Source organism: Zonotrichia leucophrys, chromosome 2 (assembly GCF_028769735.1).
Source record: "Zonotrichia leucophrys gambelii isolate GWCS_2022_RI chromosome 2, RI_Zleu_2.0, whole genome shotgun sequence".
In the NCBI taxonomy this organism is placed as follows: domain Eukaryota; kingdom Metazoa; phylum Chordata; class Aves; order Passeriformes; family Passerellidae; genus Zonotrichia; species Zonotrichia leucophrys.
In genome coordinates, this window is record NC_088171.1 from 14,006,049 (window position 1) to 14,294,406 (window position 288,358).

A 288,358-nucleotide genomic window follows, 5' to 3' on the forward strand; every position below is an offset into this window, starting at 1 on the left:
TCCTAAAATACTACAAGCAGTAACAATTTATCTGTTCTCCATTGTAATCAGGACATTACAATAATATAATGCCCAATTAATATGCTCTTTAAGGATTTATTTCAGAAAGCTAATTGAAATAATGATGTATCATTTAAGGGCAGATAACTTGAAAGAACATATTGAGGACGTCTCTACACTGCTAACTTCAGATTTAATACTTATTCTGGGCTGAACTGAGATATTCATGGAGAACAACTGCTGCTGACAGGAAATTATACATTCCCTAGACACCTGTGTACGGTGTCTTTCACAAGAGAAGAGAGAGTCACAGCTTTCTGTTATGCTGCTGAGAGTAAATCAAAGTGACCCAACCTAAAAAGTGCAAGAAGAGGATAAAGTGATTATAACTGACTGAAACTTGGCTTCTAAACTAGTTTGGCTTTGACTATGGTTTTAAAAATATATTACAAAACGAAACAAAAAAATTGAAAAAATATTTGCTTAGAGAAAAATGTAAATATATTTTAGTTAGAGGCAACAAAATTGATTTTTTCTTTCAATCGTGTTCATACTGCAGAAACTTCCAGTGATACTTGATTTTGCAGCATAGAAAACATGAAAATTCTGTGCCTCCAGCAGCCTACTAGATACTTACTTAGCAAGAGAATTGCTATTGAAGTGCAATTGAAGATACTAAGAACAAAAACATTTTTAAGACATTTTAATAATTTTCCAATAAAAATTTTATTTCTTACGTGAAAATTATTTTATCCTAGATGTTCTGATCAGTTCCAACTCTTATTTCCAGGGAGCTCAATCCTTTCTGCATAATCTCATGGTCAGCACCACATGAGGCCGGATGAGAAAAAAAAAATATATATATAGACATATATAGATATATATATCTTCTGTGTTGTTCCATAAAGCCACTCTAGGGTGCAAGTGACACCTGCACTCTGAGCACAAGGCAAAGCTCTCTGAGGGCAGTTTGAGGAGAATTTTGCTTTCAACCCATCTTTGAAATGCTTTTCTGAAGTAGATAGGTTAAGAAATTATTTAAGCTTAATAAGAACCTTCTGTAACATTTTTCTGAGTATGCAATAATTTCTGGAAAGACAACACCAATACATGAGTTTAAAAGATTAAATTTTTGTTTTAACAGCAGAAAGTTTTGCTGCTTCTTTTCTTCACATCTATCAGCTCTTTCTTCACTCTAAGACATCTAGGCATGTCTACAGCACCTCCACTTTCAGTGATATTGAATGCAAGGAGAAATGAGAGCTGATTTTTTTTTTTTTCCAAGCACATCTTTTGCTATTTTCTCCTCCCCACTGTGGATGTCCCTCCCAACCATCACTTTTAATTCCACTGAGCTCTGGAAGTTCACAACAGTTCAAACTTCCTTTACACTTCTTCCTTTGCTGACAAATCAGCTGACCTTGCTGCATCTTTGTAATGAATAAATGTGGCTTTATAAATGTGGAGAAATAGTAGTAAAAGGTCCTGAGTCATTGCCCTAGGAGCAGGTTGCTGATGCCAGAGGTTTCTATTCACTCCCCAGGGAAAATTTCATACCAATTTTTTCTCTTTTAATGTACAGTTTTTATAAACACATTAAGTGCTTGTTACATTGACTGAATTATGTTTCAATGGAGCCACAAGTCCCAAAATCAGCCAGGTCTGCAGAGATGCAGCACAACCCAAAGGCCACAGTCTCTGCAGACAAACAATGACATCCACTAATTTCACTTTTCATTTCAAACACAAAGAGGATCTTTCCAATTTCAAATGAGACTCTTCAGTCATTAAAAAATGTCTAACCAGAAAGAAAAAACCCAAACTGTGTCCAGCCACAATGCATTTATTATTTTTCCTACCTTATTTATATCTCATGCTGTGGGATGTATGCAATAGGCTGAATCCACATTTGCTCCTTGCATTCCTTCTCACATCTGAGAAGAAGCAATGAATCATAAAAGGTTTCAGTGTTGCAATGGTTTGTCATGGCATGTGTAATCAGCACAGACCCCATTAAAGAGGCTTTGGAGGACGAGAAGTTTAAATATTTAATGTTTTTCTGCCTATGATAAGTTTAATAATTAATGCTGCTTCTACCCTGGAAATGACAAATCACACAACAAGCATGCACAATAACAGAAACAAACAGAGCTAATGGAGAGGAAAACCTTACTTGGAAGGTAATGATTAAAAATGCCCACAGCCTACCTCAGGATCCCAAAGTACTCTGTTCCTGACCCAAAGAGCAGTTCTGTCTACCTATCAAGCCACCTGATTTTGGGGGAATGCAGAAGAGAAGGGATAATTGCTAGTCTTTACCTTGTACATGTGAGAAATAATACACAGGTGAGATGAGCCTGTCTTGCAGACTCCTGCACTCATAGGAGAGAAAAGGTAGACTGTGAAAGCTGTTGTCCCTTCATGCCCTGCACATGGGAGCCAGCTCTTGAGTTATTACAGAAATTTGGCAGCCCAGGAGCAAGGCTGGACCTGTCCCTGTTTTAAACTGCATCAAAGCACCAAGCAGGATCTACAAACACCAGTTCTTGACACCCTCAGAATAATTTGTTTTATAAGATATTACCACCAGCACATTTCTCTGGATACACACTCCTCCACATCCACTCCCACTGGTGATCTGCAGGTATGTGCAACCTTCAAACCCCACTGACTTGTAGCAAAAGGAAAATTCATCTCACGCACTGCTGTGCTCGGGTGCTGGACCACGCTTATGCAAATGCGACAGAATTAACACTGAAGGAAGGCACAAAGTGTAATTGTAATAAAATCTTCTGTGATTCACTCAATTTAGACATGTTTTCAAATTATTAGCATTATGAGTCTGTCAGACAAAGAGGGTGAGCACTTTGATATAGACATTGCCACTGTATCCTTCTTTCAGGGTAGAAACCATTTTCCCTAAACCCAGGTCTGAGATAATCACATTGTGGGAGAAATAGGTGTATCTAGAAAGTGACTCACCTTACCTTTAGAGACCCCTAAAGCAGGTCAGGTGACTCATTCCCACCTCCTGAAACTGAGACCCTGTGTGCCCATTTGAGGCTGAGATGTAACACCTGCAGAGGTGTCAGTGCAGCAGAGCAGGAGCATTGCTGCTCAGTCCCTGTCAGCTGCTGCAGCACCCCCTGACACCCTTCTGGCTCACACCTCCTTGCTGTCTCCTGAGAAATTCCCAAGCACAGGACCATGCCCAGCAGCTGATGTGGATGCAGCCACTCTGCTTTGGAGGTTGTTGGAGTTCATAGAATGGTTTGGGTTGGAAGGGACATTAAAGATCGTTTAGTTCCACCACCCCTGCCATAGGCAGAGACATTTTCCACGAAACCAGAGTGCTCCAAGCTGCATCCAAGCTGACCTTGAACACCTCCAGGTGTGGGACATCCAGGACATCCACAGCTTCTCTGGGCAAATTCTTCCACTGCCTCACCGCCATCAAGCAAAAAAAAAAAACAACCTACCCTGCTTCAGTTTGAAGCAATTTCTCCTTGTCCTATCACTACATGCACTTGTAAAAAGCCCTCTCTGGCTTTTCTTTGGGCTCCTCTAGGTACTGGAAGGTGTTATAGTTGAAAATCTCAAGCGTGGTGAGGCTGCAGCTGGCATCAGTGTCAGAGAAAGAAGCTGCCCTGGCACTGCTGGCTGGGAGAGGGGTATTGCCTTCAAGAAATAGGATCCAGGGGTTTTAACAAATTAACACCTTGCTACAAAACAAGTGTTTTTATTTTATTCACTGTCTAGTCTTCTTCTTGAATATCCTGTCTCAGAGTGGGCTTTGAGAATTTAGTATGAAGAGATAAATTAGGCTTCTGAGAGTAGACGACCCATCTTGGCTAAGCTCAATCTTTTGCCGTAAAACTAGGTTAGAGTAAGCAAGTGTTCACACATACTCCTGGAAAACGAGGTCAGTCACATCAGCAACAGTCCACAGCCTTTTTAAACCATCTACATGCAGAAAACCATAAAGATGTCACATTTTCTAAGGAACACGTCCCTTAATGTTCAAACCCTTCACACTCTTATTCAAAGTTTTTCTTCTTCTCTAATGGAGTCGAGTGTCCCTGCAGCATGACCACAGCCACGGGATTCAGCTGAAACTCCCTGAAGCCTCTTCAGTGATGCAATGATTTGCCTGCCAAGGTCACAGCACAGGGCTCACTCTGGCTTCTATACCCATTCAGACTTTTTTAACCTCAGGCAGCTAGAGCTGCTATAATTCGATTGCTCATCAGGGCTTTTTAGCTCAGCTGAAGGGTAGAACCCTAAAAGCTTGCCCTGAACAACAGAAGAAACCCCAAGGGGAGACTCCATCTGAGGTCTCAAAGCCAGGGCAGAATCTTTAATGAAGTCTTGCTGCAGTCTGGGTCTCACTTGGCTGCAGGGAGTTCCTTGGTGGTCACTGGCACACAAGGGCTCTTCAGTGCTCTGCTGCTGAACAGCAAGGTCTGCTGGCACACAGAAATTACTGCTGCTGAGGTTAGGGCTGGCACGTTGCTGGGGGACACCTCCAGGATGAAGAACAGCCTCTTCTTCCTCCTCAGGGAGAGGTGAGCAGGAGCCATCACTGGTGTGACAGCTGTTTGCTGCTGGGCCATCCCTGCTTTGAGGTGGAGAGGAGCCACTGTGCTGGGCTGGGGGAAGGTGTATCCTGCACTCCTGCTCTGGGCAGAGGTTTGCCAGCTGCTTGTTCTCCTGGTTCCTTGCTGTCGTTCTCCGGAGGGCACAGACAAGGTCAGCAAGGCTGAGCAGGAAGGACAGACTGCTGACCCCCCAGATGAAAATCATCATGATGGATTTCTCAGTGGGCCTGGAGATGTAACAGTCAACAGTGCTCGTGCAAGGTGAGTGGTGGCATGAAAAGCGGTCAGGAACAAAAAACCCAAAAAGGAAATATTGCACAGCTGCAAAGGCAGCCTCAAGTAGGGTCCTAACAAAAAGATGAACAGTATATGCCCCTGAAAAATTAAGGACACTTAGGTTGTCTGCACCACAATCTACTCTATTGACAACTGCACCTCTACAGAGCTGCTTCACACCTTTGGGGCTTGGCAAACCCTTGTTGCTCCTGCACCCATGCAGCAGACAGTGCATTCTGACAATGTGCACAGCCACCCTGTGCAGCACGTAAATGCTGAACGCAGCATAGGGCAGCAGGACAGACACAGTCTGAATGAGCCAGAACCTGAAGTGAGACACGGGGGCGAACAAGTCGTAGCAAACGTTGGAGCACCCTGGCTGCAGGGTGTTGCACACAAAGCGCTCCTGCTCGTCCTGGTACAGGGGGTACCCTGCTAACACCACCACTGCCAGGCGCAGCAGGATCATCAGCACCAGCCAGAGCTTCCCTAAGGAGAAGGAAAGGTAAGAAAGGGTCAGATCCTGAGAAGGAAGGCAGGTTATGCAGTGATGCTCTTTCTATACATGAGGCATTTGAGGAAACAATCTCTCCTTTTTTTTTTTTGACTGGGATTGAAAATCCAGTGAAAATGTGTAGCTAACATATTCCATAATCTTCATCTAGACTCAACAACGTCAGAGTTAAACACACAGTAAGCCATGCCAACAGAAACCTAATGAAAACACTCTGATAAAAAGAGATCAAAACTGACTAAACAATCAATTTCCCTCACAGTTTTTCCTCATTGTTGGGCTCCTGCACCTGAATTTTGTTCTATTTCAACAATACAGTTCAGGTAACACAGTATGAGACTTGTCTAGAGGCAGAAAAGATTGCTCTATGACATAGTATTTGTTCTTGGTCTTGGCCATGACATTGCATGTAAAGTTTACTTTGGCCAACAAAGTCTCTGCCGTGTTTAGAACGGTATTTACTAGCAAGCTATTCATTAGTTATTATTTTTATTATTAGCAAATTTATGCAAATTGTTCTACAAACATAGATTTGTGCAAATGTGCACCCCAGACATTTCTCTGTTGTTTCTTTGGTTGCCCCATCTTGGCCATGATTTCCAACCTTTGTTCACCCCTGTGAGCAGACTTTCTCCACTCAGACAAAGTTCCCTTCTATCAAACCACTCTATCATTTTGTGACATTCTAAAACCTTTTCCTGGTCAGGATAGGAAGGCTTAAAGATTTACCATTCTGTTGTCAAAAGTTAAAAATGCATTCTGTACAAACACATATTCAACATCTGAAGTTCAGTTTAGCATTTGAATTTCTCACATTTCCTTTTGAATCCTGTCACCAATTCCCTATATAGTTTTGAAAAAGTAATTTAATTTAATAATTCCCTACCAAAAAAAAAAAAAAAAGAGGAAAAAGCCTGTTTGAAAACAAAAAAAAAGGGGGAGAAAAAAAACAACATTAAAGAATTATGAGATGAATTCTGTTTTAAATATTGTTAAGACAGGAATTGTAAACACAGGCAGAGAAAGAGCAAGATTCAGTGACTAAAGAAGTATATTATACAGAATTAATGGCTGAGAAATGTACTGAAAAGCTCAGGTCATTAATAGTGAATGCACATCTTACATGCACATAAAGTTTTGTGTGCAATCTGTGAAATAGCACCAATACACACTGCAAAGGCTTTAAAAAAATGTCACAAAGGATTTTTCTGTAAACTATAAAACTATTTACGGGCAGTGCCTTGGAGAATTTTCTTCTATATTTCCTATAAAGCTATTTCCCAGTAGTTGGTATGAATTTGAAATATTCAAGTATTTCCATAACATTGTGTGATACCTATTATTGTACTGAACATACACTTCAAGTGCCCTCTGAAAACCATTTGTGGCCAGTAGACAGATTACAGGTTGGAACAGTAAAACTGCATTCTGAAATGAAAAACCTGAAGAATATCTAAGGTTGATGAGAGATCATCAGAGAAACTGCTGCTCCTGGCAAAAAAATATATTACCCAACCATAAATAAATTGAGGCTTTTCCATTTTATCTTTAATCACCTGGGTTGTGGTGGTGGTTTTGCTGTTTCCAGCTGCCTGTGTTTGCTGGCAGGCTGTGCTGTTACTCACTTTTTGACAGTGGGTCAATAGGAAACCCCAGCTCCACAGAATCTGTCATCTTTAGCAAACCATGTTTCATCCTTTGGTAGCATTTTTTTCCCTGTGAGGACCTCAAAGTGTTTGAAGCTCATTAGTTAATTAGGCTCAAAACACTACATGCTATTTCACTATCAATTTTTAATTTGAACATGTACAATGGGGAGTACAGCTTAAGAAAAATCAATGGCTCCTTAGGAAGTAGTTTAGTGTGACATACATTTGAGAGATAACCCCTCCATGCATCCCTGTCCCTAAAGATCCAATCCTGATTCAACACACGAGAACAAATCTCCCCAGCAGCCCTGCTGGGGCTCAGCTGGATGCTCCCTGCAGTGCACAGCATAAACTACAGCAACTGCTGCAGGCAAAGATCTTTAAAGGGCCCTTGAAAGTTTTCCTCTGGCTCACACTTTGTTCAAAGTAGCCAATGAAAGAGGAACAGAATCTTCTTTAAATTACACAGGTGAAAAATAAACAGCAAACAGCTAAGGAAAAGACAATGGCACTTTGCTTGGGTTTGCTTTTTTTTTTTTTTTTTAATGCATATGATCCTTATTATTTACAAAAATAAAGAATGAAAAGCAATAATTAACCACAATGGTAGTAACCACAAACTTCCTCCTGTAAAAGAGAGTGGTTCTTCTGTCCTCTTTTTTAATTTGTTACTAAACTATTGCATGCATTCTACCATTCACTTTAGGTGGTATAAGAAGCAATCAGCATTACTTCTGTGTGTTTTTACCATGATCCCTTCTCTCAGCTGACAGGGAACCCTGTCATCAAGACCCAAATGTGAAAACCTTGCCAGAATACTTTACGCAATGTTCAGGAAAAACCTATCAAAGAAAGAGAAGCAATCTGTTAGCAAGAAAATAAATACATTAATCTATTCTATCAGGTATCAAGGAAACAACTCACTGTACAGATCACAGAACCACAGCCTGAAATTAAAGTTGATTATCAGTAGGGCACTTGGTTGGCTTCAGGATTTGAGGCAGCCAAAGAAAGAGGAGAGCTTTTTTAAAATACTTACCCACAATAGTCACATTATAGTTGAGTGTGACTATCAAAAATCCCAGTGAGTCCCAGTGCTCCATGTTTGAACAGGCTCAAAACACTTCCAGCTCCTGATGTCCTAACTGTTTTGTCATTTCCAAAGGAAATTAGACCTAGACAGGGAAAAAAGAGGGTAGAAAAATGGAAGAAAAAGTAAAAAAGGAAGACATTTTTGCTGAGGGCCAAGGGCAGAAATCAGGAACTCAGCCAAAACAATGGGTTGAAGGATTATTTTGATGATTTGAACAGGACTGTTGGTTTTGAATGTTGATCTTCTTCAGGCTTTAACACATTGCCTTACAAAAGCTCTAGCTTGTCAGATCCTGTTGCTCCTACCTCTGTGTGGATCCTCTGTCCAGGCAACTGCAAGTGGACAGGCAACAACAGGAGTGATCTCTGCCATTGTAGACTATTCTTACCCTCCCAGGCATACCAGCCTCCTGGCATTGCTGAGATACTTCAGTGCTGAAAGACAGGGAGAGAGGAGAAAATAGCATAGACCAGGAAATAACAGAGACCTCTCTGTCTCCCCACAAGAATTGCAGATGGATTAGATAAGGAAAGGGGATAGAAAAGGATGAGCATCCCTATGTTTGAAAGGCAGCTTCAGTTCAGGTCACTGGAAGCTATTCCATTGAAATTTCCCAAAACCACTTGGTTTTTAAATCAAAACCTCCTTGACAGAACACCATGGCCCTGTCAATCACAGCCACACCAAACTCTCCTCTGTGTGCTGAGCCAGCCAGCAGGCTGAGCCTCCCTGCAGGCAAGATAAAAAACAGGGGAAGCTTTAAAAAATAAAAATCCTAAGCATGGGGCTGCTTTTCAAGATGCTGCAAGTCACTAATTATTAATTTATATCAATAGTTTTGGCTGAAACTGCTTGGTACTTCACTCAAACTGCTTGGAGATCACTCAAAAATCTTAAGGGTGATTGACCATCATTCTCACACCCAGCAGCCCCTCAGCAGTGGTGGAGGGAGCTCCCACTTGCAGCAGAATGCCCATGGGCTCAGCAAGATGCAACTGCACAGCGTGTCCTGGACATTGTGCCACTGTGCTGCACACCAGGAAAAAGCAGGGGTGAAAATCAGACTCTCAGCTTTTTGTTCCTTGCCTCACTCTTCATCCAGGTTACTTGGGGAAAATAATCTACGCCCATCCTCCAGCCACTGTTCCACCAGATTTGGGATGTTGCTCTGTCCCTCTTAACCTGGGCTGTGGCAAGGATGAACATACTGTGAAAACTTAGTCAGGAAATAGTAACAAAGGCAGCTGAAGAAGGAATCTTTGTGTGATGTAGCAAGGGAGAAAAGTGATTTCCTGACTTCTGCAGGGTGCCAAGGCACAGGCTAGCTGGGCACTGCAGCCCTGCTTGTGTGCTTTGACCCAGGACTGCTCTGGGGAGCTCAGGGGGAGCTGCATGGACACTCCATGACCTGGGGGCACTGCAGCTGGGCTGAGCTTTATGACTGAGCACATCTTACCTGGGTAAAAGGTAAAACTGATAGTTTCATCAAGTAAAAAATACCTGCACAAAGACTTTCTCCCCAGCTCTCTGCTCACAGGCTTTGCAATGCCTTGGCAGAACACACTGAGCATCCTCTCTGCAGTAAGCACCTAAGGAAACCCTAAAAGTGGGGTTTGAAAAGACGGACCTTCAAAACATTTTGTCTCTTATCTGTGTAAAAAGATTTTTAATTGCAGTAGTAAATGCAGAAAGGTTATTGGCTTCAGAATTGATTTATGTAAAATATTTGCCAAACTGCCATTTCTTCTGATACCAAGTTTTATTTATGGTTTGTGATTATGATTTTCGTTTCATTTACTTACACATACACACTTTTTCTTTTTGTTTTTTTTTCAACCAGAGATGTGTGTATGTATGAGAAGTAAAGGAAGGAAGGAAAGCTGGAGAAAGTCAATAGAGAAAAGACGCAAATAGCCAAGATATGAATTATGCTGAGGTCTGAAGGTATTCCTGGTTAAACACCCTTTGTCAAAAATAAAGTCAGGAATGCCAAGACGGTGGCAGGATATGAATGCTCAGCAGCTGCATCCACACAATAGGCTATAAATTGTCTCTGTCAATATTGTTGGTTAAAATATCCTTGCTTGTGGTTGCTGTGAGACCTCTACCATTTGTGGAAGAGGGATAACAGCTAGGAATTTAAGCCCCCAGATTGTTGCCTGAGGAACTATACCAGGCAACAACATCTGATCCCACAGCATGGATGCCCTGAGATAGGATGGCCTTTTTTTTCCAGAAGAAAGCAGGCATCCTCCTGTCACAGTGCAGCTTAGCTTAGGTCAGAAAGCTTGAATTACATTTTAGCTTTTCCAGACATCTTTAGGTTTTTTTAATTTTAGCTTTTCTAACAGCTCATATCTCACTTGAATTCAGTGCTTCTCCTTTCTGTGGTGTGTCCTCTTCCCAAGCCTCTGCCATCAACCCCCATTGGGCTCCAGTCTGTGGTGGCTGTTATAAAATGTTTGGTCTCCACAGACCCACAGTGCTGAGCAAAGGGATGAGGAAACAAAAACCCATCTTTCAGGGCAGGGTTCCCACCTGAAGATTTTCCACATCATAGCTGAAGATATTCACCACGTAATCCCCCTCGTTTATTCTTTGTCTTTAGCTGTTCCCTGTATTCCCTGTTGGCCCATAAGGACTATAAAGAAACAGGGAGAGCAGATTGCAGACAGGGCCCCAGCTCTGCGGTGCCACCCGTGGGTTTGGCACCATTTCCCACACCAGAGGAGGGGCACATGGTGCACAGCCCCACCACTCCAGCTCTAGAACCCCACAAACAACTCTTCCCAACCTAAAAAACTCTCAAATCTGTGAACTTGCACTGCATTCTAGTAAAAACAAAAGGCAGGTAGAAAAAACCGACATGATATTGGGTAAAGTTAAACTTGGAAACCCAGCAGTACCTCATCACATCTCATTTTAGGAAGGACCCTAAAAGCCACTGGAAAGCTGTCAGAGACAAACAGTGAAACAAGACGACACAATTTAATCTATTTTAAAATTTACAACTGCTGTCCACATTTATAACCCCTTATCATAAGTCTAGGGCTTGATCCTGCAAAAATACACCGATTCCATCACTGTGAGCGACCCACTGAAACATTTTGAACTACTGGAACTGCATCTCCCTGCAGTGTGGACCTGTGCCACATCCCCAAGCTTAGATCTAGGTTACTTCACAGAGCAAAGACCCTGCAGCTGGTCCTTGACTCAGAATGACATCCAGAGGTAAAACAGAGTTAGCTTGAAGCCACTTCAGGATCAAATCTGTCACCTGAATGGTGCCACAATCTGCATCACACATCTAAAAAGCTCCCAGAAAATAAAGGCATTCCTCTGACCCAGCAAATCCCAGACCCAACTGTCTTACCCAGTCAAGACCTACACAAATGACACTGAAGCGAGAGTTACTAAGGGAGACTGCATCCTACACCACACCTGGCAGTGAAGGAACATCCCTCAACCAATTTAACTAATGTTAAAGGAAAATAGGTCAGCATAGCAGCTTCCCTAATAGACTAGATGCCAAAGTGGTCTGGCATTTTAGTCCAGGTCCTTTGGTATATCATAATTTAGGAAAGAAAAAATACAGACGCCTATTTTAAAGTCTAAGTAAAAAAATTACTTAGAATTTTTTTTTGTTAGCAAAAACTATATTTTAGTGAGGAATCCTGCAGTAAATTTAGCTCTTCCAAAGGTGATCTGTGAATGCAGGGACAGTAAACATTAAAATTTATTTTGATGGCCTCATTTTAAAATTTGTGAAATACAGCAGAAGGGGGAAAGAAAGAAACAAGCTAGCCATGAAGGACAAGAGCAAATTAGTAGGAAAAGCTGTCCAGAACAAATACTCTATTTAAGACATATGTACACACATACATGTAAACCTTCACAGCACTCCCCCAGCCAGGAGCCAGCACAGCAGGGAAAGCCCTTTGCTTTACACAGGCACATCCAGCACTGCTCACTTGGCACTTGGGTGCTGCTGCTGCTGTTTGGAAGGAGCCTGTGCCCAGAACAGCACCAGAGCTGCTCAGACATGCAGAAGGCAAGGCAAGCACAGCTCCAGCTTTTGGGCTACAGAGCCTTCACACACTGAGGTAGGGAGCAGTGAATGTTTCCCGCCGTGAAGCATTCCATGGGGAGCCTAAACAATGTGCTCCTGTTCCCCACTGCTCAGCCTCTAACTCATGAGCCCCCAGAAGCAGCAGAGTTGAGTGCAAGGAAACTTCCAACAAATGCTCCTCCCTCTTCCCCATCCCTTCCAGCCTTCCATTCCCAGGGAGGAGCTGCATGCACACACGCTCAAATGTACATAAATGCCAATGCGTGTGTGTCTAAAACAGCCCAAAGGACACCCAGAACTGTGAAGTTCAGCTCATATTGATTGGATTCAACCTTGCTGACTTCCACACCAGCTCTGTCCTCTTGGACACCTAAGCCTGGTGCCTCAGACCCTCACACATGTTCTGCTGCCTCACTGTTCCTCTACTAATTGTGTTCTACTGCATGCTCTTAACGATTTAGACCATTCTCCCACATTGTCTCAAACAGAATCCCTTACTCTAAATGTCTGAATATTCAGAATTTGTATTTCTAAAGAGAACCTGCTTTTAAGAGGATAACAAATGGAAAAAGCAGCTCTTCTTCAGACTTTGGTTCAGAAACTTCACAGCTACTCAGCCAAGAATTTTGAACACTTCAAGACAGAGATGAAGGAAAATTAAGTAATGGAAAATATATTCTCATTCAGGAGCTCAGGGCCAATTTCTGCAAAAGTATTTAATTTACTAAGTAGTAAAAGTACAAAATGAGTCCACTGGATTTTCAAAAGCACATTATTAGTACCTGCTTAACTCCCACTGAAATTGGTAGCTACATGAGCACATGACATTATTAGTGAAATTTGCTCTGCTGTAATATACCAAAAAAAATCTTGTGTAAGAGAGATTCTAGTGCCTCTAAGTTTTGCACTTCACATTTAACACTGAGTTTTACAGTTACCTTTCTTTACAGTGCCAAAGACAGACCTGAAGGTTTGGAATGTTTAAGGATCCTGTATTTTATGATGAAGCAGGTGGTTTCATGTTTTATTAGTGCCCAACATCCAGCACTAAGGAATTCTTCCCTCAAGCAGGTTCCTAGCAGGGGTCAGGCAGGCAAAAGCATGGTGAGCTGATACCATGGAAATTGTTTAAATAAGGAAAAGGCCCTAGGTAATAGGAAAACAGATTTTATAATAAACAGAAAACTGCAAGAAATCTTTGGGTCACCATGTTTTAAATTTAATACTAGGTTTCTAAATGTGAATATTGCTAGACCTGTGGAGGGCAAATATCCCTGTTTACACCATGCACAATAAAAGAGGTTACTGTGCTGGTTGTGGATTTCAGTAAATAAATCTGTCATCTTAGATTTAACATACAGGCAGCCACTGTGCATTTAAAATAAGAGTTCTTTACACCTTCTTGTATTTCATGGCTGATCACTTTAAGGAACAAACCCTTTACTGTTGTCTCTGTTATTGAACACTGACACTGCTTTTTCTTTCACCATGGACAGATGCACTGGAACCCTGTGGTCATTAAACCAAGCACAGGGGAAAAGGCTGAATGAAAGAAGGAAGCTGAAAAGAGAAAAGGGATTTCCCCCCTCTAATTCACATACAACTTGAACTTCAGGAATCTCTGCAGGCAGTACCAACTGTGGATTTCTTCTAACACGTGAAGAAATGTCATTTTCAAGTCAAATTCATTCCTATGCAATGTACAAAAAGTACATTGTATTAAATCTCATCTTTGCCTTAAAAATATGGCTTTAAATAAATAAAAGCTGTATCCTGTGCATAATAAAATCCTTATCCAGAAGAGTACTTCTGTCTAAAAAGAAGGTGTACATCTATCATACTGCTTCAGAATGAGAAATTTTGATATTCAGCCATGTTTAATGAACAATGAAAGGAAAAATCTAATACTCCTCATAGTTGCTACTCACAGCTTAATAGAAAAAAGAATTATTAGATTTCTGGCATTGATATCAGGATGTACAATTTATGTATGTACATCTGGCCATTTAAAGGACAACATGAAACTGAGTTTTTGCACCCACATCACATTATGGTTTTATGAGGTTTGTTTTGACCTTAAACTGTGACCTGCTAATAGTCTGTATGTTTAAGTCTAGTGTGGCCTTGTAAAAAGTCATTTAAACAAAACTCAGATAGATCAACATCCACAGCTTTAGGAAAAATTACCTCAAATTTTATTTCAGGATTTGAATTTGCCCTCAGCCCCAAACTTTTGCTTCATAATAGAGTCCTACCATGCCAGTTGCCTACAGTTTCCATGGTTTCTGCTTTGTTTCCTTTCAATAGCCATTTTTAATAATCATTGCTAGTGTACTCAACACATACTGGGCAGTACACAAGGAATTCCCTAATTAAACTGCAAGAGTATTTACATTCTATGTATTCTATCAACCAGAATTTTTTGTTTTAAAGAGAAAAGCATAATAAAATTCAGTTCAATGGCTCAGTCCATTGATAGGAGTTCAATACTCAACTGTCATTCATTCCTTTGAAAACTCTTACCACAACATTAAAAGGGTAACAAGGACCCTGAAGGATTTATTGCAATGTCTTAGAGAGCAAAGGAAAACAGCCAGAAATGATTAAGAGTGGATTTCCCCACAGGACCCATGCCCAAGGCAGGCTGGGGACACACAGCACTGCTCCCTACCTTGGAGCAGCTCCCAGTGCTGTCCAGAGGCAAGGAAATCTCACACGATGGATAAATAAATGCACTGGGAAACATCCTGCTGGGCCAAAGCAGAGAGCAGCAAGATTTTGCTAGGAAGGTGAACACAGCAGAAATGGGGAAGTGTCACAGCACAAGCCACGGCACGTGTTGCAGTCAAGGCAGCCACAGTGCACAGAGTGTCACCATACAACTCCAGAAAGCTCCAACCCACACACAGTAACAGCTCACCTCATCACAGGGCTTCAGGTGACTGCCCATACAGAGCACCATCCTGTCCCTTCAGAAGGCTGCATCTGCTCTTCTTGTTCTTCAGCCCAACCTTTTACACCCCCCATGTTGGTGCATGGCACCTGTGTGCCCTCTGTTCCTGTGGTGGTTGGTCAGTGTCCCTGGGCACTCCCTGGCTCCTTGCTGTCAGTGCTGCTCCCCTGCTGCTCACAGCTGTGCCCACTGGGGATGGGGCTCAGCCCCACTCCCAATCACCACAAACTGTGTGCCTAGAGGGAAGAACACCAATTTATGTCCTGTTTTTCAATGATAGTCTGACAGTCTATTTTTCCATGAAGGAGCAGGGATTACTGATTATGCCCCATTTACTTACCCATCCCTTGAGCAGCAACTCAGCCTCTCAGTTTACTGTGCCCTGCACAAACACAGAATAAACCACCTCCTATTTTCACACTCGCTCTTCCTAAGCCTTTTCCCAAAGGTGATTCCCCCTCAGAACTGAGAAATATCTCCAGCCAACCCCCTTTGCCTCAGCAAAACCTTTCAGAGCACCTGAGCAAAATGATTTTGTCACTCCAAGATATCAAATAGCTTCCACTTAAAATTCTTTCAGTACTGGTAACAGAAATGAAACTTTATTACTACAGCAAGGCACAAACACAGTGCAAGAAGACACTCTGCATTATGACATATACTTTGCCATTTAAATCTAATCTACAAAACTGCTACCAATTACTGTGTTCCTGACACTATTAAAAACTGCATTAGTTCTTTGAACTGGTGTGGGCTGAGCACTGGCAAACCCAGGAGAACTGGCCACAGGTATTAATGGATATATTCCCCTGTGACCTGTATTGTGCCTCCTAACTGCTGTTACTATTTCAGTTTCTCCTCTTTTTTCCCCCCACATTTTTGCTGCTTTCTCTTTTGACTGCCTTCCCTTCCTGGGGAAAAAAATATTTAGGCCATCAAAAAACTCATAGGAAAGACCTCAAAAAGCAGTTGTTTAAGTACATTAATCCACACAATTTGCCAACGATGTTTTCATTTCTGGAGAATCAATCCAATAAATCACCAAACAGAATCACAGTATGTGACATACCTGCATTCCCAAATAAATTGTATTATTTTATGTACATGACAAAGGAAGTTATGTTGTATTCATGTATATATAAGATGATTGACCTTTCTTTCAATGGCTACATTCATTTATATGCAAAAAAGTAGACTTTAGAAGGTCTTACATCTTTGAAGTTTAGCATGAGTGCTTCAGGACATGCTTAAAATGCATTGCCCCACAGTAATAATGTGGTTTCTCACAGAGAAAGAGTCAGAAGGATAAAGTTTTTCTCTTTAATGCTACAGCTACTCGTGTATGGACCAATTCTCCCTTTAGAGGTTTGTGTCCGAATCCCCCAGGCCCCTGTTTCTAATCTGCAGGAATTCCTGTCCCAGGTTGTGATGCCAGATAGGCAAAAGCAATTTTCAGTTCAAGTAATGTGGTACCCTACTGCCCCTTCCTGCCTTCAGCAATTATATGATTCATCCCTCAGGTTTAGATGTTTCAACTCTTCTGATGTTGATAAAGCAACCCAAAGTCACTCAGGTGAGTGCCCTGCTCTCAGGGCAGGTGTTGCTACACAAATGATGAGGTTTCCATCTTGCCTGGCCACTGATTTCATGCACAAACCTCACTAAGGACACTGCTGAAGAATGTGCAGATAAACCAACAAAACCAGGTCAGGCTGGAATGGACCCTGAGCAACCTGGGCTGGTGGAAGATGTCCCTGGGCTAGTGGGAGGTGTCCCTGCCCACGGCAGGGGGCTTGGAGTGAGGCGATCTTTGAGGTTGCCTTTGACCCAATCCATTCTAGGATGGCCACCAAGCATCTGTGCAACACAATGCTAAGAGAGGCATTGCTGCTCATGCAAATATCCCATATGGAGCAGGGAGGAGGCCCAGCCAGGTGAACTGCCAGGTCCCAGACACTGGCACAGCCCACAGTGACAGGGACAGCACAGGAGGGGGCAGGAAGATGCAAAGACTGATGCATGAGATCCATGCAGGGAAAAACAGCTGCAAATCTGTGTTAGGTGAGAGCTGCACTGGGGCTGCCCAGTCATACTGACCCAACTTCACTTACCTGTGCCCCAAACACATACACCTGATGGCACAAACCAGTGCAGACCCACAGAATTCAATCACTTCAAAGCCCAGAGTGGCAGCTCAGGCTTGTGGCTGCAAGGACAAGAATAAGGAACTTGTGGGGTGGGAAGCCTGAGCTCCTCACCTGTTTCCTCAGTCTGGTGCTGACTCAGCTCAAGGGCACTTTTCCACTGCTCCAAGAGACCTTCCCCCACCCTCCTGTGTCACCCACCATTTCATATTGCACTTCAGCCCGATTTCCCCAGAAACGCACCTCAGGTTTAAAACAGTTGATGAGGTTGTGACTTTCTGTTCAAATACTGAGAAATTCAGGAGAACACAGGACATTTGGAAACAGATGCTGAAGCTGTTTCTAGGGACACTTTATTAAGAAATAAAGCTGAGGGAGATAGATACTAGTCTGCTCTAATTTTTTTTCTCTAATTGTTAGAAATCAAAGCTACAGATTTCTTTTGTTCTCTATACTTCTAGTCCTCTGAAGATCTCAGTTTATACTGAAAGTATTAGAAATCTGTAAAATTTCTTAATTTTATATGAAATATATACTGAATACTGAAAATATACTGAAAAATGGTTAAAAGTTCATTGTTCATGTAATAGGATGAAGCGGATAGGGCAAAAATCTGCAATCTTGTATCACTGGATTTACCTATTCTTAGTAAGTCAAAGATAAATGCATTCCTCAGGGGGCAACAACAGGTTCAAATAACATTTTAAATAATTGCCTTTTCTATTAGCAACTGCCATCGGAATTCCTTATCTAATGCAATTAGAACCAAAAATAAATGTTCACACGTACTGAGTTGTTAAAGAAAAGCTCAAGTCTGAAATTATAAAGAAAAATCTGAAATAGAAAAATTAAGATGCTGATTTGCCATATATCTTGGAGAAAACTTATTGCTTGCCTTGGTTCCTTTTTCTAAGAGAAAATTATTTTAGAAAAGGTTAAGGGAAAATGTCACAGCTGGGAATCAGATGTCTGAGCACACAATTTCAGCTAACACATGGTTCAGCTATTGCACACTTTAAGGGGCAGAACAACTTTGTTCTGCCACATGCCAGCAAAACAGAGCAGAACAAAAAAACCTTTCTGATATACTACAATGACAGGCCACCACAGAAAAGCAACAATTTCATAGTCCAGATTTCTCCCAGGTCAGAAACACCAATGATGTTCTCACTGAGACTCATGATTAAATGGGGAAGTAGAAGAACCAGGCCAGCCCTTCTATCACTGAAGCTCGGTGTCAGGGTGACATGACCACAATTTCTCTAGATGAAGTCAGTACTGTCACTTCATGCTTTGAAGCATTTATTTCTGTTCAGCTGAAGGAACCATTGATCCAAAGCCTTGAATCAGGCAGATCTGGAAGATCACCTTACCTGACATTCAAAATTATCAACATACACCCAACTATTTTCCTGGGTTAAAAGAATCATTCCTCCAGAGGACAGACTTAGAATAGGTGCCCTACAAAGCACTGCCAGAGAACACATTCAGACTGTGGACTCATTCCCATGGCAGGGTGTCAGGTATATACCTGCTGGCAGTAATAAGTTAAATATTTAATATTACAAGTGCTAGTGGTGACTTACACATTTAAATAATTCTTACTTTTGTACAAAGCAATGATGCAATTTGGAAGAATAATTTTCCATCTCTGTTCAAAACTCTGCTGTGCTAAACTACTGTAACTACAGTAGTTGGAGTTGGGTTGTCATTACCAGGGGACAGGGGTAGGAGGTTGTTCTCCACAATTCTTCTCACCTTCCCAGCCTGTGACTTCAGAAGTGGGACTGTCATGTACTGAGAGCTGTCACAAGCAGGAGACTTTCATTATTTCATGCTCATACTGATGAAGCTCTACAGCAGCGTCAGGTCACCCTCTCCACCTTTTGTTCTTAACAGGAACTCTTACTACTTTTTTATTTTAGCTTTTTTTGTAAAGTCTACTTTCAAGTATTACTGATTATATTCTAATAATTAACAATGTGTACTAAGCTTTTGCCTACACAGGACCACCTTGTACTGGAATGCCATAAAAGAAAAAGGATGTTACTATGGAAGTAAGGGGACCACCAATACTTTGCAAACACTGAAATAATGTACCAACATCAAGCTAGTTCTGCCATTCTAATGCGTGATGTTCAAGATTATCTGGTGTATGCATTTTACATGTTCTTCTGTACCATTCTGCTCAGTACAGCCTGGTCTTCCTCCTCCCCAGATCAATGAAAAACACTCTGCATATCCTGTCCCATTGAATAATCCCTTGAACTCTTTGCCCAAGAGCTTCAACACCATCACACTTCTCAAAGTATCATCAATGCCTTTTGGTATTGACAGCATAGAAAGTACAAATACATTTCTCCATCTTTATTTCCTGGATTATTTTTAAAATATATACACTGAATTGTGCCTCACAGCCCTTCTAGCACACCAACAATCCCCATCGTTTTGGCCTCTCCTTTTTCTACAGCAGAATTCTTCACTTGCCTGAAGCACATGAAAGAGAAGGATGTGGCCACAGGATGATCTGTATTGTTTAAATATAAGACAGCAAGGGGAGCACAGCTGCCAGTTCCCAAGATACTGTTTCCATGGAGAATAATTTATATTAACAACTAAACTACAGGGGCATGAAAACCCAGAGCAGTGAAGCAAGGAAACCTACAGCTAAGAGAAGAATTAGCTCTATACCTAAGTGTGATGTGGAATCTCTTACATGAAGGTGATGTCTTACTCTAATGCCTGTTTAGAGAAGCTCTCATGCCACATGAGTAAGTCTTCATCTGCTTTTTGAGGATTCACTTCACTGCCAGTGAATTCAAAGGGGTGGCAGTGATAGTTCCAGAGATTTTCCAGCTTCAAAGATTTACTGCATTAGTTACCACAGCACCCCAGTCTCTGTGTCAGAGATGCATGGAAAAAAGGTCTGAAACTAAATCAGGTACATTAGGTAAATGATCTAAGTATGCTGGGAAATTGTATTTTACAAAATACAATTTCTGACATTTTGTTATTTGCTGTTCTCCATCTGTAGAGACCATTGACATCTTCAGCTTTACAAACTTTTAGTAGAGGTTCTGGACAACTCATGGGGGTACAGTACCATTTCACCACACCAAGAAGCTTGCTTAGCAGATCTTCACCAAACAGTATCTCCAGGTGTAACAGCTGAAAGCCTCTGCTGATAATACTGAAACACATTACACATGATGTAAAGGGCATCAAACAACAACTCTTTTTCCACACCAAATTGCATCAGGCCAACTATTCTAGAAGGAACACAAGAAGTACAGTCTATTTTGTCCTGCTCTGTCACTTGCCTTTCTTCAATTTGCCATCCTGCTGCTCCTTTCTTCAGTGGGAAGAGCACAGTGATCCAGGCCAGGCAAGAAATAAACTTGAGCCTGGCTTTCTTAGCTGTAATTATAGAAAAGCTTGATTAGGAAGGGACCATAAAGATAATTTAGTTCCAATTCTCCTGCCACAAACCCTTCCAGGGATGGGGCATCTCCAGCTTGTCTCAGCAACCTGTTCCAGTGCCTCAATGCCCTCAGTGCATTCAGTCCTTTTCAAGATGTGGTTCTGCAACTCAGCAGTTACTTTTTGTTAATTCTCATAAGATCCAGGAAAGCAGGTTCCCACACTGTGAAACAATCTTTTCAACATCATAATGTACATCTGCTATCACTATTGTTTTCCTTACAAGCAGCAGCTTTTCTTCTAAATCTTGTTTCCCTTTTTAAAGCATTTTCACAGAGCAGTGGTCACTACACATCTGCCATCATTACCTTTAGTTCATGCAGCTCAGTCTCACCAGTTCTGTGGTTTCCTCAAGATGGAGTTCAGTTGATGAGAAGACAGACAAAACCAGCAGAAAAACACATATTGCACTCCAGGTGTAGTAGATTTCCACGTACATCTCAGTGAACTCACACAGGTATGTTTGTGTTTATAGTTGAACCAATTTCTCAGAACCCATTAGAGACACTAAACGGGAACTTCACTGCAGAGTAGGCAAATGTTATCAACAACTGCCAATTCAAGTAAAAAAAAAAAGTTCTGATTACAGAAAAATGTGTTTTACACAAAAGTGAGGAAAGTGCTAAAAGCTAAGCTGAGTGCATTCCACATGAAGACCATGAAGAAGCAGAGAGAAACACGAGCCTGCAGTGGATGTGCAGCACTTCAATAAGGAGTTTAAACACATCACTGGGAAATAAAATGCTCATTACCAACTAAGGATGACTGTAAATAATTTGTTGCTTCAGGTGTTCAGATTTTGGGGGTTTTTTTCTGCTCTTTCAGTTCCTCTATTCCCTCCCACATACTGTTATTTTTATACAGCCAACACTAACAGATGTCATCTTGTCATCTGCCACCATTACACCACTGCCTTTTTCTGATGAGGTTTTTGTTACTTCTAATTTTTATATTATAGCTAAGGTTTCTGGCATTAGGGGAGCTGGAGAGAAAGGTGTTAAAACACCAAGTCTTAGTTCAGACTCCACAAATGTAACCAGCACTTATGCAATATATGCTAATTTCTCTCTAAGAAAAATCCCCAAATCCTTAACAAAACAAATCCATTACCCTGCTATAGGATAGGATTTTGTTTACTTTTAGCAATAGAAAACATGCATCATTTGAAGAGCTGACTGGGTTTGTGAAAGGTGGAAAAAGGTGATTTGATCATTTTGTTTCTGCACTTCATCCCATGACTCCAGTGCTCTCAGTTCCACATGACACTGTCAGAATGATATATTTCACTGACAAACAATGAAATACAAACAGCAAATAAAATATAAAGAGGTCTGCAGGTGGAAAGAGGAATTATGGCAACAACTTTGGACTGCATACAGATGAATGATTAAAACCCTTACAAGATGCTTTTTTCAAATATTGATCCAATTATCAACACATAAATGACCAGACAAGTGGCCCACTGGCTCAACAAATAAAAATAATTCATTAAGACAACGATACTTGAAGGGACAGGTTTATTATATCTCCTACACCTTTTCAGCTCTGAGCCGGTGACCAAAGCAATAATGAAAACCTTAATCCAGAAAACATTTACAGCAAAACACAATGTCTTTGTGCTGTTAATTAAAATGTCATATGGTTCTCCTCCCTTCTTACATCTCCAGTGATGCTCTAACTTTGCAATGGTATTTTCCATACAGTAATGCTGAAAAACTACACTAAACACAACATAAGCCTAAATAATAATTAATTTTTAATTACCTGGTATAGAATACCTGGCAAACAAAAGACACTTTTCAGATTTACTGACAGGTACTGTATTTTTGGCAACCCTGGAACAAACCAGAAGAAAAAGCAAAGAATTATTCTATAACCATGAGGGAACGAAACATCCATCTAAATGTAGAGGATTCATATGGTAAAACTAAAGAAAAAATCCACACTTACAGCAGATTTTTTTTTTAATTCTTAGTGCAAGAAACATAACCAAGTTAATCACAGAATCAGTACTAATTAAGAATATGGAAAATTCTCCTATACAGAGGTAGAGTCCAGTGCACAAGGCTAAAACGATATTCAATAGTCTAAACAAGACTGAGCCAGGTTTTACGGAATCCACTTTTTAAAGTATCAGACTGTATGTACATACATACAATAAATAGACTATACAATCTTTAAAGTAGTTTAATAAACTTCACAAAAATTATAGTAGATGCATTGATATCTTTACATAATCCAAAGTTCATATCTCTATCACCCAGAAATGGATAAAACCAATATTCCTGATATCAAGTTAAATGGAAAATAGTTTAGCAAAGTGTTGATAAATCAAAATATTTTACATATTTTAAAGCCTAAATTTATGCTTATAAAGGATGAATTTCAAATGTTCTGAAAATGTTCCTTTTGATACTATTTGTAAAGAGGTTTCAAATGCTGTAATTTGTTATAAACACTTGCCTTACATTCCATGTTCAAGGGAAAAATGGACTTGGATACTCACAGTTCTGATGCATTGGCACAACAAGAAGTGATGAGAATTAGATTATTTTAAAGGCCTAAAGAACACCAGGAGAATTTATGGACAAAGCCTTCATGTCTCAAACTAAACAAATCCCATTGGAAAGCTGACAGGAAGCTGTTTGGTTTCTCTGCTGTGATCCTGTGGGTGCCTCCTGGCCCGGAGGCCCCGGATCAGCATCGCTCTGGGAGCCAGGTGTGCATCTCTGGGCCCCCAGGTAGCTACAAGCCCATAGGGCTTAACAAAACAAACATGGAATCTTTGTGGGTTACAACAGTAGTGCACAAATCAGGGACATCTGCTGCCATTCCCTTCAGCGACAGTCACAAGGACACATTGCAGGGAACTGAGAGCTTTCAGCTGTATCTTTCTAAACTGTGCAAAAAAACTCCCCAAAAAAACAAAAAAACCCAACAACAACAACAAAAAAACAACTGGGGGAAAAAAATCACCCTGTGGTGTTATGAAGCAAATATCTTTATACTGAGAAGTTATTTTGTATAAAGGTTCTTACAATTGCCAAGGGGGGAACAGCCACAGTAAGAACGAAATAATAATAACAACAGAGGAGTTCAATAATCCGAGTTGGAAATTATATTCACAGTTCAGTTACTTTTAATTTCTATAAGCACCTACACTGAAAAACATGAGGGTTTGTATTTTAGCTTTCAAATCAAATCTCCTTGTGACAGATACCTTATTAAGATTTCCATTCTGCTCTTCTAGAGGCCTTCTCATTGGAACAATTTTTTTTATTATTTTTTATTTTATACAAACAGACTCACTTTGATTTAAAATAAACATATAAAAATTGAGAATATTGCTTGCAACAATGGACCTGGAGGTGAAGGAATGAACTTGTCAGGCCACAAAAAAAAAAAAAAAAAATCTCCTTCAAAATGGATGAATTCTGCTAAACTTCTAATGCTATGAAAATCTGCGAAAAGGATCACAAGATCTGTTGCAAATTTCAGAGATTTGGCCCAAGTCTTATCATCATCATCTCAAGACTTTAACAACTGTATCTTTATATTAAGGAAAAATAAATGATTCCAAGAACTCAGGAAGGCACACGCACCCAAGTATACTATAAATAAAACACATCATGAAATTACGAAGATCTTCTGATCCCTGTACACACTTTTGGTTCAGCACTATGGTCAAGTTCTCTCTTTTGAAATACAATAAAAGGCATACAAGAAACATATGTAACATATGCATAATAATTAAGAAGAATAATGCTAATAAGACAGGTTACAGAGAAAAGTGCAGTGAAAAAACCCAACACTATTTATTCAGGGGCTTGTGCTACTGTAAATACAGATTTTGTATTTCCTGCTGTGCAAGGGGAAGAATTTATCCTGGGAAGCAGCAATGAGGAATGCAAAAAAAAAAAAAACCAACAACAACAACAAAAAGATATTAAGAGAAACCTTTAAGATGGAACTCCCAATGTCATTCCTCTAGTGCACAGTCATCTGACTACATGTTGTTTTTTTCATGCTGCCATTTCCCTTCATGAGTACAATATAATAGAAAATGGCAGAGTTCTTAAATATTTTTCTGCCTCTACTTCATTTTTTTTGTTTCTTCTTCCAAGCACCTGATTTGCTGTTTCCTCATAAAAGTGTAAAGCTGTTAGTGGAAGTGAGAAAATAATTGTTGCCGATCTTCTCTCCCGAACACCGATTTCTGCATTTCTCCTTCCGTTAGGCATTTCACTCGTGTGCTACACAATGGGGAGGCACTGTAAAGGCAGCTTGACAGATTTAAAAATAAAAAAATCAAAAGTCTTTTTTTCTTTATCCCCCCGCCCCCAGCCCACTCAGAAAAAAATGGATGGATGAAACAGTAGGTCCGTATGAATATTCCAGTCTCCTCTGTTAGGAGATAATTGCAGGGGACCATCTAACCACAGTCAGATTGTCAGCACTGACCGACCGCTTCTTTGCAGCTTTCCTGAAGTCCTTGTATTTATCTTCACACAGGCGAGAAATGGCCTGCAAGACAAAAGATGAAAAACCCTCAATGGCAATGCCCACAGCTGTACAGGTAAAGCAAGACTAGATGCAGATTTCTACATACAGGTAAAATTACAAAAGTCATTTCATTAGGCAAAACAGATGAAGACATTCTCCTCAAATCCTAGTTTTCATTTCATTTGTCTTGGAAGGAAGGCTTGCATTGCCCCACGTGGCAGCTTCAGAAGGACTCAGCATACCCCAAGCCTTGTCTCTGCAGGTGAACCATCACAAACCTCACTGAAGCAGCTGACAATGCTTACCCATTTCTACAAAGTAACTGATGTATAATCCTTCATAAATCAAAAATTGTGGAAAACTTAACAACTATAGAAACTGTAAGTGTATTTGGAGAATTTAAAAATCGAATGGCCCTTAAATTTTTTATTTCCTAAAAATCTTGTATTATATTTTCCTCTTTTGAGAAATGGTCTTGCAGAACACTCACTCTGCTTTGCCTCCCAAGCTGATGTTAACTCACCTTTCAGAAGCAGATGATAATTTTTAAGTGACCAGGCTATCTTATATAATTCCATATATACAGGGAAATTAAACTCATAATCAGAATAATTTAATTCATGTTATAAATACATAGTCATTTTTAAACCTTTTGAAGAGAGAGACAAACATTATTCAAATGTCAACTCCTTTTATGCTATACTGGAGTTAATGTTTGATGTTTCTTCTATTGTTTTTAGCCAAGTTTAAAAATAGTATTTATTATGGACCTCACATGCATGAATTTACTGTTCCCTAAAATAGCCTGTCTATTAGAGTTCATATCGCTGGGACAAGCTGTGGTTGGCATCAGTAGGGATGTTAACTCTGGCAATCAAACTGCAGAGCTGCAGAGAAAGCTCACTGCAAGGAGTACTCAAGGTCAAATTCAAAAATACGACAAACTAACGCAGCATTTTTTATTTACTCAGGAATGCTTTCAAGTTATGCCTTAAGATGTTTAATAAAGACCACTGTACAAACAAACCCAGTAGAATGTTTGATTATAACACAAGGCATTACAAATAATTAAACATCCTGACTCCGTAGATCATCATTTTCACTCTTCATCTTTACTTCTATAGCACTGCAAGTTGTAGCAGTGAAGAGTTCTTTAATTTGAATAGTCCTGCAAAGACCAGGGGCAGGTATGGCAGAAACACGCTGCTCATACATCCGAGAGCACATTCACCTAATGCTCTGGCCAAGCAGGCCACAAAACATTAAATTAGAAAAAAAAAACCACCAAAACAAACCCAAACCCCAAAACAACATAAAACTTACCACCACCAAGAGAACAGATGCTACTTTTTAGCTGAAAACTACATTTTTGTTAAGACTACTCTTGAACGCAGTTTTCCTTCATGGTGCACACAAAGAACAACAGAATAACAAAGGTATTCATATTGCTTCTTAGACTAACTTCATTCACTTACAACTGCTTAATAAAATCTTATTTAATTTAACCAGGAACTTGATGGACTAAGAGAGTTGATGCAATTCAATGGGTTAAAAATGTTTATCCATGACATCATGTGCCAAGGCATGGCTTGAGAAAGGAGTGTACTTAAGTGAGCTCAACTTCTTTCAGCTGCCAAATCAGACTATTACCTTAGGCATCAAACAGTCAGAGAAGGTAATCACTTCAAAATTGCCTGTGTGACACAGGAAAATTTCTGTTCTGGCACTTGGTCAGACAAAATGAATTGTTGCTTGGAAGTGGCACTTAATATTTGGCATCTCTAGGCTATGCTGATGAATCATATGGATAAGAAACATACTGCCATTTAAAGCAGGTCAATATCTAAAGATGCCTCTTCATCTGCAAGTAAGTTATAAAATCAACATTTGGAGCATACTTGGCAAGGTAGTTAGTCAACTTTATTATAACATATTGGGAAACAAAAAAAGCAGAAAATGGTAAATATTTATTATTGTCCTTCAGTTAAAATAAATCAAAATAACTATAATCACCTATCATCTGATAATTCTGTTGCATTTATTGCTAGAAAAAGAAACCAATTTTTGACAGTTGCAAGGGACCACTTTTCATGTCAAATCAAAACATTCTGAAAAACCAGCAACACTAATTCATCATGTGAATTTTTTTGGACTTGGCTGTAACGTATGTACTCAGCTAGAATGCATACACATATCTATTCTTCCATTATACCCATGCATACAGAACTCAAGTCAGTTCCTCTGCTAGTTATGACTCTCCTAGAGATTCTATCACTGGAAGAGGGAACAAGTAAGGAGAAAGAAGGCTGGAGAATGGCTGTAGTAGCAGCAGCAGTAGTAGTAATAGTAGAAGCAGCAGTACAAATTTTGGCTGCATGCACAATTGTGCAGGGCAGGAAAGCAGCACAGCTGGTTATGGGCTCACTCTCAGGAATGCACAAAGGCACAGACTGTGAGTGCTGCACACCCTCCAAAAACTGACAAACCAGAGGAAACTGAGCAGAGAGAAACAGCAGGTAGTTCTCCTTAATTTATAAAGCACGAAAAAAGCACAATTGGTTACTCCTAAGACCCAAAAAGGTGAGTTTTGCTCTGTTTTGCTCTTCCTTTTCCTCCTGGCTTTGAGGATTCTGATCATAGAACTGCAATCAAGTTCCTGTGACCGTGGAAAGCTGAAGAGATATACAGACACTTCTCTGTAACTTACACATTTTTCTCCTGGTTTTGTCTGTTGGATCTATGGGACTGTATCTCCTTAGGGTCAAGAAAACAGCACATATTTCAAATGGTTTGAACTATGTGCTCAAGTACCATCCTATCAATAAAGATCTCAGACATCATCAGTTAAACTGGGAGTGCACTAATGTATGCTCTCAGAAAATCTAACCTTGGAACAAGCACAGTGCTAAGATCACAAGCAGCAACAGGACAGACACGTTTTGTCTACTTAACCTAAAGAGGAGAATCCGACTCATATTTAGCTCAATAGATGGGAGAAAAACCAGGTGCAAGAGTAGGAAATGATGAAATAATGGATTAAGTCTGGACACTCAACAACCTTCTTGGCAGAAAAAATTCTCCCATATTAGAAAACAGGTCTCAGGAAAAGCGAAGAAAGCTGTGACATTGAACATAATTAAAAGGAAGAACAAAACACACTATAACATATGCTGTTTGGAACAAACAGCATTGGCAGGTGGACAGAGTGGATGATCTAATGAAAATTTGCCATTTTTAACCTGCCTGATTCCATTGAACAGGAGAAAAAAAACCCAAGAGGATTCATAAAAATGGTTTCTGGATACTAGGTGGACTGGTATAACAAATCCAGGACACTTTAGTCCACTGATAATTAAAAGGTAAAAAAAATTACTTTCATTTTGTCATTTAAAAGACAAAGTTGCTTTTTAAGGGTCAATTCTGAGAACATGACATAAGAGAAATCACCCACTGCAGATGCTGGAGAAAGTGACGTAATGTTTAACAAGTACTGCAATCTCTCGTAACACCTCTATGCTGATGGATCTTGTCCAGCATTTCCCTGTGATGAGGTACATTTCTTACCAGCCTCATCCTTTTAGGTCATTTTAGGGTCTTTTTTCATCATCATGGGTATGTCAACTTCATGATGTTTGCAGAAATCACAATGCAGATTCTGCCATGTCAGATCTAATGCTTCTACTTCAGATATAAAAAATACATTTAAAATGCAAAAATAGCAAAAATATTTTATAATACAGCTATTTCTCCACACAACACCTTTTGTGATCTCAAATGCCATAAGTTGCTTTAATCTGAGGACTGAGCAAGGTCTCTCTAGTTTATCACACAAGGCAAATCCTTCCCCTGCATGAATACATTTGCTGTGAGGCTGTTGTCTTTCATCACAGACTGCAGCTCTTCTCTCAGTATCAAAAATATCACAGCCTGTGTGGTACTTCATCTACTCCACCTGACAATCCAGGCAACTGTTTTAAAACAGAGAACTCTGGTCTGAACAGTACACGAGAGACTACAGAAGTGCTGCAAACGCATTTTGATGACTCTTGGCAAGCGAAATGCTTCACTGTGCTCAGGGAACTGGGCTATAAATTATGCTGTCAAGTAGTTTCAAGGGCACACTAATGACAACCATGTACTGCCAGGGAACAAGGCAGTTCCCTTCCTTCTGGCCACAGAACAGAGAGGCAAGGAGGTGGCAGACTAAGCTGGTTCACAGCAGATACTCCTCCTCCACCCTGAAGACATCCCCTGGCTGGCAGGGTTATTTACAGCCAACTTCTGCTGGCAGCTCAAAGCATGCCCAATGGGGAAGTTTTTAATAATACAGATTTATTGAAAAAATATTCCATTAGTTTTTTTAAATATGCCTTTTCTTTAGCTAGTACAGAAGAATTACCAGTATTCTCTGTCTATTTACCATCATTTCCCATTTTTCTTTTCTTCTAAGGTTTTAGGAGCTATCTTGCTGCATTCATTTGTAACATGCTGTTATACATTGTGTGTGATATAGATGGACAGTTTTAAGAAACTGCGGGCTAAATCAAAAAGCAACTCATTTAATTTTGATATATGTAATAGCACTTACTATCAAGATTCCCATAACTCAGTAAAACACCTCTTTTCAAGTAAGATTACAATCCAAATGAAATTTTTTTAAATATTCTCTTTAATAGAAACAAAATCTGATGCAGATTTAGATCACACTCTGTACAAAGAATGACATTCTTATTGAAGCTACCTGTGCAGTTTAGGAAGAATATTTAGAAAGAATGGGAAATAAAACTTAAGTGAAATTTTCTTTGATTCTTTCTCCACCACTTTTAGCTCCCATTAGAGTCACAAACAAGTCAATTAACCTTCCCACGCACCATTTCCCCCCACAAAAACGTGCACAGAACTGCCTGCCTGCTCCACAGGAGCACTAGGAATTTCAGAACATGCAAAGCTCAGTCTAACCCACAGGCAAACAACCTCCAGTGCAGAGATGTTGTGTAATTAAAGATGTGTACTGCTAAAAGCAGCCAGCATCTAATGAAAAATTTTAAAATTAGTAACAAAATGCACACCCAGTGCAGTAATGCCCATATTTGAAAAACATATCCAAAAAATGAGGAAAAATATGTTGCAGTCTTGCAAAGGGCCCACAATTAACTGATAATTTAAATTCCTCCTCTGTCTGTGGTATTCACAGTGCCCAGCATTTCACAGGTCCAGACCATCCAACAGTGCTTCTGGCATATTGTATATCCACATCTCATAAGCATCCATGACTTATTGACTGAAGGCATGTGCTCATTTCTGTTCTCCCTTTATTGAGAAAGACATCAATGGAGATAAACTTGGATCCACATGAAACTGAGCACTTGCAGAAGAAGAACATGGAATAGCTATTATCAGCAATGTTTGTAAATATTCTGTCATTTAAGGTGGATAATCAGTTTTAAGAAACCAAATGAACAAGCAACACTAGACTGTGAATACAATAATTATAAAACTTGTGGGTATTTCCACAAGGCCAATACAGACAACTGCAACTGAAAAGAAATGGAAAGCAAGGTAAGGTATGAAGCAAACTGGGTCTAAAAGCTGTCCCCACAGCCATGAATACTCAAAGCATAAAGAAAACTATTATGAAAATCAGGCTCATGATATTCTAATAACTCATGGGAGTATCTGGGAAGAGATGGGAGAAGGGAGAAACAGCACAGAAATTCCCACTCCCCCTATACATTTAACACTGAGCAATCTAAAAAGCCTTACCTCAAGTTTATATGCCCTGTCCCTGCTGAGGGGCTCCAAGGGAAAACTCAGGTTATTTGCTTCTGCCAGGGAACGCAAATCAAAATAATACTTGGCATAAACACTGGAGGGAACATTAATATTGAACTGTAACAGCTCAAGAAACTGGCGTTCCAGCTCATTCCTGTGGAAAGAAGATAAACATGGAAACATATTTCAGACTGTGCATTCTGAATGTAATTTTACTTTAAATTGCAAATGGTACAAACCAAGTTCATTTTTTATTCTTGCTATATGTAATTATCCCAGCCTAAGGTTTGACCTTCTCTACCAAGTTCTACCACACCAATGAGGAATATGAAAGGTGCTGCACCTTGCAGCTGCTACTGCAATGCCAATCAAATCGAGACACAAAGTTTTGCTAGTCAAAGGGCACCTTTATCAGTTTGGCCAACACAGTTTTGGAAAGAAAACCTAGCAGGGAAAAAAAATTTCTCGTAGTTTCTGCTTTACCTCCACTAGGTGGGTCTGCACACACAGCTATGCCACAACAACACACATACACACAAATTTGTCCTAAATTTGTCAGGCTCCTCTCATAAACACTGCAAATTACTCTAACACATAAATTACTGAAGAACATATTTACTCCCTGCAGCTCTTCATAATCCATCATTTAGAATTAGTCATGGGAAACCTGAATTTTTCATCATACTCAAAGTCTTTATGAACAGAATAAAGCAATTTTTCCCTTCGACGTGCAACCAAAATTCACAGTGGTGATCACATGTTTTCCAGCATTTAAAGGAAACATGTTTGTCAAAATACCTGATAGGAACAGAGCTCCTGTTTGGGCTCCCACCCTATAAAACTTTAGTATACAAAAACATTATTCCCTACACTTATACATTAAAAAGTACATTGAGAAATAAGCCAACTAACAAAATTAAAGACTGGATATTTCCATAAATTGTTTGGATATCCTACTTAATACTTATGCAGGGATATATGATACATTAAAGACAACGATTTCAAGATATGAGAAATAAAAAAAATAAATGGGTGGTGAAAGCCATCAATGTTTCCTAAAGAGCCCAGAGACTGCACTACTGTGCTACCAGTGGGCATTGACTGATGATTATATTGCCTTTAAGTTACATTTTGACTGTTGTGCAAATGTGCAAGGAATATGAAATAAAAGTTGCACAGCTGTCAGTAGAAGAGGAAGGATCTGAAGATAAAAAGTACTGGTGCTGTAGTTTTTTAACACTGAATTATTTTTCTCCTTCTCACTCTTTACCCTTATATAATTCTTACATCATAAACATTGTCCTTCCTTATCCTCACCCTCTGTGCCAAAATTCTATGTTTATATAATAATAAGTACTAATTAATACTAAAAGACCAACTAAAAGCTGGATATGGTGTCTTCGGCTAAATTCACATTGCTGAAGATTGCAACTTAAAAATTCAAGTAAAAAATGTCAATATTACCTTTACATATCCTTTTATACTGCCAAGGTTGTGCGTTCTACAAGCTAAGCCTAAACTTCTATGTTAATTGATAGAATAAAGCTTATTTTAACTGGCAGAAGACATGAGCTGTACCCCCTTTGAAGAATACCCTCAAAAATCCCAAATACACAGCCTCAGTTTCTTATTTTCCCCTATCTCCAGGATCAGCTGCAGATCAGAAGGGACAAAAACGTACAAGTATTTCTTACTGAACTTATGTAATTTAACTAACCACCATACCTTTCCCCATACACCTCCCTCAGACTGCTTTAGCATGTGCTTTCCTGGGCCACTTCTCAAAAACTCAATGTAATGCCAAATACAAGACTACAGGTACCCACTGCACCTCAGTACTCCCAAGCTTTCCACTCACTTTTAGGCACAGTTCACTGCACTGATGCTGACTTATAAAACCCCGAAAGGTTTGCTTGATGTTTTGCAAGATACACTTATGCTGAGTGATTCACACAAATTGAAGATTTTGACCTAGATCTTCTGCCTTAGTAATACAATGAAAGGTCCTGTCCTGCTTAGAGTCAGAGACTTCAAAATCATCATACTGTACTGTCCCAGCTAACTAAAAAATAAGGAGGAAAAAAAAATCCACCACATTGCAGATAGGATGAAAACAACAATTGGAAAACTGAAAGCAGGAATATTAGCACCAGAATCTTTGCTGGGGGATTCACACAGAGCCCTAAACACAAAGCCCATAGAGATCACCAAGTACATAGAGAAAACTCAGGCTCCCCAGAGGCTTCTGGATTTCCAGTTTGTGAGAACCCTAAAATCTTTCAAGGAAAGGGTAAGAAGCTAAAAATGCTTGAGGACAAGGACTCATCACAGTTTGGCTTAGGGAATGCGCAGGGCAGATAAAGGCTGATGTGAGCACAGGTCTGCCATGGGAGTATTGCTGCTACACAGCTCAAGTGCAGCTTCTAACAGTAGCACCATCACATGTGTTTGTCAGAAACAATAACTTCTTTTTTTGTTTCCTTTCACACCGCCTTCAAGAAAAGCACTGAGAATTATCCATTTCAAACCTCCCTTTTATAACCATTCTTGATTAATACTGTCATATGGCACAGTCAAACCTGTGACTCTGCTTCAAGCTGTTCAGCACTTCAGCTCATGTCCCAGCTTCAGGAACACTTTAAAAGCACCCAGGAGAAGCAAATGCAGGGAGACCCCGACTGCTACTGAATGCTCAAAAAGCATAAGAAAAGCATCAAGGGGAAAAGTACCTTGTAAAATTACTCAGATTCCACTCAATCAGTTAAGGAACCATTAGCAAATTCTTCTTCATGGAATATTGCACACAGAAATGTGAAGGGCCTGATTTTGGGTTTTGTCCATCTTATATCTCTCTTTTATTTTGGAAACCTCACTCTGTTTGGATTTTTAACATCTTGAAAACTAATACAGCAGAACACCAGGGGGGGCGGGGGGAATGTCAAAACCCAAAAGCATCCATGTTAAATAATGGCAATAAATAACTGGGTGATCATCTAAAGGTCATTAAGATAACTTCCTTTCCTGCTTTACATGTCCATTCTGTGCATGGAGAAGCAGCACGACAGGAAAAGATGCTGAAGTGAATACATGCAGGCTCACTGGATGTGGGGAATTTTATCAAATCACACATTTAAATATTCTGTAGATCTGTTTTCATTATTGTGCCTGAATAACCAGTGGTAAAATATACTTCAACCAGAAAACAAAAATAATTCATGTCTTCCATGTAAGCAGCTGTCAAGCCAACCTCATGCCATCTATCAGCATTCACCATGTTTAGATACAACACAGATAGACAAATTTGACACAATTTATGAAAGAACCTCCCACCCCCCTCACAGACACAGATGTTGGCACTCATTGACAAAGATAAACAACCTTCACTCACATGTCTTCCACTGTGATATCCTTCAGGATCTGGCAGTAATCCACGTTCCACACTGCCTGGTCGTCCCACACTTTCGATGCCAGGAGAATTGCCCCCAGTACTATTCGCTTCCAGTTTGCTGGACAGATATCTATCTCTGCATAAGTTAAGAGTCTTTCAAGATATACCTGTGGAAACACATCAAAATCAAGACTTAATCTATTTTGCTACTAAATAGAAATGAAAAAGAAAATTATTCCCATTCCAGCAATTCTGAAACAGTATGCCGTTAAAAATGCTTTCAATAAGATCATTTTATTATAAAAGTTGTAGTTTCAAATACATGGCATGTTAATGCCAGGCTCAAAACTGGATATGATAAATCCACTTGTCCTTTGCCTTCTGATCCTATTACCCATTTCAAGTGGTCAGAGATCAGACTCCTAAATACACCATTTCTTCTTTAGCTGTGATTTCCCCCTGCTTGCCATTCTAAAGCTGAAGAAAACCTTAAAGGTATCTTATAATACTGTAAAACAAAACATCACTAATTGTTAAAAAAACATTTTCCTTCTTAAGGAAGGCAAATCACTGTTATTTAAGAACAAAATTCCAAATTATGTGTCAAGCCCATTAGTGAAGATGCAAGTTTGACTTTTTACTTAGCAGATCATTCTGAAATGACTTCAGTGTATAAAACCTGTTACAGTGAGACTGCAGAAACACAAAGCTCAGTAAGAAGGTGGCACATGGCTCTCCCTGAAGTCTGCACTACTTGGGGGTTCGGTGCAAAACACTGTCTTTTCCAGACAGCCTGTGTAAACAAGCTCCTTACACTCTGTATCACACAAGGCAATTTGTCAACTTTGCAAGCAAAACTACTCCTCAAATAATGAAAATAAAGCATTCCCTGGAGTCATCCCTGGGAAGCAGAAAACTTTTTTAAAGCAATACACTAACACTGGGAGCTTCATAAGCAGAGAGCATATGGAAGTTGTAATATTATACCACTCAAATTAGCAGATAACTTGCTTCACACCAATGCAGAATTTGACTCTCTACTGTTAAAGCAAACCTTTTAAATACCAACTTCTCACATCCAGTTTTAGCAGATTTAGAATGAATACTCCATATTTATAGTAGATAGAGCATACAAAAATCAGAAACATCTATCTTTTCTAATGTACAGCTCTAGCTTGGAAAGAGAGAGAACTTCATAGCTTAGAAAGGTAAAAACAATTCAGTAAGGATTTAGTGGGGGCTGAAATTCAAAGGCACTTAGAGAAGAAAATGTAAACCGATAAGAATTATATTGCAAGGAAAGACAGAATCATAGATTGGTTTGGCTTGGAAGGACCTTTAAAAGCCATGTAGTTTCAACTCTCCTGTCATGGGCAGGAACATCTTGCACTAGACAGGTTCTCAGAGTCCCAACCAGCCTGGCCTTGAACACTTCCAGGGATGGGGTATCTATTTCTCTGGGCAACCTGTTTCAGTGTCCTTCATAGTAAAGAATTTCTTGCTAACATGTAATCTAACCTCCTTCAGGCTAAAGCCATTTATAGCCCTTGCTCTATCACTAAAAACCCTCACAAAATGTTCCTCTTCAGCTTTCCCGCAGGCCTTCTTCAAGTACTGGAAGGCTGCTACCAGGCATCCCCAGAGCCTTCTCTTCTTCAGGCTGAACAGCCCCAGCTCTCTCAGCCTGTCATGGAGAGGTGCTCCAGCCCTCTGACCAGCTTCCTCACCCTCCTCTGGACTTGCTCCAGCTGATCCATACCCTTCTAAGATGTCAGAGAGCCCAAAGCTGGATGCAGCACTCAGCTGAACAGAGCAGAAGGACAGATTCCCTCCACCTGCTGCCCACAGTGCTTTGGATGCAGCTCAGGACACGTTTGGCCCTCTGGGCTGTGAGAGCACACACTGCACACATCCAGCCCCTTCCCAACACATCCAAGTTCTCCTCGGCAGGGCTGCTCTCAGGTCTGCATTTTGTGCTTGGGACTGCCCTGACCCACGTGCAGGACCTTTCAGCTGGCCTTGGTGAACTTCCTGAGTATTGCACAGGCCAGCCTCTCAAGCCTGTCAGGGTCCATCTGCACAGCAGATGAAATTACACCTCAGTAAAAAAGGCAGCATAAACTTGCCACTATTTTCCCACCAGCACATACTTGAGAAATCAGAATTAAAATTTAAATAGGAGTTTGATGAGACTCTATTCCTACACCTACTTCATTACCATTCTGATGCATCTTCCAATAGCATGTTGAGGGCTGTGAAAAATCACTCTTGCTTCCCTGGTGATAATTTGGGCTTGACTCCAGATACACTGCTTGCTGGAACAAGGCTCTTTATCATACTCCACTAAAACTGAGGATGATAAACAGGTCTCCATTAGAAAGGCACTTAGTGTAGCTTTCAACTCCTTTCTTGAACATGCCTTAAATGAGCATTTATTTTGTTCACTTGCTGTGGCCTCCTTTACTCAGTCTTGGGTTTTAAGTAAGAGAAGACAGAAAAAGAACACAACTACTTGCAGCAAACACTTGTTAAAGTTTAATAAGGTCCTCAGTCAGTGTGAGAACTCACTGTAATCCAGAATTTGTGACATCATCAGTCTACCTTTGGGAGACATTAGTGTAAGTATTCAACTTTTAATCAAGCTCACCCAGCCACATAGACAGTCTTTCTTCTAGCTCTCCCTGTGTCTCTCTCCCAGAGAGAACTCACTGACTGCAGATTGGGAAATTCAGGCTGGTACATACTTGAGCTCTTGCCCTGCTGATGTAGAGCAACCTCATAACAGCAGCATACACACAGCAGTTTCCAATGTAAATGTGCCCAAAATTAATTATTTCTGATAAATGGAGCTGGTTTCATTTCAGAGCATTTCAATGCCCTAGTGGGACACAGTAGCAGCCCACAATGTCCCATGATGGGACACCAGAGCAGGACAGGCAGAGTCTGCCATGCTCTCACTACTGCAGGGGGTGCCTCTGGCTGCTGCAAAGATGTGCTGAATCAGGAGAGACTTCTGTAGAATGGCCAGGTGGCTCAAAGCCTGTTGGAAGAGGAAGGCTGGTGGGGTGGGTTAATCACTACACTCCTCATCCCAAACAAATGCACTGCTGGTGGGAGAACACCACCTGCTTCTGCTGGCAAAAGCCAGTGAGTGTTCCCACACACACAGGGAGGCATGCTCCACCTCATTTAAAAAAAAAAAACACTGAAAATGTTGGCCCTGGAATGGTAAATGTGAGATATGGAAATACCATTTGTATGCAATTATGTCTAAACATTAAACAGTGTCTTAAACACAAGGGTCATTTTCCTAAATATTGGTTTTGTATCAAACAGACTGGGATTTTGAGTGTACTATGTGGTTCAGTGGACTTCTCTCTCGTAATGAATTTCACTGGCCTAATTTTCAAAAGCAAAACACTTTCAACATCTACTTTAGAACTAGTTGCTATGAAGCAATATAATAAAATTGAATTTTAAAAGGTCACAATAGAAAAGAATATTACAATTTCCATCTCAAAATACTGGAAAAAATTGGTTTATATGGCAAAAAAACAAAAAATGCAAAAGAAACAATGTAAGAAATGCTATTTTTCTTTCTCCCTCTTTTTTAAAGCATAAGTCTAAGAACTATCTGTCTTTTTGATTATTTTGACAGGTGTTCCTCTATGGAACTAGAACTAAAGAGCTTTTGGTGTCCAGAGGTTAAAATATTATTTGCCTCCACCAACTTTTAAGAGCTGTATCCATGCTCAAAAATGGAACTAAAGCTTAAAACAAATTGAAGCTGTTGCACCATTGTTATTTTTTTCCAAATTTGCTTCATCCTGAACGTAAGCTTTTGAGGCAGAACTTTTCAGTACTTCTCTACTAGCTGAATTCTCAAAAGACTCAAGTTTATTCTGCATTAATTTAACACCTAGTTCTGCTCAAGCATTTTCATAGCATCCAAGAGTCGTCATCATCACATTTGTCATTGCCCACTTAGTTCTATGACTGCACGTATAGATATTTTTACAGAATGATAACAAGACTACTTATACAGATTAAAGTTACCGATGTGACATGAGCAAAAACTTTCAGTGGTTTCAGTCCAACAACACACTTCTGAACTCTTTCCAGATTGCAAAGAACAAATACAACTCAGTGTTAGTAACAACAACACTACAATATTGAAAACTCATTTGTATCATAATTCACATCCTAGCTGAAATGAAAATACAATTCTGATTGGGAAAATGCCAGTGGCTTGGTCTGTCCGTACATTTTTATGTACGGATGCAATACCTCAGAGTCTGGTACCTTCATGATTAGCCTACATTCTGCATTTGGGAATGAATCACATGATTTCACATGTGTCAGGCTAACAAGCTGTGATGGACAACAGCTGCACCTCATTGGAGATGTTTTAATAACTAAGCACAAGTCAGAACGCACACTGCACAGAGTTAAGATTTCAAAGGAACAACACTGCATTATTTTCCATCTCTTCCCACAGACTAACACCAGGCTTTCACAATGACTGACCTTTATACTTGGAGTATTAGCAAATTATTATTTAATCATAAGTGAAACCAATTTGGTGATTTGCCTCTGTTAAAAACTCATTTATCTGAATGAAAGAGACTTTCTTTATACCAATTAAATAAAATCACCACTCCATGTGTATAGATAATCCCAAATTGGCTGGAAGTTCAATGAACTCTGAAGAGGTTCATTAGCTTAGATGTAGCACCACAGGAATGCGGTTAAATGGCTTGCAAAGCCGTTTCAGGTCTAGCAGAAGTACAGAACTGATTTGTTTCAGCACATATCTTCAGCTCTTAAATCTGCCAGACCTGAAACAACTCCATGCTGACCTAGTTTGGATGTCTCTGATCTTGACTCCCAGGCCCTGGACTTGCAGTGGCATGCTCAATAGCACTAGGCCATCCACTATAACCACTGGTCCTGGGGGGCTTTTTTCATCCAAACACAGAACTGTAACATGGCACAAACTATCAGCATCAGCATCCAAGGCCCCTCAGAGCAGTGCTGCTCCAGCAGGGCCACTGCTGAGCTTAAACTAATCCTCAGGGTGTTTATCTGCAGGTGGGTGAAACCATCCTGCTCACTCCAAGTGTTTAATAGTAACTATCCACAGTATCCTGTGTTGTCTCAGTTATCCAAGATGTCAGGCTCCCCATGATCCTGGATAGCAGAGTGTTGGTTACACAACATCCCAATCAACAGAACACAAATCGTTTGAAGAAACTGAAAACTAAAGATAGCATTGAAGAGTTCATTTTTAATTAGTGTGAAACGGCATCTCATGTTTCCCATCTCAGAGGACATTTTAGCATGCTTTGGACATTATATAATACATTCAAGTAGAAAGAAAAGTTAAAATACTGGATAATATGTCTTTGCCTTTTTTTCCCTCTTCAGGAGGATATATACCAAATATTAAAATGTCAAATAATTCCATTTCAGTATGTCACAATCACAAAACCCGCTAATTTTTTAAAATACAATAGGGCTCTTATAGAAGTTTTGCTTCTTTTTGTAACTTCATCTTGAAGCTGTTCAACATTAACTTCCAATATTCCACTGATACCTCTTACACTGGAGTTGCAGTCTAAACACTAAAAATACAGTAGTTCTTTTTTTAGGCTTCCCTAAAGCAATGGAGAAGGTTTTCTGTGGAGGTTATGAAATTCCCATCTTCAGAGAAACTCAGAACTCAACTGGTCAGGCCCTGATCAGCCTGGTTGTGCTTTAAGAAAAGGCCAAACCAGACATGACCCCTAGAGGTCCCTTCCAGCTGAAATTATTATGCAATTATATTTGTACGCAGTACTAGAATTTCCTGTGGTGCCACAGTAAGAGGTCAGGAATTGTGTGCTGCCCCCAAGGAAGGTGACTGGGAGTCTCAGCACACTCAGCAATGGGCAATCTCCAAGGAATGTCACTGTCATGACTAGAATAACTCTGAATTTTGAGGCAGCAGCAGGAGCAAAACATGATCTTCTCCCATGTGGTTTTTATACGGCTTTATGTAAAATTCTACCTCTATTTCACCAATAAAACTCTGGTAGCTTAAGTTATTTATCACTTGATTAACATGGACAAAGAGGAGACAAAGGCTTTGCTATTTTAATTACTATAATTGAGAATCCACAAAATAACCTTTATTTGCAAACACCTCATTCCCTTCTTCATCAGGTAACCGGCACTGTAAATTGCAGGAGCACAGAGTAGCTAACAAAGACATTTCCATTCCAACATATTATGGAAAAATACAGAGTCATTTCTCTCTAATGAAAAAACTTTAGTGTGTCACAATGCCTTGAAACTGAGATGATATCTTTATGGAAAAGATTATAATTGGTAGTGGGTCTCACACAGCCAAATCAGGCTCTAATCCAATCACTAAACTGCCATATGCTCTGTTCTAAGCCATCAGCCAGTTCCTCACCACGACTCTCCAGAAATAACCGTGATTTGCAATTGCCCAGCTGGGCATTTAAAATATTCTACAAAGGTTTGATGCCACCCATTTGGTGGAAAAGGACATAATCTCATTGTGGTCCTTGCAAATTCATTCCATTTTTATTTCTGAGAACAAATGGTGAAAAGAAGTAACAAAAGCATAGAACTATGAAAAAAGGTGAACAACTGCAAAGTACCATTACAGATATTTATAGAAAGCACAAATGGAACTGAGAGAAGTCACACAGACCCAGGTCTGCCCCCAAAATTACTCTTTTTAAGACAAAAAGATACCTACAATCCATGTCAAATGCACTCCAACTGTTAGGCAACATTGACTTTGCAGTCTAAAACTGGGATCAGCATTCATTCTTTGCCCACAAGCCCAAGAGCATCAGCACATACAAATTCTTTGAATGGCCTCTACACATTTGATTTAAAAAGAATTCCCCCTCAGTGCCCACCTCAACTGTTCTCTTTCCATTAAGTGCATATCCCAGCAACTCTAAGGCAAGAATTGACTAAGTAGATGTGTAAGTATTAACTGATAATCACTTGTGTGTCAGACATTGGACTGCAGTGAAAAGATAAGAACAGCCTAAAACCAGGGGCCAGAATCTCTTATCCCACCAGTACCCAGAGCACAGGTTCCTCCTCCTTCTAGGGAGCTCAGGATCAACAGCACAGGGCAAGGGACCTTCTCTCTACACCTTGAAGACCTTCTTCTGAAGTGACCAAGTCTTGGGCTTTGGCACCTCCCCAGGAATGCTTGAGGATCAGGACAAAGGAGGACACCAGCACCAGTGGATACACACAATTCTCCTCTTGAGTTCCTACCACAAGACACAGCCCCAGTTCACTGCCTGGCCTGGTTCACACCCGGCCACACTCCGGCTGCCTCAGAGTCACACCAGGCAACAAGCCCTGCTTTGGATGCCACTCCAAGGTCCTCCATCACCTTCCTGCACCTTCCATCAGCTGCAGAAAGGTTGGAGGTTACACTGGGCCAGCAGAAAAGGACCTCCGCAGATCAAGTGTCTCTATGAACTCTGGACACCCTTTTGTGTTTTCATTTTCCTTTAAAGCATCACATTTTTTTATACATCAATTGAAATATACTTCTTAAATAAAGTATTTTATCAGAATTCAAAAGTAAAGACATCCCAGTGAAAGGAAACCAATAAACTTGCACCATTCCTCCAAATACACAGAAAACAAAACAAAATTATCTGCAAATACAATAATTTTTACAATACAGTTCAGCAGTATTCTCTCTTTACCTAAGTGCTGAAAATATGACTGAAGAATACAGTTAGATGTCAGGAACATCTGGCTGGAATAATTAAATCCCTATTTTTCATAAGGAGAATTTATTCCTACATACCTCAAACTTCAAATTTGGTAGTATCAAATCACCTCAGTCACAGTATGAGCTCTTCAAGGTATTCTAAAAGCATGCTCCTCTGAACTTGTCAGAATAATTCAGCTTGTGTACTGTATGTATTTACATATCACTGTATCTGATCTGTCTACAGCATGCAGACCCAGCACACTTGCAAATGCAAAATGAAACCACTAGGGACACAGATCTATATTCAAAGTGCCTTAAATTTGGCCTGTTCGCAAAAAAACCAGAAAGTCGTGCCAAGGCAAAGCAGAAAACTTGGACCATTCTGCTCTTGAGGTCTAGTTCATAGGATTGTTTTCACAGAACAAAAGAACAAAGCATAAATATTTAATTCTCCTGACATGCAAACACTGTATTGTTTTCCTGTTCTCATTTTTATTTGCCATCCAATTAGTAGATTAACACAAGTACAACTTCCCACCTCTGCACTGAGGGAGATGCTGAAGAGGAGACACTAAAATAGGAGACAGGCATTCCTCAGTTTTAGCAAAGGTGGGAATACTCTGGGGTGAGAGACTTTTTTCAATAAGTCAGGTCACAGAACACAGTTATGCTGATCACTGGGGTTAGAACCACTAGTCACAAGCTTTAAATTAGCAAAATGATTCTTAAAACTAATTTTATTCGTATGGTACTATTTTATAAATAAATAATGTGAATTAGTATTTAATTGTTTCAACCTGAGGTTTTAAATTTTCCACCTATCAGTATGGGAAATCTCTTGGCAGCTCTGGAGGCTATGTGAAAATTAAATTTTTTTAGTTTAATTATGAATCGGTTTTGCTGTAATAGTGGAGGCTTTAATTGAAATATTTTAATTAAGTGCTTGAAGCCACACAATGCTGGCTTTTTGCAGCAGAATAGCTTATCTCAGAGTCTGGAGTTTCACATTTACTCAGCTCCTGCACTGCACACAGCCTGCTGTGGAACTAATTGTTACTGCTGCTTTTACCTGGTTAATGCACATACCAAGACAAACAGTGGGTGCATTCAACCACGCACGTCGGACCATGTTCATAATGTGGGCAGTAAAAAAGGGTCCTTAGAACTGTTTAAAAATTATTAGAGTGAGTGAAAGAAAGATAAAACTGTAGCATCTTGTTCAAAATGTCCCAGATCCCCACACTTCTTGCCTTCTGGCAGCCCTCCCAGGAGGAGCAAGTGGCAGACAGGGCTATCAGATTGCTGACAGACAGCCAGACTATGGCAAAACACAGCAGGGAATGCTGATCCCTCCTTCTCCAGACAGGATATCAAAACTGAAAGCACTTGCAAGGTTCATAAACAGCAGGATCAACATTATTAAGATTTCAGGAGTGTGGGAAGGGGGAAAGGCTGCTTGCTTTTTCACTAGTTTCCATGCATGAGTATTTCAAAAACAACACAATCTGTGTCTGGGGCCCCTCCTGATGACACAAAGGAATAAAGAAATGCGATCTAGAATTACAGAGGAAACTGAGAGCAGCAGCAGTAGAATTCACACTTGTAAAACACTATGTATAACCTCTGAAGGTTTCTGGAAAGGGGGGTCAGGCACGTGTTATTATCCTGACAACACAAGCAAGAAGAGCAGAATGGTAAACACTGATCACCTGCACCAAATTCATCCATAAACATCTGCATGGCTTCTTTAAGAACTAGGCTGTAATACATTTTCCTGTTAACATGGTAATGAGTAAAAAAAAACCCCAAGTCACCTAAGTTTTCAAGCACTAACAACTATGGAAACAGCTTCTGCAGTATAACCAAATTAACTAAAAAAAATTATGCTTCAAAAGAGTTACTTGCAAGGAAACCACACAAGAACCAAAAGAGGCAAGGAAGTAGTTATATAAGACTTGTGGGAAAGAACTTCTCATGCATTGCAGTAACAGAAAGGTAATGCTACTAAAAAAAGGGGAAAAAGCCCCCTGTCTTCTACTAAACAGTGCCCTCACTGATCACAGAACTTAAGATTGAATAACAGACAAATGAAATGTAGTTGACAGTGGGTTAATTAAATTACAAAAGAACATACTTTTTATTTACACAACATATCTTGTCTCCAGCAGAAAACACTTAGGAAGAAAAGGAAAAAGGACAAGCACTTAGTACAATTATATAAAATAGGCAAAATGTCATTTCAGAAAACAAATATTGGCTGTCAAGCAACTACGTAGAGTAAAATTACAAAATGGAAGGGTGGAGCACTGGGGGGTGTTTCTTGCCCCATTTCTCCCATATTCCTGTTCTTTACTGGCTAGTACAACTCATTGTGTCTGAAGAAGAAAAGCCTGCCAACTAATCTTAGAAGCCAAGGAAAATAGATTAACAGAGGAAATGAGTAGGCCTGGGCTTCAAAATTCACCTTCTCCAATTTCTCCTTCCTCTATCTAAAATGCACAACTAAGCTGTCATGAAACCACATGTTGTAGTAGTAAAAAACCATTTTGTTATTTTAAAACCTCTGAGAGAAGAACATGGCCAAAATTGTGACTGAAAGCTGAAGAGACTTGTCAGAATTGGCAGGATATAAATTTCAAGAAAATTAAGAAACTCCCAGCTGGTAGAGACCACTTTAGCTCTTTTAATCCACATTGCTATGCTGATCCATACCAGCTGAAAATTTGAACCTTCTTTTGTGTTGTGCTATTTTTAAGCAGCTAAACTTCAGACTTGAGTACAATTGTTCAATCCCATGACAAGAATAGTGGAAGCAGAAGAGAGCCAACATGTCCCAGTCACTCACTGAATACTTCATGTGCCAGTCAATTCTTATTAGTGCTATCAAATCACCTACAGCTGTTCCCAAGTCTCTCCTGGGAGCTGCAGTGAGACACAGCAAACCCCCTGAAAGTTGAAGACTTTCTGCTTTTAACATTCCCTCATGTTCAGACCACCCCATCCACCTACATTTTCTATGAGTCACCTTGGTGGCCTGGAACACTCATTTTGTGAGGCAGGACCCCAGGTTTTGTGTCACATATTACACAATCTCTTCTTCCTCACTTACTCTACCCATGAAATGAACTGTGGCATCTCTTCCCATCAAGAAATCTCCTCAGTCTCCATAGTGAGAAAAAATTCCCTGGCAGCACCCAGATCTATGAAATCATACAAACACAACTTTTGAGAACAAAACTGGTTCTGTCAGATGGCTGATGTCATCCTTCAGACACTCACCAGGGTGACAATGGCACATTCAGCAGTCAGTTGAGCAGCACTGAACAACGTCCGGACAAAGCGGTAAATCTGTTTCTGCTCCGGGTCATGTTTGTCATAGTCTGGTGGCACTTCGGATTTCTAAGGAAGAAATACTTCCAAATAGGTGACTGAAACAAAACGAAGCAGACAGAAAAAAAAAAAGACAGTTCACATGAAAGGGAAGGAGAGGCAGATGAACTTACCGAAAGGGGATGAAGGTTTTCATCAAAAATATCTAAGAGCATTCTTCCGTCTGTGTCCCTAAAAGTATTAAAACCAAAGCACTGTCATTAGCTGAACACAACAGCACAACCCTCACAGACACAAGTGCACCGTTCAAACTCCAACACTCCCCATGCTGTGGGGTGCTTAGAAACACTGATGAAATGTGATTTTCAAATACAGGTTAGACCTACTTTGGCATAAGCTCCTCGTGTAACATGAAATTCATATTACAAAACACGCTAAAACACTCAGCTTTCAGTGCCCAAGATACAAAACTGTTGTGCTCTTTACTATGAGGCTTAAAAAGCACTACTACAAACTTGATAAAATCAGGCCAGCTTACTCTCCTTTTCTCCTTTTTTTAACTTATTCATGTCCACCCCTGCAATCTCTCAACTCCTCTTCCTCCTTCATTACCAACATGGTAAACATTTACTGTGGCATTCACATGCTCTGAAAAAATTCCTTCACCCAGGGTTTTTCTCCTGGGAAGCTGAAAGGCAGCAAGAGAGGCCTCAGAGAAAAAGAAAACAATTCTTATCTCATTTGCTTCTCCTGTGTTGTGCTCATGTGGACTATGTTTGGGGATTGTTTCATTGGATTCTGGTGTGAGTTGTTTTGACTCTTTGGCCAATCAGGGCCAAGCTGTGTCAGGACAAAAGAGTCACAAGTTTTCATTATTATCTTTTTAGCATTCAGTAAGGATCCTTTCTGTATTCTTTAGTATAGTATAGTATGCTTCAATATAATATAGTATAATAAATTAATAAATCAGCCTTCTGATAAGATGGAGTCAGACGCATCATTCTCTCCCCTCATCGGTGGACCTGCATTTACAACAGCTTACTAACATGCAATGTTATTTTTACAGTCATCTTTTACTTAATACATACATACTTCACTATTAATTTACTTGAAAAACCCTATTGTACTAATGAATTTTGAAAGCCAAAAGAAGCACATACAAACAAAGATTCAGAAAAAATAATATTCCCATTCATTGGTTTCATAAGATGTTTCTCTGAAATCCCTGTAGCTCAATATCAGCATGCACATTGATGCAACTTCACAAGCCTAACATCCAGGATGCAATGTAAGATTTTTGCTCTATGTAACTTTGGCAAGGACACTAACAAACAAAACCAAGTATAACTGTACCAGAACTGGCACTTTCTGGACAGATGCATCCCTGTGACCTACTTATTACAGTCCCATCTTTATTTTTAGCATCCCTGGTACTCTGATCATACAGTTCTCAGCAAACAAACCACTGAATATATTTTCTATCTTTGCTTAGCAGCACGTGTCTCTCAGAGCATGCAAACCACAAGTTTTACAGTGGACTCATGTCTGCAAAATACATTTATTAACTCAACATCTGAAGGTGACTTTTTTTCCTACTGAAATGGAGGCTAACACTGGAAAGAAACACATTTTTAATATTAAAAAAAAAGAAGAAGATCTAAATTAAAACAAACAACCAACAAAGCAACAAACAAAATAAAAAATTAAATAAAACCAAAACCTGGACAGGGGTGACTGGAGTAATTACTAGAAAATTCCTATCAGCAAGGATTCTAAGCCAGACTCTTTTAACCCTACCTAAAAAAGCAGTATCTTAATGCAGAAGTAGTCTCCCTGAAATGGTGGTGTGCTACAGTAAACTATGGCACTTCACAATGTCAATAATTTCCTATTTTATTTCTTCAGGTTGTAGCTGCTGTATGCTATGAGGTCACACGTGACTGCCCTCAAAAATCTATTTAAAAAACTTGAGAGGCTTTTGTCTTCACTAAAACAGATTGTACTCTTTCAAAAATGGACCATCTACTGATTACTCAAGCATTCTTTATGGTCAGCTTGCTGGCATTTATTTTATTTCTTTAGCAAATTCACCAATGCTTATGCATTCCTTCCAAAACAAGATGAGCGTAGTTTTTTAATTACTTGCTGAGTAGCCAAGACAACAAAACATGAAGAACACTGATCACTATAATCATGATAGGAGACATTGGGAAAGGGAGGAATGATAACTGGAATGGCACAATCAAATGAATTGTGAGAAACATGTGAAGAAACATTATATTTCATGCATAGCTTCTCAAAAAAATTAGATGGGTGACGGTTTAAAACATCAGGAAGTAATTTTGGTTTAAGTCTCCTATGCAGGAGAACAGGGCCAACTAAACACTGTCTAAAATGAATTATTCTCTGGAAAAGGAGATGCTTGACTCATTTTCTATCAAAATGAACCTTGAATCAAAGAGTCACAGTGGTTTCCCACTCCCCATCCCCCTTAATGAACCAAAATCTCCCACATACGTCAACAACTTCCTTTTCTCCTATAACAGCAGGAAACAGAACATATGTTTTGCTCTTGCTGTTTCAGCAGCAAGCACAACTGAGTGCTGTTATCACATTGTCCCTCCATTCCCAAATCAGAGAGAACCCAAGAGTGAGCAGCTGTTTCACATCCCTCATTCCCGAGTTCCTCACTGACACACATGAGCCTGGTTCCAGCATCACTGCTGGGACTGTCCCAAGGGCAGGCACAGCACTTCCCCACCCCAGGCACAACCCAGGGAAAGCAGCAGCAAGCAGTTTCCTGAATCAATCACCTCTCCATCCCAAAAGTGAAAGGACAGACAGCACCTTTCCCAAGAAAGTAACAGTCAAAATGCATTTGTTTTCAAGATGCTGACAGAGTACTCTATTTTATAAAGGCCTGGTCTCTCTGTCTACCAGCTGTAGGTCACATTTGCATCAGGCTGTGCAAGCCAACAAATGGGCATAATGTACTGCAGACAGGGATCAGTTCCATGGCAATGAGCATAGATGGCCATGTCTGGCACACTGTGGCTCTGGATTCTTCCTGCTCACTTGAGAATTCTTACTGAGGTCTCTTACCTCTTGTCTCTGATGTGCCCAACTCTCTCAAGCCTTTTACTCAGCTGCCATGATACTTAGGAGAACACTTAATTGATTTCCACAAAACTTTAGAGTCTGATTATCTTTGAGATCTCTATTATTTAGCCAAGCATAGCGAAAACTGACTAGCTAACTAATCCAGGGACCACGGAAAAAAGGGGGGAAAGGAACCACAGATGGATAAACAAGTAATCCAAGCATGACCACTCATGCCTTATTTCCTGGTAAATGAGATCAAAAGTTCAAGAGAAGATTTCACTCCAACTTTTGCTTTATACACTGCCATGTTTCAGTCCAAGGGCCACTGATGTCTTAGAAAGTCCTCTAAGAGCTTTCAGAGGGAATCAAGCCCTAAGCCCTTCTGCCCTTGTGCACATGTAAAGGACTCTCTTGAGATGTCAGCCTTGTTTCAAGAAGTGTGATGGGTTCCAGTGACCTGAACCATGGTCCTGAATGACGTACCAGCTGAACTTTAAACTCATGAGTAATTCCTTTTGTTCTAGTTGGACTTCTGATAGTCCAGAAGAAAAAAGCGTCTAAGTGGCTTGATAAATCAAGATCTAAGCCAAGTTCTCTGAAAAGGCCAATTGAAAAACCATGGACACAAAAGTAACGTGAATTATTTATACAACCTCTCCTTAGAAATGTCAGGAAATATTATTTTAGGATATTGTGACGTACCATGAGGACAGGGAATTTAAGATACAAAAGCACAATTCAACATGAAGAATACTCATGTATGTGCCAAGTCACTTTTTAGAGAACCTTTTTTCTATTCATTTTCCATCAACTCGACTGAGCAGAGATCTAAAACATACTACACCAGGAGAGATAAGCCAGAACCTGCTCTGTTTCTGAGGCATCTTGAATGACATCTATTCACAATGCCAGTCTTAATGTATAATTCAAGGGTTTTATTTCAAAATCCTAACTGATCACTTATAAACACAGTTACCTTTACAAAGGTGCAGCCAAAAATACAAAACTGGAAGATACTATTCAGATTTTTCTACATGTAAGTGCAACATATACAACAATGCAGAAGTGCCCCATATAAAACCAAACACTGAATGATCAGAGCTTTTAAATGTTGAGCTGTAGTTCCAATTTTATGGTACTTAATCCTCCAATTTAAATTTTTCTACGTAAAATAATACCTATATAAAAATGTGTGTGTTTTTATTGCTAGCCTGTAAGTTAAGAAAATGAGTACCCAAAAACATTTTGAAAGAAACTAAGCATGGTTTTTTAGGGTTTGAGCAGTTCACTTGTTTCAATAAAAGATATCTTCAGTAACTATTCACATACCTGTTTTTGATGTGGTAATATATTGCAAGAGCTACACTGTAAAGAAAAATAAAGAGTTAATATCTCAGGACTGCCATATTATATTATCTGTCATATTACATGCAAATTTAAAACCTAGCACAAAGCATGACAAACAGTATATGGTCAACAGCCAATTCTCTTTTGTTCAGTCTTGGATATCAGGAAAACTGCTGTAAACAGACAATCTAATAATATTTGTTTTGTACACTCCAACTACATCCTTTTTACTAGTAATGAAGTAATTTACTTCATATTATCATCATATTCATATTATCTTATTTCAACTATCAAGTTGCACATACTTTCCATTTAATGCCCTGCTCCACTAAACCCATTGATTAAACCCCTACTGACTTCCAAGGCTGAAGACAAAGCACCACAGGCATTGGACATTCTCTTTAGTTTTGCTGCCAGGTTAACACAAAATGTTTTCATCACCATTGGCTTATGATTGTTTATTTAAATCCCTTGCTTGTGTCTGTCTTTATATAGCTGCTCAAACAGCAGACTCAAATACCACTCTCCTACACCTTTATAGCATCAAGTTACTTATTTTAACTCAGGAAAGACAACTCCCTGAATAACTAACTGCATTATGCATTTCCCCTACTCTCAGCCACACACCAAAGCACCCCTGCTTATATTCTGCACACAGACAAAAAGTGTCCTTATATTCACCGAAAGTTAAGGTTTTGATTACGTACACAACTAACAGATCTCATTTTGTTCTCATGAGATGGAACAAAATTAAAGCATGGATCCTTATGATTATCCTACAGTTTCCAACTCCCAGCTCATGCTTTACTCACAATATATTTTTATTGAAGAATGAAGCCGAGCCACCTCTCTCCCTTACTTACTCCAGCAGCATAAAACCAATTTAAGCTAAAGGGGAAAGAGGATGGAGGAGGGAATTCACTGATTCTCTCTGTAGACAGTTTGTTTCATCAGTGATTCACTGTAAGATACTTACGTCTTATACTGATGCAAAATTCCCCCCTTTTCCTTAAAACACCTTTTAAGGGTCAAGTGGTTGCTCTCTGGTTTTATTTCAGAATTTTTATATGAAAACTGAGATACTACATGTTAGGAAAAGAAAATGTTTGTGCTAAAACTCTAGCAGAATTTTATACTATTTCAGGTTTGACTGGAGGTTTTTTTTTGAACAGCCATACAGTAGAAAACATTTTTCTCCATTAAAAGCAAATATATTTTACTAAATTTTTATGAACTTTTACTACCTGTATTACACGTTTTTAGATCATACATGCTTTTTAAATTTGGCTTTTTTCTACAAACACATATTTAAGGACTCAAGAGATAGGGTGCACCACAGCCATTTAAAGACCACAGCTGTTACTGAACACAAGAAAAACCCACATTTATGAATGAATTTGATTTGACAGAAAGATATTCACAAAATGAATTAATCTTAAAATTTAATTTTAAATTATGCCCCTAGGAACACACTTGCAGCTCCAGTTCACTTAATGAAAGCAGATGCAAGAAACTATGTGCACAGCTCTGCTTGCTGCCCATATGGTTGCCTTTGTAACACAATGTCAAATTAAGTTTAGAAAATATTTACTCTTTAGAAATCTGTATCAGAATCTGAAAGTCTCTCAGGGCTGCAAGACAGTAACTCACCCAAGTTTCATTCTACCTTTCATACACTGGTTCAGCTGGCACTAAGAGTGCAGAAATGATGATTATGGAGCTTTCCATCACCCTACCCCTGCCACCCTGACTGCTGCAGATGCTGCAGTGGATACAGCAATATTTTAAACACACCAGTGCATAACATGACCTAGAAGAGATGAGCAAAATGCCTCCCTCCTAGATTTATCTATGTGCAATAGTTATTTTCCTGCAGAGACTGCAAGGTGTGGGGAAAAAAATGAAGTTGTCCTACAACAGCAATAATCCTACTGTCTCCTTACCCTTCAACCTGCCAAATGTGCAGCTGGACAGAAGATGCAGAGAGTTTGTGTGCCAGAGTTCAGTTTCTCACCCTCTGCAGTCCCTTCTCAAGCCCTCTGAGCCCTTGCAGCTTCCAACCCTCGCCATGCTGGCAGCCTGGCCTGAGCCCTGCAGAACCCCTGCCCCATCCCAGCACGGGCTCCTCCGCTCCCCACCATGCACCTCAGTCCCTCCCAAACACACCACCCTTTTCTCACTATCACCTCATCCTTCTGTGACCTGAAAATGCTTCTTGGCTGCTGCACCTGAACCCATCTCTTCTTCCCACGAGCCATGGCAGGTCTAATGCAAAAACACACCCAAAACCCACCCAAAAGGCTGCACTTATTCTGCATACAAAGGGTTTTAGAGCAGAAGGGTATGAGATCCAAGGAGGAAAAAAGCCCAAACACCTCAGAAATGGAAAAACTTTTTCAAGTGTTAATCAGAACTATTTTTAAGTTACTAGTGACAGAAACATGAAGAAAAGCAAGGCTATATTCCAGGCAGAAAGAGCTGATGAAGGATCAGGCATCAGTTTAACTACAAAACCTTTCTCCTCTCACAGAAAAATTAAGGACTGTCTTAGTGACCACATTACAAACTCCTCTGGATGTGCTAGTCTTAATAGATTTGTCTCTCATTTAACACCTCTGCAGCAGATATTGTCTTAAATTTTTGCATTTGTATACACCAAGGTAACCAACCTACAGCCAACCCAAGAGAGGCTATCAGCAACCACTAACAAAGAGAACAAAATGCCTGAGCATTTGGTCTCTATTTTCCCCTGACTGTACAAAATGGAAAGAACAATACTCTGCAAATATCAACTTCATTTCTCTCCAACAGTAAAAGGACACCAGTGAAATTTAAAACACTCATCTGAGACATCACCCAGTAACTCTGGAGCATGACTGATTAAATAATTTTATTACTTATACAAAACTAAAACCTTTGAAGCTTGCTTAGGAGTGGTTCACAAATAGGTATACATAAATACACACATAAAATGTAAGTGCTAGCAAAAACAAATAAATGGTAAAACCCACCATTTGATGGTATACTTGAGGTTTGGTTGACTGACCGTGCTGTCATCCAGGAAAATAGTGGAGCAGGAACTGTACTTCCTTCTCAACTGCCCAGGAGGATGCTATGAAAAACACGCAAAAGAACAATAGCAAATATGTAATACCAACGCATTTTTTAGAGGAAATGTAAGAATCTTAAAAATACAAATTTCTGTCTCTCACAATGATGCACACAGTAATGTGATCACATTTGGAAGCAGTTCAGAAAGTTGAGAAATAATTAACAGGGCAAAAGTCACAAAAATCCCTGCCTGAGACTTGCTAAAGCTTTCAAGTCCCAAATCCCTTGTGTCTCTGCTTCCCCAAAAACATACAAAGATTTTTCTGCAGGCTTACTCAAATACATACCTACGCTTGGAAAGCAAAGATTAATAAGGCCTATATTTTTGTCCTCATTCCAAAAGAGTAAATGGAAGAGTGAAAAAGAAATTGTGTTAGCAAAGACTAGTTCAGCAACAGATATAAAACTATGTTTGCAGAAAAAAACCCCTAAATCCCTCAAAAAATCTCCTAACAGAATGAAGCAAGAGAAAGGTCTTTACAGTAGAAATACAAAATTAATAAGGAGACTTCATTAAAAATAATTTATCAATAATAGATTGTTAGTAGAAAGGAAGAAAACTGATCAAAGAACAGAAGAAAAGAGAATAGGCAAATAAAAATACCCCATATCCTAAGCCAAAAGGTTTTCAATATATTTCAATCCTTTTGCTGCACTACCATAGAAAAACACTGGAAAATCCAGCCAAAAAACTGGCATTTGAGAACTCTAGTTATTTCTAAACATTTTTTGCTGAGAGAGCTTCTCCATCAGCTGTTTAGAGTAGGCAGGACTCCACCAGGCTGAAGAGAACAGTTTCAATCACATCAGCTAATAGCTCTCACAGTTCTTAATCCTCTTGGATTCTATCTTTGCTTATCCCATCTACACCAACAAATAATTTGACCAAGAACCTATGTCAGGAAAGTGAAGATCACACAAATTACACACTTAACTCACAACAAAATAGGTTTAAAATTCAGTTGGCACATCAACAAAGAAATTTTAATGCATCTTACAATTAACGTAGTTTCCTGTGTTTCAGTGGAGGGACCAATGTCAATCCCATCAGCAGAATTCAGAGGTATTTACCAGCTCAGAGCAACTCAGTATCCAGGATACAGTCCTGTGACTCCTACCTCAGTACATCTTCCCCTGCCCACTTTCCAAAACAGATATTATTACAAGTGCCAGCATCCATCAGCTCACCAATGCTCCACTTTCCATAGGCAGCTGACTTCTTAACAGCATTCACTACACAGACTCCTGGCAAAACCTACACACATCTAAGTCATAGTTCTGTATTTCACAGCTATGAGTGAAAAAACAGTCTCCTGTTAATTGAAAAAACCCCCAACATTTTCTGAAGCTGCCACAATTGTAGAAACATTACATTCAAATTATCTGAAAGCTTCCCAACAAATTCTAGCAAGATCCCTCACTTGGACCAATAAAATTGTTGGCTGAACTGCTTTTCTTGGGAGTGAAGAAGTTGACCAAGAAAATGAAAAACACCCCTTTTCAAAAATCCTTCAAGACTTTGTAAAGGTACAAGGTACTTTGTGATACTGTGAAAGCTGACAATCCATCTACCTTCCAAGCTATTGTACGTTAGGCAAGAAAGAGAAAAACTAGAAATACTGTGAATATTAATGCCATAAAATTTATTATCTAGCATTGATGCACACAGAGAATTACTAGGGGGCTGGTGATTCATAGTTCTTAAGCTCTTATTCTATCACAGTTGAGTTTAAATATCTGCATTAATCTGTTGAGTACCTTCCACAGGCATGATAAAGGCAAAGTTACTTAAAAATAACAAAAATGAGACTCTAGTGGCTGGGGAAAAAAGGGGAGATGTACACACATCTCAGCATTGTTATTAAAAAAAAAAACAACACATGGAAAGTTTTCTTTCTGCATAATAAGTGTCAACATGCTTTAAAGGTTTAGATAAAATTTAAGATAAATACACCAGATTCATTCAAGGCAAACATAGTTAAAAATCAGAAAATAACTCTATACAACACCACTATCAGATTTAAATTTTCCTATGTAAACAGCACTCTAACATTTGACACGTCAATAATTAGAGCAATGCACCTTATTTCTGAAACTACCACATCACAGAATTCTTCTTGGGTTTTCAGCCCACATCTCACTTTGTTAGGCTTGGAACTTTTCACACCTCAGGAAAATATGTGGTGTCTCATGCCTCACTTTCTGTTCACAACAACTTGGCAGGAAAAAGCACCTCTGCCAGTCAGAAGAATGGTACCAATTATAAAGCCAATTAGAAATTCTACACCCTTGGGTAAATATACACACACCTGTGCCACGTGAATAACTGACCTGTCAGGAGATCAGCATCCCCAGCTTCTACCCTGATGCCCAGCTGCAGCCATATGATGCAGCAGGTAACATTTTCTGCCTTTGCCAATTGCTGGAAAACACCTTCAGTTTCATACTTCATCTTGACTAAGCTGGGAGATGTCTGAAGTGCCACAGTTCAGTCAAACAGACCTTTCTGAGCCCCCATGAAATGCTGCACAGGAACCTTGTGCATCCTTGCACAGGACAAAAAGGGGTTACTGAGCATCAGCTCAGCATTCAGCACTGTGCTACAGACAAACTCCCATGGCCATTTCAATGGGATAGGTCTATGACCAAAATTGCACAAGAGCTTCACACCTTTGTATTTCAAATCCATCACAGCTCACCAAAAAAATGCTCCCATTTAGACAAGTCAGAGAGGCTCTAATTAAGAAAAAAGCCAAAAGAGCTGAGAATGACTACAGAGCTTTTGGAGAAATTAGCCAAATCATCTAACGAGATCTTTCTACAGTTCTATCCCACCATAAGGCTGGCACAGGGAAAAGGACAGACTGGGACGCCTCCTTTTGTAAATCTTCATATGCAAAAACGAGCATAGGGCACATGTGAAGCTGTGACAACCTCTGCTATTACAAATATTTACTAATTCAAAGCACTCACTGATATGAAGTGGGACTCACTTGATATGTATTTTCAGCAGCTACAGTACTATTGCTGTAGCCAAGACATTCCTTAGATGTCATGCCTCTCAACTTCATCTCACATAAAACTCCCAAAGGGCAAACCAAGGAAAACATGGCAGGTAAAAACTACTTGGAAAATTATATTCTGCTCAGCTACAGAACACTTGAAATTGGAAGGTTGAAGTAAGGGAAATCCTACAGAGGTACCAGTCAACTCCACATAAAATACTGACCAAAAACTTGAATCACAGTATCAAAGTATTTTTTATCAAATTTGCAGCTGACATTAACTTGCAGAGGACTTTTTTCTTTAAAAAATGCAATACATCAATAGAATTTATAGTTACCACGTATACAACAGAGTAGAGCACCCATCTACTCTGCTCCTGGAATTTTATGTCCAGTTTTTGACAAGGTATTTCAAGAATGAATTTATTTCAGAGAATCTGGAGGACAGAGAAGCACCATCAGTCAGAGATTTGAAAAACCTGATTTACAAGGGATAGCTGGCAGGCTGGAAAGGCTTTCTCCAGGAACAAAGCAGAAAATAATGGCCTTAAATTAAGTTGAAGGAAGTTACAAAGAAGAGGACATGGTTCTCCATGGCCCTTGTGGGTGGGATAAGAAAGAGCAGGCTTATATTAAACTATGGAAAATAAAGATTGTGCATGAAAGTGTGAGAAGTGTTTTTGCCATCACCTCTTAAGCCACCATCTTTTTCTAATAGCAGGGATACCTTAAATGGCTTGAGCAGTGATAGAATCTCCATCACTGAAAGCGGTAAAGAAGAGATAAAACAAACATGGGCGAGGAATAGTTTAGACACAGGCTTCTGCTTCTAGACAAGAAACTAGACTGAACAAGCTCTTGAGATGAATTCTGGACCAATCTTCTAACATTTGGTGGAGAGAATTTATAGTTCTTCACTCCAGAAACAGTTGCTATTCTTCTCATTTGAACCAGACATCCACTAAGAAATGCTGAAATTCATTATTCACAATGAATATGAAAAAGGTGCTTTGTGTAATTTCTTAACAGGAAAATATATAGAACAGAAAACTCTGCTTTATAATTTGCTAAGTCTTTGAATGTGTTATAGAAAAAGCCCTAACAGATCAAGATTCAGTTTCCAATAATGCAGGTGGCTCCTAGCTCTTGAGACTAGCAGTTGTTTTTCCTTTGCACAGAAAGTACTAAGCAAATATCACCACTTTATTTTCTTCCAGTTTCATCCTGACATGTTCCAATTTTCCAAATCCTGTGTGTTTTAAGATGTTCAAACTACAGTTTTTTACTTGAAGTTTACATAAAAACATTTTATCAGAAATTCAATGGCTTGGTTTGCCATCAAAATCATACAAACACTGCAGAATTGCTTCTGGGTACCTGCCTTGAAAAGGATCACAATGAATTCCTAACTTTTTCACAATGAGAACGTACAAGAGAGTTAATTTCCCTCAGGAAGTATCACTTAGAAATTAGATTTAATTTGTGGGCAAAGAAGAAATGTTACTATTTCTTTTGTTAAAGTAGGCACTTCAGAGGGGTTTTGTGCAGAAACATGGAAAGGGTGCACATGGCCCAAAACCCACACTCAGAATTGACCTGAAGGGCCAGCTCTGGCCTCTCCAGCAGCACTAGGGTGGCTCTCTGCCCTGAAGCTCAGCAGGATTCATTTGTTGGGGCACAACACTCCCCTAATGAAGCTTTGTACCAGCACAGGCCCTCAGCCAGCCAGCTTCCAGTTTGGCAAAGCAGCTTCAGCCTTTTCCAGTGCTCTTTTGCACTTGTCCATCAAAAGATAATTTGGAGCTCCTGTACTACAGTGTGAGTTTCTCTGCTTCCTGCAAACCAGGTGTAAGTTGGTGCAAGATTTTATAAAGTCCTATTATTTAATATTTTCCCCCCTGGAAAAACTGAGGTTTGCTTGCACCCGTCTGTGCAGACATGCCCATTAGCTTCCAGGCAGTAGAGGCTGGCCAAGATGTCAAAAGGCAAAACTGGCACAGAAAATTGCACATAAAGCCAAATTACAACAGTAAGCAAAAATACCAGGACTGCTTCTGACTTGGAAAAGGGAGGTTCCTATCTTGAGGATCTTCTGTTGCTTCAGGACATGATTTCGTTTTGACAACATTTTTCACAGAAGAAACATGACTTTACAGGTCAACAAATTGCTTCCCAAATCAAGCAAACCCTGCAACACAATTCTCTGCGTGGCTCTGCAAAGCTCTGCACTAATTTTCATCTTGCATAATGCCAAGACAGCAAAATTGTCTACCTTTGATGCATTCACCAGAACAAAAGTAATAGGAAACTGCACCATTTTATGTTCATCTTCCTCTGCCAACAACTACAATTAAAAAAAAATCCAGTCCAACTACTCTTAAGTAATACCTCTTGTTCCTCATGATTCAACTTTGTCCTCAGCTGAAGCTTCACCAATGCTTGATAATGTCCAAAACTAGCTTAGCTTGGACTAGATCTGTACTTGCAAGTTTTTGGCTCTCAAAGCTCATCCTTACTCACGTCAACTATAGAAAATTATGTCAGTAGACCACAGCTCCTGAGGGGCTCAGCAACCACCAGTAAACTCCTTTGCAGCACATGCAGGCCCTATTTAACCACTGATAAAGCACCCTGCTTTACAAACATGAAAGATTAAATATTTCTTTGACTGTTAAAATCAGCTCAAAGGCTTATATTTACAAAGCGTGTAATTGCTACTGTTGTGCAATTTCACCAGAGGGACTTTATTACATCCCCAGCAAAGCAAGTATTACATTGCCCCTTGTAAAAGGGCCGTCCTGCATGTTCTCATTCCAACTCCAAAGTCAGCTCTTGTTTCTCTCCATTAAAAAGTTTATCACTTCACATAACCTTGAGGCTGACAAGAGAGGCAAAATTCTTCACCCTAGAAGACAGGAAAAGAAGCTAACTAACTAGAAGACTTTAGAAAAAACACATTTCAAACAGTAAATTTGGGTAAGTTAAAATTAACAGGTTTTCTTTTATGGCTTAATAGATGCCTGGAAAGAATCTTAAGCTGCATCTATTAGGAATGGCATCAGTATAGGGAATCTGCTAAATGGACCAGGTAGTCCATAAAGGCCCCCTCTAGACCTGCTTTTTGTGTGACTGTGCAATGGAAAGGAGCAAAGGCCACATTAAGTAATCTCTAGGAGAACTTCAAGAGCACCTGAGAAGCCTCTAACCTATTTTTCAGTTTATTTTGTTCTTCTCTTCAAGTAAGGAATTAAAATATCTTAAGCAATTTGGACAGCAATTATAAGCCTTTTCAACAGCCAGCCTCAGGCAGTCCACTTGAAAACAACATTTCATGTTTTATGTTGTGTTTTGCTTTCACAGATTAAACTACTTTTCAGACTATGCTCCCATTTCAGCATGTATCTTATTTACTCAATCACTAGTTGAGAGTATTTGATTATCAGTCACATGTCCAGTAGTTTTACAACAGGGAAGCAGAGCAGCCTCTTTATTCAATCTCACAAGAAAATTTGGGAGCTACATAGGAAGCATGCAAAAAGGCTCATAGAAATTGTTCTTGCCTCAACATGTACAGCAAAAGACCCAACTGCTCTCTGCAAGTCCCCAGTACTGTGTCTGGGGAGAAGCTTCCCCTGATGTGAATCACTACAGGGTCACTTACAAAGACCAGGGCTGTAACATGAGTGTTGCCCAGTAACTTTTCCCCAAGCTGATGAAAATTCTGGTCTAAACATAGATGTTAACTTTTCTACTTGGAATGATAAAAATAGTATTAGTTTGCTGGAATTTAACATCCACTTGCCAGGTAGCAGACAGTGGAAGCCATGTCCAGAGGGCTAAAAAAGACCATGATGAAAGGATGATGTGGATACAAGGCTGGCAAGGAGTCTCCAGAATAAAAAATATGCAAAGGTGAGACACTATTTCCTTTTATTCTTTCCCTTTTCCTACCCTTTATCTTCCTTCAGAAATACAGAAATACATGTGAAAAATATCCCTTATTATTAAGGGGTATTACTACTCATAAACATAGATTCATTTTAAGAGCGTATCTCACCTAGAAGTAATTACTTGGGCTAACAGAGCATTTTCTCCTCGTTGAAAAGGAACATCTCTAGAAAAGCTTGAAAGAGAAAACAACCTTCTTTCTCCCCTCACCCTGCTTCTTTCCTTTACAAAAAACACAGTAAAAAAAGAACTACCTACAGCAACAACAATAAAAGGTTTACTCTTTCTCCACCACCTCCTCTGAAAACACAAAACACGTCTGTCTTCCTGTTTGCTTTCCTTGTACAGGCAGAGACACTGATGCAATCTCTCTTCTCTGAGAAAGGAAACACCCCTATCTCAGTCTGCATCTTGATCCCTCTCAGCAGCTTGACTACGCAGATTAAAAGACATGTGCACACCAAGGCAGCATAAAAAACCCATAAAATAACAAAAAACACTGACTGCCAGTGCAATGGAAAGAGAAGCAGAGTGTGCTGCAACTGCTTAGGAATTAAAACAGGCTGGAAGAAAGCAAACAGGTCAGGTACATTGGAGGGAGAGAACTTTCAGCATCATTGCCAGGCTGTCATGTGTCTCCCTGGGCTCGGTGGTAAAAGAGAGATGGCAGCTCCTCCATAGCACTCTGTCACTCCCTCCTTTCATTCTTTCCCCACCCCAAAAAAAAAGAGCAGCTGCTGGCTTCTTCCATCACACCTTCTGACAAGGTGAATCTCAAACATGGCAACTGCCAGCTCTTGACAAAGTGTAACAAATCAAAGCAGGAGCCCACCACTTGTGTTTGGGGATCACAGGAAACTATTCAGGCAAATAAAATATCCTACAAACAAAAGCAAGTGAGAAGGGAAAAGAACAGTGGTGTGATCATGCTAAGAAAGAGCATTTTTAAATGAGGAAGAGTCAATACTAATTTTTTTCATAAGTAATATTTCAAAACTACATTTGTATAAATCACTAATCTGTTACTACACAGAATTTGGCAAGCAGTTAAAAAAAACCCACCCAGCTTTTCTTGACACTTCTCTTTCTAACCAGCCTCCCATATCACTTGGGAGAAATTCAATTCTGCCTGCAAAATAACCAGTTATGCAGATATTGCACAAAAAGATAAAAATACTTGGTTGCTCATCTTGGTTATTTATCACAAAAGGAGAATAAGCATGAAAAACAACAACAAAAAAAGATGACATCATTGAAAAACGTGCTGCATTATGGTGAGGAGTTATTTTTAAAAAAAAAGACAATAATAACAGTACAGAATTTATGTCCTCTGGAATGTTTCCACCAGAGAAGATGTGGGCACCTAGCAGTTCATATCAACAGGGGAACAGGTGAGTAGCAATAGCTCTGGTTAGCATACATTGAGAAACAGTGGAAAAGAATGGATCAATCTATAGAGTATATCATAAACCATTGTGCCATGTAAATAAAACCCATCATTTGTCACATACAACTGTTAAATCCAACCAATTCCTTCAATTTCTTCCAACAAGGTGGTCTAGACAAGCCATGATGGTTCCCTGCAGTCTGAAAACCTAAAGACAGTTTCCAGTTACAAGTCACAGCTACCCCTTCAGAAACGATCACCCAGTTTGTACATCAGGTTTACCATGTGGAAGATTTAGGAGGTGCTGAATGAATACTTACAGGTGTGCTGAAGGAACAACCTAAAATATTACAGGACATGTTTGAAAATACAGCTTTTATCTATGAGTATTGCCTAAAAAGCTTAACTGACCTGTAAAGACAGAGACATGGTACGGACTTCAGCCTCATAAAGGTTATTTTTAGCTTTGTAATTCGGAAGTACTTTGTAAGTACAAAGACTTAAGGTAGCAGTAAACCACTGAGGGAAGTTTACACTACTGCAACCTCAGCCAATATTTTGAATGGTACTTGGGAGGGGAAAAACAAAACAAATTAAGAAGAGGTACAGCACTTAGCACATCAACTGCATATGCTGCTACACTGAGCTCCCAACAACACAACTCCTCAGTGAGATGATCACCCTTCTCTTTTTTGTGGTGTGTCCAGCACCTAACCTAAAATCACTTTATACCAGAGTTTGCACTATGGTGCTTCCAGCAGCATCTGTAATAATCATCTTTGTTAATCTGCTGGAGGAATCAGAACTCACAACACAATTTTTACATATGAAATGGTTGGTACTGGTACATATTATTAAGTTTACAGGAACCCAGTACATTGGCTTTCCAAGTAATTTTATAACAAGACAACTGCTCTGCAAACTACCCTCACATGCACTATAAACAATGGGAATGTTTTATAGGGGAATAGAAGATGAGGACCAAGAACATCTGCTAACCTAGTGAGGGCAACATTAAGGGTTTTGTAAGCCTCACAGTATCCCATGACTTCTCAGAATCTTAGCTCTTGGGGAACTGAAAATCTCAGCTTGCTTTGACAGCCATGCAGTAGCTTCAGAAATACTCAACACCAACCAGTTCCATCAACAAGTGAAGCAGTCCTGCCCTCTCAGCCCACACAGCAGTTCATTCCTGCCCTCGTGGCTCCCTCCCTTTCTGCAGGTGTGAGCCCTGGAGTCAATCACAATTAGGAGTCCCACTTTAGCATTCAGCTGAATCCACCTGCATTTGTGCCCTGATTCAGTTTATCTGGAGCTAGACAAGTGTCCACTTCAGCCCAAAGAGATGAAGTGGGTATAAACCATATCTTTGTTTCAGCAGCTGTAGTATCATAAAAATAGAGAAAAACTTGAGAGCTTCTCCCCATTCACCTTAAAGGCAAACAGCATTTGGTAGAAAATGAGTTCTTTCCCTTCTCAATTTTACTGAGCCATGACTCCACATATTTCAGCACAAGGCTTCACACATTGGTTCCAGGTGCTTCAGCAGTACAAACAATGCTAACTGAGGTGAAGAACCTGTTCCTGTACCAAAGCAGGCTACAGGGCATTTGCTCTCAGCTTCACTAAGAATTTGATTCAAACAGAAGAGAACTGAATTGAAAAATGCCCAGGTATATAATAAGCATATCAACCCCCTGTCTTCATACTCAGCATGTAGCACATGTCAATTCACATTTACCTTGCATCAACACTTCAGAACAACTATGTAAATATCCAATGCTGTAGTTCTCTGCCAATGCAAACTTGGATACAAATGTAATCTAAAGTTTCAAGAGCTTCTGTAGTAATTTTAAAAATCATACCAATGTGTGCAGCTCTTTTTCCCAGATACCAGTTACCTATGTACACTGCTTGTGTGCATAATACTGTCTTAAAATCAACAGATTTGTTCCACTAACTCAATAGTCAAGGCCTACACTTCAGGATCCTAATGCACAACAAACATGTGAAGCATCAGAACCCTCTCAGCAATGTGGAAATCACGTGTGATAATTCTCATTTATAATATAGACAACAAGGAGAAAGCTGCATAGCGAGGCATTTTCACTTACGTGGTTTATATAGAGACTCTTGCGTTTTTCTCTCACTGCAAAAACACAAAATATGATAGAAATATTACATGACTATTTTTCCTGATTAAGCTTCTTATACACCATTTATATTAAAAAGAACAGGAGGCTATTTACGTGCAACATTATAATTGCTTTTGCACTAACCAAGTATATTTATATAGCAAACACAGAAGAAACACATATCTGTACACGTAAAGGCATTTATGTTGACTAGCGTGGTGATGGGTTAAAATTCTCATCCATTGGGATACTTCACCAGGTGCTGGTCCACATGGGCAAGCTAATATGCAGTGAGCTGCAATCCAAGGTAGCAGTGGCTTGGCCATTCTTGCCCAGCTCTCTGTGTGGGCACTCCTGAGCCACCAGTGCCTTCACCCAAGGTACCTTGCTGCAAAGTGGCCTACGCTACCTTGCAGGTATGAAAGCACCTAAACAGCCACACCAGAGAGTCAGCAAATTCTCATCACAGCTTACTGTGCACTAACTCCCACAGAGAAGCCTTCAAACTGTATGGATTACACCACTGCCCCCTATAATGATCAGGCACAAGCCTGAAGCTATTACTCATGTTGGATGTAGCAACAAAAATCTATTTCCTTGGTGAGTATGACCAGTCACCACAAGCAATGGTTGCAAGTCAAAGCCACAATTAGCCAAAACAGTCAGAAAGTAAATAGCAACAAAAAAGGAGATAGATGTATAAAGTCTTAATTGTCAGGAAAATGCTTATTACAGCTGATTATACAGACTATTTCATTTTTTTAAAGCACTTCCCCAATTAACTCACCCCATAGAGAGCCTGCGGAGCTCTGTTCCAGTGAAAATACCACAGCATTTAGGATACAACTCTGGAGGCAACTACCACATAAATCAAGCTGCAGGATTAAAATAATAATGGTTTCATGCTGTAGGTGATTAAATGTACTTTGGTGCATCATGATTTGAAAGCTATGCAAACCAATGCACTTAGCAAAATAAGAGCGTTCACAATGGTGGGATCGCCTGTCCATTCCCTGTTGGATGAGAAGCCATTTTCTGTGATTTATTATAAGCAAGCAATCTCACATAAATAAGGCTGTATATGTGAATACTGTGAAATAATTGTGTTTAATGCAGACATAAAATGAAAATAAAAAAATAAGAAAAAACTTTGAAAAATCCTTACATAATTTTCCTCCCAGGGAGCAGAAAGGAGAATCACACATGACAGATGTTAGCCATGTCACTTAGAATATGCTCAAATCCACAATTACAGACATTGTATAAGAAATAGAATTAAACACGAACAGCAAAAAAATTCTGATGATCTAGTAAATTGTTAAACTGCTTGAAATCCTGCTAAAACACTGCACTGCACTTAAGTTCCACACACTGCATTTATCACCATACATAAGACATCTACAGGGGAACACAAAATGATGGTAGGTACTTCTAAGAACAGCTAAAGTATTTGTCCAGTATCACATATTGCAATGTACAGGCAGTAAACAATTCTGATAAGCTGTGTGCAAACCTAATATAGTGCTTAACTCAAAGTTCATACCTATTAACAGTGAAATTTTGAACACTGTTAAGTATTTAACAGTTTTAATCACAAATAATTATACCACATTCTAAGTTCTTCAAATCCTACAAAGACAGCTGGCACATATACTCCAAATTCCATTTTAATGACCTTTATTCCCCTTAGATTTTTTTTTCTTCTGTATTTGTATCCCTTACTCAATTCCCCATAAAGGTACAATCCTCAAGTACCCAAAGCAAGAACATCACTCACAGCTCAAACCCATTTGCTATTGCCAGTCTCCAGAAGAATATGTTAAAATATTTATACAAACCCCTCCCTTTTGCCTCTGAAGCGCTTCTTGTGCACATCTTTGCAAGCACCATGCTGACCTCCTTTCCCTGTCTCCCCATACAGCAGAATTTCAGTTAGCCTGGCCTCTCAGGTGAGGCACTACAGGAAGGCAGCTGCTCCTTTCTGTGCTTCTGGCTCACTCTGCCACAGTGTAAGGCTCAGCTCTCTCCAGAACACATGCCAGTGGGGAGCCAGGCAGAGCAGAAACCCATTCTGTTCCAACCATTCTTTTATAATCACAATCCCCATTTTAAACAAGGGGAAGCCAACCATTGCACAAGGCAAAATGACTATAAAGAGGTAATTCCATCACTTGCCTTCAGTCAGATAAAAAATGCTTTGGTGCTCATACAACTCAGTGTGGTCTGCAGCAGGGCTGACCATCATGTTAGAATGAACCAGCATTTTGCAGCATAAACTAACTGCAACTCCAGGATTTTGGGTTTCAGGCATAGGGTTTTGATGACGTGAAGTCAAACAGATTTGGAGTCAGTTTAAACAATTCAAATACTACTTTGTTTTTAACATTATAAAACTTCAAAGTTATACTCTTCAACCGGAGCCTGAGATGGTGCTAAATTATCTCAGTTTTCCTCATTCTGCAGTTGATGACCTATTCCTGTTGCTACAGAAAATTTCAACTTTTATTGTTGAGCTTTTGCAATAGGAGGAGTTTACCCTGAAACTTAAAGGGAATGAGTAAATACACACAGAGGCATCTGTATGTACATGTATGTATATGCATATATACGTATTTTTCATTGTGCTGTAATAAGAACTCTCACTGTGGCATTTCTACACATTTATTTTAATGTCAATCATATCAGGATCAAAATCAAAACTCCCCATGATTACAATTATAGGAACATCTTGTGTTTTGGAAGTGGAATTCCCAATAACTGGCAGCTCATCCAATTCTGTTTTAATTGAGAAGACTGGTCCCAGCTAACATTAAAGACCAAAAGCAGCTTACTCCACTTCTACCTGCCTATATAAATACCATTTGAAAGTCTTTTTGTCTGAAGCCCATTGTTGCACTGATACTGCAAAATTTAGCCAGTACATTGAATGTGTAAAGCCCAATCTAAATTAGAGGGGTGCAGCTGGAGCCCACTGACAGGAAACACCATTACCAGCACCCTGGAGAAACAAAGACTGCCTTCTTGCATGAAGAAAAGGTAGCTCCATTGTTGAAGTGCTGTTTGGAAACCCTGGGTTATTCACCCCCACACACTAAATAGTACTAAATAATAAAACCCACTAAATAATGGGTTTCCAGTCACCCACAGCTCACTGGCCAAGCTCAGCAGAGTAAGGAGAACTTGCATAAAGCACTCACAGAAGTTAAAAACATAACAGGCAAGATTCTGTACCAGCTCCCTAAATAGGAAGAATTCCACACATATGATTCAGTATCTAGAAAATCCCCAAGAGTGACAGAAACATTTAGAAAAGCTCATCTAGCTAGGAATCAAATTAATATCTATTGTCACTTGAACTTTTCTGCTGATTCATTGAATGCTCAGGTAATTAAAGATCCATTCAGACTACTGATTAAGAGAGCAGGACAATTTACATGCTTAGCACAGCATCCAGGCTTCACAGAACAAAGACAATTAGAAACCACTTAATAAAACCAGATGCCACATCCTGTCTCATTCTATTTGTTGCTCTTGGCTCACATGTTGATCACAAGCAGGTCAAGCACAGCTTTGCCAGAAGAATGCTATAAACTACCTAATGCTATAAACTATGCTATAGTGAGGCTCAAAGAGCACAGGGCTACCAGAGAGCCAAACATGGAATTGTCTAAGGTAACACTGGCAAGTCACTCTAGCACCTAGTGATGGACTTGGCCATTTCCCTTTGTAAAACCATGAGATGTACACTCACAGCCAGAGCCAGATCCTGGATGAAACCCTGAATCCTGATGTCACTTGACTGTCTGTGTGTTGTAAAACGTGCATTTTAAATGTCCACAGGTCTTATCTAGAGAAATATTTTAGCTTACAATCAACAGGAAGGTTTTCCAGCCCAATACTATTCAAGTAATGGAGCAGTTATTTGCCCAAGTTAGGTGTTTTCAACACAGCTAGCTCAGCTCTCCTCTTCTACATCATCTGAAGAAGTCTTGGGGGTCCCCTAGATTCCACAGCAACCTGTCAGATTACAACCCTACATGCCCTGAAAAACCCCTGTTTTCCTCTTAACAAGCACCTGATTGCATTTGGGTTAGGCAGCACCCTTGAACAGTGTGCTAACTCCTACACCTCACTTGGTTCAACAAGGGGCCCAAAGTACAGCCAAGCAAAATCCTTAGTACTGGGAGCTGTCCCACCAGAACACAATGGCTCTTGGCAACACATCAAGAGATAAATGTTTGCAGAATCCTTTTATTTTTATACAAACAAAATAGGCTCTGTATTTTTTCCAAGGTATCAAGGACAGCTGAACTGATCTTACACTCCCATTGATAACACCTCTATAATGTTTCACTGAATTCATTGCCCTTACTCAAAAACATTTTCTTCACATTACTTAAACTAGAACAAAGCTTCATAGACCAACTCTAACATAGGTGTAAAGATTTTTGTTAAATGCTTAAAATGAACTTCGTATTGCCATAAATTAACTGCTCCTATTACAAGTAAGAATAATCATCCAGTCTGGTCAAAAACTTAGTTGTTGCACTTGGGTCTATTTTGTCCTTTCTTTCAACAAGCTGTAACAAGAAACAAGGAGCATCCATATGGGATTAGACAGTTTCAAAAAACAGCAAATTCACTATAAAACAGACATCAATCCTCATAGTACAACTATAGAAATATTGCCATATTCATTTGCCAGACTACCAAACCAGATTAGTATGGTAAATGGCATCCAAACCCAAATAATGAGGCATTGAAACAATCAGGGCTGAATTCAGAAGGAGAGTCTCAAGGTCAAAGGAGGTACCCACATAATCAACTCTTCAATTAAGGTCTAAATGTATATCCTCTTTATTCTAGTCATGCTCAAAAGCTAGCAAAAAATATACAGTAAGTGAAAACTACATTATTTTTCAAGTGATGTGTTTGACACTGCAATTTACTATGTAAATCAAAAGCAGCATTTGTAGGCAGCAGAAAGGAGGACAAAGAATTCATGCTGAACAGTCAGAATTAAAATGCAGGAACTGCTTTGAAAGTCCTGCTAGAAAATAATGTGTTTTGTATCCATTATTCATTTATTTCTAAACCAACAAATCATACATGTCCAACAGGGAACAAAAGAGCCACAGTAAATGGCTTCTATTCTACTAACTCTATCAGGAGGCTTGTTTAACAAATATTAATTTTAGAGATCATTTTGTCTATGTATAAAAAAATCCAACTAAACTCCAGACAAACATGATTACATAAAATCCATAGCAAGAGAAGGAAAAAGAATGATGGGGTAGGATGGGAATTATTTTGTTAAGAAAATCTAGTACTGAACTTATTTACAGTATAATCTATATCAGAGAAACCCCAGAATGTCTTTTTAGCTAATATAAGCTAGCATTTTTTAAAAAAAATTATTTTCTACACCTTTTTCAGAAGCCTAATGTTCAGAGTGTTAAAAAATTTAAAAAACAGACAAAATATTTTCAATTTAGAGAAAATATTTCTTAAAATATAATTATATTGAGCTCCATCCATATTTGTACTACTGATCTGACAAGACAACTAAAGGTGTGACTACTTAAAACTCTAACATGATGCCTCTAAATGCCTCTTTTTGGGGGAGAGGGGGTCATTGCATATTAAAGGACTATCACATGCATTCTAAGAGAGGGTTTAGAGATAACTACTGTAATAAATTCAGTAACCTACCATCTGTTTGTGATTTACTGAGAAATATCGTACTGGCCCGTGGATGATCTGACGGGTTGAATTCCATGTTCAAATCTGGAAAGAAAGCACAGCACAAAAACCATTTATGAGTATTCAATGGCAGACACAGATTTTCTCATTCTTTTTAGTAAGACCAAGTTTACATACTTAAGCAGCTACTGTAAAACAGAATCCATCTTGAGGCCCACTTTTTTATCCTTCTTTGCACAAGTGGCTCTTTCTGGCACACAAATCATTTGCATCAACACAGCTTTGGGATTAGACTTCAGTTCTAAGGGCTGCTTTTGGATTAAAACAGATAAAGCAGCTTGAGAAGCTGGTATACAAGAAGTCAGGAATTTCCCATTTACCATCCCTTTCTTCCCACCATGCCCCAAAGCCACAGCTTGTTATATGCACTTATTGAAGAATTAAGTATTACAAACAAATGCACAACCCTCTACATATAGACAGGTTTCCAAGATTAGACATGATTTAAAAAAAAAAGTAGTTATTGATACTGAATGTAAACAAGTCAACTCTAGGCTAGAGCCTTTTATGCAATCAAGATTAGAAAAACATGGCACTTCCACATACTAACACTCTTTGCTTTAACAATTTGTAAAAAAGAAACAAAAAACCCCCACAACTACAATAAAGACCTCAAAAACCCCCAAAAAACCCAAACCAGTCCTAAAAGATATTTACCAGTTACAAATTCAAATCTATCGTACATAATACAAACTTCTATCAATGATTTTCCTCATCAACTTGAAAATCCATTGAATTTATTTGTCCCCAAATTGCACTCTACTACCCATTTGCTAAAGCTTACAGGCCTGTATCCACTAGACAACATGTTACTAAAATAGTACATATTTTTTTAGCATTTCCTCGCTCTCCCAGGGTGGCTTTCTTAACCTCAGCTCTGTTACATTCTATCTCCAAATGTACATTCTCTTGTATTTTAAGCAGGCATTTATGTGAGATTACATAGGAGCACTGATATTTTTATCTTCTGTGATTATCCCAGCATTTCTACAATTCTCTCATTCCCCTTTCATATCCTTGTGAAAGCTCAGTAAAACTGGAAATTAAGCCCCAGGTATTAGGAAAAGAAAACAAAGTCATTTTGCTCCAGGGTCAAGTTCTTCTGTCTACAGCTTTCCCTTTCCCCGCTCTCCTTGCCCTTCTATTTAATAATTTACCAGGTCTTTCACTTCCCTGCATTTTTCTCCTTACCACACCTCTCTACAAATGTACCTTCTATTTGTATTTTTCCATTTTATGCTCTCTTGGTTTCCTTTCCACCTCCCTGCACTCTGTAGCCCATGAGATGAGCAGCCTCACATGCTGCTGGAAACCTGGGCACAACTTCTGGAAAATATCTGATCTTTCTACAAGGAAGACCTGAGAATGCAGAAGTGCAACATCTCAGTTGCAAATGGTCTTCTCTTTACTATTATCATTATCATCCATGCCACAAAGGAAAGGGAATCTAGGGGTTTCAAGGGAAAGCTATTTTGATTGTCCCAGAAATCACAGACAAGTTTGGAGAATATCCTAAGAATGTTATCTTATGTTAGGAGTTCTGACTTCAAGGGACTACGAACTAGAACATTTTCATGTTATACTCTGTGCATCATCTTTAGACATATAGAAGAAAAAAATAATCACCCATTGACATAGACAATGCTGGTACAGACCGTGTTCAATTTCAGGATGGTTTTTCTGTTAAGCTGAATTCAAGATGCTTCTCCTTACATGAAGAGTAATCAGCACTTAAAAATGCAAAATATCAAAAATGCAATATTATCTTTTGTCAACCTCTTCATCTTTTATCAGCGCAATACATCACCAGGAAAAAAACAAAAAAGAGCCCTTTCTTTTTTAAAACACTACAGATATCTTTTCTGCAACCATTTCAAAGTACAGAAGTGCAAATTCAGTCAATAAAATAGGATCAGGAACACAAAACTGAATCCAGCTTGCAAAACACCGAAAAACACTTCTTTCCTTCAAGCCTAGAAAATAATCTGCTTTAGCAAAAATAACAACCTGGTACAGGCTCACAGTTTGTTTGCAGGTGTGAAAAGAAAGAAAAACCAATTGCCACATCTTACAGTCAAACTGCATCTCCCAAAAATGCCTGTGTTACAAAGTGCTATTTTGCAGAAGCAGTAAACCAACAGAGGACTTAAAAGTCTGTCTGGAAAATGCATGAACTACCCAAAAGCACTGTCTCTTAGATAAACTGTTACTCTTCTGACAGGAGCTGAAAGAAGGCCAGCAAAACCCCATCTCAGCAGCTGCAGAGAACAGTCCAGGGATTTTTAATTGTCTTGGCAGAGCCAATGGTCCACAGCCAGGGAGCAACTGTGGCTCCTTCCCACCACTGAGCCCCACAGAGCAGCACACATCCTCCTCTCTCCACATGCCTTCTCTCACATCCTCCCCAGCAACAGCAAGGACCAGACACATCCATCTGTCCTTCCCAAACTGCCTGCACACAACTCAGAGCAGGAGAATGCTGCTATGGGCAAAGGCAAAGCCTGATTTACCTGCACAATGTGGCAGAAGGGGACAGGTGCTGCTGAGAGGGGCTAGCTCCCCACACCCCTCTGATGAACAGCACAGGTCCTGCAGGCAGAGGCACTGCTTGGTGTGCACCTGCAACTGGGCCAACCCCATTTCCTCCAGGAAAAAGGGTCAGGCAAATGCAAGCATCCCACTTGTGGCACCACACCACTCCAGAGCACCACTGCTGGCAGCCTGGAGCATTAGAATGGATGCACAACATCAAAGATTTCAGTCTCTGGTGGTTCTCACATGTCTTAATTCATTGTACACATTTAAAACAATTGTCTTTTTGAATGTGACAGCAAACTCTGACAGATTTATCCCTACAAAACACATTACAGAAGATAGATCAAAGGATACACAAATATCTAAAGCCAGTAACTCATCACAAAGGGCATTATCCATAAAAAGGTTAACTCCATCCTAAAGAAAATAGGATATTCATACTGCTTTTGTGTTATTACTAGTTCTTTCTTTAGTTATTTAGTTATTACTAGTTCTTCCTTTAGTATTTGAAAAGTACCATGAAAACCAGTCAGAATAGGAAAGGTTTACCCATTTGTTATGAAACGGTCCAAGATAAAAAAAGAGATTTAAACTCACACAAGCAATCATCTGTTATTCAGAAGAAAGGAAAATGAGAGCCAGAATTTTAAGTCTCAAAAACTGCACAAAAATGTTCTTCATTACTATCAGTCTGCTCTGCAACTCATCACAGCCTTCAAATGAAAGACTAACAGTGGGTACTTCTTCCAACAGTTATCCAGCATTGCAAAAGAGCAAGCCATGGTCTCGTGGATAGTCCATATCTTTCACTGTAGCTTTCTTTTCTGTTGAACAGAATTAGAATGTTTTTCTATCGTTTCCAAGTTTGCTTTGGTTTTTTTTTTTCATTACTAAATTCTTCATTACTAAATGAAAAACATTGTTAAATTAGGCAAAATATAATCCACATCCTGTAAACACCTCAACAGTCTGGTACCTCATGAAAATTTCAGGGCTTTTGTCTTCTAAAGATTAGGAACCAAAGGTTTGTGTCTTTACATACATATACACAGGCACATATCTATATCTATAGATTGGTTGATAGCTGCATATTTAAATGAAACCTAATTTTTGGTTAGCCAAGGCAAAGTCAGACTCACGCACACTTCAAATAAGAGATCATGTGTCTAACAGAACTCACACAATTTTGGAGGATTTGAACAAAAACAGTTACAAATGCAGGCAAATATACTTAAGACTGCATTCTCTTATTTGCTTAGTAGCAGCCATATTAACAATTTTTATAATTGGCCATTTTGATGCACCACATCAAAATAAAATCGCTCTGAAGAAAAAAGAATAGATTGTGCATATAACTTAATTTAGTACATAACTGTGCTGAAGTTACAGACAACCACCAGAATAACCCAACAAGATTCACCCCGCACACTATGAGAAGCTTAATTCCTAAAGCGACAGCAGCTGCATTCAAATATGGCCATAAAAAGAAGAGAACTGTAAAACAGTTTGGCTTCAGACTTGGGCTAAAGCCCAGGCAAGATTTTAAATCTCAAAACAAGATCTTAGTAATGCATTTTGAGACCAAAAAACAACTGAACACAGCCTCAGCTTCCACTTTTTAAAGCGGAAAGAGCAGAGCAAAGAGTAAGAAAAAAATTCAGATGAGTGTAGAGGTGAGCTACAAGAGTGACAGACTGCTGAAAATTCCTTCAATTGAGAGCCTTGATACTGTAGCTGAAGGAAAAGGAAAACTATGAGGTGCCTGCTTTTCACATAAAACTTGGTAACTACTGAAAGCTCTCTCTAATCTAGCACACACCATAACAAAAACAGTGGAAAATGAAAGCCAAAAGAAAGATCTTAATTATGACCTTGGATGATAAAAAAGGGAGGACAATTAGGCAGTGAAGCTCCACACCCAAGAAACATGCACTCAACTTATCTTGATGTTTTCTTTTTTGAGAAGATTGCTCTAGCCAAACATTGTTGGGCTTGAGTCCAGAATGAGTATTTGGGCTCAATTAAGAATAACTTATGCAAGTTACTTGCTTATGATTCATATGCAGGTCAGATCAGATGATCCCAGGGGCCTCAAGCCTAAGGTCTATAAAATCTTCAGAAAGAGCAATATTTAAATTATTAAGCACAAAAGCTCAGCAAATCCAAGTGGCACATCTGTAAACTTTCTAAAACTGCACCAAGCTCTGCTGCAATTCTTCAGAAAGAGGTACATTTTCAAACTTGTGGTTAGAATATATTATACAAGAGAAAAAGCCAGTAAAGGATGAGACTAAATCTTTTGTGGCAAAACTTTAACAAAAAACCCAACTGCTTCTTCACCTCATGAATCTTACCGTGATAGGAGAGAGAGAGAGAGATGACAAGAGAATGAAGGATGGATACTGTAGCAACTTCTGAGCAATACACATCAAAGCTCCTGTGTGACACAAACAGGAAAAACCAACACAGTCACTGCTTTTCTAACAGTGCACGTGGGCTGCAGCACAGGGAGCAGGTCTGAAAATGTGTTTATTCTGTTAGAAAAATAAGATGTTATTTCCTTCCTTTTGAACAATGAAAGTCAGGTAAGTAAATCTGCACCACCAAAGCTCTGATGCTGATTTGATAACAGAATAAAGTCTCAGCTGAGTAAACCACTGGTTTTAGTCTTACTCAATTCTGAAATAACCTGGTGAAATCCTCTCCTTCCTTCCCTTTGCCCCTGGCACCAGAGCCTATCACTGCCACTGCACAGCCACCATCACCATTTAGGAAAGAGATATGATCAACCATTAATATGGGACACTATGCTTCATTTTTTAAAATTATTTAAAGCACTTAAGGTAAGAACAAACCTGTCCAGGGCATGCTGCAGAGGAAATTGAGCTGACCAGGCACTACACAAATTACTTTACTTCTCTGCCATCTTTCTCTCCACCCACAGCCTGACACTACAGTGACTGCCTGCAGTGGGTGGAAAACAACAAAAACACCACAAAGGTTCTTAATGAGCAATTACAAGAATGCAATCCATGAGTAATATCTAAGCCCTACGCTCTTTGAGGAAGGAAGCGTGTCAGAAGAGAAGAGAAACAATCACCACAGAGGCAAAGGGAAGCACCGGTGACCTGAGCTAAGGGGACGATGCTCACAGGGATGTCCAAGGCAGAGCTTCCCACGTGCCCTGGTGTGGGTGGGCACCAGCACAGCTCTGACTCCCCAGCCCATGGCCCACCTCTGCACCAGCAGCACCTGAGGGCTAATTTGTGCAGCTGGCAGAGACAGGGAGGTTGGTGCTCCTGCCCTCACAGTACCAGCCCATAGGAATGAGCTGATCCCATCTGTGGGAAGAGAAACAAATCTGTATTCTACAAGCACAGATAGGGAGATAAGCTTCCCAACACTGAACCTAGAAAAAAATGCTGAAATAAATTCCAAAAGTCTCATTACACCTTTTTCCTTTCTGCTACTGTCTAACTGTAGTGGGCTGCTCTCCTCAATTAACAGCAATTAGCCATGAGTACAATAATGAAAACACACCCTTAAACATTATTATGTTATTTACACTCCCTGAGGAGCTGGTGAGAGTTAAAAGGACACCTCAGCTAAGAGGATGCCCCTCATCTGTCTCTAGTCAAATGAAGACTAAAAACAAAGACTCAAATAGAGAGCAAAGCCTTCTTCAATCTTGTTTCTATCTCTCACCATTATTATCCATAATCTTTGATTTTATTTTAAAGCACCATAATTTATGCAAAAGAGGTATGACACAACTTTACATTTGGAAAGCACTATGATTAAATCTAGCAGTAAAGTTCCCATTTGAGATTTCTGTACATCAATGTCTCCAAAATGTGGGATGCATAAAACACTGTGACTAAAATACACCAGGATAAATAAATAAAGCACTGGGGTGCTTTCTGTTCAGAGGTTTTCAAAACTTTCAAGCCAAAACAAGACTGAATTGTATAGGCTGATTTCACTGTAACTGCACCTGTTTTTACACTAGTATTTCCAAAATGTGAGATCCATTACTACAAATTCCAGCTCATGTCATTCAAACACCACACAATCAACGCATAAAGATTCAGCACTATCAGACTACAAGATCCAGCAGCAACTTTTTACAATACTTCAGCTCTAATCTAAGCAGCAGCTAACCTACCACAAATGAAGATGCCTCCCAGCTGCATGCACTATTCCTGCAAGAACAAATGTTTGTGATCGCGTTCCAGTAGACTTTAACAAGAATAATTAAAAGCAAAGAAAGTCGGAATTTGGATGGCTTTCAAGAGCCAATTGGCTAGAAGCATAAACTCCTTCAGGTTTGGCTAGATTGCTGGAAAAACTTGGATGTGATCTTTGCTACCCTGGAGCTATGGCATTCTCAGCCTACCATTCCAAGCAAACGAGGGGCACGACATTTCTCAGCAAGTTCCAATTACATGGTGACTCTGTTCCAGGCTCTGCTCTGATCTCAGTTTTCAAGGGAGGCTGAGAGAGTTCATCAATAAAAGAAACCCTCTGTGGCAAATAATGTTCATTTCTGTACAGTTATGCCTGACCAGTCAGCCAAGTGACAGCCCAGAGCAGTTCTTCTGGGCACAGCTATATTTATTGTCTCTTCTAGAAGCAAATCGCAGATATAACTTCCCACAGGGTGAAATACAAGGTTTGTAGCCAAGATTGTTAGTTTTGTATGACTTAGCAGGATTTGCTTTCCCTTACACAGCAGTCTCTCCCAACTAACTAGACATTTCAAGAGCAAATTAAATGATCTGACATTACATGATACATAAGTCTCTTGTTTAATGTCTCTTTGCATTTAGAACATGAAAGATAGCAATAAATACATCTTTTCCCTGTCAAGCTCATCTCATGGAAGTCTTTCAGATATTCCAGTACTGCACTTAGTTGTTTTTGCTTTGACTGTAACCAAAATTAATTTTAGAAAGTTTATTGATATGTAAAGATAGAAGAAGACAAGGAAAAAAAACTACTAATGCAAACACTTCTTCATTCCCTTCCCCACAAGAAAATAGAGAGGAAAAGACTGTTTCTCCCCATAATATGCAGAATTCAGCATGAACTGAAGAGAGCAACAATTCTGTGCTATTATTGAATCAGGAGCATTCCCCTTATTTAAATACAACTGTCCACTGTAAAAAGTGCTTCACACAACATATATGACTGTTCATACAACTATTTCCATCATACTCAAATACTGTTCCACTGGTTTTTGAGTCCAACACAGAATCACTGAATCATAGAATTACTTAGGTTGGAAGAAACTCTTAAGATTATCAACCCAGCACTGCCAAGTCCACCACTTGGATGGCCCAGCCATGTCCCCAAGTGCCACATGCACAATCTTTAACATCCCTCCAGGGACAGTATTGTCACTGACAGGCTACACAGTTCAGTGAAGCCTACAAAGACAGGGCTGCATGACCTTCAGGTAACCTAAGTTACACAGCAAAGACCCAAGAGAATAAAAACATTTCTTGAATAGCAATGCCTCAAGATGGAGACATTAAATACTATTTCTTGTTGAAGTTAAAATCATAGAGAAAATCTAAAAAGTATTCTGAGATTAATACTAATGTGAACACAAATACCAACTGGAAGAATACATGCTCCTGCTTTGTAAGATTTCAATGTATGCTTTTAATGTTAATTTTTTCAAGTCTTTCAGCCTGTACTAATACCCTAGCAGTAAATTTGGTCAAGAAAAATTTAGACTGGGTAACTGCAGAAATTAGCAATGAAAAGGCAAAAGAGAAATTTAAGTGCACTACTCAGTCCTCTTTTTCTCTTATTGTACCAAATAAGAACTGATAGTCAAAACAGACTTACTTAAAGAACACTGAAATTTATTCAGTTAGTTTAAAAAGCAAGCTATATGAATAATGGAACGCAAATATTTAAGCAGCTCTAGAGAATCAAGGACTGAAAAGGGAAAAAAAAGCTCAAAAATTTCAAATATTTCCTTTTGCAGTGTTCCAAGTCTTTGGAACATGCTTCAAGGTGTGCACATAACAGAAATTAAAGACCTATCCCAGCGAGGGTCAGTTCCTTCTAAGACCTACACCTGAAGATAACTGAGGACATGAAGCAGGCTGGAGTCAGGCTAACAGGCTGACCTTTTCCTCAAGCCTACAGCTCAAAGGAGCACCAACTGCGATTTCCCAGGGAGGATAGGCATGCCCCAGCCCTGGCAGTGCTGAAGGCCAGGCCAGGTGAGGACTTGAGCAAACTGCTCTAGTGGAAGATGTCCATGCTCATAGCGGGGGTTGGTTTTGGATGATCTTTAGGGTCTTTTTCAACTCTCAGAATTCTGTGATTCTACAGTGACACCACCACTTCCCTGGGCAGCCTGTGCCGACGCCTGACAACCCTCTCAGGAAAGAATTGTTCCTTAATACCCAATCTAAACCTCCCCTGATGCAACTTGAGGCCATTTCTTCTTGTCCTACCTGGTTGCCTTGGAGAAGAGGCCAATTCCCACCTGGCTACAGCCTCCTCTCAGGCAGTTGTAGAGGGCAAAAAGGGTCTTCCCCTGAGCCTCCTTTCCTCCAGGACAAACACCTCCAGCTCCCTCAGCCCCTTTCTCCCAACACTTATATTCTAGTCCTTTCAGAAGCTCCACTGTCCTTCGGACACACTCCAGCACCTCAATGTCATGAAGCATGATTCATTTTACATTACCTAAAACATGTGAAGCATAAGAAAAATAAAACACAATAGTGGAACATAGAACAATGTCTATTCTAAAAGCCACTTCTTTAGATCAAGATATATTGACATACAAGAATATCCCTTCACCTTTGCTTATCTGACTAAAAATCTATGGCCAGCAAAGTCAAACAACTTGTCAAATATGGCACCTTTAAGATTTTCAGTTTCCTGTTAAAATTAATAAGAACAGTGACAAGCACGTGTGTGAGCATGCCCACCTTTCCTCCTGACAGCAGGCCCAAGGCATGCTACAGAGTAAAGGACACTGATAACCCTTTAATTGAACACTGTCCTCACAGAGAGCGTCCCACCAGTCTTGTAAAAATAATTAATTTTTGGTTTTTTTTTTTTTATGAAGAGCTCAACAGAACCTAGCTCAAGAATCACAACTGGGCCCAAAACTTGTTTATATGCAGGATATCCAGGGATATCAACCAGGCATGCTGAAATACACACAAACTGACTCCAGAGCTGAGAAAAAACACTCCCTAGGACATCACAGGTTTTCATGGACAAAAATTCACTCTGAAGCACCATTTTCATCATACTGAGATTGTTTAACATGATTTTTGCAATGAAAAGCCTACACTGGGACAGAAGTGGAGTCCTGCAAGTCCATCTCACACAAGGGCTCCCATAGCTTCTGACTCCTTGGCACTGAGCACAGAGCAGGTTTCAGCCCAGCAGACAGGGGTAGCCTGAGCCAGACCCAGCAGGTGCAGCAGCCTCCCTCAAAGGTCTCAGAACTCACACAGCCACCTGCCTCAGCTCATCTGGAGGAGCACATGGCCACGGACACACAGCTAAAGCCAAGCAAAACTGCTCTGAACACTTCCCACCAAAAGGCAAGGAATGTGTGTGGCATTCCAGCTCTGCTGTTAGAATACAAACACAGGGTAAGGCTTGCTCTCATTTTTTCAGAAGCATGGTCCACTCCAAATATTACAAGTAATATAGAAAACAACATTTCCACAAAATCTTTTTTCCCCCCAATAATCATATATGATATAGCTGCCTTCAAGTAATGTAGGCTGGGGAGAGAAACTCCAGTGCCCATTTTAAAGCATCTTGCTTTGCACTCCTGGGCTTTGCTGCACACATTGCCCATCACTGCTCATTTTCTCACTGATAACCTGTTCATTTTGTTACTAGATCGCACTTGCGGGCACTTGAGAGCACAGTACTCAAGTGCCCAGTTCCACCTTCTCTCTCACTAACCTTCCTTGATTAAACGCCAGCTAGAGCACTCTGGAGGTGATCCTATCACCGTGCCCACCTTCAGGAATACAGGCTGGGGTCTCCAAGTGCATTTCTACATAAAGCAGCAGAACGTCACCACCTGAACTGCTACATCACCTGTCTCCAGCAGGATTTATCAACACCTTAACTATTGCCTGCTTTGTCAACATCACTTGTGCTCCACTTAAGCAAATGTAGCGATGAAAGGAACTAAGCCATGTCCTATTAACCCCGAACTGAAATTTATGCATTTCTCTAATGTCCTTGTTAGCATTTATAGTGCTTAGTGTTTCTCCCTAACAAACTTCTACTTAAGTTGTCCACCAATTCAAAATTAATTTATTCTGCCCTATCACATTCAAAGGCAGACAGAAGGGAACATAAAGCATTGTGAAAGACTTGCAAAAATTGTTAATTACAAAAATACCAAGTTATTTTTCTTCACATACATGTATCAGAAAAAAAATTATGCTTCAGTCACCACCCATTATGATACCAACTTTACTTGACAAATGTAAAAATCTTTTAAACACAGTATCATTACAGACCTAAACAAATTACACCAGCTGATGCCACACCAAATTACTTGACTTGTTTGAAACAGTATTACCATGCTCTCCCACCAAGAGACATCAAGCCATCCATGCCCCAAGAGAGGCTGGCTGCGAACCCAGCTGCTCTTGCCACAAATTTAACCTAGAGGTTGGTTAGCAGCTGGTAGGGGATTTTTGTCACTGAGCCAAACACACAATACCAGTCAGCGGAAGTGCTGGGTTAACCTACAGCAAAGTGAAGCAATTTTACTTAAAGACACAGATCAATACAAACTTAGCAGCATAATGATCATCATTTCACAGCTGACATTATGAGTTTCAATCTTAGATTGAAGCATTACCTGCAGCTTTGCACCACGGCCCATGCATTTCACCATTCCTCAAAACATGATTGCCATACAAACCAGTAAGAAAATGCATGACTCAACGGTCATTATATTCTGCAAAACAGGGCACAGGAGCCTGAACTGCAGCTCAACTCTACATCTGGAAAAAGGCATCTTATGATATTGATTGAAGCTCTGAGGAGCTCTCACCAGCCCAGCAGGGTAGAATGAGTTTACCCTTCCTCATTCCCTTACAGAAATGATTTTTTAAAGTGCCAGTGAAAACAGCATCTTTCCAGGCTCTCTTTTCTTTTGCTTCCCTACTGAGCTGTGTGACCCACAGTTAGAGTATGCAGATAATCCGTGAAATACAAAGAGGAAAATATCGACCCTGGTTTCTCAGAAAATTTAGTGCAAGTGTATTATACTACACTTGCAAAGGTACATTTCTGACTTCAAGGACAGGAGCTGCTTTCTTAAGATGCAAAAAATATAACTTGTAGTATTTTCTGAGGATATTTGGCAAACTACAATAACAGGCTTTCAATTTTTCCCCTGCAGATTCGTATTCACATGGCAACCAAATCACCAAGCTACCAAGATACAGTGTCAAAATCATACATAAAAATTATACCTAAAACTTAAAGTCAACTGGTATTACAAACCTGTCATCAGTGAATCTCTACATCTGTCAATGCATGCAAAAGCCCATAAACATACCCAGTTAAAGCCCATGTAATGTGCATTACTCAGCTGTCGTGCTGCCCTGTGTATGCCCAGAAGGCTCAGTGCCATTGAAGGCTGATGGCAGAGCAGGAACCTCCCTGATTCCTGAACATGCATCCACTTCAGATGCTGCCATGTCATTATTACCCAGACTCCAGACACTACACCCTCCAAAATGTGAACCCTGCAACTTCCACACTCATGCATTCCACACACCAGGCACACAAAGAAGAACAAAAAGGAAATTGATAGTTGAACTCTGAAGAAAAGATACAGATCTTTAATTGACATTTAAGTCTTTCAGTTGTTTAATAAACATCTGCTCTCAGAAGAGTCAGCTCAGAGTCATTAAGTGCTGACCTTGAGGAAGCCTCTTACAACAACTGAGTATGTTATGAATTGCCACTATAGGAGCCACCATTTCTAGTGAGATAAAAAGCAGTGCATTGATATTTTATTTGCTGAAAATTTATAGCAATCTCAAACATTGCCATCTATCTTCATCATGATTCAATATATTAACCTGAATATCTGAATAGCTCTTAACAACCACAGAAAAGTCTTAAATTCACTCCTAAGTCAAAATCCTACAGAAATGTTCTGTCCTTGTCCCAAACACAAAATTATTTCCGAGATTACACTGGCTCAATGCCCAGGACTAGTAACACCCAGTCACAGTGCAGCAACTAGTTTCAGATTCAACATTTTACAGCTTTCCAGCTCTTGATAAAAGCCCTTGACAACTGCAAAAAGGATAAAAGCAATTTCCTATTTCTTGGTTTTTTTCCTCCAAGTCAGGTGCCATCAGATGTAGTACTCAGGTCTTGAGGCTGACCTGATCAAGTAATGCAGCCATTCTAAATCCAGGCAGATGAAACCTTACAAACCAAACCCAGAACAGGGATACCTGTGCGAAGAACTGAGGTAAAGGAATAAAAACTACGTCCCATCAAAATGCCAGTGCCATTCTGCAATTAGGCCACAGCTCTGTGGAACTGACTCCAAGCATCAATCTAGGCAGCCAGAAAAAGAAGAGCACATACTTAGGGTGTCACAGAACTATCTTGCTCAAACTTCATAGTTGCTTTTTAGATGTCTAACTCAGCCCCACAATAAACAAAGTAAGCACCTTTAAAAGTGCATTTGTTTAGTAGCTATTTCACAAAATCATAAAACAAATATTTGGGATAGAACAGACACATCATACCCTGGACATACTGACCCTTTTCCATTGTCTACACATGGATCCAGTGGTGACAAACTCAAGTCTAAAGCAAGGTGCAGTGAGCTAAAGTTGACACAAATTACTCTTCTCTTGGTTATAAACCCAAAGATTTCTGATTTGACTAAGTCACTCAGGACAGGCTGCTGACTGCTCACTATGAATTATGAACGAAGCAGGACTCTGTCTCCACATCCCACTCTCTCTTGATGTCCTCCATATAACATCTTTATTTCACCAACAAATCCCACTGGATTCCTACAGACAAGCTCTCCTTCTCTGCACTGACTACAGCATTACTTACAGTCCATTCTCAGTACAGGATGAGGCAGGACAGGAATCCTGTTGAAAAACAACATATGGGCATAAGAAATCTGGGAAAGACAGAATGAAGTTCTTTGATTCTGTTTAATCTTGAAAGTTTCAGAATCAGTTCATCTTCATTAATCTTTTAAGCCTTTCCTCAAATCCATGAGTATACATGAAGTTTGCTTGAACATCTGGACCCATTTTTTAGAAAAACCTGTTGCCCCAAGAAGCCTTCCAGATTCAGGAGAGGACCTACTGAAATGTCAAGTAATATCATCAAACAATTTTGTCTCTGTTCTCCCTCAGGTGCAGAGACCGACACAGTCAGACGTCCCTGATCTTTCCTGATACTTTTATTGACAACCTTAGCAAGAAATTAATTAAAAAATATATAAAATAAAACACTACACTAACCCAGCCATGCTTCCAACTATTCACATTGACACTATGTGCTGTTGCTTACTTCTCAGGCAGTATCTTATTTCCAGATTACGGGAACTGTTCCAGGTTCCAAGGCTACTGGAAAGATACATCCAAATGTCAGGCCATATGCAACATAACATTTTTGAACAAACACTTCCTATTATTGCCTACCAGGGAAATGCTAATTTAATTCACCAAGTTCAATTCTTCTGAGCCTTTGTTTTTGCCTTTAATACCCAATGTGTGCAAATGTTCATTGTCAGATTCAGACCTGTGCTCAACCCATTAGACACATCAAAAGCAGCAAAGGTGAATTGCTACAGCTCAAACCACCACATGTGAGCCTAGAACACTGCTTTAAGAGTTGCTATGAGAAAAGAGAATCAGAAAGACAATGTATTTAATCAGAAAAGAGAACACCAAATGCAGCATGCTAATCAGACTGATTTCATCAAGTCTCCTCCAAGACAATCTACTGACAGGGAAGAATAACCACATCATTAGTGATTTGTATAGCTGCCAGAAATGCATCTAGTCACACCAGAGATTAAATGTTTAAGCAATTGCTAAGCAGACATGAAATTTTTCCAATTCTAAGGCCTATCTCTAATCTGCCAATAAGAAAATTAAATACAGTGAGCCATTTAACTCTGGACAGCAGTTTCTCACCTAAAATATTATCAGAAGTTGTTTTTCATTAAAATGTGTCAGTTCACATCATAGGAGAGGTTTTACTGGCTTGTGTTGTATGTACAGAAGCATATACCAAATTCAACTCTGACTGCCCTTTAAAAGTGAAAAAAACCACAATTTCATACATTCAGGAGTCACTTGAAAAATTAACATGTGACATCTACTTGGAGGTCCTACCCTACTGAAGAACCTGGTGTCCTGAACAACGGTGTCACAGAACAATGGTGTCCTGATACTCAAAGTACCCAGATACAGAGTGGGAAAATTGAGCAGGCTTTTGTAATGGAAGCTGACATGTCTCAGACTTAAGATTAAGTCCTGTCCTTAATGGGATGAAAAACATTTGCATAAGGGAAATCTGGAAGATAAACAGAATCACAGAACCAGTCAGGTTGAAAAGACCGCTGAGATAATGAAGTCCAAGTCATGACTGATCACCACCATGTCTAGACCATGGCACTGAGTGCGATGTCCATTCTTTCCTTAAATACTGCACCTATCCCTGGGCAGTCCATTACAATGTCTCATCATCCTTTCTGCAAAAATATTCCTTCTAATGTCCAACCTAAACCTCCTCTGATGCAGCTTAAGACTACCAAAACAAGGCCACTTGCTTCTAAAACTAAGCAAACACTGAGAGCTCAGCAAGGCCAGGCACAAATTGCAAAAATGATGGGAAAAGAAGCACAGGAAGAAATGGTCACTTTTCAACAACTGTTCTCTGTCATTTTTCAGCACATTCAAAACCATGAAGGGATTTGAAGAAGATGGCAAAGTCCGCAGATGACAGGGCATAAAATCACAAATGGCATCAACTGTGAAAAATATCTTAGTTACTGGTTGATAAAATGGTAGATGCAGATAAATGTAAAAATTGGGGCAGACAGGAAAAAACTTTCAAAATTCCTCTTCAATATTATAAGCTTTGAATATTCCTTCTGAGGAAATGTGTTGTAGGAACTGGGAAAAAATGCAATCAGATAGGGACATAGTCAAATGACACAACAGGAGGAGGCTCCTTAGCAGCATTAATGCTGTATAACAACTTTCCACACGCCACTGAAGTTCTTACAGTACCAATGGGTTCAAAAGGGATTAGAGAGGTTCCTAGAAGAAAAATTCACTAATATTTGCAAAGTGCATAGTAACAGCTCAGGGAATTCCCAGGGTGGAGCCTTAAGGCAAATACTGTTATGCTCCTGTTTTATTATTCTGCCACTGGCTCACAGAGGAGACAGGCAAGAAGGCCTGGCAGAACTTCAGGCACCAGTCACATAAAATTCCTGGTATATTGCAATCTGATAAACCAATAAAATAAACATCTTAAATTAAACCAAATAGTTCTTTTATTGTTGAGAGCTACCAAAACATCTAAATTACCTAAACCCAAAGCTGGGAATTTTCTAGGCAAGCATGTAGTTTTTAAGCAAGGAGCAAAGCTGTCACTGCCTTTCAGTTTAACATTAATTAACTTGTCTCATCTGAATTGGACTGCTTGTCCAGCCAGCATCAGATTTATGGCAGCATATGGACTTCCACCCTCAGAGAGCACCTTTGTGCTCCTCCTCCTCAGAAGCATTTGTCCTTCTGGCAGTTCTGGAAAGCAGAAAAGGGAAGTACTGCATGTCTTGTACATCAGCTGCAGGAGTCAAAACAGTCAGAAGAGAAACAAGTCCAACCCAAATGTTCAGTAAGGGCTCAATTATTGATCTGCTACAGGCCACGTTACTGCCCCAGTTACCTCTGAGGTCAGTGCACTGCCATGCTGCAGTTTTGCTGGTTGGAACAAAGCTCACGTACCATTTCTCACTAAATACATGTTCACCCACTGCAAATTGCCTAAGGATCTGGACAAGACAAACAGGAATTAATGAACCTTCTTTTTCCTACTGGTATAGGTTTACCCTAAAGCCACAGATTAACATTTGTAAAACAATGACATTTTCTAAGTTCTGCAGAAAAAATTACTTTTGGGTAGAGAGGAAGGGAGGCTTTAAGTTTTAGAGTGTTACCCTGTCTATTTTGAGTTGCTTTCTTTTTTCTTGAACGTGGATTAAATGCACAGCATTTTGTAGGCACTTCCATGAAAGAACACAAGAAACACAAGATTTCAGTTTCTGTCTGGGTTACGATCATGTGAAAGCTCAACCAGCGATGGGCAGGGGAGGTGCCAAACCACAGGCTAACTCCAGTTAGTATCTAGAAGCTCTTAGTGAACACTTTTACTGATATTTATTTCACATGTTATTCAATGTACAGCTTATAATGCATCTATACAAGAAAGTGAAGTTCCAACAAAGCTTTGGCTGTATGGAGGGAGTGGATCCTGATTTCACCAGGTGCCTACACCAGACTGCCTGACACCTAAAGAACAGCACTGCTCAGTGAGACACAGATAAACTTTAACACTCCAGTAAATGCAGATCAAAAGCGCTATTCTTTTTTAAACATACCAAGACCCTGGTGAAATAATGTCTGTCAATGTTTTTCAAAATACCACAAGTTCATGTCTCTAAAAACTAGATACAGAAAAATGTTCAAAGTAAGGTTTGCATTCTGACACACATTTTTAAAAAGAGATTTCCCACACTTGGTAAATCATGATCATTGCCAGCTAGAGAGGCAAATTAGAAATGGAACATAACAAAACAAATAAACAAAAAATCCTCAACGATGTTTAAATGCTCCCTCACTGCCTTACAGTGCTGTATTATGATTTGAATGACACAACTGGGCTCTGAGAACTTGCACAAGAAAACTCTCTTGTCTAGAAAGCAGTAGAGTTGTCTTTTTCTGCCTGCCCCTCAGTCACATCTGAGTTGTGAAGAAAAACGGCTTGACTGACCAGCTTTGCCTACTGCCTGTGACCAGTCTGGATCCAATCTGTACTTCATCCTTGTCATCCCCTCAAAAAATTCCCTTCTACTTTTGCTGTAATAATGCTGCAAAACCTGGCACCTCAAAGCCTTCTTATAAAAAATGAGAATTTCAACTTGCTGTTTCTACTTTATCCTAGCAACATGAAACACACAATTTGATTATATAATCTCCAGATACGGGGGAGGGATTTGGAGGCCTGCCTGAAAACCTGCCACTTCTTACACATTCAAAAGCTCGACAGCATGTTTCTCCAAAGTACACATCCATGTAGGTAAAATCACAATTGAGTTCCTTCACTCTACAGCATCAAAAAAGCTACCAAAAAACCAAAGGCCAAAAAGACAGGTGGGTAAAATTTTAAAAAAATTACAACATGCATGATGTTACACAACAGTCTGAGCTTGGTGCTGCCATAAGTAAGAACAAAGCAAAAAAAAAAAAGTTAATGGATTTACACCAATTTATAATATCCAATAACTTCAGTGGTTTCAGTCCAAATACCAGCAGATCAGCCACTGTAAAATACAGTCACCAGAACTGACATTGACGTCACTGCTGCTGGCAGCTTTTTCTGAAATCTGTGGACCAGATGAACCTTAGCCTTTTGTCAATAAGCACTCAGGCATGTACCACACCAGTAGTCCCAGGGACAGAAGTGTTAGACAGGTCTTCTGTTCCCTTTATCTATCACTCCTCTGTGTGCCCTGGTCTTGAGGCAAATGACAGCTTTTCAGTTCTCAATAAAGTCAGTCTGTTTTCATTGATAGGCTAAGATTTTGAAAAATACCACAGAAGAAGTTATAACATGCAATTTGCAGTCTAAAGAAAAGTTCCAATTATTCTGTTTGAAGACTCCCAGAACTGAAGAAAAGCATAGAAAAGAGACAAGGTTCAACTCGACATATTTTTACAGCAGAAGCACTAGCAAGCTGAATCCAGCTGAAATGTATCAGCCTTTGAAAAATCATGAGCATCATGTTTGTTTTCTCTTTCTCAGGCTTTAAAACTTGAGGCTGTCTCCAATCTGTATTACTTCAAAAGCAGAAAACTATTTGTCCTCAATGTGATCATATCTGCATACTGAAAAACACTTTATGAATGTTTTCATTTTGACCTTTTTTCACCTTACATTTCTTCTTAATACATGCAAATCAAACTTCCACAACTGGTCACCAATTTGCTTCCATATAAGTAAGTGGAAAACAGCTGATATTTCTGAAATCTTTTTGAGATCTTAGTCACTTTTCACCAACACTGACAAGAGATGCCATAAATTATTCTGATCAACTGAATATGATAACATTCTGAAAGTTCACAGCACTTCATTTCTTCAAAATACCAGGATGACTGAAGACACAGGAGCAATTTTTGAGACATCCATCTCAAAAGTCTGCCACATGTCTCATGCTTTAGGCACCTACAGTGTTCCAGGCCCACAGGCCATCAGCTACCAGCATTTCCAGTGCTGTCCTTTCTTCAGCACAGCAACAGGAAGGTTGGCACTGCAGTGGAGGCAAAAGGCTGGGAGTCCTGAGTTTCAGGGCAAGCATTCAAGTCTGTCATGGATTCCTAATGGTTTGACCACTGATGCTTTCAAGCCTTTCAGAAGAACAGCTGTTTCTTGCTCTAAGAAGGCCATTTAGCTTCTCAAGGCCCATGTAGCAGTCAGCAAAGCACTGTCTGCACTAAAGCAACACAAGACAATTTCAAATCAATAGCCAAGTGTAATGATTCAGAGGAAGAGCTTACACAGAGCTTATGACAACTTACAGATTTTCAGAAGTTGCTACTAAGGTGCCATAACCTGGCATGCTCTGCTCTGTCCTTTCTAGAGCAGATTTTGGTATGTACCCACCAAGTTAAGAGGACTAAAACATCCAAACTTGAACCAAATATTTGAAGAACTGATGAGAATTGCTGAAAACTTTTCTTAGCTAAGAAAATGAGTCTGGGGACTGGAGGATACCAAATGAGCCAAAACACAGAGCTAGCACAGGCAGGCTGTGGACAAGTTTGAGATGGGGAAGGAGAGAATATTGGTGCACTTAAAGAATTGTGGAACTTCCTCCTGAGCCAAAGCAGAGTTCCAGAAATGGAAATAGACCAGAGGGTAGAGATTTTTGCCCAATCTGTGTGTAATTTCTACTAGTAACTAAGAAGCAATGAAGTCTTAAAACAGTTATATAGTTTAGGGTGACACATAACACACTCCTATACATGCATGAGATGACTCAGAAAATCAATATGGATGGAGATTTGGGACACTGTTGTATTTAGGTTCCAAATATCCTGGAAGTCAGCACAGATCTGAGAGTTGAAGGCACTTGGAGTGTTACCCTATTTTGTGACATGGTAACAACAGGCCTAAAACCAGGAAATCTTTCAAATGTGCCAGGAAAGAAACAATACAAATGCTTCCTGAGACACAGAAAGCACAGCAGATGTCCCAGCACTGCCAAAATCTGAGACTGAGGAGTATTCAAGTTGATTCAAGTAAGTTCCACCAATCTGACCAGTCAGATCTACTCCAGAAAAGACAGCACACTGCAAATCAAAATTCCTGCATTTCTGCCATTGGGTGAATCCATCATTCCTGAGTAAGTTTCCACTTACTGGCACTGCAAAAAGCAACCATGCAAAGAGCTATTCTTGGGCTTTAGGACACTACATAGGCAATCCATGCTGGCCTACTCCCATTGTTTTAAACCTGAAAAACCAGAAAACAGCAGAAAACTATCATGTGCTTTGCAGAAAATTGGACAGGATTACACCTTTTTCTTCTGGTAAACCACAAGCTTTTCTCGCTTTGTGTTCCAAGCTGGTCACACCAGTGTCAGAAGAATGATATTTTTACAGAGGGCATCCTTTCAAAAACATAGCTTTGTTCACTTCTGACTCCAAGATGACTGAAACAAAGAGAAGTTGGTCTCCAAATACCTGTAAGAAATTTCTGTTTAAATGCTTTTCCCACAAGAAAATTTTTCCTATTATTTTTAACTGTCATAAGAAAAATCTCTCTCTGCCCTCTCTCCCACTTCTTATCACTGGAAAAATTTCATAGCCATTCTGTAATTAATTAGCATGTCTGCAACTGTCAAAGTAACATACACAGAATCAAGTGGAAAATTGTTCCCTTCAATCCCTCACTGAAACCAATAAAGAAAAAAGAAAATAAAATTACTAGAACAGAAGTTTTCAAAATATGTTTATTTTCCTCCCTTTCTTCTACCAACATCTTTTTTTCCTTATTGGATTTCTCAAAGAAGAAAGAAAACTAACAGGACTAAGAATATTTTTAAAGCCACCTTCATATTGCCTGAAATGAACAAAAGCACATGAATGCAAGTTTTTGCCAGCTATGTATAACCTCTGCATTATCACAGATTTCACCACTTACAGGCAGATGGTTGATTCAGTGTTAATTTCCCTTATGACATATGCTTTTCTGCTGAACAAAACTCTCAACAGAAGTTTTAAAAACTTACAAATTAACACATGAGCAAATGCACTGCAGAGGCCATAAGGCAGTTAGTATTGTCAATTGATGTATAGACATTTCACACAATCCAGGCTGCCCTAGTCTCTAGTGTACTCACAGAAGCTAACCCATCTTTCTCATTGGCTCACTCCATTTCTAACTTGCTCATTTCTACATTGGCAACTCCCAAACTTCATTTATCTTCTATTCATAAAGGCAAGAGTAGTAAAGGCCTAAGAAACAATAGAGCAGTGCACAAATGGAATTCCACTATGGTCAGTTACCTCAAGCATTTGTTAATTGTAGGCAGATGAAGATTCATACAGTTTATTGGTAAAGGTCTTTGACGAAACCTAAATTAAAAGAGGAACCTATTGTGCTGTTATTATTTGATTTCCACTCAGACCTAAAGCAGAGGTTGAAGAAACATCTTGCTATGGAATATTTTCATTCTTGTCACTCCAGTATCTCCTGCAAATACTTACATTCTCAACACTACACACATACAATCAAGTGCAAAGTTGCTCCCTTCATCACCTCCCTGGGTACAGCCTGGTGTCCACCCAGCTGTTATCTTCCATCTGAGGGTCTGTTCTGTTCTCTAGAGATATTTGTATATACACGTTATTTCGGGAACTAAAAATAGTATTACACTGTTAGAAAAACTAACTCTTCTGCTCTCAGAAGCACAGAATTGAACTTTGCAACAGGTTTTGGATAAATTACCCTTCAAACTGGATTTCATTGCTGCCTTAGTCTTCAGTAAACCAAACAAAAAAATTTAAATAGAATGATCTTACCCAAGTCATCAAAAGTAACTACTTCTACAATAGATATAAAAATTTCCCCATCTCCAAGTATAAGACTGTCTAATTAGTAGCAGGTGATGATCATCCACGATTTATTTGACTGTTCCCCTCTCTTATGCATGGCATCTTCCATCCAAGCATATGCTCTAGCACATCTTTGCACAACAATTTCCAATGCTGCCAGTCTTTCAATGTTCTTCTGATCACATCTTACTGGCTAATAAAACAATTGGATAATTTCTCTCTAAATACCCTCTAGACCACAATAAGCTACAAATCTTAGCCAGAAGTTACCACTCTCTGAAAAGTGGAACACATGCACTTTAAAGTCCCCAGGCCTCAACTTCAGGCACCACCATCTAGGGCAAAACCTTGAGAAAAATAAACCAGTTACCAAGTTGATACAAAACACATTTTCAAGATGGCCAGAGGGCACGAAACAACAGTGGATGGCTGTATTTGGAACAAATTCAGTGTACTTGACACTAGCAGATAGATCCCAGCAAAGAGAGCCTGACACACATCACATTTAAAGTGAGCTATGTGTTTGCACAGTTTCAAGTGTATACTTTTATCAAGTACAACTATCATTACTGACACCTTTGAAAGGCACCAAAACATGCCACTAGAAGCTACCCTTGTTATATATCACACAGCTTATCATTCTGAAACAGTTTGCATATTGTTAGTGGTGACATTCATTTGGGAACCTTCATCATCATTTACATAAAAAAGGTATCATTTAGCATCTTCTAACAGAAATATAAAGACTGGCCTGTATACAGTTTAATCTTTAATTGAATACAGTTGCTTGTCTAACCCACAGATCTTTCTACTCTGGTTAATAAAAAATATTCCTATACAAAACAGATTCAGCCTATTCTACAACTGCTGCTGGAATGGACATCTGGCTGCCCAACTGCTCCAAAATCAAGTTCCTACTAAGAGTTGAAAATATAAAGTAAGGCTTTCCACTTAGGATCATATTTCTTGTACTGCACCTTTGAATTTATCATGCATTACAGCTCGTAGCACACAGTTAAATTCCCTGTAGTGCATCAAATGGATGGATGTTCTACCATCACCCTGCCATACTGCAGCACTGGCTGGAGAAGAGCTGCTGGTTTTAAGCCACAACGACCAATGGCATGAATGACTGCCAGCAGACTGGCAAACAGAACTAGTTTTAAACCACAAAAACATACGCTGCTTATTTCACAAACAAATTGATGCTTAGTACTTCACAGGGAGATGTCACCAACCATTAGTGAAAGTGAATATGAATCTCATGCTCTCTCCATTTCCAGCTTTGATACCTTCATCTGTTTCCATTTTTTCCCTTGCCAAAATGCTTCAGACACTTCAGGTGCTTGTGAAAGAGATTCCTTTTTTTTAAAACCAGATTGTCCTTAGGCCTTGGAGTTAATTCAGGAAGATTTTTAATTAAAAACAACACAGCCCTCCTGTAGGTGTTCTCTTTTTTATCTTGCTTCAATTCCCAGGAGTCTAGCTTTCCCCAAAGACAGTTCAAGAGGAAAATTATGACAGATGCCTGCAATGAACAGAACCAGCAGGAGGAACAAAAGCAACAGGGAGCAGAGACTGACTGAAGCACATGAAGGAAAAGGGGAAAAGGAGGTAGAATTTGGAGGTAACTCAGCAACTCGGAGAGTCAGCCACTCAGGAAAGGAGTAAACTTGAAAGCCCATAATCATTCCCTTCTCATCCTTCTTTATCTTCTTCCTTGATTTTTTTTTACATGACATGGTGATGGATAGCTATAACAGCAGTGATTTGACCTCATTATTTTTAATGTTGAAAGAAACAAGGTATTGAAGATGCTAGTAAATGAAGTATGCCAAAAGTGAGAGGAAAAAACACTAAAAATTAACACTAATGGACATGGCGTAAAAAACCTGCAATAGGATTTCACACTCTTCAACTCTTAGGGTTGTTTGTTTTTAAAAAAAAGAACAAAAAACTTTCAGCCATTAGGAAAAAATGCTACACTACTTAAGAATTTTATCACTCAGTTATTTGACATTTACACAGATTTGGTTGAAGACCAAAAGCCTAAAAGAACATCAAGGAAAACAAAACAGATTGCAGAAAAAAGAACCAAGTCAGGCATTCAAAAATATGCAAGGCCTTATTTACCACAATCATCCCTTCTGGAGCTTGAAGGTGTATAAATAGAAACCTTTCACCAAGAGGTTTATTATATTTCATCAGGAAGCCTGACACTTCAGACAATGAAGGACTTCACATGAACATATTAGTCATGAATAATTAATAAACAGTCAGCTGGTTTGGCTCCTTTAAAAGCAGCTTGGTTCTTTTGTTTCTTTTAGCTGCTACCCTCCTACTTTCAACTGTAAGGCAGACAGCAACACTTTTTCCTTCCTGCCAAACCAGGAAAATAATTCTTAAATACACAGGCTGAAATAACTTGCTAGATTACACAGAGATACAGTATGTCACTATTATCTCAAGAATTTTGAGCTCCATAAGAGACATTTAAGTTTAACAGCTTGACTTAAGAATATTTGGATTAACACCTTAGAATTATTTTTTGTTTTCCTTATTCCTAAAATATTGTAAGGCAATGTAAATTATTTATTAGGAATAATTTTAATACCTTGAGATGCTTAGCATGAAGCAGGGCAAACTGCATGTTTTTCTATTCCACAGTAAAACAAATGTTACTAGTAGAGAGCACATCAGACTCAATCAAACCATCTGCATTTCTCCCAGATTACCCCTGTTTTATTTTGTATTACACCTGTAAGAGAAAATAATTCAGAAAATGTTCTGAAATGAGAGATATAGTTGATAGGTTGAAGTAAATTATTCCATTTTTCCCTACTCTTTTATAGAGAGAACCTGTATCCTTTTTGCCTTTAGAAGCAGAAATACCTACAGTATTATCTGAGAGGTCTCCAGATACATTTTGTGATCTTTGTAAGTATATTAAACCAATTTCAATTTCCCTTGTAAAACCCAAAAAGCAAACTTGTCTGTCATTTAATACAGACCATGAGGGTCGTTTTACAACCACATTTACTATTTGCTTCCGTAACAAAATTTCTAACACCATTTATCCTCCTAATGTTTGACACTGTCACTACATGGACATATTTTCTACTTAAATTAAATGAATGCAGCACACAACTCAGGCAGATATAATACCTTGAAGGCTGGTAACATTTATGGTTAGGATTGTTATGCTGGCAATGTCAGCACCTCAGTACAGTACATGAATCCAGGAGAGCACTTCCCTTGACTTGTCAGATATTCTACCATGGAGACCATGTAGTTATTCTGCTCTGAACCCCAAAGTACCAAGTGGACACTGCAAAAGAAGAGTTCCCAAGCTGGCAGAACGAGGATATGATGAAGTACAGCAAATTTTGCTCACAGATGTGGCAGAGTGCCAGTGGTACACTAATGAAGTCACAAGACAACTCCAAGAATCAAAATGTGTCTGGGAATGTTGTCCAAACACTTCTTGAACTCTGGCTGGCTCAGTGCTGTGATCACTTCCCTGGGGAGCTTGTTCCAGTGCCCAACCACCCTCCTCAAAAGGGTGAAGAACCTTTTCCTAATAACAGTCTTAAACCTTGCCTAGCACAGCTGCATGCCATTCCCTTGGGCCCTGTCACTGGTCACCAGAGAGAGGAGATCAGTGCCTGCCCCTTGCACAGGAACCCTCTTTGAGGCTGTTCTCATGTGGTTCTTCTGTGCTTGTGTACCAGAACACGCGGCACGGTCTCCTCTCTCTGAAAGAAGCCAAGAAAGCCTAAAATAATGTCATTAGAAATTATCTGCATGTGAAAATACAATTTTGATGCAATTTACACTGAAAGGTGTTAAGTACACATCAAAGAATCACAGAATCAAACAGGCTGGGATAGAGCTCTGAGACTGAGTCCAACCTTGCCCTGAACACTACTGTATCATCCAGACAGTATCACTGAGTGCCACATGCAGTCCTTCCCTAAACACCTCCACGGACAGTGACTCCACCACCTCTCCAGACAGTCCATCTAATCACCCATCCTGCAAATAAATTCCTCCTAATTTCCAATCTAAACCTGCCCCAAAGCAGCTTAAGACTACGTCCTCTCATCCTGTCACTGATTGCTTGGGAGAAGGCTGACCCCCACCTGCAGGCCACAACCTCCTTTCAGGGAGTTATAGAGAGTGACAAGATCACCCATGAGCCTTCTCTTCTCCAGAATAAACACTCCCAGCCCCCTCAGCTGCTTCTCATACCACTTCTTCTCCAGACCCTTCACCAGCTCTGTCACCTTTCTCTGGACTTGCTCCAGTATGTCAATGTCCCTCCTGAAGTGAGGGACCCAGAACTGGACAGAGGACCCAAAGTGTAGCCAGTTTCTATTATTCTGAAATAACCTGAATCATTACCCTAATTATTCCTGTAAAAATCCTGAGATACCCTGCTATCTCCTATTTGTCAGAATAAGCAAACTCTTATCACTTGTTCAAGGCGCCACTCCACAACTGAAACAAATACACAAGGTAATGCTAATGTATATTTCATTGCACTGTATTGCAAAAAAAAAAAATTGTACTTGGCAAGGCTAATAGTCTTCAGCACTCTCAGCTGATAAGCTTGTTTCCAGTATGTAGATTTTGCCCTATTACTTACAACTTTGGAAAGAGTGACCAAAAACCTTTCCGCATAGTTCTGAGACTTCAGGAAGTTCAGCCAAAGTAGTCTGGTCTGAGTGCAGCCTTTGTCAGGCTTCCTTCACTTTGAGAGCTTTCACTTACCCCAGGCGCACACCTCCCCTTCCCCCATGGTTACAGAGGCACTACATGTTCATCTTATGGCAGGGGCTCCACACTGTTGTCTCCTTATCACAAGAGCTCCATACCTTCTTGGTGTTTCTCATGGGCATCACTTCAGAGCACTGACTCTTCTTCACAAAGCAGCCACTGACTCCAGTTCCCTTCTCAACCAGCCACCCCACTCTTTTATAGCACTCTTCTTCTCACTGCTTACAGCTGTGGCCTGGTAAAGTCAGGCCTGTCCCTAATCTTGGCTAATTGGCCCAGCTGCAGCTCCTCAGGGGTAAGATTACTTTGTACACTACCTTTATTTTCTTATATTCTATCCCCTACAGCAACACACACACACACAAGAGGCAGCTGTAGGAACAAGTCTGCAGCACCAAATGAAGACAGCAGTTAGCTGAAGCATCTCTTCCTCTCATCACAGAAAACAAGGTGTGCAGTGGACTGTGTAAAGAGAAACCAATCTCTAGTGATGACAGAAATAAAGGTTCCTCTGCCTTCAGACAGAGCTTGTTTGCTGCCAGTCAAACCCCAAACTCTGCAGAGGCAATCTACAGCTGCAAGTTGCTCATGAGCTGCATGTCTGGACTTGGCAACATCAGGTTAACAGGTGGACTCAATGATCTTAGATGTCTAATGCAAGCTAAAGGATTACTAAGTTTCTTTAGGAAGGAAAGGATTAAAAGGATTCCAACTCTTCCTAAGTAGAAACTCTCAACCAACAACAGCAGCTTTGCTAAAAGCATGAACTGCAACATAATGCACAGAACATGTAAACTGAGCTCCTGGGTGCTTAGAAACAACACTAAAATAGCAGGCCTTTCCAAAATTATTCTGTATATCAGCTCTCCATCTGCAGTATAAGGATAAATCTGATAAAACTCCTGAAAGACAAGCAAAAATGCTTGTGTCCACAAGCACTGCTCTGTAACTTCCCTTGGAACAAGATTTGATTAGTAGGAGACCTGGGTCTGTGACAAACAAATGAGAAAGATGCTGAAAAGCAGTCTATCAGGTGACCAGCGCTACTGAACAAGGCAAGAAAAATCCACACTTCTGGATTGTGCATAGCAAGAGGGGAATAACAAGATGAATTAAACTTGAAAGGCAACTTTAACTCTTGATAGTTCCTATTTTTCAAGTGCTCAATTATTGGCTCTTAGTATTTTTGAATGCATTATTTAAATTACAATTCATACAGAGGATGTCCACTATCCATCAGCTTCATTACATGTTCAAGAAACACTATATTGAACTTCCTTTACAGAAAAAATTCAAAGGAACAGGAACTGTGCTTCACAGCTGACCACTATATCATTTTAAAACTAGAGTCTTCTCTTTTGGTTTTCCAGTTTAGCAAACTTCCTCTGTCAAAGCAGTCATCTGAAGTAAAAGGTGTTTAGCCAAAAATGAAAACAAACAAACAAAGCCCCACTGCACTATGGGGAAAAAATGAAGCATGCACTACTAATAAATTAAATAGCTTTTTAAATAACTACACTGAATTTGAAATTCTTCATTACAAGTGAAACCCTATAAGTAAGAACTCCTACAACTTTATTTCTTTCTAGATAATCTATTCATTGTCTCCAGAAGTCATGAACTAATAAATATACATTTTTATTGTCGGGGCAGTAAGATGTTCAAGAGAATGAGTGGTTCCTGCTTTACAACTCAAGTTTAGAACACACTGACAGCAAAAGTTACTTGGTTGACAGCTTCCCAAAAATAAAATAAATTACATAGTCCTTTAAAACAGTTGCAAATTGTTTGTAAATGGGAAAACACACTATGCTAGTACATAACTACACAGACTCTTATTCTGAATAAATACTATTTAAGTCAAGTCTTAGCATCAACTGAGATTGGAAAGTGTTTGACCAGTGTCATTTGGTCTGCATGAAGAACAAAACATATGATGCTGACAGAACAGTTTTTATGCTGCCTCTTCAAATTCATGAACGTGTGCTCTCTTACACCATGGTGTGTTTACCAAGTAAATAAAGTAGCTCAGCTGTTAGTCAAGTTAATCTCCAGTTCTTCATTAAATAGCAATCAGCACTCATTTCCCTGTGAGGTTTTTCCCACTAAAAACCATGCTTACCCACATAGAAAAAAAAGAAGAAAAAACCAAGAAAATTGGAACAACAAATGAAGGTAATATTCAGGGCATAAGAATAACCACCCAAATCATCTGTCTCTGACACATTATTTCATTAGTGCTTATTCCACTAAGTGCTACATTTCACACAAACTGCCCTTGAAGAGAAATTTTTTTCAATTGTTTGTTAACTAGCAGGTATTTCACAGAAGATATTGGATAAAAAGTCTAATTACATGGAAATCTAAGCATTTGTACAAGTACTGTTGCTCAAACAGCAACTGTCTTTATCCATCTTGGCAATAGAGTACAGAAAGTGGCTCTGGATTTGGGCAAAGCAAACAGGGAGAGGGATGAACTATATGCAGACACTTTTCATCATCATTATTATTGTTATGCATTATTGTTATTATTGTTGTTGTTATCATTCTAAAACTGGCTTCCAAAGGGACACATTCATCAAAACTCAGTGAAACTCAGGTCACCTGGCAAAGCATTTCTTGGCACACAGAACACATTACCTTGCCCAAAGGCCCAAGAAGTCTACCAAAAAATGAAATAATGATTACATTTGAAATGATTACAATAATGAAATAATCATTACAATGATTAATGATTATTTATAAATGCAACAATTTGCCTATGCATTTGACTGAATCAAAACAGTTTTCATGTACTTAGAAAGAAAATGAAAAAAGGAAAAAGAGGAAAAAAGGGAAAAAGTAAATAAAAAAACAACACTGGAAAACATAGGATGTATGTTGCTAAAAAATTAAGTAGGAAAGTACTCAGAATCTTGCTATCTAGGTTAGGAAATTTCAGCTCTCTCTTTTCTAAGTGACACCTACAAAAGTGCCACACTTGCTTATTTCTGTCGTTCACAAACAGGGCTCACAGACAATAGATGATGTCAGCGTTTTGGCTCGTAGATAAATATCCAAGCATAACACTATTTTTAGCTAACTTCCTAAGGAAATCAGGCATATCTAACTGTGCTAGCACTCAGCCCGCTGCCCTGAAATTTTCTGAGCACAAAACCTACTTGGACAAATGGTGTAAAAAGCTCAGTACCTCAAAGGAACAACCTGCCTGCCTTTTGGGAAAGCTGGCAGGCCGGGGTAGGGAAGGCAGTGCATCAAAGACCTTGTTAAAAGGAAGGAGGTAGGGATGGCTCATCCCAAGAGGTGGTGGCTGGCCAGCAACTTGCCATTTCCAGCACTTGTGTGCATTCAAAGATAGGAAAACGGGGGGAAGTAGGGCAGAGCACCACAGCAAACAAGTTACAAGCAACTACTAAGAAAAAAGAAATTAAATTTAACAGAGAAACTTCATTGGACTTGCTGCTCATGAAACACTACATACATCTGCATATAGCATACTAAGCTCTGTCTTGGCAGGAAGATTAGCTCAATTGTTTAATGGGACTTATCCATATCTGATTTAAATGATTCTAAGTGCTCCCCACAATCTTGAAAATATGTCCCCTGGCACTAATAATTCTATGATGAAAGCTAAATTATGTTCCAATCAAATTAGAAAAATTGAGGCAAATTGCATTAGGCTATTTAATACAAATGTTCCTTCTGAACAGCAATTTCATGGTTATTCTCATATCCTGTAGGAACAAGGACATAAAGGTGATCTGTGTTTAACAAAACCTCCAGATGTAATGAGAAGCAAAGACATGGGAGATCTTAACTAATGGCATCTGGTTTTCCTCTGTGTCAGTGCCCTATTGCTGGTACACAGCATAAATCACTTTTGTGTCACCAACCAGGACATCACACTACCCCATGCCCATTAACCTGTTCTTGGTGCTATCAATTTGGAAAGTGAATTTTCTCACACTTTCAGATGTTCTTTTTCAGAAACAACTGCAATGCCACAGTAACATCCAGCATTATCTATTTGTACATCACTTTTTCTGAGCCTAGGTTTTCCACTCCATGGCCCCAGAGTTCAATTTTTTCCTCCCAGGGTAGATATTTTTCCAAGTTACATAATTTACCTTCTCCCTCTTTTGGATTTATTTCTCTTGCCCTGGGGCTTTGGTTTTTATGTTTACTACATTTTATTTTCTCTTCCTTAGCAGAAGAGAAATGAAGACAACTTTACTTCTCTCTACTCTCCTGACATCAACACTGAGCACTCAGCTATTTCTTCACTAGGTTCCCTTACTTCCTACATTTTCTTTACCCACTTCCATCCATCCAGAAACACGTGCAGCATGAAAAAGTCAAAGCAGCAGCACCAGTGGCTGCCCACGCTATAGCAGCCGAGCTACCTGGATCTCCAGTACCAAAATCAGAGTCTGAAATAAATAGGCAGGGCTCAGTCAAGGGCTCCAGCACTGTGGAGAACAGAGAATCAGCTCCAGGATGAAGAGGTGAGGTGGCAATGACTGCTGAGACACCCATGTGCTCACTGAGCCCACAGGCAATGCTCCAGTGCAGGGCCCACACGGCTTCAGGCAGCCAAAAAGGTTCAGTGAGAAGGAGAGGAGATGAGCCAGGATAAAGTGTTACTGAAAACCAGCAGCATTTGGAACTTTGCAGAGCCACACAGATGCTGCAGCTGGGACAAGGGAAGAGTTACCAATTTTCTCACATGGAAAGGACACACTATGTTTATGTTTTCAATACAAGAAATTCAGTTGCTAAAACAGAAAACTGCTATGTAGGGTAAGTGTGCTGTAGAATTAAGCAGCTTAAAGGAGGGATATGGCCTAGGATTCAAGGGGTTTGCATGAGAACAGTGAAAACTTACATTAGACCAGAGAACAGACTATAATACTAAATCGCATTTAAATATTACTAATTTCCCCCCCAAAAAAGAACAAAATCATTTTGCTAGGCTCACAGTCAACCCATCTAGCTAAATAAAGCTTAAATTATGGGTCAGTCACCTCAGGCTCCCACCACAATTGACAGTGATTAATTTATTGCCTATGTGTTATTCTGGGGATATTTCAACATGAAATTGGGAAATCTACTCAATTTGGAGAAGAACTATCTCAAAAAAACCAAACTAACACAAAAAAAAAGTCACTAACAGAGAATTAACAGCTACATTATTTTGGTGTGTTCATAAAACAAACAGCAGAAAGATGGTGAGTAAATTTGCAAAAGCACATTGTAAACTGATACCGTGGCTGTGCCCTGGGTTCGCCTTAACTGAAATTTTGGTGAGGAGAAAAAGAATTCCAGCTATAGGCTGGAAATGGGATTTGCTCTCCAATCCTTCTCTCTGCTCTCTCTCACACACGATCTGCAGCTTCTCTGACCTCCCCATGCTCACTGCCCTTCACATGGCTGAATTCCCCCTAGACAGCTGGCAGCACTTTCATTTTCCTTCCCAGCAGCTCTGGCTGATCCTTGCCTCCTCCAGACATCTCTGATTTCTCTAGCAAGCTCCCAGTCTTCCCACACTGCCTGCACTCCTACCATGGATACCTGGCAAGCTAGAGCACACCCACCAAACGTGTGCATCTCCTTCACATGCTCTGCACAGCACCTCAAACAGAAGCACATGCAAAAAGGAGACAGAAGGCTCTCTCATTAGGATGGCACACTGCATATCTGATTCAACAGTGCATCTGCTATGCATGTATTCTTTATATAATTCCTGTATCTCACACAAATGGAGGCAGACATCAAAATTACTATAAACTGATTATATACATTTTATTATCTGTCTCCTGTCTTGGCAAGCACTTAACACAGATGGTTTAGGAAACACTTCAGGTGCTTGTGCCCTCCCTGTACATCTGAGCCTCAGGATGGTAGCTGCTATGTACCATCAGATACACTCCCACTTGCACCAAGACTTGGATCTTGGAGACACTAGCACTAAAAATTTCAGAGGAAGCTAAAAAGAGGCAGACAAAAGAGAGAAGAAATAAATAAAAGACTAGGCTAATGTAGGGTCTCACCTCCACAGGCATCACTCAAGGTAAAAATGATGTCACACAGCAAAACCATATTCCTGTCAAAAATTCTGACCATTTTCAACTCACGGCAACTTGGTCATCTTATTAGAACTACCTCCCCAATTTTCTAAGCATTAAGTTGAAGCAATAGTATTTCCCAGTATCCTATATTCAAGGCATGTGTGTAAATATCAGGCTAAATTAAGGGTGTTTACACACCACTGAATGAGCAGAACTAAATGGTTTTTTGAGTGATAGGCAGTTTTTCAGAATACCTACCAACATTTCTAAGGCATTTATCACTGTAGGATGTTCTGACAAAAAAGCTTCATTCTCTATTTAAGTCCCCAAAGACTTCTCTTTTCAGTGCTGGAACAAACTGAACAGAAGGTGGAAAAAAATAAATTGCCACACAAATGTAGGCATAGAAAATTCCTTCAAGTCCCACATTACATTACTGATGTCTTCCTTGCTCTGGGCACAAATGACTGGTACAAACAAGACAGAACCACATGCACACAGACCGTGAACTCATCAGGGGCAATTCCAAAGGCATGTACTCGATAACTAACTGCTTTGGGAAAGCAAACAGTGCAGAGGGTTACACCTACAAGGGTTCTAAACTAATTGTAGGGCAAGCAACACTCAGCCCTGATTTGCAACAGGCCTAGGTTTATTACAAAGCTCCAGAAACTCTCCTGTTCTGTACCATGGAACACACACAGAATGAAAACGTAAGTCTGGGCAGGGTATTTCAGGCTAAAATCTTTAATCAGAAGTAAAAATTAAGAAACCCAAGTGTTGAGGATAAGCCTTTGCTATCACTTCTGCATGCTACACATGTATTAATCAGGCTTTACATGAGGGATTAACTATCATATGTGCCACGTATGAACTTGAAACCACTCTGTAATGTGTTTGCTTATGGGAAAAGAAGTATTTACAGGAGCTTATTAAACATCACTTTAAAGACAGGAGAACAAGCACCTTAGTGAGCTTTAAAGCTCTACTGGGGACTGACCCTACTATCCCCAAGGAAATAACTAATGGAATACATAGAAATTGTAATGTAATAGATAAGAAATATGTAGTTCAAATTTTATTTTGTCTTTAAGACCACACTGACACTCCTCCAAATGACTAAAATAGGTCACAACAACTTTATCAGAAAAGGTACCTATCTTCCTTAGGCAATATTCTTTATTAAATCAGTAGTTAAATTTTTAAAAGGTGTGTAGAAGCAACGTAATTGTTTGTTATTTATAAAAACTGCAAAGGTTCTGCAGACTGAAACAGCTGCTCACCACAATGCAGAGAGTGAGAAAGACTCTGAATAAGACAAATGTGCATTTAAAAATAAATAATGCTGTGGATGATGGAGGCCCTTGTGCAACCTCATCAGGGTGGATGAATTCAGGACTTATCTCTGCAAGAATATCTTGCACAATTTATTTTAAGCAGACAGTAATGAATTTCTATCTCAATGCAATAAGAGCTTTCTTAAAATGTTTAACTCTTGTATTAAAAGAGGTATGCTTATGACCTGCAAAAGGAATTAGTGTTTTACACCGTTTTTAGCCTATGACAAAAGTTGCTGACCACAGAAATGTTTCACATTATGCAGGGTAGATAAAGGCATAAAAGCTGACAATTTACCTGCCATTCATTTCAAAATAATATGTTTAAAAAATATATATTTACAAGCACATAAGTGTCTACCGCATTTTTGCACTACATAGGGCACAACTTCAGCTACAAGGAAAACAAACCAAACATCCAAAAAAAAAAAGCCTTTACAGATCTTCTTCTAAAATAAAACTTTTTTATTTTGTCTTACCCAATTATGAGGGAAATAAAGACTTTTATAGCTTTTATTCCCATTCAATCCCAATTATCAACTGTGCAGCAGTTGGTCAGCAGCCCTGATGAAACTAAAGCATCCACAGCAGCAGGACCACTTCATGTTATGCCATACATACTGCAAAGCAGGCTGTTTACTCAGCCAGTGGGTTAAAATGAAGCAGCACAAGGAATTTCAAGAATAAAGTATCCCTAGGGAAAAATCACCAATTGAAAATCTCCAGGTGGCTTCTCTGTTACTGACAGAGAAGTAACAGAGGTGGCAAGTGAAAGAGAGTGCTGTCCCACAGGTACCCTCCTACACTGAGAAGCAGAACCCACCACGGGTCACTAGGAAAAATGCAGAGCAAGCCTGAAGTGACCCTGAGGCTGTGACAAAGAGCTGACAGCTCCAGAGTCCCTCTGCTGTTTTTGCTAGAGGTGTATTTATGCAGTTTATAACATACTTCCAGAAGCCTAAGATCAACCTTATTCTACATTCTTCCTCCTGGGCTGCAAAAGGCTGTGTCAGAAGCCATGCCTGCTTATTTAGGGGTTTTATATAACTGTCCTTGACAGGCACATGAACAGCATGTCAGGACACATGATACCTTCCCAAAACAGCCCTCACCACTTGACCTCACCTGGACAGCAGCACGAGTGGAAAACTGCAAAAAGAAAACACCAGCTGGAAATCTCAGTTCCAAAGGATCTACAGCAGTTCAAGGCACAGTAAAGCTGGACCAAGTTTATCCATAACACATATGGCTCAAGAAATTAAGAAAACTCGAAGTGTCACTGAATAACAGCCTGTTGGCAAACAGATTAAACACATTAACAGGTTATCATAATGAAAATGTCCCTGTCCTTCTCTTTAACAATGTGGTTTTAATTGTTCCCCTCAAGAGCACCAGGAGACCCCTCCATGAGAGACTTAGTGTCTGCTTCTGGAGGGAGTCACAACCCAGCAAAAAAAGACTCAAGGAAATTTCAAATTTCATTTTCACTTAAATAGGGGTCAGTACACGTGCAGACTAGGCCTGCAGTAAATATTACCTTACAACAGTGAGGGAGTTCAGCAGAGGACTGAAGGCACACAGGCAAGTTCAGACACAGCTCTGCCACACAGCCATGAGGGTTGGTCCTGGTGGCAGTGATGGCACCTCAACCAACTCCTGCCAGCTACAGGACAACAGCCAGGGCCTGTGCAGTGAAATCAAATCAGACATTTCACAGAATCACACAATGGTTAGGGTCAGAACATGCCTGTTTAGCAAGGTCTGACACCCCTACAAACACAGCCCATACAAAAACCAAGGAGAGCAACAAGGGCTCTCCACCATCCCACACAGATGAGCAAGAGGGGTACCTATCCACAGCTGGGAATTTGCACAAAAAACAAATGAAAGGGGAAAAAAGCAAGGAAAGCCTTCCACAAGGCAAATGAAGGTCATAATATAAGAGGAAATGCTAGATAAAGGCAGCAGTGTACCTTAAGAAAATGAAAAGGCAGGGCTGTAAACCAGTATCACTGCTGTAATAAGCTCAGTTATTGCTGTAGTTGGCCTTGAACAGCAGCCAATGACATTTCAATAAATTGATCAATTGTTACCTGGTTGTGCAAGGATTTCCACCTGACACAGAATACTACCTTGCAGCATCAAATACATTTTTCAACAATTCCAATGCAACTTTTTACCTTTCAGAGCAGCAATTCAACATCCTAGGATTAAAGAATCTTACCTCTCTGCTGGGGGTGGCAGAACACTTCAGTGACAGCTGTGTCCCATAAACTGAGCTAAAAATCTTCATCTCACAAAACACTTGAAGACAGTTAAAATAAACACAGAAAATCAGAAGCCTTGAAAGTAGGCATTTTGCAGACCATATTTTGAAAAAAAAGTTTCTATTAATACCTTGTTTGAACTGTTCTGACTTAATTCTTTCCATCATCTGTTACTACTTTGCACGTCACCCATCTTTAATCTTTCGTTTTCCTTACAAAAGCCAGGCTGCCTGCTCTCAGGGTTGACCAAGTAGTGAAATTCATGGACAGAGGACAAATTTACTGCTTCAGAGAGCTATCTTTAGAGACTCAAGCCTTCAGTGCACTGAAGTTCAGCCAAGTCCTTCCTGAAGCATTTTTTAAAAATCACATCTATTGCCTCATTGAACAAAAGAAAACAACCTGGTTTTTCTCTTTTAATCTACTCCTCTAACTTTGTCCTTATACTAAGCTTTACTTATCTTTGAAATGGCAAACGTGCCAGTCTGTGGAGATGGACGATTGAACCACAAAGCATTGCATTCTAAAAGGTAAGAACCAATGTTATTCTAAATGCACACTGTATACTGGCTGCTTAAAACAGAGCAAGACAACAAAATGAACCACTGATGTGAAACCCCTGAAAAATACCCTTGATGAGCTAAGAGTGCCTCTAAAGTTGAATGAAAACAAATTTAATTAGCTCAGTTGTTTCATGATGCCCAAAAGGACTTGGAAAGTTTTTCAGATGAAAAAGGACTATTTTTATACAGAAATTAAATACTAAATTTAGAAGACAGGAAGGAAATGTTTTCATACCAGATACAAAAATTAGACGACAAATTCTGAACACCTAAAATCAATCCAGCTTGTCCCTCTGCAGTACTTGAGAAGGATGTCACAACTTGAATGAGATCTATACTGACCAGAGAAAAGGCAAAAATCAAATCAAGACCTAAGGTGCACATTCCATGGACTTTATACACCAGACACTAACTCCAGGGAGTAGCCCTTGTTTAAATAAGGCAGGATAAGAAAAAAGATCTATTATCCCCATCAGCAATCCTTCTTGTTCTAGTTGTATCATCTTCCTTTCTAGGAGCAGAATAATTTATTTTTTTAAATATTTAATATATTTTAATTTTTTTAATACACTCCATCTTAAGAATCACTATCCTCTATGTGTATCCACATGACAAGCACCATGGCCCACTCCATAGGACACTACACTTGGCATAAACCAAACAGATCTTTGTCACAAATATACATGTAAGATAGTTTTTCTCTAGCTAAAAGACTCAGAAAAAGAAGCATCCTTGAATATAAATACAAGACAGAAAAAATACACAATGTTTGTTGGATAGATTTTTGAAGTAAAATATTGAGCCTTGCACAACTGAAATTATAACAAAAGAGAACAACACAAAAACACAAAATGTTCCTCATTTTATTCAAGTACAATCAACTGCCAAAAACAAGAAATCAAACAAATCCATCCAAAGCAATCTGGTGGTTTTTACAGATAACCTTCTCACAAAAACCAAGGCTCCTTCCTCAAAACAATAAACATAGATTAAAGCATCTGGGGCTATGGGTAGGAGAGATCACTTTCCAGCTAAAATGGAGGTACCTTACCAAAACAAAGGAATTAATGGTACCAAGGGAAATCTAAAGAAAATCAGAGAACGGCAGCACAAAAAATTTTGCTGAGCAGCACAATGTAAGAGACTTTAAACCTTTAATTACTAAACCCTGAAGAAGGAAAGACATGAATAGCTGCTTCAAGATAGACCAATTTCACCAGGAGAGGACAGAAACTATTTTCCATTACCATTCTAATAATGGAAAAATGCCCAAGGGAATGAAACCCAGAATGCAGAGGAAAGCAAACGTTTCAAACAGTGTTTGTGGAATAAGCTGCAGAGAGCCAACACCCACACTGTTCTCTCCAGCAGGCTCTGCTGAGCTCTCCCCTCCACAGAGCACTCACGGAAAAACAGAGAACAGGAGACAAAAAGAACTGCCCAGCCATACAGAGATAAGGAAAAATCAGTCACTAAAAAAAAAGAACGACTGGAACATGGAAGCCCCTTCTGAAGCTGCTGGGAGGTGCCTGCACAGATGGGCAACTGGAGACTGATGTTCCAGAGGCTTTTTGCTGCCCTGAAGGAACACTTGCATCCGTGGTCTTCTGCTGCTGGAAATGACCATCAATACACTCAGAGGTCAAAACAATGGCAAAAACACTGTGGGTGGCTTAGTTGGTCTGGGGTTTGTTTGTTTAAAAATTTCCAAATAACCGGCCACAAGAAGGAACCCAAGTGCTCTGTGCTTGTTCCAGCAGCATGGTCACTTACCAAATTGTATATTGGTAATATATTGGTATTACATTCACCTCTCCCTGAAGGTGAGTGCCTCCTGCAGCAGTGCCCAAACACAGCCCCTCTGGGCCAACAACTCCCCAGAAACACTTCTGCAAGGAACCCACGCCAAAGGGAAATACAAATACCATCTTTAGCACCCCAGATTCATAGCCCCAAGGCACAGCCTACCCAATTCTATCAACATCACTTAATTTCTCAAGATGACTCAGAAGATATGGGGACAAACAACAAGCCAAAGGCAAAACAGATTAGCAGGTTTGTGCCACAGACAAAGAATGAAGAGTAGCTATAAAAAAGGGCACTGTTTGCACACAACATTTTTAAAGTATTTATAGGAAACATTTGCTAGAAACGCACAACAGGCACACCTCTATCCAGGAAGGAGCTGGGGACTATAAAAAAACCAAAACCCCACACCCTAAACCCCAAAGTGCATTACTGGAGACTGAACACTGCTCCTTCCCCGCTGCTGCCAAGGCAGATGCAGAAAGCAGTTTGTGCCAGCCCACCCTGGCTCTGACACACCCGTGCTCACAGGACACATTTGCTGCAGCTCACTTCTTCACCATTAACAAGAAGAACTTCTTTTGAAAACTGAGTGACAGAAATGAAGATCTGGGAAGCCTGTTGAGTCCTCACACTTCTTTCTTTTCCTATATATTCTATGCAATATAAATACTTTTATTAAAGGGCAGAAAACAACAACTCACAGAAAAACTTAGACAAGTTCAAGTAAGTTCAGGAGCCCCTGAGATCCACTTTTGGCAGTGGTCCCTTAGCAGTGCACTGACACTACCCAGGTAACACTATAGCCCAATTACCACTAATGCACAAAAGCCAATGGGACTGTCTACCTATTTAATATATAAAACATTTATTTATACATGTCAGGAAAAAAACCCCATATTTTGGGGAAAGCAGTACTTCATGAAGTGATCTAGTCAGGGAAAACTAAACTAAACATAAAATTAGAACATAGCTAGAAATAAATGAACAAATAAATTTGAACTTAACTGTCCAAAATTATGAGAGAAAAAAGTAGGATTAATTATTTTGATTGTTTCCACTGTAATTTATTATTTCTAAATATCAAGAATTTAATATCATTATCTTGCTATTAAGATTATTCCATTTTCTTTAGAGTAGTAGATTCCATACACAAATATGGTATATATTTCTCCAATCCTTGTTCTTTCTTTAAAATAATAACAATAGTAACCTGATGAGAAGAGCGAGTTCAAGTAAGCCTCAGGATGCAGAGGCAGCCCATTACACAGCCTGTTTCACCCAGCATTAAACTCATTTTTGAACACAGAAGGAAAGGATGATTAGTTACCTGAATAACCCTTACGGAAGGGGAAAATAATTGGATTGCAAAACACAGAATTAAGGTTTGTCTTAAAAGAACAAATATAATGTTTATATACCTACCTGCACTTCATGCTGAAGCACAGGAAGCCACAAAGAACCATTAAAGGTATTTAGATAGTCAAAGAAGAATGCTGAGTGCTTTGAAGAATCCCACTGGTCTACAAGATGGGATGCTGGCACAGTGGTTGCCTCATGTTGATTTTTCTTCACAATCCAGCATTTTAAAAGAAAACCATCCTACTTAGACTGAAGACTTAGTGAAGATTTTGTGAAACTCAGCTAAAATAGATGAATCTCCACATCAGGAGATGTGGAGACTCAATATAGGTGGAGGTGACTCAATATACTTGGAGGCCTAAGACAAACACAATGGCAATACTCACAGACAGACTTTGTCAGCAGATACCAAGGTCCAACACAAAGCTGCTATACAAGGCTACAACTCTCCCACAGAGCAGGCATGGCAAATAATTTCTTGAGACATAAGAAACAAAAGATGGCACATTAATGGTATGTACACTGAGGCTCAAATAACTCATGCCTGAAGATGCAGGAAACATGAAGCTTCCTGGGGAAGCAAGTACAGATTTTAGTCCCAGGGCTAAAAAACAGCAGTGAGCAAGTACTACATGTTTATTTGGTCTCATTTGGTAGTGGAGAAGCTCAGTTCATTAATTTCAAAATCAATCTTCCATCTACACATTCTCCTGCATTAAATCTAGGTCTAAGATGGTGGCCAAAGACAGTATCATTTGTTACTAGATATAATTTTGTTACTAGACATAAAAGAAAGCATAGATTTAGTGCTGGGCTAAAAATTCCAGTCACACAGCCTTAAAAGCCCATGGTACATCCACCCAAATCTTTAAACTGCTTTGTTATTGGTGTGTGTGCCATGGCTAGTGCTTTTCATCTGGGAAAAGGCTTGTATAGCTGGCAGTAATTGAGGTGGAGATCCCTACTGACATAATGTGTAATTCCACAACAAATTCAATCATGAAACTGCATTACAGAAATGGATAAATTATAATAATAAAAGCAGGTGTGACAGTAGGAGAGGAACTGTAGGAAGTATCTTCCCCATATAAGAAATAGTGCATCTAATAGTTTGATTTATTTTCTGCAAGTTTAATTATGTCAGAAAGAAATAGTCGCACTGTAAAATACTATCAAATAAACTGTGTAAGATAAATAAAAAAGTTCCCTTACTGAGAAAGTTAATTATTCAACAAGAGTCAGAGTGTCAGATATACCAACCTAGCAAAATAAAAATGCATTACATACCCACACTGCTATCTATTTTACACACAAAAAATCCAACAAAAAAAACAAGATACAGTAAGTGTACTTCTGAGGACACTGCTCTGATGTGCATCTGTGTTATGGAAGCAAAGGATTCATCCCTGAACAAAAAGAAATTATGTCAAATGTCACCAAAGAACAAATCATACAGACAGCAGCCCATAATGCCCCACTCCCAATCCTTGTCTGCATTTCACTTCACCAGTCTAAAAGCAAAAAAAACCAATTAGTGTGGTGTCTTGTCAGACTTTGAAATCACATTTCACAGTCCTTCCCGTACAATTAAGTGCACACAGAGATGCAGTAATTTGCTGGAGTCCATCTCCTCCTACACTGTACACAAAAAAAATCTTGAAGGCAACTCCTAACACTGTTTAAATTAGAGAAGATGTATGTAGAGGAAAAGCTGGAGAAAAGATGTTGGGCGGAATCTTTAAAGAAACATAATACTGATTATGCTTCAAAATTACAACAAACCCCCAAGGAGAAGGGAGCATACCACTGCCTGAGAGATTTAAAAACCTAAACTGGAGGAGAAGTTTCGGAGGAAAAACCCAACACCAAAACCCCCTTAGCAATTCTTGTCAAAAGAGCAGTAATTCGGCTGTATATCATATAATCCAAAAACATGCAAGGTAGAAAATTAGCAGGTAATAATATTTTCTACAAATGTCATTCCGATTTCTCATCCTTTGAGATAAAATTCAGCCCTCAGAGGCAATCAACCATTCCTCATGCCAACTGTTCCCCATGTCAACCATCCCACCTTTTAAGAAAAAAACCCAAATTGCAGTCTCAGACCCTGAATTTTTCTTAAAATATATCCACCGTTGATTAGGGAGGAGAAAGACAAATAAAAGGAAAAAAACAAAAAAACAAATCAACTATTGTCAGATGAAGAGTCCTTCTGCTTCCAAGAACAAAGCTGAGAAGGAAAGCTAGTTGGAATTCCTGCAGTGAATCCCCTTAAAGCTAAAACCTGAAGTCCATACATTCTAAAGAAGGTGAAGGTCCAGGCTTCCCTCAGCCAGCTACTAATGTGAACAAGCTTCTGAAGTGAGAGGTTATGCAATCACTACAATAAACCAGTCAAGACCTCCCAGCAAGATCTAAAGCAGTGCCATATGGTAAGTAACAGGGGACTTGCTTTTGCATTATTACTTCCAAGAACACTTAGAAGCATTTGTTCAGATCTTAATGGAATTTATGATAGCTTTTGTCCTCCTCGGGAATCACTGCTTATTTTTATCTCTCAGAAAGGCAACTGCTGAGAGAACATTATGTACTAGAGTCTTAATATTTTCAGAAGAGCAAACATTTTTCAAAATTTCAGTACTTCCTTAGTCTCAGGCATACTGTCAACAAAGTAGGACAGAAATTTGCTGTGCTAGAGAAGTAGCACTCCTCATTCTTCTCACCTGCAGTGCAACAGCAGTGACACTAAGAAATCACAAGGAAAAATTCCAACTCAGGAGACATTTCCAAGGCAAGTAAGAGAAGCTACAATTACCAACCACCATTTGCAGTTCATGTACATCTTAAAAACATGAACATCACAGGCCCAAATTAGCACCATATTAAAGAGATCACATAATCACACAACAGTAAAGTATCATTTGTTTATATATCACGATCTTCCAAAAATCAATACACAACCAAGGAAGACATTTTAAAAAATATCAAAATTAAACAGAAAAATAAAAGCATGTTCAGAATGCAGAAGCTTGCTTCAAACTGTAAGAAAGACATAGCATTCGTTGAAATTATTTTTTAAAAAAACAATATAGCTAATACAGCAGATTCAACTTGCATATTGCATTGATCTACAGCCTAGCCCTATAAAAACTCTATTTACAGAAAACATAGCTAGGACAAATGTCACAGATGTTTTCCTCCTACTCCTCAGTCACCTTATTAAAACGAAACCTCAGTGCAAAATTCAAACCCAGTGTAATAAGCATAGCTAATTTATTTTTTGAAGAACACTAATTAATCCCAAAGGTCTATCAAGGCATAGTAGAAGCCCATACAGGGTTAGGAAAAGCAAGAAGCTTTGAGCTTGCCTATGCTGCATGCTCTTCATATACCAAAGTTAATTAGGAAAAAAAAATGGAATGAAAGCCCAACAAGGAAAAAACCTCACACCCAAGAAAATAGAAGTTACATTAGCACTGCATGTCTTCTATTTTTTTATTCTTCTTTTTAAAAAAAGCTGTATAATCTCAATACTGCTGCATTTCATTGTACAACAATTCCCACCTGATCAGTAAAGTAGATAAAAATATAACCTCCCTCCAAATTAAGGCAGAAAAACCATTAAAATACCAAACATCCCTGCAGGGCAATTTGCCAGAAAACAGATCCAAGTGTTTGGATTTCCTCCTGACTGTGTGGATGCCTAATCCCAGAGGAAGAGCCTCTGCCTGTGATTCCCCCACAGGACAGCAGTAGTGGTGTTTGCAGGTCCCCAGGACGAGGGAAGAGATCAGAATCTTGACTCCATGTTTCAGAAGGCTGAAATCAGAAGGCTGACTTATTATTATATATATTAAAAGAAAATTACATACTAAAACTATACTAAAGAAGGAGAAAGGAGACATCATGAAGCTAGCAAAGAAAGGAATAATAAAATCTTGCAACTGCTCACAGCCTCAAAACAGCTGGACCTGTGACTGGTCATTAATTAAAAACAACCACGTGAGACAAATCAAAGATGCAACCTTGATAGTTGGTAAACCATCTCCAGACCACATTGCACAGCCATCAGATAGTTTGTTTACATATCATTTCTGAGGCCTCTCAGCTTAGGAGAAAAAATCCTAGCAAAAGGATTTTCGTAAAATAGTCAGTGACAGACGGCAGCACGCACACACAGCGGGTGGACCGTGCTGGGCAGCATCCCTGCCCACCCAACCTGCACACCCTCAGTGCTGCTGGAAGGGACAAAGGAACACACTGGGGATGGCCCTGAGGGGTGTAACCAGCCTGCCTTGTCTTTGGCAGCTCGCCCTGCCAAGTCATCTCAAATGTGGGTGTTTATGGCTTGAACGGAGCTGAATCCCCAAGGGCAGAGACACAACTCCTCCCTTTCCCACTGCGCCCCAGGCAGGGCCCTGCTGCTGAGGGCTCACCAGGTGCGCAGTGCCTGCCCACGACCAGCCATCTCCTGGGAGATCAGAGCTCTGCAGGTGACAAACAGAGCCCAAAGCACAGTGCAGGCCCTCCCACCAGGCTGGCCAGGAGCCATGCCCAGTGGGCAGCCCAAGGGCTGTGCACTCCAGCTGCCTGCCCACATCTGTGCCACACACACAACCTCCACAAGCCCTCCTAACACACGTAAAAGCCACCTTCTAGAAAATTGTCTTCAGCTACCTTTAGTTTACAAACTGTAAAGTAACACAGGGGTGTCTTGGTGTCACAGCTCTCCCAGGTCCTGCTGGTTGATGGCACACCTGGCAGACATCATGCACCAACATGAAGGGCAGCCTGTCAGCAGCTATAATACAGACAAGCCCTACTATGGCTAAATTATGTCCCAGAGGCTGTATGATGCACAACTTCCCATCTATTATCATCAGAGCAGCAACAAACAGGACAGAAAAAGAGCAGAACACAGCCAGCTCCTCTGGAAGAGTGGAGAAAAACAGAGGTTGAATAAAAGGGCTAGATGGAGAAGACTACTAATTTGGTTTCAAATTGATCATTGATTATTTAGTGGAAAAAAAGACTATAAACAAAAATATAATTTACCACACTGGCCATCATTAAGTTTACCAGTCAGAGGAGTATGAGAAAGCTCAGAGCCCAAGAACAACTAACAGTAGTATTTCAATGAGCATTAAACTCTTAGGAAAATAAATTTAGGTGAAAACTGCACAGATACAGGGGAATGCATTATTAAAGCCATAATAAAATCTAATAAGGAAACACTGATAAATACATTTAGATAAAACTTACATTTACCTGTGAGGATCATTAACCTTCAACATTTTATTTATTGTGGTGATTCCTCTAAGTGTTTGCATTGGGTTTGTATGGCCGGGATTAGGTAGTGGGTGTGGCAGCAGTGGTGGATTCTGTGAGGAGCTGCAAGAGGCTTCCTCCATGTCCAAGGGAGCTAAGCCCAGTTGGCTCCAACATGGATGTGTTGCTGGACAAGGCCACAGGGATGCAGAGATGCACCTGCAGCCCACAGAGGAGACCCACACCAGAGCAGGGGGATGCCTGAGAGGAGCTCTGACCCCGAGGGGAGCTCCTGGCACAGACCTGCAAAACATGGAGAGCACAGCCCACACTGGAGCAGGTTTCCTGGTGGGACGTGTGACCCCACAGGGGATTCATGCTAGAGCAGCCTGCCCTTGAAGGACTGCACCCTGTGCAAGAGGGACCTGCACTGCAGCAGTTTGTGGGACTCATGCTGGAAAAGTTCATGGGGAGCTCTCTCCTCTGGGAGGGACCCCAGGCTGGAGCAGGGCAAGGGCTCCTCTCCCTGAGCACCCTGAGAAATGTGTGATGAGCTGACCACAGCCCCCATTCCCATCTCCCTGTGCCACTGGGGAGACAGCAGAGCTGGGAAGGAGGGTGGGGAGGGGGGAAGGTGTTCTTAAGGTCTTAAGGTCTGTTTTTACTTCTCATCATCCTGCTATGATTTTGTTAATAGTAAATTCAATTAATATCTCTAATTCTAGCCGGTTTTGCCCATGACAGTATTGGTGAGTGACCTCTCTCTATCCTTATCTGAACCAATGAACCCTTTGTTATATTTTCTCTCCCCAGTCCAGCTGCAGAGGGGAGTGACAGAGAGGCTTTGGTGGGTGTCTGGCATCCAGCCAGGGTAATTCATTACAGTCTTCAAATTGAAGTTGAATGCCTTGATACTTTAAGAGTAAACACTTGCATCAGTTTAAGTTGGCTATACGAACGAACAAAAAAAAATAAAAAGGAATATATGAGAACACATGCTTGGATTTGCCCAGTACTGAAATAAATAATTTTATCTGAGCAATATAAAATTCTCTGGACTCACCTGAAACAGTGTTTCCATAAAATCTTTCTCCACCCAATACTGCGAATTTACAAGTACTTTTCTGAATTATAATTTTAACTGCAGACTGGAGAAGTGTACCCAAGGACAACATAGATTTTTTTGACCTCTCAACTGATGGGGAGACATCCTACAGTCTCAAAACATCTGAACCAGCTACATGCACAGCATGGGATGCCTGAAGGAAAAGTGCCTCAAAATATTTCAACTATTTGCACAGCATTGGTGAATCACTGAAGCATCTTCATGTCAAACCTCTTGGAGGTAAGACCAAGCAGGGGTGGCATCAAAATTTCAGAAATACAACAGCAAGGCAGCAACGGGACATTTTTAGTTTTCTTCCCATGTATTTGCCACTGACCTATTTCACTGTGCCACATGGGTTCAAAACCTCATTTCTTAAGGCAGGAATTCAGAAACTAATTTTAAAAAAAATCAAGTCATGGGTATAAACAACCCTTTACACTGCAAATTCAAATTGATGTTTTAATTTATTTATAGAAAAGGAGCACGTGCCTCACTGCCAATACAGGGGCACAGCCACTGCCATCTCTCACACAAGTAAAAACCTGTTTCATCATCCAATATTTATCTGCAGACTGTCTGAAAACTTTTGCAAACATATTAGTAGCACGGTTCTGTTTCAGTTAAAGGCCAAAAGAGCAAGCATGGGTGGTAAATTCTTCTCAGTAATTTTTTTTTCTTCCTGGTAAATTAACGTCAATCTAATCTCCATTGAACATAACACTCCTTAAGAGACCCTGCCTGCTCAGACTGATACAAATAGCAAAAAAAAAAAGCCATATAGGCTCAGAAAATCTCACATCTTAATTTAAAAGAATGGAAAAAAATTTAAGTATGAACAAAGTAATGGAAATGACTTTGCATGGAAATGAAATTGCACTGGAATTGCTTTTAGCTAGAACAAAATGAAACAACCGAGCAGCTGCAGGAATGCTGGATTTAGGTACACCTTCAGCATAACAACTCACCCATTCTGATACTATTGAGAGAAACAAGACACCAAATATTGACACTGAGGATAAAAAAACCCTTCATTAACCTAATCCATAACTGCCCCATACGTGTAGATGTCCTATGAACCAAGGCACTACACAAATTCAGGCTATTCACAACACAAAGCTCCTTATGATTACTTTCTAAGCCTGTTTTTATTTCAGTCTTACTATGGTGCTATCTTCCTCTTTCCCAAACCCTAAAAACATCAGCTTCTGAATAATTTGTGAATAACAGACTAGACTGCAGAAGTTGTAGGGAAAAAAACATTAACTGACAGTAACAAAAATGGCACCTTACTTTACCTTTGCACATTTTCCAAACTGCAAACTCCCAGACCAACAAATCCCTCAAGATCTGAGCTCTACAGCTTTGAGGGGAGGAATTATATGACAGCTTTTAATAAAGGTTAAAAATGTAAGCTAATTAACAACTAAGTTTCTATAAAAAAAAGTCTCCACAACTTTCTTTTTTTTTTAAGTTTTTTTTTATTTCCAGAGCCAAGGAGAAAGAGAAGTTGGAGAGCTGCAGGCAGCATTTTGATTTCTTGCACACTACTATTCATGTTAGCAATTGTAAGGCACAAGACTCCCTATCACACTGCATCTACACACCCAAACCATTCTGTCCTGTTCTCCTAACAGATTTCTGAATGTACCAAAAATATTCTGAAGCCAACACTTAAAATAAACATCCACCACACGCAAAAGGAATTGCTATATTGATGTGGCTCCTTTCATCCCGGCTTGAAACCATGCTGAGATCCAACGATAACAAGCAACACAGAAGGCAGAGTTTGTCACTGCTCTCTGCTGCAATTCTGACATCTGTTTCACAGCTCTTGGAAAGCCCATTTCCATTAATCTATGAGAAAGGACAGGAGATAAAATTCCCAGGCTGCAGAGGGCATTAGCAGACTTTCCTAGCTGACTGTACATTAAGAGAGAACTGTAACAGCCAAATTACGTTACTGTGAATGGACGGAAGATGCTGTAATTCTATTCCTCCTTTTGTCTTAATGGAGTTATTTATGTTGCAATCTTGAGGGCAGACCACTCACCAAAGACACTGCCAGCCACCTGCCTGACACACAAAAAGAGCAGACTAAGAACAGAAGGGGACATCCTGGTCCCATTCAGCAGAAGCTGGTCTGTACTTTCCTGACTTAGCCTGCAAATTATCATTTTTAACAGTTTACACACATTGCTCCTGCTGCACACTAGCATTTAGGCAAATTCTACCAAACAACCCAGAGATTAGTTTATCAAATCTAGGTAAAGTAAGGGACCTGACAGAAAGCCTCATCACAGAGAGTGGAAAAGCTTAGCTTTTGTCATATTTATGCCTTCTAAAAATAAGAACAAAAATGTGTTTGCCATTCAATAGTATTAAAACATGAACATAAGTTGCTTCACAATTGAACATTTCCTCCAGATTAGTATCCTAAATCAAAAGAGGGCTAGAATATTGGTCATGTAAAATTTTCACAGAAATTATATGCACTCAACACAGACATTAAGACTTGGGCTCCTTTAATTTAAACAACTAATTTCAAGCACCTGGCCTTGAAAGCAGGAATCTCTTTTTATTAAGAAACACCAAACTGGCTTCCCTCATACACAAGCAAAAGAAATACTAAAAGCAAATACAAAGGATCTGACAACAACAGAAGTTGCAGAAAAGAAGGAATGAAACCAGGAGGAAGAGATGGAAGACTGGTAGAAAAAAACAAAATCAAACCATTCATCACATATATGTAACATGCTTTCTGCTTTCTTCTAGGATACTAACACTCTGTATTTGCCGTATTTGCCACTGAGGAATAAAAAGAAAGATGTCACTAAGGAGCATCTACCCCTGATATAACCTCGAGTTATTAACTCCAAAGACTAAGTTTACTGTAGTAAATGTTAGGAAAGCACCTTCAAGCTTGAAGAACAGTTTGTGATATTAAAGTATGTTAGTACTCAGTTAGCAACCCTAAATACAGAAATACAGTGGGGCTCAGTCATTTGAAAGAGAAAAATTATTGGAAGTAGCTCCTCTGAATTAACCTAATAATCAAAAACCACAATGTTATTGATCCACACGGTGGGAGCTGTGTGGGTTGGAAGATATTTGAGAGTTTACTTTGAAGTCTAAAATAAAATGAGCATGGTCTTGGTGCAAGTCAAAAGCCCAAATCCACACATGACCAAAACTCATCTCATTTAATCTGGACCAGCTGATTTCCCAGTAGGACATGTGAGAAGAAACTGTTTGTCTGAACAAGAGACAGTAGGAAAATCAAAGCATTGACAATTTCACAGCACTGCTAAAAGCTGGAGAAGTCTCTGTGCTAGTTTAAGGAACAGAGAACAACCACCCCATTGCCTGCAGGATGTTCATTATCCAGCACCATAATTAACACCACTTCAGTTAAACTGCATATGGGAAAGCAGCAGGAATTAAGAGTAAATACCAAAATGCCTGTCAAATGGAAAATTATTTTCAACTAGCTATGAAAACTTGTAATTATCTCTGACTGTATTTACTGGGATGTGACTCTCTTAACAGTCCTTCATTCATTCTCCGACAGATGATAAACAACAATACTTCAAATTTGTTCTGTTTTCCCACTCCAGATAGGGCAGGAGACATTGACATTTGCATGGATTAATAGAAATCTTTACTTTTCAGACAGGTTTTAAACATAACCCTACCAAATACTTCCCATTTGAGGGGAACAGGAAAGATCTGGAGAATCACACACCTCTTTATTTGCAATCTCCTTTTTACACCGTAAAATCCTCACAGTACATCTCCATAAGTATGAAGGAAACCAAGATAAATAGTTCCGTTAACCACACACTTTGTGGTTTAACCACAAAAAATAAAATGCAGTTGGCTCATGGGAGAATGTCTGCATGCACTGGAGCCAGGCTTGAACCAAAACTAGACCTAAGACTGGTTTAGCTATGACCAAGAAGAAACAGAAGTCTGCTTAATGTATTACACAGTGAATTCAGCACTCTACTTCTGATCTTGTCTGACAGAGGTTTCCACTAGTAAGAATCCACTAAAATATGTGTGTATGTTGAATTATATTAGACACAGCCCTCGAGCTACAGGCATACCTCATTGCTTATCAGTAAAATGCATCCTTAAAGATGAGGTAAAGTTAAGTCTTTCACTTTGACCTCTTAGTACAAATGTATTCCTCCTTTGTTTTCAACTTTACCATACTAGAAAATGGTCAATCTTAGTTCATTCATTTCTATTCCTCAGTTTTGTCAAGTGCAAAGAAGGAAAAAGGTTCTTGATCCACCATCAACAGTGAATTCAACCAGAGAACGACAAGAGAAAATGCAAGCAACATTATATTTTTGTCTTTTTCCTTCAACATCACACTACTGCTGAAATTTTATACACAAAACAGAGGAGAGAACAAACTTTAAAAAACTTGTAATGAAAAGACAGCCAGAGCCAAATCAACACTTGGTTTACCTCAACCCAAAAGAAAAGCAAACTTGTACATATGGAAGAGCAAACACTGGGAAGGGTGACCATTTGCAACAATGGTCAGACATCTGAACAAATGTGCAGGAGCAAGGGAGCTCTCCAGCAAAACACTTCAGAAAACATCTTCTCTCTTACAAGACACTATCCCCTACCAACACACAATTAATTGACAACCTCCCATGTGCCTGTAACATGCCACTGGCCACCCACACATCCTTATGATGTTACCAAATGTTAGTCCATAATAGAAGCCTCAAAGGCTTCCATCAGCACTGAGCACATCTCTAAGAAAAAGGAGAATATGGGTTTGCTCAGGCCATGGCTCCACATTGGATCAGCCAGGCACAGACGGTTTTCTTTCCCATCACAAAGTGTTGAGCCAAGGGGAAGCATGACCAGTAAGTTAAAATATAACAGCACGGTCCCTTGAGCACTGAAATTTATAATATTATTTACAAGCCCTGATAGCAAAAATGAAGCTCAAATGCACCAAACTTGAAAGAGGGGTTATTTAAGGACAGGAAGAGAAAGAGGAAGCCTATTCAAAGTCACCTAGTAAAATGTGAAGCTAATTTACAGAAAGAAGATAGGCATTTCTGCAAAGAGAAACTGAGTCAAAATTATTCCTCCCCAGTCATAAAAACACATAGAAAACAAATTCAACAGAAAGTCTGAATTTGGATCCATTTCCTCCCATCCTATGGGAAAGAGTTCCCAGCTGCAAATTGCTCATTCTTAAAAATTACAACAACCTTGTCAAACTTAAAGAATAAGCTACGCAGAGTCCCCCACCAGATGATTCCTGAAGTCCAATTACAGAGCACTCCTGTTTTCAGAAGACAGAAAGAGGAAAAATACTGAATTATTATTAGTAGTACTTCAGCCTTCTCAGCATGTGACATACCATAATATATGAATGGTCAATCAAATCATGAAAAATTTTATTGATGTTGAAACTGAAACACTAATGGGGATTTGTTCCTGAAATATCTCAGAACTAAACAAGTACGTAGGAAACAAGCTAGCCCCACAAATCAGATGGGAAATTATAGGAACCACAAACTCAGCTGGTGCTTATGTTTAACAATGTATTGATTGTTCTGGGTAAAAAAATTGCAGGTGTTACACAGCTTTGGGAAAGGCTCTGAAAACATTTCTAACACATGGAAGACAAAAATATATCAAGAAATGCAAACCAAATTCCTCTTTAGAAAAGGAATATGCTGCTGCTGATTCAGGGGCAAAACATACTAAAGCTTCGGAATCCTTCTGTTTTCACAACTCCCATAACAGAAAAAAAAACAAAAAAAAAACCACAAACAAGGTTTAAGATACTCAAACAAGATTTAAGAAACTCAGTATCATGTTTTAAGAGTTTTTAATACATTGGTTATTATATCTGCTGTATATTTTAAAGGTTAAATATACAAAGGTTACCTACTCTTGCCTCTAGACAGAACACTGCAATTCCTTGCTATCTGAAAGCTGTATCTCTGTTTGAAACAACTTATTCACCTTCTGGCTGTCAAGACTGTTGTTACACAAAATTAAATACAGCCTCTAGTAGTTATCCATTCACCTTTCTGCAGGGACATAACTGGGTTAGGATTTGTTCTTGCTTTACAGGAACTTTAGAACCTACCCAATCCTCTTATGATAAAGACTCAGATACGGGAAGCCTAAAGTTGGAGCTTTACAGTACCTCCATTTCAAGCTCATCCCCAACGGATTCCCAGAGGGAAGAAGCAATAAGTCAATTTGTAGTGGTAAAAAACCCAGCCTAATTGCCCTTTTCCTGCAACAGTGACACAGTGACTTCACAGACAAAACAAAGGAGCTTTCAACTGCAAAGTAAGTAAAGACTATCCAATTTCTCTCTTAAAGCATGCCAGAATCCCCATGTAATTATGCCAAGATCTCAAAGCCAGCTCTGATAATTAATATTTCTAGGGACTAAAAAACCCTTAAATTAAATCTCCAAGAAGCAGGACTAACACAGAGGATGCAAACGTGCTGCATTTCTGCTTTGGGGCATGGAATTCTTCATGGAGCTGCAGACTCCAAGCCCACTAACTCATTCATATCATAAAACTCTGGAAACAAATACACAATTTGCAAGCACTCCCCCAAGATAAAACCAAAGCATGCTGTACATTTTATGTCCCGCAGTAACACTGCTTGATCAACAGCACAGTCATTTCCCAAATTCCCAAATGTTATAAAATTTGAAGTCCTTCACACATTTGTGAAGTCCAGTATTTACCTGGCAGCTTTGTACCAACTGCTCAAATAACATTTTAAAATTATAGTTTTGTATTGGTTACCTGTTGGTTAACTGGGTTATAGAAATAAACTGATAGTGTTTTCAGAACGCACACAAAATATGATCATGCCAGAAATTTTGCCTACTATAGGCACATTATGGCAGACAGAGATAAAACCCATGGGGCTCCAGCCTGCCACAGCCCCAGATGATATCAGTGTTCAACTTCAGAGCACACGAGTGGCTTTGAAAGGAAACACTGATCTGAGCTGGCAGATTAGAAAGGAAAATTCAAGCCCTTAAAAGGGATTGCATGGCTGAGATAAATGAGCACAGGTGTCACAGGTTTAGCTGGAATTAGCATCAGAATTTGGGACTTCAGAACTTAGAATGTTTTAAGTCTGTAAATAAATTAATCCAGTGAAGGAAAACAATCTGTCAAAAAACAAATTAATTACCTGGCAGTTCTATTTCTCCACTGAAGAAGCAAAAATTAGAACTAGACAAAGCACACACAAACACTCCTTTCCAAGGGATCAATGTGCCCACAGAGAGCAGGGTTAACCCTGAAGCTGTTTTGCTCTCAGCATACTGCAATTCTGTTCTGACTTCAGTTTAGCTAGAAAAGGAACAACCTCTGCCTTACAGCATCCAGCAACAGGCTAAAGCAACCTCAAAAAGAGAAGCTCTACTCCTTGGTGATAAAAAAGCAGTTTCCAGTAATTTTGTTAACCAATACAAAACTGGTATTTTAAAAATTTAAATACTAAGGCATACAGATGTGATTTGGTGTTTCCCTGAAAATAACATATCTCAAAATCCCTGGGGGAAAAAAGGCCATTCAACCATATGCTTGAAGTCTACTGAATCATTTGCTTTCTTCAAAAGGGACAAGAAGATAACCCAGTCAAACCTTTCACACATTTAAACACCGTAACAGAGGTTTTAAAGATTGGGTTCCTGTATCTTGATTTCACAGTGCTCTCCCAGCAAGTTACTTACACAGAACAAGAAGCACAGCAGGTCCTCTCTAACTTTGGTACACAATTCTGACTGACATTGCTCTGGCAGGCAATCTGAGTTACACTCCTTTCAGGGAGATTTTGGAAACATAATTATCTGAAATTATTTATCTGGAATACATAGTTCTTTATTTTGGAAACATAATTATCTGAAAATGTCTATAAATAATGTATCACATCACATTTATGGTAAAGAAAACCAGCAGATGCATATTTGTGAAAAAAAGTTAATTTGCATGATTAGGCATCAATTGAGTAAGCATCAATTCCTAAATCCAAATTACAATAAAATATCTATTTCTTAGTTTGGATCAGTTTAAGAAACATTAAAACATTAATTAAACATTGTTGGTCTCACTTCTTAGCACATTTACATTTCAAGGTGATGCATCTATTTTCTAAATACTCATCCATGTTAACTTCCTACATCAACCATTTATCAAGCAGTGGTAATACAAAAACAGAGACACTGCATCTGCTTAGAATCCCTACAACAATATTTTTGGCCTCTTGCTGTATTTACATGTATCCTTTAGTTCTCAATATCCTGCAGTGTATAAATGACCCAAACTCCCAAACCATTCTCCATTAGTTTAAGAATATTCACATTAATACACAAGTAGGAATATGTAGGAGTTGTCATTGTTACTAGAAGGATTATGCAATTAAAAAAAACAACTAAGAATGAGCACAGCATCACATAGTGTAATTATCCTATGCATAAGGGCATTTTTCTCACAACACAGAAAAGACAAACTGAAAATACGTAAGAGGACTATAAAAGATGACTTGACATGGAAAACACTGGAAGTAAATTAATAGTATTTGAATTGCAACAAGCAGCGTCTGAAAATATACTCATTTCAAAACCAGAATATTTTAACTATGCAGAACAAGGTAGAAGCCAGACCAATCACCCAGAAAGCTGACAATTCTTTAGTAGTCTATAGGGCTTTCTACACAGCAGTCAGAACAAGGTAAGGCAGTCCAGCTAAAACAGAAAACAAGCAGTGCTCATGAGTAACAGAACTTTTTCTTTTAAGCATGAAAATCTATGATGAATACATCAATAATATTTCAAGGGCAAAACAATTAAAACTGATATTACATACTAACAGTCAAAGAGCTAACTTAATCTCATCAAAATGACAGAAGAGCAGCCTCACAGAAAAAATGCTTATTTAGCTTTGTTAGTAGATACAGCTGAAAGGATCAACACAAACCAGAATTAACAATATTAACACCTGCTTGCAATTAATTTGTTTAACTAGAGCAACCTTCTTCCCCTCCTTAATGACAAAGTTAAAACAGAGAGAACTGAGTGTCTTGCCAAAGCAAAGACTTCGATTTTGTTAACTCTAAAAGCCTTCTGCTGCCTTTCCATCTGCCTCATTGGAATTTCAGTGCCCATCACTGAGCAATTTCTACTTAAAAAACAGTAACAGGACTACTGCCAATAGTGGACTCTGGCTGTTCATCCATCAATTAAATATAGCCACTTCCAGGCAGAAACACAACAGGTCCTGCTGTACCTTGTCCCTGACACAGCTGTCAGTGCTGCACACAGGTAATGAAAGCAAGATCGAGAATCCAGAGAACAGCCCTGGGCAGGGACACTGCTGAAATGCCTATTTTCCAAATAAAACCCCATGTGTCACACTGTACACCTGCACTGGAGGTACTGATCAGCTGGTTGTCTCTTATTTTTAGATACAAGAAATGGCAAAAAGCCAAATGGTTGGTTATTACATGTTTAAAAACATTTACATTTAGGAAACAAACAGAAGTGAGCATCTGAGACATCAGTGAAGTCACAGGCAGTGACTACAAATACATAACAGCAAAAAATAACAGATCACAGAATAACATCACCTTCTGTCTATTTACTTTTACATCCAGATTTTTCAAGCATCAGACAATGTAGGGACTTTGTTGGAATTTCAGTAATGACTGGAAACAGCTTTTAAATGGCGACAAAACAGATTAAAAATGGACAAGCCCTCAAACCTCACAAAATTAACTGGTATGGGGCAGTCTGAAAATACTAATGCCTACATTTTACAGGTTTTAGCTGATGAGTTCCTCATTGAGCTTCAAATCAAGATATGCAAACAGACATGAACAAAAATTAAATCTTTTCTATTTAACTGAACCAAAATTGCCAAAGTAAAATTATTTTCTTAATCAGTGTTCTGGATAAGCTTTAGATAAAATCCATTAAAATCATGGTGCAGAATGTCACCTGTTGACTATTGTGAACACTAATCTTCTGTGAAATAGAATCTTGGAGTTTTTTCTATTCGTTGGAAATGAAGGGGAACTGAAACAGTAACACCACAAATGCATGAGCTCTTGCCTGTGGTTTCAAATTGCAATATTGCTTCCTCCTCGAATATCTGTCCTGTGAAAAAGTGCAGTATGGAATTTGGGGGAGGGGGGGATAGAATTTTTTTCTCCTTAATCAGTTGTTTAAGGCATCATCAGACTTGATATACACAACTTGGTGGCTAGTCCTCAACTTTAGTTTAACCTCTGACTTTTACTTATCTTTCAAGTACATAATTCTTGCAATAACTAAAGATGCCCATATAATCAAGGGCAGTATATTCTGGAAAACACCTTTTCTAGAAGAAAACACTTCCTTTTATCCAGTAGCAATGTATTTCCTAATACAAAACCAGCTTTCTTTTCAGTGTATGCTAAGAATGCTCCCCAATACACTGAAGTAACTGTTAACAGGGGTTTGATGTTTCCAGTTTCTTTTCCCCTTCACACACTGCTTAGGCAAGGAAAACCCAGACCATGAAGCACAGCTGATGACACCACAGCATTCCTACCAAAGTGTAATTACAGGACATGCAAAACTCAGATCACTCCCAGCATTGTATGCAAAAAAAATTAAGATCTTAAGAAAACATAAGACTGTATACAGCTCCTTCATAAACCACGAGGCCAAGGCTAAAATATACTAAGTACTGAGTTTTAGAAAGCCTATCCTACTTCTATAGCTGACTGAGAAAGATGCCCCCTTGCTCCTCCCTTCAAGTCCAAATCAAACATCAGCCTTTATGGGCATGCAACTGTGCAGCACAAGCACTAAAACCATATTTCACACTGAAAATTCCACTTGATATGGATGTCCTTAGAAAATAGATAATTTTTTTTGAGAATAAAATTAAGTAAACAAAAAATAATTAGTATGTTTTAGCATTCTAATCAACTCTGAAAACTTGTCACTGTGTGCTCTTAGACCACCAATGCAGTCTAGGCCTTACAAAATTCAAGTGTCAAATATGTAAGGATGCCTGCTGCTCACACACCAGCACAGCTCTGTAGGACTCCAGCACGTGCCCTTCTGCCTGGCATGCAGGCACTCCACAACAATCCCACAGACAAACTTACTTTCCTGTACCAGAAGCAATCCAAATCTAATACAGAGGTTTATAAACAAGGAATCATTTATTTTTTTAAGGCTAATGCTATCTTGCCTTGCAAAAAAGAGTCACATCTAAAGACAGTTGTAATTCTTGCCTCTGCCTTAAATGTTGACAGGTATTCTCCAGTTCTGTAAAGCTCTTCTAGCACAGCACAGTGCAGATGGTGCTGTGCACTTCATCTGAGCAGCTGCTGCTGGCAGAGACATTGTCTGGGCCAACTGGGATTTCTCAAATTCTCTGCTCTATGCAAACACAACACTTGAAGACAAGTATGTAAGGCACTTCATGGAAGGAAATAAAATTTAGTGAAGGCTTATTCTGCATTTGTTTTTTAGCTTTATTGAGTTATCAAGAGGTTTGGCTTTCTAAAAGTCAGTCTCATTTAGTGAGTCTCTTAGCATAATATACACATTGCAAATACTCATCAAAAAAGGACAGAGGCAGGAATAGACCCTCAGTCTGAACACAGGAAGGGAGACAGGAGACCAGTTGGTCAGCTACCTTTAAATACACTTTCACAGAGAAAATATTAGAGACAGTAAAAAAAAAAAAAATCTGTCCTTTGCAAAAACCCAGGTGGTTGAAAAGGTAGAAAGCTACAACCTTGAGCTATGGAAAAAATCCTATTATCAAAACAGCTATAAATGAAATTCCAAGTAGAGACTCTGCTGAACTTCACTCTAAGAGAAAACAGCAAGTCAAATGTATAATTCAGTGCCAACCTAATCTTCAAAGAGAGACCAAAGCTGCTGACCTTGTCTTGGATACATCCCAGCCGAGTGAGCCCACCTCACGCTGCTCTTTTTTTTTTTTTTTTTTTTTTTTTTTTTTTTTGAGAATTAACAATAGAAGTCAAGAAGAGCAATTGTACAGAGTTGTAAAGGAATTAGCAAAGTGAGTCTTTGGCTGTTATGAGTTTTATTTAATTTACACATTGCTGGTAGAGTTTCTACAGTCACACAGAACCCTGAATTTTCTTGACCAAAATGTTGTAGTCGTGAGGGGTTTTAAATAAATCTACATAAACACATGTATACAAAAAAAAAAACCAAATAACCCCATAACTAAAACAAAATCTACTTCAAATCTCCCAGCATTATTTTATTTTTAAGGAAGCCAAGAATTAAATTCTTTTTACCACAAGGACTAGATTAACTTTTTCTTTGGTCTAAACTGGCAGAAAACATCTCCATTTCTTTTCTTGCAGGCTTCTGAAAAATCCCACACCCTGAAGAAACTGCCAAATCTCAGATCTCACTTCAAGATATACCACCTTGGAAAATAAAGAGACAAATTTTCCTAAATGTAATTCTACTAAATTCCCTGAGAAGGGTATTGGAACAAGCAAATTAGGGATGCTGCAACTTGTACTCTGCAGTTCCAGTGAATAAAACTATGTCTTCTAGCATGCTTTAAGGGCTTTTCATTCTCCCACAAATATTACTTGTTGACATGGAGATTGCTTTGCTTGAAAGATGCCAACTGATACTTTTAATTCTAGCTTGCAGCATCAAGATATTGTCTCTAAAAATATTTAATATCAGGGAAATAAAAATTTCCATTAAGGGGAAGAGGACATATTAACTTAAAAATGAATTCTGTTCCCAAGAGTCAGGCATAGTATTTGCAAACTATTTAATATTCAAGTAGTTTTCAGCTTTCTTTGTTCACATCATAAATCCTTTTGGGTTTTTGTTAATTTCATATTTCTGATAAATAGAGAGCCAGGGACATTTCTTACTGTTGTCTCAGCTTGAAAACACATAAGTTAGCCATTATTAATATATTATGCCAATAAGCACAAGCATGAGCACGAAGTGTTGTTCTTCACAACAACAACCTTCATTTGCAAGTCATTTCTGATGCTCCATTGTTTACTAGGTCAGGGTACCACCACAGAGATGACAATGATGCCTTTTAATCAAAGGAATGAAGCTAATGGAAATAATTAATGCTAACTACCAATATACTAGCTATTTATTTAAAACACAAAGGCATGTGCCTGGACATAGCTGCTATATATTATCAGAAGGAAACTCAGACTTTTTCCCCCAAACTATTTTAAATTCCATTGAGAAAATACACCCCAAGTTTAGTTATGGCACCAAAAAATGCTATCATGGCCGAGTTCTGGATAACCTTCAGTTTGCTATAAGATAAGAATAGGTAAGAATGCTTACTTGTGGCAAAATAATAAACCCTGCCAAACCTGGATAAACAGGAGACAAAAGAGAAAGATACAAGAAAAATTTAGAGCATGAAAAAAGACCACCAGACCCAAACAGCAAGACAGGCAAGTAATGCCACTTCGCAGTGGCATAAAACTGGGTTTTTGAACTAAGTCTTGGGTTCCTCGACAAACAGTAAGTAAATATTGTCAAATCTTACTTGAACAATGCCACAGAGATCTTTCCAGATATCAGTCAGGCTCCTGGGTAAACTTTATTTTCCAGGTTACAAGTAGATACTATCAACTCTCTAAAAGACATCAATAATTAAGTTCTCTCAGTGCATACTTGCCCTATTATTTTCTATCAGATAGAAAGAAAAAAGTACCTTAGTTACTTGAGGAAAGAGATCTGCAGCAAGCAATAGGAAGCTAATAGGACTATTTAAAAATCAGATGCAATATCCTCTTTTAACAAGTGCCTTGCTGAATACTAACAGTCTTGCAAGAGCAAGTTCCATGTTCTGGATTACTTCAACAAGACATTCTCACATGGGCCTTGGTTAGAAGATTTATCATAGGAGTTACTTGTTTGATAGCAACAAGCTTAGATGCTTTAGTACCACTGCCGTATACAGTTCACATGCACTGCTGAAGTGACACTTCACACTTCATTATATACTGCTGCACCCCTGCCAAAGCAGTTCATCATGAATTATACCACCCTCCATTTGATAGTTACCTGTAACAGCTTATCTCTTTCATATCCGCATCAAAGCTATTTTACCTAATGAAAACCAGGATTAAAACCTCCGTGTAAGAACTGGCAATGGCTCAAGTAAGTGAGCACACTCTCATGAAATCTAGCTGCAATAAAATATAATTTTTATGGCATAAATAAGACCAGTTATACAGGCACATTTGACAGTGTGCTGACTCAGCATGTGACATTGCCCCAGCTTTGATTAGCACAGCATCACCGGGGGAAGGAACTGCTGGTGGATCTGATGGCACAGCCAGCAAGGGGAGCACAGCAAGCACACATGTCAGCAGCCTTCTGCAAAACACTTTCCTAAAAGTAGACAGCAGGGATAGAGATCTCTTCTGACCTACAAACAAAACCCTTCATATGGCCAAGAGCCCAGACTAACAAAGCCAAGAGAAGGAGGAGCACCAGACATGGTCCCATCACTACCTGGCAGGACAGGAGTGGGCTGGACTCCAGGAACTCACAGTGACAGCCCTTGCTGCCCTGCCAGCCCCTCAGAGTGCCACCTGGTCTGCCGGGTATCCCTGGCCAGAAGAGGCCACCAATCCCACTGGTTTGGACAATGGTGAGCTCAAGCACATTCCCATTCCATCAATAGAAAGAAATCCTCTTCCAGCAAGAGACCCTGTCTTTCACTTAGGGCATGCCAAATCAGTCAGATTTGAGTCCCCTGATAGAAACCAAGAAGGTTCTTCATTTGCATGAGGAAAGAAATGCAAAAACACATGGTTAGGGAAGATTTACATACAGCTGGACACATTGAATAATGGGCAGAGTATCAATTACAAAGATGGTAATTACCAGGAAATTTCTTCCATGAAATGCAGATCTTAAGACTCCTACCGACTAATTCTCTTTTCAGCTTTTTATTCAGAAGAAAGCAGTGTATATGCATTCCACACTCTTTAAAAAGAAAAAAACCTACACAGCTTCACAGCCTGTTTAAGAATTGCAGCTCATCCACCATGGCTTATTTGTTATCCCAAACTGTATTTCAGGACATACATTCCTTATAAAACACAAATCTCCAAAAGATATTAAGAAAACTATAGATCTCAAAATGCAAAGTCCAAAGACACAATGCAGAAACACAGAAATCCTACCAATTTGTGGATAACCATCACACAGATCCAAGAGAACAAGGACTATTTGCTTGTCTGTAAAACATGTAGGAGAGGGAGGAAAGTAGGAATGTGCAGCAAATGTTGAAATGAAATCATGACCTAAGATAATACAGGGCTTTGAATTCAGTGTTGACAGCCATGCTGCCAGCCTGGAATCTTCACTGACCCTGCTCTAGAACAAACTGTAACTGTTGTGCACTCCTCATCACCCCAAAAGAGCTGCAAAATACAAGGGGGCAAGTAGGAGGAGATGAGACCAGGGACAGGATGTCTGTGTGGTGTGGGTAGAAGAAGGCTGGGCTGAGCACAGGCAGGAGGCAAGTAAGGCAGATTACGACAGAGTAACACAAAACAAAGGGGAAGAAGAAAAAGGAGATAAAAATCAGACAGTCATGGTAAAGCAACAAGGAGGGAGGAATCATCAAAAATCATTGGAAGAAAGAGCAAAAAGGAATATATTGATCTTTCAGCTCAATGCTGCTTTTACCATTTTACTAGAAACACACCAAAAAAACTTCTTAACTTCTTACTTTCAAAACATTATATTCCAATACATTTGTTAAACATAAGACCTGAAGACCAAAGTTTCCATTCAAGACCACACTCATGCAAAGATAAAATAACTGGGGGCAGAATCTGCTCTGCTTCTGCCAAAGCCCAGAGCCTCCTGCAGCTCACAGATACCCCAAGGACAAATGGCACGCTGGGTTTGCATCAGTTACCCAGCCCCAGAGCAGGCCCTGAGCTGACCATGGCCAGGCCATGCTGCACAAACCCTTCCCTGGTGCAGGGATCCCACTGCCACCTCCTGCTCTGCAGCACCCAGGCCTGGCAGCAGCCACAGTGCCAGCACCATTCCTGGCTCAAATAACCACCCAGTACAGTCAGCATGAGTACACTTGTTTTTCCCTACATTAACAAAGACATTGGTACATCCATGGGAGCCCATTTTGAGATAATCAACACAAAATCAGAGACAAAAGAACTACAGAAGTGGTTCCTTAAGTTCTCTTCTCCTTTTCTATCCACAATCACACCTAATTTCACTGCTGTTGAACTGCAAATTTGTATTCAAAATCAAAACATGCAGTAAGGAGAAAAACAACAGCAATAAAAAAACAACCAACAACTGTTGCCATCTTACTGCAAAAGCCCCCATACCTTCTTGGTGATTTCTCATGGGCAGCTCCTCACAGCACGGACACCACCTTCTTCTTCTCATCTTCGCAGTGCGGCCAACAAACTCCATCTCCTCACAGCACAACCAACTCCAACTCTCCTTAGCCACCTAACCCACTCTTTTATAGCACTCATCATCACTGGACACAGCTGTGGCCTGTTTAGGGCAGGCCTGTTCCTAATCTCTGGTAATTAGTACAGGTGCAGCTCCTCAGGGGTGAAATTACCTTCTGCTCTATCTTTGTTTTCTTACATTCTATCCCCCTATACACAACCAAGTATGTGAAAGTAGGAGAGCAGTTGTATAATATTCAGGTTCTCATGTAGTAATATAAAACCTTATAGTTTGGATTGTATGAACTGCGACTCAAATACTTGTTACAAAAATAATTATTTACTATGATATTTTTTAAAGAAATGTGATTTAATGTTGAGAGCTTACTTTTCACAAAACATTCATTTCCAGTTCAATTTAATTTGGCACTCTCCCCTTCACTTAAATACCCATTTTTGCCCAGGGGACACTACTTTCTAGATTTAGAATTTGCATCACTGCTTATATGTGGAACGTTGAATTGGTTTTTTGTCTCCTTTAGCTTTCAAAGGTGGTGTTGTTTTCTTTTTCTCTATGAAACAAACAGTTAAATCTCTCCTACTTCTTACTCTTTTTATCACAGACTTGATCTCTAAAACCATCTCAGTTACAGGAATCCTTCCTGTCCCTAATCCCATGAAAAAGTACAGAAAATCCTCCATACAATTACAATTCAAATTTCTATGTCTGACTGAATATTATGAATGCAGCATTCTAGACACTTACCCCAAGTGAATTATCCTAGAAGAAAGGAGGACATTTAGCTGCAGAAGTGTGATTTGAAAGCTTAAAACACAATTGCACTTCCAAACTCCTCACACACTTTCAGCCTCCACCGGCGGAGTGAATAAGTGCATGTGGATTTCTGCCAGCCAGGAACAGTCACAGCAGCTCCAAGGAGGGGCCCTGAGAGCTGAGCATTCACAGGGAGCACCAGGTGGGACTGGCACACCGCTCACTGCACAGATCTTGCTGCTCCCTTGTGAAACTGCATCTTACCTTGATGTTTATTGTACTACCTGAACTTTGAAATCCCCTGCATATGATTTTAACAAGATATATCATTATACTAACCAGAAAAAAGCTCATGTATTGTAATTCTGAAGTTAAGATACAGGAACTGTTCATTCCAAATGCAAACAAATCAATCACTGATTACTATTTAAAAATGGAAATACTAGGATTTCAAACCACATCTATGAACAACTGTGTCAAGTGGTTAATTACAATCCTTATTTTAAAAGCGATAGTGAATAGAGCAGAGAATTTCACATTAAAGGTCATCCTCAAAAGATTTTACTGAGTTTGGAGATCCAACGGATTTAAGATTCTGCCTATAGCAGCAGCTGAAACTTTGCCAGCAACTAGAAATAAAATTATTTCTAATAAAATCTGAAACTGTTTTTTCCCTAATTATAAACAAAGCAGAATGATGCTATGAATTGTTAGGCAAAATATTTTGCCACTGGACTTATTAATTTTAACTCTGTTGATTTCAGTTCTGTATTTCATAAACTTAATTAATAAAAACAAAATGAGTCTCTCAAAGTTCTCCAAAATAAAGAGAAAACAAAACAAATAGGAATAAAAAGAGATTTGAAGATCCCAATTCCTAATAGCTATGGTTCTATCTCGCAAACACATGGGAAACTGCCGTTCTATAATAAGCAAACCAACTGTCTGGAAATCAAAATTTCTTTCAGGATTAATTGTAACCTCTTCTTTTTCCAACCTGTATTTCACACTGGTTATTCTAACAGCATTCTTTGAAGAGGAGGAAGTGGGGGCAGACCCACACCAAATTAGTAGAGACTACAGTTCACTGAATGAAAACTGCATATATACCACAGAGACAAATTTTTTCAAGCTAGATAAACAGATGAGATCTAAAACTCCTAATATGAGCCTAGGAATGAAGAGATCTAATTAATTTCAAATGTTGAAAGACCTTCTTCAAGCTCTTTAGATCACTTGCATTACTTTACAGCACAACACAGCTCACCAAGTACTTCACAGATACAATTGCTGCTTGTAAGCTCACTGACCACAGCCTGAAAGCTTCTTTTAGTCAAAGCAGGGAAGCATGGTCTGCTGTGCTCAGGATCAGCTACAATTCCCAAACTTTGGACCTTCTAATCTAATGCAATGTCCTTCCACAGGAAGGTCAGGAAGGAGGATAAAGAAACCATATATTTAGCTTTAAAATGGAACTATTGATAAATAGCACAAAAGCATAATTACTGCCAGTCATTTCACATACACAGCCTCATCTACTGACAATTCCTAAATTACCCCCTGCACAGAGAGCTTGCACAGTGGTGAAAAAGTGTAGGATAGCAATGTGAAATATCTCTGCTGACCAAGCATGCTTTCTTTCCCATGCAGTACTACTTTCAATATCTGAAATGAATGACTTTTTCCCAGGAATAAAGATGGTAATAAGTATCTTTTTCAGTTGGAAGTGTCCCTTAAGATGTCATAAAACAAATAACAACATGGCAACAAAAAGGTACCGCTTCCCAGAATACTGATGTGCAGGGATAAAATGCAGAACAGAAACAATTTTAAGCATGCCAGTAATTCTACATTCTGGATCTAGAAAAGAATCCCTGTACCATTAAGTCTTGCATCTTTATCGCATCACTTTGTGTAGCCTGACTTTACAAAGCCCTGGAGTACTCTGTATCTTCTGTAAGTTTTGTCTCCTTACAACTCAACTTTCAGATGAAAGAACAATTCATCAATTCCCACTCTTAATGAAATACCAACACAGCAAAGAAAACAATCCTTTAAAATTTCAACACGTTCTCATATTGGTTTCAATACTGCTGAAAGTAAATACTTTCACTTCCCATCTGATATCTTCTGGATCTCAGCCATAGCTAAGAATCATTTTGCAGACAAAAAAAAGATAAGCAAGCCAAAAGTTTGAGATAGAACTTTTTAAACTAAGGCTGGGTGGATTTTTATTTGAAAGAAAATTAGGAGTCAGTAGTTGAAGGCTGACTCTTCTGATTGCAGAGCGAAGGATATTCAGTGCAGATTCTCCCTCTAAGAATCACAGTAGAAAAGAGCATGGGAAATGTCACACAAGGTGGATGAAAATTCGCTTTTAATCTTGGGATTAGCTCTATTCCATAACCTTGTCTGACCATTCAACTATTGCAGTTTTCTGCAACATTTTCATGCAAACAAAGACAGTAATAAAGTGCCACTTGCAGTACCAAAAACGTTGACTTCATTGATACATTTTGTTCAAACCACCAAAAGCTACAGGAGGAGGACAGTTTTGTAGTGCACACTGCACCTATTCATGGCATACCAAAGGAATTTCAGCAACATGGTCACAGCATCACCCTGACTTAAAAGAAACAGTATTAATTTCCAAAGAAATAAAGAGAGAAGTAAATAAATAGGAGTTGGACTTCAATGACCCTCGTGGGTCCCTTCCGACTCAGAATGTTCCACGATTCTAACATCAGTTCATGGAAAATGCAAATCTTGATGATCTGAGAATCTTGTCTTAGCTGAATGATCTAAAAAATCCTTTTCAATTTGCAGGCCCAAACTGTCATAAGCATGAAGAGAAAGGAAACAGACAAATTAAACCATTTGACCAGCTTCTATACTAGTTAAGGATTAGAAACAGGAGCTTTGGCTTGAAGACTAAGTCCTTTCTCAACCCATTTCAGGCTACTGAGCACCCCAGATTTAAAACCAGTCCTCTCAGAAGCAGCACAAGAGTTGGGGATGCTCCTACTGGGGCCTACAGAATCAGCAAAAAAAGCTAGTTTAAGTTGAGCTCAGTAAAACCATCCCTGAACTTTGGTAAATTTTGCAAAAAGCTTCAGCTAAGGAAATTAACATCTCAACAGTCTATTTCAGCAATTCTGGAATATTTGCTTTTAAAGTTGGTTTGTAAGGAATAAAACTCCTTACAAACTGCTCGTTGTCCTTACAGAAGATACAGGAAGTAGTAACTTCACTGTAACTTCACTGCCAGTGAAGGCACCACCTATGCACACTGCTTGGAATAGTCCATCTAGTCCATCCATAGTTCCAGATTTAAAAGATTTATTAATGCTTACCAGCTCTTCACATACATTTCAGAGAGGTGTGGCACATATATTAAATATTCTGCAGGATGAAGTGAAAAAGATCACTCCATATGTCAGAATGCACATAGAAAATTAATAAATTTTAGAAGTTCTATTTCTCCAAGTCCAAATGAATGGAAAAGAAGCAAAAGTAATGTCAATTCATTTCTACATGGAAAGCTCAAAGACAGGAATATATAGCGTGTCTCTTATATATATGCTTTCAGTTTGCAAAGTGCATTTCATATTCTTGCAAAGATGTTAAGCAAGGAAGATATTTAGACTGTGTCTGATGTGCATCTGGCTGGCAGGACAAGGACAGCCATCAGGTAGTGCCAGACATTGCTCACTTATTCCCCTTCCAGCCTCAGGACACCAGAGCAGCTAGAAAAAAGCATTCATGATGTCAGTAAGCTGCTGTATGGTGTCCCACCAGGACCGGGTTTTGTCCAAAACATCTCAAAATACAGTAGTCCTTCCATTTTCTGACACCTATAATTTTAAGTTTTTCCTTTGTTTCAAGTACCAATTCACCCAGCCAAGACTGTACAACTCACTTACAAAGAAAATACTAATCAGATGGCAGTGCACTAATAAAATTTCTTAGAAGTAAGTTCAGATATGACTAGCCTTAGTGTGTGTACCTCTGAAAGTTTCTCCAACTAAATATGAAAATACAGGGTGTAAATTTATTGTTTTGATGTGAACAATGCAAAAATGAGGTTTTAGGAAGGCTCTGTACGACACGATGGTGTCTCTGAGGAGAAGCAGGGCACAGATGGAATAACCAGATGAGGTGGTAACAGAAGGAAAAAGAAAGCTGTGCAGGAGGCACCATTAGCAAGGTGCAGTTTAGGCCTAGGTTCACCAATGTAGGCCACAGCAGGCTGCATTTTTAATTTCTTCATGCATCAGAATACAGGGGAACCTTGATACATGACTTCTGACAAATGCTTAGGTAGATAACACCAAACACCTAAACAGTAGTACTGAAAACCACACAGATCACCTCTGTGCTGGAGTTCTGGCTAAACAAGAACATTTTTTGAAAGAGAATTTTCTATAAACCAAATAGGCTTTGTTTTTAAAGAAGGCCTATCCTTTTACAATCCGTGTTTTAGCAGGAATGTCTGTGTGCAGCACACTGGATGTTTAATTTGCTTCTGAAATGCTTATGTCTTGACTTTTGTGAAGTAGGTCAGTTCCTTCACAATGTGCAACCCATCATGCCCTAGCTCTTGAAAACACCAGTATTCCCTTTCAGCAAAATTCCATTAGGTATACAGGGCAGACATTTTAAAACTTCCTTTTATTTTGCTAAAATCTTGTAACTCTTATAAAACCTAGCAGCCAAGATATAGACAAATAGTAACTAATCCCACGTCAGAGACCCTCTTATGCCAGTTCCAAGAAGCTGGAGGAAAAGAAAAATATAAATGAACAAATAAATAGCTTTTTTAAAAGCAGTCCATTCTAAGGAGCCTGTGCATTATGCAGCAAAAAAATTAACATGACTGAGCCATGATTGAAAAGGGCTGAAAAGGTTTATCAGTGATGCACAGTTGCACATGGCATTATGTGAACTAGCAATGCATGACCTAGTGACACTAGCAGAAGTTTATCAAGAGGGGAAAAAAAATAAATCTGAGTTTTGTGGGGTGAAGGGGGAAAAAGGGGAGAAGCTGAACATTAAGAACCATCTTTTCTTGAAATAGCCTACGAATTCTCCATCTAGTCTCTGTTTCAAGAACAGCCTTTTGGCCAGTTTCATTGTATGGCATCAGCTTTGCTTCACGCCATTATATTTGTAGTAAGACATTTCCTTTCACTCCCTCACAATAGAGATCCATACTTGAAAAGCTGGCTGTAGAAATCATGCTCCAAACAGAGCGATCACACCTGAGCACAGGCTGCCTTTCCCCAAGCTAAACTGGCTCTGACTGTGCCTGGCTGATGCACAGGGCAGGGGAGTCAGGGCTCTGGGCAGCGAGCGCTGACACCGTGCGCACACCCAGCTGCTGGCACAGGCCAGAGTTTGCATCTACGAGATCCAGAATCTGCCACACAAAGGCCTCAACCGTTTTTACTTATGGCTGCCAGTGACTGCTGTAAAAAAAGGTCTTGATGGCAAACAGATGTAGGAATCTAAAAGTATTGAATCCACTGCCACAATTTTGTTTTTAAAGTTAACTTCTGAAAGTGAAGCACTGAAAAATGTGGAAGCTCACCCTAAGCAATAAATCATCAAAACCAGAAGGTAATCTCTGTATGTTACAGTTGCCTTCTTGCCCTTCCTCAAAAGAGAAAAACACTAAAATTCTGTTAAGTGTTCTTCATTATCATGGGCCTGTGGAAACTAACAATAAAATAAACAAAAAAGCATTGAGAAACAAACAAAACCAAAACATTCTGGTGACTGCACAATATTCAGAGAGGCATTTTGCTTGTGTGGATGTTTGTAGAAGTCCACTACCTTCTGAGAAATTTGAGGGGAAGAAAAAAGGAAAAGAGGCAAATTCAACTTTACTCTTCTCCAGAATAATTCTCTTGATAAATTCCTCCTCATCAAAACTCTTTCCAAATTCCCCTGCTCCTTCAGATGCCAATTTACAAACAGTTGTAAAATATTCCAGAAATTGAGATTTTTCTGGCCAAGTACCAGTGATGTAGAAGTATTTTGTTATAAAACTAACTCCTACTGGAAAATAATTTCTCCACCAGTTCTTTGAAAAACTACAAGTGGACTGGGTATGGAACTTGAATTAGAGAATTCAAAAGCATGGTTTTTGAAGACAGATTTTATGAGTATTTCCTTATCAAGTAAATAAGAGAGGCAGACGTCAAACAGTTCCACTAGTACTAAAATTTCCAGTTAAATTACTCTTTAAGATTTGACATCCTTCGCTCTTTATTTTTTCTCTCTCTCTCATACTGCCAGAACAGGGCCTGGAACAGTGAAAACCACGCATCTCTTAAAAGCTTAAAATAGCCCACAGCTGACTTAAAGGTTCTAAAAGTTCTTCATTTATTCAAGTAGATTTACCCACTTCAAAAAATAAAATGTTTCCTGAATTTCCATCAGTATGAGCATGAAAACAACTTCCACACAAAACACAGTAACTAAGACACTGCATTACATGATTTTTACAGTTCCTGAAAGTACCAGTGACAAAGTAAATGCTCGTTAGAGGCACGAATTTGCACTTTGAGACCTGTCACTGCCACATATACCCAAGCAGGATGGAAGGGCTCTCACTTGAAGAACAGTGAGAAATAAACTTGAAGTGTCAAAAAAGTTTCCTTTCAGTGCATTAGTCTTTGTCATCATTCATTTAATAAAAAAAGGCACATTTGCCAACACTACTAATTTGAGAAACCTTATGACTTGCAGGAACACTCAGGAACAAACATCCAGCATTCTCTCTTCACAACACAGATAACCAGACTATTGTTCTTTCATTCTAAAATGGCAAAAATATCATCAGAGGTCTCTACTGTGAAGGGTTTTCCCCATCCCAATGTCACATCCATAAATGCCTGTATGCCATACAACTTCAAACAATCTAACAACAAAAACATAATAGCTAGTCCAATACAAAATAAAATTTCAGAAACGAAGAATCATCCTATTACATTTAATACTCAGCCATCACTTGACTCCAGTGTAACAGACCTGCAACAAAGCATGCTTCAGAAAGTTGTTTTATCGCAGTCTGTCCAGTTGTTCTGAATGTAGACACATCTATTACCCATCAGTCTTCCCAGTGAAAACTTACTTCTCAGACTCTATCCATAAAAATGGCCAAGAGTGAGTAAAGTACAAAAAGGAAACCCATAACTGTTTGTTCACAAATTTGAAGACAGCCTGCCCATTTGAAACTGACAATGGCTCCAGATGAAAACCAACAAAATGTAAAAATAAATAATGCATGAGGTGTTTTCTGTGTTCTAACAACGGGTTACAACTCTGCACTTGACACATGCCACACTTTAAAAGAGAAGAGAGAACACCCATGTACCTTGATGCAACAAATGAAACCACCAACCAATAAAGATCTCCTGGGGTTTTTTGCAAATATCTGCTAAGATGCAGGAACTTATCTGCATTGCATGCACATTTCAGCAAGCACACATGCACTTACTATTCCCATCAAAGCTCTTCTTCCCATCCATTACAAAAAAAAGCACACTGAGAACAAGGCACAAAACCCACACATCTCTGCCCAAAAAGTTTACTGCAGCCTGTGTTGTTATACATGGAGAAATCCGTACCATCAGAGAGAGCTGCATCCTGCTACACTGCACACCACTGATGCTGGAAGAATTAATCATTCACAGATCAACAATTGGTTCTTTCATCTCCCTGGCTTTCTCAGATCAGATCATTATGTATTTTTTTCCACCTACTGATCCTGTTACACCCCATTTTTCAGCTGCATGTAGCAAAGACATCTGAAAAACATTCCTATTTCTAGAATGTACCTCACTGAAAGAAACCAGTGAGGGTACCTATACGCTTCCACAGGATTCACAACTTTACCAGTGTCAAGAAGTGACAGAACATTGAATTCTGCACTAAAATCACAATGTAATATGCTGTGAAAAAAATGTGGACGGCAAACTGAAGGGCACCAAAGTCCTTCTTTCTGGCTTTCTACCAAAAGCCTCATGGGTTTGTTCACTGAACAAACCCATGAGATAGCTGACCTTTTAGTAAGTAAAGTTTTAGGACTAAATACTTCAGCTAATCAAAAACTAAATTACATGTATACATTAACTCAGCCCACATCTTTAAAATAAAGCTGTATTCTGGCCAGCCCGAATGGCACCACATTCAGTCACGACTAAACCAACAGGAACATGGCTTTTTTAATATCTCTGCAGAGAAAGAGAGGGCAAGGCAGTATTCATGATGAGCACTGCGCCTCATCATGACAGCAATGGAAGAAAAAGTCTCTGGAGGAGAAGGTTGTCATGGGAAACATTTCTCCCACTTTTATCTCTGGCAGGGTTTGTCCTTTAAACGCTCGCCCCTGCAGAGGCCTGGCAGGTGACATCCCGGCAGGTGACGTGAGCCCGGCACAGCCAGCCCTGCCAAGGGCGAGGGACGCTGCCCTGGGCCACGGCCGAGCCCGGGTGTCCGAGCCCGCCGGGACCGTCCCTAATTCGCCTCACGATCCTCTGAAGGGCGCAGGGTCTCGGCAGCGCAGACCCGGGGCTGCAGCGCTGCACCCAGCCAGAGGATGCGGTGCGGGGCGAGGATGCTCCCAGCCCCTGCTGCAAGGGTCCCGCACAGCTCTCCCCGGGGACAGGAGCAGCTCTGGAGGCGGAATGTGCCGCGGCATCCCCGTGAGCCCCGCGGGCACAGGGACCAGCGCCGGAGGCACCGGAGGCAGCGGGACCGGCCGGCCCGGCCCCACCCGCGGGGGAATGGCCGGGGCAGAGCCGAGCCCGCCGCAGGGAGCGGAGGGGAGGGGAAGGGCTGCGGGGGCTCCCCGGGCGTCCGCCCGCGCTCACCGTCGATGTTCTCCCGGTCGCTGATGTGCTGCAGGTTGCAGCCCGTGTCCTCCCGGCTCAGCTCGGCCTCGGGGCGGTAGGACTCCAGCCGAGAGTGGGCATTCCGCCGCAGCTTGGGGCTGGAGGAGACGCAGCAGGACGTGGTGTTCCCCATCTTCTCTGCCCGGCCCCGGCCCGGCCCGGCTCGGGAGGAGGCGAGGGGCGGCCGGTCAGCAGGGGTGGCGGGAAGCCATGGGCGGCAGCGGCGACAAGAGGGAGCGGCGGCGGGGGAGGAGGCGGCGGCTGCGGCGCCCTGCGGCTGCACTCGCCGGCGGTTCCCCCCGGCGGCTCATCCGCGGAGGCGGCCCCGCAGCGCGGCCCGCCGGCGTGGGCTGCGGCAGCTAAGCCGCCCTCCTCCGCGGGCGGGCAGCGCGGGGCCCGCCGGGGCACAGCCCCATCCTCCCCCGCCCCCGCGCAGCCGCCGGGCCCGCTCCGCGCACGCACCCACGCGGCAGCGTCGCAGCCTCCGCGGCAGCGACACCGCAGCAGCAGTGGCGGCGGCAGCAGCTGCCGCCCCGGGCGGCCCCCGCGAACCGGTTCCGGTTCAAGCGGGCGGTGACGCCTCCCGCCGGGCGGGCTGCGGGAGAGGCGGCGGAGCCCGGCTTGGCCGAGGGGCCGCCCCGGCAGTCACCGACGGAGCCCCCCTGAGCTGCGGCCGCGAGGCTCCCGGCGCGCTGGACCCTGGGTCCCCGGCCCTCCTCACTCGAGAGTCCTGCACACGGCACGGACCCTCTCCCACAGCCCGGGGCTCAGCGCGTTGGTGCCGGAGGGAGCGGGCACGGACCCTTTCCCACAGCCCGGGGCTCAGCGCCCTGGTACCGCAGGGAGCGGGCACGGATCCTCTCCCACAGCCCGGGGCTCAGCACGCTAGTGCCGGGGGGAGCGGGCACGGCAGGCGCTGCCCGTCGCTCCCGGTCGTTCTCCTGCCCTCAGGGTCCCGGCCGGGCCGAGGCCGCCCCGCTGCCCCGGGAGCTCCTCGGGACCCCCCGAGCTCCTGTCCGCAGCGGGGACCCCGCGGCCGCCCGGATCCAGGCCGGAGTGACCGAACCCGACTGGCCCCGCGCCTGCCCCGCCGTGGGGACCCGCATCCATCCGGAGAGAGTCACTGATGTCCCAGATGTGTAGGGACTGCACGGATTCTTTGAGAACTTGTTAAACTCTCCTGTGGACTGGCCGTCCCAAAGATAACAGGCCACAGAGCAATGAGAGGGTGTTAAGTGCCCCTTTGTAACACCTTTCCTGTGTTCAGGGCTTTCGCAGTCAAAAATCCAGTTTTGTCCTACTCAAAGTAATGTTGAAGATGTGAAGATGGGGATTGTGCATGGCTTTCATTAGTCTTTTTTGTTGTGTGGGGTTTTTTTTTCCTTTAAATCTTGGTAATCTGAGCAAATCTCTTGACTGCTGGAGGTCTGAGTCATGGTAGTTGAATGAATACACTAATAATTTGACAAGAGAAAAGCACTTTTCTGTGTTAATAAAAGATGCTTTGACTTGCAGCCCTGTGTCCAGGGAGCCATGACTTAATCTACCAGGCATCTCATGATATCTGATGTGTTCACAAGATCTGCTCAAGTCAGATGATTACATGAAAGGCTTGTAAGTTTTTTATCCTACTTTTTTTTCAGGACACACATTGCAAAGAAAATCAAATTTGTAATTTTCAACTGCCTTTTGAATGCTTATTGATGCAAATGTACTCTAGTGTTATACAAAGAATCAAGAAGAAAGGAAAAGAATGTGAGGTTTTTTCAAAATCAAACTGTTTTGGGGATGTCTTCTGTAACTAGTTTTGGGAAACTCCCCTCCCCAAACATGGATGGGCAGTAGATTTGGGGTTACATCAGTAGATTAGGAGTTACATCGTCCCTATGTGTTTGAGTAAGTCAAGCTAAATTAAGGATAGGTTTAGCATCTTTTTTGTTTTAGTGTATTCAGTGGTTTGCATCCAGACAAAAGGAAAGTCTTTGCTGAGCTCTGTTTGCTCTCAGAAATGCTGTCTAGGAGGATGCCATGCTAACTAGTGCCTTGCAGCACCATGCCATGCCTTGCTGAGGGCACCTCAGCCCCTCCACTGGAGCTCACCTGCTCTCCAGCTGAGCCTGAGCCCGCTCAGACCAGGCCTGACCTTAACCTGGCAGCAGGGGAGGTTAAATCTGAAATGGGCACAAGCAACAATCAAGAAAATCTCAATTTTAAAAGAATTAAATCATCGCAGTATACACACAGCAGAACAGTAAGATGGTACTGAAATGCCTGGCTTACCACATCTTACAAAGGCACCTCAAGCTAGTGAGATCTCTGTGGAAGACTTGTCTGAGCTGCCCTGTTAAATTCCACCTTCCTGTAGGAATCAGGGCCTTGTGGCCCTTTCAGCCCGTGTGACAGCTCCTAGGCCACCAGTGCCATTGTCTTGTAAGTTCTTTTTGGGTAATGCTAACTGGGCAACTCTTGGCTTGCACTATCAATCCCACCACGTTTTTTCATAAACATTTCATAACCCGTAATTATTTAGAAACTTGTAACAATTGTAATTCTGTTGTAGTAAAATCTTAGACAAATCTTGCAGTTTATACTTATTCTGCAATTTTCACAAGCTTTGAAACAAAACAGGCCACATGATGATGGAGATGGGTTATGAAGCTTGCTTCTCTAAATGTTTAAGTAGAGCTTAAAAATACGTGTTTTCTTTATTAGAAAGGATTGATTTAAGCTTTGTGTTTTATTTAAAACTAATATCATAAAACTAAACATTGTAATTTAATGTATTTAAAATTTGTGATCACTGGCTGTGACCATGTAATCACTAGATGTGACTATGTGATCACTAGATGGATGCCCTTTAAAATCCCTTCCAACCCAAACCATTCTGTATTCCATCCCTAGTTCTATTATTCTGTACAGCTACCTATTTTCTCACTCACAGTCTTTCATTCTAAATTTTTACCTTTATTCCTCCTCTTTTCACTCTGGGAGCTTGCTGAAGTACATTATAATGACAAAGGTGCTGAAATACATATTTCAAATCAAAGGAAAGGGATGCTGCTCTAGGGTAATGGTCTCCTGCTGATATGTAAGAGCTGAGAAGAGGTGAAATATATACCATGAAAACATATTTGGGGTTTGATTATGATTATTTATTTCAGCTATCTGAAGTGCATGATGCAAATGTAACTGCATTATTTGATAAATATTCATACAGTAAAGCAGGAGCAGCTCACTGCACCTTACTGACATGCTTAGAAATCAATGTATGTCCTTTGATTAAAGATTATTCTGTTCTTGAGATTTATGATTTATATATTTTAATGATTTTGCCCTCTGGAGCAACTGCATCAGCTGAGGAACACCACAAATCTCCCTAAACTAAGGCCAAGGCTTTCACGATTGGTCAGTGCTGACATACCTTTGTTTTAAAAGTGCCTATTCCTGCACAAAAAATATTTTAAATCTGTAGCATCTCCACTACACAGAAAACACTCCGCTATAGAAAAGACAATGGATTTTAATTGGCTAAAATTATTGATGTGACCCATTGAATTTTGTGCTTGAAATCTTCCTGGAACGTTGTCAAAAATGTGTTTCAAACCATCAGATATAGGTCAGTGGTTTTGCTTACATAAGCTTTTTATCTATTTTGAGCAGGTAAAAATTAGAAGTATTATTTAATACAAAAGTATTTCCTGCTCACAAACCAAATGATTTGTGAAGCACAGTTAAAAAAAAAAACAAAAACAAAAACAAACACAAAACCTTAAGATAGATGAGTGGTGATCACCAGATCTTTTGGTTCTGCTCATCTTTCAAATGCAGCCTGAGAAATTCGTGTCACACAATGCCTTCCCCACACCGCCATCTGATGTTTGGTTGGAGTTGTACTCACAGGTTGGGTGTGCAGTCACTCTCAAATGCATCGTGTCAGTTCTCTCACAGAGCTAATCATTGTCTGGAGTTTAGGCAAAAGCTTAAAATTAACATTCCCATGTACAAAGTGTTCAGCCTGGTCAACTGAATCATACCCTAGACTTTGTTGATTGTAATAGCTAATTTTTTTTTACAATAGTAATAAATTCCAAATCAGTTAAAACCAGTCATGAACTCACCTGAGGAATGTTATTATCCCTCTGACAATTCTTATTGTTAATATTTGCATTTATTGTTACAAGCCTGAATTCAGTAGTGTTAGCAGACTTCCTTCCTGAAGGCAAGTTCAGAATGCATGACACTTGATTCTGACCCAGGCTGTGTGGCAAAGCCTTTTACTGTGCTGCTCCTCCAGGGAATGCATTCATGGATCATGTCTTAGATTCCCTCCCTCAGGTATACTGTACACATAGACTACTCCTATGGCAGATTTCCCCCTTGATTCTTCCAGGGCTAAGACAGTATTCTCCTTCTTGGAGGTAGAAATCCAGTGCCTGCCAGCAGACATCCTTTCAGCCCTGACACAAGTTATGTGCCAGCCCCAACCCCTGAGCTGTCCCCAGAGAGAGGAGGAGGGTTCTGTACATGGCACAGAGCTGCAGCTACTGTCCACAGGAAAGACACCCAGACCTAACAAAGAGTGTGAAAGAGATGGGACTGGGTTTAAAAATACACAAATGGTATCAGTGGAGTTATTCCTCTGGTGAATGGTACATTTGTTTCTCAGGAATCAAGTGCCTTACTGGAATCAGTGAGAAAAGGAGAAAGAGTAAAAAAAGATTTGTTTTGAAGATCAGGGCAGAAACTGGGGCTATTTGATTAATGTATTTAACTTTAGTGCATAAATTGGGATATTAGTCTCATGCTAGCCCATGAAGGGATACTGTTCTAGGCAACAATGCAAAGCCCTAAGTCACACTCCTACTCTGAAGTCTGGCAGCCAGAGGACTCTGCCTATTGCCACTCACTGTACAGGAGGAAACAATTGCTTCAAGAAGGAAAGTGATACACCAGAGAACGAGTGTTGGAGTACTGCCTGAAACATACATAGCCCAGATAAGTGTGTATTATCTTATATTACAATCTTTTTTATTATTGCCATGTTTCTCACCAGCTTGAAATCACTGCAGAAAGAGGCAGTTTCCCCACAAGTAGGGGAAGATTGGTCATTGTTTTAGGGGTTACACTTGAAGAACAACTGTGCTAGAATATTATACACACACACACACACATATATACCAATATATGTAACTGTTCTTTTTTATTTTATTGTTTCTCCAGGGATTGAACAAGATAAGATCTGCACTCAAGCAGCCAGAAGCCCACACATTACGCTTATGGGGGAAGATCACCCACAGTGCACAGACGTGCAGTGAGCTTTGGGAGGGAGGAGGCAGCTCAGCACAGTGTACCATGGATGCCCTTGCATTGTGGAGGAAGGCACAGGCAATTGGATTTAACCAGCTGGGTGGAATTTGATTTGATTAGCTTTGGCACAGTTTCACATACTCTCAATTCATCAGTGAATGGAGTAACTATATTGGAAAGCTACTGGGGAAAAACAACATTGCCCCTGATGCTACTGTCACAGGCAGATAGAACACAATCCCATACAGGCTCACTCTGTGTTTTCCTCTCTTCATTGTCTCCCTAGTTAGTTTTTTTGTGCCAGTGTGTGTCTTCCTGTATCAGGATTGGCTGCCTTTTCTTGCTCTGAGATCTTGGCATGTAAAGAGCAGTAATTACTCCATGACTTGACTATGAGCAAGGGTGGGAGTGCCCCTCTTGAACAATAAAACCCCTTGTAGAGAAAAGCCTAACTAAACAAAACAAAATGTGTAAAACCAGGCAGTGCTGCCACAAAGCACTTTGCTAGCTAGGGAGTCTATATGGAGTATGAATAAGAGCCTACTGTGTTGCAGTCTGTCCTGCCTGTGAAAGATCCCATTCTATAAAGGGGTACGTGTTAGTCTCTTCTTATTTCATACAAGTCTAGGCAAATACAACTACTTTAGTTTCAATGAAGCTGTGCCTAATCTCCACCAAGAATGAGAACTGAACCAGGCCCAGCAATTTGGGACAGCATGTTCATACAAAGACATCTTCTCTCAGATTCATCTTGAGAAAATAACATCCCCTACTTTTACCAACTGTCAATACCTTGTAATTTTGAGTATCAGTAGTGGCAGCTCACAGTTAAAAACATTTTTGTGTAGTATGAGCTTACAAGTCCTGCAATATGAGCTAATAAAGGGTAATATGCAAGTGATTGAAGTCTTTTGAAACATGGCTCACCAGAAGATCATGTGTCTATCATGTGTCAGGCTGAGCTCTCTGTATGAAGAATATGATAGAAATGTATTGCTTTATCTTACATCTCCCCAGAAGATCATCCTTTTAAAGTAGTATAAAAAAAGTGTTTTGTTTGAAGGATAGATCTGAAGAAAAGTTATAGGTTTCAGAGACAGGGAATCAAGCTAAATATGGTGAGCTGTACAGATGAATCTCAGGAATTATTCCTGTGAAACATTCTCAAGCTAAGTTCCCCTAAGTATTAACATCTGTCTTGAGTGAAAATAGCCTTTCATCAGTTAATTTTCAAATCAAGAGGTGAAATTAAAAAGTGAGAAAATTCTCAGTATGAAAATTAAATTGAAGCATCCAAGTTTTCAACAGAAAAGTGTCCAGGCATGAGCCTTTTTGATTTTTAGCAGGGTACTACAATTGTGAATACTTGTAGGAGCTCAATTGGAACTGTAGAGAGGCCAAAAACCCCCATGTATATGTCTAGAAAATACAGAAAATAGAAATATGGATCTTAAAGGTAAAGAACCAAAAATTAATTAATGTACTTAATGAATGATCAACAGATATGTAATTTTGAGTGTGTACTTCTTACAGATTTTGTTCCACTTCCTCATGTGGGAGGAATCCTATGTGGGATTAGGCAGGACATTTCCCTTTGTCAAACAATGTAAGACTGAAAATGATACATGAAAAAAGGCCAAAAGCTTTACTTGTGCATTATGTCCACCATCAGTGGTTGTTGATATCAATGTTCTTTGAGTACAAAGGCTACAAAATCAATAAAAGTAATAAAAACATTATTTCTTTGTATTCCAGAGTTCTTCCCCTCTCAATGAAAAAGTATCCAGGACATAAGCAAGCCTACAGAAATGAAATTGAGGCTTCCATGTCAACATTAAAAAATTTCCCCTCAAATACAGCAAAACCTGGCATGATCCTTAGATCAAGTGTCTGTTGGGGAAAGAGGGGAAGAAGAAAGTTTTCTCCTTTAGTCAGGTGAAACTCATGGGTTTTTGTTATCACATTTTAAACTACAAACCCACAGAGACAGGACTAATGATTGTTTTATTTTTGAGGATAACCACCCAGAGATATGCCCACAGTCAAGGAACCCAAATTCATTTTTCTGCTCTATTGCAGACTCAGCAAGGCTTTTGAAAACCACTTAACCCCCATATCTCATATCCCTTTCAGTGAATGGGAATCATAGAACCTCACTATATGAAAGGGTTTTTTTAAGACTAAAATCTTTAAAACAGCAAGTTGTTCATGTGTTACAGGAAAGGGGACCAAGTAAATCAAATGGAGAGAATACTCTGTAATCACAGATGTGCTGTCCTCCCATGGTGCTCCTGACATGCACACCAACACTGCAGGATGCAGGCAGTGCCTAGACCATCATTAAATTATTAAATGCTTGTCTGTTGCAATACATTTTTCCACTTGTGTAGCTTATTAACTTTGCTGTCACCATCACTCAACAAGCAGATACATCAGCTGATAGAAAAAATGCCAACATGAGGATAGCAAGTTCATAGGTTAAAAAAGTCTTTCCTCTATAAATAGAGTTGGTATAAATCACAAGAGTCTGCAAAATGGGCCTGGGAAAATTAGCTGCTGACCTAAAAACACTTCCTGTTGGTTGTCTGGGAATCCATTTCACACAGTTAAAAGTTACAAGAATTAAAGTAGCTAAAGAAGCAGGACTTTATGGTGAAATAAAGAATAAAGTGTCCTAGCAAACATGAAAATAAAACCATGAGCAACTAATAAAAATAAATTATACTATTGTGCAAGTATTCTAAATAATCAAAAGGCAAAATGAGCCATACCTTTCAAACTCTTAATGAGGAAATAATTATAATATGTTTCAGTGTCCTGCAGTCCTTGTGGCAGCTCTGGAATTTCAGCAGCTGAGCAGCCAGCAGGCCCCATGACCTGCAGTTGCATCTGGCAGTGTGTGGTTAAACAGGGAACTCAGCACAGCCATTTCTGGAGGAAACTGCTGACTAACATTGGGAAGAATCTAGTCAATTTGAATTACACTTCAAATTAAAGAGAATATAATTAATGAAATTTTTATCTCAAGTAAGGAACTAGCTTGCTGTTTTTCATTCAAGGTTAATGCTACCCTTCACTGCTGGAACTCTTCAGCCAACACTTCACCCAAGTGTCCTCTGCTGTCACTCAAAAAATGCCCCTTAGGGAGTGCTAAGGAAATTTATTCAGGAAATAAAATGAGGGCATTGAAACAGGGATTTTCTTAGGTCCAGCTCAGTGCATCACCAGGTTTATTGCAGAATACTTCTTCTGTTGTGCTCATCCATGTGACACTTCTGTAACACCAATTAATTCCGTGATGAGTTCCTCTTTACTTTAAAGCTACTTAACTAGAAATTATTTAGAGACACCAGATTTTTACATTCCAGGAACTTTGAACTGTCACATAATTTGACAATTAAGGTCTAAAGAATACATAAAAGCATATAACAAGATATGACTATAAATTGTAGCCCTCTAGATAAGCTTAGCTCCAAACAGAAAAGAAAGGCCTCCTCAAATTCATTTTGAAAACCAGAAAAATATCTTGTGTATCACAGGACAGAATATCTGTCTATAAGCATATGCCCATTTTCTTCAAATTTTGTAGTAAAACTCCTAAAATTGCAGAACAACCTCTCCAATAAATGGCAAAAACACATCAAAAAATACTTGTTTGTTTCTGTAATCTCTCAGTTAAAATCATTTCTAATACTGGGTGAGTTACATGAATTATAAAATTTGGAACAAGATTGCAGAGCAAATTTCCTTCTTTGGAGTGCTTAGGCAATTCAGGTCAGATATTTGCAGCTGCCCCTTAAAGTCTGAAGACCAGTGAAATGCAATCTTTGGACTCTAATTATGTACTCAAGCTTACAAAGTCTCTAACCTCAACCTTAATTGTCTTTGTCCAAAATAAAGTTGCCAAAGATACATTTCACTGTTTAATATGGTGGATTATCCATTAGCATAATGCAGTATTTTGTCTGAGTCTGTTAATTGGTTTCATGATTTTCCCAGTTGTTCAGACTGAGTTATTTTAAGAATTCACAGCTGGTATGGGATTGCCTACATAGCTAAAATATGTGTCTTGGTAATGGCTAATATTTCTAATCAAATATGTGTTGGCAAAGTGTTTAGGTTTAGGATAAATCATTCTGCTGACCACAGTATAGCAAACAAAAGGAGAAAAAATTATACATTATGTCATGCAAAATAAATTTTATATCATTCATCTAGAGCATTAGGGCTCACAGACTCTTGGAGTTAGATCTATACCCTTAATCATGCATAATCCCATTGATAAAAAAGTTCCAAAAACAAAACAAAAAATCTAAACCAGCTTTGCAGAGAAAAACTTCCCAGAATATTGACTGGGAGAAGCAGAAATACAACCACTGAGTTAACTGTCTCACTGTAAGTGCTCACTCTTCAAGATATCCATCCTGTTTTTAGATGTGCTTAAACTTAATGTGCAGTTTTGCAGGTGCCATCAAAGCAGTAAATGTGTCAGGGGTCCCTGTAGAAAGGTGCATCACTAAAAACTGCATAGTAGAGTCTGTCCCAAGAGAGTCAAATCACTCTGGCCCAGTGGCTGCAACACTTGAACAAATGCATGAGGATCATTTCACAAGGGATTCTTGCCACTCTGAGCTTTGGAGGTAAAGGCCTCCTTTCCAGTGAAAGTAAACAAGATCCAACAGCCTAATTTTCACTGGCACCACTGAAAATCTCACTTTACTTCAGATGCATCCAATATGCAGAATGTCTTCCAGATCCTACTAATGGTACACAAAGTATTTCAAAATGTCCAGCACAGAAAGACACAAAACTGTCCCCCTCTCCTTTCCATGGGACCAGCACATAACCAGAGGAGAGAAAATCCTTGTCTGCAATTCCTTCTCTATGCACATGAGTTGGGAACTTTTGCTGCCCCTGATGATAGTTTCCCAATTTTTATATTCATCTCCTCAAAGACAAGATATACTGACACTCACTCTGAATCATGTGTTCACTCTTATAAAACCAGCTGATCTCCCACATGCAGGATCATGTCTGTTCTCCCTTGCCCACATTATTATTTGTATGGCTATACAGGAAGCTCAAACAGCCTGTTCTGCTTGAAGGCAAATCAGGCAAAGTTTTCAGCTACTCTCTAACCCAGCTTACCATGGAATTGTGCTAACATTATTACTGGCTCAGGAGAAGCAGTGGAAATACGTGACTGGGGAAAGATAGGGCTGTTTTTCTGGGTCACAGTCTCACTCAAGGGGCTTAAGTGACTGAGACAGCAGCCTAAATTTGGGAATCAGCTCCAAGAGCAAATGTATTCTCATGAATCCTCCCTCTCACTACTCCTATACTGCCAGTTGCTTTTGCAGGACATTTCAATGTTTTTTCTAAGATGCTGAAATAAAAGCAGGAGCGGATTTTTAATCATGTGAATTTGACTAGTGCCAGACAACTGTAGCTTCAGCAGTTTATCTGAAATCTTCCACTGTGCTGCTCTCTTTGTTTTGGTTATATCATTTGCTTCCACTTCAAGAACCTAGAACATCAGACAGCATTGCTGAGCACAGACCAAGGACCAGAAATATGTAATACAGATGCTAAAACCAGCACTGGCTTTTTATTACTCTGCTACATTTTTCTATCATGCTGGAAATAATAATTTTGAAATATCTCATTTCATAAGCACAGTTGCTGGATCTCTGCTGGTGCAATACTTGAAATATACTTTTTAGAAACAGATGCAAAGTTTTCTGCTGTGCCAAAGGAAAATTAGAATTGTAACATTCTGTCAAAGCAGGAGTTATATATTTTTTGACAAATTCACAATGTTCATGGAAATGAGATGCTATATAGCCAAGTGAAACTTAATCTCTTTTCATGCAGCTTCTCAGAAAGAAAATATTAACAGCTATTGCACAAACACTCACCCACTCCAACTTACTATTAGTTAGACAACATGTGAAAACTGCAAGCTACCTGATTCTACTTCCAAAGTTGTAATGTCATGCTAATCTTAACTTCTAGCAATCTACTTGAGCATAAGAGGAGCTGTTACCATCACAAAACCAACAAAAATATGTTACATCAGGATATAACAAAGTATAATAAATTATAATAAATTTGAGATGAGTTACCAACAGGTAAGAACAGCCAACAGCCCTGGGACATAAATCCCAACTTAGGCATATCCCAATCCTTTCCTGTATGCATGGGAGTCCACCAACTCCAGTCTTCATCCTGTTTTTAGGGCAGCTCTCTGGGGAATACAGACTTAAAGTGAACTTTGCCTCATTTCTGTACTTAGCTAACAAGTCTGCCATGGTTTCAGCCCAACCAGCAGCTCAGCTCCATGCAGCCTCACTCTCCTCATGTTGGGATACAGGACAAATTGGAAGAGTAAAAGTGAAAAAAACCTCATGGGTTGAGATAAATATAGTTTAACAGGTAAAACCAAAGCTGTGCATGCAAGCAAAGCAGACAAGGAATTCATTCATCACTTCCCATGGGGAGGCAGCTTTTCAGCCATCCCCAGGACAGCAGGGCTCCATCACACGTGATGGTGACTTGGAAAGACAAACATCATTGCTCTGAACATCCACCCCTTCCTTCTTCCTCAGCTTTACATGCAGAGAATGGCATCCTGTGGAGTCATGGTATCAGCATGTGGAAATGCCTTCAGTCAGATGGGGTCAGCTTCTTGTGCCACTTCAGCCTCCTCAGAACAAGCAGAAAAGGCCTCAGTGCTGTATCAGCACTGCTCAGCAATAGCTGAAACATCTCTGTGTTATCAGCACTGCTCTCAGCACAAGGCAGAGGCACAGCCACATGCCAGTTACTATGAAGAAAATTAACTCTACCCCAGCCAAAACAGCACAAAGTCAAAGAAAGCAAGATTAAGACACTCCTACAAAGTAAAAATGCATTTTTTACAAATAACAAATAAAATGCAAACCCTCAGACCCCAGTGGTACAAGACCTTATCTGATTGTAGAACAAGTGGATTAAAACACTAAGCCTGAATAAACACAAAATCCAGTTCTCTAATGAGGCTTGAAACAGAAATGTTGCACAACTGGGATTCCATTTTTTCAGATTGTATCACTACACAAGATCTGGAATGAATGCTGCTTTCAGCTCAAACATCAGTACAATATAGTTGTGCTATCTTCACTAACCACCCAACTCAGCAGAGCTCCAATGTGATTTACGGAATTTCCTTTGCAAGACTATCATCCCCAAGCACTGGACAGGAAGCTTAGGCAACAGACTGAAGTATCAAGATTTTATTACTGGTGTAGTAGTTGGACCTTCTTCTTTATCCTTATTCCTTGTTGGCTATAGTAGGAGTCCTAGTTGTATTGTATTGTACAGTCGAGAGCTGGGAAAATACATGTATTGTGTAATTGTAAGTAGAATATGTAAAACCTGTCGCTGTAAGAAAAAGAAAAGGGGGAAGTATAGTAGGAGTCCTAGTAAAATGTCTGTATTGTATTTGAATATCTGTATATAGGCCTTGCCCTGGTAAGCCCTGGTTGTTCTTGATGGGCTGCAGCTGCGATGTCCTTAACTGGGCTGCAGCTGCAGCTAGTGAAGATAACTGGGATAAAAGGGGCTGGGCTTGGCCAGTCAGGGAGAGCCTGAAAGGAGTCCTGACTAAGAAGCAGTAACAAGCAGAAGAGAAGAAGTCTGTGCTGTGAAGAACTGCCCCCAAGAAATCTCACTGAGAAGGCATGAGACTTTAGAAATATGATTGCGGCAGCATGGGACTCTAGAAATATGAAATACAACAGTTGGCTATAGTAGAAATAGGAATTAGGTCACAGGTTCAAAGACTTGAGATTCTGAAGTCACAGAAGAAAACATCACAATGAAAGCTGCATTATGCTATTAACTAAGCATTACCAAATACACATTTACTCTAAGCTTCAAGCATTTAATATATGTTGCACAGAGAAGTGCACATGAGATACTCTGTTCTGTTCATTCTCTTATCTTGAAATCAATTTTAATTGCTAAGTCCTTTTCCTTCATTACATATCCATGGGGAGTATAGGAATTACCATACAGGAGCACCTTCTCTTCTTGTGTTATGGGCATCATGGATCTAAGTTAAATGGCATTTGTGCTGTCAAAACAGGTTCCAACAAAAGGGTACCTTGCTCCCCTCATTTCATACTTTCCAGAGCTCATTTTATGACAAGCCATAAACAGATGGCATTTTCATCACACCCACTGGTCTGTTCGGATCAGTAGAAACCAGTGGAACATATCACAGGGAACTTTAATGTTGTTCTAATCCTTCTGGGGTTTCACACTCCTGGGCTGTCAAGAAAGAAGCCTTCACTGATGTTTTATGTTTGATTTGAGTTTAGGGTTTGTGGGTTTTTTTACTATAAGAAAAGATATGAATCATTACTCCAGTGCAAACCAAGTGTTTTTAGCCAGCCTTAGCAGGAGGCAAGTGCCTTCATCACTAATCAATTTCCTTTATATAATAAAGGGAAAAACACTGCTAAAGAAAGTATTGAGGCCCTGATGGGTTGCCAGAAGAGACTAACTCAGTATCTGTGGGATTTTCTGGGAAAGGAATATAAATCTGCATCTCTCTTTTGGCAAATAAGGATCTCAGTTTTGCAACTCTTTATGCCGATGTTATTGTCACCATTGATCTGAGTATCCTGAAGTCTATAGTTACTGCACCCTATCATATATGCAATTTAACTATATGGACCAAAAAACCCACATATTTTTAGATATAACTATTTTAACAGTCCTATTTCAACAAGCTGATCTGTTGAATTAAAATTAAAAGCTTTGCTATCCTACTTCCTAATGCAAATCAATTTACACAAAGAGAATGGTGAGGTGCACAGAAACTGCAAGAGCTTAAGGCAACCACTGGTTTCCAGATGGGATGGAATGGGTCAGGCATAGAGAACTAGAGAAGCAACATCCATAACAACTCTGTAAATCAGGATTTTTTGGTGAGGTACTGGTAAGACTGAAAGCATAAATACAGGACAAAAAATAGGTTTCTGTCTGCAGAGAGAACTAATCACACATGTCCTAAAGCTGTCAGCATCAGTGGCACATGGTACTGCAAATGAAGACAAAAATATCTTCAAAGATTTTCAGATATGCACTGATTATTAATTTATGTTGTTCATCTGAATAACATAACTTTTGAAGTTGACATCGGGAACCCACATAAACTAAATAACTATCTAGGTTAGACTAGAAATTTGGGTCAGGGAACTCTATTGAATATACAATTTATACAATATTCAAATTTAAAGCTCCCTAACAAAGAAAAAGAAAAAACCAAAACTTGTGAAGAATTTTGGGTTTTTAATCTGAGACTGTTTCACAGGTAACAGTGAATTCTCATTTACATAACAATGCTGAAAATCAACTATTGACAAAAATCTAACAAATTTTAACAAAATAGCTCCACAACATTTTATAATATCCTCCTGGGATTGTGTATTTTCAATTCCAAATGAATAGCTGACTCATTCCCAAGAGTTGCAGAGGCACATATTAGCTTAAGCCCTTCTTGAATTCTTATGCAATTGTTCAGCTCTGTAAATATCCATAAAATATTTCTACAATACATTCAAAAGGTTAGGAACTATTCAGAAATAAGTTTTTACTTAATGCTAGCTGATAAGGAAGAGTAAAGAGAACAAAATAATCCTTATCTAGTATTTAATGGTCATTGATATCTCTGTCCTTCAAGCTTAATTATATCCAAATTCACCAAAACAGATATATTAAGGAGAACATGATATTTGACTAAGCATAGTGCAATAAGGCCAGTTTTTGCCAAAGCCAAGGTTTTGCTGTTTAAAATGGGATGTGAATGAACTTGGATATATTGGTCTTAAGAGCTCCTGACATGGCTACAATTTTTTCAGTGCTCACAGAGCTGCTGCTTACACTCAGCCTATCCTGAATGTCTAACACAACCAAATACCATTAGGGTTTTCAGTTAGCTTCAAAGTTGCAAAACCTACTTCATACTTTCAGATCAAGCTGACAGATGAAGCCAACAAAACTATTACTACCCTTTAAAATTACATAAGCCATGCCTGGGATGTTCATGGTATATCTTCTATGGCACAGAGTCAGGATCACTGTCCCAGATACGTAGAATGTATCAAATTCCTCCTTTGCCAAAGAACTTCCAATCTCACCTCTCTTGGGAAGTCTTCAGCTACCATGCTGGTCAGGGTCTGCTGTCTGTACACCATTATTCTGATAATACCATCTCCCCTTCCTTACCACAGTTGCTTATCTGAGGAATTTTCCTCAAGATAAAAGTTAATCTTTCTTGGGAAGGATGAGGAATTTGTTGCCATTGGGGTTGGGTGTATCTTGCTTAACTGCAATCAAAAAAAAACCAGCTGTCTGTTCCTAGCTCCCCTCTGAACTGTTTGTTTGTTTAGTGGAAGGAAAGGGACTTCAGCAAGAGCAAATAATTCCACCCTCAGAGTTATGGAGTGCACTATGGAAACACTGCCTGCCTCCCACTCAAATACAGAACTAGTCTGTGAAGAAATACCTAGAGTTTAGATTATCATTGTTAGGTAAGACAAGTATCACTTCAAGCAATTGAGAGTTAATTTATCCAGGAATCAGAAGAAAGGAGATGGACTTTCTATACCTACTCCCATGAACTTCTCTGAACTTTAATGTAAGCAGTCATGTATTATGTAGAGAGCTTGTACACAGTGAGGGATCCAATTACCAGATGTGGGACCAGATATCTGAAGTTTAGACAAGCAACAATTTACTGGACCATTCAGTATCTGGACCTTAAGATGAGGCTGTTTCCCATAGCAGGTTCACAAATGCCATTGCAGTTCTCCTGGGTACCATCAATGTGGGGATGCTCTTCAAGGTTTTCACCCTGTAGCACTTCTGCAGTGATGAGGCACAGGTAAATCTGCAGGCCAAGTTCTGGCTGGGCACCAGCTCTGCCCTTCAGGCAGGTCTGCTTCTCTCATCACTGGACATACTCAGCTTCAGGAACATGGAAGGAGAACCAGCTGCAGCACTCCAGACTCATTTTGTACCACTGCTACTGAGTAGTGAGCTAAGACATTAACACAACTATTTTTTCCAGCCCCCTTGTTGCAGTATATTCCTTCATTTTGCCTGTTTTCTGCTGGGTTGGTTTGTTGGGGTTTTTTTGCAGCTTATATGCTACAAGGTCTAGCTATGCTTTCTGCTACAATTATTGACTGACTTGAGCAAACAAAACCTGCTGATCTGGCCCAAAGTGCATACCTGATGGCATATCAGCTACATTCCCTGTGTTTTTTAACACCTTTCATCCTACTTTATGTTGCTAAAGAATCAAAGTAGAAGAATTCATTAGGAATAAAATCTTTAACCACATTTAACATCTATTTAGCCACTGTCTTTATGATTCTATTCATTTGACAGGCTTATTTCCTTATCAAGTCTTTATTTTAAAACAAAGCTGCTGTCCTGACACCACTTCTCTACATTATTGCAAAGTTAATGTTATATTTTAATAGGATTATTTTATATCAGGAATTCCATTTAGTGTGTTTCATTTTGCTGGGCATCTGTCCAAGATTCCACATAACTAATCTCTAAAAAGTGACCTACATACTTAACCATTGTCCCATTCATAAGTGACACTAATTGACTCATATTTTCTGTTTGATCTATACACAATTTCTCATGCAATTGCATAAATCCTTGTGCTTTATTAACTTTTTTTATTTATGAAGATTTTTCCAAGAGTAATTCAGACAGACAAGACTACCCCATATCCTAACCAAAATTTAAGTTTATGTGGACATTGTTAATCCTGGTTTCCTTTGTCCTAAATACAGTCTTTCTGCAGTGCATAATGAAGCCATGAAAGCACTAGGAGGACTAGATTTATTTACTTAAAATTTCAGCAGAGGCAGGCATCAGAATCAGATTTTTTACATAATCTGCTGTAAACTGATTCTTTCAGATTCTTTAGACTGGCTGGACAGCTATATTTTGTATTTTCAAAACCTCTGCAGAGGGCAGAGGAGTATGTGAGGAAATGCCTAAAATTTGTTATGAAACTTCAGAGTAGAGCTTTGATAATTTTATTGTGCGAGTGCCCTCTTCTTGCTTGAAAGAAGCTTTTCCTTCCTTCAAGTTTGAGCATATGCCTTTATTTTTCCTTGGTACACTTGAAAAAGCTCTTGGACATTTCTATAGCTGTTCCTTTAGTGTTAAGTGTGTTATTATAAAGATTAATAAAGATTAACAAGTTCCCTTGCCACAGGTGGAAGCTGACCATCTTGCTAGAGAAAAATTCAAACTTGAACTTTGTTACCCAGAGGCAGCTAGGCTCTGCTACAAGAGTCATCACTCTGAGGAAATAAAAAAATTGAAAAACAAACTAAAAGGAGCCAATAAAAAGTGATACTTCCAGAAATACTAATAACTTGAGCAAGTTCTCTTTTGGGCAAATGAGCAGTAGAAAGCAGAGGTTCTGTTGCCAGTCATTTACAAAGGAGATCTTGTGGAAATGTATCTCTAGAGATGCCTCTTGACCTGAGGCCTGCAGGTGTGCACATCTGCACGAGTACATGTTGCTGCTGTGCACACTTGCATGAGTTGTTTCTGTTCTCCTCTCACACCTTTCCAAGCTGCACAATGAGACCTCTGCTGTTCATACAAGTGTGCAGCTGGGTTAGGAGAGCAAATCCATTTCTGATCCTTAGCGAGCTAATGGCAAGGTGAGAGAACAAAGAGAACACGTAAGGATTTCCAGGGCTAAAATACTGGCTAAAGAAATGTAACATTTATTTGTTTCATTCCTGAAAGTGGGGTGGTGTGAGGGTGTTTAAGACTGGAAGCAGAAGGACTTTGTGAAACTGACTGATCTACTCCAACAGCATGGGCTAATATTAGATGTTGTTTGAGCATAATGTTTGTCACCTCAGGAATGCTCTAGTCTGGGGAGGAGATACACAACCAGATCTAACACTGGCACAAACAGCTACACTGAACCAGCTGGGACAGCAAATCAGCTTCATAAGCTTTGCAGTCAAACATTACAGTGAAAGAGGATACTGACCATCTTCAGGCTCTCTCTGTTACAAGACAAACTTAACTGTGACCAAGTTAATATTTTGGACTGGAGAAAAAAATTGCATGGCATTTGTAATTGGTTTAATTGTGAAATTACATAAATATTTAATTTAATCTCTTAATAACAAATTTCCCAGACCACATTTTTCATAGAATAGGCCTATAAACTTACCATATCCAAATGCATTTGTTGCTCTAGATCTTGACATCACAATCTCATGCATTTGGCTAATCCTCTGGACAGAGCAAAAAAAATCCTGTTAACTGCTCAGTTCACCCACTTCATAGGTGCTGTGGAAAAACACAAGTATGAACTATCCACATGGTCACTGGCAGAGCATCTGTGGGGGACAGAACACTATATGGTCATAGCTGTAATGTAGAACTGCACAATTTATTAGAAAAGTGGAATCTACCTATCCTGAAGAATGCTTTTCTTCATGACTTCGTCTTTACCTTTTCTTTTGTTCTGCATTCCCCCTTTTTACCTCCCCCTTCCATTTCCAGAATGGTATTTCCATTTTCCAGGATTAAAGCCACATTATTTCATTTTCCCTTCACATCCTTAGCTCTCCACAGATACTTAGGTTTTTAATTGTACTCAATTTCTGTGATCTAGAACTAATAACGGCTGTGCTTCAATAGCAGTATTTGCAATAGCATTTAGATAAATCTTATTATCATTATTACTATTATTATTATTATAAATCAAAATTAAATAACTCCCGTTTTGTCTTTCATTAAATGGGACTATTGGTCAGAAAGAAAGACTATAAATTGAAAAACTGTCAATATAATTTTTTTTCCTCTTGAAAGGCTATCAAATTTAAAATAATTTCTTTCTAAATACATATTAACATAGGAACAGCAGGAAAAACGGTTTCTTTCCTCAATGGCTCCAGAACACCCCACACCCCAAATTTCCCCCATAGGATACAAGAAATTCCCTGCTTTTGGAGCATCCTCTGGCTACTTCATCAGTTTGAAAATAAAGTGCAGACATTTATACTCCACAAGGTGTCACTCTAGAACAGCTGGAAAAAAATCGTGTCCTTTTGCTTTGAACTTTACCCAGAAGGTCAGAAATTACCAGCATTTCAAATTTAAGCCTGAATTATCAGATTCTACTCTGAGCTACAATAATGTAACAGTATAGGCAGTGGGTATTTTTCTTGTAAGTAGTGTATTTCAAAACCAGTCTACTTTTAACATATTTGCCTAGCTGAAGTGTGGGGAAAAGAAAAAAAGTGTGTCAGTAACTGTTTCAATTTGTGGGAGCATCCAGCAAGTATTTTATCAGGATACATTGCACTGTCCTTTATTCAACTACCACTGGCTCGTTGAAAACACAGAAAACAACATCAGACCCAACAGCTTAGGTCTGCAAGGTATTCAAGCTTTTTAATAAAATACATTTTGTCTATAAACAAATTATCCTTTTAAACAAATATATTATAATCTACAGACATTCAAATATCCTCCAAAAAAATACAAATAGTTGTCAGCAACAAAACCTCACTTTCTATGGTTCATGGGCAATCAGTGAATGAATCCTCTGGAATCTAATAGAATTCCTAGAAAGTTTTCTTGAATCTAAAAAATCTTACATTCCCACTTCTCCTGTAGTAAGTCCATTCTTTCATTGCTAACTACCTCTTTTCATGAACTTCTGAGAGATTTTTGACACATCTATGAATTTTAATTGCTTTAGACCACCACGTTCAAAACATACTAGAAGAAATGCGATACAAACATGAGCAACTGTCACTTCACAGGAAACAATATTAGTATTTCAGGAAAATGAAAATCATCAATGAAAAAGAACAAAAAATGTATGGAATAGGTCTCTGATGTGAGGGAAGGAGTTGAAGGTAAAAATTTACACAAGATACAACAAAAGAAAGTAGAGCAGATTTTGAAATATTGACATTTTTCATTCTGTGTTCAATACTGCAGAGTTCTGATCCCTACAGAGACCAATGGGGCTTTTGCACAAAAAATACAGAAATTAAAAAATAAACAGTCTCACATCCAAACTTACTATACCTGCTTGTGTTATACCCTGTAACAGCACTGTTTTCAAACTCTGTGTTCAATCTATCCTAACTTTTCCTGGTTTTCTGTGGCTGTACTTCATTAAGGACCATTTCCAATAGATAGACTTCAGAAAAGCTAATTAGATCAGGCCTCAAATGAGAGAAAAAGAACAATGTCTGCTTTGAAGATCTCAACAGATTTGGGCCACTCACTTGTCATGAAAGCTGCAGCTCCAGGCCCATGTCTGGATCTTTGAAGTAACTGACAACTTCGTTGGTAAAAATGCAGGGCTGTCAAGGATTTCAGCATGTTTTTGTTTGTTTGCCAGCTGACAAACTTCAGAAAGCTTTTAGTTCACACAACCAGGATCTTGGAGAATCTAGTTCTTCAGAATCAACTTCATCAAGCAAAACACCTCAGTATGCATTAAACTTAAAAATGTGTTTGCAGTTCTGTAAGAATTAATGGAAGCTAGAAATGTAATAAATACTTTGCTTAGGGGAAAACAAATCCTTAAGAGAACTATTTTAGAAAAAACAACATCCTTGGTCCAGACTGAGCTTGTTAAACAGCTCTGCAGCAGCTTTTACCTCGTGTGAGTAGAACTACATTGAAAAGGGCTGGAGGGGAGAATCATGAAAGTGAGAATATTAACAGCCTCATTCAAGGTTGTTTGGAAATCGTATTTTTGAAGCTGCAAAACAAAAACAATGACTTGGCTAGATAACCAGATTTCTGAATTGTGACATTTTTATAGCCATAATTCCATTCACAAGATGCATTAATCACACCTGATTTCACTGACAAAGGCTATTAAAAGAGAGGAAAAAGCTCAGCAGTTACCATAACAAAGACACTTCCTTCACTGTTTTTTCCATTCAAGTCACACAGAATACAATGAAGGTTTTTTTCCTTAGTCTACATGCAGCACTCAGCTCACACCCTACTCACTCTCAGACTCTGTGCATATACACAGCTTTTGCTTCATACTGAACATGCCTGTTGCAAGAAGAAAGAAATAGAAACCTGGGAAGAAAAAATAGAAACCTGGGAAAATAGACTAAAAAATCATTAGACAAAGAAGAATAAATTGATTCTTGCTACCCTCCATTTCCAGTTGGCATGACAGACTATCAAATTGCTCTAAAATTTACCTAAATTATTTTCCTCAGTTATTAAATCAAGCAAATACTAGAACACTTTTGCTGTAATAATGAAATCACTGTTATTCTCATCCACAAGGGCCTCATAGTGCCTTAAACAAAAATCTCCAAAAAAACTAGACCCCCTCCCCACATGACAATATTTTCTCCAGGAAGGCTGACAAGCAAAAGGCAGTTACTTCTGTCAGCTGCTTAACAGCTCAGCACTCCATACAGTCTTGCCTTGTACACACCCACATACTAAATACCAAGGGATGAAACAGGAAAAAACTGTGGGCAAAATGAGTCAATCCAAACCAGAAGCTGAGCAGACCCCTTAGTTTTCTTTGAAGTGATATTTAATTCAGAAAAAGATCAGACTGAATTTAGCTATTACACTGATGTCTGCAGGGTACCAGTACAGATCAGCAATTACATGTGACAAGAACAGAAGGAAAACCAAGCAGGAGACAACTTGCACTCCTCAGGACTGTATCAGTGCAGCCAAAAAAACCCCTCTGCAATTATTCTTGCAAACAGCAAAATCTGTGGGAATAACAATCAAAAAGTCCTCCCAAAGAAACTAAATCCACACCTACTCACACAATATATTTATTTTAATCCCTTCCTTCACTGGCCAAAACAGCTGAGGCTGTTTTAGAGAGTCAAGAGAGATCTATCTGGATAGTCTATAGAGATTTGTCTTTGCACATCTGCTTAAAGAGGGAAACAGCTATGACTCAAAGCTGTACCACCTTAAGAGGAAGCTGACTATTACATTCCTCATCACCCACAAGTCTAGGAAGCTGAAGACATTTTACAAGAGACTATTTTACCTGAGCTACATGAAAATCTATTATGAAAAAAAAAATTAAAATCCATGCAGGCCTGTGTACACATACTTTCCCTCAAAGGCCAATTCTCTAGCTGTCTCTCTTGAAGAAATTTGCAGTTGTGTGGCTCCAGCAAGAAAGGAGTTTCATACCATAGAAATGCAGTTTTCTAACAGGAAGGAAAAAACCACACTTTGTTTGGTCTTTTTTCCTGATAAAGAAAAAACAAAATTCTTGGCTCTGCCAAATCAAAAGTTGGGCAGTACTCAAATTTTCTTTTAATAAATCAACTCAGATTCACTTGATGTTTCTATATAAAGAATACTATTGAAAAGGCCTTTTTCCTGTACCACATCCATCATTGCTTCAGTGTGTGCCTGCTGCCCCCAAGGCTGAGCCCATCCTGGCAGCACCCAAAGCAGGGTGGGCAGCAGGTAAGGGAGAGGATTCTGCCCCTTCACTCTGCTCCAGCTCTGGGGGCCCCAGCACAGGAAAGCCATGGACCTGTTAGAGCAGGCTTGGGGGAGCACCACAAACACAAACACAGGGTAGGAGCACCTCTCCAATGAAAACTGCCTGAGAGGGCTGGGCTATTTCATCCTGGAGAAAAGAAAGCTCCAGAGAGACTTCACTGAGCCTTTCAGTACTTACAGGAGGCTTACAGGAGAGAACAAGAGAATTTTTTACACAGGTAGACAATGACAGGACAAGGGGCAGTGGTTATAAAGAAAAGAGGAGAGATTCACATTAGATATTAGGAATGAATTCTTTACTCAGAGATTAGCACTCAATAAGAGCCTCAGTAAAGATGAGGCTGCCCCATCTCTGGAAGTGTTCAAGGCCAGGCTGGATGGAGCTCTAAGCAACATGATTTATCCGTGAGTGGCATCCCTGCCCATGGCACGGGGGTTTAGAACTATATGATCTTTAAGATTCCTTCCAACCCAAACCATTCTATGATTCTACTAGTAAAGAAATGAGTATCAACTACACAGATGTGGAACAGACAAGGATTCGTCCTATCAAATTTCTAACTGTAGTTAGTACCAAACACCATTGTGAAGATAAAGTGGACTTTTTACTGAATATATATCTACCACACACACACACACAAGTTTTTCTCTATTTAAGTTTCCAAATCCCTTGTGAGTCAGGAGCAATGCCTACCTGTAACAGAAAACAGAGCCACAACAAACTCCCTTGTTGCACTACAGAGGCTGCAAAATGGACCTGCAGGTTGCATTCATCTTGTCCAACCTGAACAGAACCTTTGACTTCTGCTGACCTTAGCACTTCAGATGTATTTTCACGGTAAAGAAGATATTTCAAAGTTTACTTTACTTTTGTTCCAAACCTGCATCAGAGCCTTAGAGGTCAGAGGTATCTTGTTACCTTCTAAATCAACTGATGTGGCTGCAGGAAGTGAGAGAGAATACCTCTTCTTACAAATGGTGTCACTTAGGTACCTAGTGGAATTTTCAAAATGGTCAAGAAAATGATCCTGTGTATTTCAAGTAATTTAGGAAAGAAGAAAAAACCATATACATAAACCAACCACCCCAACAGGGTCAGAGTGAAGAGGGTTAAATGCAAATTGAGTTTAAATTAAATTAGGAAGTCGCAATGACTTCAGTATGATTCCATCCCTCCTCCCCTTCCATACACTCACACTCTCTCACACACACACACCCTCAGTAAAGCCAATTAAGTAGGAAACAGGCCTCTCCTCCTACCACATCAGTAAGGCCATTAGTTCCAGCAAAGTTCCCAAATACTCTGCTCATAGACTGTACTGGCCAAACAATTAGATCACTCCTGAATTTAAAAAGTACCCAGAAGCAACTTTGCATATACACTAGTTCTTTCAAAGCACAATGGAAAGTTGGCACATACTGCATTTACGAGAGCTGTAATCTGGTTTAAACATGGGTTTATTTTAAAAATCTTCAGCTCTCATCTGTAGGCTACTCCAGAACTCAGTGAATCAGCAAATAGTTACTTATTGGAAAGCTCCCTTCCTTAGGACACCCTGACCACCAGTTTTGTTTGCTGAAATTGTGAAAAGAACTGCACCATCAATCTTCACTACAGGCAACTATTTACAGGTGTACAGGATCTAGAATGTGTAGTATTCAGGATGAACATTTAAATTTTGATGTATAGACCTCCAGTGAACCAAATATTCTGCAGAATACAGAAAATTTAAGTAAATAGCAGCCATATAATAGAGAGCATCTTACAGGTATTTACAATATATTTAGCATCATGTCATGAGCTTAGGTGAGCTTTTTTCCCTTTGTCTTCTTTCAGATACTCATGGATTTTAAAGCATCTCAACCAGGTTTTTAAAGGAAATCAGACACTACACAGGTTAAACAACATGGTTCTATTAAAAACTATCTTTAACCATGGCACTCAGTGACAGCAATACAATACTTTTTTCCACAAAGCAACTAATATAAAAATATGCCATAAAATCATCTGTAGACTAGTATGCTAGTACATACATATAATCATAACATTCTTTTATAAACTCTTTCCTGAGATACCTTGGGTTGTTTGATTTTCTTGTATTACTGGATGCATTATCTTTATGATTCATCTAAAACAATTGCAAAATATTTTTAATGTGCAGGACACTCAGTAACATGTAAAAGTAATTTGTAAATACATGGCAAAGAAACAGCTCTTAGAAATTATGCACTTTTTTACTTTGTTATATTTTTTAACATTTGGCTCCTTGGGAGACAGAAGGATGGTGCATGAAAAACCTGAAATTAGAGCTATGAATTGACAAAAAGCAGGAAAGCATTCAGGAATGTTAGGAGTTGGAATATATTATAAATGACACAAAGAGAAAGCCGTAAGTCATGTTGGCTATGTATTGTCTTACAAAGCAACTGGACATATCTTAGTTCACAGTATAATAAATATTTTTACTAATCTGTTTTGGAAGAGCAAATGTCTTTTAGGGTTTCAAGCTCCTGTATAAGTTTCTTGTTCTGAACTTCTAGCACTGCAACACGACTCTCCAGACATTTTATGTATTCTTTCTTCCGACGTCGACATTCTTTAGCAGCTTCCCTGCAAAAAGCAGAAGTAAAAAGTGCAAACAAAAAAGCCATTTGCATGCCATTAGAAAGCTCAGCAGAGTATGGAGACTATGACAGAATTCCAAATTTTGGAATATCTCCCAAATCAGTCTGAAAACACTAAGCAAAACTGGGTTCCACAAGGGCCTCAAGTGTCTCTTTCTCAAGTTCATATGGCAATCTGTAGAATTGCTTCCTCTCATGCCTTGATTAAAGTTCATAATAAAGGAGGTCCAAATGAAAGACAGTTATTCTGCTTTATGACAATAAAGATCTTTGAGGGCCTTGAGTTCCTCAATGAGAGTCTTGTTTTGGTTTTCAAGCACAGCCACACGATTTTCAAGACATTTGACATATTCTTTCTTCTTTCTGCGACATTCTCTGGCAGCTTCCCTGGAACCAATACAAGGCAAATGACTACAGGAACAGCCACAATATGGCAAAGACTGGATAAATGCAATTACCTGCAATCCCTGTGGCTCCACAATAACAACAACCACCACCACCAACTGCTGGATTGCACAAACAGAACATCGGATAACAGCCAAAAGCAGTAACACAGTTAAAATATAATCCAAAACATCTAGAACTTGAAACGCATCCAGCATCACCAAATACAAAGATGGAACCAATACACAGAAGAATCAAGAAAAACAGGGAGTAATTGATGATGTATTGACTTGACTTGCACTAAACATTAGGATGGAAAGCAGCATTTCTTCTTCCAGTCACATTCTACTTTGTCTGTTTATCGGGAGCATTGTCTTCTGCCATCAAAATCTTAAAACCAAACCCAGAGAATATACTTTCAGAAAAACACAAACGTAACACTACTCTCTTCAGATAAAAAACTAGATGCCAAGCTTACATGAAGATCAAAACTTATAGCATGTTGTAACAATATACAATACAATTTAATCCAAACAAATACAATTTATTAGCATTTCAGAACTGGCTGCCTGAGCACATTTCAGCCACACAAGTCTGTAGTTTTTATTGCTGGCAAATGATAGCCTGAAGCCATTTTGTAGTTCTGCTCAAAAGTCTCTAATATTTGAGCTAAACACTTTGGCTAGTGTGTTCAGAAGCATGTGACTAAACAAGCATTCCATTCCAGAAGAAATACTAGAAGTACTGGGAGTCCTCCTTTACTACCTTGGAACATGACAAACTACCAAATTGTGAGAGGCTAACATTCCAGCAAGTTATGAGCTATAGCATAGGCATTAGTTTTAAAACTGAAGGAAGAAGAAACAAAAAGGAGGCACAACAATGCAGTGATCCTTGTAAGTAATTTAAAATAAAGGACAGGCATGAGAGCAAAGCAATACCATTAATTCAATTATAAGACAAGTGGCTAAGCAGTGTATTATAAATCTGCAGAGCAGACTATTTCTACTATTAATCTGCCAATGACAGAGGTGGATGCACATTTTAAAAAGACAGACTCCCCAAGGAATAGCAAGAAGACTGCACAGAGAAAGACTGACATTTACAACACTCAGTCAAGCCCATGACAACTAATTAAAAAATATACAGCAACTTCACACAATGGGCCTCACAAAATGACAGGGGCACTGCAAAGCATCTCATCCCAGCAGCCAAGTATTTGGCAAAGTCTATAATTATCATTCCATCTTTGAATAAATCCTCCTCACAGCATCATTAATGGACAGCTGCTAATGAGATCCTCAGCTATTTTCCTAAACAATTCTTTGTGGGGATGTTTTTAAATGAAAGAGGCCCTACTGGTCATTTTACTGTCAGTAGTGGGAGAGGACAGGAAGTAAAATGCAACAAAAAGTGTAACTCTGGATCATCACAAAAATTATCTGATACTGATTTCTGAATCACCTAATATTTTCAAACTAAAAATCCATGGCTTTAAGGTCAACTCTAATCTTTCAGAGTTAACAACCAATACTCTGTCCTAGAAGGACATGGGATGACTGAAAAGAATTTCCTGCCTTCCCTTCATCAATTACAGGCAGTGCTCATGACCTTAAGAAGAAAACTTTGTTATAATGTTTGGGGGCGGGGGGCATGGTAGTTTGCAACACTGACTATGAATTATTATTACATAATCTTACCTATTTTTCAAAAGTCTCAGCTCTCTTTTGCGTGTGGCCTCTTCTGCCATTTGCTGAGGGCTGTGCAGAGTCCCTGGCGAGGCTGCCATCACCACTCCCTGAGGTAAGGTGGTTGTGGGAGTTCGGATCTGGTAAGCTGGCATGTCTCCAGTGGCAGCTGCATAAAAGAAACATATTTTAAAATGTATGGTAAAAAAAGAAGTGTATCTGAAAATAACAGCTTTCTGACAATGATTTATCCAGGATCCCAGATACATAAATTATTTCACACGTCTGTAATGACACAACTATATTTTTTATCTTAATAGCATTTATTTCCATACTGTCAAGTGTCTGAATTGCTCTAGCATGTGGCCCCAGCAGCCAGCTGGACTGAAAGCTTTCACATGGCTCTCTTCATACAACATGAGGAAAGCAGTTTGAGAAACAGTTCAGGCAGCGGCATTTCCTGTTTGCACAATCCCACAAAAAGAAGGCCCTGCATATAAACTGAGGTTTATATGCTACCCTGTTCTCCCTGCACAGGATTCAATTTGCTTCAGAAGACAACTTTCTCCTCCTTCCTTGTGATAGCAACAGTACCAGCTTTACAGCCTCTCCTCCTCTTACAACAGCAGTTTGGCAGCCCTTGGGTAAGGAGTGAGAGCTGCTGTTGCTGCAATGAAAAGGAACAGACAAGTGCTCACGATGTTCAGGCATTTGTTCCCTGGGCAAGAGGACCACACATGGGATGCTGCAGCATTAGCAGCAACAGGAGGCAGTGGCAGTTGCACAGGAAGGAGTGTAGCTGCACAGTAAATCAGAGGGCAAAAGTTCAGATTCAGCTCCTGAGCTTAGCAGTTTTGTGCCCTCCCCAAGCCAAATGCTGATCTGATATGACTGGAAACCAACACCTTTCTTACAGATTCACGTCATTTCTTCGTTTCAGATGTACTTGTCCCTACATGATGTACCTCAACTTAAAAACATGGGGAAGTCCTAAGTACTTGTGTCTTGTCTGACAGAAAACAAAACCAAACAAAAAACATACTCCTCTTTACATTCTGAGCAAGTACCCATTTCCTTCCATTAATATTTTACATTTACATATAATAGAACAAAAATTCAAATTGTGTCATTAAAGCAGCTGTATATAGTTGATGTTTCAGAGGCTATTGTTACACTTATTTTATACTTTAATTTTCCAAAGCATTATTCAAATAATGGAAAAACATGTCTCACAGTTTAACCCCAGCCTGCAACTAAGCACCACAGTCAGTCACTTGTTCACTCCACCCACACAGCTTCCCAGCTGGATGAGGTAGAGCAAACTCATAGGTTGAGATGGGAACAGTTTGATGGAAATAAAATAAAATAATAAATGTAATGAAAAGGAAAATAACAAAAAGAAAGAGAAGTAAACCCAAGAAAAATAATTAATGCAAATTAGAAGCAATTGGTTACCACTCACCAACTGATGGCCAGCCTGCTGCTGAGCAGCAGGCCCCAGGCCAGCTTTCCCTCCAGTTTATATGCTGAGCATGACACCTTAGGTATGGAATATCCCTCTGGCTATCTGGGGTCAGCTGTTGTGGATGTGATCCCCCACAGCTCTGAGGGCACCCCCAGCCCACTCACTGGCAGACTATGAGAGGCTGGAAAGTCCCTGACTTAGTGCAACTACTGCTGAGCAACAACCAAACCATGAACGAGCTATCAACACCTCTCTCATCCTAAAACCAAAAAACAGCACTGTACCAGCTAAGAGGAAGAAAATTAACTCTATCCCAGCTGACACCAGGTCAGCTTGGAAAAATAAAAGGTAGACAAAAACATCTTGGGGAGGCTGACAGATTGAGCAGTTAACTATAGGGGGGAAAAATAAATCTAATAAAAATATACTATTATTCTTACTATATTAATGTAAGTGCTTCACTAGTTGAAAACAAACAAACAAAAAAATGGAATCAAGTTGTGCTTAGACTACAATTCCACAGCCATGTCCTGAAATCATTATCAGCTTAAACCCCATGCACCTCCCCCCCTCCTCAGTCCTGTGGGTAAAAGTGTTTGTGGAATTACAAGATGAACTGGACCAGTGAACTGACCTGGATAATCCCCCGGGGATGTGGGAGAGAGAGAGGGAGGGGGAAATCAGCTCAGAACAGCCCTGTGAGCAATGACAGGCAGCTGCCCTGAGCACAGGCCTTGGTCATCTTGTACATCTACAGGGGAATTGCTTAACCCTTGAAATCCTCCACATTTCTTAGCAGTCCCAGTCACGTCAATGGAATGGTACCTCAGCTCATGAACTATAAAAGTGGAATTTTAGCAACTCTTCAGGCTCACCTTTATGCTGGCCATATTACATACATCTTCCAGACTCTATGGTAAGAACTATCTTTTCCTATCTCATCACTAGGTATTAAAGAGATGTTACCTTAATTTGCCTTAGCTACAATGAATTAGAAATCCAAGCAAACCATTCTGTAGATGAAGTCATGGTGGGAAAGCTCCACAACCCAATCACCTCAGCCTGGCAAGACCAACTAATTTGTTGTCTGTGTTTGATTTAAGCTCAAATGGCAGCAAACAGGACCTACTGCAGCTTGCAGACCTGTGCAGAGGACTCAGTGTGATCATGTACCTCCAGCAAGACTTAACAAAAGCAAGTCCCTATCTCAGCTGGGATCAGCAAACACCACTGGTAAATGTTCTAGTCTGAGCAGGTCCCAGTAGTGGCAGTCTCTGCCTGACAGTTGTCTCACTTAGAAACCTGCCAGCACAGGAGCACAGATAAACAACTATTCTGGTGGTACTGACCTTGCCAATCCAGACACCACTGTTTAGAAAGAAACAGAAAGCATAGCATAGCATTGACAAAGTATCTTTTAGCTGTGCAATAATATATATTTTCTGATATATCATTGCAAAAATATATTTTGAAGATTGAAAAATGTTTTGTGCATTAGCTCAAGAAATTACAATGTAACTGAGTTTCCCAGAAAATGACCTTTGGAAAGATGAAACAGGTTCTAAACACAGTGGGATAAATTTAATTTTTTTTCAAAGTTATTTTAAGCCTAATTATGCATCTATATTACAGTGAAGAATACCTTCCTTTTCAGCATCTGAGACAAATGCCCCACACACTTCACCCAGACTGCCAAACTTCTTTGGCCATTTCTAACGACACTTCACCAAGGTTTAATGTAAGTCCTAAGGTACCAGAAACAGAACTGAGAGTGTTAACAAAGCAACAAACCTGGAGTTGATGCATTTCCCTATCACACTGCCCCGGATAATTTTTTTTTTTTTACCCCTTAAAATGCAGGAGGAGTAAAGAGTCACTGAAAACCTGAAGCTTTTAGTTGAGACTTGCAAAAAGAAAATTAAGAAAGCCAATAGACAACTAGTGAAAAAAACTAAACATGCACTAAAAAAAATAAAATAAAAAAGCAATCGCCTCTTGGAAAAAGTAACTTGCTGAACACTAGAGAGCATCCCTGCACTCAGATCTTTCAGTGACTATCCAAGAGAAAAAACGCCCGATGCATTTGGATGCCTATTCTCCCCCTCTGTGAGTCATAATGGTGGGACTTGATTACCAAGGGGTTTTTAACTTCACCACTAAACTGGCTACACAAGGCATGAATGGCATGAATCATTATCCCTTTGAGCATTAAATACATGGACCCTGAGCAGATATTTATCTCTGGGTTAATGAAACAAGCGCGGCAGCAGTGAGCAGCAGCACGTAGGGGCCGGCAGGGAAGCAGTTAATGGCACCGAGCTGCCGGAGGCAATTGAGAGGCAGAAAGGAACTGACTAAATCGCAGCATGACTTGGAGCTGACGTCAATGTGTATCTTGTTTGGAGTTTAACTTTTCCAGTTCCCTACTGCAACACGATTCCAGGAAATCTAATGACGTCAGCCTTTTGAACTCAATTAGCTGAGGAACAGACCATTTTAAGAGTGGAGGAGAAAACAAGCAGGCGCTACAATACTTCAGTTATTGCCCTCCAATCTGTTTCCATTCAGTGTGTTTTAATACTCGGAGCACAGGGTTAATTTACACGCTAGGTTGAAGCCCATGGCTATCAAATTCGTAGCGTCTATTGCTCAATAAAAAAGGCAGTTGTCATTTTTACAAAAGAAAAAGCAATTATAAACACAGCAAGATATATGACTATCACCACAATAAAGAAAAATGCAAAAGTAGAGTGGTGGATTGTTTTCAGCAAAATCCTCCATCAAATAATAAAGAACAGTTACTGAATCAATGTGTGCAAAAACTCATACACTAACAGTGATTTTTAGTTTTTCCCCCCCGAACAAAACTGTTAAAATTGCCCTGGAATCCTACACTAAGTAGAGAGAATTAGAAGCTATTTGTATGACTTTAGAGAGAAGAAAGAATTACAGCAACAGGTTCAAAAGAAAATGCCACAAATATTAACTAAACACTGCACAGACATACAAAAATACCATATCAAAGGCTAACAAAATTTTTACCTGTTTCATCTCCTGTTACAGCCATGATCAACTTCTGCACACACGATTCTGCTGCTCCTCTACCAGAGCTCAGCATGAACTGTTCCAAACTACCAAGCATGTGCAGGATTACAAGCAAGAGCACTGACATCACAATGACCTCACTTGCTTACCGCTGTCATTAACATGCTCCATCACTGGAACAGCTCCCTGAAACTGCAGCCCAAAGAATTCCTTTTCCAGTAAACCTGGTTTTTTTTCCTCTTCCATATTGCTATAAATCCTAGCTTTGTTCTTTTGCCCTGAATTATTCATAAAGCTACAGAAAGCACTCACCACAAAGCAGGCTGTTAAGAAAGACCTGAAAATTCACAGCAATGACTGACAGAAATGAAAGCGTGGCTCTAGCATTCATGAATGAATCCAAATGATAAAATCATGATTGGATAGAAAATAAGGAAATTTAAAACAGACATGCAGTTGTTTTCATTGGAAGAGTTCCAATAAAAGGCAGAGAACTCTGTTGGACAGACATGCAAGACAGGAAAGCTTAATAAGCTGTAACAAATGGGTAAATGAAAGGCTAGAGCTCTTTGCTTTGCAGGAAAACCCACAACCCACTCATTTAATTTCAGTTAAAAGCTTCAGAAATTATTAAGGAACACTCCAACGAAGTAAGTCAGCCTAAAGCCAGTGGTTTCAGATGCTGTACCAAGCAGAACAGTGACTCTGGGTAAAGGCTACCTCTTCCCTCTTCCCTCCTTTTTCAAAATATGTCCAAGAGATCTGTTGGACTCTGTTTTAAAATATAAATTAAAAAAACCAACAGCTCAGCTCTAAGAGAGTTACTCCTTATTTACATCAATGCAAATGAAATAGTTTCAGACCAAGAGTCTGGTTTGTATGTAGGTTACAACAAACTTCTAAGGTGTTTGCACTAAACAAATTCAGAGTGGCAATTTATCAACTGTGAAACTGTGCTGGATGGCAGCACTGGAAGCATCAATGTTTGCATTGATGTTCTGTGTTTTACATCCTGTGTGTACAGGAGTGTTCTGCAATTACAGGAGCACTTCAGGATCAGATGTACAGAAGATCAGAACTAAAGCACAAGAAGTTCAAGCCACAAATTTCAAATATCACTAACAATGTAATGAAACTACACATAGATCCCAACAGAATGATTTTTATATAACTTTTCTACACTCACTTTCACTAATAATCAAAACACTTCCTTCTCCAGCGAGCAAAAAATCCTTAACCCTTAATGTGTTAGGAAACTGCCCAGACACTAGAACTGCCTCTTATTTTGCCTACAAATGTAAACTTGTAGCAAATACAATGTCACTCAATTGGATCAATATATTTGGCACTTTTATCCTAGTATTTTTCCACACCACAGGTTATCAGAAAATACCAAACACAGGGTTTATGTCATCTTATCCATTATTACATGAGAATCATTAACAAATACTTTAGAAAAAAAATTAATACATATGCTATCTGAAAGATTCTGAAACAGATCTTTTCTGTTTCCAGGTATTTGTTATATTCTTTTCTTCTTCTGTGATAAAGGAAATAAATTATATGCTGCCTACTCAAAATCATTATAAAAATACATATGTAAGTGGTAGGATTAGTAAGCAGAATAATTTTTCTATTATAATCTATGTTATCACAATATTAGGTGAACAGTCAACTACAAAGTGTACATAAATGACAAATGTTCATAACCTGCACTCCAACAGACTTCCTGGCATAGGCAGGATGAGCTGTAATAAGGACATTTCAGACACTTGTATATTCAACTTATTCCATTGTTCCACTCCATTGTAATTAACTCAGGTTTGCTGCCTTCATACAATTGTATTGCTGTAAATAGTTTCACAATGTTTTTATAATTTTTTTTTTACTGTAGATGTTTTGTTTTTTCCTAAAGATTTGCTAATATCAATAGCATGTAGAGTAAGTTGAAGCCTTTTAACTTCTCATCATCTCCAAGTTCATGCTCATTTACTGTTTGCTTTGTACTTTTCCCTGTATGTTATGTCACATTTTTGACTATGTTAACAGCTATGAGGCTCACTAAAGCACTGGACTTTGAACCAAAGGAACAGAGAATTCCAGGAAATAAACTTCTCTGAGCAGGGACAGAGAACAAATCCATTTACTTAAAAGTATCTAGATGCTTCCAGAAATATGATGTAGAAGGCATTCAGTTACTGTCTCTGAATCCATTTTGAAAGTTTCCATCACAGGCAAAACACTTAAAGAGCAATTTCATCTTGTGGAGCCCATTGCTGAGACTGAGCAGCCCTGTCAGAGAACAGCTCTGTAATGGAGAGTCTGTAAAGGAAAAATCAGTCAAATGGAATTCCCAAGGACTGAAATGCTGCCAGACAAAATCCTCAAATGCTGTGCTTCTTCACAGATGGGAAGTTTAGGAAGCAGCTGAGGAGTTACTCTTTCTGCCCCTGACACCAAAGCTCTGAAGAATCAAAGCAGTACCTATAAAATATTACAGTGAACCTGGAGAGATGGAGGCGGCCTCTGATTTAAGGGATGTGCAGGCACACACACAGAAAACATATTAGACTCATACTCAGAAAAACATGCAGCACTAGAGTGGGAAATTGGTTTGGGGACAGCCAAATTTGGGACTTAGGGCTTTGTTAAGTATATAATCATAGTAACATTTTGGGAAGTTGTAACAATACTCTCTGAACAATAAAAACTTAACATTTGGCTAAGGTGTTTTCATTTCATAGTCTTAAAGCACTTGAAATGCTTCTGGAAAAGTCTTGGGACAACAATGTATTTTGACATTTATTTGATGATCCTCATCCACTTCATGAATACATATCTAAATCCTTCCTAGCTTTTCTCATGGCTTATTTCAGATAGCTGTTTTGGCTCAAGAAAGTATTCATACAGCCCTCCCTCCTACTTCTCTCTGTCAATAAAATATTTTTTTTTAATCTGTATATTCTCCATAGCTATTAATTTAGTGTCTCCATAGAGAAATCTATCTCCCATTTTCAAAAGGTTTTCATCACGTCATGTGTGCACTTTATAGGACCTTCAAAGCATTCCTCTGTGAGAAAACTAGCTTCATTAAAGGACCTGCTTTCTAGTAACTGCAAGAGCCATAAGTTGAAAGGAAATTCTGCCCTAAACATATCCCAGAATCTTCAGAATTTGTTTTATTAACATTAACTGCTGAAAAAAACAAATTTGTTTCATATGTTAAACTATGTAAACGATGTGCACCTTCAGCATCTCACTTCAATCTGTAGCAGTACCTTTATTCCAATTAAACATGTCTCAAAATTTGCAAAGGACAATCCAGAGCAGAAAGTGATGTTATACTGCTATTTCACTCTTTTTAACCAAACACAGGAGCAGCCTTACTAAGCAGAGAACCTGAATCCCTTCCTAAGACTCTTTTATCTTGCTATGAGTATTTTACTTAATGGTGCAATAATGTCAACACGAAATAAGAAACGTTTTAAGAAAAATTGTTTAATATGAAAAAATGAAAACAAAGTAGACTATTAAAATATACCTTGAACAACAACTTGGCTTCCAGGAACAAAAAACTGTTGTGTGCCATCAGATGACTGTGCTGCATATTGCACAATGGTAGCACCTGGCTGAGGAGCTCCCGAATTTGTCACAGTCTGAATTGTACCACCTTGAGATATGGTAACTAAACAGGGAAAAAAAAAGAGAAGTTAGGCAACAGAAAGACATAACAAATGCTAAAAGACATGCAATAAACACTTCTTACAGGACTCCTGGTCCTCTCCTTGCTTAAGGACCAATTGTATGATAAAACTTAGATAATATTAATACTGATTTCCACAAATATAAAGTCTATTGTGTAGAATATGCCATACATATAACAGATAAAAAGCAGTGTTCAATACATTTTATCTCTGTTTCCAGAAATATTAACTCTACTAAAATAGTTTAAATATGTGGGGAAAAATCATAGCTCTTAGCCACATAAAAGTGATGTTTTAAATGCTAACATAGGAGTTATTTAAAAAAAAAATATTAAAAAAGTTGTTTATTGACTCTCAGAAAACAAAATCCAGGACATCAAGACAAAGGAAAATAAAGATGTCTAACACTAACAATCTTTTCCTTAGTGTAAGAAAAAGTTTAGCACAACATTTAACCAGGTTGTACACAGTTGTACAGAGCCCAATACTCATGTCAAAAAAGAAACAGAACAAAGTGGGGTTCTTCCCTCAATGTAATAGCAATATGAAAAAAACCCAAGTTTTTTTACACTTTCCCCATTAATAAAAATCATACTGCCTTCTTGCCATAATCAAGTATTTATAAAACTGCAATTCCCTAGAGACATCATTAACTGTATATTCCTTCTGAAATTAGCATTGCCTTTGTTAAACACAGAAATATCACTGAATCACAGAATGGCTTGAGTTGGAAAGGACCTTCAAGATCATCTAACTCTAACTCTGGATCTGTTCAAGCAAGTCCATGTCTGTCTCGTGCTGGAAACCCAGAGCTGGATGCAGCACTCCAGGTGGGGTCTCACCAGAGCAGAGGGGCAGAATTGCATCCCTTGATCTGCTGCCCACCCTGCTTTGCATGCAGCCTCAGATCTGGCTGGCTTTCTAGGCTGCAAGCACACATTGCCAGCTCATAGTCAGTGTTTCAGCCACCAGCACATCCAGGTCCTCAATTCACTCATTGCCCAGCCTATATCCACTTTTAGGATTGCCACAACCCATACACTGTGTATTGATGATTGGCATTGGCCTTATCATGAAGTTTGCATGGGTCCACCTCTCTACTCTGTCACAGTCCCTTTGGATGGGATCCCTTCTCTCTACTGAGCTTTGAGTCTCAACTGCATCATTCAGCCTGGTGTCACCTGCAAACTTTCTGAAGGTGCATCTCCACAAAGATTCCACATCTCCAACCAAAGATACAAAATAATACTGGTCCCAGATGTCTGAAGGACACCACTCATCGCTGGCCTCCACCTGAACATCAAGCTATTGACTGGAGCTCTTTGAGCCAACTCCTTATCTAACAAGTGATTCACCAGCCAAATCCACATCTCCTGTCTTAATTAAAGCAATCCTGAAACTTTCAGCTGAGAACCCAATGCCCAATGAGTAAAAAATGTTTTCTACCTCAAAGAGTAAAAAATCTTTTCTCCCACAAAAGATATTTAAACTCTGCTATAAAAGTCAGACATAAAAAAAGATTGAGGCTTGCCAATTCCTCTGAATTCATTGTCAGATTACAGTATTTGATGCCATTCCTGAAGGTTCAGTTCTGCTTATCTCAATACAGGATTTGTTAGATACCTATGTGAATTTTAGAGATTGCTGATTTCAAATGTTCTGTTTTGGCAACAGTAGGTTGGGTGCTGCACACAGGCTCCAGAAGGCATTGAAGAGAAGGGGAAGAGTGTGGCAGGGGCTAGAGTGCAAGATGTTTCAGTCTGACCTCCAAAGCAGAAAGTGGCCCATTCCAAGGCAGGACAAAACAGACAGAAGCAACAAAAGCAAAGCATTTTATCCTCCACTCTTCACAAAGTCCAGGACAAGAGCAACAAGATTTTTGGCAACTCTACCTCCCAGGCAAGTTAAAAAGAGCCAAATTGTGCCTCTCAGCACCAGGAGTGGTGCATCTACACCACCACAGAACCCTACCACATAAACTCCCCAGTCAGTTTGGCTTCCTAAGCAGTAAAACATCAGCACAGACTGATAAAAAGCTCTTAGCTCCACAGGGAACCTGGGTAAACAATTATGTCACAGCCATCCAGCAATTATTCATTCAGATCCCAACCCAGGACTTTATACACAAAAGTGAATTAACTCCAGTAGCTGCCTCCCTTACAGGACTGATTCCTGCCACATTCCCAGAACACACACTGCCTGTCCCCCATTCACTGCCCTGATCTCAATCACTGCACACACTTTGTTGTGCTGGAGCTCTACTGAAAACTGAGCCTTTTATGATGAGTATAGGACTTTCCTGGACAGTCCCTGTGGCTGACAGGTGGATGGATGCAACTGGCATCTTCTCTTCCAACTAGAGTGAGGACAGTACTACTATCACCCTCTGAGCATGATCATCAGCTCTAATCCAGAAAAAAACCCCAGATCTTTTTCCCTTCCAAAACTGGAAATTGAACTAAAGTTAGTCTTTCCCAAAAGATTTCTTAATTCTCCAATTGTAAAAAGTTTGTTCTAAGACAGCAAGTAACTCAAACAGATAAAGATTTAATAATTTTCATTCCTCCTGCATTTTTTTCATGCAGATCATCATGATTTGCACAAGCAGGCAGGGGGATGGGGAGACTGATTCACACACTCCAACTGAACAAACAACTCTTACACATTAGACCACTACCCCAGGTGAGGAAGTAATTTTTTACAGTATTAAATAATCAACATGACAGAACTGCAGCCAACAGAGTAGGTGTGGAGTCAGATAAGAATGCAAGGCTCCTGTACCAGAGAGCACCTCGTGCAAAACTACCCATCTGCCTGGCAGAAAGATCACACGTGTGTTGATGGAGGTAGCTGGCAAAGACATTTTATCTGGTCATGTCAGTCTGTCTGCTTCCAAAGCCAAAGCCAAGAAGCTCCAAGGAAAAAGGTATTGGGAAACCATTCACCATTTTGCCTGGTGAAAAGTAAGTAAAGAACAGCCATCAATGCTGCTAATAGACAAAAATACATTTGTTTTCCAGAAAAATTTACTTATCAAGTTCTTCCAAAAACAGTCATCCCAGACATCCAGACATAAATACACAGTCAAAATGATCTTTTCAAATTGCCCTTCCTTTGCAGAAATAGAGAGAACAGTAGAGAAAAAAAGGAACCAGCAAATGTAATAACATAACATCTCTTTTAAACCAGGGCACAGTACAGATGGTGACACCACAAGGCAGCTCTTCATTGCCATGGACACTGCACAAGCTTAACACACAAACTACTGGGTGCCTGCACAGCAGAACCTGGGCAGCCCATGCTGGCCTGGGACAGAGGAGTCCTCAGGCACAGGAGTGACAGGCAGAAGCACAGAGCTACTGACAGGAGGTGTAGAGATGAAGGAGGTACATGGAGTGACCCTCTGCATCATATGCAGTCTAAAATCAACACTGGATTTGCTACATTCCCACCCTCTGTTCCTGGTTTTAGCTAACAGCAGTTTCTGAGGATTGCAGGGAACCAACAGGAAGGCTCAGAGATGCTTCAGATCTGTGCTTCATATATGTAAAGACTAGGGGTCAACAGTCAAGCTCTCTTCAGCAAGTTCCAAATAAGACCCTCTTTATTAAAAGGAAATGACCATCCTTGCTACCACCTGCCTAATTAAAATACACAGAATTTGCTAAGGCAAAAGGTATTTCAACTTACAGAATTGAACTTTTAAAAAAATCTAATTAATGAACTCATAAATTCAGCAAGAAAAACTATTTCCAAAATGAAAAAGCTCTCAAAACAAAATTTTTGAGCCAAAACCAAGAGAGTCCATGAAGGCTGACATTGCATTTTGAAGCAATGCCCCATTATGATGAGAATCTTAATTATACAGCACATGTTTTATGCTACAACTATAACTTACTGAAAGAAAAAGCAGCAAAGAACAGAAATCTCCCAAGCTTGGCTTATAGCCTAGTTTAAATTAAGACACATGAGATTTAATTACATTTTTGTGGATTCTGTTCTCACATTGTCAGTGATGCTCTCTGTTGCTTAATTTTCAGAAATAAATGTCTGATTGAACAAGAAACCAAAACCTTTGAATTAAGTGTTCACTTTAAGTGTTTAATTCACTTAAACACTTCCCTATCACTATTGTTTATAGGTGTGCTCAAATGAAAATATATTCCCCAAAGAATCACCTCCTGCAAGATATTAGGGTCAAAGTACAACTTTGGCTTCCCAGGGGAAGCCATGATTAAACCTAAGCTCTAAAATTTCTTAGAAATCCTAGAGGTTTACAGGCTCACTAGATAATACACAGACATTATAACACTATTTTTTAAGCCTTGACATGGCAAATATGTATATTCTTAATTAAATCTAAGCAAAATCAAAAATACAATGCAAAAATTAAAGAAAAATATTTAATTTTTCTTAGAATACAAGAATACATTAATACATGCTGGACTCTGTACTGAGTAGTTGTGATTTAGGATGATGGTATTCTTTTCCACAGAAAAGAATACTTCAGATGTTGGACATCACACAGCAAACATTTATTTAAGTCTAGAGCTTACAGAAAGGGTAAGAAAAGCAGCCTAGGGGCACAAGCAAAATTGCTTTCTATGCTGAAAGGATAGAAGCAATACAGGCAAATTCTGTCCTTGCATCATTAATAATTAGTTTAGCTGCATAAATTAAAAATAACTGAAGAATTCTAAGGATGAGTAGAACATAACTAGAGCCATTCTATCCTCTTTTCTATGCCACTGCAGTGTTTTATTAGACTTCCTCTGTTTTCTCATTTCAGGAAAAAAACTCCACAACATTTCTTATGCAATCTTCCTGTCATTATATCAAAGGAAAAACACCTGCACTTTAGTGTGTCTACTTATGAAAAACCCCTACAAACTGTAGGAGTATACCTTTATAAAATACAGAATTTTAAGAAGAGCTGTTATTATTACAAAGTTATCCAAACTGATAACTGATTATGTCGAAAGAAGCCACAGAGTGCAAGTTATGCAACACTTCTACTATAAATACAGGAATAAAAATATCTAAAAGCAAATCTATAGAACAGAACAGTAAGCATAACTTTTAACTTGCATTTGGATGATGTATCAAATGTTGGAAACCATGATTTCGGTTAGTTCTGTGATAAAAGTGCAGATACTTAAAAACTGGTGACAAAAAGACATAATTCTTTTAAGAAAGAAAATTGGAACTTAACAAGTAATTTCATACTCCAGCCTTACATTTCAAAAAATTCTACTTGCCATTTCATATAATGAATAGCGCTAATACATAACAAATCACAAGAATTTGAAACTGCAATGATTTGTATCATTAAACATTCACATGAAAGTGTCAACGTTTTTTATTTCAGCTGAGCCTTCTCTCTACATTTTAATGCATAGAAGCTCTAGAACGACTCAATTTAGCAGCCAACAAATACTACAAGATTAAAAGTCGATAATCCCCATGTTAGAAAAAATTAATAATAATTACTTAAAAATACAGAACCTCTTATTCTTCTTCCTCAAAATCAACCCCCCCTAGTGCATTAGGTAACTGCTAGAAACAAAGCTATGCTATGCTCTGCATCACCACATAGTACATTGCACACATACGGTATTGCCCTGTGTTAGTATGATACAGGCTGGTTGGCATGGCCACTGCAGAAATACCAGAAGGCGTTCCTTCATCTTCTGACTTCTCTTCTTCTTCAATCTTCGCTACTGCAGGTGCATCTGAGGAGAGCTCATTCAAAATTTTTCTAAAAAGAGAATGTAAGTAATTTTATGTACTTGAAGATCCATACTCTTGAGAAAATCAAAGAACTGACTTTTATCAGTTTTGCTGTAATAAGTAAGCTGCCTTTAAAACCAGCAAAACCAAAATTAAAAGTCCTTACCGGTATGAAGGCCTTCTTGAAAGTATTTCCCTACGTTTTTGAGAATCAATTATCACTTCTGATTGTGCAGCTTCATCTGCAATCGATGCTACCTGTAATAGCAAAGTTGCTGAAATTCATAACTTCATTAAAAAAAGAGCAGCAGAGTAAATTTTTTTTTTTAAATTCCTTCCATGTTTACACATGGGAAGTTTGTTGACTTATTTATCACTAATCATGTGATTTTGGACTACTTTTTCCAATGCAAATTGCAAATTCTGAAGTTATCCAGACAGAGCCACTCAGATAACATCTTCCATTTGAAAAAGGAATAAGTCAATAAAATCTAGGTTACTTTTTTGTGAACGACACTTAGAAAAAGTACTGGAAACAGATTTATTTAAATATAAAAATATTATACAATTTAATTAGGTCTTAAAGTGAAGTCAAACATCTAAAATACAGAATACTGCACTAATGTGCCTTAAATGATAGTACACAATATAAAAGTTTCTTCATACCACACCAAAGCTATTTAAAAATTAACTTTATTTAAACATACACATTTATTAGACTTACTAACACATTCATAAATGCAAAGGCATTGTTTAGCAATGTTGTATGAGTTTTGGAAGTGCCTAAGAAATGCACAGTATCTCATTTTCTCAGACCTTTAGTATTTTCATATGTTCTTCTTTTAAGATTACTCCAGACAATATTAAGGCCTAGGGCTGAATCACACTCTGGACCAGCATCTATCTTACTTCACAGAACTGAAAGCCATTATTGAACAAGGAAAAGACGTTATTGTCTTGGATTCTTTTAACTACTCAGAACTATTGCTGTGGTGAGAATTTCAAATTGAAATAGTGTGAAAATCTTTTCACATGAAGACAGACCAGACTGCAGTTTCAGATTAAGCACTTTGTTAAACTAACACTCAACAAACACGATGTTAAGAGACAAGAAGAATTCAAGTTTTTGAACCAGCTGCAGTGGAAGCTCAGGGAATACAAGAAACAGCTCTGGAATTAATGCATCTGCCAATCCTCAGTGTTTGGTACCAGAAACAAAATCTGCCTGACCTCAACAGAAAATGACTGTCTGGAACGTTCTGGAAATTTATAGGTCTGGGTCGGCTCAACTCAGACCTTTAGAACTCCACCTTGAAAGAACTGCGGGTTATTGCAGAACAAAATTATCTCCTCACTTGTTAATTTTACTACATTACACTTCTGTGTACAAATATTTAATGTAGCCTCATTTGACTGGGTAATATGCAACAAACATCATTAGAACTCTATGTCTGCCACCTAGGCAGTGAGAGTTACTTCTGGATGTGTACAGATGCACAGCTCCAAACCAGACATGAGAGAATCCAGGTGACTGCAGGGATCCAGGTGCTTCAAGAAATTCGTATTCCTCCCTTTGCAGGAGAGACCAATGCTGAGCAGCAGAGAGAGATCCTGAAAGACATTTACCTCCCCAAGTGCCTTCAGCAATCTCCTCATGGATCAATCTTCAAGCCTCTGGCATAATCCTTCAGAAGTGAGATCGTATTGCCCAGTCAAGAAAGAGTCTGGGCATGCTAACTCAAAACAGAATTTTCATTCTGCTGGGGCCTGGGGGTTAATAAATTATCTATTTGTCCCAGGACAAATAGTTCAAAAAGAAGACCTCAACTTTCTTTAAATTGTCACATTACCCTAACAGCTACCAACAGGTCCCCCAGTTTGTGAAGATGGCTGAAGAAGTTGGGAGCAGCCATACTTTAGGAAGAAGGTAAGGATAATTACAAGATTATTTAAACATTTTAATGTGTATTGGTTTTGCACAGCATAGTTTTTGGTAGCAGAGGGGATGCAGAGATGGCTTCTGTGAGAAGCTGCTAGAAGCTTCCATGATGTCCAGTAGAGCCAATCCCTGATGGCTCTGTAGATGGAGGTACCACTGGCCAAGCCCAGGCCAATTAGAGATGGTGGTAACGCCTCTGTACTAACATATTTAGGAAGAAATCAAAACAAAGGTTGGGGGCACAGTTTCAATTCCAGCCAGAAAAGAGGAGGAAGTGAGAGCATGTGAGGGAAACAACATGGAGGCACCAAGGTCAGTGGAGGAGGAGGTGCTCCAGATGCTGGAGCCGGGATTCCTCTGCAGGCCATGGTAAGACTGTGGTGAAGCAGCTGTGCCCCACAGCCCATGGAGATCCAGGGGAGATCACCCACAGCTCATGAGGGAGGTGCCCATGCCAGAGCAGGTGGATGCCTGGAGGAGGCTGTGGTCCAGCAGGAAATCCATGGAGAGACAGGTCTTGCTCCCAAGTTGGAACAGCCTGTCCTTGGAGGGCGGCACCCCGTGGAAAAGCGACCCATGCCACAGCAGTTTTGGGAGCATGGTTTGCCATGGGAGGGACTCACACTGCAGCAGTTTTGGGAGGCCTGCTGCTCAAGAGATTGGAGCCATGCTGGAGAAATGGAGAACTGTCTCCAGGGAGGGGAGGGACCCCACAGTCTCACTGAGGAACAACTTCTCTCCCTGTGCAGCAGGGGAAAACCCTGGGTGACAAACTGACCAAAACCTCTATATTTTGTCTCCCTGCACTGTCAGTGGGAAGGAGGGAGGGGCTGGAGGAAAAAAGGTGTCTTCAAGGGCTTATTTTACTTCTCATTATCCTGCTCTGATTTTTTAGTTATAAATTCACTTTGTATCTTTAAGTTGAGCCTGTTTTGCCATCAAAGTGTTCTCTCCTGGTCCTTATCTCAATTCATGAAACACTTTGTTAAATTTTCTCTCCTCTGCCCATCTGTAGCAGGGGAGGGTGTGTGAACAACTTTAATGGGGGCCTGGAATTCTGGCCAGTGTCAAAGCACTACAATGTGGAAGAGGACATTTTCTAAATGTCCTCATTTTCCTTTCAAAAGCTTTAATTTTCATCATGACAAAGAGAGAAATGAACACTTCAGATCACTCTAACAGCAAACAACCATGTCCATACTGTTAACAAACAAACCATTGTAGCTTTTTCCTGGACATCATTCAGATTTCGACTTTACCTATTTCAGCTTCATCTGCACTTGAACAAATTTAACTTCAAACTCATGTTAAGTCTTTCCAAGACCTGATACACTACAGGGGGGAGTAAGCAATAAATCAAACAACAATTTAAATCTTCCTATAAATAAAACAACATTTAACAAAACAATAAGAAATGCTATAAACATATTTTTTCATCTAAAAAACAACAGCATTATGAGAAAAACTTCTGAGCACTTTCTAGTTGAAAATGGCAGATGTTTGAGGGAGAGGTCATGCAAGCTTCAACACCAACCTTCAGCATACTTCTTGATTTCTTTTTTAAACTGATATAATCTCCCAAGTTCCCCACTGTCTGGCAGAGAAGTAGAAGTTAAAGCCACATGATCTGGAGGAAATTCCAGGTGGCAGGATAGTGTACAGGAAAGGATCACAGAAGGGCTGCACACCCTCTGTAATGGATTCTTCTACAGCATCTTCAAGGCCTTTCTTATCCAATTGAAACCAAAGCAAAATCCTGGAACTAACTGGTCAGTATTAACTGGGACAAAACTTTCTTGTTTCTACTCCTTTGGGAAAGAGTGGACAGCCAGAGTTCACTCAATACAACAAATATTTGACTTCCACACTCCCCTAAGATGACACAGCAGCAGCTGGAAGAGATTCCTGAGAAACTTCTCCTTCTGAGCTTTGAAAAAAGTTCTCTATCTTTGCATGTATGTCCAGACTACACTGACTAAAGGAAGAGAAACTGGGAATTGCCAATGTGCTTATTGAGTAAAGGTTACTCAGGAAAATTACAGTTAGAAAGAATTCCAATGAAAAAAAGTATTTACTTTGAATACTCTGTTCTGACTTGAAATTTGATCAAATATTAGCACCTACCACACCTCTTTCCATAGTGATCTAGGATTTCAAAACCTGGAAGTCCCATAATCTACACCTACTGCTCAACAATAAAATATTCATTATCTGATCACGGTTTGATTATTTTTCTCAAACATAAATCCTATTTATACATGTTTTTTTATCATTATACTGGAAATTTATTAAGAAGCCTCTACCATTAAAGATAGCTTCTCAAGACTGACAACACATGGCTTTTACTTAATGTGTTGCAATGGCCACAGGCAAAACCCTTCCCTTCTAACAGAGAGAGGTGTATCACCTTTCTTATCAGAAATAGCAATTGTATCTGCAAAAAGCAACTCAGCTGACATTTCCCAAACAGATTTCAATAAAACTAGAGCAGAAGCCTTCCCAGCTATAAATAAAAAAACACCAATGGGAGGCCAAAATTTTTCCAAAACACTGCAAATTCATTCTTTCTTACCTTTTCTACTTTTTAAAAACTCTGAAAATACTTACAAATTTTGCACCAATCCCTGTTTTCTAGTTCTGGCAACTTTAAACACAGGAACATTTGCCACATAAATGTGTGTTTCGAGGCTGCCTGTATTTTTGGTATCCACATCCACAAAAAGCAATATCAGATGCTCTAACAGGGTCTGATAGGGGCTCCAAACAAGGAACCACTTGATACAATATGCTTACTTCTACCAGGCCCAGACCCTTTCCAAAAATACAACAGAAGATACTTCAACATTTATGAGTTCATAGTCTCATTAGAAACACTATGTTCATAGCATTTAACAGAAATTTCAAACTGCAGGATACACTGAAGTAAGGCCGGGTTATGACACAAATTTGCTATTGCGTAAGTTCAGACCCAAGTTCCAAGAGAATTTCTTATAAGATAAACAGGAAGCATTAAGGAATTGCTACACAATGCTTGTAGAGCTGCTCCTGGTTGGATGTTTGCCACCTTTCCCCCTGCTGTTTCCTGTGCCATCTGAGTAAATCTTGCAGCACTGGTGGGAATGAAGAGAAACTGAAGATGGGCTGGGAAAAGAATTATGAGGTACCAAATATTCATGAAAATGTAACAATAAAAAAGCTAACCTGAACAGCTTGCATGTGTGGTGACTGAATGACTGAGGGCTGTGTGGCTTGAATGACACCCTGGACATGAACAGTTTGACCAGAAGGCAACTGCACTAGAGTTACAGCTGGAGATCCTCTTCCAGCACTGGAAGCAGCTACAGAAACCTGCAAAAATTACAATCATCATGTTTAAGTAAGATGCCTTAAGACTTCAGCAAATGCTTTTAGCAGTGATAGCTAAAACAGACTGATTTTGTTGCCACATCTAAAAAAGCTCAGATGTACATCATTATCACACACAGAAATAAATTATTTTTACTAGTAAAAGTACCAAAGGCATGTATCTTTCCAAATGGTCTGGGAAGCTTAAAACTGTACTCTAAGAACTGCAATTATTTGGTTTTTTTTATCCAGAGACTTCGTATTTTCCTTTCAATCAAAAAAACCCAACCCTCAGCCATCACACACCAGATCTGCTGTTGCCAGCATGAAGGTTAGGAAGAACCTCCAGAAATGTAACAAAACCCACACATATTCACTGGAGTGGAATGTCACTGCAATAACATAAAGGGCAGACTTAGGAAGAAAATAATTTATAACTGCTTTAGTTTTGCTTTGCTTATTAGGTAAGAAGTTATGCTTTTTGGATGGATGTCTCAAGAGACATGAGAATTCTTCAGATAGTGAAAAATCATCCTATTAAATAAAGCCATAGAAGGATTTGTAAACTCATTTAGTTTAACGGACTCCTGTTGTATATATAATTTTATGTATCAAGAAAAAGAGAGCTGGAGTGTATCAGTGCTTCAAACAACAACAAAAATAAAGAAGAGCTGAATCTTCTCTAAGCCTAGCACAGCCATAGAACAGCTTTCCCCAGCCTGTGACTCTCTACCCTCAGTGCTCAGGACTAATGGGCTGAGAAACAGCTAAACACCTATGTGCTAAGAAATAGTTCAATATTTGTGCTTTTACTGTTAAATCTATTAACAGAAACAAGCAGTGATGCAAAGGGAAAATACTGTGATTGATCTCAATTTATGTGATGAAATATCTCTAAACTCGGAAAAGGAAAACAACAGCAAACATAAACTATATAATAAAAAGAAGTGTTCTGGTTTTCAATAGAATTGCACTGAAGAGTCTTATTTCTATATTCTGCACACTCAACAGTAAAATCAGACTCAAATATAAAATTGTTATTATTCCCTTCCTAGCTTTGTTCACAGCTCCAAAGGTAACTGCTATGAGCAGTAAACATAAAATGAGATGAGAGTAAGAAGAAGAAAAACATGAAGAATGCTGCATATTAAAAAAAAAAAAAATAGTTAAAGAAACTTTCGTAATTTTTACATATTTACATATTTACATATTTAAAAACTGAGGTGTTTTTTTAATCCAAATATAAAAGCAGTTTTCATTCCTGATCCATAAGATACTGCTTGTCTAGGAAATAATTCCCTTCTTAAATAAAGTAAAAAATTTTAACTACTATTAAGATGCACTGCTATCAAAAAGTCATGATGTTGGTTCAAATTACCTTGCAGAAATAATGTTTCTGGGAAACAAAGACAGGATCTCGCCAACATTCACTATGCAATTCATAGTTCAGTTCAGTGTTGTAGGAAACTGAACCACTTTTCAGAAAACAGAACAATTGAGGGCATTTTTAACCCTGAAATGAGTTCCTTACATCATTCCTTAAATGGCATTAAATAGTAACAGGGAAATAGGACACACAAACCTTCTTCCCGACCGATTCAACAAATATTAATATTACGAGAAATTTCTCAGAAATAGATATTTGAGATTAAGCTCCAGAAAGTCTCAAAGATATGAAGCTTACAAAGCCTACATCCTAAAGCCAAGCTTCAAGCAGTGATCACCGAGCAGTCTAAATGTTTAAAAAGCATGCTAACTTTTCAAAACATCATAAAGGCAATTTCACCAAACCTTTCCATTTAGTGTTCTCTTTGTGAGAATTGCCATTTGATATAATACTCAGTGGATCAGAAAGAACTTTCTGAGTACAGCCATAAAACAGTAAACAGTTTAAAACAGTTTCTTTTTGGTGCACAATGGGTCCATCACACATAATCAGGAAATAATCCAGCACTTGAGATTAAGAAACTACATTCATTTAAAAGCTCCTTATTCAGTATAACCCCACAGGGGAAAAAAAAAAAAAAAAAAAAAAAAAAAGACAACTTCATTCAACTAATACTCTTTTGGACTAAAGTTTAAAAGAGAAATTGTTTTGTTTCCATTAATTTAGATAAGAGAATAAATGAAGGGGTTTAAGTGCTAAGGGAAGAGGAGATGGTAGTATTATAAAATTTTCAAGGTTCATATTCTGCATCTCTTTTATAGATATTGGAAATTATTATTAGAATTTTGATTCAGATTTCCCTTTACACTTTTCAGGCTGAATATTCCTGTGTCAACTGACATACTAGGACATTTTCATGTTTTATCATGTGTAAATCCTGACTGAAACAGACTTGGCAAAGAAATTTCTTTCTGACATCAGTGATGAGCAATGCTACCTTTAACATCATTACTTCAAGGACTGTCTGGCACAGCAACTGAAAACAATCCACAAAGGCAAGTCAGGGACACAGAGGCTGAGGGGAAGCTTGACACATTCTATGGGTTCTGTGCTAGGCATGCAACACTCACATCCAATAGCTTCAACAAATATCAGCCATGCAACCCATAATAGCAGTACGGTCCCATACTTCAGGTATTTGGGAATGCAAGTGCTCCCTCTTCTACATGGGGTGCGGGGGGGCATAGGTGGCCCAAAGTTCGAAGTCCGGCTAGCTGAGGGCGAAAGGCCGACGCCCCTCTGCAATTCCTGGCCAGCACCCCTCGGCGTCTGATGGCCTCGGGCTGCGCTGGCTGCGGACTGGCTTACACCGCTGGTATTGGCGAGGAACGGAGCTGACCACTTCACCGGGGGTTAAACGTCAGTTTATTGAAGGTGTAGCGGGATCCTACGTGGGGAAACCAGCTGGGAAAGTGGCCCCGAATAGGGGGTGAAACAGGATTATAAAGGAGGGGGGGTGGGTACAGGTGGAACCAATCGGGAAAGGTGAGGGGATGAAGTTCACAGAACTGACACTCCATGGAAACCAATAATCAAAAGGTAAGGGAGGTGTCCTGGGACCCCAGCCAACCAACACCTCCAGGGGAACGAAAGTTCTGGAAAACCAGGAGGAGTGGGGGGGTGATTGACTGAGCCCAGGGAGGAGAAAAGATTTACTAAAAAGGGAAAAAGGGGCAGGAGAAATTATATAACTTGGGTGACAGACACAGGGGTAACCATAGTAACATAACGGACATCAGGGCTGTGGCGGGAAAACTTGGGGGGGACAAAACCATTTTACACATAATAGGGGGAAACAATACATAAATTGGGGGAATAACACAAGAAACTTAACAACACACTACAACAATGGGGAGAGCAAGAATAACCAGGCACTACCTTCCTACTGAGGCACACACTGTAGCAGAGCCCACCATTTATCTCACTTCAGATAGATGGTCCATCTGAACAGTTATCCTGGCTATCCTGTGAATGTCAGATATCCTTTCCCTGTCAAGTACTGCAGAGGTTACCTTCACATTCAACCCCTCATACCCTCAACACTGCCAAATGCAGAACTCAGGACCACAGGCCCATCTGATTTCTGCCCCTGCTGCAGACTCCAAGTACTACAAGGACTCTAGAAGTAAAGTGAAAAGCAATTCTGGAAAAGGAAAAGTCAAGGCAAATCCACACTGGATTCACCTAATAAAGGATCAAAGGATCTGCCACATTTAGGCACCAAGTACCCTCTATGAGGAAAAGCTGGAGACAGATGTTTTGATCAATTCCAAAACTACTGCCAAAATAGCAGCACCTACTTTAAGAAAAATAAGGTTAGGCTGACTCCGGACATTTGGTCACCATATGCTTCAATGAAGAACAAAATGGTGAAACATCTGCATTTTTATAATCCTCTAACATCAACTCTGCTAAATGGCCAGCATTTGCATTTGGCAGGCTGGTTTAGAGCCTTGCTTACAACAGCCTAGCAAACTCCCATAGTCTCAATCTCCAGGGAATAAGATTTAACACTGTTTGATATCAAGAGCCCACAAGGAAAACCCCCAAAAATGCTAAATTTGAACGGTCCCAGCTTGCAATAGCTACTCACTCCAGGCTCTGAAAACCTCCCTGAAACTCTCCCTATGCTCACTGACAGCAGTTCTCCCATTGTAAATCCTGACATGTGTCTAATTCAGGGCCAGCAGCAAGAAGTCAACAGATGGTATCTTAGACAAGGTCAGCAGACAGCTCTACTAACAGACAACATGACAAGGTTAACAAAAAGTGAATCAAAGAGCAGCCCATCAAGATGTAGGATTAAAGAAAAAAGAAAACACAACTGAAAGTTTTATCAAACCTGAGAAGGGCTAAAGTACGTTGATCTTACACTGTTATAGTTACATTTAGGGCACCTGAGCACACAGCAACACAGACTGGCTTCTAGAAATCCTGAAAAAGGAACACCTAATTTCTCTCTGAATACCATTGCAGATTTAAATCTTCCAAGATGTAAGTTTGACTACCATCAACACTATCAGAATATTCCAATACAAGTTTACTTCCTTGTAAGTACAGCTCTATATATAGCAACAGATGATCTGGGCATGTGAGACACCCATGGAGCTCATCTCAAAACAGGTTGAGAAATTTTCCATCTCACACCTCTGCTCTTCCCTCAAAGACATCAAGCTTTGTACAGGTGTTGGGCACATCTTCAACAGTTTCTAAAGACAGCCACCAATAATTTTACTTTCTTACCTATTTATTCTGGTAGCTGGATCAGAAAAATATTACCATGTCAATGATTCAACTGGCTAAAAGTGACAGATGCAAGAAATGCAACTAGAAACTGATTCTACAGTACAATATTTTATTTTGAAAACAACCATTTAATGGACAAAAAGTGCATCTCATCTTTGCTAGTTTCAAATTTACTCATTTTTGCTTTAGTAGAAAAAGTAACTTTACTTTCAGCAGCAAAAAATCACAGGAGAATACAGCAGTAACTATGACACAAGCGAAAAAAAATTGCAAACACTATTTTTTCCTCTACAAATAATGTATAGTAGGTCCTTCGTAGCATTGGAGGTCATCCCATCACACCATAGTGCTCCAGCCCACACATTCTTAATGTCTCCTCTCTCTCCCAACAGGGGAGACATTAAAATCTTCAGTACAAAACAATCTCTAAAGATTATCATCTTCTGAAGTACTTGGTCCATCCTTTTAAAACTAAATGGCAGGTATTTCTTTAAAAAGCCTCTAGAGGAGGGGAAAATAAGTCAGCTGCCCCCCAAGAAGAAGAAAAAAAAAGGTGTCCACCTTCTATGTAGTTGTATCCCTCAGCACTTTACTAGTCACTCCCTGGCCAAGGCCATAATTCAATTAAATATCAAGCACATTAAAAACCATTACATTCCATCTGGACATAAAAACTCCACCTGTTCTACTGGAAGGGCAGTCACCTGCTGGGACAGATGCCCAGAGAGGTTCTAGAGACTCCATCCTTGGAGACATTTACATCCCAGGCAGACACAGTTCTGGCTGACACTGCTTGCACAGGCAGGTCAGACTAGATAATCTTAAAAGGTTCCTCCCAAGCTTGACCCTTCTACAATTATTTCTTTGATAATACACAGAAAACCACAAATTAAAAGACAGTGCATTAAAATGGTTTACTTCTGACTGACCAAAACCAAGGTTGACCAAAACTTTTGTTAGAAAAAACACAAACAAAGCTGCCATCTCCCCACTCCCTTGGAGATATTTGAAAAGGAACCCTCAGTTTCCGTGACCAGGCATTTTTGCTCTCAGTAAGAATAAAGTCATTCTTTTCTACTATTTCTGCATATTTGCAACAAAATTAGTAGAAGGGACAACTGGAAGTTGGCACAAGATGCTTCAGTCACCTGCAGTAGCTGACATCTCTTAACTGCACTCCTACACAGGACAAAAAGGGATAAGAGTTCTGTGATCCTGTGTAATAGTCAAAATACACAGGCACAGCCATGAATTCCTCAGAAACACACAAACTTCCCATCTGAACCACCACAAATCCAGTCAGATGTCCCATACAGGGGCCTCCAGTAGGCTTTATCCCTCAACACCCAGGCCCAGCTCTCCATGACAAAGCGCCTCACCTTCCAAGCCAGCCAGGTAGGAACACAGGCTAAGAAAATCCTACTCATCTTAAACCAAAGGAGCGTCTCAAAAGGCCTGGCAGCAGCAAGTGTTGTGGGCAGCTTCACCACAACAAATGCTGGGGCACAGCAGCCTGAAGGACTGAGGGTGTGTGAGGGCTGCAGGCCCCGGGAGCCAGCGGCTGAGGAGATGGGCATAGGCCCGGAGCCCAGGAGAGGGATGGCAGCACCAACCCCGCCTGTCTGGGAGCCCAAACCCTCAGAGAGGGATGGCAGTACCAACCCTGCCTGTCTGGGAGCCCAAACCCTCAGAGAGGGATGGCAGCACAAATCCTGCCTGTCTGGGAGCCCAAACCCTCAGAGAGGGATGGCAGCACCAACCCTGCCTGTCTGGGAGCCCAAACCCTCAGAGAGGGATGGCAGCACAAATCCTGCCTGTCTGGGAGCTCAGCAGAGGGACAGCAGCACCAACCCCGCTTGTCTGGGAGTTCAGGAGAGGGACAGCAGCACCAATCCTGCTTGTCTGGGAGCCCAAACCCTCATAGAGGGACAGCAGCACCAACCCTGCCTGTCTGGGAGCCTGACAGGGACAGCAGCTCCAGCCACATGTGCTAAGCAGCTCTGCCAGCTCCAGGACAGCTCTCTGAGCTGTCTGACCAAAAACAGGAACTCCACTCCAGACTGTTACACCCAGCCTTCAAACTGAGGTGCAAGTTTTGGTTCAGTGTTAATTGAAGGAGATTCATCACTATTTCAGAGTTACTCATTTTAACTGGCAGGTATGAGACCCATACCCCATACAGCTGAACCTTCACACACAGTACTCAAGCATTAAAAGCAGACAAACATAAAAGTGTTATACATTGCACAATATAGGAGTGCAAAAACTCTCCTGCAGCATTAGGGACACCTTTGGATCAACACTAAAAGTCCCAAGTGACAGAATTCACAGCTGTCTTCTCCAGAGACTGCTGCCCAAGCCAATAAATTTTACATTATCAACCATCCTATGAAAATTTGAACAGAACTACTAAAGAAGAAATGAGAGGATGACATCAACAGAGCAAATCAAATAAAATTCTTAAAGAAAAAAAAAAGCTGAACAAGCAATATTCCCAATGCTGCATGCATCAAAACCAACAAAAAAAGGTTTATAAACATTTTGCAGTCTACTTTGTGCCAGAAGATCTGACAAAAAAAGCAGCTGCTTTCAGTTTTAAAAATGTATCTATAATGTAAATCAAGTATCTAACATAACAAATACATGGCATCAAATCTTAGTAAATAACTTCCAATGATGAAAAAATTTGGCAAGACGTTTTTTAAAATCAGTTCTTTTATTTAAGAAAGGGCTTTTGAAAATCCTTTTAAATGGTCCATACACTTTTCTGAAGCTATAAATCTTAGTACTGTCAAGAACACTATTTCTCTCAAGTGTTGACTATTACAGTACATATCTTGAATATTTGAGAATTGTTACTATATAATACTCTATGCATTAACAACCAAACAATAATCCATAGAAAACATGTAATGTATGCTTTTAGAAGCCCAGACACTGTCATTGGACACACAGGGATGAAACAAAACAAGCAGACATTAAAAACGTACTTGCAATTAGATTAAATACATTCTGTACAAAAACTGGAACTAGGAAAGAACCATGGCTATTTTTATTCATGTTTCTATTTTTGTTATACAACACATCTTCAAGATACACAAATGGTTTAGATATGTTTGATCTTGTAGCCACCTCAATTCCTTAAGACTGTATCCCATCTCTATAACAATCACCTTGTGAAAGTGAAAGAAAAAAACCTCTTTGTCTACTGATCACTCTTGTCTGAAAGGGCTCCTAAAGATGTTACCTTTTAACAGACCTGATGTTATATTAGTCCTTTGTTAACTACTGAAGGCATATTTTCCAGTATACCTTTGCTCTGTTTTTCCTATTTAATACCAAGACACATAAAACATGAGAATACCACAAAAATTGAGTGTTTAAAAATCATAGCAGCTCTGAATATCACTTCATTGATTCTACTCATCTTTCTACACTTCAACTTACCTCAGATCCTGAGGAAATCTGATTCTGGCCTGGCTGATTCTGAAGGTGACCAGCACTTCTCTCTGTCAGAGAATCCACTGCATTGTCATCCTGTTCAACCATTTCCATGGTCATCAGTCTAAAAGTGAGTACATACATATTTAAATAACTCAATACAGGGAGGTATATCAGGCAGCTAGGGAGAATAATTCCAAACTATTTTATATTTGGAGCAGACAGAAAATAAATATATTTCTGTCAAAATGAAATCCTTTCTTCATTCCCCCGTATTAAAACATTCACTCATACAGCCAGGAGCTCTAAAATAAGTATTTTGGAAAGTTGCAGGGAGAGGCAGTTCTGGAGATGGTTCTCAGGGAGGGACAAGCAGGGTGCCAGGGTCCCATGCAGTGCTGGCAGTGCTGCCCACAGAAGGTCCCTTCAGCCTCATGGGCTGCTACAGCCCTCCTGAACCTATTCCCTGCTGGCATCTACACTTGAATTGTCTGTAAACTACTCATGGCTCAGGAGCCACAGCAATTCTTCTCACTTTATAGGTTTAAAAGTAGGATAGATTTTATTGAAAACTAAGAACTTGCTAACCCTCAATTTAAAGTAAGAGTTTAAACTTTGTAGAGAAAACTTCCAAATCTGCTACATATCTGCTATATAAAAATGCAATTACCTGACAGCTCCTTTTCGATATTTCTTGGCACACTTAGTCATAACGGAAGGTGTGAGTTTTAAAACAAGAGCTTGGATCTCTTCGGCTCCCTTTCTCTCCTACCAAACCCTGCACTGAAGGTGCAACATTGAACAGGTGATGTCAAACATTGCCATGGCAACAGGTCAGTTTACAAACAGAACAGAGGACAGGGTCAGGCAGAGGCAGGCAGGGCGCCCTGCAGGCACGCTCCCACCTACACCCTACTTACACAACACTGACAGCCTCAAAAGGAAGACATGATATTAGTGAGAGATTTAGAGGCAGCAAACCTTGGTTCCCCAGGTTCAGTTTCTGTAACTAGGGGATGACAAGCCTGAGGCCAAAGTTCAATTATTTCTGATAGTTACTCTGGTTTCTTCTCAGGACTTAGACTGAGAGATGCAAGAGGCAGGCAAGGACTGCTACCCACCTGACTCTGAGGCTCTGGAATTTAGTCTCTGTTACATTAAATCAAATTAAATGTAAACCAAACTCCTTTTGTGGCACTATTTTATAGAACATTCCACAGTCTTTGGAGAAAACAATTTTTATTAGTTTTATAAAAATCAAAATTTTGCCCAAAATAAAGGCATGAAAATATGAAAAGATAACCAGTCAAATGATGTAGAGAAGCATATTTCTAGCTCATATGCCTCAAATGGTACTCTACTGACCAGATTTAACAGTACTATAGCTAATGGTAGTGATGCTGCAAAACAATTTAACATTCTATGGGTTAACATAAGTATTTCTGTTCAGAGAAGTTACATACCCTATACCAGTACCAATTCAGATTAGAGTCATAGGCAGCTATTTGACAACTAAAATTTTTCTACATTTTTCTCTTGCTAGTTACCACTAATTACCTTTTTGTTTAGATACAATCTAATTAAATATCTACTGAAATTTACCAAAGTCTAACAGCTCTGGGGAAAATGTTTTCATCAAACTTTTCACCATAATTTTCTATAAGATATTACCTAATTATAATATTCTGGTTTTATACATGTGCAATGTAATAACAAAAATAAAGCATGGCAAAAAAGTTCTTCCTTTGTAAGCTAGGGCCACCCATAAAGTGTCAAATATGAAAGGTTTATGTGGTTCATGTAAGAGGAAGCTTCAGAATAGCTCAGACACCAAGAAAGAATAAATAATGCCTAGGTACTGGCAACATATTCATTGTAATCTCTTCCTAAAGATGGGAATATAGTCAGAATTAATTCACTTTATGAAGGCCCTGAAGTATTTTTGTATCCAGAGCCATCTGTCACAGAAAACCTATTGTTGAAAAAAAACACAAAAAACCAAAAACAAACAACAAAAAAACCCAAGTACTTTTATTCCCATTGAATGCATTTCATAGATATTTTACCCAGAAAGTGTCATTTTTCATCTTGGAAAAAATTTAGTTCCTGGTTTTTAGCTTAATTTCTCACTGATTGCAGAACAGTATAAAAATGTATTTACTTCTACTTTATCAGGATTTTTCTCCCCAAGACCTTTCATTTGCAGTGCTGCACTACATTAGCAAAAAGCTACAAAAAGAGCATCAGTGCAGCAGGAAATTTAACAAAGTTATTCCTCATATTTTGCAAAAAGCAGTTCAGAGAAATGGGTGTATTTTTTGATTATTTATCTTTAATTAGAAAAACAACAGCAAGAACAATACATGCCAGTGGAGTGACAAACATATTAAGATTTATGATATACTTGGAAAACTCCAGAATTTATATAGATTTTCCATCTATAATTGTGTATATTCTGACTCTCAATACAAATGATTGCTTAATTGAAATATTTAGTAGGGTGGAGTAAAGTCTGAAAATCTGACTGCCATAAAATGCAATCACTACTCTGAAACACAGTAAAATACTTTTCCTAGATAAGCTCAAACCTGCTTCTTTTTGACAACCTCTGTGACCAAATAGTGACTTGACTTAAAACAACATCCAAATATAAAGATCCACTCACAGCCTAAAAAAAAACAAAACAAAAATAATGAAGTATATGAGTAATTTTAAAAGATACACGAGCTATCTCAGCATAACACTTCAGTGAGAAGCATGACTTCAGACAAACCAGCACATGAGTATCCCAATGCAGACATGTTCCAGATCAGGAGTGACAGACACAAGCACGGATCACTGAGCTGCCAGGAGCAGGTCAGCTGCAGACACCTGAGCCCGCAGGGTCAGCGGTGGCACAGCCACACCGAGCTCTGCCACTGCCCGTGCCTCAGGCACGCCAAGGAACTCCTGAATTTCACACTGGCGTACTGTTGAGACTAGAAAGTAGGTTTTATTTCTGGGAATGTTCACATCCTCTAGCTAAAAATCTAAGGAAAATGGGGCACTGCTTTTCTAAGACAGCACGAGTGGCACAGAAACTGACTAATCCAACAGAAACAGTTCCAATTGCCACCCATCTAGTTGCCTCCAAAAAAGAATTAGTGCTAAGTTTGCAAGAGAAAGAAAAACACTTTTGCAAACTTAATCTTCATTTGAAGGGTCTATACAAGGAGTCACACAACTTCAGTCATAACCTGCCTTTGTTTTTAAGGAAAAGTTCGCAAATAAAGTAACTTGGGCTTTAAATACTTTTTCTTAATTGTTGACTTTATTCCTTTTCTACTCGAAAACATTTTGCAAATGTTTTATCTTAGCTATTACAACGACTACAATGATCTAGTCTGGATTTTTTATTAATAACAAGTTACACACTTGCCACACTAGAAAGACAAAATGGTTCTGGCTAGAAGCAAACAATATGTCTTCCTCAAGGTGGGAAAGAGACCAGCATAGACAAGGAAATTAACTCCACCAAACGTGGGAACCAATTATAAGTACGTATTAAGTACTGTTTCTGTAGTCCTGAAGACAATGGGCAGCGGTGTGGTCAGTAGCCAGCTAAATACTGATTAGAATCTGACTACTAGTCGTAAACCCGATAAAAGTAACACGACTCAAGCGTTCTTCCTGTGATAATGAACCGGGTGAAATCCAGCTGTAGCGTAGATAGAAATCAGAAATTCTGAAATTAAAAGCAATTCGCGTAATGTATTCTTTGTTTTTGCCTAGTGTAGAGTGAAGGATGCCCAGGACACTTCTTTTGCAATAATGAGCACAATAATCCTTTACCTCCCAGTACTGCTGTTTGTCTGCATATCACATATATTTAATGTCTATTCGTGAAATTATCTGCAAAGAGATTAACTAAGTAGCATAAGTGGGGGGCGTCAATAAATACCCGGTTTTAACAACACTTTTATTTCAACCATCGCCCGGCTGCTACAAGTGGAGATCAAGGAAATCAGTGCTGCGGAAATTAGTTAGTGAAATTCATGAAGGTTTTATCCGAAGTAGAATGTGATGATTTAGTAAATTTGGTACATTTTGATAACAGTGAGTTGGACTTCAGAGATACCTTGTAGACCTGTGTTGTATCAGGTCTTGATTTACACCTGGTGCCTGAAGGACACCAGTGATGGTGTCCAAAGGAATAAAATTGCAACAGTAAAAGCCAATTTGAGTGGCTTCAGTTTTCGTATACAGAAGAATAGTTTGGCCTAACACCCTTTTTCCTGAAATATAGCCCCCCTCTTCCCCAGTGCATTTCTGTGGAAGAATTTACTCTCGCCCTGCAGCCCTTGTGGTAAGCATCAACGATAAAAGGTGATGTGGAGATTTTAAGATTTTGTTGCAACAAGAGTAGCATTTTACATAGGAGAGCTATAGTACGGTGATTTATGTTTAACTTCGATAAAGTGAGTTAAAAGAATTCCAAGAATTCTCCCCCTCACAGCAATTCAAGCCATGGCTCTAGTGAATTTGAGATAAGGCGGGGGGGGGGGAGTGAGTGCGTGTGTCTGTGTCTGTGGGCATATCAGAGTTTCGGCTGTGACTAGCACAGCCCTTTTGCAAAGCAGCAAAACAAGTGTAAGTAGACACAATGCTTAATTAGATTGTGCAAGAAGAGAACTAGAAAAGACTGATATTTTGTAAAACAGAGTTTATATAGAAGAGGTGAATGAGATGAATTAGTTAATGAGACTTATGAGATTTATGAAACTTCAGTTGGTACTGCAGTAAGTCTTTACTGGAAACAATCTGCTGTAGGGATTTAAAGTTCTCTGTAACAAACAGAATAGCCTCCCTTTGTGAGCAATTTCGGGGAGCCTTTGGTACATCAAGAGGCTAGCAGGCTGTGTGAGGTGAAGTGTCAGGGTACACGCCCCGAGTGTAAATTAAAGGTTTCTGGTCAAGCAGATTCAGAACCTAAGGTCTTAGAGCTTGTGTGTGGGAATTACATCTGATACCTGCCACCTGGAGCTGTGTGTATAGGAGGAAAACTGAGAAACTACTGTGAAGGTCTGTAAAAAGGTTTGAATGGAAGCGAGATAAGGCAAGGAGAAATAAATAATAAGAACTGACCAGAGCAAACAGGTTCCTAAATTAGCCCCTTTTGGGAGGGGCTCATTGGGAGGAGGTTGCCAGTAAGAGCAGCTCAGAAAATAAAAAGATTTATAGTGCTTCATTGCTGTTAGTACTGTTTTATAATAAGAAGATAAATGAGATAGTTTTTGTATGCTGAAATGTCTTTTGTTTTAAGAAATCACCCAGAATGACAAAGAGACTGTGAGATCAGACTGCTCTCTGGTCTTGGCCCCTGAAAAGGAAAACAAGGCAAAGAGAAAGCAAATCAAACATGTTGTTCAGCATGCAGCATAAGATAGCAACGTATGAAATCAGGCAAGAGTTATCACGCTGAAATGCGAAGCAATCACAGTTCGCAAAATGAGTACATATGATTTGTAAAAGCTTCCTCCCAAGGTAAGGGAAGAGGGGTAAAAGTAACCTTCCCAAAAGAGAAGAATTTTTGTCAGCACAAAGGTCATGTGTTCAGTTTTAAATAAAGCTTTAGTACCTGTAGAGAATGTTTATGTTGTAGTGTGGGGAATGAACAACTGGCCAGTCTGAAAAGGCATACTTTTGCAAACCTTTAAAGTAACATGTGTACTATGTGTACCTAAAAGCTTTTGTACAATTCGCTCAATTTGCTAAACATTCTCAAATGAGAAAAGTTACTCTGGAAGCAAATAATATAAAGATGTTAAGCTTAATATTAACAGACACTGAAATTAAGAAAGACATTAGTAAGGAGATATTAGAATAAGTAAATAAGTGTTTTCAAGGGTATGGGCCTCTGCTGCACCAGGGAGAGTGAAAGATGCTCCCCCATGGGATGCTCCCCCATCAAGCTTAATGAAAGAACACAACCAGTGAGAACTGAGTAGTACCCTCAAAAGGAAGGTAAGGAAGGAATCAGTCCAATAACTAGTAGTACTGGATTAAGGGCTGTCAATAAGATAACACAGAATTTGTACCCTGTGGTAGCAAATCCATAGACCTTACTAACTGTTTAACACCTGAGCTAACCTGGTTCACTGTTTTAGGTCTAAGAGATGCCTTCTTTTGCCTCCCTATCCATGAAGCCAGCCAGAACATTTTTGCATTCAAACACAAGCTCACACAGTCCATGTGCCTGAAGGCTTCAAAATTCTCCACTCCGATTGGAGAACAACTTGCAAGGACCCAGAGTCCCAGGAAGCTCCACAAGAGGAAAGGAGGCTGTTGCAGTACGTGGATGATCTTCTAGTAGCCACTCGGACGAGGGAAGCAAGAGAAGCCTGGACGGTAAGCCTTTTGAATTTCCTAGGACTCCAAGGATGCAGAGTCTCAAAGAAAAAGGCACAGGTAGTGAAACAGAAGGTAATCTACCTGGAGTAAGAAGTGAGTGCTGAGCAGCAGACTTTAAGGCAGGGAAGCCCTATGCCAAACCCTGAACCCCAGACAACGAAAGAACTCCAAACCTTCTTAGGCATGGCAGTGTAGTGCCAGCTGTGGGTTCATAATTGTGGACTGTTCTCCAGACCCCTCTATGCTCTTATTGCCAATGGGAACTGAGATCTCCAGTGGACAAGAGACACCACACGGGCCTTTCGCCAGCTAGAGAGTCCCCTCATGTTGGCTCCAGCTTTGAAACTTCCAGATGTAAGTAAAGCATTCTTTCTATTTTTCCATGCAAGGAATTGCTCTGGGAATATTGGCTCAGGACTTGGGTCCATACCGGAGGGCAGTTGCTTACCTCTCTAAGCAACTAGATGCAACAGCCAAAGGATAGCCAGGTTGCCTCAGAGCTGTAGCAGCAGTTGTGCTGAACATTCAAGAGGCACACAAGTTTATCCTGGGACAAAAATGACTGTGCTAGTGTCCCACACAGTGTCTGCAGTACTGGAAGTAAAGGATGGCCACTGGCTTTTCACCAGAGAGGTTTCTGAAATACCAGGCCATCATGGTAGAGCAAGATGATGGAGAGATAGTGGTGACTAATATTGTCAACCCAGCTTCTTTTCTCAGTGGAATCAAGGAGAAGCAGTACACCATGATTGCCTAGAGACCACTGAAGCTACCTACTCCAGCCGCCCAGACTTAAAGGACACTCCTCCGGACGATGCAGAGACCTGGTTCACTGACAAGAAAGCGACATTGCAAAGTTCACAGTGACTACCTGCAGAGAGGTAATAGAGTGTGGACCCTTACCAACAGGTACCTCTGCAGAGGATGCTGAGATAAATGCATGGACCCATGCCTTAGAAACAGCAAAAGGCATTCAGAGTTGTGCATGCACATGGAGCCATCTGGAAGGAGAGGGGACTGCTGACCTCACAGGGAAAGAAGAGACAATCCAGCAGCTGGAAGCAGTTCAGTTACCTGAAAAGGTATATTAAGGCACACCAGAGAGTGAGCTTAAAATTGGAGGAAAGAAATGAGCTGGCGGATGGAGAGGCAAAGAAAGCAGCAAAGGGTGAGGTACAGATTTTCCTCGAAGGTAAGCCATAATACAATAATACTAACCAAAAGAGATGTACAACTGCAAGGGGTGGGCTACCATTGAAAGAGAGCTAGTAATCCCTTCCCATTTTCGTGGTTACTAGTGAAGGAAGGGCACTAGAAAACACACTAGGGCCTAATTACTTAAAGCCTTTTATAGAGTGTGGCTCCTTTCTCAAAATGACCAAGGCTGCGAGTGATACAGAGTGCACTGGAATGAAGTGTTGACTTTGAAGTAGTAATTCCCACAGGCTTTCTAGAACACACATCTGATTGAAAGGGCTGTTGTATCATTGTCAGGAATCTATATGCCACTATCACTCAGGTGAGCTGATAATGTGATCCTTGCTCCAGACTAACCTCAAAATACCCCGGGCCAAAACTTGGTCAGACTGGGAGAGGCCATGGGCCTGTATAGCAGTGGCAAATCAACTTTTCAGAACTCCCAAGGAAAGGGGGGTATCAGTATTTACTGGTATTAATAGATACATTTTCAGGGTGGCCAGAAACATTCCCCACCAGAACTGTCAAAGCTCAAGAGGTGACCAGATCATTTTTACAAGAGATAATACCACGCTTCAGAGTTCCAGCCACAATATCCTCAGATAAAGAATCACCTTTCATTTCCAAAATAGTGCAACAGATTAGTAGCCATCTGGGCATAGATTAAGAACTTCACACCCCATACTGCCCCCAATCAAGCGGCCAGGGGAGAGAATGAATCATTTGATTAAGCAGCAAATCGTAAGACTGGGGCAAGAAGCTCTTCCACTAGCACTATTGCAAATTCAAACTAAACCTTTTGAGCTAAAGGAATGCTGAATCCTTTTGGAATGCCTTATAGAAGACAATAGAATACAAGGGGAATGTCCAGAATGTCCACTTACATGGTGGCATTAAGCAAACAGCTCAGAGTAATTGAGAAACTTGTGGCTGGAACTCGGAGCAGGGAGTTGGATAGCCTGGGTTGATGTATATGTTAAGTCTCTTACAGAGAAGACTTCGGAACCACAGTGGGAGAGACCACTGCAAGTACCTCTCACCACCTTCACCGCAATCAAAATCAAGGAGCAGAATGCTGGATCCATCACTCTCGGGTGAAGAAGGCCCAGAAGCCCCTTCAGGAGTGACACCAGGAGACAATGAACTGAGACTAAAACTTATTCGGGCAAAATGAGTATATTGCGGTCGGGAGTAGCTCATACTTTAGTGTACAGAATTGTTTTGTATGGAATTATAACTGAAGTTTTAGAACTAGAGAGTACCTCTACCCAAAGCAATGCTGAATGGCCTTGGTCCCTGGCATTTAATCAGTATACTGGATCCATAGGAAAACCTTTTGAGATAAAGAAGGTTTATTTTTAAACATATCTACTGTAGTAATCCACGAGAATCAAGTATGTGAGCAGTAAAAATAGCAAGAACAGGAGCTGTAAACACTTCAAGGAATCTGAAGAGAAGAAATCAAAGTAAAGTGCTTAGTCATCAATAAGATGGCTTATGAGAGACCAGATGTAATTAGTGTCTGAACCTCCCCTAGTGTATATGAGCACCAAGAAGTCTGTGATGACCTAAGTGAATCAGACTGTTAGTGTAATTTCACCCTGACACAGCCTGTAGAAGTGACCTGCCTTTGAGCTCAAGTTACTGTCAGATTTTCATTTGAATTCAAAGTGGACACTGCACTTTTTACCACAGCGGAGCCTTATAAGGTGATTTTCCTTATTTATAGCTATCCCTTTTCCTACTGAGATTTAGATCAGTGATTGTCCCAGTCTGAGGTGGTTGGATTCTGCTTAAAAGAAGTAGAGAGAGAGAGACCCCCTCAGAGCTCAGCAGCAGGCTGTAAGATTTTGAGCATCACTTTTGTGCTGAGTGTTTCAAATAGCAGAAACCTGATCCCAGTTTCTTCTGAGGCACTGCAATGAATTTAGGCTCTTCTCTCAAGATTTCCCCTTCATTATCTTCTGCCCTGAACACAGTCCACAGCTTGATCTTAGCTAAGGGCAAGGTGGGTGACCAGGAGAGACATTCCTGCTTGCCACACATCTGGGAAATCAGGTGCTTTGGAGGGAGAGAGAGAAGTTAAGATTCCCTGAAGTCTCTACATTTCAGAACAAACATCTGTCTCAAGTATGACCTAAACCTCTGTCAGATACACTTGTGAAGTGTGTCTGAATTTGTAGTAGGAGCCCAGCACATCCCTCTGGCAGGGAGGGATGATCATGGACAGAAAGCAGTTCCTGTTCCCCATAACAAACATCTAACTGGCATATTAGGGACAAGATTAGGAGTTTTAAATAGAATTGATTCAGAAATACTGTGAATAAACTGGCTGCTGCAGCAGGTAGCCTAACAAATTGAAGCAGCCTTTATAGTAATCTCTACTGGCATTAGGAACTAGCCAGTGACAGATTTCAAAAGTACTGCTAAAGTAAAGAAGTATGAACAGGCCGGGGACCAAGACCACAAATTGATAGTAGAAGCACTTAGTATAGTTCAAGATAATGTGTCTTTAGCTTTCAGTTGTATACAAGCACAGTTATGGATACAAGCAACAGCAGCTCTGATCATATAGGAAAGGGGTGAAGGTAATTTTCCAGCTGAAATTCAGAAAATTGAATGGGATAATGCAATTGATTTTGAAAGGAAGTTTTAATCCTGGTGGACTATGGTGAATTTCACCTATGATCCTATTTCTAATGTGGCCACTGCCTTTGTGCTTACCATACGTAATGCCACTGTTTATGTTATCCATCCCATCATTGCCCTAAGATTAAACCATGAAGAAACAACACACTATCCTTCAGAACATAGAGTGTGGGCACAAAAAGATGAATGAAAAGTGGCAGGTAGTAAACTTAGAATCCTGCATTACTAGAGAACAAATGAGATTCATTTGTGAAAGCAATACTGCTAATGCCTAGGATGTGTTTGGACACTGAACAGAGTATTTGCCAGTCACTGACCAGAAAACTGTGCTCGTATATACTGGAAAAGGGCGTATGTTTGAGAACTGCTGCTGTACAAATTGATAGCAATGATGTTATTCTGTTTAGTAGAAACCATTCTAATCTCTGTATTTGTATTTGTAATTTTGCTAAGATTATTGGGTGTGGTTTTTCGTATTTGGTACCAGTAACATCCCACCAGCTGATTACAGCCAATTACACAATGTATCACAGACTACCACCTACCCCTATTGGGGTGAACCTTACATTGGTAAAACAATTAATTAAGCACCAAGACCTATTAGAAGTCTTGAAAGAAATCCGAGAAAGTGGAAAGAAAACCTTAATTACTGTCCAACATGATACAAAGGAGATAACCAGGGTTCTACAAAGAATAAGACAAGATATGACTCATCACTGGTGGGATGTGATCTTTGGATGGTCACCAACTGCGAATGGAGTCCTTAATAAGTTGTGTCACCCCATTGTAGTTTTACTAATATTAGTTGGGATAAGCTTAGGATTGTCTATTATATTGTTAATTTGGAACTGTAGGATGCTACAACGAATAGCTGTACTAACCTCTTTGTCGAATGTACATGGTAAAGCGCTAAAAGACACTTATTGTTGTGGAAATTTTCCTTAAGTAAAAGAATTTACTTATTTCCTAGGAAAGGGGGAATGAGACAGAGTAGGTGAAGTGTCTGGGAGAGGTGAAGGGTCTGTGGAGCTAAAGCTGAAGGAGAGGCCGCGTTCCAGAGACAGCGAGGAGACAGAGAAAGAAAAACAGAAAAACCACGAGGTCAATCTGCCCCCGACCTAGGAATTCCTCCGATAAAGAAGAATTAGTGCTAAGTGTCATGCAAGATGAATATGTATGAACTTATTGTGAAACTGTATGCATATGCATTTGGAAGGGGGATAAAAGGAGGTCTGAAATCTTCAGGGGTACGCATGCCCTTTTGGGGAGTCTTGCGTCCGGCGCGCGTCGTAATAAAGCATACCGGGCTTTACAACTTTTACAAGTTGTGAGGTTTCTTCTTTCTCCGCAAAACAGCTGTCACTGCCTTCAGAGCACTTTTAGAACCTCAATTGTACAGCGGTTTTATTTCCTGTACTATGTATCACATCAACATGAATACATCAAACTTTTTAATACATACTAAGGAAAAATGCTGAGCAATATTATAACTATGCTTTTTCTAAAGCATCAGCAATACAGACTGTGGCACAAAACTGTTACTAATCCAATTCAGGAAACAGTTTCCACACATATCACACCCATTCAGTCTGCACTGCAAGCAAATTCCAACATATTCATTGCTATTAAGTTTCCAAGAAAGAAAAACAGACTTTTCGGCCAAGCCCTTAAAATCCTTTATAAAAGTCTATAGCAGGAGTACACATCACACTTCAAAGTTTACATAACCTTCCTTCTGTTTTTAAAGGAAAAGTTAGCAAATAGTTTAAAGTAAGTGGTCTTGGGTCCTGTTTAAAATTATACGTTTTTCTTCATTGTATGACTCATTATATACACGCTTTAGTCTTATACTCAGTATTAATACATTTTTCCTTATATTTTTTATCTTAGCTACTTACAACGACTGAACAATAATTTTAAATACTAGTCTGGATTTTTAAATTAATAAACAAGTTACACCTCTGCACACACATAAAAATGGGACAAAAATGGTTTTGCATAATGAAGCAACAATACCTGCTTCTTCCTACAATATTGGAAAGAGATCTTCAGCATCTGGCAGGAAATTTAACTCTCACCAAACTTGCAACATTTCAATATATATAAGTACATGTTTACTGTAGTCACTGAGACTAATGGACAGCAGGTGAGTGGTCAGTAGCACTGCTAAATACTGATTAAGAATACTGATTACTAATCAGATAAACACTGATTAAGATGATGCATACACTGCACATCAAAAGCTTCTTCAACTGTGATCAGATGAACCACCCCTGACAGAAGAAATCTGACAGCTGGAATCAGCTAGAAGAAAACAGAAAGTTTTTCCTAGAAAATTAAAAGCAATTTACAGCTAAAGGTGTGAATTCTTTATATTTTTGCCCATAGGTAAGAGATGAAGGATAGCACCCCTAGCAAGACACATTCTTTTGCAATAAAGAGCACAAAAAATCCTTTAACTCCTCCCAGTACTGCTGTTTGTCTGCATATCAACATAATATTTAATGTCTATTGGTAAAAGCAGATTGCTAAAGTATTTTGCATAACTGGAAGTGTGTGACTGTCTAAATAAATACCCAGAGGCATTTTTAAAAACAACTTTTTTATTTCAACCATCCTTTATACATCAGGGACTGCTTACAAATGTGGTATGATACAAAGGAAATCAGTCGTAAGGGGCTAAAATTATGTTTCAGCCCTTGCTCCAAATCTCTTTGAAGGCTTTTATTCACAGAAAGCAAGAATGTGAATTTAGAAACACCTGTTCTGCATTTATTGATGACCCCACAGTGAGTGTGGAAACTCTCAGAATACACTTGTTTCAGACACTGTGTTTTGTATCAGCTCTGTTAGAACTGTTTACCACCCTGGTGCCATGAAGGACACCAGTGATAAGGTGATCACAGAAGTCAGTCAAGTAAAATGTGCAACAGTAAACAGACCCAATTTTGAAGTGCAAACTTTCAGTTTTCAGTATCACCAGAAGCTTCATCACTACGGTTTTAGCGTCTCCTACATTCTTATTCCCCTCTTTTCTTCCCTGAACACCTCAGCTAAACCCGAAACCCCACACTCTTCAAACCCCAACGTGCCATTACTGTGAGCACAGGCAATGCTACCTGGCCCCTCGGCACCTGCCAGCCCATCCATGCTGGCAGCGCAGTGCAAAGCCGATAAGAAGAAGAACTGAACCTGATGTGAGCGGACACACGGCCCCCTCCAGAGGAGCCGAACCAGCCCCGGGCTGGTCAGAGATCAGTCCAGCATCAGTCCCCGTGGAATCGCCCACACGCGGCTGCTCTCAGCCCCAAAACTGATGCTATCGCAGCAGTAGGGGACGCAGACAAAAGTTTCAAGCAAGACTTCGGACTCACGAAGCGCACTGTGATCCCTCCCCACTTGTTCTGACCCAGCTCCGAAAGCTCTGTGGGCAAGGTTATAACCGGGAGTAACGGACTGAGGGGCAAACGCCACTGGGCACCCCCGCTCCCCTCGGCCAGGGCGAGACCCCAGGAGTCCGGGGTGCTCTGTCCGCAGCGGGCAGGCGCTGTCCCGCTCCGAGCCGCATCGCCGGGCGAGCCGAGCCGGTAGCCCGAGCAAGCGCTGGAGCCACCGCCTGCCGGAGCCCGGCAAGCGCCGTGGGTCCCGGGCTGCAGCGAAGCCGGCGCTCCGCGCAGCCCCTCCGGCATTCCCGGGATGCGCAGCCGCCTCGGGGCCGCCCCACCGCGCCGAGCGGGCTCCGCGCGGCCGTCCCTGAGCGCAGCGCGCTCCCGGCAGCCGACGGGGACGCGCCCCCGCCGCCTCCCGCGCGCTCCCGCGGCGGGGCTGAGCCAAGCGCGGCACAGCGCCCCCCGCCTGCCCTGCCCGTCCCTGCCCGTGCCTGCCGTGCCCGCCGCGCCGCCCGCTGCCCTCCGCGCTGCCCCGCTCCCGGCCCGCGGGGGGTCGGGCTGCGCGCACACGTGTCCCCGCCCCCTCCCGCACTCACCCGCCGCCCTGTACGTGCTGCCCCCGTCACAGGGGGTGGGGGGGACCGGGCCGGGCGGAGCCGCACGTCGTCCTCACGTCAGCGCTGATGCAGCCGCGCCGCCGCGGGGGCGCCGAGGAAATGGCGTCTGTGGGGCCTCCCAGCGCCAGCGGCCGCGGCGGGAGGCGGAGCCGCGCGCGGGCGGCGGTGCCGGGCGGCCGCGGGGCGCAACGGCCGCGGCGCTGACCAACCGCCGCCGCGGGGCCCCCGCCGGCGCCGCCCATTGGCCGGGGCGGGACGCGCCGCGGTGCGGGCGGGGCGGCCCCGCGCTGCCGGGGGCGGGGGCGGCCGGTAACAGCCGGGGCGGCCGCGGGGCCGCCGCGCTCCCTGGGCCGCGCTCCGGGCGTGCGATAGCGGGGCGGTGCCGGCCGGGCCCCGCCGATAAGGGCGGTTGGCTGGGCTCCCCTGCAGAGTCTGGCCCCGGCTGTCCCCGCACTGACCTAGGACGCGGCACAAGCTCCGGTTGTCCCCTGGGCGGTGCCGGAGCCCTGGGGGACACGGGAACCTGCCTGGAGGCCGCCCCGCCGAGGTGCTGCCCGCAGGTTGTTTTGTAATTCTGCTTAGTAAAAGCACGTTCCTTACATCAGTCATTCATGGTATGACATAGTATTTTACATTTATTTGGTTAAGTAAATCAGAAATTGCCAGGGGGCAACAAGCGGGAGCGACGTGCTTGTTTCCCCGCTCGCTTCCACGGGATTACGTGCAGATACCCTGAGTCATGCTGGGTTTGTACTCTAGGTGTGCGCGCCTCCTTTGCCGGAAGCGCAGGCCGCCTCAGGGTTAATAATGTTAAATACAATAAACGCGTAAGCCATAAACTTTGTTACTATGGGTGTTCGAACATCGTATGTCTTATTCCTGATCAGTATTTTACAAAGTAGTGTTACAAGGGATAATACTGCAGTAAAGTTTAAATTGGATGTGTATACATCGCTACACATATATTCTGAAGTTACGTAATGTATTTACCCATTTTTATGGTTTAGGTTCTTGGTTTTTTTTTTTTTCTTGTGAGAATCTACTCAGTGTGCTAAATAAACATGAAAAACCTATGTTAATTTCACATAACTCATTGTGATTGAAGAATTGGAGGATGTGTGTGTCAGAATTGGTGATAGGTCCACACAGGTCAAACACTCAGTCTTATTCATGGCATAGAGAGAACCTGCGTATTGATTTCCTGTGTTTTTTAAAAAAACAAATAACTCTTATCTCTGACTTCATAAGAGATGACTCATATTTATTTGCAACGGTTTTGCCTTTAAGCATTTAGTTCTTTAATTTGCTTCACAGGACTTAACACAGCTATCTAAATTGCAATCTAGTGGAAAAAATACAGAATCTTCAATTATGACTATTGCTTGTGCAAGCTTTCAGTTTTCATTCTACATTTCCTTTATTGAAATATCGAACACCCCCTTCCTGTTTTTAGTTCTGTTTCCCTTCCTTTGTTTGTTGCATATGTATTATGTGTCTGTTCTGGGTTTTTAAATAGGAATTTCTCTTCCCATAATTAATTCTGCTTTAAGATCTCACCCATTACATACACTATTCTTAACCTCATTCATTAAAGATGTTTTCTCTTGTCAATTAAAAATATTTGTTAGAATATTGACATAATCAAATGAACAGGCAAGTGTTAAACTACTGAGAATTGGAAGAAATTGGAAGAAAACTGGAAGAAATTCCAGTTTTGCCTTGTATACTCAAAAAGCCAGAAATGGCTCTTAGGATATTAGCAGCACCTCAAAAATATTTTTGAAGGTAGAAGTCTTAGTACAAACAGGAAGAAATTTCAAATGAGAGCTTTAAATAATGGAAACCACTGGACTGAGTTACCTGTAAACAAACTGAAAATTTCCATGAACTCTTAGGGCCTGGATTTTGACAAACAGTTATTTTTTACTAGTTTTCAAGTAAGCCATAAATACTTTGAAATGTTTAACTAAGAATTTGTTACTATTTATACCACTTCTCTCGTAATGAAGTGTATCAGAGATGTAAGAGCCAGAGGGCCTTAGACCTTGGTGATACAAAGATGATGAACCAGATTTGGCTCTTGATGCAGAGCCAAATCTGAAAAGAATGGCCAAAAAGCCAAAAAACCAAAAAGAAACATGATGCTCTTTGCAGAGAACTGAAATATTTAACCAATGCACATTACATCAGTAGGAGTGCTATCTGTGTAATTTTCAGACAACTGATTCTACATATGAATCTCACAGCTATCTTTTAAATAGATTTTTTAAGGGGATTGAAAGAATTTTGTGCTTTTCCATTCTAGTCTCATGAAACACCTATTTAGTTTTCTTGTAAAAAAGCTTGTCTTGGCATAAACAACAGCAGCAAAATGGATATGCTACCTAGCTTGGTTGTCTATTTCTCTTTAATTGGAATCCAGACATCTGAAGATAATGCAGGTAAAACTGACAGAAAAATCGACTGGTATTCTATTGGAAATAATAGCGATACTTACTGATTAATAATTTCCCCACAGGTCTCCTCATGGACCACTCCAGTTTCAGCTGATTGTTGAATAACCCTACCTCTACTCTTTCATTGCCTGCAAGGAAATAGAGGGACAAGTGCAGGACTTGCAGCATGGTCACAGGAAAGTGCAGTCAACACAGCCACTGTTTTCACAATTTATTTTGTGAATGTGATGAAAATCAGAAGTAGCCAATATCTGCACACTGCAACAGAATCCTGATCAGTCTGAAGCAGAGAACAGATTAGGCAAGAAGTACACTTTAAAGAATATAAAATATAAGACTAATAATTTATTTTACCTATTTTTTTCTAAATTCCTAGCAATGCAAGAAAAATATGAATTTCCATTGGCTCACAAATTGAAACAGAAATGGGACACCCTTAGAAAGGCAAACATTGAAGAATATTGTAAAAGGTAAAAGCTTTGTAATATTTTTAATGTAGTTTTTTGAATAGTTACACATCTGTAGAATTATAAATATTTTGTAATCCCTCCTCTAAATTGTGTCAAGTTGGAAATAAAACTGGGTAGTACAAGTAGTACAAGAGCAAATTGATGATCCTTTTATTTTTATTATTTGCTACTGCCCATCAGTGGAACCTCTGAAAATCAATACTGTCTAAATTAGTGCTGTGCTAGGGCACCACCTTGACTTTGTGGGTTGCATAAGGCAGAAGCACAGGAAGGAAGAGCCTTGAGGAGCCCTGGTCTGGCTTAGGGAGAAGCATGGCCTAACAGCTGTGAGGCTTTGCAGTACCTCAGCCAGCTCTGCTTGGCCTTGTGTCATGTAAACAACAGGCTTTCTTCATTTGGAAGGGTTGGGTGTTATTATTGGTGAAGGGGGTATCAAGTAGTATTCTAGGTCCATTTTTAAAATTATTACTACTTTGATTTTCTTGGGTTTGAAATGATTTGATTTTGGATAATAAGTTGCAGTAATGTTACGATATTTTACACTCCAAAGATGAAATACAACATTTTAATGTGGTTTGTTTGTGTTCATTTTTTTTCCTTTTTTAAACCTTTTTAAAATTTAAATTTATAAATTTAAAGTATAAATTTAAATTTAGAAATTTAAATTTATAAATACAAAACAGGTATCCCAAGATACCTGTTGGTATCAAGAGTAAAGCAGTGCAGGAATGTGGCCAGCACTAATAGGACATTGAGGAACTACCTCACACAAAGGTGAATGACATCAAACATCAGATAACACAGTAAAAGCCAAACACATACAAAGAGTTCATAATTGTTAAAAAAGTTCAATGAAAATATATATAAAAAAAGAATTTGCATTTAGTTAACACAGTAGCTGTAGACTAGATTTATAGCAACTGTAGGTTGTTTTTGATGGGGGAGCAGATTGTTTTGGTGGTGGTAAATGGTTGTAAATGACAGTGAAGAGCAAGAATGAAGAATATAAAATAAAAAGCAAAAGCTGCTGAATAAATGGAGCAAGGTAAAGGTGTCTGGGAGTTATAAAGGAAAGAGGCACAAGTGAAAAATAACTAAATAGAAGAGTATTCTGTATAACAGAAGATAGTCAGGCTATTTGCAATGTGTTTATGTGAGAGAGCTTCTGTATTTCTTTCATGTCAAGAATTGTTAGTTTTTAATCTATCAGTGATGCAGATAAATGGCTAAAGAAACATATTTTTCTGAAAAGGGTATATCTTTCATCAAATGCTAGCTCAACTAATTTATCTCTTTGATTATGCTATTTTGCCAGCTGATTTATTTATGACCTGGTTTTTGTCATTCTATTCGTCTAGTACTTTTGCACATTACAGGAGGTTTCCATCTCCATTAAGTATGAAATATGCTTTTTACTGGATCATTTGAAAGACAAATAGATATACTTTTATAAAATAATTTCACAAGAAAACCCAAGGAAATGGAACGATGCCAAGTTTAATTTGGAAAATGACATGTTAGAAATGGACGCTAGACATGTCCCATTTATCACATTTTAGCAGAGACAGATACTATTTGCTCTTTTTCCCTTTTTTTTTTCTGGAAATAACAGCTCTGCAAATTCAGCATTATGTTGCCTAAGACTTATCATCACTAGGGGTTCTGCAGTCACCAAGTTCAGGTGGTTTTCTTTCTTTTTTGTGTATATTTATACGTACTGCACACAGATGCCAAAGAGCTGTATGCTACCATTTTTAGTATGGTGGTAGAACCACTCAAGATTTACATGACTATTGTCTCCAAAACATTATGCCTAGCAAACAAAAAGCAGCTGCTGCCTTCCTCTCACAGTATCTGCTCATTAAATCATAGGATTATAAATTCATTGAGGCTGGAAAAGGCCTCCAAGGTGATGGAGTCCAACCTGTGGCTGAACACAACCTTGTCAAATAAACCACAGCACTAAGTGCCACATCCAATTGTTTCTTGAACACCTGCCAGGATGGTGAGTGCACCACCTCCCTGAACACCTCCAATGGCTGACAACCCTTTCAGTGAAGAAATTTTTCCAGATGTCCAGCCTGAACATCTCCAATCACAGCTTGAGGCCACTTCCTCTCCTCCTGTCTGGTTGCCTGGGAAAAGAGGTTGACCCACACCTGGCTACAACCTCCTTGCAAGGAGTTGTAGAGAGAAATAAGGTCTCCCCTGAGACTCCTCAAAGCCAAACACCCCAGCTGTCCCAGCTGCATCCTCATATGACATTTTCTGTGCACTTCACCAGCTTCATTCCCCTTCTCCAGACAGCTCCAGCACCTCAATGTCTTTCTTGAAGTGGCAGGCCCAGAACTGGACACAGGACTCGAGGTATTGAGCAGTGTCTTTGCACTGTGTTGCTGCATCTCCATGAAAGGATTATTTCACTGTGATTCTTAACAAGGATTGTACAGTGGTGCACATGATCTATGAGCCTTTTATAAAAAGCCACAGCTAAAAAGGGACTTGAACCATTTTCTGAAAATGATTGCATAATTTCTGAATCAAAAGGGAAGGAAAGACATTTAGAATAAAATGGCTTGGTTCACTGCTGGTACTATAAGCAAATATATTCCTGGCTCATGACCTGGTAGATGTAACAGAACTTCCTTGGAACTGCAGCTTCCCTTCCCTTGTGTGCAGCATCCTCCCATGGCTCTCTCCCTCTCTCTCTCTCTCTCCCATTTCCACCAGCAGGGGTAAGTGATGATGTTTGAACATTTCCATGTCCTCAGCTCTGTCACCACGCTTCCCTAACTTGTACTAGCTTTGGGATTTTGTGCATATAAGCTAAAACAGGAAAACTACAAACCAACTTATTTACTAGAGTAAATTTCAGGAGTAGTTTCATATTCAAATTAAACCTGAAAGCAAAATCCCAGTAATTAACTCAAACCCAGTCAAATGGTGTCTCAGCCAGGACTCCTTCATTTTTAACAATTCAGAAAATAAAGCCACCTAACAGCTTCTTTAGAAGCTTTCTACATTCTTTCCCCAAATGCTTAGATTAAAAAAAAATGAACAGAAACCTCTTATATGCCAGGTTGCTTGTTTGTTGGGAAATTGTTATATTTGATTCACCCAGCCCATAGCAAGTACCTGAGCCATTGGCATTGGATGCACTTACTGAGCAGAAAGGATTTACAACGTTGTAATGAAACACACAAAAGCTGCAAAATCTTTTACTATTTTGATACTTCATATATAAAGCTGTTTAATATCTGAAAATTCCTGTAAGTGGAATCATTTAGGCTCAGTTACTGCATCATAAAGTCTTGGCAGCTCATTGATCTCTAAATACAAATTCTAAATGCACAATTTTGCTTGTCAATAATGTTGCAGAATATTTTTTCAGCAATTTTTTTGGAAAAAAAAGGAAAGAAAACTAACTAGATTCGTTCAGACAGATAGTTTACTTTCTTAGCTTCAATGACATGAAAATAAATTGTGGCCCCTTTTTAAAAATAGATGGGGAAAAAATTACATTTGCAAATTTTTTTCCAAGGAATCCTGGGGAAGGATAGAATAAATCTGGGAGTTTAACAAAACACTTGATGGCTAACTAATAAATTTTGTTTGGGAGAGTTCAACTTTTGTTACTTTTCCTATTTCATGGACAAAAAGGTGTGGGTTTTGTTAGTTTTGTTGTAGGTTGAGTAAGCTGAAACTCTTGAACTGCTATTTTGTATCTATTCCATGCTGCCATCTTGTGGCCAGGAGCGCAGTGAGCGTCTGCTTCTTAATGAAAATTACAGGGGTTAAAGCAGATTAAATAATCATACATTTTAAATTCTTCATAAACTTTAAAAAATATACAAGAATAATACTTAATTACTGCGTATTTTTATAATCACAAAAGATTTGTTCCATTTATACATATATTTTGCATGTTACCACATGAAAGAGAAATACCCACAATGAAAGTCTAGATTAAAAATAGCTATAATGAAATAAAGGTCCATTCCTGCTTTCATTTATCTTGTTTTCAGAAGCAAAATATTATTTTAAAAAATTGTATTATCTGCATCAATAATGCAGACTAACTCATCTAGTAAAAATTGAATATAACATGAATATAACATAAATAATCCAGTCAATATTCTCATTTTCTACTTGAAAAAGGCTAATAAATATGTTACTCTTAAAATAGGATTTTAAATCAGAGACAAGAAGAGCAGATAGTAACATGAAAGGCATTTGCAAGTGACATGGTGGCGGTAGGGGAATGTGGATACTCAGTATCAGTTCAGACTGCAGTCTAAACCAGCTTTTAAATAAAGCAGTAGGTGCTATAGTGGCACATTTAATACACTGTATTACCATAGGGCTGTGGGATTCCTAATTCTGTACCAGAATAATGCAGTGTTAGATGTAGCATCAACATAAACAAAATAGACAGCTCCTTCCAAAGGAATTAATTACATAAGAGAAAACAAGTTAATGCAAACAGACAGAGACACAGAAGTATCAGATAAGAGAAAACAACCGCATATAAACAACAGGGGATCTCAGGAAATACTGCAACACTGGTTAGGACAGTGAGCAGACTTGATAGCAGATGTAATCAGAGAAACATAAATTTGTATATTTGGTGGCAAAGATGTAAGATGGCATATGCATGTAGTAGAAAATAACTTATGTCACTCACTACTGTTATCAACAATATATAAAGAACTGGTAAGAATTTACTGGGAAGAAGTTGACTTCTCCATAGGACTATCCTGAGAAAACTTCCAGAATTTCAATCTGTCCCCTATCTTTGTTTTCTCTATCTACAACTGCTGAAAGACAGCACTAAGCCTTGGTCAAACAGGATTTAAAGCAGTCTGCACATCTGCTGTCATCTAGAAATGCATCAAGACATGGCTGAGGTAGCTGAGGGTGCCACGTTAATTGCTCATGCTTTGCCAAATGGCAATTTTCATTGCTGGCTGTTTTGGGGACATCTGCACAGCAGGTTAATTCAGATTACCAACATCTGGGCTTCAGCAGGTAGGAACAGCCCCACCACAGAGCTAGCACTGAACTGAACTCACTGAGTCATAAATCATGTATCCACTCACAAAAACATTGGTGCATACACACAAGTTCTAGTCTTTCTCTTGGCAGATACATTATCATTATTTCTTAATAGACTGTATGAGAACCTTTGTTCTTTTGGAAGCACAGGCAGCACTGTGGGAGTGGTGAGATGACCTTATGAACACACAGAGAAATGCTCTCAGCTTGCTCATCTGACTCCTGCAATGCCCTGTTCTGTGCTTTCAGGTGGTCATTCTCTGGAATTCCTAAATATTTCTCTGTTATTTCCTAAATGCATTTAAATTAATATTTCCTAAATACATTAAAATCCAAGAACAGTTTTTAAATACCTTACCTAAAAGCAGTAACAAATACTCATGTTCTTCCTCTGAATTGTGACTCCCTAATTGTGCTTCCTCAACTGCAGCCTTGTAGAACAGAATGTGCAGAATAGTTGCAGATTTGGTACCTAATTAAAGTCTGTGCTTATTGTGAATATTCATAATTTCAGGAAATTGCTACGTGATTCTTCCAGGCTGAACAACCCAAATTATTAGTTTTGAAAAATACCTCCTTTCCTGTATCTGTTTCCAGTTTATAACAGTTAACTCAGGACTAAACTTCCTCATATAACAGAAATTTACAAAATATGTACTGGGTAATGTTTGGGTAGTGTATAGATAAGGATGTTTTTCATTAACGGCCATCTAACTTGTGATATCTGATCTTGTACAATTAATACATTCACACAGCAGGTTTAAATAGCATTATTAAATTGTGCCACCATATATTTGAACTTCTAAGAGTTTAACTCACAAGCTTGTGACTAACACTACCACTAAAAAAGAGCCTCCAGTTCTTAAAAAAATGAAAAAGTGCCGCAGATACAATTCAACACTTGCAGAAAATAACAAGCACCCAAAAGCTTAGTTACAACCTACCTCCCCCCAGCAAATAGAAGAGCTTTAAACTCTGCTAGTTTCTGTTAAACTAGCAGAATAGAAAAACAAAGGGGTTTAGGGTGAAAACAGAGGAAGTTGAAGCGCTGTTTAAAATGTCTAGAAGGAGACCAATACATTTAAAAAGAGAACACAAAGGAAAGCATTAAGGCTTAATGATAAAGCTGCAAGTACTGGAAATGAAATGGGCAAGGGCTTGATTTGAAAACAGGGAAAGCAATTATTTTGACGTGAGTTTTGAACAATAGAGAATTTTCAGAAATAAATATCTGTTCTCCAGAAGACTGTTGTCTCCTACGTAGAGTGCACGATGTCCTTTAAATGGATCCCTTTTTTATTGTTTGTTTTTTGAAGCAGAGCTGCTGTGCCCAGTTGCGATCTCCCGGGCCCGGCTCAGTGCCCGCCGGGCGATTGCGGTGCCCGCGGCTCCCACAGCGCGCACGTGCGCCCGGGGCACGTGAGCCCGCCCGGCTACTTGGTCTCCACAGCGACTCTACTTTGTTACTCCCACCCAACAACTCTGTGTTGCCCCTTTCTTTCCGCCGGGGCCCGCGCGGGGACGGCGGCCGCTCTGCCGAGGCAGCCGGGGCCGGGGCGCTGCCCGGGGCGTCCCGCACCGGAGCAGGGAGCTGGGGATATTCCCTGCTGGGGGCGGCGGCGGGACGGGGACACTTCCACCTTCTGAGGTAACGGCGAGCTGCTGACACGAAGCCCGGGAACGCCGCGCCCGCGGGAGAGGCCCGTTCCAGCCCCCGCGCCCCGCGACTCCATGTCGGGAAGGCGCGGGACGAGAACAGTCCCGCCATGGAGGCGGAGTGACGCGTGCGCTACGACCGCCCCGCCGCTGGGAAGTGCGGCCGCCCGCGCTCGCCGTACAGTGCGGGCCGTACCAAACCCCGCTGCTCCAGCGGGGGAGGGTGCGATCGGAAAGTGACTGAGCGCCGAGACCCGTCGGCCCCAGCTCATCCTGCGGCCGGCGGGGAGAGCCCGGCGGGGAGAACGCGGGGTTGGCGGCTCCGCGGGTGAGGCGGCGGCGCGGCGGCGACAGCACCGAGCGGGGCCGCGGGGCCGCGCCCCGACCCCGGCAGTGGCGGCGCCGGCGGAGGGGCGGGGCGCGAGCGGCTTTGGGTAATGGCAGCGCTGTGAGGACGGAACGGGGCAGCGACCGCGGCCGAGGGCAGGAGCGAGGGAGGCCGGGCGGGGGTCGCTGACTCGGGCCCCGGGCCGCCAGGTAACGCCCTCGCCCGGCCCGGCCCGGCCCGGCCGCAGCGCTGAGGGGAGGGAGCGCGGCGCTCGCGGGGAGGTGGCGGTCCCGACCCCGCCGGGTGTGCGCGGGGGCGATCGGGCCCTGCCCCCGTCCGGCCCCGGGGCCGCCGCTGGCCCCCGCCCCGGGCCCCATCCCCGGCCGTGCCTGAGCGGCAGCGCCCGCCCGCCCGCCGCGTCCTGCCCCGGGTCCTGCCCTTGCCCGGCGGCGAGGGCGCGGTGCGGCCTCTCCGGCGGGGCCGCTCGTTATCCGCTGGCTGCGCCCTCCGCCAGTTTCGCTTTTGTTTTGGTGGAGGGAGAAGGTGGGAGCGGGCACCGGGCGGGGGCGGGCGGCACCGGTCACCTGTTTGACGCCGGTGCTCCTGCGTGTGGCTGCGCACCCGCCACGGGCTTGTGATGCTGCTGATCGAGGGGGTTAAATAGCTTGGAAATTTGGGGCGTTCTTTGATGCTGGACAGAATACTATGTTTGTTTGTGTGAACAAATATTTGCAGTATGACAGCGGTGTGTTTTAAAGAATGAGGCTATAGAACCAGCATCCTTTCATTATCATGCCGAGTAAATATGTTTCAATAACATCTGTTTACCTTAGGGCTTATCAAACAGGTATGGCTCCCCACGCTCTAATAGTCTAAACCCTAGGGTAGATATTCTGCCCTCCTATAGTTCTTACCATGATCAATACAAAACATTTGCTGACATTGGAGCACAGCATACTCCAAAAAACCCAGTGTCTTACAGTAAAAGTTACACCATACTTGTTTAAATGCCTGTAAAACACATTTAAATTTTTATTTCCATAAAAGTTGTAAGAGAATGCCAAGTAACAGTTATCTTAAACTATTTAACTCCAGACTACTTGGATGACCATGTGGATGCTTTACACAGTATTGGTTTTAATCATCCTGAACACGGTGACACTGATTAATGACATTGGGATATACTGTGGGGAGGACTTTTTCTTCTCCCTTCTTCCCCTCGGTTTTGCTTGTCTTTGAAGAAAGGGCTCTTTTACCTTGGGTGTGCCACATGTGTTTCCAAGACAGCAACTTCTAATGTAGCACAAGTACAGCTTCGTTACCACAAGCACTTATTATGATGGTTAATGTCTTTTGTGGACCGTGATTATTTTTTCTTGGAGCCAGCTGGAAATGCTCTCGTGTTTCCCATAAGAGGGGTATTAGGGCTTTTTGAAGATTACCACTTCCCCCTCTCCCATCCTGGAAGGGAGCTGTTGTCTGCCTCTGCTAAGGTCACATTTCTGTGAACCGGTGTGTTTTTCAGCTTACTTTCTTTGGTGGGTCTTTGCTTTGTCACTTCTCACTGATTTTTCTGTGTAAGCTCCTGCCGACATGTCTGGATTGAATTGATAACCATGTTACAAATATCACAACATTTACAGCAGTTGAGGAGCTTAGTTAGTTAGAGGGGTGGGTTGTATGCCTGCATGCTAAAAGTTGCATCTGATTTTACTGCTTTTTTCTTAAACTGAGAAGTGGTATATCCTGTGAGAGCTGGTAGTGGTTAAGGTAGTAAGCTGGTTGCTAAATAGTTTTTTAGCATGACATTTGATTCTTTCCCTTAGTGAGGCCTGCCTCTATGCTCAAAGTCTGTCACTAGCTTTCTACTTTCCCTTCTGACCTTGAAATTTGGGAAAGACAAGAGTCACTTGTCCATCTGTTTGAAATAGAAACAGAAGTATTTCCACTTTTTATTGTAGTCTTACAATATCATGTTTCTGAGCAGGAGCTAGGCTTGCTTTGTACATGGAATGTCACACATCAGGTCCTTTCTAGATTAGTAGAAATAAGGCCTTCACAGTTGTCTTTTTAAAATCACCTTACTTTTCCCCATAGTTTTATTTAGATAAGTTAATGTTGAGTGGGTGGTTTTTTTGGTTTTTTTTTTTTTTTCAATAAATTTGCTGGTTTTGATAGGATATTACTAGCAAAGCTTCTGTGTCTTCAAGGCATATCTTACTTGAAAGATGTCACTGTCCTGCTGCACAGTGCAGTAAGCTGTGCACAAGCTCTGCATATTGCCCTGTGTTTTCTTTTTCACATCCCAATCAAAGCTTTCGGGTTTTGTGGCTTTTCAAATGTAACACCAAAAATGTCTCTTGAAAGCCTGAGGTGAACATAGGCTGCAAACTGAGTGGGAATTTCAGATACTCTGGTAACAGTTTAGTTTGTTCTTACCCCAAATTTTCTTAGATACAGTTGAAACAGTCTTGGAATAAAATCAAAAAATCAACAAATCAAAATTTACAGGAAAGTTGTTTTCTTCATGTGACATTCTTAAATGAATAGTTTGGTGAGATAATGAGCTTCACAAAGCATGATGCTCTTAGATTAGTTGGTGTTATGTTATAAACTACTCATGCCTATGGAGCATTAATGTTCCATTCCAAAGCATTAAAAATGAGGCATTGTAGCTTCATTTTGGAGGGGGTGGGTGTTCTTTGTGTCACTATATCATAGTGGTGCAACTGTGTACAAAGTTTAAATTGAAAAATTCAAAGGAAGTGTATATTTTTTTAATGATTGTGCAATGTTTTCTGACATGTTTAATTCTTCTACAGATTAACACTAAAGCCCCACAATGTCCTTGAAACCACGAGTAGTTGACTTTGATGAAACATGGAACAAACTTCTAACAACGATTAAAGCTGTTGTGATGTTGGATTATGTTGAAAGAGCAACGTGGAACGATCGCTTCTCGTATCCTTTAAGTGAAAAATCTGACTGAACGTGTTTGTGTGATGTGTTTAGCCCAGAGTAAACCTGTGTTATATAACAGTGATCTTGAGCAGCTTGTTGTTAGGCTGCACCTGTTATTAGGACTGTGAATAAGTTGAAAGGGATGGGAAATTCTGCATATTTGGGAAGTAATCTATGTGAAAATCACCATGCTGATAAAAAGTAAACTTGTCTCAGTTTTAGTCACTTTTGGTAGCTCTAATACTTAGCTTATGCTAAAGCTGTTCTTACAGGTATTGAGTGTCCCCTATTCTGACAATGAGGTTTTCTTGTATGTCCAAGTGTTTGTGTGTGGCCAGGGAAATACCCAAGACAGGGGACACATCTTTACATTTGGGATGTGGGGGATGATGAGGATGTTCTGTGTAAAGATTTCTCTCTCTTCTTTGCATTTCTAACTGTACTGATAACTACCATACTAGACCTTTCCACAGCAAGGATTTATTAAAAAGCCTTCTTCCTTTCCCTCCACTGTTACTGCCTTGTTACTCATGACACTTAAGCTATATTTAAGAATAACTACTCTTTCTGCATTCATATGGTGTTGCTGTTCAAGTCACAGCTGTACATACATTGTTGTAGTGGAAAGGTTTGTGTTTTACATGTAATGTTTTGCAAGATTTAAGTTTCAGTGAACTTCTTTTAAAAGAAGTATTATGTTTCTAACCAGTTATTCTGTGGCTTGTGTCTATATATTCATTAGCCATTACATCATGGTGAATAATTAGAGAATTTTAGGAGGCTTTGCACCTCTTCTGCAGGGATTGGTCACATTTTGGTTTAATTGCAAGGGGGAAGAATAGTTTAGATTTATTTATTGATTTATTAATTCTTGTGGGTGAAAAAAGAAGCACCTGAGAAGATCCTTAGACATAAGTTTTTACAAGATAAGCTTATTCTGTGGGCAGGGGCTTGACTCCAAAGTCTCATCTCATCCTGAACATGTTAACTATTTCTCAGAATTGCTTTCCCATGTGCCTGTGTTTTGAACATGTGTATGTGTATATGGACATAGCTCCTAGTTCTTGTGATGTTTTGTGGTGTAATAATCTTAAAGAGCTCTTTCATTTTATAAACTTTGTAATTAATTTCTGGGAGCATGACCTGTCACCTTGTACTGAATTAAAGTTCAAGGGACTCCAGAATTAAAAAAAAAATTTGAACTAATTAGGTGGGTACTATACATGCTGAGAAGTTGTTTTACAGTCATTCTTGCTAAGCAGTTTTTGAGGATTACATAATTCAGTCTTTATCAAGTGTTAAATTCTGCAGCTTAAAACTTTAAACATTGAAACAAAGATATTTAAAATAGATTTGAATATAAAATAAGAATTGTTGCAGGAGATGTTGTGTTGATTCCTTGTCACACTGTTTTGGTTACAGCTTCTTATGTGGAGACCTTGCACACAAGTTTGCTGTTGATCCTCTTTTGGGATTTAGTCCAGTTGATTGAACATCAGAAAAGGATTGCTTATGAATAGCAGACTTAGGAAGCAGTCTTGGAATAATCATTTGGCATGTAACTCTTAAGACCTTACTTAGTATCATCTCTTAATTACTTTCCTTGGAAAGTGGCACTATTAGTGCCTGGTTTGGCACAGGCAGGAGCCTTTTGGCTTTTTGTCTGTGGCTGAATGGCCCAAGGAGTTTGTGCCACTTCCAGCTTGAGTGTTGGTTGTTCACTATTTCTGCTTTCTATAACCAAATTTTCTGTTTTAACACAAGCTGCTCAATGAGCGCTCAACAGTTTGGTGGAACTGGTAGTTTTATACAGCTGGAATAAAAGCTTTTTCCAGGTTTTATACATAAAGAAGACTTTAAGGATATTCTTAAAAATTGGCATTTAATAATACGTCATTTTGTTCCTTGTTAACTTTTTATTCTCTCTTAAATTCATTTTAATTGGAGTAGTGTTTCTAAACATCTACAGCAATTCTAAAGGAAATGTTCTATTAACTCTTTTTCTTATTGCTTGAGTCAGCACAATAGAAAGATGGGAAATTATTTCAATAAAACCCATACAGGTTATTTCATTGATTATAGTATCAGTTGATCTTTGTACTATATAGTCAACAGGGTGATGTGGAAACAAAGGATAAGATAGAGCAAGCAATCACTGTTTCAGTCTGCAGCAGTGTATTCTAAGAAGTGTTAGCTTTCCCTTGTGCTGTTTGGGGCAGCTGAGATCCAGTGGAGTATGGAAGCTGACAGTATTTTAGGGATGACAGGCTTGTACTGCACATACTCCTCTTCTAGAACTAATTTTTGCCCCACTAGTTCCCCAGAACTTGTTTGTTTTGAGCATAGTGTTTCCTTTGTAACTTATGGTAATTTTGTTGTTGAACATGGCTTATCTTTAAATAAACATTTTACCTCATACTGGAAATGCTAGAATGGCAATGAGCTGGGAACCACAATGGTGTAAGAGTTAAAATCTTCTGGAAAAGATCACCTGAAAGACCATATGTCACTTTATTTAAAATGTGAGTCATCCTGATCCACCTTTGACCTTCAGATTTCCTTTTAAGATTCTCTGCAGAAAGAAATGTGTATGAACTTGTTTCATTGTCTGGTAAATGAGTGACAGTTATGTCTCTGTTGGAGGTGGTGTTGGGAATACATTGTATCACTTCCAAGGCTGCTCTGCAGGCACAGGAGTGCTTTTTAGGTTAAGGCTTGGTTAGAGAGTAGTGGGTAGTTCCTCTGTGCTTTGGTAACTGCCTTTTAACTAGAACTTTTTTGAACAGGTAGAACATCAAACTCTTCCTGTTGTTGTCTTGGGATTTCTACCCAGAAGTTAACATAAGATCAACAGCACCCAGAGACAGCTGTACTTCAAACAGAATTATTTTAAAAGTATGCAACGTGGCCATCTGCTTTTTTTCACCATTTTTTTCTCCAAATTTGTTCTCCCTCCTCTGATGAATTGTTTTGCAAGGACCCTATGATGAACCAAAACTTAAACATTTATCTTTAAAAACAACTGGTTGAGAAGGAAGAGTAAATAGAGTTCGTATGGTCGTGGTTCTTTCTGACTAAGTCCTGAAATTCTCTACAAATTTTGGTTCTGTTACAGAAGATTGATGAATAGAAATTTTCCCAAAGCTCTACAGTGGTTGCCTAGAGAAGTCTTAACTAGGTGCTTTTTTTTTAACTCCAAGGACAATATTTGTGAGTTTTTATAGTCTTGGCTATAGCATTTTCTTGTTGATAGTAATTTTGTTGTTGTTCCTTTTTAGTTTGGAAGTGCTTCAGTTTCCCATTGCTGGGTAATACCTCTCAAATAGCAACTACCAAAGCACTTCAGGGTCACAGAAGGGTTTTGATGTTCTTGTTCTCAATAAGAGTGAAGGCCCCTAGGCAGCACTTTGGCTGCAGCTTCCTCTGGCCTTTCTCACCCTGCAAAACTGCATGCTGAACTGGAAGCACAGATGGCTTCCACCATTAAAGATAAATTATTGAACAGTAAAGGCTTCTTCCTGTTGTTCTGTTGGACAGCAGCACAGGAAAAATGTGCTTGAAGTTTATGGAGTAAAATACCAGTGATGATCAGTGAGATTTTTTTTCAGAGATTTTTTTTTTTTTTTTTGTTAAGAGAGTCACAACACTTTGAATATGACACTGAAATTTGGATTCTGGACTCAGAGATAAAATGCATAAAGAAACAAGTACAAATTGAGCAAGAAAGAACAGTTTTGCTTCAGTCAGATATATTCCAGTCTCATGATAGCTTTCTTTTGTATAATTCTAGAGAAACTTGATATCCAGCCAGTAGTATTTGATTTACATAGGAGGGTTAGGTGCCTGCTCTAGTGCTTCTGTGATTAAGCTCTTAGTTTGTGCATCTGCTGATATTAAGCACAGCGGTAAATGTCAAGAAAGAGTACTAGGTTCAGCTTTCTTCATTTGTAAGGAAATTTGTTTGCTGGAATAAGGAAAGGCATGTTTGGAAGATGTGCATTTTCATGAAGGAGTAGAGATAGCATTTTCATTCTTAATTAGGATTATTAAAACTAAGAAACTTGTTCACAAGATAAAATCAGAGAGATTTGTTTGGTGCTTTCATCAAATAAACTGTAATTGCTATATTCTTGTGCTGCTGTGGTGAAGACTGCCTATTTCCTCTAAATTTGTAAGCTGTTCTTGTTGTAGAGATCTGTAGGTTGTGGTGTTTCAGGTAGTGTAGTTGTGGATCAAAAGAGAAACAAGTCATATCCCCTTTGCTTGTGAGCAAATTATTAAGATTTCTAATTCTGAGTTTAATTTCTCAAAAATACCTTTGCATAATGAAGAGGCTTGTGGCTTGAATTGTATTTAGGATGCATTTAACTACTCACTATCCTTAGACTGAGAAAATTTGTTGGGGAGGGGATGGTGTGAAAACCAATTATTCTTTACAATCTCTTTAACAGAATATTTCATTCTTCACTGTTTAAATTTGTTTTGATATTTTAGTGGTCATTACTTTGCATGCTGGTGTAGTGCAATGGTAGCTACTGTTACAAAGCTGGGGATGTTGCCCATTATGTTTCACAGTGTTTCCATTTAAGACTTTCTGCTGTTCTGAGGAGAATTCTAGCAAAGATGATCTATATGAGGGAAATAATGTACTCTAATTTAGATTCTGGTTGGGGTCTCAGATTCCAGTTGCCAGATAAAGGGTTTTTTCCTAATTAGTTCTCCTACATCAGAACCTTCTTTGTTTTGAGTAGTAATTCTATATAAAGAATGAAATGTGCATTTGGACGGGCTGTGTGATGAGAGCTTGACACTGTTCTGTAGATTAAGCAGGTGACTCTTCAACTGTCTTCTACCTCCCTTCACACAGGCAGGTGCTTTTTGGGGTAGGCTAGAGGAAAGATCTTGTGTCTTCCCTTGATTGAAGTGATATACTAAATTATTGATTTCTGCCATGGCTGGCTTTATAAGGTGCCTAGGCTTAGTGCTTAAGCCATGTTTTAAAGTAATTTTTGCAGAATTAGTTTATTTCCCACAGTTGTTTATATGAAGCTTGACCTAATCCTTGCTTGACTTTTCTGAAAGCAAAGTTCTCAGTCATAATTTCTCTTCCTCAAATTACTCTTAAAACTTGATAAAAGCCAAAAGTGTAGCTCTGCAAGGTAGTTTAGGGACAAAACCATCTTAAGGGTGGCTTAGCGGGTTGCTGCTGCCTGTTCAAATTATCATGCACAACTGTTTTTTGTGGCTGTGATCTAAACAGGATTTCTGAAATTATAATAATGGTTAAAAAGAATACAGACTTTGTTTTATCCACACCACCATTGTGATTATTTAATTTTCAGTGTCCCCTGAAATTGTTTTACCTGTGGAGGTCAGGGCAAAATGCAGGGACAGTAAGTTATTTTGGACTCCAGGAAGGAAAACTTGAAGTCAGCTTCACTGTGTGTTTGCTCTGCTCTGTACTTGACTAATCATGTTCTTAATCTAATTAGTGCTTCTTTCCATTATATGAGAAGAGTTTCAGTTCATGTTGGCTGCAAGTGCAGAAGAATGGTGCCTGAAAGCTGCTTTGCACCTTGAGATTATTGTGTATTATACATGGCAAATAAAGGGTAGAAGCCACATCAGTATGGGGCTATCAAGATCTTAGTTCTAACATTGCCTCAGCATTCACTATTTAATATTGATGCTGTAAACTTGGATTTTGCACAAGCCAATACTTACAATAATTTCAGAAAATGATTAATTTTATCTTTTCTGCTTGATGTAAAAAAACCCCAAAACCTAAACTACATGTGTGGAGAAGAAAGGGTTCTTTAAATCATAAACTTTGTTGCTGTGTTTTCACACTTTATTACAAACCTTGACTTTGAGCCCAGAGACATTTATGCTTTGTGTGTGGCCTATCCTGAACCTCTTGGAGAGAGACTTTATACTGAGACTAAAATTTTTTTGGAGAATCATGTACGCCATTTGCACAAGGTAACCTGTACAGTTCCTGATATCCTGATCCTTTTTTTGACTTTTTGTAGGTCTTTATGAGACTAAATCACAGATGACAGAGTTGCAGAGACACACTACTTGTGTATATGAAATATGTAACACATGTCACAACATGTACACAAATGCAGGCAGGTATTATAGATACCTATTGATATGCAACACAAAGAAATAATTTTCTTTCTAAGCCAACAGTTATGGTTTGTGCAATATATTCATTGGCTTGAAAAGCAAGTTCTTTCTTTTACATTGAATGCTTATAATCAGACAAGTTAGAGAAACATCTTCATTTTGCAAACATTCTGTAGTTTGTCATTAGCCTTCTGTTTCAACAGAAATGTATCTGCTCTAGTGTCTTGGAAACTGATTGTATATACTCTTAAGAAATAAACAAAAACCTTCTGAAATATGTGAGACATAACACAAACACTTGGGAGGAGAGGAAATAATGGCAAATTATTTATTATGACAACAATATTTGTATGTCTGTATAGCTGTGATGTAACTTCTGTTTCATCAGCTAAGACAGCAAATTTCGTTAGAATTATGATTCATCATGTTTAGTAGATAGGACAGATGAATGGTGCCTCGATCTAGATCAGTAAAAAGAGAAGTAGATTTAAATAAGGTGCTTATCAGTCTTTGATGTCTTTATAGGGGGCAAAGCATTGCAAATTGTGCATAGTGCTGCTAAATGGCCTCATGCTTAGGTACTGAGTATTTGACAAGATAGACTGGTGTCTTAATGGGCAGTTCCACTGGTTACAGAGAGGATAATTCTGGCACTCTTATAGACTAAATCCATTCACTAAACTAGCAGAGAACTCTGCCAAATAATTTCTTCCTCATTTATTTAGTGAGCTGAATGAGCTCACTTAGGATAATCAGGCAGGTGCCAGCACTGTGGAAGTTTTGAGAAGTAGCAGAAAGCATACATCAGGTTTTTAAATTTAAAACCTTTGCAAAATGCATACAGCAGAGGAAAGCATTCTCAATTCTGTTTTATCTGCCAGCTTTCTTCTTTCATAATTTTTTTACCCTTTTTTGCATTTTTTTGCATGGGCTTCTTTGCTTCTTGAGCCAGATTTTAAAATTATTCTAGAGAGAGTTAAAGTTGAATTCCTAGGATCTTGTCCCCCCTCTCCAATCATACTCATTAGTCTAAATTGTTGAACTTCTCTGAAGTATGAATCTATTTTGAAAAGTTCAGTAGCTTTTTAGATGATGATTTGCTTAAATTTCAAAAGATTTGGGCCTAGATTTGAAAAACTTTAAAGCTTTTTTTTTTTCATTTACATGTATCTGTGCTTTGTTAAACTTGTTTTATTCTGTCATTCTTGGTAAGTATGAGGACTTGTTTATCCAGTAAGACATAGTGGTTTTAAATGGTTATAGTCAATTCTTCCAGTGTGCAGTGCATGTAGCTGGGTGAATATAAAACTGATCTGTGTCAGTCAGAGGAAGGTTCTGTGAGTTATCCCACCAGTGTGATGTGAGAATGTGAGCCAGATTTATTCAAGCAGGTACTTCTGAAAAGATCAACAGAAAATAATTCAGTAGACAGATTGCTGTTTTTAAATGCAAAATAAAGCAAGTCCAGGTGTTCTAGCTGGCTTACCAAAACTTGGTAGTATTAAGATGTGTTATTTTGGTCATTGCCACAATTCTGAATATGCAAATACTATTCCAAAATTGTAATCCCATGATAACTTCCTAAGTATGCGTGCTATTTTCATACTAATTCTGGTGTGTGGGGTGTGTGTGCCTTCACAGAGAGTTCTGGAAGCTGAAGAACAAGTACTGGTTATGTATCACAGATACTGGGAAGAGTATAGCAAAGGGGCAGACTATATGGACTGTTTGTACAGGTAAGCTTTGCAAAAGAGTTGTTAAACCTTTGAAATTAACATGAAATTTAACATGATCTGCAGGTTAAGTTGAAGAGTGTTGAGAGAGCAATAGATGAATATGCCTCAGGTTAATTTTGGAGAGAATATAGTTATGGTAGCAGAACATGAGCAAAAAGGAATAATGCATCAACAGGTAAGTATCCAAGATGGTTCCTAAAGTTCTTTCATTACTACTTTATTCTGCTTGATGTTGCAGTGCCAAATGTGTTGGTGCTAATCAACCCTGCAGTGTATAAGCTCATAATCCTGGGAGTTCTACAAGGATGGCGCTGTACTGCAGTTTGCAGTTGAACCAGCATGGTTTGAGTCAAAGCTTTAGGATATTTTACCTTTTAGGAATCAGTTGGAGTTCTTTTCTTATTGCATGCCTGCTCTGAAAAAAGTACCATAATTTAGTTGGCTCTATTGTATCCCAGGCTGTAGTTTGGATAATTCTTCCTGCAATGAAAATTGATTAATATCTACAGGTGGTAATCTGAAAATTATTTTCAAATAGATTCCCTTAAAATTTAATTAGGCTTGCATCTCTGCTTCTAACATGGTAGGCAATATTTGAAACACTGCTCAAATGTGAGACACTTTTGAGCAAAATTCCTTAAATGTGAGATCAATCATGTAATTGGAAAATGCGTTCAATCTTTTCTTCCTTCAGTGTTGATTTTGGTTTGGTTTTTTTTACCTATCCTCCTTGGTGCATTTTGCTAGGAAAACAAATCTGGATTCAGTTTGAAAATGAAAATCCCACATGTGCTTGACTAAACCAAGGTGACAAAACTGTTGCAATAAGGAACACTGAAGAAAACTTCTTCAGATAAATAAATAAATAATAATAAATAAGTGAATAATAGATAAAGCCAATGCTGGACATTAGGCCTTCCCAGTGTCTTGGTGCTGTAACTGGTTTCACAGGTACTTTAAAAAAATCCAGTCTGTGTACTTTATTTCAAGTGATTGGGAAAGTTTCCTTATCCAGTAAATTGAAATTAGGTCATTAAAAAAAAAAAAACAACAACAAAAAACCAAAAAACCACCCCAACTGTTACAATTTTTCATAATAAAATCCTGAAAACTAAACACACATGGTGCAGCTTTTGCTTTGTTCCATTTTGTCTTTAAAATATTTATATAATACCAGCATATGATATAGCAATTTTTAGTTTTACATGCCACTCTGTATGTACTGATGCAAGAGAGAGTAAGTGAGGGGAGTGCAGGACTTTGCTTCTTAGCAAGTTTAATGAGAAAAAGCAGATTGGCAGCTGTTGGCTTTGTTCACGTGGGAGAATATGGGAAAATGCCACCAAGGAGCCTGCTTAGGGCTGGTGTTTGAGGTGTTCCTGATGTCCTCACAGGTTTTGTGTGTCCTGGAGGCCTGGAGCCTTCTAGAGAAATCTGCATTTACAGTTCATGGTTGGTATCCATGGTAGCACAGGTTACAGTAAGAGTCTGAAAGTGGCTGCTGTACTCCAATTTTTCATCACTGTACTATGACAAGTCTTCCTTCTTTGGACTCTGTGGTGTCCTAAATTCTTTCAAGTTCACAGGATTTCACAGTGTGTTCCTCCTTCTCTCCTTTGCTTGGCTTTTGCCTTCATGTCAAGAGTGTTCAGACACCTCTGGTCTGGTGCAGCCTCTGAAGCCTGAATCTCTCAAAGTGCATCAGTAATCTGGTTCTTTTCAATGCCTGAAACTGAGCATCTCAAAACTCCTGGTTAGATCAGAAATTTAAAAAACCTTCTCAGTTGCCTTATTTAAACATTTTTAATATAAGAAATATTGTAAGTGTAGTTGGGAAATATATATTTTAATTTTTTTCCCAATTATCTGGGAAAGGAAAGAATGGTTCCATTTAAAAATGTTACAATATTTGTTCTCTGGGAATACTGAGAGTGAAGAGGGATGTTTTAGCAGGTCTTGCACAGAATCCATTCTGTGTTCTTTATAAAAACTATGCATACAGTAGTAAATACTGAATTTTAAAATAGCATTTATAGCATTTGTTCTTTATAGCTGTTACTTAAAATAATTTCTGAAAATTCTTCTCTTTAAAATTTGTAATCTGGCTGTTAGCTAGCTACCATGACCTGAGTAAGGGATCATAACAGACAAAAGTTTGCCCTATTAAAATGAGCAGTTCTTCTGCATTTCATTTGAGAGAAACACAGAACAATAAACAGTACAGGTAGAAGGAAATGCTTTTAAGTTAAAAGTTGATATTTTGCACGTATATGTATGTATATGGAACACATGTATGTATGTATGTATGTATGTATGTATAAGCAGGGCATGTTGAAAGATTGGATTCTTACACAAGTATATTGCTCACAAAGAAAATGCTGACAGTGATATTTCAGGTTCCTGTTTGATCTCTGTTACCAACACCACTGTTTTAATGTGATGAAAATTCTTTCAATGTCATTTGTATTGTAACATTTTTCTACAAATAGCCATGGCATTGGTTTAAGGAGGTTATATATTTTGTGATGCAAAACACATTCCACAGTTCTGAACTTAATTTAAAAAGCCTTTTATTTGTGCCTGTTTTGATGAGGATATCCTTTTTTCTATAGGTACCTCAACACACAGTTTATTAAGAAGAACAAATTGACTGAAGCTGATCTTCAGTATGGTTATGGAGGGGTGGATATGAATGAACCTTTGATGGAAATTGGAGAGGTAGGTATCTCTGAAAGTGGGGTTGGCAATAAACAGTATTCAGAATGCTATGAGTTCAGCTTTGCCCTTGAAAATTTTCACTTTTTTATGTCACAGAAATATTGTACATGTAAGCACTGTTCGCCTTGTAAAATGACATTACAGTTTTGGTGTAGAAAAATAAGAGTGACCTGGCAGGGAAAAGAAACAAATATGAAAACGGTTGGAAAACTTGGATTTAAAATGTGATAATAGAAACACTTTGCAAATAAACTTTAGATTCTTAAGTGATACTGCTATCTAAAAAACATGTTGAAGAATTAGTATACTTTTGTTTTTGGAAGCCCTTGAAATATTAGTTTTTAGGCTTCTATTTCTTGATGTGACAAAGTATAAAAGCTTTCCTTGCTAATCTCAAGGCAGTAAAGTTAATATCTGTTCACAACTGGTGTAGGATTAAGTTTATAGCAGTCACTCCTTTGTCCTGAAAATTAATGGAGACTTGAGTCCTACATTCATGTATTAAATTGCAGCACTATTTTGGTGAATTCATTGCTGCATTTCTTGACCTGCAAGGCACTTGGCAAGTTTGTCAAGTCTTTGTTTTGAAAGCATTTACTCTTTCATTATGGTTCCTGTAGGATTCTATCTTTTATTCTTTGGATTGTACAAGGGCTCTAGTAGAAGTCAAATTATTTGTTGTTCATCACTTTAGAATGGAAAGAATTACTGTTTATGTATTACATTTTAGATGACTGAAATGATCTGGCCTTTATCTACCCAAGGGCAAACATGTTTATTTTATGTATTGTTCTCTTCAGTCTCAGCATGAAGTTACAGAAATAATGCCCAGTATTTTTAGAAGCAGAACTGCACTCTCTGTTCTGAAGTTTCTGTCTCAACATCACTCTTGTGTGGTAACAAAACTTTGGGAGCTTTTCAGTAATCTTCAGCAAGTTCATTCTTGCCCAGTTCTTCTGAGGGGTGTAACAGCAGGTCTGTACATGAGAGCAGAGCTGTGTGTGTGAGGTGTGGGCACAGCTTCAAACAGTTCTTCTTCCCCCAAGTGTTCCAGACATTCAGTAATTGTACTAGGAAATGTACAGGATGAGATAAGTTAATGAAAATAGTCTGCCACTGCTTGCAAGTGCTTGCTTTTTTCTTCTCTCTCTGTTATGAATGCATGGTGAAGGACACTGCTTTTCTGAGTTGAGCTCCTATCACTGATTTCAAACTCTTGAATTTTCAATGGCTCTGTGAGAGCCCTGAGTTTAAATACCTTTGTTTAAGATGTACCTTCTGGTTTTTTTTACCCCCAGAAATAGATTCTGGCAAAATGTAGAAAACTGCCATTTTCAGTGCTGCCAGTCTAGTTGGAGAAGTAAGATCAGTCCCTATCCTCGAGTGGGAGAAACTGTCTTGAACTAATACATCCAAGTTGCTGGATTGATCTGTCTATAGTTTATTTGACAAGAAAATTCCAATAGGTGATTGACTTTGCTTCCCACTGGTAGCTCATATGTGAGGACCATGCTAGACCACATTGCAGAATTGATCTACCTGAGGTTGTTTCTCTCCACCACCTATTCACAAAATGTGTCAGTTCTTCTCCTTTTTTTCCCCTCCTTTTCTTCTATCTCTCCAGAGCTGTTTTCTTTCAGCTGGCTTCTTTCATTCTGTACTGGATGAGTTCCTGTTGTCTTACAGAAACTTGCCTGTTCTCCAGCTACTCTCCTAAGACAACTTTGGTTTCAAAACATGATCTGTGTTTGGATTTATAAGCAAACCTTTACCTCTCCTTTAGCCTGCTTATGGTGCAGTTGTGGCAGGTTTACTTTCTGTATTGCAGTGTGGGTGCTGAATAGCTGTGACAGTTGGAGCAAGTTCATTTGTTTGCTTTTTAGAAAGGAAATTTATTTCACTGAGGGGATCAGATTAGCAGTTGATAGCTATGTGCCTGCTTTCAGTTAAGACATACCTGACTGATAGTTTAATTTTTAAATGTAATGACCTGTTAGTTGTGTCAAAGCTTTCTTAGAAGCAATATTCCCTCTGTCCTTACTGAACTGTGCAGTTTTATTTTTTCCCAGTCTGCTACTTCCTGGCAGGTGTTTTTGGAGGTCTCCTATGTGCAATTATTCTCTGTATATAAGGGATCATTTTATCCCTTTTGGGCTTTAAATCTGACTTTGATTCAAGTGTAAAAGCTCATTTGAACTATTCCAACTGTGTTTTTTTTAAATGGTGTATCTTGGGAGCAATGGCTTCACCCATAAGAACTAATGAATTCTGGAATTGATTTGAATTCCATTTGAAGCCAAATGTTTGCTTGCCAGTGACTTTGCTTAAGATGTAAGCATCTTAGTTTGGAGGTGTTCTTTGTGTGTTGGTGAAGGGATTCTGTGTTTTTGACTGTCACCTCTGACAGATTGGCCAAGAGAAATCCCTTTTGTCAACACATGCACACACTTTGGTTAGAAAGGTGTGTTACTTACATATTACTGTGCAGAGGTTTTGTTTATGTGTAGTCTCAAAATCTGCCCTTGTAACCAACTTGCTTGGAGTCTTTATATGCATTTGAGAATCCTTGGAGTAGAACCAAGGAATGAATCAGTTCTATGAGATGTGTAGGAAGAATGCAGGCTGGGAAGCCAGCATTCACATACTGCCTGACTAGGGAAAGAAGAGCTTACATAACAACTGAATTTTTAAAATCCTGAATGGGAATTGTGTCATCTTTGGTCCTGTTCTGAGTTTGGTGTGGTGGTTTTTAGGTTTTTTTTAAAATGTACTTTTTATTGATGTCAACTTGTGTTGTGTCCTGACAGCTAGCTCTTGATATGTGGAGAAAATTAATGATTGAGCCACTGCAGGCCATCCTTATTCGGATGCTCCTCCGAGAAATAAAAAAGTGAGTGATTGTTTCTTGCTTTAACATAAGGTGGGGGTATTGCACTTTTTTTTTTACTTTGAAAATCTGTGGACTTTGACAGAATTTTTTATGTTTGGTTCTTCTAAGGTAACTTCTTTTCTGATGGTGATGGTCTATCAGCTTTTCTTGTTGTAGCTGTGTATTTGTGGCTTTCATGTGTACAAAAAGGCAGTGAATTCTCTGTAACCACAGAGCAGTGATCTTTCTGTTTCAGCAACCCTTCTTATCAATGGCATAGGAGAGGAGTTAGAATAAATGTCCAGGTCCCATAGGATGCTTTTTGCCTTTTTCTCCACCTGATGCTGTCTGCCTTTAGCTTTTGTGCTGTCAGTCAAGTTAAGGACCAGGCCTTGGGCAAAGATTTGCCAAAGCCAGAGAAGCTGTGTTTACATGGAACCCAGAACAATTCTGGCAAGTGACAAAGCTTCTGGGTTTCTATTTTTCAGATCAGTACCTTCACTTAACATTTTTGGTGTTTCACTTGAGTAAAATGAAGATAATTAATTTTTGTAGTCTGAAGCAAAGTTATTATTTTATTTTTGAATATATTTTTTAATACTTCTAAACAAAGCCAAAGAGCTTGGGACTTGTAAAGCTTTGATTTAAAAATTTTATTTAACTTCTAAGGAAGCTAATTTATGAATAAACAGAAATTCTGGATCTACTACAGATCTTGTGCATAGTTGCAAGTTTCATCAGTTTCTGCACTCCTACCAGTGTTAGGATACAACACTCTGGAGTTGTCTAATGATTGGGGTTTTTTAAGTGATTACTCAGGTGACCAGACTGGTGTAGGTAAACTGAGGGGGAGAGCTATCTTAGCAGATTAATTTCTTTGAACATGCACTTGGTCAGAAAAAAACCTGTAAGGCATTGAAAACCTAATTTGTATTTTTCTTTCCTGAATTAAATATTTGACAACAAAGGAGGGAATATGATGTCTCTTTTGGATGGCATTTCTGAAGCCAGGAAGTATTTCTTTGTTTTCACTTGTTGAATCATGGTTCCTTTGTAACCAGGACTAATAGTGCTTTATCCATTTTTACTTCAATTATTTTTAATAAATGGAGATTCCCTAATTCATGGTGAAGAACATTCTCCTTTGTTACATCAAGCATAGTGATGCTGGAGACTTGTCTTACTTAATGTGTTTATTTCACTGGTGGGTGGGAGTGGAAATGTTTGTGAAAACCTTTTTCAACAGATATCTGATGCCCCTTAAAATAATGGTCTGCATTTAGCTTGAAACTGATTGCAGCCCTTCTCAGGGCCTTTAGATCAAGGCTGTCACTGGCTTTTGGAGGTATTAGATCTTGAGACTGTAACAAGTTGAAATAATTTGTTACTAAACTATTTGGAAACTTTGGAATAAAACTTCCGTCCTTGTCTCTAATGGTTGGATTCGGATTTTTTCCCCATTCTTTATTAAGGAGTCTCAGAGAAGTTAATTTAGTTAATTTAGTTCTGCTTCTCAAAATATACATCCAGCAATGATATTAAGTTTCTTCTAGCCACTTTGTGATCTGCACATCATTTAATTAATTACATAAGAGAGAACTACTTCTTGTAGCTGTTTTTGTTCCTGCTGTCATGAAATGCAGTGCTTCCTGTGGGGACTCTGAGGATGGCCTTTGCATGTAACAATAGGCTTGTTGCTTTTCTTTGCTGTAATGTCTGTGGCCAATACAGTTTTTAAGAGGCAGTTTTAAAGATGCTGCTGCAAGTGATTTCAATGTCTTTTAGCATTGAGTTCACTAATTCAGGGATTAAACAAGGTGGATATCATAAGTTATATCTGTCAGACATGTAAGAATATGCATGGGAATCATATAGCTTTAAATTTTTAATAAAATTGCTAATACATGTATATGCTTAAAAACTCATCTATTCTACACCTTCCTCATAGTAGTTGTTTGTGCATGGTTCAGTTTATTACAATGCTTTAAAAAAATTAAATTAGTGTGGATGGGTCAGTTGAACTACTTCATGGTAGGAAGTTTGTGTAGCATAGAACAGTATGTGGAGTTGATAACCAACACTGTAGTAAATTATTGCATATAGAAGTAGCTTTCTTACTGTAGTGGAAAGGTAAGAGCCACAAATTCTTCTTTCAAATGTTACTTTATCAGTGTATTTAACTGGATTTTTAAGAAGACCTCTGACTACAGCCTTGAGCACACCAACTTTTTAGAAGCTATAAGCTTGTGCAATACATTATACTTTAAAACTGACAATAAACTTTTTTTTTTTTACATGAAAATAAAGAACTACAAGTAGTGGCCTGTGGCTCAGCTGAACAACTGATCTAAGATTTTACTGACACCAAAAAGGAGCAGGCTGTGCTCTGCTGCCTTTCATGTGCTGAATTTGGTGCTCACCTGGTTCCTTAGTGACCCAGCTGAACTGCTAATGTGACAGAAAACCATCCTGGATAATGTTTCACCAAGTTGGCACAAGTCAATTCAGCAAAGCATTAGATGAGTGCCAAAGCAAAGGAAGAGAGATGGAGGGCTGTGACTGAGCAAAAGGGAACAGGGTTAGCCCCTTTGAACAGCAGAGAATTCTGAAATCACTTCAGCTTGTCTTGTCTGACTGCACTCCTAATAGAGAGTTCTGAGTGTAACACTTTCATCCCCCTCCCTCTAGCCCAGGCACTCCTCCTACAAGGTGAGCTGAGTATTAACTTAAGCATTCTTGTTTCAACACAACAGGAAGCTGACAAGATCTTGAATTGTGAGAAAATTCATCTATGAAATTCTTAAACAGAAATATTTTGGAAATTACTCAGGGGCTATCTCAAATGACAGTGTGATTAGTACAGACTAACTGAGAGACAGACTAACTTCTCTACTAAAGATAACTAACATTTTCTAACTAACTGGACCTATTCCTGTCTAAGCTGATACATTATCTGTACCATTTATTTGAAATAAAAACTATTGGAAATTAACATCTTAAAAAGTGTTTGGAACAGTCTCACCTAGTTGACAATGAATTCTGTAGGTAATGGGCCTTGAAAGATCCTTGGTCTGACACAGCAAAGCACTTGTGAGTGATGGAATCTTCTTTTAATGCATTTGGTATCTAATTATTGTACCTGAAGGGGCTGTAGTAATACACTGTACAATACATGTTGAACACTCACCGTTAGCTTGAGCCTAAGGACAGGAACAAGATGGAGTTAATATAAACCAGCACAACTTTCTTGGGTGTGTTTTGTAGCTTTCTCTATTTTTTGGAAAAAAAAAAAACTTGCCACCACCTAAATTAGTGGAATTTGTGTTTCTAGCACTTAATCTTTTTATCCAGATTCCTTTCCTGTACCCAAGATATCCTGTGACATCCCTGCTTCTACCTGTGTTGCAGCTGCTCTGTAGCTTTATGCATCTGTATTGCTTGCTGAGTGCTACCAAGAAAGAAAATAAATGTTTAATAGACTTCTACCTTTGCAGGGTCACCAATTCCATTTTAGTGTGGCAGTTGTTCTTACTACTACAGCTTTTGTGAAAGTCGTCCTTAAAACTTCTGTCAAACTTTTTTGACGTTTGCACTACACATTCCTGGGAGCAGAGTGCCATTGGTGTAAATAAAACCTGAAATGGCTGCCAGAGCAGGCAAGGCCTGTTCTGTGCTGGGTTTGTTTTCATTTATTGCCTTTGAGCATCTGACCTCTGCTTCAACAGCTTGTTTCCTTCCTTCCAGCTCTTCCATGGAGCATGTCTCCTGTACTCATACAGCTCTTTCCTAATGTTCCTTTGTATATTTGTATAATAGGCTCAGCCTTTAGTTCTGTGCCTTCCTGTGCTCCATGGCCCAGCCCTATGTTCAGGCTGCATCCTGCAGCTCTCTGTGCTCCTGGGCCCCTCTGGGCTGGAGGTGCAGGCCCAGGGCAGGTGGGACTTCTCCCTTCTGTGCTTCTGTGCTGCTGCCTCTGCCATCATAAACCAGACCCTGCAGACAGATTTTGGCAAGGATGCAGGGTGTCATTACATATACCCAAAGCCAGGTTTATTCTATTGGTCATCTCCCACAACCAGAGGAAGTCTTGTTCCCTGTGTGAAAAAATCAGACCATCCCTGATGGAACCCATCAGTTCAGTTCATCTGTAATGGATAATAAAGCTGCAAAAACCATACAGGGACTGTTCATTATCTGTTAAGAGAGCTAATTCTTGACACCCATCCTAAGTTTAAGTTTTCAGATCAAAGAAAGCAATAGTATTTGAGAGCAGTATCAATGATTAACACTTGTGAATACATGAAGATGGTCTGGTGTGCATAATACAATGGCTGCTGGTGTGGCTGTCCTGATAAACCTCCACAGCTCATGGGCATCCTCTGGAGTTTTTCCTGATTACAAACCAAAATAAATGATATTAGCAAAATTACTTCTCTCCCATTTCACCCCAGCCTAGATGGCTATATGGTAATGTTTGTCTTTGATGCTTAATCATAAATATCCTTTTATAAATCATATTTTAGTCCTATTTAACACCTTAGGAGTTAGAGAATTTTTTTACTGAGTTGTGAAGTACATATGAAAAGTGGAATTTTTAAGAGCTTTTCATGTCTAAAGAGGAAGTTTGTGCTGTTTTGAATGCTGGTTATTTCCCAGTCTTTGCAAAGGGCTGAACACCAGTCTTTTTAGCATGCAAAACACTCGTTTTAATTACTTCTATTTTCACCTGAATGGAACTGAAGACAGCATTTTTTTCACTTCAGCTCCTTCATTTGAAGCTAAGAACTTCACTGGAAGATATAAGGTTTTCCTTTTGTGTGATGTATGATTAAATATTATGACATAGTGTGCCAGGTGTGTTATTTATTCCACTTGAAATCTACATGTTGAATAGTAGATGTTCAGAAAAGAAAACAGCATACTTCTTGTTGTGGTGCTGGTAAAAAGGATGGATTTTTTGGAAGGGGCAAGAGTGTAAAGGTACTCAATGTAATAAAGGCTACAAATACAATATGGAAATTACTGTAGCTTTTAAACTACTTGCATAGAGTATATAATTTGGAATACTTAGATCCTTAGCAAATACTTGGAAATTTCATTACCCTTTAAATGCTTTTGAATGTTTATGAATAACTATCTCAAAAATTTAAATGTATATGAGAGAAAGAAGTGCATTTTTTATTTTAAGATTAATCTCTTTTAATTTTACCAGTTTGAGCAGGGGAGTTTACTGGAAAATGTTTTAATCCAATTCTATTTCATTTGGCTATAAATGAGTTACACCACATACCTGCATTCTCATAAATGTTTTCTTTGTCTATTTCAGTGATCGCTGTGGAGAAGACCCAAACCAGAAAGTAATCCATGGGGTTATTAACTCCTTTGTTCATGTTGAACAGTATAAGAAAAAATTCCCCCTAAAGGTAGATGCACATTTCTGATTATGTATTTTTAATTTGGAATATCAGTCTAGTATATACATTATTTGTCCTTTAAAAAAACTTCTCTCTTCTAGTTTTATCAGGAAATTTTTGAGTGTCCTTTTCTGAATGAAACAGGGGAGTATTATAAACAAGAAGCTTCGAACTTATTGCAAGAGTCAAATTGCTCGCAGTACATGGAGAAGGTAAGAGATTCTTCAATATACATGCAATAATTAAAATCATTTTACTCATGATACATGATGTCCTCTGAAGTTCTTATAGTTGTTCTTCATGTTATGCTTTCATCTAATTGAAATGGTACTTTTTGGTGACATGGTTAATCTGAACATAGAGTACAAACCTTGCCATGGGTGGACAGTCAGTATCAAAATATTTCATAATAAGTGATGACTCAATGGTACAAAAAGTGAAAAGTCAAAAAAATAAAACATATCAGGTTGATTAGTATTACTTTCTCACTTCCTTATTTTCTTTCACTTTGGAGTAGTGTAACATTAGAGTTTTAGCAATATGTGGTTAGAAAAGACTCTTAAGTTGTTACAAAACATTATTAAAAATTACATACTCTGAGGTGGATTTACTTTCATTTTGCTTTGTGGTGTATGAAGTTATGTTGTGAATAAATTATTTGTAATTCTTATACCTATTTTGAGAAAACAAAGATTGATACAATACTGGGAGTCAGTTCTTGGTCCTGTCCTGTCTGCACTACCAAGATAGCAGAGTTGAGAAGAGGGCTGTGGAATTGCTTTTAAGTTAATGTGTTTTAAGCTGTGTTGAAATTCAGGGGCAGGCTAAGACTTAAACTAAACCAAAAGCAGTTTTGCCTATCACTAGCAGTCTGTAGCTGCACTACTCTCCCTAAACCTCCCTCATATTCACAGGGTGTAAGTGCTTTCATGGCAGTATTCATATGACTTATTTTATGATTAAGCCTATTTCCTTCACTGAGTTATAAAAAGAGCTTTTATTAATAGCTCAGATGTACTCCTGTACCTATTGAGCAGATGTTTGCATATGAGCAGATGGACTTGGAACACTAAAGTGGTTCTTGGAGTTCTCTTTTTGTTAAGTATTGTGGTAAAATTTTCTCAGAAGGAATAAGAAGTATGGGTAAGAGAAATTGGGGAAGACTAGTCACAACGTTAAAAGGAAAAAGAAATTTCAAGATGAAAACTATGGAATGCTGGTAGACATCTAGTAGTGGCCAAGCCTAGTTAGTACTCAGACTAGATTATGTCCATTCAGTAATAGCCTGATTCCGAAGAATAAATAAATTACTCTTGTTTCTCATTGTACATACATACACTGTTGTGTATTCTGGTGCTATATAGGTTGTCAGCATTTCTTCAGCTTGCAGTTTAAACTCTTTTGTGTAGGTTTTAGGTAGATTAAAAGATGAAGAAATGCGGTGTCGGAAGTACTTGAATCCCAGCTCATATGGCAAGGTGACTCATGAATGCCAGCAGAGGATGGTAGCTGATCACTTGCAGTTTCTACATGCAGAATGTCACAATATTATCAGACAAGAGAAAAGAAATGGTAAGCCTCACTTGTCACAAAAAGACTGGAATGGTTTTTTTGTTTTATTCACTTAGCATTGCAATTTCCTATCCTTTTTCAATGGCCTTCTGTGCATATAAGCATTTTCAACTAATGTTGCTTATCTAGATAAATTTTCATTGAACCCTGAATGACATTTTTCATTTAGCACGCAACTAGTTTTTATTCCTCCAAGTATATAATCAAAACCTTTTTTTTTACTGCTAACAATCCTTCTTTCAGCTAAGGCTCTTTCTCTTTCCTTGTCTTAGTCATCTTAAAAACACACTGAAGTCCTGTGTCCTGTAGAAATGATAATATTTTATGCTTGTGTTTTCTTTTGTAAACCAATGGCTCTGCCTTAACAGATTTCTTCATCATCACTTAACAGGTCAGGCTTATAAAATATTTTGGCATCTTTTCATAGCCACTTTTTATTGTCCTGGATCTTTTGTGACCTCTCCTCCCAAATCTTTTTTACAGAAGGAGATGCTCTTGTAGTTAATATTCCCTGCCTGACTAAAAAAACATGCTTCTTGATGACTGCATGCCTCTTACCTTTGAAAGAATGCTTATTCTTGCATGAAAGATGGTGTCTCTTATGTGAAACAAATTATTTTTCACAGTCAAACTCAAATTGTATTTAATAATGGTGAGTTCAGTTTCCAGGGAATTTTTCAAGCTTGATCCGAGTTTCCATCTATTTTGTTTGGTTTCTTTTTTGAGGGTGCAGAGAGGAAAAATATAATAAAAATAGCAGTTGCTTGTTTAGAGCTTTTTTCACCTGAGAAAAATTTCAAGCTACCACTAGAGGCAAGTAAAAAGTCAAGAAGATATCTAAACTGTTTTTAATCAGCTGCTGCTAAGGGATATTAAGAAAGGCCAGGATTTAAAATAAACTGGCACACTATTTCTCCACACTAGCCCACCTCTCTTCTTAGAGTCTCTCCTAAACAAGCTCTATTAGAAGGGTGAGGGAGTCACAATGGCAGGACTCAATAAACACTGATAGTAGCCCTACTCTTTCCTTTTTTCGTTTCTCAGTGATCTAGTGTATGTTAATTTTTTGCTTTCAAAACAGTTGGTATTGTTTCAGTCTTTAGAAAGTTCTGTTTGAAATGATGGTACTATATTAAGTGTTAATTTTTGATGTTTCTAAGTGGACTCTATAAAAACGTATCTCTGTTACAGACATGGCAAATATGTATACTCTGCTCCGTGCTGTGTCCAGTGGTTTACCTCATATGATTCAGGAACTACAAAACCATATCCATGATGAGGGCCTTAGAGCAACCAGCAATCTTTCTCAGGAAAATGTGAGTTTCCTCAGGCAACTGAAATGACTGTTTGATTAATATTCTTGATCCTCTTTGTTGTTTTTTTTTTTTTTAATTTTGCCAGCGAAAAGTTGGTTTGGAACGTGATGGATAAGTTGTAACTTCTCATCAGCATGGTTAGCTGTGCCACATTATCTGTCCTGAGAGCTGATTGTTGTAATTGTTGTGATCTAACCAGAAACAACTGCAGCTCGATATTTCTCATTGTTGTTTGCTTAATACTGCCAGGGCAGGTCCTTTTGTTCCATGTATGCATTTTTTTTCTGAATTTCTCTTAAGTCTGTGGCATTTGCTGTTCTGGTATGTTAGAAGCCAGTGATTCCACTTTGTAAAGGCTTGACATCCTGTCCTGATTTCAATCTGCTGGTTTTCCTAATAGCTTTGTAGTAATTTTGCTTTATATTGTCATGTAATTTCTGAAAATACTATCTTATTTATTTTACTAAAGTATGTTAAACTTTTTTCTATTTATGTCTGTTTAAATTACTCAATTCCATTTTTGTTTCTCCAGCATTGCTGTTCAGAGACAAATTACAAGCTTTTGTTTGACACAGTATTTGTGCATGTGCGCCTCTTGCTGTCTAGATCTGTGCCTCACTTTGGGATGGTGACTTTAGCTATGCAGTGTCTGTGTCTATAATAATGCAGAAACACAAGCTGTTGTACCCTCACTCTGTTACTGCCTGCACAGGAATGCTTGCTATTCAGTGGCTCCACTGTAACTTCAGTGTGCATACTGCAGCCTTTAGTAGTGTAGTTTGCTTTCCAATTATTTTTAGGTTTGTTGAACTTACTCTTTCAAACTAGTAGTGTCTACTCACAGAAATAAATACAGACCCATGAGGGTAGTGACAATTCACAGCCTTATGTAGATAATTTCAGTGTGAAATACTTGTTCTATTGTATAAATTGTGCACTTTGAAACATTTTTAGTGTGTGACCTGAGAATGTACTTGGGGAGTAATGCTACAGAGCCAGTGCCTTTCACACTGTTGCACTTGTGCCTGCCAGCTTGTCTGTGTAGGGACTCCTCCAGCTCCTGTCAGTCATTTTTATGCAGAATATGGTGCTGGAATGTGGTGCATGAAATTCAATTGGTAACTGCCCTATGTAGGAAAATGTAAAGGGATCATTCAGATTTTCTGTCTCTGAGGTCACTGTGTGGGAGAAGCAGCAGTTTATTATATCAGTTGCTTGATTGCTGTATTTATGTTTGCATTAATGATTTTTGAAAAGGCTAGTAATGGATTTTAGGGAAAAAAATAGATTACATGAGAGCAGTATATACTCAAATCTTGGTTGGATAGCAGGACAGTAAATGTAGCCTAGACTTTTTATTTCCAAAACATGGTCTAACATCATAGTGTGAGAATACAGCAGAATCCATCCTCTCAAAACTCACTGTAGTATTAACTTTCTCAAAAAAGAGTTATTAGTAAAAAATCTACAACTAATGTAGATATGTTTGTGTTAGATACTACTACTTTCCTCACTAACTTGCTTTCTGTTTTATCTACCCTCTTTAGATGCCAACTCAGTTTGTGGAGTCAGTTTTGGAAGTACATAGTAAATTTGTTCAACTAATCAACACTGTTTTGAATGGTGATCAACACTTTATGAGTGCCCTTGACAAGGTAATTTTTACTTAAGTAAACAAAGCATTGGAAAACAAAATCCAGGACCCTGACTCAGGCTCACCAAAACTCTTGATAGCATCAACACATGGTCAATGATAGTTCATATGCAGTCTTTCTTGTTTAGAAATGCAATGGAGCAAAAGACATTCCAATGTAAGGGAAAATATAAATTAAAGGAGACCATTTTAATACTTGTTTTCTGAAAGAAAGACCTTTCTTTTCATCATATTTCAAAACACAAAAATGGTGCTGATGCATTCAGTGCAAATATAAGTGCAGATAATGAATAGGCATCTGGTGAGGTTTGGGAGGTTTGGTAATTCTTGCATGCATTTGAACTTGAATTTGCTTGCTGAGATTATATTTATCTCTGAATGCTGTTAGTATTACTTCCACAGAGTCTTTGCTTAGATCTTTCAAGTTGACTGCAAAGAATACCTGGAAACTTAGATTACTTCAATCACTGCCACAATAGGTAACTTTTTCCAGGAGAGAGTTGCACTTGAATTTAAATAACAAATATAGGGAAAGTGTCTTGCTGCTCTTTTATTTGAAATGCATAGTCATGCAGGTATTCAAGATAACAGTTCTAATTACCATAAACTTTAATATTAATCATTATTAATTATAACTAATAAATATATTTTCTTTCTTTAATTTCTTCTGCCAGGATGCACATATACAGTTCATTGCTCTTTTGTGGTGTGTGCAGTAGTTGCAGTTTGTAGCTAATGTCAGAGTCTAAGCTTTGACAATTATCAGTCAAGGTTAACCTGAAGAGGCACAATGAAGAAGGTACCAGTGATGGTACCAATAGTAGTTACCCATCTGTATTTGTGGCATTGATACAATAATTATTTAGCATTTTAAAACAAATATTTCAATACCAAATACATTTCTCTCTCCATTGCAATTAATGTCATGTACCAGAAGGTGGAGTAACATGAGACTGACAACTTCATTTGCTGGCACAAAGGCAATGTACTTTTCCTTAAATACATCAGTTCTTCACTCCATTGATCTTTCTTACAGTAAATACTTAAAATATTGATTTGCTGTTAATTTTGATGATGACTATCAAAATCACTATTGCTGCCTCCAGTATTATTACAAAAGATTGCTCCAAGCTTTAAAGAGTTTCCTATTTCTTGCCAAGTCATTCATTCTTTTCTCAGAGGAATTCTAGGGAGCTATTAGCAAATTTTGCGATCTTGAGGTATTGTACAGAGGAGTTCCATGTCAGTTTCTCTTTATAATGATAACAATAATATTTACCTTCTACAGAGGAGCTGTAACTCCTGGGAACTATGATCTTGCAGTATTTTTGATTCACTGTTAGTTTACAACACTAATTTAAATGTGACATGTAGTTTAGAAACTCTGTTATTCTGATAATCTTCTTTTCATTTCTAAACTGCCATTATCTCTTTCCTTTTTCATCATATTCAGGTTTTCTTCAGCCACCATATTGTTTGTACTCTACTACTTCAAATTTCCACTTTCAACAATATATTTTTCTTTTCAGTGTGTGAAAAAATCCAACAACCAAAGGCGCTTTCGTTTCTTACTGCTGTGAACACTTCATAACGTTTTTCAGCTCAACACACATGCTGTTGATGTGCTGCTGCTCAAATCTACTTTGTCTGCACTTATTCCTAAGTTTTTTTCCATCCATTCTTTTGGACCATAATATTGCTCTATACCAATCATAATACTTTTGTGAAGTTTCTAATCAGAACTTAATTTTTTCTTTGGTTTTCTGTAATTATGTTTCTTCTTCTACTCTTTCTACTTTTACTGAATTCTCAACTTGAAAATGTTTAACAACCAAATTCTCATAGAGCGGTAATTTAACCTTTTTATGAATTGTTTCTTTTTTTATCCCCTTTTGTGTAGTTCAGTTTTTTAGGATCTCAGATGACCTTTGCTCTGAGGATATTTTTTATTTTTTTCAAATTTCATAAAAGAAAACAGTTTAAGTCATTGAGAGTTTTTCTCTTTGCTCCATGTTTTATGTAGGCTTTGACATCAGTAGTTAACTATCGGGAGCCCAAGTCAATCTGCAAAGCACCTGAGTTGGTAAGTGATGCACACAAAGTAATAATTCTTATATATAACCATCCAGTGAATTGCTATGGGGTCCTTCACATGCATTCCCAGCTCTCACACTGGATCACACTCAGGTGTGTATTTTAGTAGTAACAGCTTAAGCTGCACGCACATTTTGTGAGTGTGCAAAATTGCTATGGTTCTAATTTCTGGTATAGACTGTATTTCTGTGGGTGTAGAATGTATAATTTACCCATGAATGCAACCCTTGTATTCAATGTGAGACACTAGAGAGGGACTTATTTCATGTCTGAACTATTGTAGAAATTTGGAAATACCAAATAAATACCTTGGCATACATTTGTTCTCAAGCTTGACAAGTAGTTTTGGGTTTGATTTTTCTTTTTTTAATTTGAGCTGGCCAAATACTGTGACAACTTGTTAAAGAAATCAGCGAAAGGAATGACAGAGAATGAAGTAGAAGACAAGCTTACGAGTTTCATTACTGTTTTCAAATACATTGATGACAAAGATGTATTCCAAAAGGTAACTTTTCCTATTCAATAATGGTTAAAATGTCACATTTAAAGCCTACTTGAAGAATGTGGTTATGCTTCTTAAAATCCTTGTCTCTGTTTTTTTTTTAATGCAGTTCTATGCCAGAATGTTGGCAAAAAGATTAATTCATGGTTTGTCTATGTCTATGGATTCTGAAGAAGCGATGATAAACAAACTAAAGGTAAGGTAATATTCTTCTAACAGAATAAACAAATATAGGAGTATGTAGTGTTGAGAGGGAGCAGCAGAGGGTGCCAGAGGTAACTTAGCAATTGGTAAATCTGTTTCCAATAGCTGACAGCAAAAGCTAATGTTTAGGTAGTCTATGAAAGATAAAAGGCTGAGTGTCACCTAGACATTTGAGATTTTTATGAGGTTTTGGATAATTTTTTAGCTGTATTCAAGTCATTCATGTTAACCTTAAAAAAGTACCAAGAGCTTTCATAAACATGTCTATCTTTTGATCTTATAAAACAATATTTTTCAAATAGATTAGTGTATATAAGGTGAAACTAAGATAAAGATAATTTTATTTACCAGTGTTTGGTTTTTATTATAACTAGTGTTTTCTGTAAATATAACAACACTTCTGCTGACTAGATTTTCATATTGTATTAGTAAGGGAACATAATTTATATGATGAGTACTGTTTTCACTTTGAAACCTGTTACAATATTTCTTCACAGCAAGCCTGTGGTTATGAATTTACCAGCAAGCTCCATCGAATGTATACAGACATGAGTGTTAGTGCTGATCTCAACAACAAATTCAACAACTTTATCAAAAACCAGGACACAATCATTGATTTGGGAATTAGTTTTCAGATATATGTTCTACAGGTACTAATGTATGTTTATTGCTGCTGAGTTATTTGTATTTACTTTTTATGTTCTCATAACAAATATACAACATTTCTAATTATGAATACTACTTTATATGGGAACTGATGGCCTGTGGTCATTGGGGAATTATTTACTTTCCTAGTGTTTCTTGTAAAATCAACCCACTAGGTCCCTAAACAATAGTGATATAAAATTTCAGTCTTAATTCATACCTCAGCGGGGTGTGCAGAAGGTGCGCTAAAAAATGATCAGTAAAACTTCCTGAATTAATTGTCTTATGCCATAATGCACACTATACATCCACTTAAGAGCGTTTATTTTTTCTTAATATATGTGTTGTATGAAAATGTTAATGCTTCTGTTTTTCCCAATACTTTCAGGCTGGTGCATGGCCTCTAACTCAGGCTCCTTCTTCTACATTTGCAATTCCTCAGGAACTGGAAAAAAGTGTACAGATGGTAGGTTAGTAGGAGGCTTCCTGTAAACATGTGAAAAATGTAAAATAACTCCAAATGAAAAATCATCACTCTAACAGAGAAAAACTTGAGCTGCTTTATTTTTATTGTAAATTATGTCTATCATATTTCCAGTCTATATGCAATGTGGAAGGGTCACCCAAATACCTTACTGCATTTATGTATGGATTTGTGTAGACTTTTCACATCTCTCTTCTACGCTTTATGATTGCTGAAAGAGATGCTAATAAATGCAATCCAATGATCTAGGTTGGGTCTTTGCTTCAAAACCAACTCTTAATATTTAGATAAAAGAAGATTCTGTTTCTAATATTAAATCTGAACAGTCTTAATAGCAGATTAAGATGCAAATACAAGTTTCTTATTCCCTGTTTCATAGAAGCTGTTCCAAGTCAAGCTTCATGCAAACTTCTCTAAAGTTTCTCAAAGCAGTAAAGGTTTTGCTTTAGCCAAATATTCTTTTCGTATGTGATTATTTCTGCACTGTAGAGGTATTTTGTTGCTTTTGATTATATCATTGTATTCTAAATGTTACCTGTACCATTTTGTTGAAAAACAAAATATTTGTGTTGATCTTTGGTAAGGTGTATTTGATGGTGAAGTACAATTTAGGTGATACAAATTTTGTATTATTGGACATAAGAGATTTTTATAGCTGTTTTTACACCTTACATTGCTATTTGATGTAAGTTATAATGGCAAATGCCTTTTTTTTGTGGTGAAGGATCTTTTTCTTGTATTACTGCTGAATATTAGGACTACTTATTCAGCTCTGATTTCCACTTAAGTGGCACTTGGTTTTAGCAATATAATAGTTCCTGACCCAGACTACAGGATCACCAGCTGTGATGAGATTTTGCTGTCTTTGTGGGTTTAAATAGGAGTATTGTCACAAAGTATATTGCCTCAATTGGAAAATTGGTACAGAATTGTGTGTCAGAAGCAGCTCAGAGTCTGGGTTTCTTGCCCAATTTCACCATTTTGCCATTTTAAAGGAGCAAACTTATTCATGTGTGACCTAGGTAGAGATCAGTGCTTTAAATGAGAATTCCCTAAAGAAACAGAACATGACCTTGAGAGGGGAGTACTTGAAAATTGTCTGACAATGTCTTTATTTACTGTCATATTCGATGATTTGACCCGTGGAGAGAGTTCTCTTAGGATTCTGGCAAGGGCTTAGAAAGAAAAACAAATTATTGCAATTGCACTCCAAAGTATCTGAGTGCCTGTGTAACTGGGCAACCTCTTCAGCAGCTTTTTCTGAGACTGGTGAAGCTTCCTGTGAATGTATATTTATCTGAGTGCTGTACAAATACTGCTTTTCATATGTGCAAGCTTGTGGGTGGAGAAACACCTAAATTCTAAAGAGATCAAAATTCCCTGTTTTTATGTTCTTTTACAATGTCAATCAGTTTCCAGACCAAATCAGAATAAGCCAAATGGGTGTGTGTACACAGTGTTGGCATTGTGGGGTTTAGGGAGTTTGATCTCATTTTAGGGAAAGGTGTTTTGAATCAGCTGAACTTGTTCTCATTACCAGAGGTAGACCTTAAATTAAGATTCAGTCATCACCCATCTTCTAAAGGAAAATGCTGTCACAAATGGATCTGCAATGTTTTCATCCAGTGTGATGGACATAAAACCAGTGTTTCTTCATTAGGGTGGTAGGATGATGAAAAACTTTGATGAGTAGTTATATGTGTGACTAACTGATGTTCATTTTGTTTTGCAGTTTGAATTATTTTACAGTCAGCATTTTAGTGGAAGGAAGCTTACTTGGTTACATTATCTTTGTACAGGTAAAAATAAGTGCTTTGCTAAATTTATGATCTAACAGTTACTTGCTAAAAGTTCTTTTCAAATGACAAAAACATGGGGAGTTGGAGCATTATTCTGCATATAAAGTCAATGGACATATTTGGGGTTATAAATTAATATTTAGTACTTAGATTTTCCAAAATCCATGTCTTGTAAATTTGTGATTTATTAAATCCAAGTAAAACTAGAGTTGAATGTCCTTAACTGCAGAAAAGCACTGCAGAACTGCTGAGTTAATAACAATTGCCCTGGAATTGTTTCTGTAGTATAGATGTTCCTTACATAAATACTAAATAATTTTAAGAATGCATATTATACTATTTTACTCAAGTATTTGAGTATCTACATAAATACATATTTTTAAGTATTTATTATTGTCAAGTGTTTATTTTAGTAAGTGTCAGTTAATCATGTTTTATTTTAAGTGCTTTCAGTCTCAGGCTTTAACAACTGAGCACTGCAACATATCACATGGAGATGAAGACCATAATCTACAACAATGTAATAAAATTAAAATCTAGTTCTGGTAACAGAAGGTTGCTGTTAACTCACATCTTTCACACAGAAAATCTAAATTTGCTTTCAAGTAGATTTCTTCCGTGCTTTTTGTTTTTATGGGAATTTGAAAAATGTAAGAATATGAAAAATTTTTGATGGACACATATTTTACTTTGTTTTTAAATCTTTCCTTTAATCAACTTTTTCATTAATCACTATTCTGAAGTTCTGTGTAAGCTGTTAATTGAAATTTATGCATTGCGATGTGTGGAGGCTACTTGGAATTTTTTTAATGGTTATTATATATTTATCATTATTATATATTGCACTATTTGTCCAGTATGCATAGTTAGGGTGGGGCAGTTGTTGTGGGCCCCACTGTATATGTGTAAACTCACAGCATCAGTTGTCATTGTTCTATTTCAAGTGTTAAATACAGACTTGAGTTGAATGTCTGGAAATGTATGAGGAGCTCTGGTAGTTTGGCTTCAGATGGCTTTTCAGCACCTTTCATCAGTTTATAAAATACGACTTGTATCATTACAGGTGAAGTAAAAATGAATTATTTGTGCAAACCTTATGTAGCCATGGTCACAACATACCAAATGGCAGTGCTGCTTGCCTTCAACAACAGTGAGACTGTCACTTACAAGGAGCTTCAGGACAGTACACAAATGAATGAGAAGGAGCTGACAAAAACCATCAAATCTTTGCTTGATGTCAAAATGATCAACCATGACTCAGACAAGGTATGCCATTATGATATTAAAAAGTGCGATGTTTTCAGTTTTGTCATTCTCATATTTGTTGAGGACTTTTTTAAAATATCCATTGTTTACTTTTATTTTTCTAAGCTTTATTTTTGACCCTTGTGTCAAATCTCTACTTATAAGGAAAAAGACAGGAGAAAGTAGAGTGCCTGTCATACAGGCTTTCTATGCTATAGCAGCATGAAAAAGTAATAATGCAGGGACTCTTCATTGTTTCTGTTGCCTTGCTTTCAAAGTTGTGCTGAAACACTGGAAGGAGCCTGAGCAGTAAACCACAATTTTACAGTGATCCTGAAAAGATATTTGTGGGATTAAGAGACTGAAAGAAGGAGCAACCATGTTCTTCCTTGTGGACAGATTACAGGGGCCACAAGGAGAGCAAGGAGGACTTCTGTGAGAGGATTTTTGCTGCAGTTTGCCAGACTTGTCATTCCATTAGTTTCTTGGAATTCCAGTAATATCTGAGCTTTGTTTGTGATTCAGGCAATGGTTGATACTTCTTTTTCTGACTCTCTCATCCATCTGTGTAGCCTTTGTGAATTTTTTTTTCCAGTACAGCAAAGGGCACAGACTTTACTCTGTTAAGTAAGAATTAGTGCAGAAGAGCCTGTGCATCCTATGCAGACATAGCATGTGCTTCCAGCTCACCCACAAAGCCCACTATGCAGGCAGAATCAGACAGAAGGAACTGAGATAAGCTCTTCAGTTCACTTACAAGAAGAAGTCCAAAGCTGCTCTGACAGCTGCTTTTGTTTTTAACCAGGAAAATTTTAGAAAATGGAAAGTGAGATCACAAGGAAGATCTGGTGCTTGGCTGAAGCATAGGACATGCTTCCAATATCTAGAAATGAGCTCAGGTTGTAACAGTTGCTGGGAAGATGTCTGTTAAACTATGGGTCAAATAAAACACTGGAAGCTGTTACAGGAAACAGTGAGACCTTTAATAATCTTAGAACGTTGCCTGTTATTTAAAGGATTTACATTTATTTATGTCCATTGTATAAAGTTCACCCAGTTCCTTAAAGCTTATGTCATAGAAGAAGGAATAATACAGCTTTCCAACCCTTTTACTTTCTAATGATTACCACTGCATTTTCCAGTTCTTTGCCTTCCAGACTACTGTATTCAAGTGTCTTTACTATTTCTGTTTTCTTTGCACTCCATCCAACAATGTGATAGCAGATCTGTAGACAGTCTATCAGCTTACTTATTAAATAAACAAGTGAGCTTTAGTGGTTTAAGCAGTGGAATTCAATACACAAACTTCTCTTTACCTGTATCTGTGCCAAACAGAAAAGTAAAGTGCAGTAAATGTTGTAGTTTGCTTTTGCTTGTTTGTTCATTTTGGGACCGGGTGTGGAGGAAAGAGCATGAGAAGCTTCACCTCAAAATCTTCATTGGTTCATTTGAATTATGCTTTTTGACTTGATGCTCAATACACAATTTATTTTGGTTTATATTCAACCATGTCAGCAGAATAATGCTATAAATTAATGTTAGCCTATTTTTCTGTTAGCTTATTATTTTTCAAGGTCTTTCCCATTTCATGTTGTATTTTCTATACTATGCCTGGTATCCTGATTTTTATGTATATTGTAACAAAGGCTATTTGTTGCAAGATACAAAATTAGAGTTAATATTAATTTGAGTGCATATTTAGATAAATATTTTCTGTGTTTACTAAAATACTTATGCTTTAGACAGTTTGGCAAGATTCCGAGGTCTCAGAATCCCAGTAACTTTATTCTGCTGGAAATTGGTAATGCTTGTACAGACTCTTGCCTGGAAACTGCAGAGATCTGCCCAGTCATGCTGTGTTGAATTTCAAGGTGTTTTTACCATAGGAAAAAACCCCTGAAATAATAATAACAATAATAATAGTTGTTATTATTATTATTATTACTACATATATATGTGGTAAAGAATGGAGATTCTGACAGGAAAAAAAAATTGAAATCTCCTGGAAGATGTGCACTGTGGTAGTTGCAGTTTGTCAGCTGTTTCTGCTATAACATATCAAAATGTTTAAATGCTTTTCCTTAAATTCTGGAAGACAACTTTTGTAAAAATTACGAAAGCAGCAGCTCCTCTTTGAGGTCCTCTCATAGATAAATGCAAATCCTACTTTCTTTGCAGGGAAAAAATGACGTTAAACTAGCTTTAAAAATTGACCCGGTTCAAGCAGCATTTTAGTATTTCCAGCTACAGACCTGATTTTTTTTTCTGTATATGTAAGACCCTAACTGTGACTTTTCAAAGTAAATTGTTACTATTTTCTGGTTCCATTCTTGATTTTAAAAATTGATTCTGTATTGCAGGAAGATATAGAGACAGAGTCTACATTTTCATTAAATATGAACTTCAGCAGTAAACGAACAAAGTTTAAAATTACCACATCAATGCAGAAAGACACACCACAGGCAAGTATTCTTTGGTGTTTCTAGCCTGAATAGCTTAGAAACCTTACTTTTCTAAAATGGAATTTACTGTGTTAGTTTGGTATAAGGAGATACCAGACTCCATTAGATTTGCAAAAGAAATTTTGTAGGTTTAAAGCTTAAGGAACACAATTTTTTTGTACTTGAAGTATAGGCAAGAGAAGGTGAAATAGGGAACAAGAAGTAGAAGAAAAAGATTAACAAAATGGTAATACCAAATGGTATTGATGTTGAGTCTATGTTGTGAGACTTTTTTGTTGCTGGTGTTTATAAAGGAACTTACTGCAAGAACAGCAGAACCAATCAACTGTTTTCCTATGGTTTTGTGTCCTTTGGCAACTAAAATCAACTCCTGTGTTGTTAATCCATGTTCTCAATGTATCTCCTAAGACACAGGATTTTGTACAATATAGGTATGTGTTGCCAAACTCAATAAATTATAGTCAATTCTGATTGCTTTTCTCCCTAGCAAAAACATTGTTTTAGATGCCTCTCTCCTACCTTCTTACTGACTTTCATGAAACCAGATATCCTTGATTTATGGACATACTTTTACTGGAATTGAACTACACCTGCATTTTTTTTTATTAGTTCACCACTTTTAGTAAAGTAAAGAGAGATTCAAGATACTTTTATGCAGTCTTTATTAGTCTTACTGTGTTTTGAGCATTGCTGTTGTTCCTGTGTGGCAGGAGATGGAGCAGACCCGAAGTGCTGTGGATGAAGACAGGAAAATGTATCTGCAAGCTGCTATAGTCCGTATCATGAAGGCACGGAAAGTGCTGCGACATAATGCTCTTATTCAGGAGGTGAGAGAAAGTCCTGGAGCTTGATTTCATTAAAATCTTCAGGATAGTAGGGTACAACATCAGACTACAAAACTCAGCCATGTGGAAACCAGTACTTCTGCAAAATTAGTGAGAATTTCCCTGGAGTCTATTCTGAACTGCAGTACTGGAGCACGAGCTGGGATCCCTCAATCTCGTAAATGTGTCTTAGCACCAAAGCATTAAGTTCTTGCTCTTTCCTGTTAGCTGGTTCTGTGCCAAGAGATGTTGTACCCTATAAAAATCATTGCCAGAGCTATGGGTTCAGTTGAAAACCTGAATAGGGATATTCTAGTATGGAATTTCCACAGAAGCACTTAGCCAATTCTGTGCTCTAATCATTACTTTATTATAACTCATGGTTTAAATTTTAAAAGTTGTCTGAATATGGCGACATGCACTTTTTAATCTCCCTTTTCCACAAAGCAGTACAGTTCTCTAGATTTTTTAGATTCCAGATTAATGACCTGTGAACTGTCACAGCCTGGCTTGGAAGGAAGTGCTATTTCATTAGTTTTTTTCCCACTTTTCCATCTGCTGGTTGCCTGCCTAATTGTATTTCTCATTCCAGCCTAACACTTGCTTCTTCCAACCAGTTGCCAGTTTTACTTTCCTCAAACTTCCAAAGCTCTTTCTTCAGTTTAATTCATTCTTGCATCTCTGAGCCTTGCTCAGAGAAGACTGGTGGGAGGGGGAATTGAGATTCCTGATTTATTCAACCATTTTGAGCATAAAGGTGGAGAGATAATGAGTAATTTGTGGTGACGGAGGAAACAGTTTACCACACCCACTCCTTAATTTTTATTTCTAAAAATAAAACCTAGCAGCAGCAGGGAGTTTGTAAGCCCAGATGATGCAGTGTGAGACCTCTTAAAGATTTTGGATACTAAGGAAGTGTTTTTACACAAATAGTCTGAAAGTAAGCCTAATTTGAGAAATCTGATTTTGAATATATAAAAGATGAGGTAGCATAGGTTCTGATATTTTTCAGAATCTTTGATTTTTTTTGTTTCCCATTATTTAAACAATTCATGCAATTATGATGAAATTGTGTAAGGATTTGCAATTAAAACTAGAAAATGATAGGCAAGCCCTTTCATCTTTGAGAAGACTTTTTTCTGCCCACCGTCAAATTATTAGAAAAATTTCTTGAAATGTACTTTGCCTGACACCAGTTTATAAGGGTTAAATAGATCACAAATTTCTGTGTTTTGGAAACAAATCCTTTCTGGTTGCTTCTTCCTTTGTGTAATGGAAGGGCCACTCACATGCCCCTGCTGTGTTTTGCTCTTGCAGAGTAGTAACATTAGAGGATTTCTCTTCAGCTTTGCAAAAAAGGTGGATTGTTCATGGTTACTCAGTTAGAAACTAGGTAGAAAGTATAGTTGCGATATTGTTACTAATCCTGGTGCCATTGTTATTTTTATAATGCTGTTTATATTCTTAAATATAATGTATCAGTTAAAATGTGCTATTTGACTTCTTGAGTAAGAAGGAGTATTTCTCAAAGAAGTCTGTTTACTATGAATAGTTAATATTTTCTCACCTCATTAGTATTTTTTCTTAGCTATAAGGGCAGGATTATACTGTTAGAGAGATACTTGAGAGACTCCTTACCCTAATGTAGTTAGCTCTGATTCTAACACTACAGCAGCACACATTTCATTTAGGTTGAGGTGTTCAAGAAAATACTCCAGGCTCATGGTAGACCTGTATATGTCAGCATGTGGTCTGTGTGGAATTGTTAATTGTGTTAGATGCACCCTGGTAATTTCAGTTCTAGCTCAGTGTTGCAGTCCCCTGCAGGGTGAGGTAGCTTTTTCTATAAAATGAGTAAGACTGGAAGAGTAGTGGAGGGGAGACATCAGAACAGTCATTCCCTGAAATTTTTTATTCTGACCGTCAGGTATTTCTGTCTGTCCTTCTTACTTGTACTATCTTTGATTAAAACAACAACAAGAAAATCCACACCAATACAAAATTCTCTTTTTTGCTTTCTCTGTCTGAAGTAAATACATGAAATGTGGTGATGCCAATCAGCTTCAGTGGAGGGCTAAGTTTGGTGAAATCCGAGCAGATCTATCAGCTTGTTAGCGCCCAGTTTCTCCTCACTGTGCTGCTGTGGAACATACCAGACCCTTGGCTGTTAGCCCAACAAAACTCACTCTTTTGAGGCTTTTGTTTGCTTTGTTGGGTGAGTTCCACCTGGTGAGTTCTGTTGGCTCACAGAGAGACCCAGCAAACTCTAGAGCTGGGACAAAGCCAGCCATGAGAAGTTGTTAAGAAAATTGAAAATTCAGCTGGAATAAAATGATTTTCTTTACAGAAGAAATAAGAACTACAGGCCAAATATATTGTGACACTTGAGTAGTAAGATCTTCTGTTTGAAAAAATTTCCTACTTACAGATTTGCACATTCTGTTGGGGCAAGAACCCTTCAGACAATTTCTTCCCCTTCTCTACAAGAGAAGTTTTCAGTCTAGAGAAACTTTTAAGAGACATCTAAAGTTTTGCCTGACTGGCAATTTCTTCCACAATGCAAATACAGATTTGTTTTTACAATAAATAACTTCTTACTGCATGTATTAAAAAATTCCAGCATAGCCAGATGGAACTCAGTAAATTGTAGGTCTGTCTTCAGTGACTAAGGAAAGAGAAGTTCATCCTGATTTTCTCCAATTGTATAGGAAAGGAGGTTAGTGGTGGGGGAGCTCCATTGTGACAGTAGTGAAGAAATGTGTTAATATTAGATTAATTTTTAACATGGATATTTGTCTTCATTTGTACTGTGACAAATGAAGCAAGTGAGAGGAATGAGGAGATCTGGGGAACATGTGGCCAAAGTAACCAGTGAGCTGACCAGTCAGTTTCAGTGTCCTGACACTTATACGTAGAGATACTTTCTTATTTGTTATAAATTAACTATTCCAGAGTTATTTAATCCTGTCTTTAAAAGAAAAACATACTGAATTTGCCTTAAAGCCTTTAGCAAATATCTAGATGACATTTATAACTGTGAAAAATAAAAAATAACACAAAAACTGTGTCTTTCTTTTGCAGGTAATTAGCCAATCAAGAGCTAGGTTTAACCCAAGTATCAGCATGATTAAGAAGTGTATTGAAGTCCTGATAGACAAACAGTACATAGAGCGAAGCCAGGCCTCTGCAGACGAGTACAGTTATGTAGCATGATGTGCTGTCCTGCAGGTATGATTGTAAGGAGATCATTGCTGTCACTGTTTGGTGTGTTCCTGTGGGAAGAGGCAGGCCTGTGCCTCCATAATTGGTCACTTGGCAGCCCCTGTTTTTCTGCTGTTTACAACATCACCAGTGCCATGTCATGAGCGTCAATGAAAATGCCTATAGATATTTCAAGCTCATGTCATTATGACATTTCTTAAAACTTTACTAAAAGAATGAGTGAAGTATTGCTGAAATGTGGAGAATTGGTTGGGTACCATGCTTTTTTTTTCCCCCCTCCCCTTTCACGTTTGCAGTTGATGTTTTTTAATGTATCTTAAGACAAAGTAAAAAAAAAATCACACAAAAAACCTAAATATTGTAATATGACAGATAACCTAATAATTGTATCTACATTAAAATGTAAAAAAAAATGACGAACATGATACTGCTGCTTGTCAAATAAAAAAATAAAGTTATATAATGTGTCTGGAATGATTGTAGAGCTGGATATAGCATTAATGTCTGTAAATATTATTCAGGCCTGAAGAGTAGAAATAATATTACGTGTTTGGGTTTTGGATAACCTCAGAAGTAGGTCTGACATAACAACTAATTTATATAAAACTGAATACCAGGTATGTCATGTTTGATGTGATTATAAAAAATATTTATGGTTAAGTGCACATCTTGTTTTCTTGAGATTAGGCTCATTTACATTCTCGGTGCCTGAAGGCCTCTGCTCTGTCTGTTAATCCCACACTGTAGGAATATGTTACAAGGGAAAATAAACTGATGTTTGAGGGGATTTAAATGGTGTAGTTCACAAACACTTAGGAATAGTTATCATGAACATCAAAGATAGAATTCAGTGGCTTGGGAAAGCATAAAGCAGGCTGGTAACTGAAAAATGTTTTTCTCTAATGTATTGGGTAGAAACACTACATGGATGGGTGTCTATGTTTGTTTCCACAAACTCATACTGCTTGTTTCTTGTTTTCCCTCCTGACTCCTATGGTTGTTTTTATCATGTTTTGTTTTCCTCTGCCCCAATTAGATTTCCAGCTGTTAGGGTGAGACAGATCCACAGGCTATTTCATGTCTTGTGTTGTTCACCAGGGTTGGCATGGTGACTGTTCACTCTTAAACAAGCAAACTATAATTTAAAAGTACAAACTCTACCACTGGAAGTGAATGGAATTTAAGAGCACTGAGAATTTGAACAGACTGAATGCCTGCTGCAGAAGAGTTTCCTCATGACTATGCCTGCAATTATGATTGACAGGATAAATATTAAGTTTAAATGTTCTATTTTTGCCAGATTTATTTGCGTGCATATAAAAATACATATGTAGATATATACTATTTGAAGTATTTTTTTAGATTGTGTAGTATCACCTACTAAAAATCCACACATCAAGAAGTAATTTTAAAGAAAAGCAAACCTTTGGAGGGAGCTTTTTACTCTTTTTTTCTGGTTCTTCACTGTATGAAAGGCTTCTCTCCAACTCTTAGGTTGTTGCTGTCTCTTATTTCTTAAATGGTATTGCATTCACATACTATCTAGAGGGTATAGGAAACTTTCTATGGTTAACTAGGAAATGCATCAAGAAGTGGTGCCATGTTTTTCTGATGTGGATTTTGCTAAGGATGAATAAAGGGCAATAAACAATAAAGTGCAATAAACATTCCTTCCATATTGATGGTGTTTTATCCCACTATGCTAAGATCTAAATTTTTATGTGGATTTATGTCTTCAAGAAGTGAGGTTTTTTAACTAACTGTAATATGGTGCTGTAGATCATTGTCTAAAGTGTTAGTTTAGAGTTGTCTCTGTGTGGTGGGACACAGCACAGGTGCTTAGACTGTCACCAGCTGTAGTAAACAGGAGATACAAAATCAGCACAGATTTTGACTGGAATGACTTCTAATCTATTGCAGTGCGCAGCATTTCTGTGCTTTATAGAAGAAATTATTCATTACATCTAAAGACAAAAAAATAGGGACATAACATTTGTGTATTACATAACACACAAAAAAGGGAAAATTTATTTTATGATTGCTGAATTAGCACATCCTTTTTCCAGAAAACAAACTTAACACTGACACCAAAGTTTCTGGCAACAAATGTGGTTTATCTTGTATTTTACTCAACACATTTTAAGCTTGTTCATAAAAGAGTTAATAAAAGCTTTATTTAAATGTAGATTGCAATAGCAAAATTTTAATGCTGAATTTGAAGAAGGTTTGACCGATTTATTTTCAGAATAATTTCACAGGCAACACAAGAACTTCCCTGCTCTAGCCCAAACGTGCAAGGTTTTAACATTACCTTATCTCTCAATTTTTGCATACCTAAACCATCATTTTGGGTTTTAGGTAAGCATGCTGCTGGGTTGAGGCATGTTTAGTGAGGTAAAAACATTCATCTATTTCAGTGCAGTTGGCATCCCCAGATGATGTCTTTCATAATTACACACAAACTCAGTCTTTTCAGTGGCTCTTAGGAAATGTTGTTATAGCTGGGAAACATTATGAATTCTACTTTATAACTCACACCTTCCCCCTCAGGAAAAAAGTAGTGCAAATCCAGACCCCTGTAGCTGGGTTATGTCACTGAAATCATTGCTGGCACACAGGGATGCAGTTTATAGCTGGAGCTTCAGCCTGGCAGCCAGTACCTTTGGCAAGTGTTGGTTCAAAATATTAAGTGCTAATGGGTATTAACAGGAGGGGCAAATTGTAAGAAAAAGAAGACAGCAAAAAATGCCATACAGTTTTAATTATTTACTAGAAGAAACTGGTATAACTGTACTGCTGTTTTTGTTTTTTTGTTGTATGCCTATTGACCTGTGTGACCTGCTAGTGTCCAGGAAGCCATACAGCTGAGACACAATGGTTTCATACATCCCATACATGCCTCATATCTAAGTGCATTTTACCTCTGGTATTGAGTACTACTGATCATTCTTGCATTAACTGAAAAGTGTTTCCATGATGTTCTAATTTGTCTTGAGACTGATTGTCTAGTTCTAGGAAAGAAAAGTGTACCTGCATTTTAGTGTGTTCATACACACAAGACAACCAAAGCTATGAAAGATATTTAATCACCATAACATAAACTGCTTGCAAAGTAGTGAGTTTCATTACTTTCCATGAGTACATCACCTTTCCAAATAAACAGAGTAAAGAAATTGGTCAGTGGAGAAATAAATTTTATGAGCTGATATTTTTCAGTTATGCTTAGAAAGACATTTCTTATCTTTAAAAAAGTTAATTTTAAACACAACTACTGCAACACAGTATTGATATTGAGCAAATTCTAATAGTAAATACAAATTCTTTGTACCCTAGGACAGATATTTTAGGACTGTCCATGTTTTACAAATATGGTAAGTACTTGAAGTTAATTAATCTAAGATATCACAATGTATGAAAACATATTCTCCAGAAACAATTGTTACTACACTGATTATTTTCTCTTATTACAAATCTGAATTTGTCTTTACTTGTTTATGGTAAGTTGTACTGTGCTTTTGAGCTGATAAGAAAATGGCATTTTCAAGAAGACGAAGGGTCAAAAAAGTGTTTGATTATAATAAGTTTAAAACAGTGCAAGACTTTTGTGTGGTTTTAAAGAGGAGGGGTGTGAGAAATAGATTTGTAAAGGATCCTTAGAACCTGACCGAAAACTCACCCAGTCTTGTACATCTGTGTGTAAGCTCTGAGATAAGGTGTGCTGACTTGGAAAGGCTGTGGAATAGAAATTACATTGTTGAGAGAGAGATTGAGCTCGAAACAAGTGTCAAACAATAGCTTTGCAAAAACACCAGATATTCTGGAGAATTAGAACTGTGAAAGATGCATTGTAGCAAGACTACATGGGGTTAAAAAATAATAGGTGATTGGTGTTAGAAGTATGAGCAGCATTGTGTGGCAAAAGCTAATAGGCTGAAAAACATTTATAAGGTATTGTAACCAGGAAATAAGTTGTCTTCTAATAGAATAGCATTGAGTTTTGCATCTCTTATGTCTCACCCTTCTATGAGGCTGATAACAGAATAAAATCCTATAAAACGCCTCTCAGTTGCTCCATTTCTGTAGAACTGGGATTTTCCAGCGAGGGGGGTGAATAAATATGATGGTCAAAGTAACCAAACATATCCATATACATGTAGATGCTTGGATGTGCATTTGTTCTTAGCTCCATTCTGTGGCATTCACAATTGCATCAATAAGGAAGAGCATAACAGGAGCAAAAGCAGAGGGAGATAAGAGATGCTGGTTGGCATCTGGCAGCCGTGTTGGTGCTGCTCCCACCAGCTGTCCCAGGAGTACAGCACAGCCATGGAAGCTCCCTTGGTCTCCCCAGCAAGCCCAGCCTTGCTTTTGCATCTGGGAAGTGAAGGACTAAGCCTCAGTAGCACAGAGCAAGCCTAAAGGTACTGTTGGTCACTTCCAAAACAGTCCTAGTAATTTAGGGAATTACTTCCACCGCTCATGTCTGCACTCTTTAGGATCCCTGTGACTGAAGGCCAAGGGGTGATTTCAGCAAAACTGAAATACTCACTTGTTTGGTTGTTTTGGCTGGAGTAGCAAGCAGCTGGCATTAACACCATCCTAAGTTCTTCCTCCTCAGCTGGGGTGCTGGGCTGGGTGCATGCATTCTGTTACAGTATCAGCCACAAAGTACACTTGAGCACTGGCAAACTTGGTGTGTGTAAACCCTTTTCTAGAGCTTCTGGACTAGCTGGAAATCTCTGATATTCTACAGAGAAAGGCTATATTGGCTTTGTGTGTCCTTCCTTCCACTCTTCCACTGAGATAAATAAAATCACACGCTGGTGTTCAGTAAAATTTGCTCTCCAAATCTTTGATGCAGTTGTATACCATGAACAAAAAAATGATGTATTCTAGGACGACAGAAAGTAATATAGGACAAAATACTTGCCAATGTCTGTGTAGCAAAGGCATCAGTTCTTTCAGTCTGACTCTTACCAACCAAACATTTGATATATTGGTGTTTACAGGAGCAATGGATACACAGGGAGATTGTTTGGCATGTTCTCAGCTGAAAGCGACCTTGTTCTTACCATAATCACTGAACAGCAAACACTGTAATTATCACCTTTTGGTGAAAGCTGGTGGTTCTGATGTATGTCAAACTGGCTTTTTCCAGCAGCTGAGAACAGTAGCACTGTTGCTGTCAACAGTCAGAAAGGAGGAGTGATTTAAGGGCAGTCCTGAAACTTGGCAGATTGCTGTTGCCTGTCTTTTAATGTTGGTTATATAATTTATAACCTACTTGGTATATATGATTAAAAGTGCAGTACTTCTTTGGTAGTATTTCACATTATATTGAACAGTTGCAGTTGAGTTTCATAAGATGTACGTGGTCTGTTTTTTAAAAAACTATACTCATGAGTCCATTTTCATTTCTTCTTTCCAGTCACCAGCTTAATAGAATTTGTGATCTTCAAAACCTGAGTTTGAGAGAATAAAAGAAAAAAACCTGAAACTCATGATACTGTGTATTCATCTGTATATTTGAAGCCAGTTCAGGATGTTTTATGAGATTTGTTTGAAGAAATGCCAGGCATTTGGCTCCCTCAGAGTGGTGAGATACATGGAGGGAGGTGCTGCCTGGAGCTGATCAAGAGGAGCCTGTCAGTGGGAGGATATGAATGATCCTCTGATCCTTGCGCTTTGGAAGCTGATGTAGTGCACAGAATCCAGCACATCACATGCTCTCCTCAGGGTTTGGTCTCTTTTAAAGAGAGGCACAAGTGCTTGTGAGCATTTAAGAAACATGACACTTGCCCTTTTTGAGTCTGTTCTCATTCTTCCCTTGACCAGAAGAGTGCCCCAGTCTTAATAAGGCAAGCAAGGCCTGTCACCTCTCCTGGATGTGTACAAACTTAAACTGGCTTAAAGGTAAATCCAAAAGGGTGAGCTCTTACCTCTTTCCCATGGCTTTTTGTGTATTTTTCATTGCAATATTCGAGGGACTATAAAACAATAATTTAGACAAGGGATGTGTAATTTAGTCATTAATATATTCCTGTGGGAGCTGGGGCTGGGGGTGTGGGTTCCCATCAGTGGGTTGGCAACTCAAGAGCCATCTGCTTCTCAGTGCAGCAGGAAAGTGGCAGTGGCCAGAATTCTGTATGCAATCTGCATCCTCTGTGCTGGTTGATGTTCTTAATAGACTTAAGTGATAGCTAGTAATCTAGATAGTAGTAATGAATATTTGAACATTTACGTTTAGGGGTCATCTCACCATCTGGTGATTCAAAATGACTTGGAAATTGAGCTTTCAAAATGATGCTTACAGGTTTGCCCGTATGTTCTGCCTGACTGCATCTGAAGCCATGAAAAGGAGTTATGTGAACCTCATCTGTAGCCTTGCCTCAGTGATTCCAAGTGAAATTCTCCCTTCCCCCATGTGGGTGTCTGCTGGCACATGTTTTAGTGTGCCTGTAATGGTGTATCTAAGCCTTACTGCAGCCACAAGTTGAGGAGAATAGATGTACACCCACAAAACCTTCCCTGCTTAAAATCTGAGTCATGGCTGTGAATCAGAGATGTGCCCGTTGCAGCTGGTGAAAGAGATTTGGGAAGATGTAACATTCCTCTTGGGAACAGCAGTAGTCTGATTTTGGGCTAAGGAAACCATCCATCTGCATGAAAATAGGCTCTAGCATTAAAAAACCTCCATCCATGGAGGAGACCCCACAAATTAATAGCTGTCATCCATCCTGGAAGGGTTCAAGGATAGACTGGATGGGACTCTGAGCAGCCTGGTGTAGTGGAAGGTGTCCCTGCCCATGGCAGTGGGATTGGAACTAGGTGATCTGTAAGGTTTTCTCCAACCAAAACTGTTCTATTATTTTTGAGTGACCTAATTGAGAAACTCCACTAGCTGCTCCTCAACCCTCTTTCGTCAAGGCAGTAGCCTTGCCTGTTTTGGATGCCCTCTCTCTTTCAGAGCACTGGGCATTCAGCTTTTTACAGTGTGCATTTTAAAGGACATATGTTTGGCAGATATAAGATGGGAGAGAAGCAGAGCTTGTGCTGCTGAGCACGCCTGGTATTACTGCAGTGGGGAGGGACGGGTGGGGACGTGCTCTGGCCCTGGCAGCTGGGGCAGCAGAGCACAGAGTTTTGCATGAGGACTGGCAGACCCTCTTTATTCTTTCCCACACCCAGGCACAACCTTTGAAAAGCAGACTTGACAGGCAGAGCTGGAATATCTGCTCCTTGCCTTCCTGGTAGGGTTCCCGTGCGCTAAGGGCCGCGTGTCGGGACAAGCCTGGCTTTGGCAGCAGAGCCCAGGGAGAGCGGGAGCGCTGTCACCTTTGGGCAGGGGGGAAGGCACAGGGACACAGCCCTGGGGATTCACAAGTGGCAAATGAGGCTGTGATCTGCGTGAACTTAATTTTAATATAGGGACAAAGACCAGAAACTGTGCATAAAAATGCCAGGAAGCATGGGATAAACTTCTTAATCGTGTATTAACTGAGGTGGCTCAGAAACGGTAGGTTATGTGGGTCATCTCCAGTGACAAAGATGAAAATATGACAGGTAAAATAGCTGGTTTATGCTTGGATTTGCCTTTGACTTTTTACTCTTTTTTTTGGTTGTTGGTTTATAAATCCTTTTGTAAAATAAATACAGGCTTTTGAAAAGATCTTCAAGAAGTTTGTTTTGAAAGAGATTTTTATGGAATATTTAATCCACATTTCCTGTCGATGTGCACTCTGGACTTTGCATCCTTCAGAATTCTCTTTCACACTGTCTGAAATGGCCATTGTGCTGTTGCAGCTCTGCAGCAGTGCTTGGCTGCCCGAGCTCCAGACACAGGCAAGTTGTTTCTCTTTGCAGGGGCTGTTCTTGCTGCATTCACCTCCTCACTGTGACCAGCTCCTTTCATGCCATACCTTCTAGGCTCTAGTGCCTACAAAGCACATTTTGTACACGACAATTGTACATAGTACATTTTGTATATGACACTTGTACATAGCACCTTAACACTTTTAAAATCTGTGCCTATAAAGGTATGTCACAAGTTTCTACTCCTTTGCTTCTGTAGCAAGTGGTTTGGCCTTGCCTTCCTTAGAATGTGGTTTTATTACTGTTGTGCTTCAGTGAGCTCTTGGACACTAAAACCAGGTTTTCTTCAGGAGTTTGCTATGGTTGTGTCTGTTTTTTAATTATGAAACTAAAAATCCCATTAAACCCTGTCCATAAAGACCAAAGTTTTGATACCACTCCTATAGAGCACTGAAAACCAGCATTTAGTGCTTCATGTGCTAGAGAGTAGTATTTTGAATAAACTTTTTATTGTCCTTAGAAATCCTTTGTGGGATATATCGTTCATTTTTAAGTGTATAAACGCTTGTGAAAACTTCCAGTTAGCTACGTGCTAGTTAAAGTATGGACAACAGAAATGCAAACTCCTTTTCAAGCTATCACCTGTGGTAATGGAGGAAACAACTGTGACAGAGCATCTCTGTATTCAGACTCTGCTGGAGGCTGCAAAGGCTTTCAGAAATTTTAGAGCAGTTACATTTGGTGACAACTGCTTTGAAATCAATATTTTTAGCTCATGTTACAGCATGGAGGGGAAATATCCTTCCAGTGTTCTGCTTTTGCACAATGGGATTGTTCTTTACTCAACAGGGACATTGGCTGATTGCGAAAATTTGTTAAAGGTGGCAGAAAGTTATCAAACCTGCTTTTAGCAGTTCTCACCTTCCCTGGAGCCATTGCTGCAGTGTGATTCCCCTGCTGGCTGCGAGCAGAGCAGCAGAATTCCTTGTGGCTCTGGGAAACGTGGGTGCTTTCCTCGAAGTGTTCCAGCAGCATCTCGGCTGGTTTAAGGACTTCCCGCCCCTACTGACAGCGTGGGGGACCAGCGTGGCCATGCATTCTGCTGGAAAGATCGAACACTGAGAAGACAGATGTGCAGAAATGGAATTGTATTGCTTGTCCCTGGTGAGACTGAGGCCAGGTTCGGGGTGCCCGAGGCTGTCGGTGGAGCGGGGGCCCCGCTGCAGCCTCCTGCCAGCAGAGGTTGCTGCGGCTGCTGAGCTGGGTCCCAGCGGCTTCAGCCGCCTCTTCCTACCTCTGTTCCAGGAGGGGGAACCCTCTCCATTACGGACCCCGGATTTGGCAGCTGCTGCAGCGAGGTGAGCTGCCCGGGACCCAGCAAGGAGAGCTTGGAGGGCTCAGGACACGAACAGAGTGAAACTTGTGCACACACGCTTGGAAGCTGGAAAGACAAACTCCTGCTGCTGCCATGCTTTTAAGATTTTGGTAATGGGGTTGGTATTCATAGACTGCCCTGTGCAGGGCCGGGAACTGGACTTCAGCAATTCTTGTGGGGCCCTTCCAGCTCAGGATATTCTGGGATTTCAATGTTCCTAATGAGTATTAGGACCTGCTGTGATGCATTTCTGCTGAGACAGCTGCAACCTTTTAGCAAATTTGTGTATGAGGGGAAAAAGTGAAAGGAGCTTTGCATCTCAATCAAGTGTCTTCTCTATGCAAGGACAACACATCTCACAGAAATATGTACTTTGCTTTTCCCCTGGAATCCTGGCTGGAGGTAACCATTTGTTGTTGTGGGAAGAGGAGGCTGGGGGAGAACTACAGCTTTTGAAAGGTGTTGAGCATCCTCTTGCCAAGACCAGAGAGAGAGAGAGAAAGAAACAAGATAGGTGTGAAGCTGTTCACAGACAAATCAGAGTAGAAGGGCCCTAGGAAGGTGGGTAAGGATACAGTTTTGGGGTTTAAGGGTGCATGGGATGGAGGAATAGGCAGATGCAGAGATAACAGTGCAGGAATATGTTGTGTGTTTTGATGTGTGGTGCATAATTTTGTCTCAGGCAGGAAAAATCCCTAACCTACAATTGACCAGCTGCATAGTTCCTAAGCACAAGTAGTAACCAATTAGAAGCTCCATGTCTGATTCCCCATAATTTACTCCTCTCTTAATATCCCCATTCCTCATGTTCCTGTTAGCTGCTTCCTCAATTCCAAACCATCTTTCTTTGAGTTCTGTGTGGGTTATCTCATGGTGTCAGTCTCTGAAGCCTTATTGAAAGTAAAGAGCTCCTCATCTCAGGATGCTGCATGTCAGTTAAATGGGGGATCTAAACTTGGCTTAAGGAAGAAGCTGGAAATAGTGAAAGCAATGAGTTACAGGTGCAGATACCAGACTTTCTTTCCTAGCCTTTTGAAATGCCTTAGCAATGTTGTTATGCGAGTTCCAAGTCAGCAAGAGAGAATGAGAGAAGCCCTGAAGCAGAGAAATGGATTGGGAATGGAGCCAGAAATCTATACTTGTCTTAGCATTTGAAACAGGCTGCAGCTAACTGGGGAAGGGGGAGGTGTGACAGTAGAAAATGGGTATAATAAATCCTGTTATTTGAAGGCTGGTCCTGCACCACTTAATGCCTTCTTATTTGTTTTGAGATTTTTTGTTTGAAAACTGTTTGCTTATATTTTTTTTCGAAGTCTTTATGGGTTTGTGATATTTTTCCTACTTTTTGTGGCAGAAACAAATATTAAGAAAAGATTTTTAGATGCTTGGATGTAGTAATCTGGTTGGAATAGACAGGGCAACCCTATAGTAAGAAGATTTAGATATTTTAACTTTTTGTATTATAGAATACTTGTCTTTGTTGATTTATCACCATGGTAGGTGGTGCTATGGATCTGAAGAAATGTGAGGACTCATCTGGGAGCAGAAGCCAAAATTTACCCCAGGCAGTCAGGACATGAGAGTGTGCTTTCAGTCTGTCCTGGTGGGTCCTGAATTTCCTTGTGTTTGGCAGCTCCAGCAGCAGCGTTGGAGAGGGCTTGGTCTCAGGTGAACCTTAGCAAGGAGCCCCTAAGGGGCTGCTTTGGATTACCCTGGGCTCAGTGTAGGGAACTGAGCCTGGTCTTCTTCCTGGGTGTGTGCTCTCACCCCCAGGCTATTAAATAGGAGGGATAGGTGAGAAGGTTGCTGGCTTCCCTTGGCTCTATTTTAAAAGGAAGTATCTGCCATCAGTGCACTTCATGGGGCGCCTAATCTTGTTGTGTGTTCTGAAAACACCCTTCAGACAGAGCCCCTTAGGGGACACTGGGCTCTGGAGCCTGCTCAGGCTGCAGTGCTGAGCTGTTGGGCCCTGCTGAGGCTGAGGCAGCTCTGGGCATGCACAGAGTGAGACATCACCTATCCAGAATGTCTGGAAATCAAAAGTGAGGTGCTTCTCTGGGTGAAATTTCAGGATCACAGCTTTTGTCACTATTGGGCTTAGCTTCATAATATGGTTCAATATTTTAATTTTGAATAAACCTTGACCTAATAAAGTCAATCTCCATCTCTGTGAGAAGCAGGGATTTATTTTCCTTTATAACTTGAAGCAAAGGTTGAACATATTTTCATGGGCAACCCCATTGTTGGATTAGTGCCCTCATTCAATCAGAGCGTGCAAAACACAAACCCTAGGCAGAGCTAAACTACAAAGCAGAGGAGATTTTCACAATGCTAAATGGAGTGAAAGCACCAGGGGAAAAATATCTGAAATCCTCTTACATGATGATTAAAACAAAAACACACACACACACGAAACCAGCAAAGTCTAAGGCTGGGGTGCCACAGGGAACTGGCAAGAGAACAGCCTGTTCTAGCTGGATGCTTTGTTTGATATTAGATGGAATCTGTAACAAAGCAAATATCCCAGGGCTGCTTGTAGGTCTCTGAGCTGACCATGAGTCCATTGGCCCCTTTCTCCTTCCATGGTTGATCCCAGCTACCTTCCAGCTCTCAGCACTACCTTCCCCTCTCTAGTCACACCTTCCTTCCTTTTTCCCTTCAGGTTCCCAACCCTCATGAGGTGAATTTCTCAGTCTTTCCATACAAATATCCTTTGTCATCTACAGCTGCGCCCATGTCTGTGGATTCCACAGCATCAGCATTCTCTCTGGGGTATCTTGCTTGTACTGTCCTTCTGTGCTCACACCCTTTTAGCACAAACAAGAGACATCACCAGGGTCCAGCTGGCATTACTGCAGACTTTTAGAAATAGATTACAAAGTCTTTAGGAGTACAACCTCATTTTCTGGCTCTTTTCTTTAGCAGCTGTTCAAAGGCACCTGCATCCCTTTTCAACAAGAATGGTGGCATTAATAGCAGTAGGTTCCACAGTGGGAGACTGGATTGCTAAAGTTGTGTGAAGCTGTCTGAGAACACATGGTGGGATGGGACTGCACAGTTTACATTTTGGGCTGTTCCCATTAATGCTGCTCTCCACTGTGCTGCATGGAACCTTACAGGTGAGGAATTACTTTAATTTTGTGGAAATTGCATCTAGTTTATGGGGCTGAGGCCAGTGATTATACCCAGAAGATGAAATACAGTGTAATGTAATGAGCATGCATAAAATTGCATGAGAATATGAAATCCTAGGTGAGAAGAGCTAAAGGGAAAATAGAGAGGATGAAGCTGAATGGCAGAATGAATACCATTAGATTTGCCAGGCTGGGTTCATATGTATTCCCTTTCCCAAAAGGAAATGTATAGGTAGAGGAGAGAATTTGGCCTCCAGGCTTTAATCAGAAACTTGTTAGGCAAATCATGAAGATTTGATAAGAAACATCTATCAGGTGCTTCAATAATGAATGGCCTTGCTCTGCCACATACCTGCTGGTGGCTTGGAGCATGGTGGCAATCCCTGAGTGTCTTTACTTCACTGGATGATTCCAGGAGCAGAAGGAAGCCATGGTGGCTGCCCAGCTGGAGAAGGTGGCAATGACTCAGGCTGGGCCTCTTGGATCTGCTGCCAGCATGCAAAAGCCGCAGGCAATGAGAGTGTTAATTCCTGCTGTGGATGAAGAGTCCATGGTGATCCCTGAGCCCATCCTGGCTTTGGAACCGCTGGTAACACAGCATTAATGTGAGCCAAAGCTCTCTCCCTGCCTCAGCTGGGTGTTGGATTTCTCCTTTGGTGCAGCCTTGGCAGGAGGAGCTGCTCTGACTGTCAGCTACAGGAACAGGAGGGGCTGGTCCTGAGCTCTGACCTGCTTGGGAGAAGAGCTGTAGGACTGTGGAGTCTCCTCGAGCACCTCAGGGTTTTGAGGGATATATTTTGATTTAGAAATATTTGAAGGATAAATATGAACCAGGAGGAGGGGTTGTTTATGCTCTCCCCGAGCATAAACAAGATATAAACCATCTGGGGACATAAAAAAGCTACAGTAAGGGACAGTTGGCTGAACCAAAAGAAAATTTCAAGCTGAACATGAGGGAAACCTTCCTTACCATGATTTCTAACTGGGCAACAGCATTTCAACATTTTGGATGCTTAGGCCTAGAATGTAACAAACAGTAAGAAGACAACTCGAGGCACTGGGCAGAGTTCAGTGAACTAGATCTCTACCATTTCTAATGTATTTTGACTGCGATGCTGCAGGAGAACATCCACAGAGCTCTGAGAAGCTTTATTCTTTGTCCTTTGCGGATATTACATGCAAGATCAAAAAGAAATTAGATTCATTGTCTTAAATAAAATTACCCTTGTTTGTGTCTTTCTAAATGGGCTGCAGAGTAGTTGCAGCTATTTAGAGAATTCAATTATTTTCTAAATCTCTATTGAAAGCAAAAGCCTCTCCTTTAATTATTTAGGTTTTATTTTATTGGGTAGACAGTTTATAATCATAAACAGTTTTGCATTTAATAACAAACTTTGAAACTCAGTGTGTAGGAATTGTTAAAATTTGTGTTTGTTGAATTAATATAACCTTTTATCTAGGAAAAAAATCCATTATTTTAGCGTGTATAATCCTTTTTTGATGTCAAGAGGTGTCTAACTTCAGAAGTCTGGAGTGTAAAGGTTTGCACCTGAGTTACTCATCTTCTATTCTTAGGAAGATAGGAAAAAGAAGGTATTTTGTGGTTTCCTCTGAGCTCTTCTGTCTCCTTTCAGAGCAGAAATGCTCCAGAGATGCCCCAGAGTGGATCTCTCCCATGGTGAGAGGAGTGCTGGATGAATGGGTTACTCATGGACACCCACATTTGTGTAGATGAATGCTGTGCTGGAAGCTTGGCCATGGGCAATGCTGTGAGGGCAAAAACCAGGCTGGGCACAAAACCTGGAAAGGACCTTGCAATTTCTCTGAGCGTTCGAGGATGTGTAGGGCTGGAACAGGACCCAGGAGCAGCTGTGGGAAATCCATTATGAGGATGCTGTTGGCAGAGGGGCTTATTGTGATTGGCTTTGGTTGTGGGGGTTGGACGTGGAGAGGAGGACAGACTGAGGGCTGAGCTGACAGACTGAGCTGCTCCTCCCAGGGCTCAGGGCAGTAATCCCTCACGAAGCTCAGGCTGCTGCTGCTGCCTCGATTACTGGGAGCTAAAGCTCTGCTCTTTGAGCTAATGGAATAATGCAATTAGGACAAGGCACTGCTCATAAGCCCTTATCCTTTCAAGGGCTGGTTGGTGATGAAAAGGAAGCCCCAAAGAAGCCCCTGTCATGGCAAGTACAGAGCCTGCCTGACCAAGCCTTGGTGTGTGGAGGGACACCATGGTGCACCTGGGCTGGCAAGGACAGACCCATGGACAGGAATCAGGGAAGAGGTGGGAGCAGAGGAGAGCTTCTCAAAGGTCATGGCTGTGAATGGTGTGGAAATGATGGGCAGGGATTAAGTTCTTTTCAACAAAAGCCATGGGACACCAAATGAAGCTAGCAGGAGCCAGGCTAAGCGCAATAAATAGCAAAGTGGATTTTCATAGGATGGGTAATTGAGTGGTTAGACACTTTGCCTAAAGGATGTTGTGACTGCTGAAAGTTCTTGTGGCTCAGGAGGAAACTGGACAAGTTTATGGAACTCTGTGAAGGGCTACTAATACCAAAGAAGGCACATCTAGCCAAGAAATCCCTGAAAAGGCCTGGAGACAGGGCCAATACTGGCAGAAGTAAATGTTCTCACACTCCTATCTGGGCTGGTGCTTAAGGAGTGAAGGTGCTGGGTTATAGAGGGACCTTAGTGCTGGCTTGTGCTACCACTCTCAAGTCTTCTCTCACCTTCAGAAAATCATTTAATCTTCCTTAAGTTGGTAACTTTTTTTACTTTACATGTTCTTCATACCATAGAACCATGTTTTCTTTTCCTGTCATGTTATAATAATTATTTGTTTTGCTGGCTTTACTTATATTTATTTTTAAAATGAGATATTCATCTCAGGGGAACAAAACTCATTAAAAAAACCCTTATTCATGCCAAAGCACTTCTGGGAGATCTGTTTTTGTACTTTAGAAGATGCAAAAGTAAATTTAACTCACTGAGGTCAGGCTTTCATCTTGTTTTCCAAAATAAGCTACAAAGAGCTGTTTACATTATTGTTACAAAGCAATGTGTGCATTGACAGCCTTCAGCTTTCTGTCCTACTGCCATCTCCATAGGGAAAACAGGGTGGGAGAGTGCAGAGATGGACAGAAATTCATGGGATTGAGGGCTGATAGCATGGCCACAGCACACTGCCCAGGATGAAGGAAGAATCTGTGAAATCTGTATCATTAATCTGCTTGCACGATGGGAAGAGCTGAGTTGGGAGATCTGTTTTTAATATTTTGAATATGGTAATTGTTGTTATGCAACTACAATTGTAAAATCCCAGGCAATTGCCTCAAAATGAAGCTGTTTCTGAATGCTCAGATTTGAATCCTTGTAAAAGAGATACTGGGTACTCACACAAAGCACTGCAGTCCCTGGGTGTCTGTTTTGGATGGGCAAATCCTCTACAAAATACAAAATTCACTGGCAGTGAGCTGCTTGAATTTCTGGTTGGGAATCTAAAAATCAGCAGATTCTCAGCAATTTTGGCCTTTGTCGTCCTCTGTTTCACACACTCACTGAGAAATGGGAAATGTTATTTGCCCAGCTCAGGATTATTGAGCAGAAAAGCCAATATTCACAAAGTTTTTATAAATGATTGGCTAATATCATGCCTGGTGCAAAGCACACACCTAAAGCAGTGTGAGGAATCCTTGGGACTCTGCAGTGAATGTCTCTGTGAGATAAGTCAGCATTTGGTGCCTCAAGAGTCCTGTGACAAGATCACCATGTGGTTGTCAGTCCCAGTTCTGCTTGTATTTGTCCTTTTTTTGTGACAGCACAGTTACATTTTACTCCCTCTACCACCTTTCAGAAATGAACATTGTACAGGAATTTGGAAATGGCACCTTGAGAAAAGCACTGTCCTTTCCTTGGGCATGGAGACACAGAGGGCTTTCCTCAGTGAAGCCTTCAGGGATTTCAAATGCCTCTTTTATGGAAGTGATGGTGCTCATACTGCTGAAATGGAAAGAAATTGATTTTAGCAGTATAAGGGGAGCTGGATAAATGCACAGGCAGGTGTGAGTACACCCAGGCCAGAAGGAAATAAACCACAAGAAGCCAAACCAAACCTATACTTGAGTTAAAAGTTATCCTCAAAGAGTGCAGAGAGCTTTTGTCCTTGGTGGCAGCAGGTAATAACATACCAGTGGTGACTGACACCTGGAAAAATGACCCTGTGTGAGGAGGGTCCCAGCAGAGTGTGTGCCCTGGGCTGTTAACCGAAAGGTTGGTGGTTCGAGCCCACCCAGGGATGCCAGTTGTCCCGTCTCGGCTGTTCTAATAGCCTGGAAAGGCTCTGGATGGCCTTGAGGCAGCCCACGCTCCAAAGGACGAAAGGAGTCTTGAGGTTTTTCAGTTCTTCAGTGTTGTTTATTAATTCTTATCTACAATATTTTCTCCCGGCCTGACAGAGGTCCGCACAGCAAGCCAGCCATGAGCACACTGACTGCCCTCGGGGCAGCCGCTTATCTTTATACCAAAAACTACGTGTAAGATATTTACCTTTTCTCCCCAATACCTTTCACCCTTATTGACAAGTGCACATTCAGTAAGAACCAATCTCAAAGCGCCACCATCACCATCGAAGATGGATGACAAGAAGAAGAAGAGGGACACGCCCTAATTCCTCCATCTTGTCTCCTAGAACCCCCCTGTACCGAGATTCCAAAACCTGTGTTTTCACACTATAATTAATCTATCCCTTCACCACTTATCCCCGTGTGATCCTCCCATCCTCATACAGGTGTTGTGTCCTGTGCAGGATCAAAGTCCAACCACCAAACACTTCTGGCAACGTTCCAGGGCTTCCGAGCCCCCCAAGGGTTGTCTCGGTGACTCTGCACATCAGGAATGATGTGCTGAGTTCCCACACACTGGCACCCCTCTGCACTCCCTCCCACAGGCAGCGTTCCATTCCTCACTCTGGAAACCAGGCAAGGAGAAGGAAAGACCAACCACTGTCCTGGAAGGCAAATGTTCATTTCTCCTTTTCCTGGTGGAGAACACTTTCTGCCTGGTCAGTGGATGCCAAAATTAGCAGGGAATGTGTAGGGTGAGCTGAGTAATCTCCAGAGGGAAATGCCTTTGGTGTGACAGCAGAAAGCCAGGATGGAAATGGAGGTTGGTGCCTGCAGTACTGTGCTGGTGTGGGATGCAGGAGCCTCTCCCAGCCCTGCTGCTCCTCCTGTGTCCTCCCTGCAGGAATGCAAACCCCACGTGCTGCAGGGTGAGACATTCATTCAAATCTCTGTGTTTAAGGCTCCCATTTGTGTTATTTTCTCCTATTTGTGTTATTTGCTCTTGCACTTTATTTAGTTTATGAGTACTGGGCCAATTAACTATAAATTCCTGAAAATAACTTTTGAAAAGATCTGGCTTGTCTTTTTGGCTGTCAAAAATAGACATGATGCATAGTTTTAATGTCAGCTGAATGTATTACTGAAAGGATTAGAATTATTCCAAATTTTTGAAGATGAGTAAGAAAATTGCCCTTTTTTTTCCCAAATTGATTCTCTAGCAACAGCAGTTTGAATCAATATGGTAAAAAGTTTCTATTCATCTTCATAGTTTTTGGACTGCTGTTTTTCCTGGTTTTGAAGTAGCAATCAGTGAGACTGTTGTGGATGCCATGTATAGCACAGACTTCACTCCACGCTCTTTTCCTTTGGGGATCATGGAAAGCACATGGACTTGCTGCCCAGAGATTTACCAGATGCCATGATCAGTCACCTTGTGAGACTTTTGTGTACCCTGCAGAGCTCTTACTTTCTCACAGAGTTTGTTATTCTTCATACAATTATATCAGACAAGTTGACATAACCAAAACAGATTTAAGGCCAAGAAATGAGATTGCTCAGTCCACTGAACCTTGCTTTAATTCCTCCTCACCACCCACCTGCTACTCTTTGCCTTATTTTCTTGTTTTGCTGCACAGCCACAGGCTGAGGCTCATGCTTAGTCCAAATAATTAAGAAAAAAACGCCAAAAAACCAAAAAACATGAGTTGGACATTGCTAAAAACCCTCACAAACCTGCTTAAGCAGGGCCCTACAATCTCAGTAGGATTGTCACTGAGCTATGGGGTTTTACTTTAGGCTGAAGTGATGCAATCTGGTGGAGAACATTGGCTCTCAGATCCATATCTTGCTGTCAGAAGTATTTCTATTTGGAGTGCATCCTGCTCACTGACACAAGGTTGGCACCAGGGGAATCTGGGACTGACCCTTCAGAGGGAATTCAGATTAGCAGTGTGTGATATTCCATTCTTTGGGAAAGGTGAATGTTGTCTGGTTTTGTGCAAGGAAAGTGAACTGTGTTCAAAGGCAAATCAAGATGTTCTCTGTGTTTGAAAAACAAAAGAACACTAAAACAACCCCTGAAAGCACTACAGTAAGCAAACAAGAAAAACTTACAGCAGATAAGGTGTAGTAGGGCAACCCTCTTGTGGGAGATGAGACCTTTTGGATAGAGGCACACAAACAAATAAACCATAAAACCTGTCTGCAGTTAGGCAGTACAGGTTCAGTGATTACTCAAAAATATTTGGTTTTTGAGTTCTCTCTGCTGGTGTTGTTCTGCTTATGCAACACTGAAGTCTCAGTGTTCAGAAGTCATAAAAAGCCATTCCATTTGATCTTATATCAAATATAAATGGAAAGCAGAGGGTGCTGTAATTCACCTGCTGCCCCTGCAGTCATGCTCCATGAGATAATCTGGAATTCCTCAGCAGAGACCCTGAAGCTGCCATTTAGCTCATCTGATGGTCCTGATATGCTGAAAACATTCATTCAAAATATTCAAATGTCGATATGTGATTAGTGTGAAGGTAAGCATGTTGTCAGCCACATCATTTATTTCCATGTAATCTGTATCATTCTGTCTCTAGACTGTCATTTTTTCCAGGTCTGCCACATGTTATGTGAGGGTACCTGAGAGCTGTGGTTCCCCAGTTGCTGTGTGCAGGGTACAAGTCAAGGGAAGGTTTTTGGAGCTGGACTTCTCTAGGGGAGACTCTTGCAGCTACACTTGGTAGATGAAGTTTTCTGTTTAAATCCAAGGGCCACACAGCATTGGGTGCTTGGTGCTGCCTGGCAGGACAAGAGCAGTAGCAGCAAGGTGTTGCTCCAGCTGGCTGTGGGCTTGAGTTCAGCACAGCCTGCTCTGATTGATCAAGGGTAACATAATTAATAACTCTGGTAATGATACACTGGGGCACTCACACCTCAGAACCAGTAGTAAACAAGTAGCCAGTGCACACCTCCTTTGCTCCAAATTATCCACAGTTGTAGGAATACATTCAATTGATATATGCAAGGTTCGTATTTTTAAAACTCACTCATTTCTGTGTGGTGCTGCAACCCATGGAAGTAGGAATCCTGTCCATAGTGGTTTCAGCCCTCCTCTGGTTTCCAGCTGAGGTGTTGAAATGACAGACAATGTAAAAGCAGTCAGAAAAACCAGTTCCTGATTGTCTCATTATCATCTTTCTTTTCCCTATGCTAATCAGACTTTCACTAATCACTCTTTTATCAGTCACCCCAAGTTCTCCCTCTGGCTTCTTTTCATAATCCCTTACTATTACTGAAATTTGAGAGTCAAAACTAAGCTGCTGCTGTTGGCATTTCTGCTGTCAACTTTGTTCCAGGAGTCTAAAACTGGGTATGATCTTTGTCTTCTTGCTGCTCTTGAAGGTATACATCAATCAATCATCAATTAATTTGGTGGATATGTACAAATTTCCTTCTGTTCTTTGTGCCCAAACTATCTGAGCATCTTGTCCAAAGTCCTGTAACCTTCCTCCCCCCAGGATGGAGTTTATGTCTGACTGCTAAGTTAGTCTCACATCTCTCCAGCACCAAATTTGGGAAGGTTTCCTCCTGCCTGCTCCCACCCTGATTCCTTCCCCTTCCCTGACCCATTCTGCCCCCTGCCAGAGCCTGGGTTCAGCCTGGCAGAAAGCTCCCTATGCTTGTTGCTGGATTGGCTTTCTGCCTGGTTGGGGATTTGGATATTCCGACCAGGGGTCCAGCAAGCCCTGGAGCCCAGGCAGAGCAGGCAGCAGCAAGGAATGGGAATGTGCAAAGTGGGAGAATGTTTTCAGGCTGAGGATGATGAGCCCAGCCAGAGCTCTGCTTTGGGCTTTGCCTTCAGCCTGCACTGCCTGGAGGCCCTGCACAGTCCCCATGGTGTGGAGTTTCCAGGTTTGTCTCTGTCACTTTGGGCATATTCCTTCTCAATGTTTCTTTCTCATTTCAGCATACAAAGTTTAAGCTTCTTGTCTTCATCTCAAATGCCTTCAGAGTTCTGCTCCTCTCTGTTATCTTCTCCTCTCCTAACCCATAACCTTCATTTTACCAATGATACTTTCATTCTCCACCCACTTGCCTTTTTTTTTTAATATAGAGACATGTGTATGCATCCACATATACACACATTTGTTTCCTATTTGCCTGTGTGTGCAAAGGTCCCTTCCTCAGCTCATCAGCAAGGTGAAAACCCTCTCCCCAAAATATGCATCTTTGTATGAAAATAATTAATAACCATAATGTAGGACAAATAAAAGAAGCCACTTGTTATGGCTTAGATGGATAAGGAGAGTAATGATTATTTAGTTTAAATACTCAGTCATTCTCCTCAAATCTCTTTTACCTTAAAGAGTCAATTTTGTGCAACAGGGATTGTGTATTGCATGTATTTTTGGGGCCCATTTCACAGTAGGGACCTGACTCTAGTGCCTGTACTCAGGCAGAAATATTTCATAAAAACAAATATAAATAAAGGGAGTAAAATAAAATGACACCTGTCTTCAGTGCTTGAAAACAGAAAATAATCAAAAGGGGGTTTTAATGTTTGGCTTTTCTGAAAAATTATTTTGCATTTTATTAGGTTTTGGGTTGGTTTTTTTTTTTTTTGCCTGTGCAGCAGCCTGTGCTGGCAGCAGTGGAGGTGTTCCCATCAGACAAGTTTTCAAAATAGAACTGCCACAGGAATTCCAGCTGTCACCCTCCTCACAATGTGGCCTTTGTTGGCAATGCTCTGGGGAGTATCTTCAGCTTCTCATTTAGGAGAGGTGGTGGTTGTCAAAGAAACCCCTCACTGATGCCTTGTTCCATTACTTGTTATATAAAACACATTTCTCAGTGTGTATCACAGATCAAAGCATGGGTGGTTGTCAAAAATTTTGAAAATAATTTTGTCAAGAATTCTGAAAAAAAGTACAGATACAAAAGGAAAGATGGGCAGCATTCAGTAAATTCAGATCTGATCTGGCCTTCATGAGGGGCACAGCAGCAGAAATAAGGGCAGAAGGTGAAGAATGGAAGCTTCCATTCATAGTGCTCATCTCTGAGGCTGTCAGGGCTCTGAGCAGGGACTGGGTCACCTCCATAGGCTGGGTAAATTCCATGGCTGTCCTTTGTATATCCATGTACTGTAGTGTGCACTGTCAAGCAGCAGGAGACTTTGTATGACTTTCACTGGGTAATTGAGTGTGTGGGGGTTCAAATATTTGAGAATATCCATCAGCTTCTTTCCCTGAACACGGCAGGAACAGAGTTCCAGCAGGCAGCTGCTCTGCTCTCTTCTCCCTGACACCCCACCCATGGAGCCCACTATTTATTGTATGGGGCCTGTACTTGTTATTTTTCACTATTTTATACCACAAGTGTTGTAACTCTGATAGTTAGGCTTGTAAAAGAAGGAAGGTTTGTAACTGCAAGAAATATGTGTGATTAGATCAGCTGGTATAAAATGTGGTCAATCTTTCCAGTCTGCATGCGTTTCAGCAAGTCTGATGCAGATAACACTGGAAATCCATTATTCCCAGGCTGCTGATAGAACTGTTGGAGCAGCAAAACAGATCTAGGAGTCTTCACCTTTCCAGAGTTTCTCACTCCTCCCCACCCCTGGATTGACTGCTCCTTCAGAATTTATTATACTGTAAAGCCAGTGAATTCCTGCAGGTCATTTTGAAGTAAACAAACAAAAGAAAAAGTATCTGTAATTATGTTAATGAATTAGTCTGTTTGTTGGAGAAGTGATTTTACCAGTGAGAGCTGACAGACTGAAATGAAGAAAAAGCATCTGCAGCACAGAAACAAGGAAACAGAGATGAGATGCTGAGAGAATTGCAATGAGCATAAACCTGATATCCCTAAGGATAACTCTGCTTTTATTTATAATTCTGATGAGTTTGTTTTGGCATGTAGAGGCTGACAGGTTTCACCCCTGCACGCTCTCCAGGAGCTCTGGCACTGCACAATGTGCATCCATCACAGGCTGCTGGAAAGGCTGATGGCTGAGGAATCAGGAGTGTTTCTTGTACACCTTCTGGGGGCAGCTGGCAGACTTTACATTTCTGATTCTGGCAAGATGTGGTTGCATTCAGTCCTCTGATCCTTTCCTTTTTTTTTTTTTTTTTTTTTAAGTCTGAAAGGATGAATATTGGCTTGAAATCTCTGAGACTGGGCTCTGGAGAAAGGTCTGTCAAGGATGCCTCTCTTCCCTCATAGGCTGTATTTCTCCTCCATGTGGCTGCCAGTTTGGGTCAATATGTGACTAACAGAAGTGTCTTGTTATTGTTAATGGGAGTTTTCTTACTGTATGTGGTGTTTGCTAGAAAATGAGCCTCATTACTTCTTATATTTCTCATGCTCTGACATGAAGGTTGCATTTATGCCTATCAGCTTTGGGGTATTTAGGCCAAAGTACTGCTGTTAGAAGATGTGAAAAGGAGAAGCTGAAGTTTATCATAATTTATTTTCTTCAAAATTCTTTGCTTCCTCTATTTCTGCCCCCTCAGAGTGGGTAGTTATCTTAAATGTGTCTAAACTGAGACCTTCACAGCTGTGCAAATTGTGCAGCAACCAGAAGTTTCAGGTGTCCAGAAAAGAAAGCTCCTTCAAGAGCAGGGGCTTTTTTCAGAGTTAAAAAAAAGACATATTTAAAATTCTTTTGACCCTGCATCATAGCATGAGCAGCTGTCACCACATCTGACTGGGAGCCTGAAGGATTAGAAGGAAAAATCTTTGTTCATTGCAGAAAGAAAAGTTCTTGTGGTGGTTTAATGCTGTTGTGCCTAATGGTGGGAGCCCTTCCTAATTCCTCTTCACCCCCTTGAGCTTTATGTCATCCCCAGCTCTCACCTTGTCTATAAAACTTTCTGCCTTCATGGTTTCTTTAATTTTATGAGGCTAATTTTGTGTTTCTAAACTGCTGTCTCCCAGCACTCATGTGCAGAGTTCCAACCCTGTCTGCATTAAGAGCTCCATTAAAAATTCCAGCCCAGCCCTGGCTGCCCATCCCTGTCCCCATGGCCACATCTCTGTGCTGGGACAGGGATCCCCTCATCTCAACCTGAGCAAAACCAAGACAAAGAGAAACAATTTGAAATAATACTCATAGTGCACACAAGGTCACTGTGTTAAATGTGGCATGGATATCCTTCCAAAGGGGTTTTTAAGCTCCATTACGTAGAATCTATTAATATGGGATGCATATTGCAAGTAAAAGTGTGTCCTCAGCATGAAAGCAAGCCCTAGCAGCTCAAGGAAGTGGTTAAAGAATGGTAGAGCAGGAAGAAGCACACGTATTGTTATGGAAAACATATTAAGGAAAGCTCCCTGACTAGATTCAACCCTTATGCCTTCCTAAAGCATGTAGCAAAAATAGCTATGATTCTCTCTCCTAGTTTTCAAATTTCAGGAAATAGCAAGTTAGAAGGGGGGAATATCAAGAATACAAGATGAGGAATTACAGGCTTGAGAGGGAGAAAATTTGATTCAGCACTGTTGTGTGATGCTCTTTTCTTAGTTTGCTTCTTCTAAGCTAGCATTGACACTCTGTTTCCTTCTATATATTTTGCTGATAATGCTGGTGGATTTATATTGGGGAAGAATTTCACTGACTGCACAGTAAGAAAGTTTCTTTGACATTTTTTGGTGAAGCTTTAGCAAAAGAATTTTAAATTTTAACTTTCATTTCAGACACTGCTGTTTCTGCTGCTGAATTCAGAGAATAAAACTGTCTTGAAAAGAGTGGACCAAATTCAAAAGTGAGTCAGTTTTAATTGCTAAGTAAAATAAAATGCAAAACCTAAAGAATTTAGACATATACTATAAATATCTCAAAATTAAAAATTGTCTTTTAGTACTTTAGTTACAAGATGTTAGCATTAATAATTATAGTTAGTAGTCCCATTAGTTGTAGCACAGGATGTTACTATTAATAAATAAAAATATTTATTAAGCTTTCTAATAGTTGTCTAGTGTTTTTGGCAGTGTCCCTAGTTTGTATTTTAATACATGTATTTAAAATCAGCATTTCCATATTTTGCCACATTGTTGACATTTTCTTCTCCCTGACTTGTTGCTTACTGAAGATGTGGACAGGTAGTGCTCACACAGCCAAACCTTGCAGAGATTGAGACAGAATTCCTGCCAATGCCACGTGGTATTGTGGGCTGAGTGAAGCCTTCCAGGAGAGAATCACTCAATAATTGATCTGCATCTCTGTCTCAGTGAGCTGTCATGCTCCACTTGCCCTGCCTGTGCTTGAATTCTCTGTGAAGTGATGGCTGCAGCAGCACCTGGCTCACAGGACAGGTGGTGCAGCTGTCCTGGCTCCACCAGGTTCCTTGGACACAGCCCTTGGAACACAGTTGCTAGAGGCAGGAAAGCTCTTTTGATAGATCTACATCCACTTTATATTTCAGTTTATTTTATTATTTTATTTTATTTTATTTTATTTTATTTTATTTTATTTTATTTTATTTTATTTTATTTTACTATATTTTATTTTATTTTTTAATTTTATTTTTATTTTATTTTTTAAATTTAATTTTATTTTGTTATTTATCTGATTTTTTAATTTAAAAATATTTTATGTTATTTTATTTTATTTAAAGTTATTTTATTGTATTTTTATTTTATTTTATTTTAATGGCAAAGCAAAACAACTCTTGTTTAATCGAGACATGAGGATCATGTAACACCCTCCCCAGCAGTTTGCTTTAGCATCTCACCAAAGTCTGCACAGGCATTTAGAAGTTATTCCTTGTATTTTTAAGCTCAGAGGGGGTTCCTGTGCTGCCTCCAAGCAGCAGCTGGCCTGTCAAACAGCAGAGCTCGGCCTGGGGAGGCATTGCAGGCACTTCTCCTGCTCTTGTGTGCTCCCCAGGGTCATTCCATGGGCTCTGTTTCTGGAATGCAGGATGAGGTGCTCATTCACCACTGGGGAGAATATTTGTGACATGGTTGAAGGGAGCAGCTGGTTCTTGCTGAGGTCCCTGTAAAATTTATTGGCAAGGGAGTAGCAGTGGAAAGTAAATTTCTTGCAGAAGGTTTGTTTCAAACACTTCATAGGTGACTGTGAAGTTTCCTGTAGAAAGAAATATTTAGAAAAATATTTGTGTCCATATAGAAATTTGGCATTATCTTAATGCCAAATTCCTGTAGGTTTTGCCAGTTTATTTTAACCAAATAATGAATTTTCCTCTGAGACTAATTAAAAGGATTATCTCTGAGATCCATGAGGATCAGTACTGAGTATCCTGCCATGGAAGGGTGACAGGGAGTTTACTTGGCAGCAGCACCAGATCAGCCTCTGTCCTTCCTTCAGCTGTGTCCTTCAGACCAAGTGTTCTGGTGAGATATCAGTGAGATATCAGTGAGATATCAGACTTGGGGCAGAAGCCACAAGAGATGCTCAGTGCACCCAGAGCTGCTCACTGGGATGATACAGACGCTTTGGGGCTGAATCGGTGTTTTATGGCAGCAGGGGCAGCTTGGCAGGAAAGCACAAGTTCTTGGTAGTGAGGACATAGCATGGGGGGGATGATGCAGCACAATAATTACTTGGCATTTAATTATTTTATTTTTTAAAAAAGTGGGTTCTGGACACATCTATGCAGGTTTTTTTTTGTAAACCACAGTGAGCTGCCAATCACATTTGAAGGCCTGTCCTACAGAGGGGGTTTTGCAGAGAAATGTTTGCCAAGAGCTCGGCAGCTCAGTGCAAAACTGTGAGGTTCCACAGATGCACAAAAAAAACCCCAAAAATCCAAACCAACAAACAAAATTAGTGCTTACTGTATCTGTGATTGATTTGATTCCAGTATCAAATCCCAAGGGATTGCCCTGAGAGCAGACTCCTGTGATTCTTACAGTGGGTAATTCGTGCTGCCTCAGTGAATGCTTCCATCCCAATCTGCAAATGTTGGTGAAGTAACTTTGAGGAAAAACCTAAAGCAGTGCATATAAACCATATAATTTGTAATTATGTATTTTAGGACTTTTCAAGCAGATTCATTAATTGGGAAAGACAAAATAAATTTCCTACTTGTGAAGTTCATGGACTTGCTGTTTACAAATTTATCACTCTGCAGCTACCAGTTATACCTAATATAGCACATGCACTCAATGAGCTGTCCCCAGACACTGGGAAATGACTTAATGCTTCTTCATCAGAAAAGAGATATTAGAGAAGGAAATATAGACTTTGGTTTGGAGTTGAAATGAGTTCAAATTAATGGAAATAAATAAAAATTAAACCATAAGACTACAAATTATTGCTCAATTGAGCTAAGTGAAAGCATGAAATCTTAGAAGCAGAAATGTTTGTCTGTGCTACTGTATTTTACATGATAAATGTAAATATGTCATCTTGTGGTGATGTACAGAGGGAGTGGATGGGGAGAGGGTTTCACCAGCAGCCAGGATGGGCAGGGTCAGGCTTCTGCAGGAGCTGGGCATGGGAAAAGGACAGTGCAGCCTTCTGAGAGCAATGCAAGCTCTTTGAAGGGTAGCTTTTACACAAGAAAAAGGGCCTGGGGGATTCATTAATCTCTGCTGCTGCTTTATGGGCAAAAACCACCCCAAAGCCAACATACAATAACCACCAGGGTGTTAAAGATGTGACACTGAGAAATCTGTCAGTTTTAATACATTAATGTTGC

At 39.6% G+C, this 288,358-nt stretch overlaps 4 protein-coding genes and 1 long non-coding RNA gene across 23 annotated transcripts in view; 2 read left to right on the forward strand and 3 right to left on the reverse strand.

The window, feature by feature from the left end:
• Window positions 1-4,185: 4,185 nt before the first annotated feature.
• On the reverse strand, window positions 4,186-8,140 carry GJD4 (gap junction protein delta 4). The gene is made up of 2 exons (XM_064703282.1): window positions 8,077-8,140; window positions 4,186-5,363 (listed from the first exon to the last, which is right to left on the reverse strand). The coding sequence occupies exons 1-2, from the start codon at window positions 8,138-8,140 to the stop codon at window positions 4,186-4,188; spliced, it is 1,242 nt and encodes a 413-aa protein (XP_064559352.1).
• A 14,139-nt stretch (window positions 8,141-22,279) lies between these two features.
• CCNY (cyclin Y) lies at window positions 22,280-142,531 on the reverse strand. Of its 5 annotated transcripts, XM_064703947.1 has the most exons (12): window positions 142,004-142,531; window positions 69,279-69,353; window positions 64,732-64,751; window positions 64,354-64,441; window positions 63,546-63,580; window positions 52,992-53,092; window positions 49,963-49,998; window positions 45,705-45,762; window positions 45,481-45,600; window positions 34,440-34,606; window positions 31,043-31,205; window positions 22,280-25,300 (listed from the first exon to the last, which is right to left on the reverse strand). In XM_064703947.1, the coding sequence occupies exons 1-12, from the start codon at window positions 142,155-142,157 to the stop codon at window positions 25,184-25,186; spliced, it is 1,134 nt and encodes a 377-aa protein (XP_064560017.1). In that variant the 5' UTR covers window positions 142,158-142,531; the 3' UTR covers window positions 22,280-25,183. The 5 variants fall into 5 exon arrangements, with proteins under 5 accessions (XP_064560017.1, XP_064560018.1, XP_064560019.1 ...); XM_064703948.1 differs by lacking the exons at window positions 64,354-64,441; window positions 64,732-64,751 and having other exon boundaries at window positions 142,004-142,529; XM_064703949.1 differs by lacking the exons at window positions 64,354-64,441; window positions 64,732-64,751; window positions 142,004-142,531 and adding an exon at window positions 132,278-132,386.
• A 24,283-nt stretch (window positions 142,532-166,814) lies between these two features.
• On the reverse strand, window positions 166,815-211,336 carry CREM (cAMP responsive element modulator). 14 transcript variants are annotated; one of them, XM_064703953.1, is made up of 9 exons: window positions 211,201-211,328; window positions 197,650-197,762; window positions 196,986-197,103; window positions 188,702-188,848; window positions 183,728-183,819; window positions 183,444-183,589; window positions 177,669-177,812; window positions 169,630-169,786; window positions 166,815-167,531 (listed from the first exon to the last, which is right to left on the reverse strand). In XM_064703953.1, the coding sequence occupies exons 2-9, from the start codon at window positions 197,688-197,690 to the stop codon at window positions 167,387-167,389; spliced, it is 990 nt and encodes a 329-aa protein (XP_064560023.1). In that variant the 5' UTR covers window positions 197,691-197,762; window positions 211,201-211,328; the 3' UTR covers window positions 166,815-167,386. The 14 variants fall into 14 exon arrangements, with proteins under 14 accessions (XP_064560023.1, XP_064560022.1, XP_064560028.1 ...); XM_064703952.1 differs by having other exon boundaries at window positions 166,815-167,932; XM_064703956.1 differs by lacking the exon at window positions 166,815-167,531 and adding an exon at window positions 167,655-167,932 and having other exon boundaries at window positions 183,501-183,589.
• A 9,728-nt stretch (window positions 211,337-221,064) lies between these two features.
• CUL2 (cullin 2) lies at window positions 221,065-261,502 on the forward strand. 2 transcript variants are annotated; one of them, XM_064703968.1, is made up of 21 exons: window positions 221,065-221,292; window positions 224,009-224,147; window positions 230,027-230,129; window positions 231,921-232,015; window positions 234,628-234,733; window positions 237,541-237,623; window positions 242,929-243,025; window positions 243,118-243,228; window positions 244,426-244,588; window positions 245,780-245,904; window positions 247,452-247,559; window positions 249,582-249,641; window positions 250,029-250,157; window positions 250,264-250,350; window positions 250,856-251,008; window positions 251,392-251,469; window positions 253,220-253,286; window positions 254,350-254,552; window positions 256,892-256,993; window positions 257,704-257,820; window positions 260,899-261,502. In XM_064703968.1, exons 2-21 carry the CDS (start codon window positions 224,029-224,031, stop codon window positions 261,028-261,030), a joined length of 2,238 nt encoding a protein of 745 aa, XP_064560038.1. In that variant the 5' UTR covers window positions 221,065-221,292; window positions 224,009-224,028; the 3' UTR covers window positions 261,031-261,502. The 2 variants fall into 2 exon arrangements, with proteins under 2 accessions (XP_064560038.1, XP_064560037.1); XM_064703967.1 differs by having other exon boundaries at window positions 221,261-221,395.
• A 9,027-nt stretch (window positions 261,503-270,529) lies between these two features.
• LOC135443028 (uncharacterized) overlaps window positions 270,530-288,358 on the forward strand; it is a 34,502-nt gene continuing 16,673 nt past the window's right edge. The window contains exons 1-2 of the long non-coding RNA XR_010438769.1: window positions 270,530-270,628; window positions 285,390-285,457. This is a non-coding gene — a long non-coding RNA (uncharacterized LOC135443028). The remainder of the gene's footprint in view (window positions 270,629-285,389; window positions 285,458-288,358) is intronic.

Excerpts from the sequence above, each read along its gene's own strand:
- CCNY (XM_064703947.1), bottom strand. The coding sequence starts at position 142,157 with ATGGGGAACACCACGTCCTGCTGCGTCTCCTCCAGCCCCAAGCTGCGG. Across the intron at positions 69,354-142,003 it reads CGACCGGGAGAACATCGACG|ATTTGAACATGGAATTCAAC; the intron begins GTGAGCGCGGGC and ends CTTTCTTTCCAG. Across the intron at positions 25,301-31,042 it reads ACAGGGCATATAAACTTGAG|GCCATTTCTCGCCTGTGTGA; the intron begins GTAAGGCTTTTT and ends TTTGTCTTGCAG.
- GJD4 (XM_064703282.1), bottom strand. The coding sequence starts at position 8,140 with ATGGAGCACTGGGACTCACTGGGATTTTTGATAGTCACACTCAACTAT. Across the intron at positions 5,364-8,076 it reads CTATAATGTGACTATTGTGG|GGAAGCTCTGGCTGGTGCTG; the intron begins GTAAGTATTTTA and ends CCTTCTCCTTAG.
- CREM (XM_064703953.1), bottom strand. The coding sequence starts at position 197,690 with ATGACTAAGTGTGCCAAGAAATATCGAAAAGGAGCTGTCAG. Across the intron at positions 197,104-197,649 it reads TATCGAAAAGGAGCTGTCAG|ACTGATGACCATGGAAATGG; the intron begins GTAATTGCATTT and ends ACTCACTTTTAG. Across the intron at positions 188,849-196,985 it reads AGATTTCCTCAGGATCTGAG|GTTTCTGTAGCTGCTTCCAG; the intron begins GTAAGTTGAAGT and ends TAATTTTTGCAG.
- CUL2 (XM_064703968.1), top strand. The coding sequence starts at position 224,029 with ATGTCCTTGAAACCACGAGTAGTTGACTTTGATGAAACATGGAACAAA. Across the intron at positions 234,734-237,540 it reads CTTTGATGGAAATTGGAGAG|CTAGCTCTTGATATGTGGAG; the intron begins GTAGGTATCTCT and ends GTGTCCTGACAG. Across the intron at positions 250,158-250,263 it reads ACAAAGATGTATTCCAAAAG|TTCTATGCCAGAATGTTGGC; the intron begins GTAACTTTTCCT and ends TTTTTAATGCAG.